We start from the raw sequence: 239,394 nt of genomic DNA, 5'->3' as shown, positions 1-239,394 counted from the left end.
GTACACATGAATAAGAGACTCTGAGCAATCTTTTTAGAAACAGAATTGAGTAACCATGTAGCTACCATATCATTGCACCTAGACCAAGTTCCAGATGACCTAGAGTTATCAGGGGGTTTGCAAAGAGTACTGTCAACAAAGCCGAGCTTGTTGCGAACATTCAGCGCCATACGTACGGATCGCTTCCAAGAATGAAAATCAGCTCCAGAGTCCAATCGATCGGTTGAGCTTAAGACCAGCATGATCAGTACTATGAAGGTAGAACGGATTGTCATAGTGATCCACATCGGTGCGATCAGGATCTTGACGAGGCGGAGGATCAGGGGAAATCGGGGGAATCGGAGATGATGACGGAAGAACCATGATGATTCGGGGACAAGACGATGAAATTGATGATCAAACGAAGAGAAAACGATGAAGAAAACAAAGTTTCAATCACCATATGAGAGTAATCAAGATTCGAAGAAGAAACACGATGAACGACGAAAGGAACTCCACAATCGGAAGAAGCTAGAGAAGAAGAAGATCGATGCGTGAAGCACTCATGACAAAGACCGTGAGGGCTCTGATACCATATCAAGCTTTCAACAATAGAGTTCGTAAGAGGTAAATGCGAAAGAGAATAGTTTGTTATAAATGAATAAACTTTTCACTTTAATTTAATATGTACAAGATGAGCTGCTTATATACAAGAGTCAGTTACTGCTATCATAAGCTTAGTGAGTCTGCTAACCTGTACCACTAGCTAACATACACCATATGTATATGTGATATCTATCTGTAGCTTTGGATCTCAATATCTATATTATTCAGTGTTCGCTATCACTAGTAAGAGCATCTCCAACTCACCTTTATTTTTACCTCTATAATAGTATTTAGAGGCAAAATCACTCAAACCCATCTCTATTTTTGTCTCTAAAATAGAAATTGCTATTCCTCTATTTATAAAGAAAAAAATAATATTCCTCTATATTTTGCTATATATGTAGAGATCTCTATTTTTAAAAAATATATTGGAGATGGTCTAAATATGTATACTTGCTTCAGCTCATATACATACAAGTACAAGTTTATCACTACTAAACCGCGTGATAAAGAAAAGAAAAACATTCGTAAACAAAGCTGACTTAACTCTCTCTCTTTTTTTTGCGCGCGAAACTCCATATAACCGTTTAGTTGCAATTAAAGAATAGACACATAAGTTTAAAACATACGTAAACAAAGCTGCATAAACTGATGTTTGTTTGTTTTGACGCAGGGAAACAATCCATACACCACATCCGTTGTAGCAGCAGTTCTGACACGAAGCCATATATCCTCGGGTCAATGCCGTTGAGAGGAGGGCCATATAAATTGTGCAATGAGGCCAAAAAACCCAACCACCCCAAAGAAGATTACAAATCCTAAGAATGTATAAAGAGCGTGTTAATTAAGGTTTCTAGATCCGCTGTACTCCAAAAGGAATTCTCAATCACTGAAAAAAAAAAAAAAAAAGATTCAGGACTCACCAATGGAATAATAAAAGGGGATGGGATGTTTTGCCAATATACGAACCAGTTCATTTTTGAAAGACTTGCGAAAGTCTCCGTCTGTATCCATCATGTATGCACCCCCGGCAAACACAGCAACAGCCTACAATGTCAACAAAAGTCAAGCAAAACAAAACCAAGCACAGAGACCAGGTCAAGATTCCGAACAGGAGCAACAAGAAAGCATGTAGACAAAAAAAAAAAAAAAAAAAAAAAAGAGAAAGAGAGTCTCACAGGCTGCATAATCAAGAACATCGAAAACACCCACCAGGCGTCAATTAATCTCTGGCGCCAAGAGTTGCTATCATCATCAAAGGGCTGCTCGACCTCAGGGAGGTGAAACTGAGCATTGCATGTGGTGCAGTTAGAGAAAGCAAAGCCTCCATCACTGAGCGATCGCCAATGATCGAGACAGGAAAGGTGAACGAATTTCTGAGTGCCTTTGCACATACACGGTGATATCAATTCATCGCCCCTATCATTCTCCAGACAGAAACGACAGCAAGGAGATGAAGCAGAACCACTCTCCAAATCTTCAGCCTTTATTATTATCTCATCGGAACCACTCAGCTTCTGCGAATCCGTTGGCTGCAATTGTACTGCACCTTGCATCATTGATTAAAAATCTGAACCAAATCCCAGAGAAAACAGAGATATTAAAATAAAATAAAATAAAAATATGGGGTGAAAGAGGCCTTGTTGGAATGATTAAACATTTATTTCGAAGAAATATCTGTCTGAAACATTCGATAGCATCGGTTGGAAGCAGCCTTAATATACATTTATAATGGAAGGGAGAGCAAGTAGGAGTGAAGAACATAATGGTGATGGTGGAGAAACACTGTTTGAGTTGTTTAGGAGGACTTATTTCTTATTGAAGCTTTGTTCAAGTTGTAATTAGTATACATCTCAGCAAAGCACATTTATTGTAAAGTGTTCTTTTATTGAAATTAATTTTACATTCTTTCAAATATATATATATATATATATTACTTGACATCCACGTAAAATACTGTAAAACCGAAACAGAGGGTATAGAAAAGAACGACATGAGTTATTATTATACATCACCAACATATTCTCTAATGCGATGATTCGATAGAAAGTGAAATACTTTTTGAGTAATTTAAATCATGGCGTCTTCTTTATGGGTTTCAATAACGACATCAGAAGTTGGACGAGCGATGCACGTGAGAACAAACCCTTCGCTGATCTGGTCATCGTCTAAGAAGCTCTGGTCCGACTGGTCAACGGAGCCAGACACTATTTTACCTGCGCAGCTCGAGCAAGCTCCCGCACGGCACGAGTACGGCAAATCCATCTCGGCGTCCTCTGCCGCGTCGAGGACGTATGTGTCACCGTCGCACTTCACTTCCTTCTCTCCATCTGGTGTGATGAACTTGATCTTGTAGGTAGCCATGGCTGTGACGCGGCCGCCGCGAGCTGTGGACGATTTGAGGCGGAAGAGGGATTGTGTGTTGCCCGCCGGAAGAGATCTGAGGCTGTTTGGTGTCTGCTTGCGGCGGAGGAAGGATGTGCTAACGATGGCGCTGGAGAGAGCAGTGGAAGCCATTGTCCAAAGAAAGATGATTAATCTTCTTATTTGTGAGAGCGTGTGGCTTTTGTTGAGATGGAGAGAGAGGATTATAAAACGAGGCTGAGTTTTTCAACACTATCCGCCACGTGGCGCAAGATATGTGGGTGCTTCTGCTATCTTCTTGGGAGTATTGTCACTGTTTGAATGTGTGTTACATGTGCGCATTATTATGTTGGTGAGATTTTAGTTCATATGTGGTTGGGCTTGGGACAAGTCACACTATTAGAATACTTGGACTTTGGATGATTCTAGACTTGTCCAATTGCTCCTTAAGGACACACATTCAATGTTCCAAGTGAAAGTAAAGTTATAAGGAACAGGGGAAAAAATTACAGGTAGTAGTAGTTGTTGTATATTACACCCACTCAAATTCTAATCTAAAGAGAAAAACAGTTCACTTACCAAAAAAAACGCAAAGACCCCATTGAAGAATACTTATATATTCTCCCTCTCTACTGGCGTTTATATATAATGTATGTCCACCATAACAAGTTTCCTTCTCAACTCGATGGTTTTTACCTCTTTATTGATATCTCCTCTAGTCGCATTTGATGTTTCTGTAGATTCTCCTTACAAACAGGTTTGATCCCAAGAATCCAACCGCTCCTGCAAGATTTATATACAAAGAAAATTTACTCAAGACCAGTAACACCAAACGCTAATTTTGAAGAGAGAGAGCGTTCTCACCGCAAAGGATTCCAAGGCCAAGACAGAACATCATGGTGTACCCAAAGTAGAAGCTTGTCTGGAAGAATCCGGACATCTTCGTCTTCACGTAGTAGTAATAGATGGAGTATAGGTAGACATAGACCGCCGTTGATGCAGCAGAGAAAAACGAAGTCCATTGCCAGTGATAATTCTCAGCGTTCAGCAGGAAGTAAGTTCCCACTATTGTCACACAGACCGTCACTATGACCAGTATCACAAAAACCAGCAGCATGAATCCATACACGTAGTACACCTGTCAAACACAAAAGGGAAGGAAAAAAAGTATCACACACAGTGGGTCTTCTTGCAGTAGTTGCTTTATAGCTTTGTTCTTATAAAAGCAACTACTATTACCTTGTAGTTCCAGAAGGATGTGAAGACAAAGTACATCTCGATGAAGATGCTTCCAAATGGCAACAAGCCGCCCATCAGAGAGACAACCGATGGAGTCAAGTACCATTTTTTCTCAGGGATTGGACGAGGAATAGTCTTTACACGGCATGGATTGTTTGGAGCACCACTCCAGTTTCTCCCAACGACTGTCCCGAGGAGGGCTAATGGGAAGGAAATGAAACCCCAAATCACAAACACAACCACCATTGTCCCGAAAGGAATAGCCGCAAGGGATCCGTAGAATATGGCAATTGTGTTTAGGATAAAGCCGATCCCAAAGCACAAAAAGGGGAATAGAGAAGCCGTGAGGACCATGCACTTGATCCAGTGCTTACCTGAACAAATCAGACATTTAAAATAAAATTTTAAAAATCAAACTATCAAAGGTAACACAAGGGAGAGAGATCTGCCAAGATGAAAAGGTCATACCCCCGCTTCTTGAGTACATTCCACCACTCACGTAACCAGAGACAAAGGATGTCAGAGCATAGCAAACTATGAAAGTTGTGACAATTGCTCCTCTCCTGAAATAATCAGAATACAATGTTAGCGGGATCAAACGAACAAGCTGAGGTCTGCTGCCAAATATAAAAGCATTACCAAAAGTACTACAAAGAATAAAGAGGTTGGCACGTGAGAAGAAGAGTGTAATACGTACCCAACATATAGAGTCCCTACGATGGCCATTAATATGACAAGAAGAATAAGCAACGCCAACTGTGCACCTGTGCCAACAACAGCTGAGAGAAGAACTAAACTAAATGGTGGTCTGAACACATCCCCATGCACAAGCTTCCAGCCAGATTCTTCATTTACATCCCGTTCCTGTGGGCATCAATACGGATGTCAGAAACGGTTTTACAGCCTCAAAGTGTTGGACAAGCGTAAAATATCGTGCAGCTATGTCAAATAAAAGCTGAGAAAACATCACCAAGCTCTCGAGATCGTCATCTTCACGAGCATACTTCGCGTAATCATTTCTGAGAGTTCTCATCAATATCATTGAGACAAGACCGGTGAGAAAAATAACCATCATGAACGAGTTAAAGATGGAGAACCAATGGATCTGCAAAAAGAAAAAGAAAAAAAACGCTTAGACGGCCTATAAAGCTTGAACAAACATTTTGAAGAGATGAATACATTGTGAAACTGTGAACCAATCACAACAAAAGATAACAAGCAAAAAGTCACCTGGTGCTCGAAGAACGGATAATCCAAATACACATCAAAACGGCGGGCAAATGTGACATCGGTTGGAATCCATTGAACAGAATACGTCAGATCCACTGTCCTCCCTGCTTCCAGTGGCCTTGGGTTGTCTTGAGTGAGATTAACATGAATGATCTATAAAAAATATTATTAAATATCAGTGCATGTAGCTCAGATGATATTCATATTATTGTATCGACAACCGACCTGGTCTTTGTTGTATTTGACAATGATGTTTTTATGCGTGTAGAGGACATGTTTGCCGTTTTCACCATTTTTGTCAGATTGCAGCTCACCAACGAATCCTACAATAGCGATGAGACAGTAGTATCAACACTCTCTAAAACTATAACAGAAAAATGATTGATTTTGGATATAACAAGTAAAAACATAAAAACTCATACCCCACAAAGGCAGATCATCTGAAGTTAGAACCACCCGACGCAAATAAGATGCCACCAAATGAGAAACAAGGTTAGCGATTGTAAGAAGTTACAAGCTACTTCAGCAGCAGCCAATAAGTACAAAGGGAATGTGAAACATACCCATAAAGAACTCAAACCAGTAGCTAGACTCGATGGCATCTTTAAAATGCTCGACTTTAGGTTGGTCGAGTTCAAGCTTACAGATCACGTTCCTGTCAACATTTTCTGTGGATAAAGAGTAACTGTAATCAGAACACAGCTAAGATAACTAGCAATGTTAAGAATTAGTAAAACATACTCAAGAATTTGATAGGGATCTCGCTGTCAATGAGCTCGTTGCCACCAAGAACTTCACCAAGACCGCCCCATTTGTGAACATCGTTTTGAGAGGGGCGGCAAAAGGGAAGGCTGTAGTAGTTGTATGTTTCTTGTGGATTGTTGTATGGCCCAACTTTGTTCACCCACAGTGTAACCTGCTCATCAGCTTGATACTGTAAAAACAAAACAAAAAAACAAAAACATTTGACTTGACTGAAGGGCCATAAGTCACAATGGAGCTCCAGGATCCGACCCATCCGAAAAGGAACAGACCCAATAAATAAACAAAAGTTAATTCATAAACAAACACCATGCAAATCACGAGATCTACAGACACATTCACTCGATTCGAGCTGTATATTACAAAAAAAAACGGAATGTGGAGATCCCAGTCGTCTAACCTTGTGATCTGAATCAGAGGCGAGAGAGGTTGCGAGAAGAGAAACGAGAAGAAGGAATACGGCGGCGGTGTTGGAAGACGGCATCGCGAAACCCGGCGGACGATCAGATCTGATGATGACGGAGACGGTGATGGGAATGCGTTAGATAGAGCAATGAGTAGGCTCGACGATCTGATTCAAATTGGCGCAAATTGCATGTTAGTGATAGCAGCTCGCTCTCGTTTCTCGGCAGCGATCGATCGAGAGAGCGAGAGAGACCAAACCAAATAGAAGAGAGCAGCAGCACAGTTTGTTCGGTAGAGATCGACCCTCCGAGTAGTAGTATGGCTTTGGGCTCGGTTTTAATTAGTTTATTGGGCTTCGTTTATTAGTTTAGAGGCCCATGTAAAATCTAGAGTGAATTTGTTATTAGCATGGCAACTTGAGGGTCCCCACTTTGTTAAAAAAAAGGAAGCATCGTGAGATGGGAGATTCTTCATTCTCATTCTCATTCTCATTCTCATCATCATTTACTATTTATCTGAAGAAGAAAAACAAAAAAGTCGATTCTTCGCTTTGGCTTCAAATCTCTCCGCAACCCAAATCTCAATCATCGTTATCGCTTTCCTTTTGCTCTGCGAATCGCGAGATCTCGGAATCGCATCCTTGATTTTTTGGATACTGATTGTTTTGTTTTGGTCCTCGTTGGTCACGATTGGTAGGAATTTGAACGAGAAATTGGAGATTTAATTTTTGTAATTAGGGTTGTTGATATAGAGAGTAGCGAAGATGGAGAAGTACGAGCTGGTGAAAGACATAGGAGCTGGGAATTTCGGAGTGGCGAGGCTCATGAAGGTCAAAGACTCTAAGGAGCTCGTTGCCATGAAGTACATCGAGCGTGGTCCCAAGGTCCCTCTCCTCCGGAATTACTTTACTCATGATCTTTATCTGATTGGAGGAGAGCTAGTTTTTCTCATTAGGCTTTGTTATTTAATGGAAGCAGATTGATGAGAACGTGGCAAGAGAGATTATCAATCACAGATCGCTTCGCCATCCTAATATCATCCGCTTTAAGGAGGTTTTGTCATTTTCCCACATACTCTTCTCCTAAAGCATTTTTACTGAAGTTGGTGATTTACTTAATCACAAAGCTATTATTATCTATCTATCTTCCATTCAGGTGGTGTTGACTCCGACTCATCTTGCTATTGCCATGGAGTATGCTGCTGGTGGTGAACTTTTCGAGCGTATCTGCGGTGCTGGGAGATTCAGTGAGGATGAGGTCAGCTTTGCATTTTAAAATTCTGGCCATTCTTTTGCTTTGCTTAGTGTTTTTTTCAGAGCCAGAAGAATATTAAAAAAAACATGTGAATCTTCTTATATGTGATTATACATTCTAAATCACTTTTCTCTTTTCCAGGCGAGATACTTCTTCCAGCAGCTTATATCAGGTGTTAGCTATTGCCATGCTATGGTAAGGCAAATATATATATATATGAATTGGGAGATTTCTAGACCCTTTGATTTTTTTTTAATCAATTTTTTTTTTTTTTTAAATCAATCCTGTTGTCACCTTGTCGCAGCAAATATGCCATAGAGATCTGAAGCTCGAGAATACACTCCTTGATGGAAGTCCTGCTCCACGTCTCAAAATCTGTGATTTTGGTTATTCCAAGGTCTGGCACTATACAAAATCTCCCAAGTTTTGCCATTTTATATGAGATCCTCTTTTGTTCTTCCCCATTGACGTAAAAGCATTGTTATTCGTCCTTTTGTAGTCCTCTCTACTGCACTCGAGGCCTAAATCAACTGTTGGAACTCCAGCATATATTGCACCTGAGGTCCTCTCTCGGAGAGAATATGATGGCAAGGTAAAATCTTATTTCAGTTTGAGTCTTGGTAAATTAGGCATCATGCTCGTTGAAATGAACTTTACTTAATTGACATGAAACTGTCATGCTCTTCACGTTAACTTTATGGAAGTCGGTAATATTTGTAATTGTTTTTTCTTCTTTCAGATGGCTGATGTATGGTCCTGTGGTGTTACTCTTTATGTCATGCTTGTTGGAGCATACCCTTTTGAAGACCAGGAAGACCCCAAAAACTTCAGGAAAACAATACAAGTAGGTTTTCTTCTTCTAAGCCATATATCTCGTGCTGCATCCTGTTCATCAATGTGTGATTCTTGTTGTTATACAGAAAATCATGGCTGTTCAGTACAAGATCCCGGACTACGTCCACATCTCACAAGATTGCAAACATCTCCTTTCCCGTATATTTGTGGCCAACTCACTCAAGGTATACACATCAATCAAATGAGCTCAAAATGTTTATAAAAAGATGGTTTTGTTTGACAATTGAGCTACGCTGTTGTTGTTTTGGCAGAGGATAACCATTGCGGAAATCAAGAAACACCCATGGTTCACGAAGAACTTGCCAAGGGAGCTCACAGAGACAGCTCAAGCTGCATATTTCAAGAAAGAGAATCCAACCTTCTCCGCCCAGACCGCTGAAGAGATCATGAAGATAGTGGATGACGCCAAAACGCCTCCGCCTGTTTCCCGTTCCATTGGAGGTTTTGGCTGGGGAGGAGAGGGAGATTTAGAGGGGAAAGAGGAAGAGGAGGTGGATGAAGAGGAGGTTGAGGAAGAGGAAGACGAAGAAGATGAATATGATAAGACTGTAAAGGAAGTACACGCAAGCGGAGAAGTGAGAATCAGTTGAATATTTTTTTGGTTTGCGTCTCTGTAAGAAAGAAGTTGTCGTTGGTTTGCTGAAACGTAAAAGTATCTTTTTTTATTTTATTTGTCTTTGCCAATAACAATGCTTTGGTTTGGGTTCTTGAAGATTTGTAAAATTCGCAGTATAAGAAGAACAAATAGTGGTTGATTATGAATCCCTAGAGAGTGAACATTGCGACCTCAACTTGTAAATTAGATTTCTTGTTTCCTCTCTCTTTCTGAGTTTTGCCATCAGCAAAGGTAGAGTGAGAGAGTATGTTTGGTTCAGAGATTACAATATTCGAGCGTAGCGTTTCACCGATAAAAGTCAATGCTTCTTTTTCTTATTGTTTATTCATTTCTTGTAGAATACTCACCTTCAAGTCTTCCTTCATCTTTTAGTAGCTGTGGTGGTTTCATTCTACAGGTTTCTGGCTGGTAGGGCTTTTGAAGTGGAGTTGAGTTTTGTCGATAATGGAGAAGTACGAGGTGGTGAGAGATATATGTGCTGGATATATAGAAGTGGGTGGGCTAATGAACTTGTTGCCATGAAGTTCATCGAGCGTGGCTCAAAGGTTTTTCCTATAAAAATTTGTATGTGTTTGTAGTTGCTAATGTTGTTATGAGCTGGTGATCTCTGATTTCTGATTCCCAGATGAAGCAAACACATCTGCAATTTATTATTTTCTGGCTTTTGTTTGGGATACAGATTGATGAGGACTTGGTAAGAGAGATCATGAAACATAAATCACTTGACCATCCGAGTGTAATCCGATTAAAGGAGGTCAGTGACATTTTTTGTTAAATCTTTGTACATCATTGGTAATTTTTGAAAAGGTTGTGTATACTAGAGTTGATATCAGAGGTGAACCTCATAGAGTTGTTATGAAAGCTATGAGGTTCACCTCTGATACAGATTGATGAGAGAAACTCATCTTGCCATTGTCATGGAATATGCTGCTCGTGGTGAACTCTATAAGCATATAAGGACAGCTGGAAGATTCAGCGAGGATGATGTGAGTTTTGGTTTTTTGACTTATGTGAGGTTAGTAGATTAGGAGGTAGGGAAGAAGAGAGAAACTTGTGGATCTTTCTCTTATTTGTTATTTGCACAATCAAAACAATTGTAAGATGTGTAACTTATCATCTGCTACTTTCTAATCCTTAATATTATTTTATTGTTCCAGGCGAGATACTTATTCCAACCGCTTATATCAGCTGTTAGCTACTGCCATGCTATGGTAAGGCAGCAAAAAGATATTGGCTTGAGGAAGATTACCTACTAATCTTCTAGATGACGTTCATATTTCACAGGACTGCATACATCTCCTTTCCCTTATATTTATCGCCACACCAGTCGAGGTATATATTTATATAAATGAAGCCACGTGTGTTTTCGAGAGATAGCTTTGACTCTTAAGTTGCTTTGTGGCATTGGCCATGTTGATCCGTAGAGGATTAGTATTGCAGATATCAAGAAAACACCCATGGTTCCTGAAAAATCTACCAAGTGACCTCACAGAGACAGCTCAAGCTGCATATTTCAGTAAAGGGAACCAAAGCTTCTCTCTCCAGACTGCTGAAGAGATCATGAAGCTAGTGGATGATGCTAAAACGCCTCCGCCTGTTTTGGCTGGGGAGAAAAGGGGATAGGTACAGAGAGACAATAGGAAGAATAATAAGGAGAATGAGATATTTGCGAAGAAAGTGTAATATGAAAATTCTTGTTGGTTTGTTGAAAAATGAATATATTTATGTAAAACTCGATTCATTAGCACATCTACAAATGTTACTACTACTCTCTGTTATCTATCTCGTGACACAAAGTACATACATCTATTACATTCTTATTTACCTCTCTGACCTCTACTAAACTTCGGCTCAGATCGAGATCTTACCATCGTCCTTGACACGATATGATGCTTGGACAAGATCTCTGCGATGAGTTGCCGACCAAACAAATGAGATTGCTTAAGAATAAGGTTTCTTGTCGATGAGTCGACAACATATCCTTGACCAGGCATCCATTGTAGTAGTTGAAGAAGCAGTTCCTTTTTATCTGGCTGTGAAATGTATCTTGAAATCGCAATCTCAAACTGAACCTGAACAACAGAAGCATACAGTGACAACAAAATGAGATCATCCAGTATAGTTCAGCTGTGAATAGATAGCTTCAATCAAGTTGTTCCCGGTTGGTTTTATTTACCTGATCGATTTTGTGGCCAGAACCATGCAAGACCTTGAAAACATCGTTCACTAAATTAATATTCCCCGAGACCATAAAAGCTTTACAAAATCTCTTCAAAGTAGGCTGTGAGATCACCTTTGCATTGTCCTGATACACATTTTTCACCACGGCTTCAGACCAAATGTTAAAATTTGCCTAATAGAGGGATTTCAAACCTTCACTACAACGTATGCGTCTTTAAAGAGTTTCCCATGGATTAGAATGTGAAGAATCTTCTCATGCAGATCCTTGCATATAGTTCTTTTGCTGTATCTCAGCATGTTGTAGACTGAGAATGCCTCTAAATGAGCTCTAATTTTACCGAGATGGTATATCAAAGACGAACAAAGTTCCTGCAAAATTTACAACATAAAGTTGAGAAAAACTTCAACTTATTAGAACACTAAAAATGCATTTGATGCTAGTTATTACCTCCTCAAGCCGGTGGCCTTTACTATGCATGTCAAGCAAGGTTTGGTACGCAAGTAGGTGCAGTTTCTCCTTGATGAAATATTTTATCAAAATATGGAAAGTGTTGTAGTCAGGACTAACGGCTTGCTCATCCATCTTCTTCATCATCCGCATAACACTTTCCATTTCTCCTGCTCTGCAATAGGCACAGAGCATTGTGTTCAACATTACCAAGTCGCATTTTTCGTAAGTGGTCTCAGAGTCCCTTGCAAGTTGTTTTGCCTCCTCGAAGCGCTTGCTTCTACATAAAGCAGCTATCATGATGCTGTTTGCATAGCCATCTGTAAAAAAAAAAAAAAAAAAAAAAAAAAATTGGAGTCGTGATGTGTTAAAATAAAATATGAAAGCTAACTTGCTAACTAATCATCAGCTAAATAAACATACCAGATTTAACACCTTTCGCTTTCATATCATCAAAGATAGTCATTGCTTCTTCTAACTTCCCCGTCTTTGAAAGACCATCCATCAGCATACAATATGGCATCTAGAGAATAAAAGAATTTTATGAGCATCAATCAATCTAGTTATACCAAGATCGCATACCAATAAGCAATGGTTTCTATCATGTAATTATGTAAATGAAAGTTGTACATTGATCGTCACACATGATCTTTTCTATAGTATATACAGCGAGCTTTACCTCGTTTTCGGCGTAGCCTACAGATTCAAGCTCAGAGAGTAATTCTCTTGACCTGTCAAACAAACCTCCTTTAATATAAACCTTAAGCAAAGTTGTCATCATCACCTGCCAAATTTGCGAGTTACACGAGAAACAAGGAATCAAAACACTGAAAGAACTAGTCTCTCATACAATAACAACAAATGTGATTGCATGAGAAGAGAGATACTGACAACAAACAAACCTTGTTTGGCACTAATCCTACTGATTTCATCTCAGTCATCAGCTCATCAGCTTTCTTGTAATCTCCTTTCCAAGAATGAGAATTGAGCAAGGAGCTGTAATGATACATGTTGGGCGAATGACCTTCATCTTTCATCTGCTGGACAAAGCTTTCAGCTTCTTCACATCGACCATTCGAAGCACAGATGGCCAAGACAGTCCCATACATCACACCATCCATCTTTATCCCATTATGCGGCAGCTCTCCAACGAGTTCCATAGCCTTAGGAAACCCATTTTTCACCTTGATGAAACCTGCAAGCAGCTACACACATCAAAGAAGAAGAAAAAATATATATTATAAAACCTATACAAAAAAAAAAAAAAACAAGATGTTGCATATAATGACATACCGTATTATAAGTAACAACATCTGGTTTCAGACCATCACGCTTCATCTGATCAAACAACTTGATGCAGCTGTCAAGCTTCCCGTTCTTGACAAGGCAGCTAAGAACGGAGTTACATATATACACATTGGTTTTGGTAGAGTCGTCAGGGATGCTTTGGTATATCTCTAGAGCCTTTGAGACGCTTTTAGCTCCAACAAACTTGATGCAGCTGCTGTAAGTTGAGTCACTAACTTTACCATGTTGTTGCATCCAATCAAAGAGCTGCCCAAAAATATTTTTAAAAAATTATGTCTTATGAATCTTTTTTTTCCTTTAATTATACAGGGGTATGTCCACATAAGTGGTCCAGACCAGTCAAAGTGTCGGTCGTCTGGCCCCGGTGATGCCGAAATGTTAATTCTCTATCGGCCGGGGACTCGAACCCTCGTGGCTTGCTTTACCGTATTGGGCTTTTGCCCTCAAGTTAACCAACACCAGGCCACAAGTGCTGGTTCTTATGAATCTTTCATGTTAAAGTTTAAATCGATAGTTTACCTGTATAAGATCTTGCAATCGTCCGGAGATTCCGAAATCGCGAAGAATCACGTTCAAGTCTTGGACTTTCAAAACTCTAGATAATCTGCAGAGGGTGTGGAGTTAAAAGTGACGAGAGACTATCATCATCATAAGAGTTCGGAAGCAAAAAGATTGATGCGTTACCTCTGCAGAGAGGAGAGGAAGTCAGGGGACTGTTCGATCTCAGAGATTGCGGATTTTCTCGTAAGGAAGGATTTGGAGTGAGGCTTTGTGCGAGGAGCTTCTGCTACTACTACTACGGTCGCCGGTGATTTCACGACGGTAGCTGCTGTGAGAGTTCGTACGGAGAGGGTGGAAGCTGGGAGAGAGGAAGAGGGGCGAGAGTTGGTGTTGAAGAGATGAGGACACCGTGATTCGAAACCCAGAACTGGCGTCTCCATGTTCTTCTTCGAGCTACTACTTACCGAGTAAAGGCAGGGGGAGAGAGGAGAAGTATCTTACCGGATCTGTGTTTGGGTCCACGTGGACGGTACGAGTCCGTGTTTCGCAAGATCAAGCAGGCTTTCTGTTTCGACCTTTTGGGCTTTGAACATGGCCTAAAGAGTGATTGTCCAACGGGCCTTACTGTTGGTTCATCGTGCATATTACTTGTGCTTATTTAGCAGGAAAACAAAATTTGTAGGTTTTCCAACTTACATTAAACCACCAAGTTATTAAATCTTATAAAGTCCTCATAAAAGTCGTAAAGTAGTTTCCGTTTTGTTTGACTATTCATCTTAACATACTGACAGTTTTTTCGATAAAACATAACAAGAGCACCTCCAACGTGCGGTGAAAAAGAGGTTTTAAAGATAAAAATAGTAATAATTTAGGAAAGAGAAACATCACAAAAAAATCTTAATAACTAATCTTTTAGAACCGGTTTGATTTAGTTCAAAAAAAAAAAACCGGTTTGATACTCAAAAAGACAGTTGTCCTTTAGGCAATATTTCAACATGTTTTAAGTAAACTAAAATAGTTACATATTAATACTCTATCTGTTTCGTAATAAATGTCATTTTAAATATTTTCCTTGTTACAAAATAGTGTCACTTTACAATTTCAATGCAAACTAGATCTCGACCCCCGCAACCGCGCGGATTTTTGTTTTCATTTATTTTTATATAAATATTTTGTTTTTAATTCTAAATTGGTATATATTATAATATATATGTGTCTATCAATTTTTAAAACATAATAAGTTTACTGTATATTTTTTTCATTGAATGGATTGTTTCAAACTTTCACATGTATTTGTATCTTCTTCTATATATATATTTTCGGATTATTATTTCAATATTAAAATCGTAACTATATATATAAATATTAGTAAAATATTGTTTTATTGTCATATTCAAACATATTGTAATGTTTCACAAATTTATAAAAAAATTTAAAAATTAAACTTTTCGCTTCATAGATTTATATTATTGAGTAAATAATTAAACATTTAGTTTTTTTTAATTTTTAAAATAAATTATATAGTTTAAAATTTGTTTTCATTGGTTTAAGGTAGTAAAGATTAATCATTGTTAGATAATATGATTTTTGTTATTTAAAAAAATCAATTTTAAAAGTTAACATCGACAAATATTTAAATATTTAGCATATCGAGGTATAGTATTACAACATTAAATTATATCTATTTAATTTATATTATCTATAAATCCAATGGATCATTTATTGTTTAAATTCAATTATTGATAGCCCAATAAAAATTTCTGGTAGACCCAAAATTTAAATGATAATATTATATATTAAATGTAACATGACTTTATAGGAATAGATCCATTAGGTCCATTTTTAAAAAATCACACATGAATCAAAGTTGTGACTTCTGTTTAATATATAAGATTATACTTAATTTCAGCTGAAAAATAATTGAAAACTGTATTGATATTATAAATAATTTTATTTATTTCAAATACTATTGGTCAGAAAAATATAATTAATAACAACTTACATATATTTCTGCCATTTTTTAATTAGTGTGAAAAATGTCAAAGTGACATTTATTTAAAAACGAAAATAGTATTTTTTTTAGAAACCCCCACAAGTATTAGCCGTTAATGTTGCTCCAAGTACTGTTTTTTTTTGAAACTTTGATAACAATATAACATAATAAGTACTGTTGGAAAATATATATTTCCATATAATTTAGAGTATATAAAGAATAACACTTTTTTTGCCAACTTATTTTCTAAACTATTTATGTGTACGGGAGAAGATGGGAAAATAAAGAAATGAGATTCTTTGCAACGAACTGAACGGCAGGAGCCGACAAGAAACAGCACAGCCCCACTCCACACTTCTCTAAGTTCTCTTCATACGTTTCGTGACACCCACTTCACCACTTTTCTCACTTTTTATCAACTTTTTTTTTTTGGTAAAAAACTTTTTTTTTATCAACTTCTTCTTAAATATCTATCCGAATACCAATTTGTTGTTCTTTCGTAATATATAATATACAGGAGACTTTAATGTTATTGCAGTTGCTTATTTAGTCCCCAAAGCAATTTTGATATATACCATCAAATCCTATTAAATTAAGAATATGACTTGTTGATATATGTTTAGTCCAACTAATTATTTTCAACAATCTATACTTAAAAAATACTAAATGCATCTAATTATATATTGTGAATGTAACCACCGCTTGAACATAATAATCAGGATCCATTTTTTTCTATTTACATCTAAATATCTTATTTAATCAAACAAAAACTGAAATTAAATAAAGATGAGAAAAGTGCATGATAGCATCAAAATCGTTAATTAATTATTACTTCAATCAACATATTTTAAAATTGCATCTAAATTCCCTAGAAGATATAGCATTTAAATATATAACGTAACCAACTTCTATTTGGTACCTAATTATATGGCTAATATCTAATTTAAATTCTGAATATATTTTTAATATGTATCTGATATTACTATGGAAGTATTATTTATTTTAATATATTATACGAATTTTAGTTTAATGGGTTTTAAATAGGTTATTTGATTAAAAAATTTGTTCAATGTGATTTTACTTAAAGTTAGTGAAGATTATATTAACCCATTTACATATATATAACAGAATATATTAAAATTATTTTTTCAAACATTTTTCAAAAAAAATTGTTTGGTTTTCGATGCGGGTTAAATTTGATATTGGTTTCGGATATAACACTTTAAGAACCGTTCAAATATATAAGCCAGATCTAATAGAGTAATCGACTTTGATTCTTGGGTCGATTCAGAGTTGGGTTTTTCTGGGTACGAATATTCTTAGCTAATTGAGTTTTTCTGGGTACGAATATTCTTGGCTAATTATGTTAGGTAACTATTACAAAAATATAATATGTTACAAACTTTAGGAATAAAGTTTAAAAATAATTTTTGAAATGCATATGGCATAAATGAAAAGTTATACAACTTGACATATTTAATATAGTTACCAAAAATTATATTAAACTAAATAAATATTAAACACAAATATGATTACAAAAAATAACATAAATATAAAAATTAAATTTTTCAAAAAAATAAAATAAAAAATATACCCGCCCTTAGTAGTTTATTAAAAAGGCACTATGATTCATATGTAATAAAGAAAATATTTTAATTAATCATGTTGAGACTTTGCAAAATTTGCAATTCTTGTTCAGGTCACTGGAGTACAGTATTTTTGCATTATACTGTAGCATATGCAGCATGCAAATTATATAAAGAAAACATTGTGTTTTCTTTTTAAAGGTGAATTTATGCATATCGATCATTAAATTATTATCAGTTGGAACCTTATTCTCCAAACCCCAAAATGATATTTTTGATCATTATAAGTTAGTTTTTCGCCGAATATATTGAAGCAGACGTGTATGCTTATTCAAATGAAAACAATTCACAAAGCAAAAGCAAACAAATAAAAAAATTAGCAAGCAACGTAAAGGGGTCCATGTTTAATTAGCAAAAGGAAAACAATAAAAAAATGTCAGGATCCTATCATGCATGGTTTGTCTTGTTCATTTGTGTTGTCACAATTCACGAAGCCACCATCTCTTTTAATAGTACCGCACAACATCGTTGTCGTTCTTTGTTCATTTTTTTCCATCTCCCCACGTCAACATCGTCCATATACTAAATTTAGTTATTTGAAAAACCACCAGCAGAAAAATATATCTGGTCGGGCTTTCTTATCTATAGATAACTAAATATTATCCCGGACGGTGGAAATGTCCTTTTGTTTTCTTATACAGCCATTTTTTTTAAACACTATTACTTTATTATAGAATAGGATTACTTTTTTAAACACTTGTTTGTATAGGTTTCCTTATACCGCCATTTATGTGATTTTATTTGGTCTATAAAACCTATATTTGAAGTAGTATCGGAGTACAGTGAAATATATAAACATCAGGGACTTATTTTTTTTCAAGTTGTTGTTATTCTTCACAAATTTCTGAGAGTTAGGAGTGGTCAACTTTAATTTATTTGTCTACATCAACTCATAAAAGTACTTTGATTTATTTGTTCTTTGGGTCGTGCTATGATTAATTTCAACGTAAAACGTCGTGCATGTAAATATGATCAGATCAACGTGGTTGAACTTATATCCTTTTACAAAAAAAAAAAAAAAAAAAACGTGGTTGAACTTTTTGTTGCTTTTGTCATCTTTTCTTTTTGGTCATCGGTTGAAATTTTTTTCGTTTCGTCTCACATTCATTGAGTTATATTATATTGGAAAATATAATTATTGTTCAACTACTCTAAAAATTTTTTTGTTAGGTTTAAACGTGAAAAAAATGAATTGGTTGTTTAAACTTTCCAATGTTTTTAAACTGCAACCAGGGCCGGTCTCGAGCATAGGCGAGGAAAGCGACCGTTTAGGGCATAAAAAAATTTAGTCGTAAATAGGGAATAAAAAAAATTGTAGATGAATAACAAAGGCATAAAGTTTTAAATGAGCTTAGGGCGTCAAGAAAAAATTAAAAATGTTGGACAGGCACTGACTGCAACATAGTCATGAATAATGCATCTCTACTAATGATCACTTTTCTGCAACGCAACCACATACTGTAAACTATATTTTGAGGAACTAATGCCTTTGTTTCTTGGGAATAAAGCTCTTTTCCAGTGGAGAGCCTTGCGGGTATTTTAAGCCTAGTAGGCTTTATTCTGAACGAGCGTATAAATCCCAAGTATAAAACTATGTATAATGGATTGCATTCCCTTCAATTATTTGTGAAAATATGTTTTTCGATGACAGTAGACATATAATACTTTTATATGGGATTATTAATCAACGAACGTCGTCCGAATCAATAGGATTTGATTATTTGAACCTCCTGGATGATTTGACAGTTGTACAATTTTAAAGTTAATATAGATTATCCGAACTAATTATATATTGATCTGACTTAAAACTTTAGTTAGATAACTTAAATTATTTTTAAAAAAATTGGTTTGACCGTAATGCATGAGAAAACAAACTCTTTTCGATACTATATACTATGGATCGGAGACCAGTCTTTACAAAATTTTACTTATAGTTATAATCAATTGGTTGTTGGACGTATCAGAGATCTCACATTATTTTAGTATGTTCACATTCTGTGTAATAACAAATTCGATTTTCATAATTGGAAGAACCGAAGTACACGCTATTCATCATCAAAATATGAAGACTGCTAGATGTTCTTATCATTTTAAAAATATACTTTGGAATAATGGTTTAAAATCAGATTAAAAATCTCTACCGTTAACATATTTGACAATTCCTACAATTAACTTAATTACATTTTCTTAGTTAAATATCCCCTATATATTAATCATGGAGCATCACAACATATTTTCGTAGCCACATGTCATCACGAAAATGATTATTAGAATTGTTAGAAAAATAAGTTGGTCCATATAAACATATATTATGCTTTTTATTAAACTAACTATAAAATTAATTAGTAGTGTACATAATAATATTTTTTCTTTACTTAAATAATATGGTTAACATATATATGACAATTAATGATTATGAATAATACATTTTTGATAACATTTTTTCTAACCTCTCTCTTTTTTTGTTTAAGTTTATACTATTAAAAGAAATTAAACAATCACATTAAGGATAAAATAAAATAAAATAAAATAGATTTTTTCTTATATGTTATATTTTGATTTTTTAAAACCGACTATAAATTACTAAAAACGGTAAAAGTCCCAAATTGAAAATTTTGTGATCGATGGTTTAATTTTTTTTTTGTTCAAACAAGATATAAATGATCATATATCGTAGGGGTGGGCGTTCGGATACACGTTCGGGTTCGTATCAGGTATTTCAATATAAATGTATAGAACCCACTCAGATATTTCTACATTCGAGTCGGGTTCGGGTGTTTTATGTTCGGGTTCAGATATTTTGGATTGAGTTCGGATATTTAAATTTTGAAAAAATAAATAAATTATTCATTGTTCAAGTTTTTTTGTATTTAAACTATATTTTAACTTAACTGGGTTTTCTAATTTTTAAAAGACTAAACTATTAATAGATTAGAAAGACACAAATTTAGTTGTTGTTTTGAAAATTTAGATGCAACTTTTGTTAATGCAAAAAAACAAGAGCTTGATATATATTTTAAGTGAATAGCAAATGATTTTATCCATAATTATATGTATATTATCTAATTTTGAGCAATAATCATTATTAATATAAATATTTTGAATAAAATGAGAGAAGTAAACTAGAAATATAAATATCCATCTGGGTTTAGACATTACTCGTTCGGATTCAGATATTATCCGAACTGGTGAAATAAGTAATTTGTTTTGTTGTTCTTGAATTAGATGATTTTAGACCGAGCTGATGAATATAAACTAGACAGACATTTATATTTCGAGTCTGCACTTATATTCTATAACAGCTTGATATATTAGATTTGAATATTAACCTGTTAGTATAGTTTGCCGGTGATTTTTTCAAAATTTTAATTCTTAGATATGTATCTGGAGTGAAACTAATTTTTACAGATGTCTATTTTTTTTAAGTTGACACTTATGTAATCCACCGAATTCATAAAAAAAGTTAAAAAAAAAGAAACTTAACTCATATGAATGAAATAAAGACTGGAATGAAAGCACAATTTTATAGAAGTGGAAATGAAATCACTTATGGAGGGTCAATAGTAAACAAATCGAGAGCAGAAAACATAATCTTCTTTCGTCATTGTTGGCTATTTGGTTTTGGTGATTTGTATCAGCCGTAAAATTTAATTTACTTTTGTACATATGAAGTCTTAAAAATAATTAAAATGATATGTAATACGTTAATTATACAACAACGATGATATATTTGAAAGACCAATTTTTGTATTCGTCATTTTATAATCGATGAAAATTATCGTGTTTCAAAATGTTAAAACCATTTAATAAATAAACATTATTATAAAAATTCACCGTACGCATGCGCGCTGGTTATCATATAGTAATCAATAATAATTAGTGTTTAGTTTATGTAGTGTTTGGCAATATACCGCCTCCAACAAATCACTATATGAAAAGCTTGCGAAATTTAAATTCTCTACCTCGAAGATATTTGCAATATAAAAACTGAAATTTGTAATTTAGTGATTTGTTTTCATGCATCATAATCCATAAAGTACTTTTAAATTTTTTTTTCCTGAACACGAGAGACTGTGTATTGTTAGCTGTAGAAGGTCAAAAAGGTTCATAGCCGGTATTTAAATCCGAGAATCTGATTTATATTTTGTCATGTCAATTTTTTATTTATTTCCACTTTGTTGACACTTGAAAATAAATGATACAGCAATAAAATGCAATTTTCTCAAGCTTTTTAATATGAAAATTAGTTCAAAATTTTGATTTTTTTTTCCCAAAGAACAAGATTTTGAAAGAAAAATACTTTTTATACTATTTCTTAAGAAAATATGTGCCCATTTATATGAACCAGTCAATATATTAATAAAAGATATTTATAAGAGAAGAGAAATAAAAAAAAACATGTCGCATAAATTCGCTAAAAAGAGAAAGAGGAAGCTGGGTTTGAATGGAACATTGGTTGGTGCATGCGGGCGGAAACATAAATATTTTACATAAAAAAAGCTTCTCAAACTCTTTGCTCAATCTTTGAGCTTTCTTCTCTCTTGTTAAGATTCGTCTGGGTGAGTACGCTGCGTATTTGGTTTTTTCGCTGAGTTTGATTTTGTTTTTCTCCGTCGAAAAGCTATGAAATTGTCATGTTCCGAGATTGGTTGAGTAATGGGTTTTGCTGTTTGACTTCTTCACGATTGAGTATTTGATCAATCCTACGAGTTTCTGATTCAAAAATTTGATCTTTATTCCTCTGCAGAGAAGAGGACCATGTGCTCAAGAAGGCAGCTTTAAACATCATTTGTAAAGTGGGTGAAACAAATGTTCTTGGATCACCTAGAAGCTAAAGCTGAGATGGATACAAGGTGTGTGTGTGTGTTTCGTTCTTGACTAATCAATTCCTAATTCATTTCCCACCTAGCTTGTTAAAGTTTGATACTTTTTTTGTGTAGTATCCTAAACCCTCCTGAAGAAAGAAGAGAATTCTCAAACGGTGATTTCTACTCTGGTGAAGTCAAAGGATTGCTTCCTCATGGTAAGGGAAAGTACTCATGGTCAGATGGAACTCTCTACGAAGGAGACTGGGACCAAGGCAAAATCTCTGGCAAAGGGGAGCTCATATGGTCATCCGGAGCCAAATACGAGGGAGACTTCTCCGGCGGCTACCTTCACGGCATCGGCACCATGACTTCACCAGACCAATCTGTTTACAGTGGAGCATGGAGGATGAACGTAAGGCACGGCCTCGGGAGGAAAGAGTATTGCAACTCTGATCTTTACGATGGCTCCTGGAGAGAAGGGTCGCAAGAAGGGCGTGGCAGTTACTCTTGGACTAATGGGAATAGGTACATAGGGAGCTGGAAGAAGGGTAAGATGTGTGGGAGAGGGGTGATGAGATGGGGTAATGGTGATCTTTTCGATGGGTTTTGGTTGAATGGGTGTAGACATGGCTCTGGGGTTTATAAGTTTGCTGATGGTTCTTTGTATTTTGGGACGTGGTCTCGTGGTGTTAAAGATGGGAAGGGAATCTTTTATCCTGCTGGGAGTAAACATCCTTCTCTGAAGAAGTGGTGCCGGTCTCTTGAGTATGATGACACGGGGAAGTTTGTGCTTTCTCGTAGCTCGTCGATAGATGTTGATGATCTTAGGAGTTTGAGTTTGAGCACTGTGAATCGAAGCCTTTCCATGAGAACTTCAACTAGTGGAATGTCTGATCGTCCAAGAGAGTTGACATCTAAGTCTGCAAGGACTTTGGGCTCAGGGCAAAGCGAGGGACAGGATAAGAAGAACCGTGTCGCTTACGAAAGGGAGTACATGCAAGGAGTTTTGATTAGAGAAAGTGTCACCACGAGTTCTGTTGACAGGTCACTCAAAATTAGACCACCTTCAACTCTTAGTAAGCAAGTCAGTGCGAGGACTTTCTTGACCTTTCTTACTGGGGAACATAATTATCATCTGATGCTTAATCTCCAACTTGGTATCAGGTAAACTATATCAACACCCTTAAGTTTATTTCTCAGTTCTCATTGATTCTTGAGTGAACCTGTTTGCATATTTGTTATGATGATGGCTTACATGTATCCACTGCATATTTCTCTAAGATTGCATTATAATATTCCTTTTAACACAAGAATCATTGGAAGCTTATAGGTATACTGTTGGGAAAATTACACCAGTGCCAAGGCGAGACGTGCGTGGTTCTGACTTTGGTAAGAAGGCCAGAACGGTGATGTTCTTCCCTAAAGACGGCTCTAATTTTACGCCTCCGCACAAATCTATCGACTTCTCTTGGAAAGACTATTGTCCTATGGTTTTCAGGTAAAAACAGTTTTTCTTCTAGCAGATAAAGATACTTGTAAAAGTTATGAACATCTTAGCTCCGCCTTATTTCTCTGTTGTTCCTCTTGATCTCTCTTTCATATGAGATAAGTGATTGTTTGTTCATTAAAATTGATATTCTGTGCCTTTTGTTTCAGGAATTTGAGGGAAATGTTCAAGTTAGATGCAGCAGAGTACATGATGTCTATATGTGGTGATGATGGCCTGACAGAGATTTGTTCCCCTGGGAAAAGTGGCAGTATCTTCTACCTTTCTCACGACGACAGATTTGTTATCAAGACATTAAAAAAATCTGAGCTGAAGGTTTGAACTTACTGATCAAAAAGCTGTGATTTGATTCTTGCTAGAACTAACTGAGCAACCATCTTTCTTTGGTTTATAGGTTCTACTGAGAATGTTGCCTAGGTACTATAAACATGTAGGGGACCATGAGAACACACTTATAACCAAATTCTTTGGAGTTCATAGAATAACACTCAAGTGGGGGAAGAAGGTAAGAACTTCTCTGATCACTTATCCTTCTATTGTGTTTACACCTTTTATGTAACATGAGCTTTTGGGTCTTTTGATAGGTACGCTTTGTGGTCATGGGAAATATGTTTTGCACAGAGCTGAAGATTCATCGTAGATATGATCTCAAGGGTTCATCACATGGGAGATTTACTGAAAAGAGTAAAATACAAGAAAAAACCACCTTGAAGGATCTTGATCTTGCTTATGAATTTCATATGGACAAGCTGTTAAGGGAAGCACTCTTCAAGTGAGCGCTATTATCTTCTTCTTCCTGAAATCGCTTGCAGTTTCTTGGTTCATTCATATCCTTGAGCAATGATTTTAAGCAGCTGTGTTTTGCATTTGAAAGTTTCTAATTGTTTGTGGAACCAACTTGTTTTGGCAGGCAAATATACTTAGACTGCGCGTTCTTGGAATCTCTGCAGATCATTGACTACAGTCTTTTACTGGGATTACATTTTAGAGCTCCCGGGCAGCTTAATGATATTCTTGAGCCTCCTAATGCAATGTCAGATCAAGAGAGCGTTTCTTCTGTTGACGGTAGGTGTCTATTAGTATTCTAATGAAAAGCTTTAAGACACTTCATGCCTTTATATATGAAGACGATTACAGAACCGAGCAATGAAGCAATGTGCAGTGTTATATATAGCTTACCGTTTCATGTTCTTACTTTCAGTTGGTGTGACTCAAGAACTCTCCATTCCTCCAAAAGGATTGCTATTGGTGACTCACGAACCCAACTCCGTGAGTACTGCACCAGGTCCTCACATCAGAGGAAGCACACTCAGAGCATTTTCCGTTGGAGAGCAGGAAGTTGATCTCATTCTTCCTGGAACCGCAAGGTTTACTTATTTCCATCTCTTTTGTTTTCTTCATTTGATAAGTGCTTATAGCTTAACAATGGCATTGCATCTATGGTCTTTTGTTAGGCTGCGGGTGCAGTTAGGAGTGAATATGCCGGCTCAAGCTCACCACAAGCTTGATGAGGACAAGGAAGAGTCTGCCACAATTGAGCTCTTTGAAGTATACGATGTGGTGGTGTACATGGGAATCATAGATATTCTACAAGAGTATAACACCAAGAAGAAAGTGGAACATAAATGCAAGTCTTTGCAGTATGATCCCATGACAATATCTGTGACCGAACCCACCATTTACTCAAAACGCTTTGTCAATTTTCTGCATAAGGTGTTCCCTGAAGAGATGTAGGACTCAAACAAAATCATTCTTCTTCCATTTAAGATCTAGTCAATGCTTTTTATACATCTGACATTGAAAAACCTCACTCTGAATGTTTTGTAATTTTTTTTATGTACAATGAATGTGCCTCAGGATGATGCTTCTATTGCAATTTGCAACACAAACTTAGTACTCTCTCCATTTCATTTTAGTTGTCGTTCTAGGGGTTTATGCACACGGATTAAGAAAACATATGATTTTGTATATTTCCAAAATAAAAACACAATTATCTATACACCTAATCATATTTTAACCAATAGAAAAATAAAGTGAAGAATCTTATTAATAAATTTTGCATTGAAATTCTAAAACTACACGAAAATTTTTCCCTGACATAAAATTACAAACGAGAATCTAAAAGCTAGAATTACAGGATAATAGAAAAGGGTTTAAGCACCAACAGATAATCATAAAGCATCTTTGAGAGAAAGAAACACTTATCATCACAAGAGAATCATTTTCATTTTGCCTTTCATCCATTCACTTGGAGCTTAAGGCAAACGATAGTTTAGGGCGTGATTTGTTTTTACCCAACAGTTTCATTTGTTTCAAACGTTCCTCTTCCTCTTCTGCTTTCTTCTTTCGCATCGCTTCTTCCTTCTGTCTTTGACGCTCCTCCAGCTCCCGATAACGTTCCTCCTCCTTCCTTTGCCTCTCCATTGCTTCTTTCAGCTGAGCTTCTTCTATTTTCTTCCGGTTCTCCTCTTCGATTCTCGACATCTCTTCTATCCCTTGTTGCTCTCTTTCCTGCAACAAACACCGCATGACGCCCTGAAAAAAGGATTGTTCATCAACAACTCTCCATGATAGGCAGATTGAAAAATGCCAACAGCAAGGTTCTTTTCAAATGATGAACTATCCACTATGTCACTGTGTGATAAGGATAAGAAAAGACGTTTACCTCTTTTTCTTTGGCTTCGATAAGAGAAGCTGCCTTCTCCTTCTCAAGTTGAGCTGCGACTTCTTCATTAAGTCTCTTTCGTCCTTCCTCCAGGAGTGTTAGAATTTCCATTTTGATTTTCTCAGACTGTAAGCTTTCTTCAACCTTTTTCATAATAGCTTCTTCAACCCGTTTAGTAGTTTCTTCCTCTATTAGCTTTAGTTCTGCTTCCTGCTGTCGCCTGTTGGAAAACATAGTTAATAGTTAGAAGACACCCACAGTAGATTCAGAACCATAAATATCACCTGGACTTTTTCATATCTTGATGTCTTCAATCTCGAACAGAATAGAAGCAAAAATACTATTCGAAGAACGATAAATTTCGTGAAGGAAATTTTAACACCACCATAGACACAAACAAACCTTCGCTAAGCTATTCTTGTTCTTTTAACGTATACATGTCTAATTCAGTCACGATCCATGTAAATGACTCTCAGAACTTATCAAATCGATATAATATGAACATTGGTGCCACAAGATCAAATATGAACAAGTCGAATTATAGCTTATCTCCCTTTAAGTGAAGCCTGTGAGAGAATGCCATGAAACCTGTTGCACTTTTAAGACTAATAATCAAAGCACTTCACGTTACAGTAGAATAACATTTGCCAACATAAAGCTTTAGTTTGGCATAACATTCATTCCAAATATTTTTTTTTTAATTGATTTACCTTTTCCGTTCTTCCTCTTCTTTGATTAGTTTTTCCCCATTCCTATTTTTAGCTGACTCAAGGGTCGTGGCAGGAGATCTTCTTGCAGGAGATGGAGAAGAGCTCCTACTCTTTTGTCTTTTGTAACGTTTTGGTGTTGGTGAACGTCGCTTAGGAGTAACAGATCGACTCCGGGGGCGCCTAGGAGAAATAGAACGACTTCTTCGTCTGTAAAACACCCAAAATAAAGCAGTAAGCAAAAGCTGCAACTGATGAACTACCACGCACATGAAGACTAGGCATCAAGTAGCCCACACCTTCACATAACGAAAGCAAAAAGTATGTGCAGTTACCTCATACACTGATAAGAATTATCAGCTCCAACTTTTATCAGATGAGGAAGCTAATGTGAGAAAAGATCAATGAAAGAATAACCAACAGCATCATCTGCTCACTTCACCTCCCATAGAACGGGAAGAAATTTGAGCTTTTAACATAATGGCAAGAGCATGGATCCAGGATCCTCTTCCTAATTTCTCAGCCATGTTCTCAACATATCATTCTATTATCCTACTTAGAAATATAAGGTGGGATTTTTTTATCTCTTTATTGTTAATGACTGCTCAGGAAAATTCAAAGACAACCATCAACAGGATTAAAAAAAAAAGGTTTTAACTTGGAACTTCTGAGAGAAATTAGATCAGAAACCAGTAATGTTAACCCAACTACAAATTGCTTTTTTATGAATATTCAGGCTGCACTACCTAAAACGCGAAACTCCGGTAATAAAATAATCCAATAAATTAAGATTTCAGCCAAAACTGCTTACAGTAATCAAACACGATTAGAAAAAATGTTTTCAACAAGACCATCACTCAAAAACTAACGATAGCATCTGTATCATTCAGATAGAGCTCTCTCTCGATTGAATAAGAATAGGCTACTAAAAGAAGTTGGTAATAATAAGAATAATAGAGCTTAAAGACATTACATTTCTAGGCAGCAAGATAAAAAACAATGTTCCATTCCACCAATCTTTCTTAGTTTCTTACAATCCTTATGACGAACCAATTAATAAGGGTAGACAAGGAGCTCGGCCGCATTATTATAATTACCTGCTATAGGAATAAGACGAGTATGGAGAACGGCTCCTGTCTCTTCTGCTTCTCCTGCTATGCCTATGCCTAACAGGAGACCTCGAGTGCTTTCTGCGCCGTGGAGAAGGAGACCTCGATCTTGACAAGTCCCGAGGCATCTCTAGATTAATCAGAAATCTTGCAGCTCAGATTAAATCTTAAAAACTTTCTGCAAAATCCAAAATTCAACAACTAAGGTTGGTTAATCATTGAAATACACTATTGGGTGGGTACAAACACAAAATCTCCATAATATTGATCAAATTCGTCTGTTAAATCTCGTCTCTGCTCAATTCATCTCGGTTTCCTAAGATTGCATAGCAAAACCCTAGAGCTAAAGGGGGAAGCAATCTCGCAAAGGAAGCAACAGCATCGAAAGCATAAAAGGGCTACCTAGAAAATCAGCTGAAATCGTCTGACTTACAGGAGAATCGCGTTGTTGTGTATGGTTGGATCGGCTCAAGAGTCAACACGGAGAGCGAGGAAGATGAAGAAGACGGGGTACACACAAAGATGGATTCTGGTGGAAGATACACTTGTTTTGATGAAGCGAGTTTTCTAATGCATGGAAAGCCTTTTGGGCTTAAATAGCACGGTAATGGTTTGGGCCTTTTTAAAAGTCCAATGGGCCGTAAAAGTTTATTGCAAAATATTCGATTTTTATTCTTCATTTGATTCATTCCATTTGATCAGAGAAGAGCAAAATAAGCTTTGGAATTCAGTGTCCATTAAAATCAGGACGAAAACTTGCAAGTTATGAAATTTTGAATCCTAGTCGCTTTAGATATGTATATTAAATACATATACATCCTTCACATTTTATTTTTGTTATATATAAATACATGCAATACTATAGTAGTTTTAGTAGCATATTTCCTATACTAATTGACTAATGAGCTTCATTTTTGGCTGCATGGAAACACCTACCTTAAAGATAACGCATGGCTTATTTTGTTAATTTCTTATTTGCCGTTTTTAACATAGCAATAATTTAACACTGACCGCAATTTTCATGCTCATTTTCTCTTATTTTTCACTTGACTAGTCACGTTTCACTAGACACACAATTATCCTTGTTTTCTTGCTAGAGGGTTTTTCATTCTAAACCCACAATTATCATGCACATTTACTCACACCATGCACGTCCACCCATGCATGATCATGCCTAGAGATTATGAAATACCAAATAATCCCTGAGTATGGAATGATGTTTTCTCTCTGAACAAAATCAATTGTGCCAATTGATAATTGAAGAATTTTCCATCCCTATTTTGCTGCAGAAACGGTCATTCATTTAAAAATATAATAGGCGCATATTCTCATGCACTATAAATATGCACACACAAAATTGGAGGACTTGAATGATGTACGTAGAACAGGCCAAAGAACTATCTAAGAGTAGAATAGCCGTACATATAGAAAAAAATTATGAAGAAGCCAAAGATAACAGCCTTTATTAAAGCACTGAACGTACGCATGAAGAAAGAACCGATCACTCTCCGATACATTCATATCCTTGGCACCGTTGTCTTCTTCACCTCCATCTCATCTCTTGTCATCCTCCTCGCTCTTTACCTCAACCAACGACTCCAAACTTCACTCTTCCTCCAAAACGATCCTCTCACTTATCCTACTCTTTCTCCTGCTCCCCCTCCACATGGCAGTGACATGGCGGACGAAGAGCTGATGCGTCGAGCAGCAATGGCACCACGTGAAGCGGTGATGGATGAGACTCATCCAAAGGTTGCCTTCATGTTTCTGACGAGGTGGAACTTGCCTTTGTCCCCTCTTTGGGAAATATTCTTCAAAGGCCATGAAGATTTTTATTCCATTTATGTACATACATCGCCGGAGTTCACTGAGGAGCCACCAGAATCTTCAGTATTTTACAAGAAACGCATACCAAGCAAGGTATGCTTAATATATATAGTTTTTCTATATATATAACATTCATGATATATACGTTTAATTTCATATTTAGTATTGTGAAAATTTGCAGACCGTTGAATGGGGACAATCCTCCATGATGGACGCAGAGAGACGTCTTTTATCGCACGCGCTTCTAAAACCATCGAACTCTCGCTTCGTCCTCCTCTCCGAGACATGCATCCCTCTCTTTAACTTCACCACAGTCTACACTTACCTCATGGGCTCCACTCGCTCTTTCCTCGGCTCATTCGACGACCCAAGGCCCATGGGCCGAGGCCGTTACAACCCCAAAATGCTGCCACACGTGTCTCTCTCTGACTGGCGGAAAGGAAACCAGTGGTTCGAGCTCTCACGGACAGTCGCCGCCGAGATCATCTCCGATGACCGGTATTACAACGTCTTCAAGGATCACTGCCGGCCGCCTTGTTACATCGACGAGCATTATATTCCGACATTGGTGAACAAAATATGTCCGGAAATGAATTCGAACCGGACCGTGACGTGGGTGGATTGGTCAAGGGGTGGATCCCATCCAGCGAGGTTTGTGAGGAAGGATATCCAGGTCGGGTTCTTGGATAGGATCCGGTTTGGGTCGAATTGTAGCTACGAGGGTGAGGTGACGAACGTGTGTTTTCTTTTTGCGAGGAAGTTTCATGTGAGCACCCTCGAGCCTCTCATGAAGATTGCTCCATATTTGTATGGAATTTAAAAACTTTAAATCATTGGTAATAATGTATTTAAATTAAAATATTCTAACCAGCCAAAGCACATGGACAGAAGAAGAGTACGTATTTGGTTTAAAAAAGAAGAAGAAGAGTACGTATTAATATACTCCTATGCTTAGATTAATATGTAGAAGCGGTCAACTTTCATGGCCTGCAAACCAAGTTATAATCATTTGTTTTACATTAATGTAAGAGACGTAGGAAGTTTATATGGTTGTGCAAAAAAAAAAGAAAAAAAAGGGAAGTTTATATGAATGTACAATCCACGACGTTGCACAACCATATAAACTTCCTAAGTAGCCGTAATCAAATTAGAGATTATTACATTCGGTTTTGTTTTAATTTAGTTGTGATTGTTGTAGGATTGGGCAACAATAGAGTACGGAAAGAGAAATATAGTTTCATAGAGAAGAAAGAAAATAGAGTCTATCAAAAGAGAGATAAGGAGGGCAGAAAATGAGATTAAATCTTTGAAGAAGATGATGACAAGTATTGGCCAAAGAAACTTGTTTACATGACGAGTTGTTTTGAGAACCACTTAAAGTTAATATATGTATACTGTCACTTGTAAACATAATTTAATGTTAGAAGAATAACAAATGAAATATAAAATTTTAATACGTTTTATTATATTTTTATCTTGGTTGGAGAAATTTTATCAACGGTGGATGATCCTCATTTGACCAAAAAAACTTTATTGTGTAGTTGAATCGATATTAGAAAATAAAATAAAGGTGGTTCAAACCAAGTTTCGTGGCGTGCAAACCAAGTTCTAAATAGTGTGGTAAGCTCTTCTTAATATAATAGAAAAGGATTTAGTCAGTTTATTATATATCAAAGTCCGAGACATGTATTTAATTTGAACTCATAATATTTTCTTCCACATTGATAAACCAGTCTTCCATTTTCCTGCAAAACCTAACATAAATCTTCTCCGAGGCTTCATCTGGTTCTGAATATGGAGATTGCAGAAATTGGTAGAAAGAAAAGCAACCAAAGTGTTCGACATCAACAGCAGCATCCAGGTGAACTCAGGAAGCAACAACACCGAGTCGAGGCTAATAGAAGAGAGCGAAAAAATGGTAGAAGAGCTACAACAACAAATGTCTTACACTGGAAGAAAATATCTTGAGTAACAGGTATGCATGCTTATTGATAGAGAAGTGTTCATTTAGGACAACGGAAAAATATCACTCAAATACTTTTTGAAATAAATAGTTATCTCTCTCTCTGACTATCTCTGTGTATAGCTTGTGAATGAATTAACCAGGCTTGATATTGCTACATGTGTATGTTTACTCTTCAAAAAAAACCAGCTTGATATTGGCAGTGCCAAGTCGAAGCTGGCAAGCTACAGATTGGACTATGGATGGAGTTACGGAGATTTGATATATAGGAATTCCGAGTTGGATCGAAAAAAGATGGAGCTTGAAAAGCTAACTTTCACTCATGGTGCATATCGTGACAAGAAGGCTGTTCTATATTTCTCTTTCGGAAGAGAACCAGAAGTTAACATTCATGTGAGAAAACCCTAATCATTTATCCTTCTTTTTGTTTCCTTGCTCGATCTCAAAATGTTGAGAGTTAAAAACAAAAGCTAACAATAATGTATAATTACAGAACCTAAATTACCGGATGCTGCATGAGGCACGTAGCATGGTTGGGGAAAGACACCTTCTCGATATGGCTAATACAAATAAATATAGTAGTTCTGGTTCTTCTCACAAAAAGCTCGATCAACAAGTTACGTTTGTTTTTTTACTAAACCATTTTGTTGTTGGTGTCGGATATGCTCTTAATTAACATCCCTGATAACTTCGTTTGTTCTATCAAGCAGATTTGTTGGTTACGCCATCATCTTTGGATGACATGTGGACTTAGTAGCATAAGCGATCAACGCACAGACAGGAAAAAGCTAGCGGAACTTGAAATCGAGAGAGAACAGTTATTTCTTAATGCTCCAATAAAAGGCTCCCTATGGAATTCATTGCCGTCTACTATGGCTTTACGAAAACAGATTCAGGTAATCAATTCATTAGTATGTCTAGCGTGACAAAACATCTCCCTAGTGTAGGAAAATGAATTAATAAATAAGGTTTATACGGTTGGCACAATAAACTTATAGGAATTTATATTATGTCACCCAGTAACTGCGTATAACTCACTATATATATTCTGTCACCAAAGAGTGGGACACTCGATTACTGGAGCAATATGTAGCTCAAGAAGACATCCCGATGATTCAGAGTTTGGCCATTAGTCCTACTCATCGACGTGATACATTTTGCTGGAGTTACACAAAGACTGGACAATATACTGTCAAATCGGGATATTGGGTTCCGACAAACTTGATGAAAGGTGAAGAGGAGTTAGAAGTTCTACAGCCGAGCATCATAAAACTTCAAGCCTTCGCTTGGAAGGTGAATGCGCCACAAAAGATCTGCCATCTTATATGGCAACTAATATCTGGACAGATAGCCGTAACAAGAAATCTGGTACGACGCAACATGAGATGTGACAATTACTGCCCAAGATGTGGAGCACCAGAAGAGACCGTTACTCATGCTATCTTTGAGTGTCCACCGGCCTTACAAGCATGGGAGTTATCACAAACACCATCGAGCTCTGGAATCTTTTCTGTATCGAGTATTTACGCTAATATGGACTTCCTTTTTTGGAGGAAGAATGATATTCTGGAACCAGAAGAGGACATAGACCCTTATCCTTGGATAATTTGGTTTATCTGGAAAGCTAGGAATGATAAGTTGTTTAGAGGCATAAACAGAGATCCATTGGAGCTAGTCAGGTATGCAGAGAGTGAGTGCCAAGCTTGGTACAATGCAAGAGACTCGGTGCCGGTTCTACCAAAATGTACAGACTATTGAAGAACCACAAGTCTTAAGCTTGGGTAATATCTGCACGGTGGATGGTTCATGGACTTCCACAGCTCAATTTAGTGGAATAGGATGGGTCTGGAAGGATGCAATGGGGAAGATACAACTCATGGGGTCAAGGAACTTACGGAGGAGGGAGACATCGTTACACTCGGAACTGGAAGCTTTAAAGTGGGCAATGGAGAACATGATACAACACTCGACTTGTCAAGAGTTTGGGACGGACTGCAAGGATCTGATAGCAATGATGGAACAGCCACAAGATTGGCCCAACTTCTCAACTGAGCTGGAAAACATTCAAACTCTTCGGTTGTGTTTTTCAGACTTCAAGATTACCTATATTCCGAGGACGCAGAATGAGATTGCCGATGCGCTTGCTAGAAATGCACGTTCTTTTCATAGATCATTATGTTTTATTGGTTGTTCTATTCCGGTCTGGATTCCTAGACCACTTCAAGTTTGAGTAATAGAAGACCCGTTTGCTGTCAAAAAAAAAAAAATTCACTATATATATTCTGTAGTTACGTGTAAACTGTAGATATATATAGGTCTTTTTTTTTTTTTGTTCAAATAGATATATATAGGTCTGTATTCTTAATTTTCAAGAAAATTCCAGAAGTAGTATTCTGCTTGTTCGTCACTTATGATAAGTATATAAACTCTGTTTGTTGTAGTCTTTGGAGCCAAGTAAAGAGAGAAGGGTAAAAAAATTTTCAGAGAGAAGAAAAGAGATAGACTCCAACAAAAGAGAACTGAGAAAGGCAGAGAATGAGATTAAGTCTCTGAGAAAAACAATGGAGAGGATTCGCCAGAAAAAGCAGAAAGCTTTGCAAACTCTTTCACACCTTAAGCAGTCGTCTCAAGAACCAGTGTAAATTGTTCTCTATATCGTCACTTCTAAACACAATGTTTCTTTCTCTGTGTGATAAACCACTTGTAAACATAGCATATAGTAAAATAAGAAAACGGTTGTTCAAGAGAAAAAGAAGTAAAATAAGAAAACTATGATTAACTCTGTATTTTTTCCATTAATATGTACAAAGTTTAGACATGGCCGATCTAACTTTTAGAAAAAACTTGTAATTCCCTACAAAAAAATACAAATTTATGTCTTTATTTTTCATATAATTTTTTTATAATGTCTTATATATAATTAAACTTTTGTAAAATAATTGGGATGTTCCAAGCGGGTGGTTCCTTTGCTTGTGCTCCAAACCATGCCTGGTTCAGAGGGTGTGAAATGCAGAATTGATGTGAGCTTGAGATCGTAAATGGATAAAATATCAAGTTTTCATGGATGTTAAACAGATTCAAATGAGTGAATATAATGCAGTTTAATTATATATAGTTTTAAGAACATAACCATTTTGAAAAATGATTTGTTATTTGTTATTTTGATACTACACACTAATTATGAAATTCATACGATCTTGAACAAAGAAAAAACATCTTGCAAATAAAACGATATATACCCATTCACACTATAAAAAGCCCAGATACACCAATTCATACCAAAAAGCCCATTAAAAGAGTTATTACAAAAAAAATAAAAGATAGGAAGGGGTATATTTGAAAATATAAAGAAGTTGTGGATGCTACTGGCTGTTCCGAAGCAATCAATCACCATCAATAATCATACCAACTAATAACGCCTCTGAATCTCTCGCCAGATCCATTTCAAACCGAATCACAAAGCTTGATTCGAAGCTTCCCTTTCTTGTCTGATAGTTTCTTCCTTTGTTTCATCAATGGCGGCCTTTATCAATCTGGAAGACTCCCCAATGTTTCAGAAACAGGTGAAATTCGAATGCTGCTGAATACTTGGACGTTTTTGGTTCATGTTTAAATTTTTTTTAATTTCAGGTTAATTTTGTGAAAGTTTTGAAATTTACTGTCTTTGATTTGATTGGATCAGGTTTGTTCCTTGGAAGGGACAGCTGAAGAGCTTAAAGATCGTTGTCAGAAGCTATACAAAGGTGTTAAGAAGTTTATGTATGTCTCAAAATATCTATCCTTTTCTTTTTTTACTACTGTCTTAATCTCATTGTCTGGTCTTTTCTGTGTGTATAAAGATTCTAAGAATACCATTTGTGGCATAATTTTTCATGAAATTGAAGTTAAGAGTATTGGTACCATTTTGTCCCTTCTCGTACTTAATTAGCAATCGAGGATTAACTGTCTGAGCATTAAAGCTTTGTTGTTGATTGTTTTTCTATTTTCATGTAAATCTTCTTTGATCACGTCTTGCTTTCTTTTGGAGTTCATTCCTTTGTGGCATCTCTCCAACCTTATCTCACTATTTTTTTTTTTGGTTGCTTCTCCACTACGTGACTGATATGAATTTCATCGATTTTTCTTCTATAGGGGAGTTCTGGGAGAAGCATCAAAAGGAGAAAGTGCCTTTGCAGATTGTCTTGAAGAATTTGGGGCTGGACATGATGATCCTATCAGTCTTTCAATTGGAGGTTAGTGATTTATATATATATATATTACTTCGTAGCTTAAGACATCATTTTTCAGTTTATGTTTCTTCTCCACTTCTCCTAGTCATTGCCTTTAATGAAACCCTACATCATGTCTCTCACATCTGACTTATTTGATTGGGTATTCTTGTGTGTGACACCAGGCCCCGTTATATCCAAATTCATAAATACTCTTCGAGAGCTTGCCTCTTATAAGGAGTTTCTTTGCTCACAGGTATTGCTCTCATAGACTCAATAGTATCTTGTGACAATAGTAAATGCTAGTAAAGACTAAGATGCCATGCCCAACATCATCTAGAGCATATTTTTGTTTGGTTTTTAAAAAACGAAGATTTGGTTAGGATAGTAATTCAGAGTTTCCTGTCTTTGATTGTTTTCTTGAAATGATCATTTACGTAGGTGGAGCATGTGTTACTTGAGAGGTTGATGAACTTTATTAATGTTGATCTACAGGAAGCTAAGGTATTCAATTATGTCTCCTAATTTTGAGAAATTTATTTATTTTTCCTAGTCTCAAATTTATATGATCGAAAACTCATGCGTTTTCTAATCATCCGCTATGTTGTTTTTTGCTTTGCAGGAGTCTCGCCATCGATTTGATAAAGCTGCTCATTCCTATGATCAGGTACTTGTCTATAGAGTCTATAGCTTCTTGTGAATGTAATTGTAATTGATATTCTTGATCTTAAGTGGTGTAATGAGTTTTCTTATCTACTTGTAGTCTCGTGAGAAGTTTGTGTCTCTAAAGAAGAATACAAGAGGAGAAATTGTTGCGGAGTTGGAAGAGGTAGAACATTTAGTTTTCTGATGTATTTCTTTTTCGTTTATATTCTCTTTTTGACACGCCAGAAATTAGATGCTCTTCTTTCTTAATATTGTTTCGCACGCTCTTCCTTGCATGGTAACTTATTTGTGCTGTGTCATCCGAGTGACAGGATCTGGAGAACTCAAAGTCAACATTTGAGAAGAGCCGTTTTAACCTCGTATGCTTACCTCTACTAACAGAAGCCGCTACCATTTACTTTCAATATTTGTACTACTAAATTTTGCTTTGGTTGAAGAATCCAGGTCAACTCACTGATGACTATTGAAGCTAAAAAGAAGTATGAGTTTTTGGAATCTATAAGTGCAATTATGGATGCTCATCTCAGATATTTTAAACTTGTAGGCTCTCTAATTCTACATTTTGAATCTTTACCATCTAAGACCAACCAAATTTGACATATGTGTCCTGATTTGATCCTTAACTTGATGTCTTTTTTTTTTCAGGGATATGACTTGCTGGGTCAACTGGAACCATATATCCATCAGGTACAAAACTTTAGTTTTAGATGAGCAGAAGTACTGAAGTCCACCGACGCTGATACTTGTATGACTCTTACAGATATTAACATATGCACAACAGTCAAAAGAACAGTCGAAGATTGAACAAGATCGACTAGCTAGACGTATTCAAGAATTCAGAACGCAGTCTGAATTAGACAGCCAGCAACTTGCCGCTAATGCGGAGATCTCTGGTGTCAATGGAAACCGTGTTGTAGGAACTATCCCTTATAAAAATACCGAAACAAGTTTAACAGCAGACAAGGAAGTAAGTGTTTGTTTCCCAATGCAATTATGCAGCACACAGAGACTTGTTCTGTGTTTCAGCATTGTATGAATTGATTCTGGTCTTACGAGGTTTCTTTTTTTTTGTTTTGTACGGATGCAGGTAATTAAACAAGGGTATTTATTAAAGCGATCATCAAGTTTGAGAACTGATTGGAAAAGGAAGTTTTTTGTCCTTGATAGTCATGGCTCCATGTACTATTACAGAAACAATGGCAATAAATCAATGGTACGTGTGCGCAGACCTCTTTAACCTGCCTCAATTCCATTAGAGACATCCATAAAGAGTTTCTATTTGTTTTTAACGGTCGATTTTTTTTTTTATCTGCTATATTCTCAGGGATCACAGCATCACTATAGTGGTTCTTCTGACCATACCGGCGTCTTTGGTCGGTTCCGTGCAAGACACAATCGATCAGCTTCTCTCACTGAAGGCAGCTTAGGCTATAAAACCATCGATCTCCGCACTTGTTTGATAAAATTGGATGCAGAAGACATGGATCTCAGGCTATGTTTCAGAATCATTTCTCCTCAAAAAACTTACACACTTCAGGTACCCACTTTACTCCCTATAGGACATGTATGGTCGAGTCTGTTACAATGGTAATCAGTCGTACATTTTATACTCTGACCAGGCTGAAAATGGAGCGGATAGGATGGACTGGGTAAACAAAATCACAGCAGCTATAGGGACGCTTCTGAATTCTCATTTTCTGCAACAGGTTTGACACAATAAGTCTCTTTCATTTACAATCTGAATTGATAAAGGAAGTTTCCTGCTAATACAGATCGTTTTTTTTTTTTGCAGTCGCCAGTTCAGTACACTGGTTCTGCTCCTCCAAAAGGTGTTGTCTCCATGGATCAGAGTCAACATAATGATGCAAGACGAGATATGGGGGACGATGTCTCCACAATACTCAGAGGCATTGCAGGGAATAATGTATGTGCAGAGTGCAATGCTCCTGATCCCGATTGGGCATCGTTGAATCTTGGAGTCTTGTTGTGCATTCAGTGCTCTGGTGTACACAGGAACCTAGGGGTTCATATATCCAAGGTAATGAAGTTTGAACTAGTTTTGCAACAATTTTTTAGAGCATCTTTCCTTTTTGGAGGTAGTTTTGTCTTACACGGCCCAGTAGATCTGAAGTTTCTTTGGTAAACTCTCTCCAGCAGAGTTTATAGTTTCAGCAAAAGTCAACATCATTGTAGTTATAGCTTTTGGAGATTTTTTTTTTCTCTGGTGGTCTTTAGTGCTAGATCTCTAAGCTGATGTCATTGATTTTGTGAACCCCACAAACTGCAGGTGAGATCCCTCACACTAGATGTGAAAGTGTGGGAGCCAACGATCTTGGACTTATTTAGAAATTTGGGAAATTTGTACTGTAACTCACTGTGGGAAGGGCTACTTCACCTTGACGATGACTGGTATGGTTTCTAAGGATATATATAGTTTATATGCCAATCAGTGTTTTGTTTCATGACTCATACATGTAGCTGATGATGTAAAGTATTGTGTTTTTTTTTTTTTTTGCAGTGAAAACGAATCAACATTGTCACGTGCTTCAATTTCAAAACCATCTCCAGACGATTCCTTTACTGTGAAGGAGAAATACATTCTAGCGAAGGTAATGTATTAGTTCTTACATTCTAATGTCCAGTTCTTGAAATATGAGTATATTATATGATTTGTGAAAGGTGAAACTAAACACGAGTGATGATGATTTATGCTTGTGCTAGTACCTGGAGAAAGCATTAGTTATCAAAGACGAAAGCAAAGCCAACCCTTCTGCTGCAAGTAGAATATGGGAAGCTGTTCAAAGCAGAAACATACGAGAAATATACCGACTGATCGTAACTTCGGGGGATGTGAATTTCATCAACACCAAGTTCGATGACATAACTGATGTCGATGCTTATCATCACGCTGACGCATCAGAGGAAGCGGTAAAGAAAAGACGAGACCCAACTGCGTGTCAGAGAATCAAAGACTCCAACGAACCAGGAAACTGTCTTCAAGGATGTTCCTTGCTCCACGTGGCTTGTCACATTGGTGACTCTGTTTTGCTTGAACTGTTGTTGCAGTTTGGTGCTGACCCAAACATGAGAGATTACCACGGAAGGACTCCGTTGCACCATTGCATATCTTCAGGGAACCACAAATTTGCAAAGATTCTACTCCGAAGGTACATTTTAACATTTCAGGAACGCTCTCTTTCTTGTTTTAACTTTTGGATCAAACGAATGTTAGTAGTCAAACTAAACCGGTTATGTTCATATTTCTTGAACTGTTTTTGTGAAAACAGAGGCGCACGTCCATCGATAGAGGATGATGGAGGGCTAAGCGTGCTGGAAAGAGCAATGGAAATGGGAGCCATAACCGATGAAGAGCTCTTTCTTCTCTTAGCCGAGTGCGCTTAGAACCAACACTTTTGATTACATTTTGGAGACACCAGAATGCAAAACCATGGGCTGATTCAATTTGCTACAACTTCACAAATATTCTTGTTTGGGAATATAAAAGTTGTGGAATCTTTTATTGGAAAAAATAGATTAAAAAATTTACAAGTTACACTATAAGCAATGGAGATCTGGTTGTTTATATGTTCAAAACATTATAATTTTTTCTGTTTTGATTAATGAAGTTTATGTATCAAACTATTGAAACCTGTTATTGTCAAATTTTCTCAATGCCAACATCTCAAATTTAATAAAATCAACAGATCTCATGCAAGTCCTACAAGTCGATGAATCAAAATGACAAAAGGAAAGAAGCTTTACACTATGAACCCTACTTCAAGAATCACAAAAAGTTCTTCTAGGCAGGCACAGCCATTGTGTTCTCTATATGCTCACTTGATCTTCCCTTGGCAAGCTCTGAACTGTATCAGACCATCTCCCAGGTGAATGTTCGCTACTGTTAGACGAGAACGGCGCTTCGGCTCTTGCATCCCTCACCATCTTCAACACCTCTCTCATCACAGGCCTGTTTTCCGGTTGAATAGCCACGCAAACATTTGCGATACTCAAAAGCGCCTGAAGCTTCTCCTCTGATGCTTCGTTCCCCGAAGAAGTCGGTTCCTCACCTGATTCAGTCTCTTCTTCCCTCACCGCACGCACCCATCTAGAGATATCCGACCCGTATTCTTGAACAAGGTCCTGGAACGGTGTTCTACCCGTTAAAAGCTCGAGGAGAAGGACCCCGAAGCTGTAGACATCAGCAGGCTGCGTAGAGGCTCTCCGCGGGTCTCTACACTCTGGTGCTTTGTAAAAGAGAGATACCGCGCTCGTTTCTTCGGCCGAGTCGGGGTCATGGAGAGTGCTGAGGCCGTAATCCGTGAGGCAGGACTCGAAATCAGGACCTAATAGGACATTGGAGGACTTCAAGTTCCCATGAGTTAGGCCAGGGTTCTGATGTATGTAGAGCAGAGCTGAGGCTAAGTCCTCAGCTATTTTAAGACATGAAGTCCAGTGAAGAGGCTTCCCATTTCCAGAAGCTCGAGTTCCTACAAACACAAACACACACAATGAACTGACGAATGTGTCCAAGTTTCTAAATGCAATATACATACCGTGGATAAGAGTGAAGAGACTGCCATTGGGGAAGTAATCATAAACAAGCAAGCGTTCTTCTTTAGCCTGGAAGTAAGCTCTGAGAGAGACGAGGTTAGGGTGTCTGAGCTGTCCAAGGATCTCAACGTGTCTCTTGAACTCCTCCATGCGAGGATACCTCGCGTTCTTGAGCCTCTTCACAGTGACTATGAACCCAGACTCCATCACAGCCTTGTACGTGCTCCCTAACGTCCCTCTCCCCAGCGTCTCCGCCGAAGCTTTGAGCAGATCCTCCATGGTGTATCTCACCACCGTCGTCTCGCCTGAATCGCTTGCTCCGAGGAAAACGAGAGTCCCCACCGCTCCTTCCTCGCTTCTCTCCCATGAGAAGCCTCTGTCTTTCCTCTCGATGTCCCTCTCCGTCTCCGAAGCTCCTCCTCCTCCTCGGCCTTCTCCTTCTGCTTCAGCTATGCCTTTGCCTTTTCTATCGTCCCTCGGAGATTTCCTCTTCCGTCGACAGCAGAAGATGAGAACCGTCAGGAGAAGGATGAAGATTAAAACTCCCCCGGCGGCGCTTCCGGCGATGATTCCGATTAGTTTCGCTTTGTTCTCCTTCTTCGATGGTGTAGGCGCTGGTTTCGCCGACGGCGCAGGCGACGTTCCGCACGGGATTCGAATCTGATCGCCGCAGAGATCGGCGTTTCCGGCGAAAGAAGACTCGTCGAACTGCTTCAACCCTCGCGTCGGCGGGATTTGGCCGGAGAGTTTGTTGTTGGAGACGTTGAAGAATCTGAGACTCGTCTGGTTAAGAGGAGGAATCGAACCGGCGAAGAGATTGTCCTGAACCTCGAACGTGTACAGCCGCGAGAGACGGAGGAGCGAGGTCGGGATCTTGCCGGATAATCTGTTCCCGGAGAGGTTTATAGTTTTCAATCGGTGAAGCGAGGTGAGAGACTCCGGGAAGGAGCCGGTGAAGTTGTTGCCGTTGAGGTAAACCGATTTGAGATTTACTAAACCGGAGAGGTTAGGGATTGAACCGGAGAGTGAGTTTGATTTGAAACTGAGAACCCTAAGCTGGTCCAATTGGTTTAAGGTCCTCGAGTCGAGTGAACCGGTGAGGTTTAGATACTCGATAACGAGCTTCGAGACTCTTCCGTTGAGACATTCCTTGACGCCTTCCCAGCTGCAGAGATCTGTTCCTCGCCATGGAATCGAGTTTGATGGATCGATTGAGGATTTCAACGCGAGTAGAGAGTCAACGTCGCTGGATCTCGCCGGAGAAAGTAAACAGAGGAATAGTGTAGAAGCAAAGAGTAGGAACAATGTGGATGGAGGAGAAGAAGAGACCATGACTAACGACAGTGAATGGAATCAAGAAAGAATCAGAAATTAAATATACTGGTCGAATCGAGTTTCCATAAAAAGACAACCTATTAGTCGTCACTTTCCATTATTAGTCGCTTTTCAGATCTGCCCCATTTGTTAAAGCATCTCGATCGAAGGAAAAGGAAAAGGAAAGAAAGGATGGAGCTTTACTATGAAACTGGAAGAGACTAGAGAGAAGGAGAAGAAGGTGTGAGGGAGGGTCATCAATGGCGGAGGAAGGGAAATGGTCTGGTTGTGAGCATGAGGAGGAGTATTAATGAACATGTGAGAACTCTCTCTCTCACTTTGAGAGTATCTTTTCTCGAAGTTCTTGGTCGATGAAGATGTCACGTGAAGCCATGCCTGTAAAAAAACTCTTTTATTGTTTTTTTTTTCTCTCACTCAACCTTCTTCAATGCTCTCATGAATATTTTATATTTATATATATGGACACACATTATACCATTGATTAATAATGGTTTTTTATGAAGGAGAGACGAATAAGGGAAGAGGAAATAATAATTGACGTTATTACTACTTTCTTTCCCAGCCAGATTCAGAGACAGATGGGTTTTGGGGCCAAGGAGTTACTGCTGCTGAGCAAAAAAGTTTTGGAAGGAGAAGATAAATAAATAAAAAAGAGATAGTGAGATCAATGGTGGTGAGCAGAAGAAATGTGGTGGACATATTAATTAGTGGTGGTGCATAATTTTAAGTAAAGAGAGACATTGTATTTCGATTTTAAAATTGGTGTCTGGCTCCTCATGCCTCTAGCCAATTATTGAGCTTTCTTTTCAACCTCTTTTTTCTTGTTGAATATTCGAATAATTTATAGTAATTTATATTTCTCATACTTCATTCTGGACCGCTGGTTAGAATAACGAGGTAATTTACTTTTGGTCAAAAGTGTATGAGAAAATAAGAAGAAAGATAAACTTGCAACCTCATGGTTGGTGTTCCAAATATTTATTACACTAAAACGAGGATATTGAAGTAGTAATTAATTACGGATTTATGAGTTGCTTAGCTTAGGCGTGATGAAATGAAAGTGTAATAAAGATAAACTGTGACTTGAGTTCACGTAAAGGCTGAGCAAAATTTAACCAATGAATCCGGTCCATCACCAAACATCCAAGAAGAGACTGCTGTCATTTAATTGTCATTTATTTTGCTGACTTCTTTGACCTTCAATTCGTTCATGAGGGTTTCGACTTTGGAGTTGTAAATTAAAGAACACTAGATTTTGATCCGGGGGGATATTTGTTTTCTCTTTCCCATACATAAATTATTGATTTTAAACATTAATGGTATATATTTTTAACGCTAATCATATACTTAAATGTTTATATAAATATTTCAAATACAATAATTTTATAATGAGAAAAGGACAAAAATAGCACTAAATCAAGTTTTTGTTCCCAAACTAGCATTCAAGGTCAAAAGTCACAAAAATAGCACTTAATGTTTTATCAAAAGTCACAAACTTAGCGTTTAGAGTTAAAGGGTGGGGTTTAGGATTTAAGGTTTAGGGTTTAGAGTTTAGGGTTTAGGGTTTAAATTTTAGGGTTTAGGGTATAGAATTTAGGGTTTATGGTTTAGAGTTTAGGGTTTAGGGCTTAGGATTTAGGGTTTAGGGTTTAGAGTTTAGGGTTTAGGGTTTAGAGTTTAGGGTTTAGGGTTTAGAGTTGAGAAATGAGGTTTTGGGAATAAGATTTCAAATTTTGAAAAATAAAAATATTAAAATTTTCAAAGGATAAACTTAGAAAGGTGCTATTTTGGTCATTTTAGTTTTTGAGTGCTATTTTTGTGATAGAAACTTAGAAATGTGCTATTTTGGAGATTTGCCCTTTTATAATTTACATGTTATAATTAATCAATTTTTTTTAAAACCGTATGTATTTTCACTTTTTATTATATATTCATCTTATTTTATTTGCATTTAATTATTAAGAAAATTAATATATTCATGAGAAAACATATTTGAAAATTATTTTTTATTTAATTTATGCTAAATTATGACCCGTGTTTCAAAGCTGTATTTCTTTTTACTAATATTTTTTATGTTTATTCTATTTAGATAATATATTATTGTATATACAAAAGTCTAAGATATGCTAATTTTTAGACATGTATTATATGATTTGCTAATTTTAAGCCGTTTTATCATCATATTATATTTTTAAAATAAATAATTTATATTTATGAAAATAAAATTTATAAATTTATCAATTGAATATACTTTTATCATATTTATTTAAGTATAATAATTATATTTTAACATGATCATGACTATAAAGTAGATAAAATAGGATATAATTCATTTATTTTTCATTTTATAAACGATAACATAAAATAGAGATTAATTAGAATTTTTAAAATATAATATATAAATATATATTATATTTAAAATGAAAATATATTATGATTAAAGTAGTTACAAAAATTTTATATTATAAGCTTTAAAGAAATACATGTTAATTTTTATACATGTATTATATAGTTTGCTAATGTTAACTCATCTTACCAACGTATTAGATTTTATTTTTGAACATAACTATTTTATACATACGAAAATAAAATATATAAAATTTATAAATTTAATACAATTTTATTATATTTAGCTCAATATAATAATTTTTTTAATATGATTATGATTATATAATATATAAAATATGACATAATTTTTTATTTTTCATTTTATAAATGTTTACTGAATTTATTAATGTATAATAATATTTCAAACTAATTTCAAAATTAGTGAAAATATTTAAATATAATTTCGAAAATGGAGATCTTGTAAAAATCTTTTAAAACAGATTTGTTAGAATTTTAAAATAAATATATTTATATTTAAAATGAAAAGATATCAAAAGATATTATGATTAAAATATTTTAAAGATTCTACGTATTATTAGTCTTAATAAAATACATTTACTAAGATTTCTAAGTGATGGTCCAAATTAAAAAAAAAAAATCACACATGATAGAAGTTATGACTTCTATTTTAATATATAAGATACTTATCTAGAACTCGAAATCTTAAGATAAATACTTTTTTTTATTAATCTTAAGATAAATTCGTTTGATTCGTTTTTATAAACTAGTAGTACATCCTTCTCGATAGCGCTATTACCTTGTTTGATTAGTTGGTTATATGAAAAAGATTAGACTTTGAATTAGACTTATTATCCGATCAAAACCCTGATAACCGGGTGGAATTTTGGAGGGAAAACTTCTAGAGGTTTTGAATGCTTATTTGACTGGGTGACTGACGGTTAAACGTGTTGACTGGTTTAGTGATTACTTTTACGGCGTGTTACCCAAATTATAGCTTATCCAGTGGCCCATGGCAATAAATGTTCAATATATTTTGAGGAATAATATATGGTCCTGGCCTTTTAAAAGCGAATAGGTCCATGGGCTGGGTCCATCCTTGCTGATAATTTCTCATTTTGTTTGAAAAAAACATCTTGGGCCATTTACTGAGAGAATCCTAATTTCAGGGACTAGTTTGAAATTTCACCTTTTTAGCTAAAGAAAAATCAAAGAAGCCCTATCAAACAACACAAAAAGGCTCTTTCTCTACGCCGCCGGCTAAAAAAATACCAATCGTAAGCGTTTCACGGCGGCGAATCTCAGTCCTTGATCTCAGAAGCTTTCATCATCTCCCCTAGATTATTATTCAATGGCAACCAGTGAGTAAACTTTTACTTTCCTTTCTTTCTCGTGCGAATACAATCTTACACTCAGCTCAATTTTTTGCTCTCGTGGTTTGTTTCCTGCAGTGGCTAGGTCGTTTTTGCAGGCGATATCGAAGGATGAGGCGGTGGCTCCTCCGCTCAGAGTTGTTCAGATCGAAGGACTGGTAACCTATCTCTGCTTCTGCGAATTTTAGTTTCATACGGTGTGGTTGATCTCGCTATTTCATTAATTGTACATTAGCATTGGTAAAGAAGTAGTGGTGCTGAGGATTGTGTATGTGTGTTAATATCTGATAGGCTGTGCTGAAGATAATCAAACACTGCAAGGAGTTTGCACCGACGCTTGTCACAGGGCAGCTTCTTGGACTTGATGTTGGTAGTGTTCTTGAAGTCACCAATTGTTTTCCGTTCCCTGTAAGTTAAAGACCCCATTGTAAGAATGTAATGGCTTGTCCTCCCTGATTCACTGCAATAAATCTTAAACGGGCGTAGGTGAGAGATGACGATGAAGAAGTTGAAGCCGATGGTGCCAATTATCAGCTTGAGATGATGAGATGTCTGAGAGAGGTTAATGTCGACAACAACACTGTTGGCTGGTAGGTTTTCTCATTTCATTATGTCTGATTGAAGTCTTGCTAAATTTGTTTTTTTTTCAGGTATCAATCCACAGTCCTTGGGTCATATCAGACCGTTGAATTGATTGAAACCTTCATGAATTACCAGGTATTTTGCAGAATCCTGTTTACCATGTCTTGGTGTTATGATACTCTAGATTCTGGAATGGTCTATTCAATATTCATTCGTTATGCAAGAAATGGGCTTTGAGAGATTATATCTTGTGCATCTGCAGGAGAACATCAAGAGGTGTGTGTGCATCATCTATGATCCCTCTAAAGCTGATCTAGGCGTCTTAGCTTTGAAGGCTTTGAAGCTTTCAGATTCCTTTATGGAGCTCTACCGGGGCGGGAACTTTACCGGCGAGAAGTATGTAGCCTGATCTATTAGAACTTTAGGTTTTATGAGCCACCTGGGATAGTTGCAGTGGTCTAATCACTATTTTTTTGTTAGGTTGAGAGAGAAAAACTTCTCCTGGATGGATATTTTTGAGGAAATTCCTGTAAGTTTCTAGAGCTCTGCTCTTCTATCTTGAAGTCTTACTAGCTAATGCGATAAGTAAATATGTGGGAGTATAAGTGTTACCTAATTATAGTGTCTTGTGAGAAAAGTTTTTGGTTTAAGCGTTGGTTTCTTTCGTTTGACAGATCAAGGTTTCAAACTCTGCGCTTGTCAGTGCCTTCATGACCGAGCTGGAGACTGATGCACCTGTCTCACAGGTATAATATTACTATCTGGACTGTGATTCTCGCTTGCTTCCTGTAATCCAGATCTTGATTCTTAATTGTTGGAAATTTTCTCTTTGATAGGGTGATTATGATCGTCTACACTCATCAACCACTCCTTTCCTTGAGAACAATATGGAGTTTCTGATAAAATGCATGGACGATTTATCTATGGAACAGCAAAAGGTTTGTGGCTTATTCTGCACTTTTTCTTCAGTTCTCATCCTCAGAACTATCTTAACACGATATCTAATATATTTTACTTGCAGTTTCAATATTACTACCGGAACCTCTCTCGTCAGCAAGCGCAGCAGCAAGCCTGGCTCCAGAAGAGGAGGTAGGTCGCATGATTGGTTCAGTTTGTTTCATTCTCTCGTAACTAGTCACATGAGTTTATGGCAAGAGTAGTGAACGTTCTTAACATTTGTCTTCCGTCTCTTGCTTCTGTCGTTGATATTCCGAGTTACTAAGAGGGTTGGTTGTTTATAGGACGGAGAACACGGCTCGTAGATCAGCAGGAGAAGAGCCTTTACCCGAAGAGGATCCATCAAACCCAATCTTCAAGCCGATCCCTGAACCATCAAGGCTAGAGAGTTTCCTCATCACAAACCAAGTCTCAAACTTCTGCGGCCAAATCAATGGGTATGTTCTCGTGTTAACCACTTCATAACCGTTTTCTACATCTCGACCTTTGAAAAATACTTAAAATTAGTCGACCCGATGTTATGCAGAGTGGCTGGCCAGAACTTCAGCAGGCTCTACCTGACCAAGGCATTGCACGAAAACTGATAACAAGACCAGCCCAAGTTTTTGTTTCGAGTCGAGAAATTTAAAACGGATCATATTTTTGTTTTATCTGGAAATTTATCAGTTTGTAGTGTAATCGCATCATAATAATACATAATCTCTGAAGACATATTGTTAAATGTTATGATAATACAAAACATTTTATGTTTAGCCTGTATTAAGCTAATCAACTAGCAAGAATCAATATATAGTTTTTATAAGGTCCATTAATAAGTTGATTTATATATTACAAGGAATAAAATTAGAGGGAGCATTAAAGTGACATCGTGCTATTGCTTCCTCTTCCTCGGAAAGATTTCTTACCAAACACAACAACAACAATGGCGGTTTATCATCTCCTCCTCTCGACCTCTCCTTCGCTTGCTCTTCCTCCTCGCCGTCCTAACTTCAGCTCAACCCGCCGGATACCAGCTCACCCTCGTCTCACTAAACTCCCCAGCTCGCCGCCTTCTTCCTCTCTACCGGCAATTCGGAAAACACTCGTCCGTAGCACTCTCCGGGAAGACCCCGTATCTCCAGACGCAGAGAGTCCAACTCTGATGATCGGAGAAGACTCTGCTGCTTTTGAATTAGGCAAACAGAAGCTCGTTTCCTGGGTTTATTTCGGCGTTATCCTTGGAGTCGTCCTCTACGTCCTCAACGTTGTTTGGATCGATAACTCCACCGGTTTCGGAAAATCGTACATCGACGCCGTCTCCACCATCTCCGGCTCACCGGAGGTATGCAGAGATTAAAGTAGCTGAACAAATTTCAGTTTTTTGACTGTAAAGCTTCACTCTTTTGCAGGTGGCGATGTTGATGCTTATCCTCATATTCGCAACTGTGCATAGTGGATTAGCGAGTCTGAGAGATGTAGGAGAGAAACTCATAGGCGAACGAGCATTTCGTGTTCTCTTTGCTGGTGTCTCTCTTCCTTTAGCTATGAGCACCATTGTGAGTAGAGTAACTACTCTCTTTACATGTTTTGAGGATCGAAATGGTGACTCTTTGTGGCTCATTGTAATTGCTTTTCAGGTTTTCTTTATAAACCATAGATACGATGGGTCACAGTTATGGCAGCTTCAGGGTGTTCCCGGTGTCCATGAAGCTATTTGGGTCGCTAACTTTGTGTCCTTCTTCTTTCTCTATCCTTCAACTTTCAATCTCCTGGAGGTGGCTGCTGTTGATAAGCCCAAGATGCATCTGTGGGAGACTGGCATCATGAGAATCACTCGTCATCCTCAGGTATTTACATCTCTCTTCAACTTATGTTCCATAGTGGCTGTCATGTGCCCCCACAAATACTTGATTCCTTGATATTGCATTTGATCTGCAACTCGAATCCAATTGTTTCATCATGAGTTTGAAACAATGTGTAGAAAGTTAGCTTTTTTTAGCTATAGTTGTTGGATTTGTTGTTTATCTATCAGTCTTCAAGGACGAGGAGTTGTTCTAGTGTCTTTGTTAATGAGAGTTGGTTGGTTGCACATTTGTTCTCTTTTTCTTTTACAGATGGTTGGACAGATCGTTTGGTGTTTGGCACATACTCTCTGGATTGGAAACTCAGTAGCTGCATCGGCTTCTCTTGGCTTGATTGCACACCATTTGTTTGGAGCGTGGAATGGAGACAGGAGATTGGCGAAAAGTTACGGAGATGCTTTTGAAGGGATCAAGAAGAGAACGAGTATAATTCCGTTTGCCGCCATTATTGAAGGACGCCAAGTTTTGCCTGAGGATTACTACAAAGAGTTTGTTAGGTTGCCTTATCTTGCAATCACGGCGTTAACAGTTGGTGCCTATTTTGCTCACCCGCTAATGCAAGGTGCAAGCTTCAGGCTTCATTGGTAGATTCTTTGTACTGTTTCCTGGTATGCTTAAAGGGGGGAAGTTCATCCTAAAAACTTCTCAAGAAACAATGTATAATTACTTAACTAGAAGAAAGAAATGTATAAATACAAAAAAAAAGCTACTGCTTCTGATATGTAGCAAAGTATATTGAGAACTGAGAAGATAATGTGTGTAATATATTGCCACTCAGATGTCATGGGGACTGATGAGTGATGGCAACAACCAGCTCCCCTAATAGAGGAAATTTAACCTTTAGATATTAGTTACAATCGAATAATGAAGGAAATTTTGGTGAGATAACCAACAAAAAAAAACTACTCCCGCCGGAAACGTAAAATGTTCTGAAAAAATTTGTGTTTCAATATGTAAGATGTTTTCATATTTGTAAGTGGCTTTAACTTTATAAAATATGTATAACCAATCAAATCAATTTTGTATGAAAATTCATCAACGCCGTCTGTGGGGATCGAACCCACGGCCACGGGATTAAAAGTCACGCGCTCTACCACTGAGCTAAGACGGCTTGTTATATAAGTTCATTGCCTTACTTATAAAAGTAGAGTGCATATTACTAATGAAATGTAAATATCCTCAAATAATTTATTAATTCTATTGATGAACTCATAAGATGAGGAAACACATGTATTAATATTGGATAACTATAGTAGTTTAGCCAGATGAGGATTCTGAGCTTTTCAAGCAGGACTATAGGAAAGCTGCCACTCTCATCATTTGATTCAAGTCTAGATTGATATCTAGCTTCTAGATATTGATGCCCTAGAATATCTCTAAAGCTAAAGGTCTGAAAATTTTAAAATTGTAGGAAAACAAACAATTAATCAAAAAGAATAACCCGTAAACTTTTACACTCTAGTATTAAATTGTTTGAAAAGAGGGGACTATAAGCAAAAAATAATAAAAATAAGAAAACCCCAAAGAGAAAAGACAGCAAAGGCATATTAATACACAACAAAACAAAGTGTGCTTCTGCAAAAGCAGAGGAGAGAGAGCGAAATAAAAATCAACACTTGCTACTTTTCAACTCTCTGTCCCTTCCTGGAGTTTTGCAATTTTGCTGCCACTCTCTCATCTTTTAATCCTCCGTTTTAGCTTCTCGCCAGAGTATCCCAGGCGGGTGTCTCCGACGTGTCCGTAGCGTCTCTCTCTCTCTCTCTCTCTCTCTCTTGTCGGTTCCATCTCTAACCTGCGCGGATTAGGGATCTCATCGAGGACATCTAATGGCGTCTGGTGAATTTCTCATCTCATGCTCCTCTAAAGGTTTTACTCGCTTAATCAAATCTCATTTGGTTTCTCGCTTGCTTACTCTGATTTGTTTTGAATAGCTAATCAGTTTCATTCAACATCCCTCCCACTGGATAACCACTCTGTGACGCCGACCACTGCCACCACCGGTCTTGTATTTCCGGCGAACTACGGTGTTAAACCTGAAGCTGCTTTGGTCATGGATTGGTTCCCTGAGGAGCAGTATGTTTTGGAGAAGGGTCTTGCAAAGTATGTATCTTTCTTCTTCTTATGCGCTTCACCTTTGATGCTTTTGGATGTTTCCTTCCCATTTGCAAATTTACTTTTAAATTATTTTAGCTTTTTGGTACTATGATCAGAATTTTGGGAATTGTTTTATGAGAATCAGTGGGGCACGTTATATTCTTTTTCATGATGGGACTATTAAAAGTATGTTCCTTTGTTCATTGGGAATATAAAGTATTGCTCTTTGTGTGTTTCCATGAGATGCATATTTGTTATCTAGGGACTTGGGACGATGCTCTTATGTTATGTTGTGTTGTTGGTTTCTATTCTTGACATCTTTATCTCTTTTTCCCCATTTGTAGATTGAAAGATGAACCGAAAGTTTCAAAGTATGTGAAGATCGCTGCAGCTCTGCCGGATAAAACTGTAAGGGATGTTGCATTGAGGTGTAGATGGATGACGGTAAGTTTGTAACGCTCTTGTGTGTTTCAATTTATGTTTCCTTGGAAGTAAGTAATCTGAGGGATATTCTAAAAGCATATGCTAAATATTAAGGAATCAGCATATGATGAAGCAACTTTGCGTCTGCTTTGTGATAAAGATAAAAGACCTACAAAAAAGCTATAGATTTTTATTTATGAAAAGCCACCCTCTGCCATGTCGTAAAGATTGTTTAAAGTCTAGCAAAAGGATGAGCAAAAAAGTGAAAATGACAAGTTTTGCTGACGCTAGAGACCTGTCTTCTTTATATTAGCTTTGGAGTCCATGATTGTAGAGGGAATTGTTTGAAAAGGAAATAAGCCTAAAGCTTTTCAGAAACGATTTTTTGTAATTATCTTGAAATAGATAGTTCTCTTACGGGTGATGGCAGGGATCCCTACACTTTTTGGATTTTAGGAGATTTATGTTTGGCATATTATTTTTGAATAGATGTTATAACACCTATGACAGGAGCTTTTTCTATAAATGATTATTTTTTCCCACAGCATATGGTTACATCATGATGCTAAATGTTTGCATGATAAAGTGAAACAAAATGATTTAAATGAAATATATCTTTTATCATCATTGTGTTACACCATCTCGCTCATGTTTCTGTCATGTGAGAGTCTTCAATCAGATATATGATGCGATCAAGCAGAAAGTTCCAAAAGTCCTCCTTTTTAATATTTATTAGTGTTTGTTGCTTTATTTTATCTTGCATTAGAGATTTGTCATTATCTCAAAGTTTGTTGGCTAATACGCGCATCTTTTCTCACAGCGAAAACGAAGAAAAAGAGCAGAAACCAGTGCTGGGAAGAACATTAGCAATATAAAGGTAGGCTTGCTAACTTAAGCCTTTCGTGTGTCTAACTTCAGTAATTTGCAATCTAATAAATTTGTGAAGATAAGTGGCTTAATGGGAGCATAAGCGTATTTAGTTCTTGATTGTAGCAAAAGTTACCATAATGGGTTTTTATTGTGCTTAAGTTTGATATCTATTTAGCAATAAATGATGGGCATCAGATCCATGAGGATTTAACTAAGGAGAAGTATTAGGACATATAACTTTAGCATCATCAGTATCTAAGCTTGTGGGTTTAGGATATTTGATAAAGGGGGAAATTTGTTATGTGTATGGTCTCATATGTTGCATATTATTTTGATTGGGATCATATGAAACTCTGTAAATCAATATGCTTTTGAACTTGGTTCTAAAGACCATGCTTCTTCATGGTAAGGTGGTGGATACATCCCCAGAACTGAACATGCTAGCCAATGTGCCACAACAAAATGCTGTATATGTCATGAACAATATGCGCCACAGTACACATATTCCTTTTGAAGGTTTAGTGCTCTTATAATTCTTTGCTTTCTCCTGGGTTGTGTTGTGTTGTCTCAAAAATAAAAATATCAGTATCATCAGTTTGACACCTTTGTTAAACTATTTGTCTCAGGTCCAAGTGACGAAGTAATGGATCTTCTACAGCAAAATGCTCAAGCTTTCAGTCAGATTTCTTACAACCTCTCCGCGTACAAGGTAAATTTTAGTTTGTGCATGAGAAGATTGACGGATTGGAATAAACAAAAAACTAGATAGAACATTGTATAGCAGATATCCACATGATCAGTTGTTTTTTATCAAGAATTTGATACTATTTGGTCCGGTTCCCTTGTTATCCTTTTGCAATGGAATTCACAAACAGATCTTAACTTCTTGTAAACAGTTGCAGGATAACATCAGTCTCTTTTGTCTGGCAAGAAATAACATCAGCGCCATTCTGACCGAGTATGTGGATCTAATAGCAGATATCAGTTTCCACAATTGAGACATGTTAGCTGTCTTGTTTTACTTTCTATGAATAAAGCTTCAGTTTCTAAACTCTTAGTTTCTGATGTAGCATGAAGGAGATGCCTGGTATCATGAGTCGGATGCTGCCTCTACCTGTTTCAGTTAACGATGATCTTGCCAGTCGTTTATTTGCGAGTACAACACAGGTAACAAATTTTGTTGTAATGGGTCAAAATCCCTTAGTGATGCCTTAGAGAACTATTGTGGGGATGGAAAGAAGAAGCTAATCAAAGTTCTCTATGTGACCTTTTATAATCAGAGCTTCATGACCCTAGAAGTGCTAAAGAGTTTCATACAGTCTACATACATTTCTGTATCGTTGAGCAAAGTCTTTGTTTATGCATCTATGTTGAGGAACTGAATTAGATGTCTTAGCAGGATGAATCTATGGAAGGAAAGTTTTAAGTGAAAATATACTTTTAAGGAAAAACACAGGTTTATCAATCTTTGAGCATTTCTCTTGGGAGGTTTGATGTTAAATGTATTGCTTTCCTTGTCTCACAGCCAAGATCATACACCATTCAACCAAGCATCCACCTGAAGCAAGAGCCGAGAATTTGATGGGGAAAGCTGGATTTTGACCAATGCTAAAAAAACAGCAAGTACATGGTACGCTATCGACATGACACAGACAAACAATGGTTTATCAACTGCAGACACGGCTCCAGTACACACACGAGATTTGGCAATCGGCACTAGTAGAATACTTGTGCTCAGAGAAGAATGAACTACATGCCCCGTGAGGCAAAGGTAAAAAACTCTTTGGCCTTCACTAGAACATATGATTCCTTGAAGTTCATAAAAGAGTTTCTGTTCCGGCATGGGTTGATAGAACTCCAATGCCCTTTGCTGTAATCATGTTGATACTTAAATTAGTATAATGAACTCTTCTTCTGAGTTTGGTATGTGTAATACTAATTCTCGTTCAGGTAATATTCTGTAACAATATTTAAATATATATAACCATGCCAACAGAAGTAAACTTGCATCATATCTCAAGCTTACTTTCCTTTAAAGTAATCTTTCCCAAAAAACCTGGATTTTCTCAACTCATTAAAAATGATTGCCTTCCTTCAACGCTCATCATATCACAACCCACCACAGCTTTTCATCTTTCCATGACTTCCATCAACAACAGAACACTTGAAAATGTCGAATTCTCCATCCAAAACCTAATCAAGAGCTGGTGCAGACGGCAAAAATGGCGACAACTTTGCCTGTTCTCCCCAAAACAACACCAACAAGAACTCACCTCCACTGAACCACGGTGGAGAATCACTTTATCTGAGTTCCTGGAGTCATACCAAGTTCACCTTTTCACCATCTTCTTGCTCTCTCTCGACATTGTCCTAATGTCCCTCGAACTATCTTCCTCTCTCCTCTCCTGCACATCAGCCAAGAAGACGTCAAACAAGGACGAATGGTTCCGTTGGGGAGGAACCGCCATTCTGAGCATCCTCGCCGTTAAATCCACGGCTTTAGCTGTTGCTATGGGGAAATCGTTTTTCAGACAACCTGGCTGTGTAATGGACGGTGCGGTTGCCCTTATAGCTCTGGTTCTCCAGGTGTTTCTTGACAGGAAAGGGACAGGTTTCATAGTGGTGGTGAGCTTGTGGCGGGTTTTGAGGGTTGTGGAGACTGCTTTCGAGCTTAGCGATGAAGCTATTGAAGTGCAGATAAATGGAATCATCAGCCACTTTCAAGATCTTAGTCAAGAGAATAGAACATTGCTAGAGACTCTTGCAGAGAAAGATGAAGTCATCAAGAAGCTAGAAGAAGAGATAAACCAATTCAAAGAAACTGTAACAAACCAATCATAGGGAGGCTATGTAAACTCAATATGCAGAAACTGTAACTCTCTCTCTCTCTCTTTTGTATTGTTTCAAGCAACTTAATCAAAGTAAACTCAAGCTGCATGTCATTAGAATGAAGAACTCTGTTTCATAATACTGCCAGAGATCACTTAGAAGAGAGGTGGTGCAAGTTGTTTGCCATAACAAGTTATTAATCTTTATTATACATTTTATCACCGCTACTTAGCAAGTAAGACAAGAAACATTCACACAAATTTTCATCCTTTGCCAATTGAGATATTAAGGTACCTAAAAAAGGAAAAGAGAAAACTGTTTTTGCCCAGTTTGGTAAGAAGCTTCATGTCAAGAACTTGGCGTTAGTGCCAACACCGAATCAGAATCAAGAACTGTGCCCTCCGGGTAAGCTGTGAAAGTAACATTCCTGACTTCACCAAAAACTGAGTTGTCTAGACCGAAGTTCTTAGCAGGAGGCTGAGCAAGATTGTTGGATCTCTGCTGAATATGGCTTTCCACAGTTGTCATGGTTGTTGAGACAACACAACCCCGAACAGTTACAGGAGGAGATACTGTAGATCCTTTATGATTAGTTAGAACGACACGAAAACTCTCGAACATCTCCAAATGCAACACAAGCTCGAGCTGATTCTTTAGCAGGTCCACTTTGTGTTGTATCTCGGACAAGGAAACGTCGAGTGTGAAGCTAAACACAAGCGTTAGTAATCCAGAGACGGGTTCGAGTCCCAGAGGATCCACAGTTATTCCACCAGGGAACTTGAGAACCTGAAAAGAAGTTGGCTTCCCGAAAGTTGATTTGTTTAGGTTCAGACTCGACCTTTGAGCAAAGAGGTTAACGAAAGAAGATCGCAGGGAAGTTAACGAGTCTTTTCTTAATGTATGGTTAGTAAGTACAGGCAGAACTCCAAACTTGACTTCAGTGAAGTTAGATGCACCTGGTTGATGCAGAGACAGAACAGTCACCTGTTCTCAAGTTCAAACAATAAATAGATATTAGACCTCTAAACACACACATTTTATATACGTTCTGGAGCAAAGAATGTGTACCTTGGTGTGGTTCCTGAGATCTAAACTTGAAAAGATATCCTTCTCTAGTTTTCCTCTATGGGAAATGACCTTAGAAGCTGGTTTGTGGAGTCTAAAGCATGCTTGTACTGATGCTGGTTTCAGACAAAGAAAAGGACAATGTAAGAGGGGATGTAATGAGTCATATAAGAACTTAATACTTAAAAGTCTCCACCTTTAAGGCTCTAACTAAAACAGCAAATAATATATATAAAACCAGAGATAGCTTATGTAATCAAAGTCTCCACCTTTAAGGCTTTAACTGAAGCAGCAACTATATCTAAAACCAGAGATAGCTTATGTACTCAAAGTCTCCACCTTTAAGGCTCTAACTCGATATATAGAACCAGAGATAGCTTCTGTACTTTAAAGTCTCCACCTTTAATTAAAGAAGAACTCTGTAACTGAGGGGAAAAAAAAGATAAACTTTGTGTTGAAAGAGAGGTTTACCATTGAGATGAACTATATCATCAGCATGGTGTCTAGGCAGCGATCGACGCGGCGGGAATAGCCAGAAGATCGCTGAAAGGAGAGTCGCAAAGCTAAGGACCAAAAAGATCACACATGTTAGACTAAACAGACGCGACAGGGCAGAGCAAAAGCTCCCACAGAAGAAGAATCGAGAAGATTCAGCTTCAGGGTCAAGATTCTGCTGCTGTTGTTGTTGAACTTGTTCCTTCTTCTCCTTTAGTTGATTTACCATTGCAAGAGTATTCTTTGAGAGAGGGAAGAGAGAAAGGAGTTGGTTCAACCAACGTTGAGTAGAAGAAGCAAAAGGGTGAAACATCATCTCTTCTCTTATGCTAGTCATTAAATAAGTACAAATGTAAAGAGTCAAATTAAGAGATAAATCATTTATTAGTTGTTTTCTGGTCAAAACATTTAATAACTGTTAATATGTATATATTTAATGGTGTTTAGGGCAACAGGGAAGTGATCCCTAAATATATACTAATGATATCAATTATTCATTTTGTGAACCACACTTACCTGTATTTAACAACTGTATTTTCCTGTATAAAATCACATTTAAAACTTTCCTGTTAATTGCAATGAAACAGATAGATATAAAGATAATTCATTTTAGATTTTGTTTCTAAACAAAATAATTAAATACTAAAACCATTATGTAAATAATTAATTAAAAAGAGCAGTAATGGGAATAAGCCAAAGAAATCCACCATAATTTTTATTACCAATGACTGTGTTTTACTTGTTGACCATGTTATTCCCACGTTCTTACTTTACAATAAAATAAGGATTATTTAAAATATAATATGTTTCCTTGTTTTAATCATACGGTATTGGTATGGTTTGGTTTGAGATTAGAATTCGGTTTTATTTTCCGGTTTGTAAAAAAAAAGGAATGTATACAAAATTTGGAACTCCGCCCTTCCCTCTTTCTCTGCATTTTGAGATTTTCGATTCTTATCTTTCCAAAACAGTTCTATTGCAATCCAGATTCAGATATTCATACTGTAAGAATCTCTCTCTCTCTCTCTCTCTCCCATGAAACCAGATTCTTAAAGAACCTATCCATCGCCAATGTTGCTGGTAAATAAAACTATGGTCTTGAGTTTTTTAACTTGTTTGGTTCTGTTTTTACCTTTCATCCCTTGAGATCTTGTCAATTCGAGGCAGGGAGGATTTCTCCACCACTTGAACATCCATAATGGCACCTACATATCAATTTGAACACACAAGAATGATGGAAAACAAAATCAAAGAGACATTTGATATATGTGTGTATTATATCGCATATTTTACTTTGACGGAGAAACACTTCTCCAGGGAGCTGCAAGACCAGGGACGGCTTAGACAGGGGGCGCGAGCGGTGCGACCGCCCCGGGCCCAGTCTGTTGTCCCCCTATTTTTTAATAGATAAGGACCCAATTTTTTTAAAAAAAAATACATGTATTCTTATATTAAAAATAAGAAAAGTGGCCCGGAATTTTTTTATATGAAAGTATTTTTTTATTTTCATAGATTTACTTTTAAAAATACTTCTGGTATTTTGAAAAAAACATATATCTATCAGATTTTTTAAAGAAAAATAATAGTTTGGAAATTAAATTTTTTTTTTGCCCCGGGTCCATGAAACGATTGAGCCGGCCCTGTGCAACACAACCATTATACTCAAATAATTGAAAATTTTCGAAGCACAAACCATAATAGCACCTCTATCAAAAATCAAAATCAACTTGTTTCTTCTGTTTCGATGTGTTCTCGTTCCATGAGTATGAATCCGTCTGGAGCTCAATACAAGGAAAGGAGGAAGAAAATAAGTATATTCAGTAAATAAAAATGATTGTGTTTGGTAATTAGTCAAAGAGACACGGCAGCATAAACGGTTTAGTCGCTGTTAGTTTAATTTGAGACCTGGGTTCAACCTACTTGGTATGCTATTTTTCCAAAATAAAAATTACATAAAACGACATAGTTTTGATTTCTATTAAAAATATACGCACTATTATACACGACCGATGGCTATATTGTGGATTGGCCACGACTTCGTGGGTTTCCAAGCTCGTGGTTTAATACGCAAAAAAAACTTGTTCAAGGTTTTTTTGCAGAAAACCATAGAATTAATTATACATCATATTTATGATTCTTAAGTATTTTTTTATTCATCGTTTTAATTTTTAAAACTTTTGTGTATTTTAAATATTTCAAATTTATATTTTAAATATTTCAAATTTATATTTTAAATAATTCAAATTTATTTAGAATTAGACAACAAGAATATTACAAAAAAAACTTAATAATTTATTTTAAAGATACATGAAGACATGATTATCACACAAATTTAAATATTACAGCAACACTAATAGTCTAGTAAATATTTGCTCTGGAACTTCTAAAATATTGTCCAAACAAATTTTGTGTAACCGAAAATAGAGCATTAAGAAAATAATTTTATGTAATAATTGTGGTATTTTACTTGTAGTTTAATATTTAATTATGTATTTATATTTATAATTTTATATTTTAGTATAAAATTTTATTAATTAATATTATTATTATATTTTTATATATATGCTAGTTATTTATAAAAGTCTTATGAATATATATTAATTATGATAAATATAAGGACCATAGTGTAGTTGCTAAAAAAGGACCATAGTGTAAATTACAAATAATTTTGAAATTAAATTTGAAGTTTTGCTTTTGGAGAAGAACATATTGAAACTTCAAATATAGAATTTTGTTGCAAACTCTATAATAGAAAGTCTTTTTGGAGATAATCTAATATACCAACATCTAAGGGAGTATGTTTTTTTTTGGTCAAAGCATCTAAGGGAGTATATAACAACAATATTTTTACGTATAAAGTATAAACTAGTCCACTTATGCATCAAAGAACTATGGTGAAGATAATCTGTTTAAAACAAGACAAACCTCAGATTATGTTTACATTTCTATAAACTACTAAATAAAAACGGAATAAACGCAAAACGCGCACCACCAACGATTTCAAAACAAAAAAAATAACTTTTTCTATATATAAACAACAATAGTCCCGACATAAAAATTGTCTCGGCTAATTTTTCTCAATTCAACTAAAAAGGTTTAAATAAAACAAATAAAATGGCGGGTCGCGACACTTTCGAGCTGCGTTTTGCGGCCGTCGCGGCATCCGCCGCCGTATTGATCTTCCTCTTTTCCAGCCAAGCCGTGGAAGCATCACGTATGCTGAACCTATGCTCTCACACCGCGTATCCATCTCTGTGCCAGCCTTTGGTGAAGCGTGTCACGAACCCAAGAAGAGCCACGCACCAAACCATACAGGCTTTGGAGGCTAAGACAAAGCTGGCTTTAACTGAAGCGGCCAGGTACAAAAGCGGTAACCAAGAGATCACTACATGTTATGAAACGTTTACCGACGCGCTATATAATTTGGCAAACGCGAGGAAGAGTATAAGGAAACGTAATGTGATGGCGATGAACACGTTTTTAACTGCGGCTGTGTCTGATTTCGGTGTATGTGTTGAAGGGTTCATTGACAAGGGTCAGGTTAATACGGTTCAAAATGCAGCGGTTGATTTGAGGAAAATTGGCACCAATTGCTTGATGTTGTCTACATTGATTAGATGATCAAATAACAAACATTTGTTATTTTCTCCAATAAAAAACTAATTAATTTCTTCTAAATGAAAAAGAGAACAAAAAATTCTAACTAATGAAAAAGGGCTTTTCTTTGTTGATTTTATTTTGGGGAGCTGTTTGTTGATCATCATTCGTCGTGTAAACGCCACTGGGTATAATTAATATTTATCTTATGTAATTAATTGCTATTAGATTATTATTTTTTTCTTATGGTAATTTCAGTCATATGATAGCTTTCAGAAATTTCATTTATCCCTAGCATTATATCAATATGTGGTGGTTAATACCTTACACTCCAGATATATTTAAAAAAAAAAACAGATTATAGAGTAGCTGACATAAAGAAAATGTAGGGAAGATGGGTACATAGAAAGAAAAAAAGAAGAACTTCAAGAATCAACAAGAAAAACATAAGAATTTATAGATCTTATATTTGTCTCTCAAAATATACTAAATGTTAAATAAGAAAAAGAGAACAAAAATTAACAGAGAGTATATAAAAGAAGGAAAAGAACGCATAAAATGTTTCATGCTAAGTATTGCTACTTGTGAACACTTGCTCTAGAGTCTCCCCCAACCTTTTCTCTTTTGACCAACAGCTGATTTTGTTTATTCAGTAGAGCTAAGAATAATAACACAATATATTGTATTAACATAATTAATTTTTTTCAGTGATAATAAAATTTTCTTTTAATTAGAAAATAGATCATTAATTCTAAGGTCGAGACAAGGTATAATATTGTATGGTCCATCATTAGACGTATCATTTTACTATTATAAAACTCACGTCTAAACAAATTTTGGTGTAGTTGACGTAGTCCAAAACTTTGATTCAACATGACACGTTCGATAACACATGAGACATGAAAAATATATATGTTTATATGGCCCGTGCTTAATGCTTATATTCAAGACATGAAGAATAAGCTTTCATGGATAAAGGACCATAGGGTAGATTTCATTTGGCGAGAAAGGAACAGAGTTGCAGATAGAATTGCAAAGGAAGTTTTTCCTCTGAGAATAACCTCTAAATTATATTCTATGGTGCCAAGTTGGTTAAACCTGTTGAGGAGGATAAATATGTAGTTGGCTAATGAAAAGTTTGAAGTTAGAGCTAGAAAACACATGATGCATGATTTGTTTTTAAAAAAACATTTGAAAGTATGAGACTCATGGAAAGACCCACACTAATTTCTAAAGTGGTGCATATTCTCGTTCTCAGACCAAAATTAAAAGCATCATAGTTAGATTTTGCTTAGTCACTTTATGTACTTTATGTAGACTGCTCTGAGAAGTTTGAAAACTGAATAGGTTTAGAGTTGTTTACACCACGGGTCACATTCTGAGTTTGTCTTACATTCAGAGACACATTCAACATTTGAGGCACTTTTTCTTGGCACTTGCTATTTGATCGGACAATAATGCCTCCGATAAGAGCTTTGTTATTAATTTCAACCTCATTTATTTATTTGTTTTTATCTCAAATATTAATAAATATAAATAAATAAATTTGATGTAATAAATTTTAACTTTTCATCCTCTACATTTCGACATTCATTTATATTTACTTTAGAAATTTAAAAATAAAAACACAGAAAATGTTTTTATAATTAAAATATTGTAGATAGTATTGGATGGATAAGTCATCTACGAAAAAATAATATAAATGAATGAATTGTGGACAAAGAAAATGTGGACATACATGAATTTATAGTTTGTGTTCGATGTAGGAAAGGTAAGAAAGATAATCTTCTTTGTGGAAAGAATCCCACTAGTTCCCAGAGATTTGTTCAACCATCCACGCATAACCCATCCACGCTCCAGCTATCCACACACCACTTATCCACGCAACCCCCATCTACACGCTATCCGTCCACATCTTTTGCAGATCTGGATTCTGAAATCGTAACTTTGCAGATCTGGATTTTGAAATCCACAACAACACTAAGAAACCAACAAAACGAGAAAGATTTAAAAGATCATACAAATTCGGAGAATCTAGGATTTAGAAGATGAGAAGTTCAAACTACCTTCTTCTTTTTCTACATCTTTTCATTTTTTTTTACAAGTTGTAGTCTCTCAGTTTGCCTTTTTTTCTTTTTGTGTTAGGGAGAAAAAAATGAGGATAGAATCATTGGAAGATGAAATTTGAATAAAGTCACGTTGAAAGAACGAGAGAGACAAAAGAAAAAGTAAAAAATGTTAATGTATATAATTTTTCAGTTAGGGAGTTTTTGATCTTTTTAACACTAGAAAGTGTCTTACAAACACAATGTGTCTTGCAGTGTAATTGATAAGACAAAATGTGTCTCTAGTAAAAATTTCATAGGTTTATCAAGGGTCTACATCATTATTAGTAAATACTCTTTATTTAACACATATGTAATTTAATTTTAGCACTGAATTTTCTAAAATAAAACTTCTAAGAAAAAGCTATATAGCTAGAATGTATCTCAACTTTTTAAAAGTTATTCTTAGAAAAAAAATTCTCGCACATTATATTTTTCATTATAATGAAATTACTAAGAAACATGTGTTAATTATGCTTGTAGTTGACATTGTTCGTTGCAATAACTTTGGCCGGTATTTCCTGACCAACAGTGATGCAAATGTTCACAACACCAACAATCAGGTACCAGAGCATGGCATGGGCCATGATAACACGTTGGTACATTGATTCCATAGTTCGATTTCTCCACCGCTTGAACATCCATGCTCGCACCTAAATATCAATTTGAACACACAAGAATGATGGAAAAAAAATCAAAGAGATTTGATATATGTGTGTATTATACTTGAAGAAATATATACGCACACTGATGCAGAGCGAAAAGTGAGAGCATGACAATGCAAGCTAGAGCTATTTGTGATGATTTCATGGTTAGGCTGTCTCAAAGGACTGTTTCGTGATTCTTTTTGTCTTATGATTAACTGTAATTGTCAGCACAATGTATATATACTAAAATAAAGGAATTGAGACAAATTTATTTGGTTAGAGAACAATTCGCAATAATGTTTCTTGATTTCGGTCAACGTGCGAATATCACTATTAACTATTAAGTCATTCATTGAATTGGTATGGATTCGCAGTATATGATTCAACTTTCCATTTCCTACTATGAGAGATAAGGCATGTAATAAGTTTATAGTTCGACTTCCAGGAATTACGTTCGATTACTTGCCAATTCATTTAGTCAACAGCTCTAGGTTTCCAAGATTGTGAAACTTTGAATTGACCATATTCATCTAAGGTTAACGCTTTACACCCTCAAGAAATAAATTCATTAATTCAGCAGACACATTCATCTACCTCTCATTTAAAATTTATATAATTAAGTTTGTTATTTTAACATGTTCGTTTACTGCATTATCGAAGTCCCATTAGGAATACCCGCCAGATTCTATCAGCCATATCTTATTGGAAGACAATAATGGTCATCCAAAAAAATTGCCTATGATTTAGGGACTTGAGATAGCATCTTGCAGAAAACTCTCCGTTTTTTTATCAAGAACCCAGTGGCCACCCCCAAAAAAAAAAAAAAACTCAAATTGAAAGTTTCATAAAAAAAAAAAAACCTTACAGGAAACATATAGAGAACACTAAGAAACAATTCACAAGAAATATGGGCTTTTTAAACAACCTTCACCGTAAAAAAAAATTATCAGCTAAATTTTTTTTCCATTTTCCTCGATCTTCGTCTGCTTTGTTTCTTTGACAAATGGCTTACCAAAATATATAAAAGAAACAACAGTCTCACATTACATGAGCCTGAGTTCGTACTCACCAGCCATGGTTATATATCTCACCCACGGAAGAGCTTGGTACCCGCTCTTCTCAATGACCTTCAAGTACCGAACCTGTAATACCCATAATTAACACCCCCATCAGGACTCTTCAGTTTAAAAGGTTTGACTGCAGAAACATAGAAAATACCTGATACTGTATATATTTACTAACCTGTATTCCTGAAACAGTGAAATATGGTATCTCGAATTTGACACGGATAGGAGCTTTTCGCTCAGGCGTGGCTTCCTCTGCGGTTACACTTGGGAGATGGAACTCTGCTCTCAACATATACTCCTACATTGTTTCAAAACTTAGTGTCAGAGCATACAACATTATATAGTCAGTTCTCACATTAAAAAAATCATTAGCACTACTTACCTTGTTCCCAGGGAAAGACTTGATTTTCCAAACCAATGCATCTTTTTCGGGAGCATATGCTGCAGACCCGAGAGATGTTCTAACGGTGGGATTGGATGCATCAGTTGGTACAGGCAACTCGATCTCAACATTCGTTGCAGTGCTGCAGGAAAGCAACTCTTATTGAAACTTTTTTTTTTATCGTAAAGGTAAAAATCAAACAAAGTCACACACACAAACGATTCTAGTTACCTTCTTTCCTTGAACTGGCTTCTCGCTTTTACTAGCATCTCAACACGACTCCTGGAATGCCTCTCTATCTGAGCTTCGACCCATATAAGAGGCTTTACCTGAACAAATATTATGTAAGAAAGAGATTTACTTTGTGCACGGGGGGAACCATCCGCGCAGTATTTCACATTTCGAACCTGGGTACTGAGTCTATATGTCATTAAATCAAAAGCCCCATCAGGTGGTATGAAAGATATTGTCCTATCGTTCTCAAAACGGGCCAATCGAACACACCTGTAATTTGAAGAAAGACACATGTAAAACTCAAGCATAGTATATTTTATTGCGGTAAAAAAAACAATGATCCGGATAAGAAGTGACTGTCAGAGAATGTTTGGAGTTGCAAGAGGAAAGCGTACTGATGAAATTTGATGTCCTCCAAATCAATAGCTTTTCCTTTTGTTGCTCGTCCCTGTGCTTCCAACAGTACTCTATCATTCAGACCTAGCTTACACTCTGGCATTCCACTGTAATAACCATAGAGTAAGAAGCAGAGTCAAAACAGAGAGAGTTTTGATCTAACATGCTTTGCTTGATATAGAACACTAGAAAACACACCTCAAATATGTTCGCATCTTCAGTGCTCCAACGACATCAGACCTCACAATTTGCCCATTACTGTTCACAAGGATATTTACACTCTCTACCACGTCCAAGAAAACCTGGAAAGCAAAACATCAACATTTACAGACCTAAACAATATAAATAAACAAAAAAAGCTTCCTGCTTGTAAACTAAGCAAGAACCTACTTCGTTTTTCTTGAACTGTAACCCCTCACTCCTCCACGAAACAGCATTAGTGACAGCCATGGGAGGTCTCTGTGTGACTTCCATCCTATAAGCATCAGTCTTGATGAACTCACTAAGGATTCTTGCTTCAGTATACTGAGGGTAACCAAAGTCCATCATCTCGTCAAGTAACTCATACTGCCACCAACACAATTCAAATTCATCATCTAACATATTTGTTTTCCCCACCAGCATAGATTCATCAAGAGAAATAACAAGAAAGGTATCAAGGGAGAAGCAGCAGTAACATTACCACAACCACAAAGTTATCCCTCAATGACTCTTCCTCCAACTCCTCAAAATAGTGCTTGAAGACCTACAAATTAGTATTAAAACAAAAAAAAGCACGTAAAATGATTAGAAACAGATCATAAAGGGGGATTGGATGCCTTACATCGATAACGCGATGCAGGAAGAAGAGAAGACTGGCAGCGTTACAGTTCTGCCTGGAAGCTATCATGAGGTAAACGTTACTATGCTGTACAAACATGTAGGTCACTCCGTTATCGTAAACAACCGGATCATTAGACTCTGAATCTCCCTGCAAGATCATCAACCAACATAAGCAAAACTCCTCACCACAAGGAGAATCATAAATTGTATTGATTACTGATTCAAACTCTAATCTATGAACCACATAAGCAAAACTCATCAATACAGATTAAATCACGATAATCTTATAATTGTTATTGGGAAGAGCAATCGTGGAGTTAAACACCTCTTTCTCGATGAGTTTGGTGAAGAAACGCTCGGCTTGAGCAGCGGTGACGTCGCCGCGGTAATCGCGCCAGACGAGGACGCGCCCTTTGATGTCGAGCAGAAACAGCGCGGAGGCCGCCCCTGCCATGTTGTTTCTCTTGGATTGCGCGATATCAGATCCGATCAAACGGAAGACGAGATCTGAAGAATTTTATTGCTTGGCCGGAGATGCAGCATCAAAGAGAAGAATGAGCTGAGATCATCATCATCATCATCATCGTGCTGCAGCTTGACTGGTTTCGATAAAAGTCTTTTTATTCACGATCTGACGATTTGCTCGATTCAGATTCCCATTACTGATGTTTTTACTCTGTTGGCAAACATGCCTTTAAGATTCCATCGGAACGGCATCGTATGTGGTGACGAGCAATTAAAAATGCTTTTTGTTTTTTTTTTATTGCCTAATAAAAGCAAGAGATTTGATTGGAGGAAGGAAGATATCATCAAATAATCAATGGGTCTAATTCGCTGGCTAGTTGAGATCTTTGAGAATGTAGTTACACATTTCACCTAGTTTATCACTTGTTTTTTTCCATGTTTCCTTATTACAATGCAATTCAAGTGATCAAAGAACTCTTCTGTACATGTTTCAAAACCATTTTCTTTCTTTCACAAGCAATCCAACTCAGACTTCTTCACGCTTTGATTCGGCACAAATCCTTACGTTCAGTTCCATTGATTCGAGCTCGAGGCAGGGGAAAGCAATAAGCCAGATTCATTATGACCCTAGAAGATGTTTCATGTTCCTTTTTGGTCTGTGTTCTTTGCGGTACTCTTAGACTTGAGTGCTAGGCTACTTATATCGTCGTCACCTTCGAGAACTTATGACCACAATCTTCCTCTTCTGGCCAATCATCATCGTCATCATCATCTTTGAGTGTTGGGCTTAGGCTTCCACTATTTTTGTCGATCTTTTGGATTGGTTTTTCTTCTATAACAGCTTTATCGATGAACTCCACATTTTCAGACCAGCGAACCGTCTTTTGGAAATCGGGATACACGATTGAAGGAGGTTCGAAGGCATATATTCTTGGAGAAAGAAACTCAGGAGGAGCATGGTGGTAGCAACTCGAAGTTGATGGCTTAATCTCCTCCTGAAAAAAATCTCCACGACCTGTTTTAGTGGAATTGTTTTGATTCTGAAGCTCCTTCATCCACAATGCTCTTGCTTCCATCACCTGTTTGATTGCGTAAAACAAACAGTCATGTGTTGTGTGGATTGTTGGAATAAAGAAGATTGAATAGAGGTTATAACCTGTGGGGAAGACAAAAGCTGAGCATCATGTTTACCGAGCCGTGAATGGAGAAGAACAAAAGTAGACTTTCCAGAAGTAACCAACAGTCATGTGGCAAGGACAGAGTTCTATTCTCAGCGCAGCTAACCTCGGGGCAAGACTCTCTATAGCTAAAGCATGAACTCTTTGTGCATCAGACATTTCCAAATCTACAACAAGAATAAGATATTAACATTTCAAAAACTTTGATATGAAGCAGCTGATCCAATGAGTGAGTGTAGGTTGCCATCAAGGTCTTCCTCGGGGTCTAGAGGAAAATCCAACCAAGTTTCTGGATGCATTGCTATGTTTCTCGCATCCATCTCTTCTTCTTCCTCCTCTGGATCATTGCACGAATCTTTTTCTTCCATGGTAGTCGAATTCCAGCTCCTAGCTCTAATCTCGGCCTCTCGCGTATCACTTGCGGCGACACACGATTGATTCAATCCGAGATCTGGAGAACGCGATCGGCTCAATCTGGGATTTGACTGATCGGAAGAAGATCTCTCCGGTAACGGAGCGAGAAAGTTAGCGACGCCGCGAAATTTCCGCGTGAGGGTATGACTGAGCTCCGTGAGGTCATCTTTCACCCCCACGAGCTTGAGCCTCCTCTTCCGTTGATATCGTAGTAGACTAACGATCGTTCGTGTTGTCTTCGTCATCGTCTCCGACGCCATTGTATAAGCTTTCCAAAAAACTCGAAAACGTTATTTATTTGAATTCCTTTTTTTTTTCTGATTGGATTCGTTAGCTTATTGATGATCCATTACTCGGGTTGAGTCAAAACTAAACCCATATTTCTTTCTTTTTTTTTTTTTTTTTGCTCAACAAATTTCATTCAAACCAGATAATTTTCTTGCCAACTGGAATTGGGTTTTAACATCTAGAAGCTTTATCCGTAGATTTTCTTTCTTTTTCTTTTGTGTTAAAAAGATTTTTCTAAAATGAATTTGATATTCAGAAAATTAAATTACTATCGATATTCTCAATTTATTGTCAAATAAGTACAAAGAAGTGAACTGAATCATCATCACATTATTGGATTCTCCTACATTATAAAAACAAACCTCTGGAATGGCAAATGCTTCAAACGAGACTATACACCAAAGTTCATAAATCAGATTCTCACAAACCCATAAATTATTTCCCGTTGGATTTGTCTACTCAGAACCAAAGAAGCTTAAACTTGAAGAGCAGAAGCTATGGAACCAGCGAGGCTCAGAACTTCAAAAGGAGGCTTGTTCATCACCTCTTTCACTGTCAATCCACAAGAGTCTGTGATCCAGAAATAGCTAAAACCTTCCGCAGGATCACCTGCAACATGTAAAGACACACAACAAAGAAAGATTTTTATTATGACTCGGTGTAGATGAAATCATAACATTTTTGTATAATGGTTATAACCTTTGGTGTCGAGCTTGAAACGTTTCCATGAACTCTTGGGGAATATGCCGTGTGTTACATATGCACTTATTTTCGCTGCTCCATGTGCAGCTAAGACTTTCTGAAGGGGGCACAAGAGTTCGTAGTCAGTAACGAACGAAGTTAATACTTTTGAGAGTTGAATATGAGTACAGAACCTGGCATTCGATTAGCGTGCCTCCTGACTGAACCAAATCATCGACAATCACAACATGCCTTCCTTCAGCGTCCCCCTCTTTGATACGCACTATTCTTTTGTCTCCCATTCTAACTTTGTTGCAAACAATCTGAACGACAGAGGGGATACTGTGTAAGTATCTGACGGGTTAATACACAGAGGTTCTGCTCAGGATAAGATGAAGCAATGCTTCACTGTAAGATGATAATGAGATACGGCATTACCGTTGGATAATGTTGGAGTTGCTTGTGGAAACGTTTCCATGCTCCATCATCCGGGAATGCAATAGATATCTGAAACAAATGAAGATTAGTAAGCCATCATGATTGAGTCTTGAACGCAACTCTAATCTAATACGAGTTTACATGAAGAAGAAAAAAATGTCCTTTAAACTTCAAAACTGATAGAAAAGTGTGACAACTAAAAGGTAAAAAGACTTACGTTATCAGAATCAGGTAGAGCCTGGAGTCTGTTCTTGAGCAAAGGTATACCACTTTCAAAGCACGGAAGTATAGTATCACCAAAGTAGAACCTTTCCTACAATCCAAACAAAGACACGCAAAAATCTAAGATAAAACATAGACAACAAAAAAAAACAAAAGAGTCATCAGCATAGATCAGGGTTGTAATGAAGACCTGCAAGGCATGAATATCGAATGTCACCAAGCTAGTCGGTCCTCCTCTAGAAGCCGGTATGTTCGAGAGTATCCTAGCCAGAGTGAAAGCAGTCGCCACGTCACCCTCGTCCTCCATTCTCTCAGAAGTTCCAGTGGGGAAGAACGGAAGAACAAGTGTAAACGACGATACGAAAAGCTTGGGGAGAGCATAGATAACCGAGAGCTGTTCGAAGATCACAGCCGGTGAACTGAACGAAGCCAAGAAGGCCACGTGCTGCCCACGAATGCCTTGAGCATTTTGTATGAACAGATTAGGGAATCCATCGTCAAATTTCCTACAAAAAAAAAAAAACAAATGATTGTGAATATAACTTTGTTAACGAAAACTCAATTATCTTGTGATTACATCAAACCAAATAATCCTAATGCAAAACTTCTCTCCACTTACATAGCATAGGATACACTAAAGAGTGATTTAAAAGAGCTATAGAATCTCTCAAGGTCTCAACTTTGAACTCTGGAGTAAGAAAGACCATCGACCAAACCCACCAAATAAACTCACATTTGAAAATTCGAATCGGTAAAAACAAAAGTCAAAGCTATCAGCTTTCGATAGCTTTCTTCATATTTCACAAAGGATCGCATTAACATAAAAGAGAAACCTTTTCAAGTAATCAAACAGACAGAGAGAGAGAGAGAGAGATTTTTTTACTTCCAATTGATGCTTCGTAGCTCGATACAATCCGATTGGGCGACGATTCTCTCGGCGAGATCTCTAGTCTCGTCGCTGTGGAAGAGACATACACGCTTCGAGCACTTGGAACCAGATTCCGACGCTGATGCAGACATTGATATCGGAGAAGACGACGAATTCGGGTTAATCAGGCTGATCGGATCCCCATTGGACAAGAAATCGAGGCTCCGATGACCCGACTGGTTCTCTAAGCTTCTGACTCCACACCTCACGCAGCGACTACCGACTGCAACGGTTTTGAAACTCAGAGAAAACGGAGACGATAACGACGATGGAGAGGAGCTCAACTGAGGGAGAGATAGAGAGGCAGCGGTTGTTGCAGTCGCCGGAGAAATAGCCGCCATTTCCGAAGACGAAGGGTCAAAAAATACGAAGTTTTCGGCGGATATCTTCAAAATTAAAAATTACTATTTTTTTGCGCTTAAAAAGAATCTGACATGTGGCGAAGAGATTAGAAATTGACATATATGCCCCTACCTGTCAAATGAGACACGTTGTGAAAGGTGTTGGATTTGTTCCGGTTTGATCTGACTAATTTACCTAACCATCGGTTCGAGTTTAATTTGTACGAAAATTCACATTACAAGTGTGTTTAGGATTCTTCCAAATTCCAATCTTGTTTTTACAGTATTGAAGCCGATATCAAATGATTTCTCTAGGTTTAATTAGAATATCGATCGGGGTAGTCGGTTTGTTTCCGGTTTAAGAGTTAGGACGAAAGAGGAGGAGGATGTGGAGGCAACAATAAACTTGGGAAGGTACACGCGCCTGAAATCGTTTTAAGCATAGAAAATGTGTTAGTTGAATAGAAGTAGCGTCAAACTATACCACCAAGTCCAACAGTATTCTTCATTAGTGTTCCACCGGCTGCTTAAACGTTTGTTATATGCTGAGATACCTCAAAAACACCGACAAAACGAATAGTAGAATTATTCTGATATCTCAGCCATCAAATTTTCTTTGGTGCAATAACTTTCGTCCAAGCTTCGAAGCCCTCGAAAATCTTTTCTGACCAGAGATTTATTAGAGAGTCAAAACATATGACCGTCAACTGAACGAGTGTGGGCAATGTAACTAAACAAAGTCTGAATCTCAACGACTCTTTTCCATTTAATAGTTGCATATTCTACAAGATACATTTAATACTACTGCATGGAAATCATTATTTATAACTATCATAAACATTAAATATGTGTTAGGTTTGTAGTATTTACTAGGCCTGAGACTTTTATCCGAGATTCGGATTCGATCCGAGATTCGATTCGGATCCAATCCGAAAATCCGGATATTCGAAGGGGTCGAATCTGGATCTGGATAGTAAAATGTTGGATCCGTCAAAGCCGGATCCGGATCCGGATATCTTAATTTTTTAATCCGTAAGTTTTATTAATAACTATTTCAAAAATAGTAATATCTATATATAAAAATTAATTTTATTTAATATATTTTCATTTTTATAATAGTATATATAAATTTTATGTAAATTTTGTAATATTATACATAGAAATAATTAAAAACATTATATTTTTTTTATTTTAAAATTATTTTTAATATTTAATATATATTAATATTATTTTTAATTTATTTTAAGGATCCAAATCAGGATCCGGATATCCGCCGGATATTACAATTTTTAGAAGGATATCCGACACCCGGATATCCGAGAACCCCGGATCCGAATAAAAATAGTAAAATTATGAATCCGCATTATAAGAATTCGGATCCGGATACCTTAAAATTGTCCGGATACCCGATCTGTCATAGGCCTAGTATTTACATAGCTTAGATCACGCGCTTCCTCGGATTCCCTATTCTCATTTAAAACTCATTTTTGTATTTTCTGTGTTTCTCATTTTAGCAGATGTCACGGTCTCTCTGTCTCCCTTTTCATATGAGAACTCTTCTCTCCATCACAGTTACTCCAATCCAATTCCTTTTGAAACTATCCTGCGGAACACACGTTGTTTCTTTTCTGAACTTTTACTTAAACGCTTTGTTATTTAGATTAATGTAGTCGTTGGTTTGACATATAAAATATGAAGATTGTAGACACAAACACAACTTTTTATTTTTGTTAGAGGACATATCAAGGATGATTTGGCAGACGGATGTGTACGCAAATCTAGACACACCGACGTGCATGTATCCACAAAACAAAAACCCAAGCTATGAGTTGGTCTAGTGGTAAAAGAATTACGGTTGTAACTACCGCCATCCGGGTTCAATTCACGGTGGGAGAGACTATTTACAATGCTTAGATTTCCGGCAAAGAGGTGAAACCATCTTTTTTTTTACCAAAAAAAAATGTATCCACAAAAAAAACAGTAAACATACTAACCTACGTACTTAACATATGTCACATATATATGTACTATCATGCATCGACAAGTTGGTGGAGACAAATACCCACCCATCACTAACGATGTAGGATATATATGATGAATTGATGATCATATGCGCAATACTCACAAGTTGTAGATCCTGATAACTTGATTATCACTCCATGAAAAAGTACTTTAAAATATATACTTGGTGAACATATATAAATCAGTTTTCTTATATCTGCAGTGTATATTTATTTTTGTTCATATGAGTTGGGGACATAGATTTACACCAATAGAAACATACGCTTCTACTTTTTTTTTTGCTTCCACATTCATAGATGTATGTACGTATTTTTTTTTTTATATACGAACCTGAATTCTAATGACAATACAACAAGAAATTTTCATATTGTCATTCTGTGTAATATTTTTTGTGTAAGTGCTGAAATCATATTTTAAATTCTACCACAGATGAAAATTAGTGATTTCCATGCCAATTTTTTTTAACGTTAATTTATAATGATATTAAAACTATGAAAAATTAGACGATGTGACAACCGACAACCATCAAATCTTTTCCTTCCACAACTTATGTGATATATTTAATTATAAAGTTTAAATTTCAAATTATGAATAGTAACCACTCCTCTACCCTTTATTCCCTCCACTTTCCACTCTGTTCCCAGAAACGAATATAAACTATTTCAAAAAGTACGCACTCAATGTCATTGTCTTTCTATAGTACATTTTTGTATCCGATAATTAAATTTGAAAAAAAAAAAAAAAAACCTTTTTCATAATATTTTAGTCAGAGGAAGAGGAAAATTACCGAACTGAATCGACACCGATCTGATTGATGCATTCAATTCCTTGTTGACTATAAAAGCGGTCTGTCCCCCTTCACTTCACATTCGCCACCAACGTTAGAAAGAGAGAGAACAAGAGCAACAAGTCTCATTCAACTTCACAAAATCAATACTACCTAAAGATTCCCAAAAACCAAAGCAAGCCTTTGATTACTTTTGTTAATCACTTGCTCTGTTTTCTCTTAATCCACATCCAATAACTCATGGGACATTCCGACAAATCTTACAACCAACTCGAAGGAGAGATACGTGAAGCCACCGACGCTAAAAAATGGGTTTTCGCTGGTATTCCTCCACGTTCGCCGCTCAAGCCAATTAACTCCTCTTCCGACGTCACAGTCAGCGAAACAGAGGATCAAGATCAGTGTCCGACGACACCCACAGCGGTTTCCGTCAGAATTCCAAGAGTCCCGCCGTGCCCAGCCGCACCAAAGAAGCGGAAGCCGTCGTCCAAGTGCAGCTACATTGCCACCGGTAGAGAGTTCTTCTGTCCACCAGACCTCGAAACCGTTTTCATTCAGAGAGCTGCTAGTTAACTCTGTTTTCACAACTCTCTACTTCTCATTCTAACCTTTTTTAGGGTTGTAATATTCTTCTCGATTCTGGTTAAGTTTTAGATTCTGAACCTACTCTTATGCTCTTTATGTGTTTTTTCAGTTCTAGGCTTCTAGTAATGTTAGGACACTAATTAAGGTTGCTGAATAGAAAGTCTTTCGTGTTTATGTACAATTATCCCCCTTTTCTAGTAGAATCAATAAATATATGACATGTCGTTTGTAGCTTGGTTTATTTATTTGCAAAATTTTGAAATGTTTTTTAGTCTGATTATTTTCTTTCACTTTTTCCCCACTCATGTTTAATGAAGTCCGTTGATTGTATAAAATCATTCTTCCTCGAAATACTGTAGTTTTAATTTTTGGAACTCTGAGATGACATTAAAAATATGATCCACAGATCAAAAGTTTTTCGCTTTTTATCTACCCTTTTATTTACTTTTTTATTTTCTTTGCCTTTTAATCTTTTAAATTATTAGGAAAACAAAAAGAATCCTTCTTTCGTTTTTGCTAAAAAGAACGTTTCTTCTATGTATACAAAACTAAACGAATATTTTCCTTTCAAAATTTTGTGGAAAGTTAAAGAATGCAAAAATATATCTCCATCTATTTCTTAAAACGAATATTATCTTATTCTAATCAAGTTTCAAGCTTCAAATCTCTTTTTTTACCATTTAGAATGTTCAAAATATGTATATATTGTATGCATACATGCACACATTTATAGTTTACATTATTCTCATAACTGGACAAATTTGTAACTAAATATTCACCACAACTAAAGTATCTAATTTTTTTGAAAGTTGAAATATTTTTTCTTAATGCTTCTTTCACTACCGACCAAATTGTAGTGAAATAATTTGTCTTAATAATTTTCTTTTCTTTTTCTTAAACTATTATCTGTTTAGAAACTATAATATGAAACTATTAGTTCGACATGATGACTATCTAAAATTCATAACATGAAAATAAACAAATAATATTAATTTTTGGTTTTTACCGGAAAAAAAAAACTAAAAAATCAAACATTTTAACCGAATAAACTAAAATGAATATTAATTTAAAATAATATTTATATTTTAGAAGATTAAAAACAAAAAAAAAAAACTTAAAACATAACCAATATCCAGATTAAACAGATTTAATGTCTTTTTATTAAAAATAACGAAACTAATAATCACATCCCTCGCAAGGCGTGGATTATTATCTAATTTAGATCTAAAAAGAAATGTAAATCTAAAACAATTAATATCACTTTCCAAATAATTACATAATATTACAAATAATGATTTATGGTAACTAATTGTTCAAATTATAAAAAAAAAAAATTGATCATTTTCTATATTTATAAAATAAATAAAATAATAAACGACAAACTGTTTATATAAATTAATATAATGCTTTTAAATAATGGTCGATATTATTTAATATAGATCAATTTTTTTATATTTTTAAAATGCATAAAATAATAAACGTCAAACAGTTTATATAAATCAATATAATGATTTTATATTCTTATTTAAAAGCATTATATTTTATATAAATCATCATAATAACTATTAACATCTTCTAAAGTTCATATTATATTCTTTATAAATCATCTATAAAAACATTTATCAAATTATTTATCTTGGCTTATTGTATATTTTAAATTATCATAAGAGTTTGTGGATAAAAAAAATTATCATAAGAGTTTTTAAGTCATTTATAAGAGCTTATAAATTAATTTATAAAATCTTTTTTTCAAATCACAACCTGCTATCCTACTTTATTTTAATTGAGAAGTTAATTAAGAGATTTTACTTTTGTGCCGATCATTTATGAAATCTTAAAAAATTGTTATAAATTGATTGGTGATTAATTTTTAATTTTATTTATTTTTATTTTAATTAGATTTAATAGAAAATATAAGTCTATAAATAGTTAATATCACTTGCCAAAAATCTACATAATATTACAAATAATTATTTATGGTAACTTTTTTTTTAGATCAAAATATTTATGGTAACTATTTGTTGAAACTATAGAAAGAATAATAATGTTTGATCATTTTTTTATATATTCGTAAACTACATAAAATAATAAACAACTTTCTTTATTAAAATTGATATAATTATTTTATATTCTTATTAAAGCCTTACATTTGTATACAAAGTATTATAATAACTATTAATGTCTAATACAATTCATACAAGTTTTATAAATCATTTATAAAAATTATAAATACATTTATAAAAATTATAAATACATTTATAAAATTATTTATCTTAGTTCATCATATCTTTTGAATTATGATAAGAGGTTTTAAGTCATTTATACAAGCTTATAAATTAATTTATAAAATCTATTTTGAAATTTCATTTTATATTAAATGAGAAATCATTTAATTAATTTTTTGTTAGGTGTCGATCATATAGAGAGCTTGAAAGTAATATTATAATTTGATTTGTTAATGATTTTTTTATTTTTTTTATTTTATGAGTAAGAAAATAAGTTCTTGAACCGGTTTTATCATTATCCAAACGACCTAAATATATTGCACAAAATAATTTATGGTAATTAAATATGTGATTTATATAATATATATAATGCTTCATAAAATAATTTTTAGGAATCAAGTATTTCTAAGCTATATAAAATATTTCAAAAGTTTTAGTATTACATACCTTCAAAACTTAAGTAATTTTATTAAAAACTGAATCATGAATATTATATATAATTAATTTTAGTATAATTATCAATGAAAAATATCAAATAGTATTTAAAATAGTCATATTTATCCTTTTTTATAAACAATCATTCTTAAAAAAAATTCAACAAAAAACACATAGCGATAAAAATATATTTTAATTAAAAAACATATAATAAATATATCGTTACAAAACTTTCAAGTCCGCGAGACTGCGGGCATCCACCTAGTATCGCTTAATTTAGTTTCTAAACAATCTTTTGGGTTGTAAAGGATTTTTCAATTTACAGTATGCACAAAATATATGCTTACGTCGGTTATATTTTAATATCATCAAACATCATTCGATGATGAGTGTGAGTCAGTGACAGCCACCGACGTAAGTGGAATCCGAGAAAAGAATACGCCAAAAAGTTTGTCCTGTTCTCGCTTCACTACATTTCCAACATTTTATGTTTTTTTAAAAATATACTGGCTTCTGTTTTATCTAATAACAAGTATTATACTAATAACAAGTAGTATTATACTAATCTCGTCTATTGAATCCAATATATATATATGTACTCTTCACGGTTGAATGTTCATGTACATGTAGCAGTTACACATGCATGTGACATCGGAAAAGTGCCTTAAACTTCCTCTTTTTTTGGTTAAACAAAAAGTGCCTTAAACTTGCAGAAACAAAATCACTAGTGTCCTACAACTCTCCGAAGGAAAAATCAATTTGACACACAAATTTCATCTGATAATTAGTATATAATCATTATCTTTTACTTGGGTGGTCCGGGGTTAAGTACCGGATTAAAAGGGGTGAGGTTCAACCTACTTTGCAAGTATTAGGTCAACACAGCCATCCGACATAAACAAACCGAGCACGTATAATCTCATGGTAAATTAACTTATCGAGTAGGTACCAATTAAATTGTCCAACCTTGTCTAGCATAAATTTATTTTCTTATTCTTTATTTTTGTTTTATTAAATGGGAAGAGAGGGATTATTTTTTTTTGTTTCTCTCTCTAGGTAACGTGATTGTCCATAACGCTTTTAGTTTTAAATTTTGAATGTGACCAATAATAACATAACAGGGATTAGAAGATGCGATAGACGGAATCTTATTATAGTATATGCTCCGAACCTTAGCAACATAAAGAATCATTTACAAAGGCTAAGAGAAACTATACGTTCTTGCGTGGAAAAAGCTTTGATCGTAAGTGGATAACGATGTATACGCTTTTCTTTATCTACGTGAAAAGAAATGACATATGGTTATAATACTAAAAAACACATGGGAGGTTTCAGTTGACGACACTAAATTTACTTTAGTAGATCATATTTCTAATGCTGATTATTTAGGTTCGGAATGAAATCATAATCTCATCGAAAATCTGTTGAGAGCTCGGACAAGGATCTCAGCAATGTGTCAAGATTTTCAAGTTATCTACTCTTTTTTACATCATAGTCGTGTTATCTAACCGCATGTAAAAAACTCCAATAAACTCGATCTTTTGAATACATGACATAATAGTCGTTTTTATCAATAACTGTTAGTTAGCTCCATATGTTGCTTGTTTTTCTTTGGGACTAAATATGTGTTGCTAGGTTCTCCATAGCAAACTCATCAAAGCGACTTAAAATAATAAGGAAGAAGAAAAAATGGTTAAAGAACAAGGACTATATGTAAACTTCTTACATTTTCTTTTGTCTCCTTCGCAACAATGACTCAAAAGAACAACAATTGTGTGAAGCTTGCGTCACCTTAATTTGGCTTCTTATAGGAAAGATATATTATGGATAATCTTCACACTAAAAAGTGGCTAATTATTGGACACCACATGGTTAGAGATCCCATTTGGGGATCCCGGTGCGTTGTATTTGGAATAGCCGAATAGCCAATTCCATTAAAATTCAGTGTCATTCTTCGGGATCTGAATGTATTTTAGTTTCCAAGTTTTTAAAAATGCAAAAAAAAAACTTTTTAAAAGGATGACAAAAAGAAAACACCAAGAAAGAAATAAATTGACCGTAGTTTAATCGATGCAGATTTTTAAATGCGGTGACATTTGGTATGTGTTTCTAGACACGTGGTACTCGTCACATGTTTTATTTTATCGAAACTTGTTTGGACTAAGAGCAATCTCCAACCTAAACTTATTTTTTCCTCGTTAACTTCCACTAAAATAGAAAAAAATTATTATAAAGTAAATTTTGTTCCAATGGTTTACTAGGAAAAAATTGAGGAATTTCACCTTTTCACTCTATATTTAAAGTGAAAAATTGAAATCTCATTATTTTTTTTTCCATTATAACAGAGTAACTGTATAATAGAGTAAACCATTAGAACAAAATTTATTATATAATAGAGTTACTTTATTTTAGTAGGAATTATAGAAAAAAAAAGGTTTGGATTGAAGATGGTCTTGAAAAAAAGAATCGTATAAGTTTTCGGTCTAAAACTCTCCGGTTTTAGTTGACTAGAAGTAGAAGAGATATTCTTTTTAGATATAGAGTTCGTGCTTTTAAGTTTTACTTGTTCATTTGAGCAATAGAAGTGTGTCACAATCATTTTGGGTAGAGAAAGTGACAGGTTGGAAGATCAAAGCCCAAAACTATTTTGCAATGATCTGTTTTGTATAAGATCCATTAACAAAAATTATAGAACTAGAAAGCTTAAGAAGTGTTACACTTGCATTTACAAATTATAACCCGAAGCTTCAGAAGTGTTACACTTGCATTTACAAATTACTACAGATTTTATCCGGACTACGCCCGGGATTACTTAAATATCATTGTATTCGTAGCCCGGGATTATTTAAATATTATTGTATTTAATATATATATTACACATATACTACATCTATGTTATAAGAATATAAATAGTAAATTGAATTAGATATGAGTAAAACTCACAATATATTATTTTTACTATCTAAAATACGTATGGGATGATGGTCAAATGTGAAATGAATAAAGACTTTGTTAAATCTTAGTTATTATCCAAAATATTTTTTTCTTACACATTTGGGTTATTATAAAAATATATTGTTAATCTCAGTTAATTTATATACTTTTTACTTTAAATCACTAAGCTTGCAGTTTTTACTTACAATTTAGCTCAAATTTACAGGATTATAAAATATTTATGATTTTTAGAATCTATATGAGTTGATACACTTACTATGATGTCTTCAGAACTTATGCCCGTTGTAGAACAACTTTCAAAAGTTGACATCAACATTTGGTTAATGCTAACTTAAAGTGTTTATAAACTTAAAAAGATCAGTATTTAAAAAGTAATAATTGTAAAACAGATTCTATAAATTATTTTCACACATATCTTAGATTTTTAATGTATCACTTAGCTAGTATAGTTTCTGAAATATTTTAATTTGATTTACGTGAAAATATTTTTTTGTCTAAAAATCAGTAATAAAACTAAATTGTATAGAATTTTTATTTTAGTTATATATACTTCATCTATTTCTTGAAAAATGTCATTTTAACATTTTTCTTGTTAAATAAAGAATGTCACTTTAGAATTCCAATGCAAAAGTTATACTTATTTCCAGCTTAATATTAATTTCAAAATCCATTAATGCTAAAAATAATTTTATTTATCTCAAATAGTATTGGTCAAATAAGTGTAATTAATAAAATAATAAATGAATTCAATTTTTTTTTTCTAAATCTGTGTGAACAATGTTAAAGTGATACTTTCTAAAAAAATTAAGAAATAGAGAGAATAGTTTCTAACTTACTTTATATTTGAAGAATATTCAAAAATTTATTTTACATAGATATATGTTGTGATGGATAATATTTTTAAACCAAAATACATAAGTAAATTATTATTTAGTTCTTAACAATAACATCAACAAATGGTATGAGTAAAGTATGAATAGTTATATAATTTTAATTATATATGATGTTTTAAATATATGCACACAAATTTAAAAAGAATTATTTTAAAGGTTTAGAAAATAAAGCACATTAACTATTTACCAAATCACAACTCAACCAATAGAAAATAAACTATGGAATAAAAATTCACATAGCATTAAAAGATATAAATTTATATTGAAAATTAAAAAACTAAAAACTTAAACCAGGCAGCTGTGTTTCTTGTTTGACTATCAAGTTTTTGTTTTACCGAGCAGTAGGTGTTTCTGGCTCTTCTATGATGAAGATAGTTTCCGTTTAAGGATCTCATTCTCTTTTCTCAGTTTCATTAGCTTATGCTTCAATGTCTCGACCTGTCGATATGAAGTTGTATCCCTCTGCTTTTCGGCTACTGTTGTTCTACTTATAACCACTGCAAAGAATATAAAGGGACCTTCCATTAGGTTTGCAATAAAAAAAAATCTCCATAGATTCACAAACATATCAAAAGCACAACATAAAAGCTAGTCGTCTGCGTCATCTGCATCGTTAAGCCGTTCTTGATCATGAACAGCTCCAAAGACATCAAATTCCCTCTCTAGATCAAGCATGTTCTCGAAATATCTCTTGTTCATCTCTGCCATCTTCTTCTCCCTCTCCTCCCTAAACGTTTTCATCTCTTTCTCTTGAAACTCTATGAAGCTAGAGAACTCCTAAGCCCTGAAGAAGATCAAATCAAAAGAATTTAGTTTTCACCAGTAGCACAAGATTTATGTAAGTATGTATGCGTATCTCTTGCTTATATCAACAACTTTAGCATGCTCCTGCTGTTGGAGCCTCTGGAAATTATGTTCCTTTGCGTCTCTTTTAACATGCATCTGTCTGTTTAAAGCTTTGGAAAAACTGTCATGTATTCCATCTTCAAACCATCAAGGGTTTTAAAAAAAAAAATAATTAAAAAAGATTACCAGTAGGAATTCAATACATAATGTGTATTTTCGAGATTAAAACACCTCTTCTTTGTTCTGCGCATGCTGCATCTTCATGCTCTGTCTCAAAATTCCCAGAGATTCCTCAAGCTCCTTGGCGTGCTTGTTCTGTTTTGTTAGCTTGTTCTTAAACCAGTATAGCTGCCGATTATCCTCAGCGATTTGACTCAGCTCCCTCACTTCCTGGTACAATCTCATCCCGTACTTCAGCCTTGTTTTGCCTAACAAATCATACAAAAATACATGAACAACATTAACACGGTCTAACAAAACTCTAAATGAAGACTTTAAAACATAATATCATCAAATTTGTAAGGGAGATAATCTTCGTAGTGTTGCAAGGAATCCATATCTTGCTTGGTTGCAACGGGCCATATAGTTGGCTAATCAGGTGAAGAACATATATATATAGGGTGCTGCAGTGAGGGAAACGCAAGAGTTCCACATCTTTTGATTGATGCAGTAATAATGGATATTAAAGAGTATTAGAAGTAGGAGACAAACGTTACAAATGATTAGCAGAGTAGGTGAAATTACAGAAAACTGAACGAAGTTCAATAGTCGGAGACGATCAACAATGAACGAAGAACATTAGGTTTTGGAGCAGTGCTGACGTGGCAAAAATGAACCTTTCTATTGGTTGATATTTTGATTATGTGGATACCTTCTTTGTTAAGTATATCCAGCTTTTTTTTTTTTTTTTTTTTTTTTTTGATTGAGAAACTCAATGAAACCTAAAGAGCCAAATAGCTTGAGTTACAAGTATCTAAAATGGAGTGTTTCATTCAGACAAACATTCACATATGCTGGTGAATTATTTAACGAACCAGCTTCTATTTGTTTTTAATACATCCCTTTGAACACCGGATTAGTACGGCATATGCTTGCTCCACATTCCTCATACTCCTCTTTCGTTCTGCAGCTCGCGAAAAACTCAGGAGTTGATGAAAGCACAGAGCCTCCAAACCAAACAGCAAACTTTTGGACAGGGTGGCTAACCACATTAACCTCCACTGGTTGAGACGTGATTTCACCACCGGTACGTGCGTTATTAGCAAGAACACGGGCATCAACAATCTTTTTGAGATCCCTTTGTAACCTTCTTCCGAAATCTTTGAACATAGTTGAGCCTCCGGACAATACTATGTTCTGAAATGAATTTTTCACAAATTCATCAAATACCAGTAAAAAACATGTTAAAACATCTTTGAGAACTGAACACGGGCATCAACAATCTCGCCAGCCACACTTACTTTTTCACCTTGGAGAACTGATTACTTAACGTTTTTACCAGACAAAACAAAAAAACATCTTAAAACTCTCTGAACCAAACTGAGTGTTTTCAGACCTTATATAAAGCTCGTCGTGTGTCAATTGGTGCAGACTGGATACATTTGTCTATTACAGCCGGTAAAGAAGTTGTAAAATCATTGCTGTATATCTCTGGATTAAAGAAGACCTCAGGTCCAAGGAATCGTTCGTATCCAACGTCACAAGTGTATGGTGCACCAGTCTTTGGCTTAACACCTTTCCATTGTATATCCAGCTTTTAGTATTGTTAGATATGACATACTTCCTTTCAAAATTACCAAAAACAGTCTCTTCAAAAAAAAAAATTACCAAAAAGGGTACAACTGTCATTCAAACAAACACGAAAATCTGGCAACTTTATTTTCCACGAACGTGATGATGCAGCACGAAGCTTTTAACGGCGAAGCTGAATATTTTTGTGTAAAAAGGGTGATAGTGGGGAACTTTTAGTTGCATGATGACTTGGACCAAACATATAAGATATGATATCATATCCACTAATAATTCACCTCCACCTCTAAGAATAAAATCAAATAAAATCATTCTCCTAGTATGTACACGTATATCTCTCTTTATATATAACCCATTTAGACAGAGATTTCACCCACAAATCTTTAAAATAAAATCTCAAAACAAATAATTCATAAAGATCTTCAACGGAATGAAAGACATTTCCTCAGCCGGAGAGGCGCAGCCAGAAAAAATGCAGAACAAGCCATTCAAGGAGGCGACAGAAGAATCTCATTTTGAAATATTCCGCCCAACGTTTGTTTTAGTTTGGACGTCCGAAGCAAGGACACCAAAACAAAAACAAAAGTTGCGTTTTATGGTAATTGCAATACGGCAAGTTATATATCGGCATCAGGCTCGTGTGATCAAGTTCTATTGATTTGATATCTCAACTAAAATAGAGCATGAATTGTCTTAAGTTCTAAGTTCTACCGTATGAGATCAACTTTAATACTTTGCAATAGGAAGACCAAAAATTGTAGTATTGACCGTCTTGTGATGTGTCTTTTCTTTCCCGTTTTTGGTATAACAAGTGGATAATGTTTGCTCACAGGTCTTTATAATTAAGTTTCTGGTTTGTGATAAGAAAATCTATAAACTTCTATCTGAAAATCGTGACTGTTCTTAGACTACTTTTTTCCCATGGAAATTGTTAATCCATGTCTGAAATATATAACGTAAGAGACTTCGATCTTATTCAATCGGTGACGATTAGGAATGATGAGCGAGCAAGATGCACGATGATCTGATAGTAGCCGCAAGGTGAAACTGTCACCCCCTATTGCTATCTAATTAACTTATATAAAATATAATTGGAAAGATGAATATATCAAATGCTATATACTTGTTGTTAGGGAAACATGTTAAGTACTGCATCATCAATTAACAATCAGAAACATTAGCTTACAGCAACAACAGAAGTTTCCCCGGCTGTATTTGCATGCAAGAAAATATACTTTGACAATACTAATACGAGGCTCGTGCAATAACACCATTCAGAAGAATAACTATAAATGTCATGTAATCTTGCAGATTCACTCTCTTTGTCGAATTGATCGGTTCGGCTGGGGTTCATGTGTGATTTTTCAAGGCCATCTGTGTAATTGGGTTAGTTGTGCACGGTCCTCATTAGAAAACAAAAAAAAAAGTCCAAAGAAAATTTACCTGTGTATGTATATATTAATTTTGTTGCTTAAACTATCTCTTTCTCTATGTTCTAATAAACTCTTTATGTTGTTGAAAAAAAACATTTTATCACTAAGATTTTATTCCAAAAGGTTATAAAGTGCCACTAAATTTAGTTTTTGTAGTAGTTGATAAATTATAATTTTAGTCGAAATTATTCCAAAAGGTTATAAGTTTGAACTAAAGTTTATTTAACATACATACTTGAAATTTATATTTCTTAATTACTTTTATTTGAGTTTTATATTTCTTTTCTGATAAAATTAAATAAAATATTTATTCCAAATTTAGTTTTGTATAGTTGATAAATTATAACTTTTGTCAATATAAAAAATAAAGATGACTATTTTTAGATAGAATAACTAGATTTTTATTTAAAATTTGTGAGCTGTATAACATGTCAATTATATATATTTCTTATTGTATATTTTCTCTAGAAGCTTTAACTATACTGGAATCTAATCAGTTATAGAAATGCCACTTAATTATTATCGTTTCACATAATATCCAGGCTTTCTTTCTTTTTTTTTTTTTTTGATAATATCCAGGCTTTCAAATTTGAATACTACTATCTACAAAATTATTTACAAATATCCCAAAATAGCTATTTTCATTAACTTTCTATTTAAAATTATATTTTTTCGATAAAATGGGAATAAATATTTACTTATTTATTTGATGATAAAATCTAAATCGAATTTGATTGGTATGTATTGGAGGAATATTATTTTACTTTTTCTGGTAATTTTCTACAAAAACATGAAAAATAACCTTTAAATATGAAAAAAATTACGGTCAGATTCGTATTACCAACAAAATTCTCACAAATTATTAGTTTACGAACCAAGGACAGTTGAGTCTCTTGCTTGTCGTCAAAAAACCCTGATTTACTTTCCTCCAACTCTTATATATATACATGCATGGCTTCTCATTTCTAGTGTCTCTCTCAAACTCACACTTTTCTCTCTATTAATTTATCTCGCAATCTCCTTCATTTTCTTTCCATCTAGACGCACCGCTTCACGTGAAAATGCAGCCGTCCGACGTTTCGGCAACTGTGGCCGAGAAGAAAGAGAAGGAGAAAAAGCGGCCAAGTGTATCAGTGTTCAAGCTTTTTTCCTTTGCTGATTTCTACGATTGCGTTTTGATGACTCTTGGATCCATTGGTGCGTGCATTCACGGTGCCTCCGTTCCAGTTTTCTTCATTTTCTTCGGCAAACTTATCAACATCATCGGTCTTGCTTACCTCTTCCCCCAAGAAGCTTCTCACAAAGTAGCCAAGGTCATATATATATATTTTCATAATCGCTTATCCAAAACTTAAGGTGTTATGTTTGTTACGTTCAAATCCGTCCATCTGTTTTACTTAAAAAAAAAACCGTCCATCTGACTAAGAAGTTCGATATGTTAATTGCATTGAATAGTATTGTTTAGAACTTGGAATGAATTGATTCGAATCTTGACTACACTAGAGTTGACATGTCGATTCACAAAATTCCGGAGCGATTAAGATCTAATAAATCCAACTTTTTAGAAATAAATATGATTCTTTGGGTTCAATGTATATGAGATATGTCAAATGAATCTCGACTGGAAGATCAAAATTGGTCAAAAGCTAATTCATTTTATTTGGAAATATATATGTACTTAAATATAAATAGATTGCTAAGAATTAATAAATATATATGCACTTAACATAAACATATTGCTAAGGAGTAATAATCTATTCTATTAAAATTGAAATACATAATAATACTTACCTATTTTAGTGTTTTTACAGATTTTCGTTTTTTAACTTAGTCTAACTAATTTATTTATTGTTTTTTTAATTAATTTGATAACATTTATTACAAAGTACAACACAAAATTACCTATTTTGAAGTGTTTTATTACATTTTTACATTTTTTTTTCTTAACTATTTCATTCATTATTTTTTACTAATTTATTTATATATTAACCATAATAATACGATATGTTTGAATGAAATTATTTTATTTGTGATAAGAATTCAAAACGGTTTACAAAATGTTTTTTTATTTGTGTATTGAATTAGTTAGACATGAGTATTCGGGTACCCGTTGGGTACAAATTATTTTTTGGTATTATGTACCAAAAATAACCATATTACAATTTATGCATTTGTATCCAAACTAAAAATAATTTAAAAATAACCAAAAATAACCATATTACTCTATTCGATTTGGATTCGATGCTGAGGTGTAGTACCTAAAAATATTCAAATAACTTATATTAAATTAGTTATATGGTGATATATATAACACTAATCATAAAAAACAAATATTAAAAAGGTAAAAACCAACATCAACACGAAATCTCTAGTTTATATTATTATTATGATTATGATTATGTTTACCCCGTTTAATTTGTATTTCTTCGACTGTGCAGTACTCGCTGGATTTTGTATATCTGAGTGTGGCAATACTCTTCTCATCATGGTTAGGTAAACAACATGACAAAGAACATATAAAACAATCATAATTTTTGAAGATACTGATATGAATAAGAATAATAAAAATGAATGCAAACAGAGGTTGCATGTTGGATGCATACGGGAGAAAGACAAGCTGCAAAAATAAGAAAAGCATATCTTCGGTCTATGTTAAGTCAAGACATAAGCTTATTCGACACCGAATCTTCCACCGGAGAAGTCATCTCCGCCATCACTTCCGACATACTTGTCGTCCAAGACGCTCTATCCGAAAAGGTACACTAAAGCCATGTTCGTTTTTCTATTTGATGCAGTATCTAGATGTAGCATCTAAATATAACATCTAAATATTGTATTGTATCAGATGTTGTTTGTTTTTATAGTTATTATTTGTATTCAGATTCAACATCTAGATGCTGATACGATAGTGTCTAAACGAACAACATTTGATAACCTTAATCCGGTTTATGATATATGATAACCGGTATTTTGTCGCAGGTAGGAAATTTTCTGCATTGCATGAGCCGGTTTACAGCTGGTTTTGCAATCGGATTCGCGAGCGTATGGCAAATAAGTCTCGTCACTCTCTCCATAGTCCCACTCATTGCGGTCGCCGGTGGCATCTACGCTTATGTCAGCACCGGACTCCTCTCCAGTGTCCGAAAATCATACGTCAAAGCCGGCGAGATTGCGGAAGAGGTCGGTAACTTGTACAACAAGAAAACTGAATCAATGTGAGTAATTTTTATTTAATACCATACTTTTGTTCAAACTCAGGTGATCGGGAATGTGAGGACCGTACAAGCATTCACAGGAGAAGAAAAGGCGGTGAAATCATACGGAGAAGCACTGGAGAATACGTACACGTACGGGAGAAAAGCCGGTTTAGCTAAAGGACTAGGACTCGGTTCAATGCACTGTGTTCTGTTTTTGTCGTGGGCTTTGCTTGTTTGGTTCACAAGCATCATTGTTCACAAGGGGATTGCTAATGGCGGCGAGTCTTTCACCACCATGCTCAACGTTGTCATCGCTGGCTTGTAATAATAAAAGTTTTTATCCTTTTGTTTTTACATTTTCTTTCCTCTGTTGTGTTGATCACAAAGACTCTGTTTTGGTTTTGTGTAGGTCTCTTGGCCAGGCAGCGCCAGATATCTCCACATTTGTACGAGCGAGAGCTGCTGCGTATCCTATCTTTCAGATGATTGAACGGAACAAGGAGGTGAAAACAGGTCGTAAACTCGGGAAAGTAGAAGGAGAGATTCAATTCAGGGACGTGACTTTCACATACCCGTCTCGTCCTGACGTGGTGATCTTTGACAAGCTAAACCTAGTGATCCCTGCTGGGAAAGTCGTGGCCCTTGTTGGAGGAAGCGGGTCTGGAAAAAGCACGGTGATATCTCTGACCGAGAGGTTCTACGAGCCTACCGATGGGGCGGTGTTTCTTGACGGGAACGATATCAGATACCTTGACCTTAAGTGGCTAAGGGGACATATTGGTCTGGTTAATCAAGAGCCTGCCCTGTTTGCAACCACGATTCGTGAGAACATTATGTATGGTAAAGATGACGCGACGGATGAGGAAATCACCCGTGCTGTAACGCTCTCGGAAGCAGTTTTATTCATCAATAAGCTCCCAGATGGATTGGAAACACAGGTCTGTCGAAAACTGGATAGCTTGTGACGCAAGAAAAAAGCCCTAAACTTTGCTTGTTATTTTTTTTACAGGTCGGCGAGAGAGGGGTTCAGCTATCAGGTGGGCAGAAGCAGAGGATCACGATATCGAGAGCCATCTTGAAGAACCCATCAATACTCTTACTAGACGAAGCAACAAGCGCACTAGACGCAGAGTCAGAGAAAAGCGTGCAAAAAGCTTTGGACAAAGTGATGGTTGGGAGGACGACGGTTGTGGTGGCTCATAGACTCTCCACCGTAAGAAACGCTGATATCATAGCCGTTGTTTACGGAGGAAACATCATTGAATCCGGAAGCCACGATGAACTCATCTCTAACCCGGATGGAGCTTACTCTTCTCTCTTACGTATCCAACAAGCTGAAAACCCTAACGTAAACCACACTCCAAGCTTACCAGTCAGGTACTAATACTTAAACTTAAAAGATGCCCAATTCTCGTGAAAATTTTCATCATGAAGGTTCTCTTTGTTTCGTTTTAACAGTACAGAACCCTTGCCGGAACGACCAATAACAAAGACGGACTTGTCTTCCATGGATCAATCAGTAAACCAACCAGACACAACTAGACAAGGCAAAGTAACATTGGGACGTCTCTATTCTATGATACGTCCTGACTGGAAGTATGGACTCTTTGGGTTGTTTGGTTCTTTAGTGGCCGGTTCTCAAATGCCACTTTTCGCACTTGGGATCTCTCAGGCTTTAGTTTCTTATTACATGGACTGGGAGACGACTCAAAAAGAGGTCAAGAGGATCTCTATCCTCTTCTGTTGTGCCTCGGTCATAACCGTCATCTCGCACGCCATTGAGCATACCACCTTTGGTATCATGGGTGAGCGTCTCACTCTCCGCGTCCGTCAAATGATGTTTTCAGGTACGCACAAACACAAAACCGCTAGCTGTTTAAACTATACTTCTTCCATTTCAGATTGATTGTCGTTTTTTCGCGGATTAAAAAAACTGTTAAATGTCATGTTTTACCTCTAATCAATAGATTTTTTTATTTGACTATGTTAATTGATGAGTTAAAAGAATAGAGATAAAATTGGGAAAACTAACAACTATAGTAAAAACTCTAAAAATTAATACTACATAAATTAATAAACATGGTACATAATAATAGTCCCAAGTTGCATCGGTTCAAAATATGACGCAAATCGATAAGATAATAATATAATAATTTTTAGAAAATCCTATGTAAATATATAGTCCCATTAAAATCATAAATTAATAACTTATATGTATATATATTTTATATGAGTACTAGCAAACCATTGTATTATTTGTTTTATATTCATGATAAAATTATCTTTGTATTTTCTTAATATTTTCTTTATATTTCATTATATTTTGATGATATTTAGTAAAATTATATCTAAAACCACATTTGAATTCTTTGAAACATATTTTATGTATACCAAATCATATAATAAAATTCATATGAAAGTCGCATTTCAAAATTTTAATTAATGTATATACAGTAAAATCATATATCTTTCTTATTTTATAAAATATATATATATTTTGAAATAGATAATCTACAAAAGTAAAATGACAAAAAAAATCTACCAAAGTAAACTTTCATAAATTAATAATTCTGAAAATTAATAAAATATTATAGTCCAAACATTATTATTTTATATATAGAATTTTTACTGTAGATGCAGTAAAAAAACATAAAACGACATTTAAAATGAAACAAATTTTAAAATCTAGAATGCAAACTAATCTGAAACGGGGGGAGTACCATTTAATTATTTTTAGGATTAGAAAAATCACTTAAATGAATAAACAAGTTTCATATAGGAAAAAATAATATCATATTTTTGAAGCTGTATAAATATAAATATAAAAGGTTATAAATTATTTATTTACGTTATCAATATACAAACCTTAAGACAACTTATTTGACTCAATCATATTTTATCTCTAAAAGTTGATATGTGGATCTAATGTTTGATCGTTGTTTTTTTGTACATTTAGCGATCCTGAGGAATGAAATTGGATGGTTTGATAAAGTGGATAACACTAGCTCAATGTTAGCATCGCAGCTTGAAAGCGACAGCACTTTGCTTAGAACGATCGTGGTCGATAGGTCGACGATTCTATTGGAGAATTTTGGACTAGTTGTGACATCTTTCATCATCTCTTTTATACTCAACTGGCGTCTCACTCTTGTTGTCTTGGCAACATATCCATTGATCATCAGCGGACATATTAGTGAGGTAAAATACTCAGTTTATTGCGTTTTCTTTTTATTTCATATTTAAGCAATAACGTTTTTTATGTTCTTTGTGGTTGTATTTGTTAGAAACTTTTCATGCAAGGCTATGGAGTAAACTTGAATAAAGCGTATTTAAAGGCTAACATGTTGGCCGGAGAGGCTATTAGCAACATTCGAACCGTAGCGGCCTTTTGTGCCGAGGATAAGGTTCTTGAACTTTATTCCAACGAGCTTCTAGAACCTTCCGAACGTTCTTTTAGGCGTGGACAGACGGCTGGGATTTTGTACGGCGTCTCTCAGTTCTTTATCTTCTCCTCCTACGGCCTTGCCCTCTGGTATATTCATACACAGAGAAATCAAGTAGATAAGATTCCAAAGATATTGATACGTTAGGTGTTTTTACAGGTACGGATCGGTTTTGATGGGGCAAGGATTATCAAGTTTCGAGTCTGTGATGAAAACATTCATGGTTTTGATAGTTACAGCTTTAGTGATGGGTGAAGTGTTGGCTCTAGCCCCTGATATACTTAAAGGAAACCAGATGGTTGCTTCGGTTTTCGAGCTATTGGACCGAAGAAGTCAAGTCGTTGGAGATAAAGGCGAGGAGCTGAGTAATGTGGAAGGTACTATTGAGCTCAAAGGTGTCCATTTCAGCTACCCTTCACGGCCTGATGTGACTATCTTCCGCGATTTCGACCTAACTGTTCCTTGTGGGAAAAGCATGGCGCTCGTGGGACAAAGCGGGTCCGGGAAGAGTTCGGTCCTTTCGCTTATTCTTCGGTTCTATGATCCTACAGCCGGTACAATCATGATAGACGGTGAGTGCAAGCTCTTATACTAATTACTTGAGTTACAAGAAACTCTGATCATATGTATCTTGCTACACAAGAAATGTGTTTAAAATCAAAATTATTACAGGACAAGACATCAAGACTCTGAAACTGAAATCGCTGCGAAGACACGTCGGTCTGGTTCAACAAGAACCGGCTCTTTTTGCGACAACTATCTACGAGAACATCTTGTACGGAAAAGAAGGAGCACTGGAGTCTGAAGTCATGGAAGCAGCTAAGCTTGCAAACGCTCACGACTTCATCTGCTCTCTCCCGGAAGGCTACTCAACTCAAGTTGGTGAACGTGGCATTCAGATGTCAGGCGGCCAGAGACAGAGGATCGCTATCGCTAGAGCCGTCCTCAAGAATCCAGCTATTCTGCTACTTGACGAAGCTACAAGCGCCTTGGACGTTGAATCAGAGCGTGTGGTAAGCTTTTTTTTCTTAGTATTTTATGGTTTGGATCAAGATTTCTCACAAAGACTTAACTGGTTTATACTAGGTACAACAAGCATTGGATAGGCTAATGAGTAATCGGACCACGGTTGTAGTGGCTCACAGGCTATCGACGATCAAGAACTCAGATATGATAAGTGTTATACAAGAAGGTAAGATCATAGAGCAAGGCAGCCACAATAGCCTCATTGAGAATGAGAATGGTCCTTACTCTAGACTTATCAATCTCCAGCAGCATCAACTATCCTGAATGATTTATAATTGAACTGTCAAGAATCTTCTAAAATTTATCTTTCGTTCATACTTTCATTCATGATCTTTTATGATGATCATGTTTTTTTTCATATTTTATTTATCTTTGTGGGTTTAAGTATTTCCAAGTAATTAAAGATGTTCTACATCTCACATTAGTCTTCTAATTTGTAGTTTGCAACTTACAAATGATTGGTTTTCCTCATAAAAGATAAAATAAATTATATTGTTCAAAACCATATTTGATTTTATTGAGTAGTCTATTAAACGCTCAAATAATAATCTCATGTACCATACATCTAATATCTTACAATACTTATATGCAAGTGTATACTATATTAGGAAAAGGCATCTTTTAAGTATTTTGATTAACAACTTATTTTCTGTTACAACTTACAAGACTTTGCAACTTCTCTCATCTAACACTACTAAAAGCCGAATAAGAAGAGCAACGAGCGTGCCACGTAGGATTTTTTATTCAGGCCAATCATGAAGCTCTGTTTTGCCACGTCACTTTTATTTTGTCGACAAAAAATTTAAAAGGTCCAGTAAATCTGGGCTGAACAAAAAAAAATAGACCTATATAGAACAGCCCATATCTTATTCTACGCAGAATGTTCGTCGCCTTCAACTCCGACTCTTCCAATTCACTATTCTAATCTCTGCAATCTCTCTGTAATTATTACACCCCAATCTTGCTCATTCAATTCTGATATTTTCTCCTATCTTCATTAGAGATTATCGTTCCACCTTCCTTTGTTTTTCCTGTTATATAAACCCCTTGATGATATGATAAGACAGGTCCGTTAACTATTGTCATTCCAGCCTGAGTTATCTAAAATATGAACCCTCGATTCCAGATTCATAACACAATGACAATTTGTTGTTCTCTACATTTGAAAGTCAGGTATTAGTTTATTATTATACTTCACCACTCAATCTCTCACCACTCAGTCTCTCTGTTTCCGATTTACAGTCGTAGAACTCGGCCTCACGCTGGTGCTGATCGTCTTCTCCGTCGTCGTTTTAGAAGCTTGGAGAAGGAGACACAGTAACGTGTACGTTCTTACTCGACTTTTCCGATTTGCTTCTCTCTCATCTATCCTTGTGTCTTGATCTTTCTAGCATTGGATTTTTCCCAGTTCTGTCGACACCGTGACAACTACACTCGAGGGTCCTACATCTTAAAAACAGGTACTGTCTGAATTCAATATATTTTTTCTGGGATTTTTCTGTTAGTGTGTTTACAGTTAATGGAACTGAGAAAAGGTCTTGCCTTTGAATCCTATTAGCCTATAGAACGTTTAAAGACGAGAGCTTTGACATTATTATTATTATTAGTATTTGTAGGAGAGTTTGTCTAACGATGTGTGTTGTTTAAGAAATAAAAGAGTAAAACAGACAGATCGTGGATGCGCAGTTGTATGATAATAATTTCAAGAGAGGAGCAAGCAAAAAGCTTCACTTGAGAAGGAAATTCATCATACTGTCGGTAGAAAGATAAGAAGAAAAGTTGATGACGAGATCAACAACAGATTGAGTTTGGGAACACTTTTCTTCCAGCCTAACTTCCTGGTTACGGTTGAGGTAATGTAAATCTTTGCTCGATTTGATTTAAGATGTGGTCAGGTCCTATTTTTGTTGCATATGGCGACATCATCTGATTGCTTTCATCTATTCTTCTCTTGAAGACTAGCATTTTTTTGGTCATATTGATTTAGCTTAGAATCATAAATTTGTTTCCTCATGTAGTAATGTTCATTTATATTCTCTACTTTCATTACATGTTCCATTAAATTTCAATCTTTCTAGCATCAAGTAGAATGCAATAAACATCGGTGATTCTTTCTGAAACTCCAAAAAAACATAATTTTTTCAGCAGATTCTTGAAGATGCTCCCAAAGTCTTAGATCTGCGATTGGCTACTTTATGAAATCCATTGAAGGGACATGCTGGATTATCTAATGATGATAAAGACGAAAACGGAAGGACTCTAGAGGTACATGAAATTATCGATACCTTTTTGATGTATCTTAATACGGGTCATGAATCCTCTGGACACACGCATTATTTGGGCTACCCCCTCAGATACTACAGAAGATAAATGTAAAATAATAATATATGTTTATATAATCCTTTTCCATTTATTTTTACAAGCTTGAATAGTAATTTTCCTTATATACACAGGGATAACAAGATGCGATTGTTAAAAACTAAGCAGTGTACCAGAAATTGAGTAAAAAACAGAGACGTACAAATGTACAATGACTTACTACTACCTTTCTCAGGCGTCTCATTGCAAAACAAGTTTAAGGCGTCTAAAATTAATACATCTTATTTATAGGGAAGCTAATGTTTGCTTCATCATCGGTGACACAATTTTACTTTGGCAACACAATACAAATCATTAGAGACTTCAGAAGCATGATAAGAGTCAAGTTTAATGCATGAGTTTGAACAAAACAACACCAAACTCAGAGGATGATCTTCAAGAAAACTTAACTAAAATCAACATTTCAAGTCTTTCAGACTGTCTAATAATTTAGATAGCATAATCAGTCGTCTAAGTATAAAATATTTATATTCAAATATGTTTGCTTCATCATCGGTGACACAATTTTACTTTGGCAACACAATACAAATCATTAGAGACTTCAGAAGCATGATAAGAGTCAAGTTTAATGCATGAGTTTGAACAAAACAACACCAAACTCAGAGGATGATCTTCAAGAAAACTTAACTAAAATCAACATTTCAAGTCTTTCAGACTGTCTAATAATTTAGATAGCATAATCAGTCGTCTAAGTATAAAATATTTATATTCAAATATGAATTCTAAAATAATCTTAATTTAATTTAAATATATGAAAAAAAATCCGGGCGTAGCCCGGGAAAATCTCTAGTTCCCTATAAAAGCTGGTGGTTGTATCAAGAGTGATTTACACTCGTGGTCAATTTCTATGATTTTATTACATATTGGATCACTTTAAGCTACTAGGGTAGTTTTTGTGTGGTTGTTTACATTGTTGCCCCCTAACTTACCTTTTTCTTTTTTTATTAATAACTAACTAACTAATTAAATATCAAACCCTCACTTACAAGAAAAGTAATACAACCGTTGATTTTAAATATAATCATACGGACTTTTCTCAGACAGTCCATGATTTGATATAAAGCTAAAAACTTTTCTCATCTTTAAGATCTAAATCAATATAAAGAAAATGGTTAAGATTACATATTTTTCAGTCATTGTTTTATCATAAATATATTCTCTAGCTTATGAACTTTCATCTTTACGCACTCTCTCACTTCATTTGTTTTCCTTCGCTTGTTACTTTTTTTTAAAAAGTCCTCAATCCTACAATTATTTGTTTTTTTAACCACAAAAAATAGAAATCAATGATTTGACGACGAGTTTCTCTACTTCGTCACTTCAGCAAATCCAACCGCCATTAACGCCTCGAAGAGCGCCTTGTCTGTTGTTGGGCCGTCTCACTGAATCTGTTCCGGAGACACCGTCTTTATCCTCCACCTCCCCCACCTCAATTCTTTTCGGCGCCGTTTGAGGTCCTCTTCCTCTCCAAACTCAGCAATCGTAGCTTACGATTTGATGCATTCACCAACTCCAAGGTTTTGACAAAAGGACCAGCTTGTTATGACATGTAAATAAGAATTAAGTTTATGGATGGTTTGTGGATATGGACACATTAAAACGCATATGGTTAAGAAACATGAAGAGTTCGTACAAGAACTGCATCAGTGTACACATGGATAATTCGTTGAATAACCGCATCAGTGTACACATGGACATTCATAGACGGTGTACACGTGGGCATACCTAGCCGATGTACACGTATAAATAATGGTGTTAAACGAACTCTGAGTCTAATAAAGGTGAATGTACAATGCTGCTTTCAAAGAGCTCGGGAGAGATGGAATGCAGATACACGAACCTTACAAACGTTCTAAGGTTAAGATGGGAGAACATATATAGAAACATAGAGTCATTGGGCTGCATCAACGGGAACTCTACGTTTTTCTCAGCAACTCAAGAAAAGCGGTAAAAGGAGTTTGATGAAGCTGGTGGACATAATAGTGTTAGCATGTTTTGTGTGTTTCAACTGTTACACTAATGATATGTACACTTGTTTATATATCCACATGTACAACGATTATATATCCATTAACAATTAACTAGTCATTCTCAATGTAATTTTAATACAGACTCTACAGAATTTATGCAAAACACAGATTCCAAAACGGAAAATGAAACAAAGAGTATTTTCATCAAACCTTACTCTCCACAGAAACCTATACTTTTTTCCTTATCTATAACAGCTGATCTTCTTATTACGAAATCAATTATCAAACCTTACTCTCCACAGACAGAGAGAATACCAAAAGGTTAAGCTTTTGTATCAGAACATGTTTCAGACGTCCAAGATGATGATGCTTAAAGGCGAAAGGGAAGGAGAAGAAGAAGGGCAATACCATAAGAGCATTCAAATCCTGAAAAGCATCCTGCAATCTCTTGTCTATGCGCTCCACTGATATTTCTGTCTCCTCAATATCCTAGCCAATCCCACCATCCTCATCGTTCCATTATTGCAACCGTTCCATACCGTAACGGGAAGCCTCGCTCTGGCTCTTCTCAAATTCCTCCCCTGCCCCGCTTCTCCAATATTTTGGGTCAATTTCTTAAATAAGCCACCGAAATCCCCTTTTTCCCTGAAGCCATGTTAACGACAATCGAACCCGAGTTTACTTAGAACCAGATCCAAGTCGAGTGGAACATAGATTTTGACAGATTTTCTCTTGTTGAGAGAACACTTGGATGCGGTAATTGGAGCAGATTTTCCTTGGGCCTTTTATCGAGAACACCAAACTCATCCATTCTCACCGATTAATGGAGAAGAAAACGATTTCTCTATAATTGATCTTGTGAAAATCATGGAATTGTGTGAAGATGGAAGAGATTCTCTAAATAATGGAAGAGTAATGAAAAGAAAAGGGAAAATAGAGGAGCGAAAATGGAGAGACTGTGAGAATATAGCAAGAACAAAAAAAATTTGTGGGGCTTCTTTTCTCTCTGAAATTTTGAACCAACGAGTACTACTAAAGAAAACAATTTAATTTTCTGGTTGTAAGGGAAAAGGGCAACTCTGTCATTTCATATTGCCTATCTACGTGCAACGAGTGAAAAAAGTGTTTTAGGAGCAACAACTGTCCTAGAGTGATATATAAAAGATGAAAAGTGACCTTAGATGTAAATGTTTCTTGCATCAATTGTTCATTCAATTTCGAAACATTTACATAATAGGACACATTTACACTTATTAATTACACCATGGGTCACTTTGTTCTACCAACACACTTTTTCATAACTCTTTGTTCAATTTCGTTATTTTTTCTAACTAAAACAAAACCATGTGGTGGTCCTCATTCACTTCCTTATTCTTCTCTTCTTCTTTATCATTTAATAGACAACGTGTGTCCATTTTTCACTTTATATATATCTCTCTCTCTTCATCTATATTATTTTTTAGTCGCCTAAAACCAGAACCAAAGTGAATCTTCTATAGCTGCCTCCAATTACCGAGTTGACTCAGTTAAAAGAAATCAAATTAATGCAGATAGGAAATGAATGGTCGATTGTGAGGAAACAGATTTGGCTTCACCTCCAGCTTCGTTTCAGGAAACTCAGTCAAAATTTTCATTTCAGTAGCTGCTTTATTTGTCGCTACTGTCATCATATTTGTTTTCCTCCTCTGCTTAGTCGCCACAATCCATGTCTCCTTCATATGGGAAATCATCTCGAGTCGACTCGGTAAACACATCCCTTTCCCAGCTTCATGTGTTATCATCTATAACATATCTAGGCCTGGGCATCCGGGTCTTCGGGTCGGGTTCGGGTCGGGTATTGTCGGGTACGGGTCCTTCGGGTCCTAGCAATTTAGACCCATATAGGTACCTATAACTTTTCGGGTCGGTTCCGGGTCGGGTTTTGTCGGGTCCGGGTCGGTTCGGGTCTATAATTTCAATACCCGTAAAATATCCAAAATTTTCGGGTATATTTCGAATCCGGGTCGGTTCGGGTATTTAGGACCCGAAATAGACCCGAAGTACCCGAACTGGACCCGAAAACTCTAAAAATACCCGAAGAACCGTAAAAATACCCAATAATTTATCCAAAATCAGACCCGAAAACCCAAAACATACCCGAATTTTACCCGAATACCCAAATTATATTTTCTAAAAATCTAAAATTTCACCAAAAACCTACAATTATACCCGAAAATCCAAACCCGAAACTTTTAAAAAAATCCGAAATACCAAAAAAATACCCAATCACCCAAATATACCTAGTATATACAATTATTTGCGGGTACTTCGGGTACCCGAACGGGTCTCGGGTAGGACCCGGACCCGAACCGAGATCCGCGGGTCCAAAAAAAAAGACCCAATAGGTACTTAGCATGGACCCGGACCCGGACCCGAACCTGTATTTTCGGGTCGGTTCCGGTTCGGATCTTCGGGTCCGGGTAAAATGCCCAGGCCTAAACATATCATTTGGCTTCACCTCGAGCTTCCACTTCTTATTGTTTTAGTAATTGGCTATGCTTCCATAGCGACTTATTGACACAAGTCTGGAATCATCACTTTCTTATTAGGTTTCATTTACCTCATTGGCTGGTAGAATTTTCATGCTTTGAACCAACAAAAGCTTTCTTCCTTTTGTATGACCTTGAGATTTTAGAGATAACAATGTTTTTTGACTTGCGTAAATCATCAAAGTTGCAAGTGTGTGTTGAGAATTATCAGGTGTGTACAAGTGAACTGATGTACATGTGGACAGTGACATCTCTGGATCTCATATCGAGTTAGAATTTTTTGTATCTCTTGTACAGTTTTATTGGAGGGGTTGTGAGATTTCATTACATGTAGAAGATAAGATTCCTATCTCCTGATCCAAGTCTACAGACTAGCTCATGTAGGCTACCCATCAAGTGTTACTGATCAATGTGTACATCAGACTCATTGTACATGTGTACTTAATTTTAATGTGTCATCTTTGGATCTTTGAATTACAAAATTATATACATGTTGATTTAATTTATTAATCTTTTTGTGTTTGTTTTCACAACATTCGTTTATAAAACCTTATGCATTTTAGTGATGTAGTGGATATTTATAAATGAATGATGTACATATGGATATCATATAAAGGTTGTGTACACATGGATATCTTATAAAATTGATGTGCACATCATAAAAGTGGTGTACACATGGATATCATATAAGTTGATGTACACATAAACATCTTATGAAGTGTACATGTTCTAAAAATCTTACAAAATATCAGATAAATCCATAAATTGATTCTGAAACAAGATGATTCTTAAACAAAAAGATAGTTTATTGTATCTGAAAATGAAAATTTGATCATATGTTTATGATCATGATCAACCCAAATTCTGAAAATCTTATGTTTATAAATCACAACCCAATGAATCTGATTACAAAAATGATCAGACCTAAATCCACTTGTAAACTATAATACTTTTGGGATTAACAAAAGAAAACCTAAAACTATATGAAATCACACAGATTGTGACATGAACTTACAAAGGGACAAAATGTTCATGTCTTTCTCACATCAATCTTCCTCTCATATACGACCGAGAAAAGAAGCTTATGTAACCGATTTCCAGCAGGAGAAGAGGGGACGTTTCAGCGGCGAGAGTTCAGGTCGCAGCGACGACAAATAGCAGAGCACATACTGAGACGAACATGGAAGAGCTGCGGCAGAGAAGGAAGAGATGCTGCGAAAGAAGCTTGAATCTGGGTTGCTTGTGTTCAGGTGACGACGTCGCGAAGAGAATCTGACAAGGTGACCTTCGAGAGACCACAGTGGCGTAGTCATGGTGGTGTGCACGAGCTTCAGATGTGGTGGAGAAAAAACCAAGGATAAGAAGACGTTTAATGTTTTTTATTTCAACCAACAGAACCAGAAATAAATATCACTTTAATTTATCTAACCAGCCTAACCAGAAACAAATATCATTTTACTTAAATGCCCATATGTGGTTTTGCTTTTCTAGGGAGAAATGAGTCTTCAACCACTGAAAAGGATGTTAGTAGCATAATGTGATCTTAAGTGTAATAAAAAGTAAGGAAGTGACCGTTTGTGTTAATAATAGTATGACTGACACCTAACTTGTAACCAACGTTCAGCTTTAACCATTTGGATTTGTTATAACTTATAAAATATAAAAAACTAGGTAATAACACGCGCCTTGCGCGAAATGTGATTATTTGTTTCGTTATTTTTAATAAAAAGACATTAAATCTGTTTAATATGGATATTGGTTCGGTTTTAAGTTTTTATTTTTATTTTTAATCTTCTAAAATATAACTATTATTTTAGATTAATATTCATTTTAGTTTATTCGGTTAAAATGTTTGATTTTTTTGTTTTTTCCGGTAAAAACCAAAAAATAATATTATTTGTTATTTTCATGTTATGAATTTTAGATAGTCGTCATGTCGAACCAATAATTTCATATTATAGTTTCTAAACGAATAGTAGTTTAAGAAAAAGAAAAGAAAATTATTAAGACAAATCATTTCACTACAATTTGGTCGGTAGTGAAAGAAGCATTAAGAAAAAATATTTTAACTTTAAAAAAAATTAGATACTTCAGTTGTGGTGAATATTTAGTTACAAAGTGTTCACATCAAGGTGCACATGTATGTTTATGTAAAAAGTATATAAAAATAGTTGACAAATATATAAAGATATTGTTAATTATATTAAATGACATTTTTGTTCAAAATAATACATGAAAGATAAAATTAAAATTAATTTAAAATAAAAAAAGGCATTGACATTAGTCATTTTTTTCATATATAGAAAATAAAATTGTATCCGTAAATAGGGGTGGGCACAGATCGGATATCTGGGTATTTGGAAGCATTCGTGTCGATTCGATATTTAGCCACCTAGATATTCGGTGACTTTGATATCCTAAATGTTTTAGAATTTTAAAGAATATCTGATTTGATCCGTAAATAAAATAAAAATTTTAAAATAATTGAAAATTTTAATAATAACATTTTATTACAAAAATAAAACATTATTTAACTTTTTAAATTCTAGTACCTAATATAATAAATTTAATTCATAAAAATATTGTAAAACTGATATAAAGTATAATATATTTAAAGTATATATATAATTCTTTACATATATGTATATATATGCATATAACATATCGAATTAGATATATATTCCTAAAAATATTGGTATTTGTGATTTGCTTCTTTTTGGATATTGTATTTTAGTATTGATTTGTTTCGTATAGTTACGGATATCCATATTTTTTTGTTCAAATCAAAACGGATAACGAATCAAAACAAAACTTATGAATATTTTTCTCAACTTTATCCATAAACAATAAAAAAACAATATATATATAGTTTAGCTTTTGATTCGTTATCTATTTTTATTCGAACCAAAAAATCCAGAGTTTTATTGGAATCATGTATGCCAGTTTTATATTAAAAAAACGCAAAGTCATAGTGTGAACACATTTATGAATATAGTGCAAACGCGTTACCATACTTATTTGTCATGTCTATTATATTGTGAATGCATGCATTTATTACCGTGCTTTTGGAGGGATTAGTTTTCACCGAACATTTTCCATAATTTGTGCGCTCGTCTAACAACAAAGCAGCCATCTTTTTACCAAAAATAAATAAATCAAAGCAGACATATATCAATTGCTTAACCAAAAAGAATAGAGAGAGAGAGAGAGATTTATCATTTGTTTTCTCTTTTGATCGTAAACTAAACAAGACCTAAATTATGGTTTGGACTTGGAAACCTGAGATCCCTTAGCTAGCCTCTAATCCATTTTTTGTGTTTGACTTTTTTCTGATTTTGTGTTTGACTTAGACCATGACTCCCTGACAGTGATCTCCTCATGTGTTATCATCATCTCATGAACAGATAAGACGATGAAAACTTAACCCAAAACTATCATGAGTTTTGACGCCGTAGCAAGGAACGCTTCATCTTTATGACCAAAGCGAAGACGGCAAAGCACGGTATATGCATCACTGTCACTCCCAAGTACCTGCACACACATTAGGAAGCGATCACAACAAGTGTTTTTATTGAAAACTTTCCAGGGTACATACTAGATGTGAAGAGTTTATGAATGTGTACCATAAGGGTGCGTAGGGTGAAGAAAGACTAAGAAATTGATATGGCCACCTGCACAAAACATATACGTATAACAAAAATCTCTTAAAAACTCTTATGAAGAAAATAAAACGGTGGAAGAAGTGTGCACCATAAGTTTTTGAAGGCATGGATTATCCATTGGTACGCCACGTAAATGCAGCTCCAAAGTACAAAGTAAGAGATCCGGAACAGAGGGAACCTCTGGAACAGTGAAGAAAGATGATCTTTTTTTGTTAAGTTCTAAATAAGAAAAGGCAGGAGATTCATGTATCCGCACACTATCTTTATTGAAGACTTACTAATGAATTGAGACATGTGTCACCGAGGAGAAATACAGCGTTGAGAGAATGCATACAAACATCAAGCTGCAATCCAAATTAAGATAATGTTAGGATAAAGTGATCATTGAAAATGAATCCAAATCACTCTAGAGAAGAGGCAGAACTTACAAAACTCAGCTTGTAACCATTAGTAAAGGGGTAGATTAACGCCCAAAACACGATATCTGTTAGCACAACAGCACCAGCACAAGTCTGCCCACCAACATAAAACTTTTATAAGTCATTCTGAAGCTTTGAGATGGCATTGTAAAAGTCTTCACTTTCTCAAGTCCCAACAAGAACTTACTTGGAACTGGACCTGAAAGACATAAACCCAAAACCCTGCTGCTTCTCGGACGGGTGCTTCTGAATGTTCAATGGGAGATTTTGGTGTAGTTCCCGCCCCATCACTGGTGATTGGTGGTCTATAAGTGCCTTGTTCTGGATCATGTATGCTTGTGTAACTCTCTATGTTACCACCAGCTTCTTTATTGTGGATGCAGCATCCGTAAATAGATAACAACGAAGCATACTACAGAAGAATAAAAAGAATCATGGATTATGAAACTAAGACAGTAACCTCAACATGTAAAGTTCAAAGAGAGAGATATACATACCCCAAAGTAGAGTGTGACAAGAGTAAAAGTCCACCTGTTTCATCAACAAAGTTTGAATCTTTTTCATTCACTTCAAAGAAGATTCAGACATGTGATTTTAAAGTGAAAAGATTTAAAAACTCACTGAGTGTAGAAGTAAAATATGCCACCTCCATCACGAACAACATTTGAAACGAGAAGAGACAGCATTGCAGCAAACGAGAATACTCTAAAGGCAAGCAACCAACGAGGGTGGACTCTTTTAAAACATGTACTCCAAGCTTCGTCTTGGAACAATGTCCCGGGGTGTTCTCGTCCTTCTCTTCTTTTGCCTTCGTATCTCCAAATGAGAATTGCTGCTAACAGTAGTGGAGCTAAGAGGATTAGTGCGCAGCAAAGGACCCTCCAATTCAACCAGTAACTTGAGGCTGTTGTATCAGTAGCCATGACACAGTCAACAGAGTCCTATAAGATTCCAACGGAAAAGCAAAAAGGTGAGAGACCTTTATGTATTAGCGGATAACAATCAGAATACAAACTTCAATTTTTCTAAATCAAAAACATTCCACAAACAATTATATCGAGCAGATTATATGTATATATGTGTAGTAATAACAGAACATAAATAAAAGTGAAAATCCTAAGAACAGAATATTACAAAATACCCTTTTGTTCCGATGATGATTCAGAGACTCTTCGGATGATTCAGACAAGACTCTTTATCGCATGCTCTCAAGTTCTAATGAGGAACCAGAAGAAAAAAAAAAAGCAAAGATCTTTGTCGTATTATTAGTTGGTTGACATAGGTAAGGAAGAGAGGAAGGTGGATGACCTTTTTTTTTGTCTTCTCGTGCGTGTATCTTTTTTAAAAGGAATCTCGGAACTGCCCAGACCAATCGCAATTGTTTTGTTACAAGGCCGGGTTATGTTCGGTTTAAGATATGGGTCCCTTCGTTTTTTTTCTTCTGTTGGTTCAACCTCACAACCATATCACTTAAAAACCGGACTAAACCAGGCTTGAGTGTCCTTTCTTTAAACAAAAAGGAACGTAGAGCATCTTTATCAAGGGTATTTAGCAGGAAAATGTGGAGTGGGTCCTATAAAATGGGAAAAAACGTGGTTTCATGGCGTGAAATAAGAGATGTTTGTTGTTAGTTTTTTACGCTGCTTTGCGGACCTTGACCGTTCGCGATTAGTTCTCTTTTTTTTCTTTAAAAAAAAAAACAGATAAAAAAAAAAAAAATTTAAGAAAGGGAATGGGTTTCCGCGATGCTGATGCTCTTACATACAAGAACTACTTTTTATTTTCCACTTATAAGTCATAGATATTTGAAATAAAATATCCATCATTCCAGTACTATATATTTGACTCTTTTTGTTGCCAACTTTTTAACATTGGATTCGTAGTTTTCAATGAATTTATTATAAATATAAATTCAATATGCTATACTGTACTCAATGCTTCGTAGGTCTTAAGTGTTTTACTCTGATATCATATACATATTCAAACTGAAATTCAGATGCGGAGCGGATTGGTTTAGTCTTTGTGCCACGTTCGATGGTCCGATGGAATCACTTGGAGCAAGAAAAAACAGCAATCTTATATATTAAAACAGAAGTCGCAGCTTGATTCATGTGTGATTTTTATAAAAATGGACCTAATAGACTTATTCCTATAAATTCAGGTTACATTTAATCTTTAATCTTATCATTTGAATTTTGGGTCTACCACAAATTTTTATTGGACTATTAATAATTGGATTTAAACAATATGATCCATTAGATTTATAGATAGTATAAATTAAATAGATATAATTTAATGTTGTAATACTATACATCCATATGTTAATTATTTAAATATTTGTCGATGTTAAATTTTAAAATTATGAATATTTTTTTTAAATAACAAAAATCATATTATCTAATAATGATTAATTATTACTACCTTAAACCAATGGATTTTTTTTAAAAAACTATAAGGGTTATTTTAAAAATTAAACAAAAACTAAATGTTTAATTATTTACTCGATAATATAAATCTGTGAAGCGAAAAGTTTAATTTTTTAAAAACTTTCTAAATTTGTGAAATGTTACAATATTTTTGAATATGACAATAAAACAATATTTTATTAATCTTTATATATATAGTTACGATTTTAATAATGAAATAATAATCCAAAAATATATATATGGAAGAATATATAAATACATGTGAAAGTTTGAAACAATCTATTCAATGAAAAAAATATACCGTAAACTTATTATGTTTTAAAAATTGATAGACACATATATATTATAATATATACCAATTTAGAATTGAAAACAAAATCCGCGTGGTTGCGCGGATCGAGATCTATTAATTTTTATTAAGGGTTTTCAATTACTAGACTACTGCATCTAAACAAGCAAGCTTAGAAATAGATAACACAATAATAGAGAAACCATTTCACATAAAAGGTCTACATATATATAAGATGATTAGTTCATCTTAGCTATCTATAATAACCGAGGTTTCAAGCTTTTTCTCTTACATATCTAAAAGCCTAAAAGCAAAGTCTTTCGCTATATCATATCCTTCTCGCAAACCTCGGCGATCTCCGAACATATCCACCTGATCAAAGTCATGGGAAAAAAAAAAACTCTCGTAAAAGCGTTTCAAACATCATTATTTCTTGATGTTTGGTAGATATGTTGATTGAGAAATTAATTTGGAATTTATTCACGATTAAATCTTACTTAAGAATGGCGTAGGAGAGACGAAATGCCCATACGTTTCAAAGAAATCCTTATTTTCCCTTTGAAGTCCTCTCCAAACTGCAAACAGAAAATAAACATTTGTGACGTTCTATCAATTAATGTGTCGACTGCCGATATAGAAATGACTAACATAATCCAACCTTCATCACAATATTCACCCCAATTTCCTGGAAACCTTTATCTAAAATATCACCCCAATTTTGATATATAGATTGTGTACAAACAAAGGCTATATATGTGTAATGCTTATAAAGACTAACTGGTGAGCGTAACGAGCGGTAGAATGCTTGCGTGGTGGTCTAACGCCTTGACGCATTCGTCACGAGTCATACGGAGTATAATGCATCTCTCTATCATATGTTGAACCTACCAAAGTCGACAACTAATGTTTAGGATTATTACACCAAATAAAAACGCATAATGGAAAAAAAAAAGAACACGCATAAACTGTATATATGTATAGATAGACGTACCATGCGAATGTATGTATGTGGTTGGCAATGGAGACAAGGGAGGTTCTGTTGTGATTGGTCATCATGATGAGTACACATTTTCTTCTTCTCTTTTGAAGGTTGTTCGTCTTCTTAGATCTCCAATTGATTTGGGGACAAATCCAAGAACTCTGGAAGAGAATTATTTGAGTTATAACGGAAAGATACAAAACATGAAGATATTTTTATTGTGACAAGATTATGAAGCCTTTAAATATAGATACACATGCATATACACATACGCTGATACACATGTGGGTCTATTGGATAGTGTTATTTAATGAGTTATCCAAGAGAAATCCAAGTGAAGGGCTACAAATAGAGGAGAGGATCCAAAGGATAGATTCTCTATATATCTGTCACTTTTCCAACTTGATCACAATTTTTTTAGTTGATTATAACTTGTCTTTTGACTATGACTTCACAGTTCACTTTTTTTTTTTCTTAATTCGTAGGAAATATATAATCTAGCAAACTTTAATGAGGGTTTTTGTCAGTTTATTTGGTTCTAACTGGTTCAAACGCAGCGGTTGCGTTTGCGGTTGCGGGAGTTTGCGGATGCGGGTGGTTGCGGTTTCTATCGGTTTTAAGAGATTTGTACGACTGGTTCTGTGGTTAGAAATTGGTTCGTTTGCGGGATACTTGTGACTGATTAACTACCAAATGCAGCAGCGATTAAATAATAAATTAAAAATATTTACATTTTATATAATTATAAAAATATCAAAAATCATAATATTATAATAAATATAAAAATTATATTTAGAAAGTTAAAGTTTTAAATTTTTAAAAATTATAGAAAATATTTTTATTTTAAAATTTTATAATATTAATTAAAATATAATAGATATATTTTAGTATTTTTATAATTTAAGAATATTTTTATTTTTGTATTTATATTATTTTAAAAAAATAGAAAAACAATTTATACTCCCGCAACCGCAAACGCGAACTGGAACCAACTTTTGAATTTATGAAGTTTAGAGCGGTTTGAAACGGTTTAGAGCGGTTTGAGTGATTGTTGCAAAATGCCAACAACCGCTACGAACCGCAAAAGCTGCGTTTGCACGTGGTACCGGGGAAACTAGTCATACCCTTAATCGGGTAATGTGGATTTCAAAGACTTAATTATCGGGCGAAAAACTTTTGGACCAATCGAACAGATATTCAAATACGAACCAAAACCCTTTCCAAAACCTAATTTTCATTTGTTGTGGTCGGTCCTACGATATTATTATAAGAAAATCGAAATATATCCTTAGATTATATATAACAAGAGATGAGCAACGGGTTTTGTGTGATGTTTTAATTTAATAAAAACTATAAAATAGTAAATAATTTTATTATAGTTTTATGATTGTTTTTTATATATGTTGTTTGAGATTTATTTTATAATTAAAATCCATTTTTACACATAAGTTTAAGTTAATATTTGTATTTTATAGTCATGGTACATAGATGAATTGATATAAACTTTGTACTTATGATTAGATAAAATACTATATCTAAACGTTTAAACTGACCACAACCCGAAATAAGAAACTGAATGAAAAGTAAAAAAAATGAAAGTCAAATACCCCAATCGAGTCAATGACCACGTTATATATGTTCTTATGTAATAATTTAATGTTTTATTAAATAATTCTATAAAATTTTATTTTGTTAGGATTTTTTTTTTAAAAGGAAAAATTTCTATTTTATAAATCTCGTTTCTATTTACAATTAAAAAAATAATATTAAATACTCTTTTACAATTTTGTTTAAGATTTTTTAAAACAAATTACCATCAAATAACCTATTACAATTATCTTCTCTGTAGAATTTCAGAAAAAATAATTTGCTATCAAATAATTATTTTTAGTTAGTAATAAAGAAAATTTACATTTCGTATCAATACTAATTTTACACTTCTTTTGTTAATTAAATATTTTTTTGTATCATGTTCATCATCAAATACTCTCTTAAAAATATTATCAAATAATTTTTTAAAATTCCCTTTTGGTTAGGACTTAAAAATATGATACAAATTTTTTTTGTTTAGGATTTTTTATATAAATAAGAAAAAACTATCAAATATTCTTGTACATTTTTTTAGAATTTTAGAAAAGGAAATTAATATTACATAATTTTTTACAATTATATTTTTTCTAGGATTTAGAAAAATAAATTTCCTTTCAAATAATTATTTCCAGTAAATATTAACTATTTTTAAAAGTTTCCGTTTTCAAAATTCATTTTTTCCAATATCACTAATATTTTTTACAAATTTTCTTGTTAACTTAATATTTTTTTACTATCATGTTTATCATTAATTTTTATAAGTAAAAATTACTATTAAATAAAATTTTGCAATTCTCTCTAGTCAGAATTTTTTTTAAAAAAGAAAAAATTCTTAATTGGTAAAGATTAGAAAATAATTTTTTTTTTAGAAATCTCTTTTATTTAGGATTTTAGGAAAATGAGAAGTTATTTTCACATAATGACAGTTTTTATTGACACATTCACAATCTATTTTTTTAATTGACACATGTCACAATCATATGAGGTGAAATATTTGAAGTTAATTTTGGTTTATATTTTTTAACACAAAATTATTAAAAAGTAAAGTTAGTTAATTATAAGAAAAATAAGATTATTTTTATATTTTTATTTTATTTAGACTTTTAAAAAGGAAATTAATTATTTTATTTTAATTTTTCTTTTAGATTTTTATACAACTATTTTATTTTTAATAGAAAAAATTATGTTTATTATTTATATATTTTGTCTTATACATACAAACACATACTCATCATATTCACACATACTCATGTACGATAACAACATCAAAATATAAAATTATGTTAGCATCATCAGATGTAATAAGGATAATAAAAAGTTGAGTTGTATCAAGAAAAAAAAAATATTGAGGTAATACTCTTCATGTAAATACTATTGTGTTTTGTAAAAATAATATGTAGAAACTTAAATCTGAATATAGATGTGAAATATTTGTAGCTATTTTTGATCATACTTTTTTAACATACAAAATTATCTATTAAAAAAAGAAAGTTAGTTACTTATAAGACAATAATAAGGGTACTTTTAAAATTTTCTTTTAATTAGGCTTTTAAAAAGTAATATTATTTATTTAAAAGTTAGTTTTTATTCATTTTTTTTACTAAATAATTTTTTGTACTTGTAGGATTTTACAATTAGTTTTTGTTTAACATTTTTTCTTAAAAATTAATATTTATCTTTTATAATTCCCTATTTTCAGTATCTCTTAAAACAAACATTATAATAAATAATAATAAGACTATTAAATAATATTTATAATTAATTTTTAAGATAAAAATTGCTTTTTTTATTTTAGTATATATATTTTTTATTTTGAGAAAGTTAACACATATCACATTTTCAAATATATAACTAACATTGTCACAATCATGTAAATTAGTAACTTTAAAGAACCAAGCTTTTTATAAAAATACTAAAAATAATAATAATAATAATAATAATAATAATAATAATAATAATAATAATAATAATAATAATAATAATAATAATAATAAACACTTCATAAAATCAAATTAAACTTCAAAAGTGTTTACTATACACAAAAATAAACACTTATAGGTAAAAATTTAATTTTTCAAAAAAACATTCAAGCTTTCCAAAATCTAACCCTAAGAATACATACAATACTACAACATATGTTGTCAAAAACCAAAGAATATCATGATTAACTACTTTCACTCATCTATGCTGAAAACTATTCAATTTTATTATATCTTAATTTACATTACTTAAAACTGTTTATAATTACATGGTTTTAATTTTTTATTTGTCAAAACATTTTTCTAAAAATTTAAAAATTATTTTTAAGATCAACTACACTAGACGACTTCCAGCATCTCAGATGACTTACTGGGGCTATATTCGTAAAAATGGGTTATGTTTTTTTTTTTTTGGTCACAAAGGGCTGGTTGTAATTTCACAAGGTTTTTAGGTTAGTTTTGCGTTTGATTCAAGTTTGGGTATATAGTTTTGCAATCAAAGTCAAGTTTTGAGTCATATTTGGTAAATCCCCCAATAATAAGACTATTAAATAATATTTATAATTATTTTTTAAGAAAAATCATTTTCATTATTTTAGTATATATATTTTGATTATTAGATAGTTTAACACATATCACATTTTTAAATATATAACTGACATGTGTTACAATCATGTTAATTAGCAATTTTTAAGAACCAAGCTCAATATAATATTTTATAATTATATTTTCATTAAAATTTTAGAAAAGGAAAATTATATTAAATAAATTGTTTTCAAATTAGGATTTTGGAAAAAGAAAATTTCTAAAATAATTACTACTAAATAATTTTTTTTATATATTTTTACTATTAAATAATTTTAAAAGTAGTTTTTTTATCAAAATTCATTTTATTATTTTATTATATATATTTTTAATTATTATATATTTAAACACATGTCACAATATTATAAGGAAAATTGTTATCAAATAGTCTTTTGCAATTATCTTTTGATTAGAATTTTAAAAAAGGAAAATTACTATGAAATAATATTTTAATTACTTTTTAATAAAATTCGTTTTTGTTAATATCTTAATATATATATTTTTAATTATGAGATAGATTAATACTTGTCACATTCTTAAAATATATAATTGTCATGTTTCGCGATCATGTTAATTAAAAATTTTGAAGAACCAAACTTTTAGAAAAGGAAAATTTTATTAAATAAATGGTTTTCAATTTTTTTTTAGGATTTTGTAAAAAGAAAATTTCTAAAATAATTACTACTAAATATTAAAAAAATTACTATTAAATAATTTTTAAATTTTGTTTTATTATCTTATTATATATATGTTTAATCATTATATATTTAAACACATGTCACAATATTATAAGAAAAATTATTATCAAATAGTTTTTTGCAATTATCTTTTGATTAGGATTTTAAAAAAGGAAAATTACTTTGTCATGTGTCGCGATCATGTTAATTAAAAATTTTGAAGAACCAAACTTTTAGAAAAGGAAAATTTTATTAAATAAATGGTTTTCAATTTTTTTTTAGGATTTTGTAAAAAGAAAATTTCTAAAATAATTACTACTAAATATTAAAAAAAATTACTATTAAATAATTTTTAAAATTCGTTTTTATTATCTTATTATATATATGTTTAATCATTATATATTTAAACACATGTCACAATATTATAAGAAAAATTATTATCAAATAGTTTTTTGCAATTATCTTTTGATTAGGATTTTAAAAAAGGAAAATTACTTTGTCATGTGTCGCGATCATGTTAATTAAAAATTTTGAAGAACCAAACTTTTAGAAAAGGAAAATTTTATTAAATAAATGGTTTTCAATTTTTTTTTAGGATTTTGTAAAAAGAAAATTTCTAAAATAATTACTACTAAATATTAAAAAAAAATTACTATTAAATAATTTTTAAAATTCGTTTTTATTATCTTATTATATATATGTTTAATCATTATATATTTAAACACATGTCACAATATTATAAGAAAAATTATTATCAAATAGTTTTTCGCAATTATCTTTTGATTAGGATTTTAAAAAAGGAAAATTACTTTTAAATAATATTTTAATTACTTTTTAATAAAATTCATTTTTGTTAATATCTTAGTATATATATTTTTAATTATGAGATAGATTAACATTTGTCACAATCTTGAATTATATAGTTGTCATGTGTCGCGATCATGTTAATTAGCAATTTTGAAGAACCAAACTTTATATAATAAGATTCCTTAACCGGGAATTAATAAATGGTTATGTGGAATATAGTGCCAATTCCTTGATAAGTATGACGTATCTGGCTAAAAGCATGTTACAAAAGTGAATGGTCCTTTGTAAACGTTTGCCTTTTGAATTGTGTGGCGAACCAAATGCCACTTGAATCATGCATACACGACAAGTTTTGTGTATAGAGGCAACTTGAAAGTTAAACTATGAGGTTCTCCGCAAATTTAGAAGATAAGTGTTCGAAATTTGGTTTTTGTGACGTATGACTGATGAGTGCATGTATGTGAATTCAATGGGCCTTAAGTCTATACCTACCAAGTCTCAGCTCTTGTGCAATGTCAGAAACTACTCTCTAATGTTCATGAATTTTGTGTGGCCAACTTAATGCCACTTGAGTCATGCATACACGACAAGTTTGGTGTATTGATGAGGCAACTAGAAAGTTGAACTATGAGGCTCTGCTCAAATTTAGAAGATAAGTGTTTGTGATGACTGATGTGGTTCTTGTGACTGACGAGTGTGTGTCTGTGTGTGTATGAATTCAATGGGCCTTAAGTCTATCTACCAAGTCTCAACTCTTGTGCACTGGCAGGAACTGCTCTCGGGTGTTAAACATTACGATTCTTTAAGATCTTTCCAAAAACCATCATAATGTATTAATATATTTAGAGCTTTTGATTTTCATAAATCGCATTGAAATGTCAGTGTTACTTAGTTAAAATATGAGCAGCAGCGATTCAAGCATTTTCATAGGTAAAATAGACACTCCCATCACAAGCAAGATTAGGGATAAAATCTTGTATGTGAACAGTTGAACGCAGATCAAACATATGGAAAGATTCTCTTAGTATAGTTGTAAACTTGTAATAATATGAAGTTTAAAAAAAAAAAATTGTAATAATATGGGAGATGATATGTACACGAAACTCCATAACGACGGGGAGACTTATTTTTCTTACATCATGCAAGAATGATATAGCCGGCCCAGACCTAGAAAGAAACATAATACTTTTAGAAAATCTTCCAACTATATTTGACTCAAATACGATGGATGCAAATTTTCATCTTAACTTTGATTCAAATTAGTTTCTGAAATTAACTGAAAAGCTCAAGGTTTCTTTTTTTTTTTTTTTTTTCAACGCTCAAGGTTTCTTACATTCCTTTAATCTTGGTTGGCTCAGTTCAGTTTCTTTGTTACAAGAAAGTTCAAGAAATGTATTTAGAGCTGAATAGAGAATCTCTATTAACAACTTGAAAGAAAAAGCAAAGGTTATGCACTGGACATCGTCAAAAGCTAAATCGTACAAGGCATAACAAATATTTTTTGTTTGAAATAACAATTCTTCAATCAATTATTAGTTGGATATCGTGTGAAACGTTACCAAAAAATAGTACAAACAATAATAAATTGATTGCGTTGGTGTGGTTGCAACCACTAGAAACCTTTAGCTTTTTCTTTTTCAAACACGCATCTAAATGATATTCCCACGAAGAGCATCTCCAAAAAACTATCTTATAACTTCAAATATAAGGTTTTGTGTGTCGGGACAGAATAGCCTAGTGGTAAAACACTAGAGTGAACTGGATCCCAAGGCACACGGGTTCGACTCCTCCGGGATTCCAGAGAGCGTCCAGTGACAAAAAAAAAAAAAAAAAAAAAGGTTTTGTGTACTCCAAAAGTAACCTTAAAACTTTCAATTTTAAGATTTTGTACAGCGAAACTTCAAATATAAGGTTTCACTGTATAAAACCTTATATTTAAGGTTCACTACTTTCTAGTCTTTTTTTTTTATAACTTTCAAATAATGTTATTAACTTTCTTGTTTAATTATTTGAGTCATTTTTAATACAAAATATTGTATTAACAGTACAAAAAATATTATATAAAAATAGTATTACATCAAACAAATACAAAATACAAAAAATTGAATACAAGATACAAAATAAAAAAGTTCATTTATCATTTCAAAATACCTTAATTGATCATATATGTGAACATTATGGAAGTCACCCCAATACGGAACACGCGGGTTCGATGCGCTGGCCAGGCAATTGGGGTATCTAATTCCCCATAGTACCAAATGGTCCGCCTCGCGCCGAGGGGTTGGCCCCTGGGGGTGGAAGTCCCTCCAGGTTAATCAAAAAAAAAAAAAAAAAAACATTATGGAAGTCATTATACTGAATAATTATGTAACTTATTTAAATTTAATGAATTAGTTTGTATGTTTTTACATGGAATATTTTAATATAATATTTATAGTTGTTTATAATACTTTATAGTTATTATAAAAGATTTATGCTTTTAGTTAAGTTTTGTTAAACATAAGGACTGTTATGTAAAATATAAAAGTTTTAAGGTTTAATATAAAGTTTTATTTTTGGAGAGAAACACCTTCAAACCTTATATTTGAAGTTTTGCAAAATTTTAAAATAAGGATTTTTTTTGGAGATGCTCCAAACGAAGGTTATTTGTACATAACCAAAAGTTAAACCACAAATACTACAAACACACAAAATCTGAGTTGTAATTATAAACCAAAATTAATAAAGCTTTGTAATTTCAATAATACATATTAAAATAAATTTAGGCTAGCAATACAATATTAGTGGATTGAATTTATTAGCTAAAGTGATTACTCTCGGTTCCTTGACGAACCAATGGAAACAAGCCTGTCCATTACATATTTTTCATTATAATTTGTATTTTTAATTCCCACCGCTTACTTCCTTTTCCAAATATCCAGATTTTATATTCAAACATAACGACTGATTATTGCAATATTTTATAATAAGCTATGGCAATTGTTTTCGTGTTTAACAAAAAAAAAGCAATTAATTTTCCTCCGACAAACCTGGCGTGCGATGGTTTGGTCCGGTCCAAGTTTCCAGAAAGTCACATGGTAACTACCAACTACTAGTAAAGGGGCTTCCTTACCCGCCAAAACCTTACCCGCCATATTTGCCCAACGACCAGGCGCATGGGTCCCACTCGTAATTAAAACGGCTCCTTCTCCTCTTAAACACACCGAGATCACGGCGGACACGTTCTCTCCTTTTGATCATTTCTTCTACCGTTACAGTCGCAAGAATTTGGGGTTAAATTTGCTAGAAAAGACGTAAATAACCCTATAGATTAGCTGACCATCTCTCTTCTGCTGTCATAATTTTTTCCTCTACTCTGGAATCCGTGTACTGACTTTGAAGTTTGAATTTGACGTGAAGCGATTATTCATTATTAGTACTATTATTTTATCTCCATTTTCATATCACTGTCTGCATATTCAGTATTCACACTTCCATTTCGCATTACTAAAATACAAACATCGTTATGGTTGCCGAGTACATGTTGTTAGAGAATGAAATTATAGTCAGATGTTGAAATAAAATTGAATTTCCCACATGTAAACATCGTGGTTAAAATATATAAAAAAAACTAAACGATTCAATGGTTTATGTGTATTTCATACTTTGATACATTTTAAAACAACTTCTCTGACGTCGCAGTTGATATTCATATATAGCCCTGGGCGTTCGGGTACCTGTTCGGGTTCGGATCAGGTGCTTCGGATTTTCGGATTTTCGGATAAAGAGGTACAGAACCCATTCGGGTTATTTTATACTTCGGATCGGGTTCGGGTTTTTAAGGTTCGGGTTCGGGTATAACCGAACTGTGTAACAAGTAAAAAAAAATTATATGTATCCTTGATTTGACTTTGTGAGATCAGAAACAATATTGTTGAAGTTAGAAGATTGAACAACCTAATATAAGATTTGTGATCTTTTTGATTTGTTATTACGTTGAGGAACACGAGTCTGTATTCTTTCGTGTAATTTCTATTTGTATTATCTTGAATAGAAAATGGTAAAGAATTCATCTATTCATAAATCAAAATCAAAGAAATATCAAAATCAAACAAATCAAACCTGGATAATCATGAATGTTTGAGTTCATGCCTATGTAAAGAGCAAAGAGAAAACAAATCGCAAATCCTATTTGTAATCAAACATAAATCAAAATCGCAAAGTATAGTGATTCATACATGTAATCGGTCATAAAATGAGTTTAAGTATGTATTGAACATATATGTTGAAAAAAGAGAAGACGAAAAGATGAATGGGACTGGAAGATGTAAGTTTAGGGTTAGTAATATATATATGTATATTCGGGTACTTCGGGTAATTGGTTCGGGTATCGGATATAACCAATCGGGTACGGGTATCTGGACTGGTTGAATCCTAAACCCGTTCGGGTTTTTTTTAACTTCGGTTCGGTTTTCGGTTCGAGTTTTTCGGGTCGGTTCGGGTTCGGGTTCGGGTTTCGGGTTTCGGTTAATATGCCCACGCCTAAATCATATGGTCTAATTACTAGATACATGTGAAATCATGAAATGACGAGGTTTCTAATACAAGTTTTAATGCCAGTTTGCGCTTGTATTAATCATGCGGTTTCTATAAGTTATTGCTCTCATACGCGATCACACAGCTGTGTTTAGATCTAACTTAGCATGATGACACTAATCATGTTCCATGTTTTTTTCACCAACAATTTTGATATATAATCTATCATGTAACTACTTTTAGTCAAACAAATCCAGAATTAAATGTATTGTTTTTTTTTTACAAGAATTAAAGGTACTGTATTTAGATGTTTTTAAAACGCCTTACTTTTCTAATCAATAAGAAAAGCAAATAAGATAAAGTAAAACAACTAAAATTAGCTAATCTCATTATGTCATAGTACTTAATCATAACAAAAGTGTTTATGAATTCAGAATACTTATCAACTATGCTTATATTTTAAAAACGTTTTTAACATAAAAACATTAATCATAATTTTACATTTATAAAAGATGACACGTCAAAAAAAACTAGAGAAAATAAGAAATCAATAATCTAATAACCATATGGTTATTGGGAGAAACGTATTAAACAAAAAAAGCTGATGGTAATGAATAGGTTTTGTTAAAAATGAGTCAAACCTACCATCTTTAACCAAAAAGAATGGAAAACTGAAACGCTAGCTTAACGAGGGAGAGATGAGATAGACAACACAACTCACGAGAGACGAAAAAGTAGCAGCACCGGTTCATATTTCTTTGGTGATTTACATTTACTTCTATCATCATCATCAACCATTTTTTTGTTTTCTTTCCTATTCAAATTTAAAATAAGAAAAAAAGAGTTCCTGTACTTTTGTCATACAAGTAAATAATATTCAAACCAAACTTCCACCACTTTCTTCATCACTCTGGCCTGCTCCATCGCACCCGCTAAATTACTCATAATCCCATCATCATTCATTTTTCTTTTGTATTCTTCTCTTCACTTTTCTTATTCAAAAATACGTTTTTTTTTAAAATTATCTTGTGGCTTCAATTTAGTTGGATCTTGTTCTTGTTGTTGTTCTTCTTCTTCTTCTATAGCCGTTTCATTTCAACAAAGGCATCTTCTTTTCTTAATCGAGATCCCTCATTCATCGGTTCGTCTCTCTCTTGATTTCTTAAACTGTCTTTGATCAGTTTAAAATTTATTGTTCTGGGATTTTTGATTTAAAAAAAAAAAAACAAAAATTCAACAAGGATCAAGCTTCTTTTGTTAAATAAATCATGATGATGATTTTGTTTCTTCTTATGCAGGATCTGAAAGGAAACTAAAGATTAACTAAATCAATCTGAAAAAGGTATTATTTTTTTGGAAAATTACAATTTCTTCAGGGCCTCTGTTTCTGGATTACAGATCCTTCTTTGAATTTTTGTAACCTTTCCATATAACGTTATTTCCACTGAACTATTAACAGTAATGTCGATTACACTGATACCCTTAGTGAATTAAAAATATTAAATACTATTATTTTTTTAATTTAGTTTCCTTTTAAAAATTTTCTAAAAACATATACATATAATAAAAAAGGAAATTTTTTATAAAGTTAAAAAAAAAATTGAAACGAAAATACATGTATATATAATATGATTTCAAAAAAAGGAAAGTTCACAAAATCGTAATATTATATTTAAAAAATATTTTTAAATAACATAAAATATAGTTTTGAAGTGATAAAATACTTTATTTTTATCTATATTTTCTTAGATGAAAAACATAAATTTGTATATAATGTGATTTTATTAAAAATATTTACACAGATAATCTTGATATTAGAAAAAAATAACATTTCTTTCAAAACATAATTTTAAACAATACAAAAAAAATTCAAACTAATAGAAGTATTTTTATATATCTATTTATTTTCTTAGAAGATTACACAAAATAATTGAGAAACATAAATTGATATATTTTTAATTGACTAAAATAGTTTATAATTAGTATTATTGAAGTGATTTATTTATTTTTCATATATTTTGTTGACTATAATAGCTTCCAATTACATCAAAAACAATATCGATAAATTATATTTTACTTATATAATATTATTTTCAAATAAAATCACAATTTTGTGTACTACTTAATTTTAAGAGATATTGAAAAAAAAATCAAATAGTTGAAAAATAGATATATTATATTTTATCATTATTAAATTTATTTGTTTTCTTAATATTAAATTTTATTTTAAATTTTATGTTTGTGGAACTTAATATAACCATAATCAAAATACCAAAGCAAATCTGAATTCTCAATTTTAATATTATTTTAAATAAATTTTAGTTTCCATTCAATAAATCAAAGGCATAAAGTTATTTAGAATTAATAAAATATTTTAATTATTGTAAATATTAATATGTGTTCATGAGCTTCCAGAAATATATCACCTACTTATGTATGTAACTTCCTATTGAGCATCACTTTATTTTATAATATATTTTTAAAAACATCAATATATAATTTGATAAATATTATGAAAATACATGCACGTTTAAACGATAAATAAAATTGATTTTATTTGACTTGATTATAATAAAAAATAAAAATATATCATTTGAATTTGAAAGAATAACGGTAACTCAATATACTCACAACATGAATGATTCGACTAATCTAACTTATATCTAAAATCATAGATTTAACTACAATACGAATATATAATTTTACAAGAATAGTAATTTATTTTATAAATATAAATCAAAGAACAACTCAAAACATATTATATTATCATTATATTAAACAACTGTTACAATTTAGTTCTTTTCTAAAATTTATATATATATATGCTTGAGACTTCAGAATATTATCGTTATATTAATTTATGTAAATTGGAATCAAATACTTTAGTTTATTTTATTTTTTTAGTCTAAGCACAAAATATTTGAAGTTATACATAATCTTCATCAAATATATTTATATATTTAAGACAATAACCACCTAAATACAAATAAGAAATTAATCAAAATTTTAATATATTTAGAATAAAAAATATTATAGTTGAATTCAGAGATGCAATCCAAATTACGCAAATGATAACTAAATTGACTGTAAAAACAACAAAACCGATTAAATATAACATATATAAAATCATATGTATTATTAAAGTAATATAATATTATAAATATAAATGATGCATACAAATTATAAATTAATTTAAAATTAAAAGTAAATAACAATCAATTATTATAGTATATTTACTTCAAAAATATTTATACCCGTGCATGAGCACGGAAAATAATAAATAAATATTAAAATATGTGATCATTCCCCGTTCTGTTCTTCTCTGTTCGTTCGAAGGGGTATGATTCCATTGAACATTACTTCAGAACCGAGTGAAGTTTAGTGGTAGAATTTAACACATTGTTATGTTGCAGATATCTTACTTGCTCTGTGCTCTTGGAGATGGTCATCTTTTGAACTTCCAGTTGGACACAACTACTGGTCAATTGAAAGACAGAAAGAAAGTATCACTTGGGACTCAGCCTATAACTCTTCGTACGTTTTCATCTAAAAGCGCCACACACGTCTTCGCTGCATCAGATAGACCAACTGTAATCTATAGCAGCAACAAGAAGCTGTTATACAGCAATGTCAATCTTAAAGAAGTTAGTTATATGTGTCCTTTCAACTCTGCTGCTTTTCCCGACAGGTAAACTAAAAATCCTTTCATTTCTGCTGTTCGGTTTCAAATTAATGAGTTGGTTCTCTCTTGTGAACAATAGTTTGGCGATTGCCAGAGAAGGTGAACTCACGATTGGAACCATTGATGATATTCAGAAGCTTCACATACGCACTATTCCTCTGGGAGAGCATGCTCGTCGAATCTGCCATCAGGAACAGACACGTACATTTGGTATCTGCAGTTTGGGAAACCAGACAAATGCTGAAGAATCTGAAATGCATTTTGTTCGTCTGTTAGACGACCAATCTTTCGAGTTTATGTCAACCTATCCCTTGGATGCGTTTGAATACGCTTGCTCCATACTAAGCTGCTCCTTCACCGACGACAAGAATGTCTATTACTGTGTTGGAACCGCATATGTTTTACCGGAAGAAAACGAACCAACCAAGGTATCATCTTTCTTCGAGACATCGTCACTCTCAAGTCAAAAAGTTATAACTTGTTTTTTGTGCATGCAGGGAAGGATATTGGTATTTATAGTAGAGGATGCGAAACTGCAACTTATCGCTGAGAAAGAAACCAAAGGAGCTGTGTACTCTCTCAATGCCTTTAATGGAAAACTTCTCGCTGCTATCAATCAGAAGATTCAGTTATACAAGTGGATGCTGCGTGATGATGGCACTCGTGAATTGCAGTCTGAATGTGGACATCACGGACACATTCTAGCTCTCTATGTTCAGACCCGTGGAGACTTTATCGTTGTTGGTGATCTCATGAAATCGATCTCCTTGCTTATCTATAAGGTACATTAACTTAGTTGTATATCGAATCTGTGCTCAAAAACAGTAGCTTTGGATGTCTAATTCTTGAGCTTTTTTTTCTGTTGTTGTTTGTTTTAAAGCACGAGGAAGGTGCAATTGAGGAACGAGCTCGGGACTACAATGCTAACTGGATGTCTGCTGTTGAGATACTCGATGATGATACCTACCTTGGCGCTGAGAACAATTTCAATCTGTTAACGGTGAAGAAGAACAGTGAAGGTGCTACTGATGAAGAACGAGGGAGGTTAGAAGTAGTTGGGGAGTACCACCTCGGGGAATTCGTTAACAGATTCTGCCATGGATCGCTCGTGATGAGGCTGCCTGATTCAGAGATCGGTCAGATCCCAACTGTTATTTTCGGTACAGTCAATGGAATGATTGGAGTGATTGCTTCACTGCCTCAAGAACAGTATGCTTTCCTGGAGAAGTTGCAGTCTAGTTTGAGGAAAGTGATCAAAGGAGTAGGGGGACTGAGCCACGAGCAGTGGAAATAACGTTAATTTTCAATGGAAATAACATTTATATGTTTTATTATATTTTTCATATATTTAGTTTACACAAATGATCTTGATATTAGAAAAAGAAATATTTTTCTTTTAAAACATAATTTTAAATAATACAAATATATATTTTCAAAGTAATTGAACTTTTTGATATATATCTATATATTTTCTTAGATGATTACATAAAATAATTAAGTAACATAAACATATATAGGTTTAATGACAAAAAAATAATTTATTATTGTTATTATTGAAATGTTTTATTATATTTTTCATATATTTAGTTTACTACAATATTTTACAATTACGAAAAAATAAATAAATTTTATTTTACTTATATAATATAATTTATAAAATACAATCACATTTTTACTGCATATTTTAATAGATATTGAAAAAACTAAAAATAAATTTTAGCAATAAATATATTAACAAATGAACATATTAGCAACTAATCCAACTTGTATCTAAAATCATAGATGTAACTACAATAAGAATTAGATTTTGACCCGCACGCCCATGCGGGTGTACTTTTTAAAAAAAATATGATGCTATTTGATTTTTATGTCGCTATTTAGGGTTGGGCAAAAAACTCGAATTCAAAGAATTAAACCGATCCCAATCCGAATAAGTAGTACTAATCCGAACCGGAATTGATTAAATATCCGAATTATTCAAATTTTTGGTATTTGAAGAACTGAAATCTAATCCGATCCGAACCGAAGTATTTTGGGTATCGAAAATAGATTTATATACTTATATATTAATTATTTTTAGATTTTATATATATAAAAACATCCAGAATATATATGATACTTTTAAGTTTGCTTAAATGCTTGAAAATATATACAAATAATCAAACGTAAATATCTTAAATAGTTAAAATATACTCAAAATTCCAAAAATACTTAAATAATTATTAATTCTCTATCCAAATATTTAAACCAAACCTATTTAAATTGATTATCCAAATCCGAACCAAATCATCAAAGATCTGAAATGAACACGAAATCCCAAAAAGACCCGAAAACGAACCCGAACGCCCACCCCTAATCACTATTATAATCCTCTATCCAAATATTTAAACTAAACCTATTTAAATTGGTTATTCAAATCCGAACCAAATCCTCAAATATCTGAACTAAACACGAAATTCCAAAAAGTCCCGAAAACGAACCCGAATGCCCACCCCTAATCAATATTATATATATCCTATATGTGTCATCATAGGTTACAAAATATGTGTTATCATATAATTAATCGTATTTTATACGTACCATCAAATAATTTTTCTTATAATTAATAATATTTTATACAATCATATAAATAATCACATATATTATATTTTAAAATTTAATGTGAAATATAAAAACCATAATTTAAGTTGGTGTTTGAAATTGAGCTTTGTATTTTATTTTTCTTATATATATTGAACACATTTTTATAATAGTTATTGGAAAATATGTTAGTAAAAATCAAATTTTGAATATATGTATATTTTTAAATGAATTTTTGATATAATCAATTTTAAATTATTATTTTGATTTGAATATATATATCAAGTAACATAGACTCATTACTTTTCAATATAATGTAATGGACTTCAAATTGTTTTAGTAGCATAAGCCCATTATTTTTTTTCATAACTTACTGCTATCCATGTATCCAAATAATACTATTTTTTTTAACTACTATCTATATTGCCAAACAATCTCAATGTGTACTTCAACTGTAATAATATAGATGTATAATTTATTAGCAACTAACCCAACTTATATATAAAATCATAGATGTAACTACAATGAGAATGTATAATTTATAATAATAAATTATTTATTTTGTTTATATAATAATAATTTATTTATTTTATAAATTTAAATTATATGATGACTTAAAATATATTAACAAATGATAAATAAAATATTAACTCACTGTTACAATTTAGATCTTTTGTAAAATTTATTTATATGCATGAGACTTTAGAATATTATCATTATATTAATTTATAAAATTTGGAATCAGACATTTTAGTTTATTTTTTATTTCATTATAATCACAATATATCTTAAATTATACATAATCTTAATAAAATATACTTATGCAACCAACCTAAAATGCAAATAATAAAATTAATCAAAATTAATATATTTACAAAAAAATAAATATTATAATTAAATTCAAATAAATAGACAGAATCCAATATGTCCAAATGACAACTAAATTGATTGTAAAAACAACAAAACTAATTAGATAAATATTTAATTAAAGTAATATGCTATAATTAATATAAATTATACATATAAATTATAAATTAATTAAAAATTAAAAATAAATATCAATTTATTATTATATTATATTTATTTTATAAATATTTATGTCCGTGCATGAGCACGGGAAAATCACTTAGATTTTTTTACCTTAAATCAAATAAGTTAATAAATATGCAACTTTGACTATTGACCATTGAACCAACCAATCAATCAATTCTCTCTTCCTTACCTTAGTTCATCAGGCAAAATCATAAAAAGGTTATATATACTATTGTTCTCTTTGGTTTTGTTTGATAATAGATTCAAAATATCAAACCCTGTTGTATGATCCATCATTGTCTCCATTTACATTTCTTTGCTCTATAAATCTAGTTGTTATGGTTTATGTTTTGTCTTGCCTAACAGCTTTCTTCTTCCTTGATTGCAGGCTTCACACTTTTGCCTTCTGTATACTTTACATAAACGTTCATTGAAGAAGATGCTTAGTGGAAACAATGGAAACACCGCGCCACAGGTTTTCATGAACGAGAACCAGTTGCAATACCATACAAACACACAATCTAATCAGCTTCATCTGCTCGGAACCAGTATGTTTCTTCTGATCTCAAACTAAAAAAACATAATTAAACTCGAGAAACTGAGAATCATGTCTTTTGTTTTATGCAGTGGGAGGAGGTGGATGCACTACTGTTAATCCTGTAAACTATTTTGCTAACGATAATCTCGTTCCAATGGTTCGGCCTAACAAAAGAGGGAGGGAAGCAGAAAGCATTAGTAATAACAACAACATCCAAAGGCAACATCAGCTTCAGATGTCTTTGAACTATAATCATAACAATTACAATGCTCAAGAAGAAGTCCCCAAGGAGAATCTAGTCTCCACTGGTCTTAGACTGTCTTATGACGACGAGGAACGCAACTCTTCAGTGACTTCCGCTAGTGGCAGCATCGTAGCTGCTTCTCCATTCTCTCAGTCACTGGATGATAGTCTTCGGATCCACCTCCATAGACAAAAAGATGAACTCGACCAATTTTTAAAATTCCAGGTACTGATCGTCTCTGTTTTTATATAACATCTTATCTTTATTGATATCAAATCAATATAACATATTTCATGAATCACATAAATTACATCAAACATGGTAAAGAGAACTTTTAAGAGAGACGACAATAACACGATGCTTCCTAACACTTATCGTGTCTGTTAGTGTTCTGCTTTTTGCTCCTTTAGGTTCTTTGTTTTGTAATGTATCTGTTTGGTTTTTAAGGCAGCTCAAATGGCGAAAGGAGTGAGAGATATTAAACAGAGACAAATCGCGTCTCTTCTCAACACAGTAGAGCAAGGAGTGAGCAGGAAGCTTCAAGAGAAAGATCAGGAGATTGAGATCATGAACAGGAAGAACAAGGAGCTCGTGGAGAGGATAAAGCAAGTGACGACGGAAGCTCAGAACTGGCACCACAGAGCAAAGTACAATGAGTCTGTGGTTATTGCCTTAAAGAATAATCTGCAACAAGCAATGTCACACAACAACAACAAGAAAGTGACTGCAGATCAAGGTAAAGAAGGGTTTGGAGACAGCGAGATAGATGATGCAGCTTCATCGTACATTGACCCAAACAACAACAAGAAGATGGGGAACCAGAGGATGAGATGCAGAATGTGCAACGCGAAGGAAGTATCGGTGTTGCTTGTGCCGTGTAGGCACTTGAGTTTGTGTAAAGAATGTGATGTGTTCACTGGTGTTTGTCCTGTTTGCAAGTCTTTGAAAACTTCTAGCGTTCAGGTCTTCTTTTCTTGAATTTTGTGACCATAAAAATGGAACGAAAGAAAAAAAAAGTTCATTATATAAGAGCTTTCAACTTTTGATATTGTTATATATGAAAAAATAATTTGTATATGAGATTATTCTTCATATGTTTTTGATTACTTTTAATCATAATGTTATTATTAGTTTTAAAAATCCAAATCCTAAAGAATATGTCACGAACTTATACTAGCAGTCTCTGTTCGCCATCCAGCTGATGCATTCCTCTACCGAGCCTTTGGGATAAGTTAGGTTCCATGTCAACGATTTGTTTTGCTGCAAAACAAAGCAGAGAAGCAAGATATGGTTACCCAATTGCCAAACTGTTTCTTTAACTTTCTTCTTGTATGGTACTGTGAAATGAAGACTTACCCAGTCACGGATAATGGGTCCACTGTCTTGTATGGCGACAACCTGTCCTCCGTTTTGAACTTCTTTGATGATTTTATCTCCCTTCATTAGAGGCTTTTCATTCAAAAACCTGTGATGTTAAGCAAGAAACAACAGTAATCTTTGTGTAATGATTACATTCCAACACTTGTCACAGTTAACCATCTTCAGTGCTACCACTTATTAAAATATGCTTACTCATTTCACGAATGTTGTCCTGAATTGTAAGATAAATCTCCCGTTTCTTGTCAAGATGGAAATCAAGATTCATGCCGTCATCATCATTATACAGCAGCAATGATGTTAAGAGAGCAACACGCCAGAAATCTTTGATATCTCTAAGAAGAAACCTTTCCAAATAAGACCAAAACAACCCGTTATAGAGTTATATATGAAGGAACACTCCTTACTATAGTGGCTATTGAGAAATAAAATACCTGTGACTACTCTTATTTTAGATGTAGCCGGGACCTCTGGATCATTTAGGGAAATGGATTCCCAGTGCTCAAGAACATCAGTAGCCCAGTCAACATTGACAAGTTGAAAAGGATCCTTCAGCTGAAGAGGGAGAATCAATGGCAGGAATCTCTCTGCAGCATTGTGTATATTGATAACCTGGACAAGGTAGTTTTTGTTACCATGTAGTGATGCACTTGGGGATTAAGACACTGAACATTAGAAATAAACAGATCTTACTGTTTCAGCGTCATGGAGAAGGGAACATGTTTTGTTTGCTAGAGAATCAAACTCAAGATTTTAGCTAAGCTAATAATAAAAAAAATACTCAATTGAGATATACAGTACCGGTTTACCCTTCTTATCCTTGCAAACAGTTTTCCTAAACGGGAGAAACACAGCTGCAAAAAGAGCAAGCCTTCTTTGTTCACCCTTTGCAAAAAATAAAAAGAATTGTCACCAGTAACGATCTAACTAAAAAAACAAGTCAGTAAATAAGACGGGCTAATAACTCACGTTGAAGTTAACGAGCCCAGGTGTTTGAATTAGGTTCCACATTGCTTCCATGTAAGCTCGGCAGAGGCTATATAAGCAAATAATACGTTTGATGAAAAACAAGATGCATTCTGAATGTAAAAGAGTGAAAAAGAGATATACCTGCCACAGTTCTCTGTCGGAGCAGGCTCAGATGAAGATGGAATAGCAAAGACAACCTCAAATAGTTTGAAATCAGATAGATAAGTAACTGCTGAAACTGGTCCGTTCCCGGATATCATCATATCTATCTGCACCACAGACTCAAGTTGTGTAAGAACTCAGAACATAATCTCAGCTAAATGCATAATGAAAGTAGTACAAATCCTTACTTCGTTTCCGATCCGCTCCCTGCAAATTTTTCTTTCAAGTGCTACTCTGATTTCCTCACTTGAAGCAGCATCTTTCAGCTCTTCGTCCAGAGTAAAGCCAAACTTTGTAACCATAACATATGGCAATCGGTTAGCCAAGACTGAAGAAACATAATAACAAAGGAAAGGAACACAAATACCGAAGCGAATGGCCCGACGAACTCGCAAGGGATCCTCCAGGAAAATAGTTTTAGCAGGCGACGGAGTGGTGGTTCTTCCAGACTTGAGGTCATCAATGCCTGCCATTGCATCAGTCCTCGTAAAAAATACTAGTTTGAACATCACATGAAACATTAGGATGCACACAAACTAACCTCTTCCTGTAAGATCTTCTACTAAGCCAGTGTGAATATTGTAGAATAAGCTGTCAGAAATATATATAAGACAAGAGAGAAAGATTGTAGCGTTAAGTGATACGCAGATTCATTAGGTTATACAGATAAAGATTGAGAGTACGTGCCTATTTATAGTTAAGTCTCTCCTATAAGCATCCTCTTCTGGTGTTCCAAAATACTATGCAGACAAAAAAAAGAAACTTAAAAGACAAGTTGGGTTAATGCATTGGAGAATCAAAGATGAAGAAGCAAGGAGAAGTACCACTTTTGTAGGAATACGACTATTCTCGTCAGGTTCTTCCTTTCTCAACTGTTCAAAATCTATCCACTGGTCATAGAGACGCATCTTCCCGGTCTCCAAATGTTTGGATTTCTCAGGTTCCGGATTATGTCATCAATCTCCTAAGCTTCTAAGTCAAACAGAAGGTTCGAATATGCTGACCGAAAGAAAGAATCTTCGTCCAGCAGAAGGTTTTACTTTTACTAAACTTAATGATATGCACATGAGGAGCACGTGAGTTGTCATTATCTTCAGCTGGATATTTTCTGGGTTTCAAGTTAGGTCTGCGCGTTCGGGTCTTCGGGTCGGGTTCGGGCCGGTTCCTTTCGGGTCGGGTTCGGGCTGGTTTCTTTCGGGTCCGAGTCTTTTCGGGTCTTAAATATTTAGACCTAGTAGGTACTTAGAAATTTTCGGTTCGGGTTCGGGTCGGTTCTTCTCGGGTCCGGGTCGGTTCAGATCTATAATTAAAATACTCATAAAATACCTGTAATTTTTCGGGTCCATATCGGGTCCGGGTCGGGTTCGGGTATTTAGGATCTGAAAATGACATGATATATCCAATTACATCAACTTTAGTTGAATATTTGTCATATATATCTAAAATTTTACAAAACAACTTAAATGAAACTATTAATAATTAAAATAAAACATTTTAAACTCTAAATTTTACATTTTAAAGTTTTATATTACTTTAAAAATGTTAAAAAATAATAACAAATGTTATTAACAAAAGATATTTCAACTAAATAATAAAATAGAACACAAAAACATCATAGTTTTAGATATACATGTTTTTAAATCGGTTACAAATCAGTTCTTATCGGATCGGGTCTATTCGGATCGGTTTTTTTGGGTCCGGGTCTATTCGGTTCGGTTCCTTTTCGGTTTCGGTTCTTTCGGGTAAAAAAAATTTAGACCTAAAAGGTACTTGTAAATTTTTGGTCCGGTTCCGGGTCGGGTATTTTTGGATAGGTTCCGGTTCGGGTCTTCGGGTCCAGGTTAAAATGCTCAGGCCTATTTCAACTCATCGTCTTCATCGTGATGATCGTAACAGAAAGAGAGCAAGAGCGAGAGATGAGAGTGAGCTAGAGAGAGATGAGATTTTCGGTTTATCTAAGCTCAGAGCTTGATCTTCTTCCTCTATTATACTTGTTGTAATTCGGATTAGATGTAAACGAGAGAGGGGGAGAAGAGGAGAGAAACCTCCGGTGATATACACTGTAATCACAACGTTTATAGTGTACGGTTGAGAGACCGTTTCTCTCCCGGTGAGTATAGCTCTTTCTCCACATTAGAGGAGGGAGGTGAACACGGTTACCAAAATCTCTTGTGTTATTTCTTTATGCTTGATTCATGATTGATTAGATTCGTTTAGGCTTGTGATGAGTATTGATTAAAGCCAAGATCACAGGATGAATCCTCAACACTTTTAATAATATGGACGTTCACCTTTTCTCCTACTTTACGAGAAAAATAGTTCTGGAACTTTTCAAGAAATCTACTTCCTGTCATGTTGTCAATGGCGATGTCAATATCTTCAGTCTTTTCCCAGAAGCTGCAAAGCGAAGTGAAAGAGTGTTCGAAAAAAAAAATGTGTTTGGAGATGGCATCATCGTAAGGCATTGAAAACAGGAAACGTTAGAGAAGTGAAAGAGGTAAAAGTACCAACCACCTGCGACGCGAAGTCGTGTGTCGCAGTTATTTTCGCGGAGGGCATCGAGGAGCAGGTCGAACATTTTCTGTTCCTTCTCGGTGAGATCGATTCGTTCTTTCAGCTCAACCCTCGTCATGGCGTAGCGTCGTCGTAGCTCAATCCCTTTTTATAGGTTTTGGTACGTTAATGGGCCGGGCCTTTCCTTCTCCTCTTTTACTAAACGAGCCATATGTTATGGGCTTCTTTTTCACTCTATGTCTTTGGTGGGCTTTTTCTACTCTTTAAACTATTTATGGGTCTGCTGTAACAAACATGTATCCACCCTTGGTAATGGTGATTCTACATGCACCTGCCCCCACATTAACCGAGTGTAACACAATTTGGATTATGTGAATTTAGCATGTTTTATCAGATAAGGTTAATTTTTTTTTTTAATTAACCAAGGGTGTCTGGCAGGAGAATACCCGACCGACTAATCCACTGGAGGCCTATCCACCAATGATGGGCAAAATCGATTTCTCTACATAAAAGTCAGAGACACACACCACCTAACCACACGAAGAATTAACATTTCGCACTGAAAAAGAATCGGGAAAATCACATTTTAAACACCGAGAATATCACTTTCTAGCACTTTAACTAACACCTTAAACCTCCAATTTGACATTTTTATCATAATAAACCTCCCAAAATATTTTTCTGTTCATAGACGACCGGTACTGTTCATTTTACAGGTCAAAATGATGACGTGTCGTTTTTTTTATATAAAAAAATAAATAAAAATACAGAAAAAATCGAATGAAATTGAAAAAGATTGTAAAAAATTCAAAACAAATTTTTTTAAAAAAATCTAAAAAATTCAAAAACATAAAAATTAAAATTTCAAACTTAAAAATAAAATATTAAAATTCAAAAAATTCAAAAATAAAATCAAAAAATTAAAATGTCAAATTTAAAAAAATACATGTTAATTTTTTTTAAAAAAATTCTAAAATAAGATCTAAAATTAAAAATTCAAACTTAAAAATTAAAGTTGTAAAAAAAAGTGTAAATATTTAACCAAAAAAATTATATTTATTTTAAAATTCCATCCAATTAAAGTGACTGTCAATATCATAACTTGCCACCATCAAAAGCAATATATCAAAACTTGCTACCATCAAAAACTTTTTTTTTTTTGATAATCCGAATATCCAGACACCTTATATAGCCCGACTAGCACCTAAGTACACTTCGTAGAAAGCATCTCGGGGGCCGCCAATTTCACCCCATGTTAATTGATGGTGACCACACGCATGGCTAATAGTTCTCTCAAATAGATTATATTGAGTTGTGTCCCAAAAAGATTTTCTAAGAAAGAAAATGACCAAAAATATTTCATTAAAGATGCAAAAGACTCTTATGCTCTAAATATATAAATACAATTAAATAAAGAAAAATTTCAATTTTTTAAAAAAAATATTTTAGATTTTATTTTAGAAATTTTAAAATTTTATTTTCGTTTTTAAATTTTTATTTATTTTTAAGTTTGAAATTTTAATTTTTATGTTTTTGAAATTTTAATTTTTTTTTTAATTTTGTTTTTGAATTTTTTATAATTTTTATAATTTTTTCTAATTTCATTCAAATTTTTCTGTTTTTTTTTATTTTTTATTTTTTATTTTTTATTTTTAAGAAAAAAAAACCGACATCTCATCATTTTAATCTGTAAAATAAACAGTATCGGTCGCCTATAAACTGGAAAACGTCGTTGGAGGTTTATTATGATAAAAATGTCACTTCGAAGGTTTAACAGGTAAACTATAAGTTAACAGGTATACCATAAGCTAGATAACATCTTATGGTGGTTAACAGGAACACTACAGTTTAGATACGCTACAACTATAAATAACACCGGCGGCGTTACTTGAAAAATTTGAATGTACCTTTGGCGATATTACACAAATCCTCGCTTGATTCCCGAATACCGTTTGCAACCGTGAGAGTCCTGAAAAGTTTATCAAGGTTAGTGAGACCACAACTAAGTTATTGCAACGACTACCACACACAATGAAGACCTTACTTGTTCTTCCCCAACTTATCTCGGAGAGAAAAGTATGCTTCGTCAACATAGTCGGTGTTTTGACCTGAAAACACTTTGATCTTGGGATCACAGTGGTAGTCATTGAATATAGGCGGAATGTTTCTATTTCTCTTGCTCTTTCTAGTCTCGCATGGGTCCTCGAGAACTGTGTTGTACTGTCCATCGCCTCTATGCACAGTGGGGGTAGAGTAACTTCATAATCATTTTGCACATGCATTTCCTCCTGCGATAGTCCGAGTGAAAATGATGGAATTTCGATGAGTAAAAACGAATTTTCGTCGGGAAGTTTTAACTCATCCATCTGACCAGTATAAACGTTACGAACTATTAATTGTTTAACAAAATAGTATAACAATAATATCTTTACAGGGTTATCCCCAGATGACTCGTCCATATGTTTGGTAAGTGGGCTGGTGGTGGTTCCATGCGCAGTGATGTTGTGTAACCCTTCCTCCTCTACCATATTGTTCGCCTGCTAATGTTACAAAGGTTTTTTGTTAGCTAGTGCTCGTACAAGCTGGAAATTTAAATTTAGCGCCTTCATATGAATATGTTAACCATTTTCTTGCGTGCTACGGCTGCGTCTCCGTTGCCAACAGGCTGGTTAAGGATTTTTGTGAGGATTGTCTGCTATAAAACATGTTAGCAGATAATGAAAAGATACGATGAATATAGTTTTCAGACAGGTACCTGCTGGGGTCTAGTGGACTTTCCAATATCTGATATCAACTTATTAATCACATTATCGGCTTCATCAATGGGAGCGCTGGGGGAACAATAGGAGGCCAGGGAGGTGAGGTATTAATCATTAAACTTTTCTTGAGAGGCGTCTTTACCAAACTGTGGACCTTCGCAATGGAGTTGTTCTCCGAACACAACATTGGAGTTTTGACTTTCTAAAAAAAAATCAAAATGCTTTCAATGACTTCACCCTGCATCTTCAGGCGTTGTTCTTCTATAGCCTTTACAAGCATCTCCCCTATTTTGTCGCCTTGCTGAGAGATTCTGTCAGCAACATTTTCAATTTTCTGATTGACAATATCTCCAACCATTTGGGCAAGTTGGTTTGTGTCAACCGCTTCTACGACCTTGGGCTCTGTTGGGTCGACCTGCGGTTCTCTTTCCTTTTTCTCCTTGGCTTCATTTGTCTTTTTGTTTCTTCTCAAGCTTCATACGAGACAGATCGCTCGCTGTAGTCCCACCTGCAAACATGGACTTCTTAAATATATGTAAGACGTACCATATTGTCAACAAGGTCGTCTTCTACCTCATCATCCCAGCCAAAATCAGTTTCCCCCATAGTTTGGCTCTTGTAGCATTGAAATGACCTCGACCTAACAATACTAGGTTCAGTAAAGAATTTATGAAGGAACTTAACAAATACCATTAGCGGCTATCTTAACTATATAAAGATCTAATAATTATGATAACATTTATGACTCCATATTCAGTGTTACTATTCTCTTTAAACGAATTAGTTAACAGGTGCATGCGGGGCTTTGAGAGGTTATCATGAACTAAGTCTATTTATGTGGAATGTCCAGAACAGAGTATACATCACAAGCTTCCTAGGTGTTACTGTCTTTACCTAAGAATACCAAGTCAAATACATACCTGGCAACCTTCCTCTTCAGACATATGGGAATCCTCCCACACTTAAGCCCCGTCACAAATGCAAACTCCTGCAATGACATCCTAATAAGGATTTCCACCAAAAAGAAACCAGATCTCATACTTTTTCCTCACTCTAAGCCTGCGGACGATTACGTATTGACCAAAGCTTCCCTGAAAATGATGGGTTTTCGTCAAGAGCAATTAACTTTCCAAATGGTGAGTTACGAAGGAACCTTACCTCCTCAGGATCAAGAGCTTCGAGAATGGATTCAATTCTTTTGGGTTTATGGTATGTGTTAACCCTTTCTCCAGCAGGTTCTTCACCACGTGCGAAGATTCTCTCGGGTAGGTTCAATTCAGTCATCTGAGAAGACAAAAATAGGGTTAGTTCCCCTTACATACATAATCAAGATCCAACCAATATGTACATAATAAAGAACACGATGGAATTACCTTGGTCGATAATGAAAGGTTTTCTTCACTACCCTCCTGGTGACAGCGTTTGAGGATCTAAAACTGCTGCCTTTATGTTTTATATATGCAGTTTTTATGTTCTGAGAAATTAGCTCTTTCATCTTCTGTACTCTTCGTAGCTTATTAGGCCTGTGGGCACAGTAACAAGGCGTGTGAGATCGGTTACTTTCTCACACAAGATATATATCACTTATAGGACTTCGTAGGTAGATAGGTACAGAGGGGCAAAGATGGAATATTTAAAAGCCCACAGTGCCGTGACCAGTGTTTGGGCATTTCTCTAATTTCGTTTTCTGCGGTGCATATGTTTGGGCATTTCTCTAATTTCGTTTTCTGCGGTGCATACGCAGCCTAATTTCTCTATTATTTTTATGTTCTCTGCCTTAGGAAATTAGAACAACAAAACGAAAATAGTATTAGGATTTAGGAGACCCTGAAAATATATAAAAATGCAAAACAAATTATAAGGCCACCATTATTGGGGGTTGTTAGTGGGGCTCTTAAAGCACCATTAACCCTAAAACCCTATTTGGGGTTCTTATTATTATTTTTTATCTATTTTTTTAAAAAATTAAAAATTAAAAACTAACCAATCGTAGGTCACCAAGTGTCAGTGAGACCCGCGAACAGTACAAGAACTCACCAACAATCGCCTCTTAATTGGTAACTATAAGAGGCGGTTTAAAAAAAAATGGTGGGGCCCACACACACCTTTTTACCTAAGAACCCAGCTAAAATCTTCTGTTAATGCTGTCTTTAGTGGGTTTTTATTGCGTGGGCCCCACAAAACCTATAAAAAACGGTCACATAAACTATGGTGTTTTTCAAAACCAACCCATTTTTTTCAAGTCAAACCTAAAACCAACCCCTTTTTTGTCATTACTATTCATCAATGAATTTTCCATACTATCCTTATGTTTTTGAATTATTTACAAAATTGCCGTTATAATTTATTTTTTTATTAATTTCAAAATTAACAAAAAACCAAATATATTCTAACAATTTCTTCTTATTTACAATAATGTCATCATCATCAATTTTTTCAACCACCATGAACCACCATTTTTGAACTCTTAAAGCTCTAAAATTTAATTTTCAACCACTTATCTCTCATTCTAAACCAATAAATCTTCATTTCCTTTCATTTGCTCTACATTTCCATCTAAAAATCTCTCATAACTTTCATTTTCATAATCACAAACTTCATATTTTCGAGTTTCTTCATTAGTAAATCGTCAAAAGTGTTTTTTTTTCTTATGTTTGGAGTTTGGACGGTTGAAAAGGTTGGAAATGAGCTTTATACCGGAAAAGGTAACTATTTACATGGTTTTCGTCATTTTTCAGATCTGTGTCGCGATAGTAGACTGTTTTGTATGTCTACGCCTATGTGTAGACTTACGATGCAGTCTACTTGTCAATGCACAAGTCAGTTTTGCAATTGACCAAAATAAATTTTTTGGTAACAGAGACTTTCCTAGCAGTCTACGTCTTCACCTTTGGCAACAAAAACAAAAATTTAGGTAGACTTACTAAAACGTCTACGCAAAAGAGGTTAATTTTGCATTTGACCAAACTTTTGACTTTTCAAAATAGACTTCACCGGATGTCTACAAAATGTAGACTGCCCGAGAAGTCTACAAAAGGTCAGTTTTGCATTTGACCAAAACTTTGATTTCGTTGAATAAGTTCATTTTGTGTTTGACAAAAAAGTTTAAAAATATTTCAAAAATTTATTAAATTGTAGACTTCATATGCAGTCTTCTAATATTAGAAAAAAAATGTAGACTGCATGTAAAATCTACTTTTTTATTTTGGTCAAATGCAAAACTAACCCGTCGGATTTGAAAGAGACTTCATGTGAAGTCTTCACACTTGTAGATGTTCATTTCAATCTACTCGTTGAAAGTCAAACATGGTCAATTGCAAAACTAACCTCTTTCAAAAAAATTCAAACATGCAGACTGCATATGAAGTCTAATTCTGAAAGTCAAATCCTAAGTGAATTCTGGTCAATAGCAAAAACTAACCTGTTTAAAGTGTAGACTGAAAATGGAGTCTACTTTTATGAAATCACAATTTTTTTTCAAATATAAAAAGTAACTCGTAAAATTTGCAATTGCAAAAATTAACCCAAAAAGTAGACATATTTGACAGTCCACACTAGTAAACTGAAAAGAACGTCTACATCTCCTTAGACTGAATATGGTGTCTACATAGAAAAATATATTAAAAGTGAATTTGTGTATTATTCATTCAGTTTTTTTAAGATTTTTTTGTTTGACAGTGTGTGTTAAATAATCCTAATGGGTTTGAGTGATTTTGAAAAAAAAATCTGTTATAGTTACGAAAGTATAATACATTTGATTTGACTATTTTGTTAGCTAATAATTGTAGACGTATTTGTAAGTCTACGTTTATGATTTTATCAAGCATGAAATATTTGTTCGCTAATTATGTAAACCGTATTTTTTACAGAAAATAGTTCATTTACAGAGAATAGCTGGTGAAAGACTATTTGTGAGAGTTTGGGTAACTGTGTTGAACTTATGAGATGTCTTATTGCTTTGGAGTTGTCTTATGTGTTAAAGTTGCGTTGATACTCCTATGAGTGCCACAAATGATTGCAATGCAAGAACTTGATCAAGTTATCCAAGACATAATGATATATTAATTTTTGAATTTGTGTATGTTGAAAATGTCAATGACGAATACAAAACATCAAGTGTATTAACCAAGTCTAGTTTATGCTGAGTAGACTTCAATATTAGTCTTCTTTTACATAAAATTATAAGAGAAATCTCCTAGAAACAAACTACACAAATTTGTTACACCAACAATACATCGTTCTGATACAAAATAGTTTACTCAAATCTTTTTTGAGCTTTTCTGATTAAGTAAAACAAGACAACTCAGTTTTCATCAATAACAAACTCTACTGCTTAGAAGACGATATAAAGACAACTCTACTGCTGATCTCCCAGTGTCTCGGTTATTGTATTGATATCAACATGAACATCTGTTACATACACGATTGTATTTGACCCATGAGCTGTTAAAACCCTGGAAATTTTTGAAAGAACCATTAGTTCAGCCATCATACTGAAACCAAAGAGACAAACCCTTATAGAGTAAGATGATTGCAGAGCTTACCTACAGTTTTCATGAATTGGGAGACATGCTTCATGAGTATTGTTTGTGAGACGATCCTTTTGAATCTCTTCGGTTACTCTATATTCAAACTTTCCTACAACACAAAAAGGACAAGGAGTTAAACCCATGCCATACTCCATGTTCTTTGGCTGTAACAATCACAAAATTAAAAAGATGAAAATAATTTACTTTTATGTTCCTAACATCGATGAACCCATTCTCTTTGATTCTCTTAAAGTAATCCTTAACATGTTCAATTAGCATAAACTCTAGATTTAATCTTTGACAGACAGAGACTTTATGTGAATCAAACATGTGAATTAGTTTGCATAAGAAGTCACCTTCACAGTCAATAAAAATCTGAAACACTTCTGACCAAAATATATAAAGAAACCAACTGAGATACAATCATTAAGAAACCAGAGTCCAGACACAACAAAATAACAATAGATCGAGACAATTGATACACTTACAATGTCGTCCTCAGCTGGTTTGTGGCAGTTATTCATCAATGCCCAAGCCTTAACGTACCTGCAAACAGAAATGTACAAGGCACAGTCATTAATAAAATCATATTACACGAACCAAGGAGCAAAAGACAGTAGAAAACTATAGAATAGAAGGTATTTAATCATGTTACACGAAGAAGAAGTTTTTACAGTTTTGGAAAATGTGGTTCAGCAGCTATATTCACTCAGGACACTTCAAGCTCATGGACACGACCCCACCCTCCGTCGCACCGCGTCTTCGTTTCCTCCATAATCAATTACAATGAATCAGAAATGAAACTGAATCTCAGAAAGAGGGTAAGAGACTTACCTTTGAATCCAACTCAATCTCATCCCTCGAGTTCGAACACACGGAAGAACTCCATGGAAGTCGAAGTTAAGCTCTGTCTCCTCACCGCCGCTACTCATCTCCGGCTCACCACTGTCCTCACTCCCGAGACTCTTGCTGAAAAGTAATCGGACAAGAGGTGCTTACATTGGATTGTAAGGAAATACCCGAGCAAATAGAGAGAGAGAGAGAGAGAGAGAGAGAGAGAGGTAAAGAAAGAGATATTACAATAGGAGTAGAGGAACGGTAGTGACGAGGTGGAGATGGCTGAGAGATGAACAAGGACGGTGGTGATGGTGATTCGGAGAGGACGGCGAGTGGGAGAAGAAGGAAGAGAGAGCCGCAACGGCGCTAGGTTTTGTGTTTTTACCAAATTTCACAAAATAAAATGTATTTATATGTTGGGTACTACATCCGGTTAGGTTAAACTTTTATGGTTTAATTTTGGTTAAGTTAAATGATTTTGGTTAAAATCTGGTTAGGTTAAAATATTTACGGTTTAGTAGACATATTTATAAGTCTACTAGAATTTTATTTTTCTTATCTTTATTATTTAAAATATAATATGTAACCTTTTTATGATTTTTTTCTTCATTCCTTTAATAAGTTATTGTTTTATTAATTTTAATATATAATTTATTAAATTTATTTCTTTATTTTAATAGTTAAAATATAAAATGACATAACATATTTTTATCTTAAATAACAAAATTTAATTTTAAAATATTTTTTTTTTGTAATACCGATTAAAGTAGACTGAAAAAGCCGTCTATAGTGAAGTAGACTTTATTGTAAGTCTACTAAACCCTAAATCACAAATCACAAACCCTAAATGTTTGCTTGGTAATAAAAAAAATCTCAATTATTGGTTCAAATATCCAAATATACAAAATATAAACTACTAATCATTAATATATAAATTTAAGTAATAAAACAAAAAAAATCTCAATCTAAAATCTAACGCTTAGAAATCTAATAAGACATAACATGTTAGAACCTTTTGTTTCTAAACTATGAACATTGTCTAACACATGATAACCAAATTAGTATATATTCTTCAAAATTGTTCAATTATATGAAATTTTAATTTATTTACTTCATATTATCCATTATATTGATGAGTAGTTAAAAATATCACAATAATTATTTTTATACATTTTCAAAATTAAATTATTAGATCAAATTACAGTGTAGACTCCAAAATAAGTCTATAAAGTAGACTTCGTAGGAAGTCTATATATATGTAGACTTCTTTTATTACGTGTAGACTTCCGAAGGATAAAAATGTAAAATATATTTCTGTTTTTTTGTTTGGTCATAAGGGTTAAATAGTACTTTCACTATCCCTTTAGATTGGCTTTGCATTTGACTGAAAGTGGAGTACACTTTTAGGTTTGACTTGAATATTTAGGTTGTTTTTAGCCAATGTCCCCATAAACTATGAATTAAGAACCAATTTTGGAGTGTTTCTTGCACTTTTTTTTAGACAAAAAAAAGAGAAAAAAAATTTCCTAAGAAACTGTGAATCGTTTCCGGCGATAATGATGCTCTAAAGTAGACAATGGAAGGGAAGGACATTAAGGTAATTTGCGTTGACGTTGCATGGAGTTCACGGGGTTGCCAATAGATACAATAAGGGATAAAGGTTCACGAGCAGCTCTGCGGTTGAAGACGGCATAGAGAAGTATAGAACCTTATAAATTTCGTAAAGCCAAGAGATAAAACAAAAATTAATTAATCCAAAATCAAAGAAACAATAGCCACATGAAGGAAATAACGTGTTACAATAGATATACTTACGGTTACGAATATATTAAAGTTTTTCCTTTTAAAAATGACTCCGAAGGAGATATATATATGAGTTAATCATATCAAGTCGTGGATTAACACAAATGGTGATTAAGAATCTAAGATCTGTGTGTGTTTGTTGTTTATATGTTTATATCTGATATTGTGTAAATAGATATTTTAGTGTTTGTTAGAAATACGAGAGAAGTGTTGTTGTGAAAGTTGTGTCTTTCTCATTAGCTCCCACTGTCAATATATAGTGGAGGTTCCAAGGGTTTACAACAAAGAAGAGAATCTACACATTTATTACATATTGACCACAAAGATATAGTCTTGGTCAAAGCTCATAAATGCTCCGGTTGAATGAGTCTTCATCTTGACTAGTCTTGGTCGGATGAGACGGACCGGAGACGGGTGTAGACTGACCGGATAGTCTGGTCGGATGTAAACCTCCTTGATGGTTAATGGCAATCCACATATCCATATCATGGATTTATAACACTCCCCCTTAGATGCCATAACCATATCGGGCTTGTAATGCGCTAACGTTGCCTCGTTAAAACCTCTCCCGGAAAACCCAAAACCCAATGTGGTAAAAAGGGAAACCAAGGACAGGAAAAAGAGTACAACACACATTACTCCCCCTGATTTGGACATCACTGAAGGTCCTTGAGTCTTCGCATGCCAATCTGCTGCGTAAGCTTCCTGAATGTGCTGGTGGGAAGTGGCTTGGTGAAGAGGTCGGCTGAGTTCTCACTTGACCGGATTTGAGTAACGCTGACCTCCTTGGCTTTCTGCAACTCATGTGTGAAGAAGAACTTGGGTAGTATATGTTTGGTTCGGTCACCTTTGATATACCCATCTTTGAGTTGAGCAATGCAGGCTGCATTATCCTCATATATGATGGTCGGACCATTGTCCTCGACCATTCCACTATCTGATCGGATGTGTTGAGTCATAGACCTCAACCATACACACTCACGACTTGCCTCATGCATGGCTAAGATTTCTGAGTGATTTGATGATGTGGCTGCTATAGTTTGTTTCATGGAACGCCATGATATTGCAGTACCACCATGAGTGAACACATATCCGGTTTGGGACCGAGCATGGTGTGGATCAGATAAGTAGCCTGCATCAGCAAAGCCTACTAAACCATCTTTGGTTTCATTGGTATAAAATAGACCCAAATCCTTAGTTCCTTGAAGGTAACGTAGGATATGTTTAATTCCATTCCAGTGCCTCTGGGTCGGACATGAACTAAAACGGGCTAGGAGACTCACGGCAAAACATATATCTGGTCTAGTGTGGCTAGCCAAATACAGTAACGCTCCTATGGCACTGAGGTAAGGCACTTCTGGACCCAGGACATTCTCATTCTCGTCCTTAGGACGGAATGGGTCAGTGTCCACTCCAAGGGACCTCACGACCATTGGGCTGGTCAATGGGTGAGCCTGGTCCATGTTAAATCTCTTGAGTACTTTTTCAGTATATGCCTTTTGATGCACAAGGATTCCTTCTTTTATGTACTCAAGTTGTAACCCCAAACAGACTTTAGTTTTACCTAGGTCTTTCATTTCAAACTCTTTCTTGAGATATTCAACTGTTTGGGCGATTTCCCCAGGGGTTCCAATGATGTTCAAATCATCAACATACACTGCTATGATAACAAATCCATTGTTTGCAAACTTCTTTATAAAGATACATGGACTGATAGGGTCGTTCTTATAGCCAACTTTGGCAAGGTATTCGCTTAAGCGATTATACCACATTCGACCACTTTGCTTAAGTCCATATAAGGATTTGTTCAGCCTTATGCAGTGTTCTTCTCGAGAACCTTTATTAGCTTTGAGCTCAACACCCTCTGGTAATCTCATATATATTTCGTTATCCAGTGGACCATAAAGGTATGCGGTTACAACATCCATTAACCGCATATCCAAATTTTCTTTGATGGCCAGACTTATTAAAAATCGAAATGTAGTTGCATCCACCACAGGGGAGTATGTCTCCTCATAATCGATGCCTGGTATTTGTGAGAATCCTTGTGCAACAAGCCGTGCTTTGTATCTTACAATTTCACCATGTTCATTTCTTTTCCTCACAAATACCCACTTATATCCCACTGGTTTAACATTATAAGGTGTCCGGATAATCGATCCAAAGACATTCCTTTTCTTAAATGATTCTAACTCCACGTTTATGGCTTCTTTCCATTTGAGCCAATCTGATCTTTGAGTGCACTCTAGTATAGACGTGGGTTCATGATCCTCATCTAAGTCCATAACATCAAGCGCTACTTGGTATGCAAATATATCATTGATGTCGACATCTTTCCGGTTCCATCTTGTCCCAGACATTAAATAATTAATTGAGATCTCATCATTAGCACCTTCAGTACCATGAGGCTCGGCGTCCCGAGTCTCATTGGTTGGTACCTTAGGCATGGCCATTTCGGCCTTGTCTGGACAATCTATGACCTCGGTTTTTTTTGCACCTTTCTTTAGTTTCCGAGGTCTTTTATCTTTGGAACCAATTGGTCTACCACGCTTAAGACGTGCTTTAGACTCTGTAGCCACTTGATTGTGTCCATCTTGGACATCAATACTTATTGGTGCATTACAAGCTGGTATATAGGACTTAGTCACTCTTTTCGGGTCAGCAAAGGAATCAGGCAATTGATTAGCTAGCTTTTGCATATGAATTATTTTCTGGACCTCTAAATCACATGATTGAGTCCGAGGATCTTGCCATGATAAGGATGTTTGATTCCATACAATTTCTTTTCCCAGCTTGTTATTTTCTCCCCCTAATGTTGGGTACTCTGATTCATCAAAATGACAATCAGCATATCTGGCCTTAAATAAATCTCCAGTAGTAGGCTCAAGATATTTAATAATGGTTGGAGAATCAAAACCAACATATATTCCCATCCTCCTTTGAGGTCCCATTTTTGTTCTCTGTGGTGGTGCAATAGGGACGTACACAGAACATCCAAATGTTTTGATATGGGATACGTCTGGCTCATGACCCGAGAGTAATTGGGATGGAGAATATTTATGTTCACTGGATGGCCTTATGCGTATTAATTCAGCAGCATGTAATACCGCATGTCCCCAAGCTGATACTGGTAGCTTCGACCTCATGAGTAATGGTCGAGCAATCAACTGGATTCTTTTAATGAAGGATTCGGCCAATCCATTCTGTGTATGTACATGTGCCACGGAGTGTTCCACACTTACCCCCATGGACATACAGTAATCATTAAAAGCTTGGGAACTGAATTCACTTGCATTGTCAAGACGTATAGTCTTTAGTGGAAAATCTGGAAAATGGGCTCGCAGTCTTATGATCTGTGCCAATAGTCTTGCCAATGCTAAGTTTCTAGATGATAATAGACAAACATGCGACCATCTGGTCGATGCGTCAATGAGGACCATAAAATATCGAAATGTCCCACAAGGTGGGTGTATTGGTCCACATATGTCACCATGTATTCTTTCCAGAAAATTTAATGTTTCCTTACTCACCTTTCCAGGTGATGGCCTTATTATTAATTTTCCTTGTGAGCATGGAATACATGTAATGCTCATAGGGATAGTTATCCTATCTTTCAAGGAATGGCCAGTTGAGCTCGAGATTATTTTGCGCATCATGGATCTGCCAGGATGGCCAAGCCTTTCATGCCATTGTTTAAAGGCTTCTCTGAACTCATTAGGAATTGAAGTGTTAGCCTCACTCGATTTTATATTGGCACAATAGAGGCCTATTGATATAGCAGGGATAGTCTCTAGGACTTTCTTATGGCCTTGGGCATTTTCATAAATCAAGAGGAATTCTTTCTTTCCCTCGCCCCTAGTTTCAACATGTAGATCATTCATGCGAATGTCTTTGAAACTTAACAGATTTCTCTTTGATTTAGGAGAATATAATGCATTAGAAATTTCTAAATGCGTGCCTTTAGGCATCACTAAGTGGGCCGGGCCATGGCCTTCAATAAGGCTGGTCGTGCCTGCTATAGTATTGATATTGGCACTCTTTAAAATGAGGTTAACAAAATATCTTTTGTCTTTTAATATAGTGTGACTTGATCCACTATCCACTACTAGCTGGTTCTTGTCTTCTTTCATTTCTGAAAAATAGACAAGAGTCAACACCTTAGATATTACTTAAGGTTTAGAGTATGTTTTTAATGGCTTTGTTTTATGTTCTTAATAATTTCGACTTTGTATAAGGCATATATATAAAGTAAAAAATTTATTTCATAAATAGAATTGCCAAAGTCATAGAACATAAAGCCAAATAAAGAATTCAAAATGCAAAGACAAAAGCAAAATGATATCGAAATCTTCATATTCAGGCACTTGTAAGGAGGTCTGAAGTCTCAAAATCCTCATGACCATCTCTGCCATGGGCTTGATCATCCTCATGGTCCAGATCATTCTCATTATCATAATGGACCAAATTTGCCTCAGAGTTCTTGCCCTTTATGCTCTCCTGGTAGAGCTTAACAAGGTGTTGGGGAGTTTTGCATTTATTAGCCCAATGATTGGTCATCCCACAACGATAGCAAGCAGATTTGGTCGAGCTCGAGCCATGGGTTTTGAAGTCGGACTTATACCCACGGTTAGCTTGATGACCTCGGCTGTAGCCTCGGCCTCGGCTGCGACCAAGATGGTCTCGTGGTTGAAATCCACGGCCACGTGGTTGAAACCCACGGTTACGACCTTGCCATCTACCACGGCCTCTCATGCGACCACAGTATGACTCTCTTGGAGTCTCATCTTTTGGCTCTACGGCCGCATGTGCCTCAGGCAATGCTTTAGCACCAGGAGGCCTTAGCTCACTGTTCATCATGAGCAACTCATTGTTTTGCTCAGCTAGCAACAAACAAGAGATTAAGGCAGCATAAGTGGAGAAACCCTTCTCTCGGTACTGTTGCTGAAGCACAACATTGCTGGTGTGGAATGTGGAGAATGTTTTCTCCAACATATCAGCATCAGTAATAGTCTCACCACAAAGTTTCAACTTTGAGACTATTTTGAACAAAGCCGAGTTATACTCTTCCACAGACTTATAGTCTTGGATTCTCAGGTTTCTCCAATCATAAAGGGCTTTTGGCAATATCACAGTTTTCTGATGATTAAATCTGGTTTTCAACTCTGTCCAAAGTTCCAGAGGATTCTCAATTGTGAGATACTGGTCCTTGAGACCTTCAGCAAGGTGATGGCGAATGACAACAAGTGCCTTGTAATTATCCTTGTCTGATGGCTCAGTGCCTTCAGTGATAGTATCACCAAGGTTTCTGGACCTTAAGAGGATTTTGGTATCAAGCTCCCATTGGAGGTAATTATCTCCGGAGAGATTGAGGGAAGCATATTCAAGGTTGTTGATTTTCGACATCTGAATCAAATATCCATAAAGGAGTAAGGATTCATAATATAATTCAGTATTTGAATTTATATGCCAAGGAGATTGATGATTTATTATGCATTTTATTTTCAGAAAATATTTTATATGCATTAAGATAAAAAAATTTGTCAATCAATATGGATGGATTTAAAATGCATCATGGACAAGACAAATAACTTTTATAATGTTCAAGATATTTGTAAACCAAAGTAGATTTTCAAAATCGGTTAAAACTTGGTTTATAATTTTGAATAAAGCAAATGTACTAAATTTTAAATGGAAACCGATTTTGTCTAACTATATGCAAACAGTGTGAATCATTTAGATGCAAACAACATGAACCACTTCAGACGCACTAGTATCATCATTGCTAAAGCTATGCGAACATGTATGATTTGGTTTCAATTATGTGATACCTATGTCCAGTTTTAACAATATGATAGTTGGATGCATGCAAAGGTCAGTTCATGGATGATTCAAGTTCGATCTAATGATTTACTAAATGATACTATCAGGTATGCAAATGATCAGTTCATAATTTAATCATAGAATCAGGTTCAAGGATGAAACTAGATCAAGTTTTATTTTAACTAGCAAACTATGTGATCAAAATTCAGTATGATATAAAATCAGTTCATGGTTGGTTTAATTAACAATATGATCAAACGATTTCAACCAGATTTTATTCTACCTTATGACATATCAAGACTATGGCTTATAAAACTTTAGAAATAATTTTCAGTCAAAGATATGCACTTAATAAAATCAAACAAGCATTTATAAAATCGATTATGCATTTATAAAAATCATAAAAGGTTTTTAAAACTTTGATAGTTACAAAATAAATATTAATAGTCAAGGATATGCAATGAATGATTTTAATTTCGATTTTATTGATGGGTTGACTGATTTTAGGAGATCTGGCCGAAAATGGCACAACAAGGGATTGATGGAATTTTGTTTTGGCCAGATTATACACTTATGTTTATCACATCTGGTAAAATGGCCAAACAAAAGGATTGAATCAAAAGGTTTATGCTTTCTCTAATAATTTTATGATTCATAAGTTTTTATAAACAAGATTCATGTAGATCTTTAGGTATTTTGATAAGTTTATAAGTTTTTAGGGAAACATAGAACCTTTAGAGAATTTTAAGTTTTATGGATTCAAGATAATTTTAGAATCAAGTTTCATATGGATCATATGGATCATAGAAACAAGATCAATATTTTAAATCCATAGATTGTTTATAAGTTATGGATTCATATAGATCCTAGATTTGTTTCAGATATAATGGTGTTCTATAGATTTCAAGGTTTTGATTTGTTTACCTTTTTCACCACAAGAATCTGAGAGGACCACCGTGAGAGTTGGCCGAAATTTGAGAGAGAGAGGAGTTTTCCGGCGGAGGCAGAGAGGTGGCCTGGTGGAGAGGAGGCTGAGCGCCGGTGGAGCAAAGGCTGAGCACCGGAGGAGCTGGCCGGAAAGAGGATCGCCGGCTGAGAGAGATTTCTCAGGTGGAGAGCACAATCGTGCTGATAACGTGTTAGAAATATGAGAGAAGTGTTGTTGTGAAAGTTGTGTCTTTCTCATTAGCTCTCACTATCAATATATAGTGGAGGTTCCAAGGGTTTACAACAAAGGAGAGAATCTACACATTTATTACATATTGACCACAAAGATATAGTCTTGGTCAAAGCTCATAAATGCTCCGGTTGAATGAGTCTTCATCTTGACTAGTCTTGGTCGGATGAGACGGACCGGAGACGGGTGTAGACGGACCGGATAGTCTGGTCGGATGTAAACCTCCTTGATGGTTAATGGCAATCCACATATCCATATCATGGATTTATAACACTGTTTCTGATTTAATTAGTATCGTTTTAATCATATCAAGATGTTTTCGTCTATTTATCCGATTCTTCAAGTATATAATCTACAATATATTCCCCTTGGTGACTACGAGTAAGTATTACAATGATTATTCCCTATATATTAATATATTAATTGAGAAATATTCGAAAAATTAGAACCTTAATTTTGTATTAATTAAAAAAAATTCCAAATCCTAGGTGACATTCTAAATGCCTTCTAAATTTCATTTCAAAGAATTCTAGAGCATCTAATATAAATTATAGTTTAATCTAATGGTGTCACATTATTCCATAATTATATAACACTAGAGAACATTATATTAACCTAAAATATATGAAGTGTGTATTCTTTCCTTAAATAAAAGCTACGGAATTACCTAATATGATTTACATATATACAAGAATTAATGATTATGAATAATAAAGATTTGATAACAATTTTTGCATCTTTCTTCATTTTTGTTTAAATTTATATTATTAGAAAAACTTAAACAATCACATTAACCATATAATAAAAAAATAGATTTTTTCTTATATGTTATATTTTGAATTTTTTAAAATGACTTTAAATTACAAAAATGAGGAAACCTTTATATGTTATATATATTTTTAAACGACTTTAAAATACAAAAAATGAGGACACCTTATATGTTATATTTTTCTTATATGTTATAATTTTCTTATATGTTATATTTTGAATTTTTTTAAAACTACTTTAAATTACAAAAATGTAAGTTTTCCTTAAGTATATGACTAAAAACATTAAAATGACATGTATCAGTTCGATGGTTGATTTGAAAGCTTTCAAAACCATATGTAAGTTAAAAGTCAAAATAATTCAACTGTGAAAACAATACTATTCACTTTTTCAAAATTGTGTTCGAGGAAAAAAATAAGGTTTTTATGTCATAATTTGTTTAATGTCAACTAGAGAATATTATATTTAATATGTACATATTAAATAAAATGATCACATATATAAAAAAACGATCACATATATAAAAAAACTATTGATAATATATACAGATAAACTCACCCTGCGTAGGGCGCAGGTCTTATCCTAGTATTTATATATAATGCCTGATTATTCCTTTTTCAAATGCGTGAATTGAGTTTAAGAAACGTAGAAGACAGGTAACTTATCCTTTTTTTATTATTTGAGAAGCATTGATAAAAAATAACCTTAGCTTCATGTGTTTATTACATGTGTATCATTTTCTAGGTGTCATCACCACATGCACTCTCACCTCATTTTTTTAAAAGCCTTTCTCAACTTGAATAATTACAAACAAATGTCACTGGTCATTACATTATACTATAAGATTTTCGATCAACATTACACTCGGATTTAAAAAAAAACGGGGATTTAACTAAGGCAACATATTATTACCATTCAAAGAGAGACTTTATTGTTTGTTCGAAAACTTGGAAGTGGTTCATTTAAATAAGGAAATAAAATATACGTGTGTTTTAAGTCATTTACGCTTGAGTAAATAATTGATTCTTTAAACTTCGTACAACTAAGTTCTTTACGGTTCGAATTGGTTATTTTAGCTTGATATACCGATTTGTAATAAAATATCATAACATGTATTGCTGTTCATATCTAATCTTGCAACAAGTAAACCATGTTTATCATAATGTTTTGAAAAACTAATATGAGCTTCAAATCGTTTTATTATCTTTTAGATTCAAGTCATCGAAAATCCCTTTTTTATTCTCAAAACTTAATGCTTCAAATTTAAAAGGAAACACAATTGAATTAATCACGGGATCGAATATATTATAGAAAAGAAAAATGAGAATGTTAACGTATTCAAGGAAACAAAATTCAAAGAATTGAAATATTTACCTTAATCGATCGGAGAATATTTGTGAAATAAAGTTTGCGTGGCCAGAACTTGTATAATATCACATGGTTTGATCTTTTTTTTTTTACAGTAACGTCGTTATTAAGTGTGTCGCTTATGGTGCACTTGCTCATGTTTTCAATGATTTATGGAATTCTATAGATGCAGACATAGTATTATGTGTTTTACAGTGTTGGCAAATTAATTGGGGACAAGGTAACCTATTGTATTTATTGTATATAATAAATCTTTTAGAGCTGATATTATAAGTATATCTTGCTAATATCAGCTCCAAAATATTGACATACTAAAATTTTTAGCTATAACCCGTATTTTCTTACATATGTTTTTTTTATTATGACTTTAACTTTTATTATTTCTACATATTAAAAGTTATAATATTTTTAAATCTACTCGCTCTGCGCAAGACGCACATTATCACCTAATATAAAATATATATGGCGTATTAGAGATATCGTACGGTCCACAAATATAAAGTTTCGCTTTATCAACAACAGAAAAATTAAAGAGATTGGCACGAGATCATAAAGAGTCGAGCTGTGAAGTCAAAGGGACTATTTTTGTTATTATTTGATATCCAATAATTACAAAACTCTCGTGCACCTTACAGATTCCTCTATATTATTAACATATACATCTAAAATAGCTAAAATAATGTATACACGTAAAAGCTTATGGAGTATATATGTGCATCGATTTTTGGCTTATGCGATGTATTGTACACGTAAAAGTATAACATGAAAAAAAGTATAACATGAAGCAAGATTTATACGCATCCACGTATGCAGTATTTCTTGATGATATCTTTATAAATATTTATATGAATGTAATAAAACTTCTTGATGATTGGTATTGGATCAGTCCCTCAAAAGAAAGTTTAACTTTGCATTCCTAGACTGATCGATCCATTCGGAAGGGATGATTTACATCGCTAAAAGGATATACCAACATTTCTTTAACAAAAGGGCTCCGTCCAAACATTTTCGACACCAAAATAGTTAATGAACAACGGATTAACGAGTTAATTATGAGTTTTTGAACATTGTTGTTTCTTACCACCAACAATGACAGGCAACATGTTTTGTCCACCTATAAGTCTTCGATTTTTAAAAGCAACGTTAGCTTTAGGTTAGTTTTAATAAATGATTTGTCTGACACATTTCTTGATTCTTTCCTTATAGATTTGATGAAAGTAATTTTTTTGTACTGATTCGTCTCGTGCAACAATGAACCGTGGCGTTTCCGTTAATTTTAGTGAAATAGAAGGTCCTTTAGAAGGATCTATTTGGAGCTTTATTTTTGCTGAGTAAGTAAAACTGAAACTAACTGTAATCTCAGTGAAGAAGGCAACATGTCTCTGGCATCTGACATATATAATAAAACGTTGCGAAAACAAATTTAACTTTCATGCAACTTCGTGTACCGCGAAGTATAATAATATTATTGCCACTAGTATTATTGGATCGCTAATATATAGTATTATATATCAGGGATCGTGTGTGCACGCAAGATCGTATTTGAGCAAAAGCAAACACAAAGGGGAGTTTGGGGTTTCACCAATGTTTACAGAAAATAAACCATAACAATGTTAAAGGATTATGATTAAAACTTAAGAAAATCCCCTAGCCATTGCAATTTACGTTAAGAAAAATAGTATACTGAAAGTTATCCGAATTTTGGCAAAAAAAAAAAAAGTTGTCCGACTATTTGTTTATTAACCATCAAGAGTAACTTTGTTCCCAAAAAACATCAAGAGTATCAGCTAAAAAAAAAAACATCAAGAGTAACGTTTCATCTCTTCTTCATGTGATGTGATGATATTCCGTAACACTAAGTGTGTTTTTCCTAGGGCGACCAGATCAGCCGATAGGCATGTCAAAAATGTGATTGATATTCTTGACACAATAATCTCATTTTCTTGTTGTTTATTTGAATATTGAAGAATCAGAAATATTAGATAGCTAACAGCTTTTTGGCTGTCAATAAGAGGACTGTCGAATCACATATATGTGTGTTCATCACATGATACTTAACTATTTGCAGATGGTAATCAGTATTTAACCATTAGCCTTTAATCATAACTCAGAAAACCATAATGGAAATAAACAATAGCCCCTTGTTCATTTTTGTTCTATTCCTTTAGGACAAACCAACTTCCATTTTTCCAGCTTACAACAGTTGAAGTGAGCATTCTTTTGTATATATTCCTCAATTTTAGTTTTTTGAAGGAGAAGAACTTGTGTAAAACTATGAGCGCACAAAGATTTTTCTGAATCCCAAAGACGGTTTATGCTTATCCGTACATGACTGCACAATTGCATGTATATATATTAATTATGTTCTTTAAATTTTGTACAATTGGTTCTAATCATTTTTATCAACAATTAATGTCCTAAAGCCGTCTAAGACAAAATATGATTAAATTTTTGAAAACATTCAGAAAATAGTTCAATCACTGACAGATCATCATATAATTAAGGTAATCAAAAATAAAGGTAGTGAATAGTAACTAATTTATTTTAAAATTAAATATTTGTTAACAATAAATATATGAGTAATTAATTGATTTTCAAATAAGAAGAAACAAATTGTTCTTCCCCCATATTTAGAGCACTATCTTAATTCCAAACTTTTTATAACCAGTACAGTCTACCATTCGTTTTAGAGCACCTTTTTCTTGAATAATAAGTGAAATTTAATGTAGATGTGTTAAAAAAGGGTAAGAAAAACAAGAAATTAATAACTGGCGGATTTGTGAATACAAAAGCAATGCCCGTGAAGTGGTGCATGTGAGTACTAAAAGAGATGTTATAATCAGTGTCCCATTGACAATATATAGACCCACTCACGAGTCTCTTTCGTTTTATATATTCATATATACATGTATATATATATATATGTTTTATAAATTAACTCCTTATTATTACAAACGAGACAAAGAAAATTCTCTACTTTTAATTCCTCCCCTTTTCTTTCTTATGAATTTAGTTTTTAGATTTTTACTATCCACTTTGTTTTGGTAACGTTTTTGACTACCCACTTGGAATCCTTATTCAATATTCATTGCATATAGTTTAATTTATTAATAATTTCTTTTACTAGATTTCAGATTTTCTAATATATCATTATTTAACTGGATTTTAAATCTGTTTTTCAAGAATTTCAATGTTCTTGGCCATAGTCTCAACTCTCTAGCATGGTGTTCTTGATAATGATTGAAATATATTACAAATCACATTCCTATGTATATTTTAAATATTTATTTTTCTAAATGGCCTCTCAAATTTGGAGACCACAGTATATGTGAAATCATATGACAATATTATCGCGTCAATACGACAGATCCGACACATGCCTACGTTACATACACACATGCTTCAAGCCTTCAATGCTTGTATCGATCAAATGGTATATAAAAAGATTAAGCAAGATCCTAAAACTGAATAGACACCACATTTTAAGTATCCATACTTTATGTTGCCCACAGACATGTGCTTGTATATATGTGATTATGTAAAGTCTTGGCCATCCATGTACGCAACTAAATTAGATGAGATTTTGACCAACCAGTTATCTCTACGTGGCGTACAGTCCCTGGCTAGTATTTACTGCACATGCAGTTTAGGTTTTGGCGTTTGGAACTTTTTACCCACGGTGAAAAAGAATCTCGGTTTTAGTTATACTTTTTGGCATATTTCGACTCACAACTTCCAAAAAATTCACAAAAAAAACTTCCAAAAAATTCACGAGTAATACTTTACATCACTGTTAATATCATCACTTATTTTACAAAAATCCAATTAAATCGAACTTTATGGTCTTATTATCACATATAGGTAGTAAGCTTAGACTTGTTCGTTTATTTAGTAGTTTTTAAAAAATAAGTTTGTTACTCACAATATAGAAAATAAAGGACACTATTGATTACTTTTGGTTTAGTAGCTTAAATATAAAAATTCCGTTTTGAAAACCCGTGAGCCTCTCTAGTCTCCACATTCTTGGGTTGCTTCCTTATTTAACTCCCCTCAAAAATGTTCTCTTTCTTTAAGTCTCGTACTCTCACCCACCACCAAAACACTCTTGTTAGACAGAGAAACAAACCCACAAAAACATGATGAGAAAAGGTCTAAGGCTAAGAAGCATCACGATGATGATGTTAATGGCGGTTTTGGTCTGGTCTGTAACCCTAGAGACCTGCATTGCTAGAAGAGGAAAACATTGGAGACATAACCACCGAAGCTCCTCTGACTTGTCTGATTCCTTGTCAAGCAAGAAACCAAAAAGCCATGGGAACAGTCATCACAACTCTCACAATAATAACAACAATCATCACCAGAAGTCTAAACCTAAACCGAAGCCAAAGCAGAAAACGCCGCCAAAAGCTGACGGCAACAACTCTCCGGTGATCTCACCACCACCAAAAGTACAACCACCGTCTCTTCCGCCGCTAAAGGGATCTCAGGTCTTCAACGTGATGGATTTTGGAGCAAAGGGTGATGGCAAATGTGATGACACTAAGGTCAAAATAAACTAAATTTAATAAAATAGCTCATTAAATTATCATCCGTACAGTTTTCAACCCTAGTGCTAGTATTTGATTTAATTAGAGCATTTTAAATTTCGTTTTCATGAGAATTTTAGAAAGTTTAAATTACAGTTGGGATATCATTGAAACAGAACACGAGACAGAGCTAAGAAAAAGGTTTCTCTGTCTGTAAAGTTACTTTAAAACTTCTTAATAATTTTTTGTATCTTAAATGTTAAATTGCCCCAAAAGAAAAAGACAAACGAATATAAAGTGACAACAGAAATAACAGATTACAGATGGGACCACAAATCACAACCGTTAATCACCATTATTATACTGGTGATTAGGGTAAATTAAAAGCGTTTCATAATGTTTGCAGGCGTTTGAAGCGGCTTGGGCAGCGGCTTGCAAAGTAGAGGCGTCGATGATGACTGTACCGCCTGAATACACTTTTCTTGTAGGTCCAATCTCATTCTCTGGTCCTTATTGTCAAGCTAACATTGTGTTCCAGGTGAGAGTTTATCTTTTAAATACAATAATTGTATCACTTTGGTTTAAAATATCTAAAACGTTTTAGTGTGGTTGCAGCTTGATGGTACTATTATAGCTCCAACGGATTCAAAATCATGGGGAAAAGGGTTAATGTGGTGGATTGAGTTCACAAAGCTGAAAGGGATTAAAGTACAAGGGAAAGGTGTGATTGATGGAAGAGGCTCTGGTTGGTGGCAACAAGATTACCCTTTCATTGATGGTGAAACCAAACTCATCGTTCCCTTGAACAATTCTGTTCACCAAAACCCTCCAATGCCAGTATGTTCATATACAAAAAAGAATTTAATTTTTTTTTCTTCATAATTTGAAGGCTTATGTCTATATAATATTCAAAAAATTTGAGTGCCAAGGCCAATATTTCATTAGACTGTGTCCAGCTCAGGCCTTGCTTCAGTAGTGTCTCATTTGTAGAATATTCATCCAAGATCAAACCCTTTTTGATTCACATTTGACAGGTAAGAAGTGAGCTCGATTGGAAAATGCCAAGCATTAAACCAACGGTGAGAAAGAAAGAAACAAAAGAGTTTGGCACTATGAAAACTTTAAGCATTGATTTTTTATACTAACTTGTGTTTCTGGTTTATATAGGCACTGCGATTCTATGGGAGTATTGGCGTGGAAGTGTCTGGTATAACGATCCAAAACAGTCCTCAGTGTCACCTCAAATTCGATAACTGCATCGACGTTGAGGTACATGACATGTCCGTTTCTTCACCCGGTGACAGTCCAAACACCGATGGGATTCACCTTCAGAACTCCAGAGATGTCCTCATTCACAGCACAACACTAGCTTGTGGTATGAATCTTGAATTCTTGAATCATGATTTCTTGAGTCTTGAATTCTTGAATTATGGATCTTTTGAGTCTTGAATTCTTGAGTCTTGAATTCTTGAATTCTTGAATCTTGAATCTTGAATCTTGAATAATCTGAATGTTAGACTAATGGTGTATCCTATCTACGTGTGTGTGTGTGTGTGTGCAGGAGATGATTGTATCTCCATCCAAACAGGCTGCTCGAATGTATTCGTACACAACGTGAACTGTGGACCAGGTCACGGTATCAGCATCGGTAGTCTCGGCAAAGACAGCACAAAAGCCTGTGTCTCGAACATAACAGTGAGAGATGTGGCGATGCACAACACGATGACAGGGGTCAGGATCAAGACATGGCAAGGAGGAGTAGGATCAGTGAAAGGGATACTCTTCTCAAACATTCAACTCAATGAGGTCCAGCTTCCAATAGTGATAGACCAATTCTATTGTGACCATAGCAAATGTAAGAACCAGACATCAGCAGTTGCAGTGGAAGGAGTGACCTACGAGAGGATCAAAGGCACTTACACCGTGAAACCGGTTCATTTCGCATGCAGCGATAACTTCCCTTGCGTTGATGTCCAGTTATCTGCAATTGAGCTTAAGCCGGTTCAAGAAAAGTATCATATGTCTGATCCTTTTTGCTGGCAGACATTTGGTGAGCTCAATACTCCTACTCTTCCTCCTATTGATTGTTTACAGATTGGGAAACCGGCAAGAAACAGAGTTCAGTCTGATCACGATGTATGTTGATGGGTCTTGGAACTAGTGTGAAACATGTTGATGAATGTATATCTTGTCTAAAAGCCTACTACTACTAGTAGTCTAGTACCACTGCTTCATACGAATTATAGTTTAGTTTCAAATTGATGTCTTTTTCTATACTTTTATTGCTACTTAAATGTCTCACTTTATTGATGAGAATCAAGTGGTGATAAACCATATTGAGACCAGGCAGAGTTGCAGAAAATATTCTGCAATGGTCCTGAGGTTGGATAGAAAGATAAAGTATATTATCTGTGGTTGTAAAATGGATGTGTAAAGCCACAATCTTTAGCGATATGAATATTTGTATACTGTGACTATTTAATCAGAAGCCTTAAGCTGGTCTCTGCTAGTTACTGTTTAGCAACATTGTGTGTTTAATAGGGAATGCAAGTTAAAGTATTTGAAACCACACAAACATAATATAGAAAACAACACATTAGCTATATCACTCATTAATACTAATTTGAAATTCAAACCTATAGTACTCAAATAATCTGAAGTTTATAAGCATGGACGTTTCACTTTACCAGTTAATAAACTTCCACCATTATCAGATCAATGCTGTAACCCCATTTTGTGTCTATATGTTAAAAGAATTCACGGAAAGAGCTTAAAATAATACTTTAAGAAAGAATAATTTACGCGGCAACCCGACAATGAAGCTGAAGGGTGAATCTTCCAGATATTGGTACTTTTCTTTCCTACAATTATTTACTGTAAAAATAACAACAAAGTGAATTTTTAGCCTATTTTCTCAGTCATTTTTAGAATTCAATTCGTTGAGATTTAGGAGACTTTCTATTTTTACACCTAAAAAGAACACGACAGAGAAAAAAACCTCAAGGAAGAAAAATATCATCAACTAACAAAAACCTGAATCAATTTGATAGAAATTCTCTTCCTATCATCCTTGAGTCACAAGAAACCCTATAGGCTTGGATATTTTTTTCATCTCTCTTTTCGCTAGTTTCCACCAATCTTGTTTTTCTCAGGAGCACATTGTATCTGAAAATAAATTCTGGGATTTCTGTGGGATTTTAGCCGATTTAGATTGGATCTCAGAGTAAACAGAAGATCCTTTCTTGTTCTCTACGGAACCTCTTTAAGAGCAAATACTAACATGTAAAAGAAAGAAAGAGAACAAGCAAAGGTGAATAAAACAAATGGACAAAGTCCAGGAACAAGCAGATTTTATAGGAAAGAAGATAGCTCCGTTTGTTACTTCACATCAACCAAACCTCGCAGGATTCACTGATCAGAAAATCCTCGGCGGTTCACAGACGACACAGCCTCCAGCGACCTCACCTCCTTCTCCTCCATCTCCTGACAGTGGTGGCGGCGGCTCACAATCATCTCCTCCACCGGTAACGGTTTCTCCACCACCATCAAATCAACCTCCTATTACAACTCCGCCTCCAAAGCCTCCTTCTTCACCTCCACCCTCTATAACTCCACCTCCGTCACCTCCTCAGCCTCAACCTCCGCCACAATCCACCCCTTCCGGAGATTCTCCCGTTGTGATTCCTTCTCCAAAGCCTGAGCTTCCTCTTCCCGCTCTTCCTCCTCCAAGCTTAGTTACTCAGCAACCAGAGGCCAGACCTAATGTTAACGGCCAAGAACTACCCAACAACCCTACTTCTCCTCCGTCTCCGCCTTTAAACCCTTTATCACCGCCGTCAGGTAGCCAAGGCTCTCCTTCATTTTCATCTACATCTCCTCCGGTTATCTCGCTAAACCCTAATCTTCCAAGAAACCCTTCACAACCTCTGGACTCACCTCCCGCAGAAGGATCAAATCATGTGCCCTCGTCCTCTTCTGTCCCGTCTCCTCCTTCCCTCTCCGGCTCCGATAACAACTCTGGAGGTTCTAATAGACAAAATGCAAATAGTAATGGAAATGGTGGCAATGGACAACAAAACAATGAACCTAACTTCACTGAGAAGACATTGATCAGTATTGGGATCGCAGGTGTCTTGGTCATTATAATCATTGCTGTCATCTTCTTCTTTAGGAGGAAACAAAAGAAATCTTCTTCCCCTCGGTCTAACCAGCAGTATTTGCCACCGGCTAATGTCTCTGTTCATACAGGTAACAAGACCAAAACATGACAAAAATTTACTTTTCGTGTGGTTTTTTATTTATATGTATATTTTTACTTTTGGTGTGATTTTTGATTCTTATCTTCTTTTATGTTCTAGATTCTTGATTTTCTGCTTTGATATTTCTCTGCCTCCTACTATTGTTCTTGATCCTTAATTAATTCTATGTTCTTGATTTTTTGTTCTTGTTTTCATTTGATTCTTGAATATTGTTTTTTTGTTTTTTCTTTCACTGTGGTTTCTTGATCTTAACCTTGTTTTTGGCGCAGAGGGACTCATTCACTACAGGCAAAACCCTGGAAACGGGACCAGCTCGGCGCAGAACTCATCACCGGACACTAACAACAGTTTAGGGAATCCAAAACCAGGCAGAACAACCCCTGACTCCGCAGTAATAGGGACTTCAAAGATCCCTTTCACCTTTGAGGAGCTAAGCGAGATAACAGAAGGATTTTCCAAGAGATTTGTCATAGGAGAAGGTGGGTTCGGGTGCGTCTTCAAGGGTATTCTTAGCGAGGGAAAGCCAATCGCTATTAAACAGCTAAAGTCGATCAGCGCAGAAGGATATAGAGAGTTCAAAGCTGAAGTGGAAATCATAAGCAGAGTGCATCATAGGCATTTGGTGTCTCTTGTAGGTTATTGCATCTGTGAGCAACATAGATTCCTTATATATGAGTTTGTCCCTAACAATACTTTGGATTACCATTTACATGGTACTTCTTCCGCAAACTCTCTTTAATTAACTCTAAATATTATTGAATGAAGATCAGATTTGTGTTGGTATTTAAATTTGTATTGCCTAAGTACAACCTTTCTTTATATTGTTGTCAGGCAAAGACTTACCGGTTTTGGAATGGACTAGAAGAGTCAAAATTGCAATAGGCGCAGCCAAAGGACTTGCTTATCTACATGAAGATTGTAAGTACTACTCTCCATTACATTTTCCAATTTATTTTCTTAGTAAGTGTGAATTCTTTTTTTTTTGGTAAAAATTTAAAAGATTAATCGGATTTAAATGTTTACCCTGATTTAACTTTGTATCAATTTAATAGGTCACCCGAAGATTATCCATAGGGACATTAAATCGTCAAACATTCTGCTGGATGATGAATTCGAAGCTCAGGCAAAGTCAATATCTCATTTAATTTTATTTTGTTTTTATAATGATGCAGTATTCTTATACATAATTATTTTTTTCGACCAAGCATTTGATTAGTTACGTACAGGTTGCAGATTTTGGACTCGCTAGACTGAACGATACTGCACAGTCCCACATATCGACACGTGTCATGGGCACATTTGGGTACAGTTTCAATTCACAACAAAAATTATAATAATCATCGTGTACTAGAAAATTTTAATGAAAGACGTTACGTTGCATGGATGCATGCAGGTATTTAGCGCCAGAATATGCATCAAGCGGGAAATTAACGGACAGATCAGACGTGTTTTCATTTGGAGTTGTGCTACTCGAACTCATCACCGGTCGTAAACCTGTTGACACCTCTCAACCTTTGGGTGAAGAAAGTCTCGTTGAATGGGTACTTTTCATGTCTTGATTTGATAAAATTGGATTTTAAAAATGGAAATAACGAATTTTGAGGGGTTGGTTTGGCTTGGCAGGCACGTCCGCGGCTAATCGAGGCCATAGAAAAAGGTGACATCAGCGAAGTAGTGGATCCACGGCTGGAGAAGCATTACATCGAAGAAGAAGTCTATAGGATGATCGAGACGGCAGCTTCTTGTGTTAGGCACTCAGCACTAAAACGACCTCGTATGGTTCAGGTCAGAACTGATTATCATGTAGTCCTAATAAATATATTAGACTAGTTTTAAAAGAAAAAGTGATGCAGAGTGTCACTCTCACTTTTACAAAAAACAGGTTGTAAGGGCTCTGGACACAAGAGACAACTTGTCGGATCTGTCAAACGGAGTCAAAGTGGGTCAAAGTACGGTCTACAACTCTGGTCAATACAGTAATGAGATTCGTATGTTCAGAAGAGCCTCTGAAGATTCATCGGATCTCGGTACTAGTAACGGCTACTACACAAGCCAAGACTTCACGAGCCGTGAACTTGAGAGCCGAGCCTTCAACACAAGTCACCAAGCAAACCACTGAATCAATTTTTAGCTGGAATGTTGCATGTAACCTAAGCCGTGTTGTTTGGTTCTTTTGGGACGGACTCGTTAGAAATTTTGTGGATGTCTTAATTTAAAGAACTCAAAATCCAACACTAAGATCGAGTTTATAGTTTCAAACATGTAAGTTAACACCAAAGAAGCTTGTGAGAATCAGATCTCAGCTGTAACTTGTGGGTCAAGCAAACAAAACATTCGACCTTTTTTGTTTGATTGCTTATGCACATTGTCTTAAGGACTCTGCATTTGGGTTTTCTGAAGTTCTCATCATCATCTTGATCAGCAAATCTCTCAGATTTTCAGGTGTAGTTCCGTCTTTGGTTGCCTATATAAAAAAAATACAAACTTTGATCACATGTCAACAACATTCTGTGACTTTAAGTTAGGGGAAATGAGATGTGATTAAGTTACCTTGACATTGAGAACGGTCATGACTCTGAGATCGAGTCTGGTGAAGTTGACGTCAATAATCTCAAGTCCACAAGAATCTACAGTTTCTATCAACCTTATGAATCCATCCTGTTTATGCTCCTGCGCAATCCGGATCAAGAAACCTCGCTCACCAGTCTCATGGACTTCAAGATTCACCTGAAAGAGAGACAAGAAATCAAAGGCGTTACATGGGATAAATAAACATGATCTTAAGCCTCAATACTCTTTATACCTCGCTGTTAACTATCTTGTTGAGTCTAGATGCAACTTTTTCAGCTTGTGGATTAGCTATTGCAGATTCTTCCTCTGCAGCGATTCTTCTGCTTTCTATCTCGTTGATTCCTCTCAGCTCATCTTCAAGTTTCTGCTTCTCTACTAACAGTTGATTGATGTAATCAACCGCATCACTAAGAGTTCCATTTTTGTTCATCTGAATAAGCGTAAAGAAAAATGGCTATAATCCAAAGTGATCACAAGAAAAGAGTCATATATGAAGAAACCTGAAATGAGTTTTCAGGAAGAACCTTTGTAACGTTAGGGACTACGGCTCTTAAAGCATAGATTCTCTGGTTAATCCTCTCTCTTCTTTTCCTCTCTGAATGAAGATTCTTCGATTTGAAGTTTTCCTTTGCCACCTTCTTATCGTCAATGGTGTTTTGCATCACGACATCCTCTTCCTTGTGCATTAACATAGATTCCTCTGCTTTAGAAATGATCCTGAATGGGAGTGTTTTCTCAGGGTATGGTTCGACAAAGGTGTTGCAATGTGATATGATCAAGTCAACCATGCTTTCATCCACCGGTTTCTGAAACAGAACCAGAAGAAGAGAGGACACATTGTATGAATGAAGTTACCACCAAACAATTTGACTGAACCTTTATGCTAAATGCTAACATATTCATTTTTATTACCATTATGAAGGAGAAAAGCTCAACTAGACCATCACGCACAGGGACAAGAACCCTTGTGCTGAATATATCCTGCCAAAAAAAAAAAGGACACTGAGATCAGATTGTTCTTATGATCAAATCCAATAGTTGTAATAAAAGATATAAACAAGTAAAAAAAAAAAGAGTCTTCTAACCTGTTTAGATCCAGGACCTGAATTAACCAACCATTTGGGAGATTTTGACATGACTACTTCTCCATGAATCCTGTAATTTTGAAGGAGCTCTTTATCATTTAAAAAAACTCTTTTAAGTCTAGAGATTGTAAGGATGAAACATGACAATACCCGGGATAGAGAGGCATGAAGAGAGGAAAACGAGAAAGAGCTTCACAAGCTAAGGTTCTGATATGATGCTTGTTGTCTTCATCTCTGCAAATAGAGCTCGTGTTTTGCGTCTCTTCTTCCACATGTTCATGCTTAATGTTCTTATCAATATAACTACCACTGCAGCAGCATCCCACCCATTCAATAAACCTGCTGATTTTATAAACGGAATAATTAGAAACCACAGTAGGCCTGCCTAATTAACCAGGAGCAGACAAAAGAAGACATGTATTATCAAAAACAGGATATAGATATAGAGAGATGTTAAGACAAAACACATACAATAAAAAAACTTTAAACAGTATTATCAAATCTGAAAAACACAAATCACCATAGAATCTCAAAGACAAGTTGAGGCAAAAGACTTAAAAAAAAAAACAGAAAAAAACTTGGAAACAGAACAGAAACAGAAATTAAAACACCAATACCCATTAGAATGAATCAAAACTGAAGTTTGCTACTGAAACAAAACAAAACAAAACAGAAATTAAACAGTGAGGTGTACCTAGAAGGATCATCGCCGAGTTTCCAGATAACGCAAAAGTCCCACTCTCTTGAATCAACAAAAGGTCGTAGAAACTCCTTCACTCTCTCACCACCTCTCATCATTTCTCTTTCTCTCTCTCTCTCTCTAACTCAAAGAAAAACAAAGGAAAGCCAAACAAAAAGCCTGCAACTTTGTGATCTCTTTTGTTCTTACTTTAAACTGGGACAAGGAGAGAGAGAGAGAGAGAGAGAGAGATGTTTTGGCATATACAAATCTTCAGGTACTCTGTCAAAACAAATCATAACGCGAATATACGATCGTACAGGACAATAGTACTAACCGACTTCGCTTTTTGAAATTAAAGAGAAGAAAAGAAGATGAGTTGAATCGTCGTCTGTACCAATCCATGACGTAGAAGACTGACACATCTGTTACTCTGACTGTACGGAGATACTCTTTATCATGTGCTCAAAAAGAAAAACGGCCAAAAAGGTTTTCTTCTCTGAAAGCAAACAAAAAGAAGAAAAGGACTTGTATTGTTTTTTGATAGCTACGCTTAACAATAGAGAAAGGTTCAACCTTTTTTTTATTTGTTTCTTTCACTTTGATAAACTCATCCTCTGTACCCATTTACTTGAAAGCTTGATAGCTTTAATATTTCAAAAAAAAAAAGATCGGATCTTTGATTCTGTTTTTTGGTTCTTCAGAGGCTGAGTATACGTATCATTTATTATATGGTAATTAAAAGAGCAAAGATACACTCATTTATACAATTAACACTTTATTAACATTTTCTTAGCTTATTACAAGATGACTGACTTGGTGTTCATATAACCTCAATAAAGACAAGACTTTTTAGATAAAAAAAAATATACAGTTCCGGTTAAGTTTATGGTTATTTAAATTGATATCTTTTTAGCTCACAGTGGATCAAGCTTGATCCTTTTTTTCCACTGATATTGCCTCCCACTGAAGGGTTGCTTACCTTACCTCAGCGCAGATCGAAAATCTCGAACCTAAGGTTGGAGTTCTTGTAGACGTTTGAGCATTGCTCATAAACCGGCTTTCCATCTTCCGGTTCTTTGTGCGGGTGGAATCCTGTCTCTGAGCAGCCTCTCAGTACCTCCATTCCTCCAGGGTCCGTTAGCTTAAATATCCCATAACTCCTGCAAAAGAATCAGTATGAGCGTTCATAATCGACTACATGGTAACGTGTTAAGACTGGCTTTGGAAGCAAAAACCTAGAGCTATCAGTTGGAGCCACCACGATTGCAAAAGCCTCTGGCACCATTACCTTTATAAAGAAGGAAATGATAGAAACCTCAAACCTTGTATGTATATGCAAATACAAAGGAAACAATATCTTAAATATATTATTACTGAGAAACTTAAGAGTACCTGATACGAGTAATGGGTATGCAAATCTACTGATGACATGAAACAGCCCTGAGAAGGATGAGTCTGTAAAGCACGCACGCATACAACTCATTATAGCAAAGCCAAGACAAATCAAAACATTGAGGAGGGAGCAGAGATATAAATGAACATGAATCCATCCAACGGGATAAAGCTCTCTTTCGTTCTGTATGGAAAACACATCCACTTCATTCATAGCTTGGCACTGCCATTTTTTTTAGTACTGAGTTAAGCAAATCATTGCAAAAGTTAAACACCACGAAATGATCGAGAAAGATACTCACAGAGTTAGCAGTTGATTCTTGCTTAGGTATTATCAGAGTGGTCACATAAAAAACTCCTCTTTCCTAGAGCATTTAAATCATGGAATTAAAATAAGACTTAATAAACTTCATCATCACTTGGACTTAAGATTGAGACTAATCTTACGAGGAAGGCAGCGAGAGTTCCACAAGTCTCGAGGTCCTTGTCAGTGTTCTCTCTCGCTAGCTCAGTGAAATCCTCCATCAACCTCTCTGACTAAACCGCAACAATCCGATAAAATCACATAAAAATCGTTCCTTTTTGTGAAAAAAAGAAGAATAAGAAGAAGGGAAAGGCTTACTATATGAACATCTCTCAGTATCTTGGATGGTTCAGACGATTCTCCGTGAGGACCAGAGAAGAGAACCCGAGAAACGTGAGTCGATTTACTACATGTCCCGCTCTCTACGAAAGAGAGCGAGGGAGATGGAAACGACAGCGTTACCATCGAAGCATCTGCTCTAATGGATGCTGATGAGCTCTCTCGCTTTTGATCAAACAAACAAACAAACCGTCGCATAACCAAAATCTTGCTGAATAGGGAACCGGTTTATTAAACCGGTTCGGATTAAAAAAAAAGCGGGGTCTAACTTGTAGATATTTAAAATCCCAAGGCCAAATCTCAATGTTTTACAAAATTGAAGGCCCGGATATTTTTTTAAAGGACGTGACACGTGTTCAGGTCATTGAAACTACGGTTAGGTATTAATATTTATGAATTTCAGACAAAAAAAAAACACGCCGCGTCTTTGTGTGTGTATTATCATCATCTCATCAACAACAGATCTGATCGCCTTTTAAGTCGTCTCTTCTCTCTCAATACGTAAGCTGAGTTCAAAAATCGATTTCTGTCTTCTTATCATCAGTTTGATCTGCTCGAATCAGAGATTCCATGAATGTCTGTCTTGGTTCAATAGATTACATTTTTGTGTGATTAGCTTTGACTTTGTGTCGATGGTACTGTGTTTACGAATCCAATTATGGATGTGTTGTGATTGAAAAAATGATCTGGGAGATTAAAAATCTTCATCTTTATCACTGTAATTAAGCTGTTTCGGTTATAAGGTTCGAGATTGCTGTTGTTTGTTTGTTTGTTTTTTGAATTTTGAATTGTTCTTTGGTTCTGATCTGAGCAAAGTGTGTTTTTTTTTTTAAAAAAGAATGGCTGAGGCAACACCAGCTTTGAGGAAGCCTGTGTTCACAAAGGTTAATGAGCTGAGACCTGGAACCAATGGTCACTCTCTGAACGTGAAAGTTGTCAGCACGAAGATGGTGATGCAGAGAGGTGGTGGAGGAGGAGGTCGTCCCAGTGGTCCTCAGGCTCGTCAGATGAGGATTGCAGAGTGTCTTGTTGGTGATGAGACTGGAATCATTATCTTTACTGCAAGAAACGATCAAGGTGATAACATATAAGAGTGAAAACACAGATTGTAGGTTTTGGGTATTGCTCTCAGGTGATTTATAGATATGTGATTGATGTCGTGATTCGTTTTTTTGAACAGTGGATTTGATGAAAGAAGGCAAGGTTGTGACCCTGCGCAACGCGAAGATCGACATGTACAAGGGATCTATGAGGCTTGCAGTTGATAGATGGGGACGCGTTGAAGTCGCTGAGGAGCCCACTGACATGACCGTCAAGGAAGATAACAATCTTTCCCTCATCGAGTATGAGCTTGTGAACGTTGAAGCTTGATCTGCTTCTCAGCCACCGAGAAAGAAAGCAGAGTTACTCAAAAAGTCCCATCCTCTAGTTGTAGAAGCAAATTGCATCTGCTTTGAGTTTTTTGCTTATCAGAATTTGCAGTTGGGTTTGTTGCTGATTCGAGTCTTTATGTATTATCTAGCTTGATGGATCATTCCTCTTGTTCTAGTTTTGGTTTCTTTGTGTTGTCTTTAGACGTTATAGAAAATAAACTTATAAAGACATGTGTAACGACGAGAACAATAAGTTTATTTTATTCTTAGTCTTACCAAGGAAGGCATAACACGGAGACAACAGTTCAAATTGTTTGTATGATGACATCCTATAGCATGCGTCAAATATGTTGTATAATGACATCATATTAGTATTCGTCAAAAACGTTGGTGAATTATATTGACAATTGGGTTTGACCAATGACATTTAAGACTGATTCACACGTGTGTTCTTGCGTTCATTTTCTTCAAGTATGAATAGCAGATCTATGGTCAATGAAAAAAAGAGGCTGGATTCGAGAACAAGTCCTCTATCCAAGTGTCACCGAGAAGAATACAAAAGCAAGAATCAGAATTGACGAGACTCTGCGTAACGGTGCTAATTCAACATCACCAAATGTTGTCGGGCTCAGAAAAAGTAAACCTTTATTCTTTGATGTATTAACCCCCCCCCCCCCCCCCCCCCCACCCCCACAATTAGAGATTAGGTGATGTTAGAATAAAGGTTATATATGGTTTTAATGTCAATATCTCTCATTCTTTTATATATTAATCACTTTAAGCTCACAATTTTTATTTCATAAATCAAACATAAGATGTAAGTATATTTCCATACACATATATATATCAGGTATATTATGATGATCTTCAAAAACATGTTCAGGGACACTTGGGTCCGCCTTTGGAGTTTTTGATATCTCGGTAGCAAGGGCATTCGTCTCTGTGTCCATAAGTGCCAGAGGGCACACAACCATTACACTTCTGGCAACATATATTGCAATCTTTGATGCACAAGTCATGTTGTGATGCCTTTGAGCATCTCACGTTGCACTTCCCACCACACGCTGCGAATTCATTCATCACATGATAAAATTATCTTATTATTATTACTTTAGACAAAGTAGATCACCAAATGATAAGTTACGTAAACCAATTAACTAAATCAAGTACACTTACACGAATCAGCGGTTGAAAGCACGAACAATGAAGATGTGACGAGAAGAAAGATTATGGAGAATTGTACAATCACGAGCTTCATCTTCGTTTTTTTTTATTAAGATGATAAAAATAAATTTATGTTTGAAAATTATTAGTGGTGATGACTTGGAGAAGATAAAACTATGGCTACAAGGAGCAGATACTTATAGTGAGAAAAACTGTAGTAAAATATTTGTTACCTGTTGTTTTAGTTTAAATAAATAAATAAAATCAATAATTTCAGATTTCTACTTGTTATGCCTTTATTATTTTCAGTTATATTTTACATACAGGATCTAGCCATGCACATATCTTATATATTAAAACAGAAGTTACAACCTTGATTCATGTGTGATTTTTTTTAAAAATGGACCTATTCTTAGAAAGTCATGTTAAATTTAATCTCTAATCTAATCATTTAAATTTTGGGCCTACCAGAAATATTTATTGGCTATCAATAATTGGATTTAAACAATAGATCATCCATTAGATTTATGGATAATATAAATTAAATAGATATAATTTAATTTTCTAATACTATACCTCCATATGTTAATTATTTAAATATTTGTCGATGTTAACTTTTAAAATTATAAAGATTCTTTTTTAAATAACAAAAATCATATTATCTAACAATGATTAATATTGACAACCTTAAACCAATAAAAACAAATTTAAGACTATATAGTTTATTTTAAAAATTAAACAAAAACTAAATGTTTAATTATTTACTCGATAATATAAATCTATGAAGCGAAAAGTTTAATTTTTTAAAAAATTTCTAAATTGTGAAATGTTACAATATCTTTGAATATGACAATAAATCAATATTTTACTAAACTTTATATATATATTTACGATTTTAATAATGAAATAATAATCCAAAAATATATATATAGAAAAATATACAAATACATGTGAAAGTTTGAAACAATCTATTCAATAAAAAAATATACTGTAAACTTATTATGTTTTAAATATTGATATACACATATATTATAATATATACCAATTTAGAATTGAAAAAAAAATTATATAAAAATAATTGAAAACAAAAACCCGCGCGGTTGCGCGGATCGAGATCTAGTATATACTTATAGTGAGAAAAACTTATTATGTACTTTCTAGTAAATTTGTTAACTAACAAGAGAGTGAACCATGATTAACATCATTTATTTATGTACTTGTTATTAGGGGTGGGCACATCGGTTTAGTTTCGGGTTCGGTTTGGTTTGGTTAATTTGGGTTTTATAAAACTCAACCCAATTAAAACCAAAGTAGCTTTGGTTTGGATTCGGTTTGGGTTTAGTTTGGTTCGGTTTAGTTCGGTTTGGTTTAGATTTAGTTCGGTTTGGTTTTGATTTTGTTCGGTTTGCTTTATTATGGTGTAGTTTGGGTTGGTTATAAAATATGATGGCATCAGTTTTATTAAAAAATAATCAACTTATAAAAGATAGAGAGGGAATATTAACTTTGTTAGGGCACCCGCAATGGTGTTACTCTTAATTGAGTCTTTAGCAATATAAAACTAATTTTTTTTTTTGGAATAGTTAAGGATCCTCATACTTTTGTTATGTCCAATGGTGTACTTCAATTTGAAGTTCTTAGGAGTAAAAAAATAATTTATTTTTTTTAAAGTGAAAAAATTATTTTTATTTATTCCATGATTAAATAAAAAGATACAATATTTATTATTTTTCAATCACCAAATTTGTTCCAAATATTTTCAATTAAATCATTTTTCAATCGTTGATGTAAACGCTTATCGTGAACATCTTCCCGAATGCCGAGCATATTAGCGATATTTGTAGGCCTATCGGTTTCGACCCGTGAACTTCTGGTGACGTCTCCGTCTTCAAATTCAGATATATCGTACCGAATGTATCCATCTCGTTCATTTTCAACAATCATATTGTGTAATATGATACATGCTCTCATAATCTTGCCTATCTTTGCTTTGTCCAATGAAAGAGCGGGGTTTTTCACAATCACAAATTGAGCTTGCAAAACTCCAAAAGCATGTTCCACATCTTTTCGGGTTGCTTCTTGCATTCTAGCAAATAACTCTGCTTTAGGACCTTGTGGGTGTGAGATCGATTGGATAAATGTTGACCATTTGGGATATATACCGTCTGTGAGGTAGTAAGCCAACTTATACATGTGTCCGTTGACCACGTACTCTAACCTGGGAGCTCGGCCTTGGAAAATGTCATCAAAAACAGGAGACCGATCGAGGACATTAATATCGTTTAAGGTACCTGGAGGACCAAAAAAGCGTGTCATATCCAAAGATCTTGTGAAGCCACAACCTCTAAGACAATTGTCGGTTTAGCTGATCCACGTGCGTACTGCCCTTTCCAAGCGTTTGGGCAATTCTTCCACTCCCAATGCATACAGTCAATGCTTTCTACCATCCCATGAAACCCGCGTTTCTCTCCAATATCGAGCAGTCGTTGAAGATCCCCTGGTGTGGGTCTTCGTAGATACTCATCTCCAAATAATTGTATTATTCCGTCAGTGAAATGGTGTAAACACGAAAGTGTCGTGCTTTCACCAAGTCGGAGATATTCGTCTACCGTGTCAGCCGCAACACCATAAGCAAGCAGACGAATAGCTACCGTACATTTTTGTAGTGGAGAAAGGCCTAACCTGCCGGTTGCATCTCTTCTTTGTTGAAAGAATGGAACGTTCTCTGAGAGGCCATCGACAATACGCATAAATAATTCCTTATTCATGCAGAAACGGCGTCTGAATAATTGTGTAGAGAATGTAGAATCTTCGCTGAAGTAGTCACTCCATAAACGGTTGTGTCCTGCTTCACGGTTTCGTTCTATATAAGCACGTCTCCTTGCTTATTGGTTTGGGACTGGACTATATCATTGTATGTATCTTTGACGATTTCTTCGAAAATTTCTTCCAGTTTTTCTTCGACTTCATCGGATGAAGATGATGACATTTTTAGGTATCCCTCCTTGAAACCAAAAAAAGTTCCAAAATTCAGTAATTCAAGCTATATAGTTTCTATAATAGATTGGTAAAGAAGAAATGCTTGGATACATCGGATGAAGATGATGACATCTTTTCTATTAGGTTTTACAAGTTTTAGATTGGTTTCTATAAGGTTTACAAATTTTTTTCAAGCTATATAGTTTCTATAACAGATTGGTAAAGGAGAAATTCTTGTGTTACCTAATAAGTGAAGCAGCTCAAATCTGATTACAACTTGTTGCAAGTTCGAGTAGTAGGAAAAGATTACAACACCTTGATATCAAAATATTACAACACCTTCGAGTAGTAGCAACCGCAAATGAAAGGAAAGAAGAACTATTTGAGAGTAAACAAACGAGATAGGTAGCAATAAAAACATCCTCCAGCCGTGAACTTTTATAGTGATACAGTAGAACCCGTGAGTTGGCTCACATGAAACTAGACAACAAAACACCTTTTTCTTGCAGCACTCGTGCCTTCACATGTCCTACTGCTCAACCTGAAACAACAGAAAAAGGCAACAGTTATTAGCACTAAACAATACAAACAAACGACATGAGATAAACTAAAAAAACGAGTAACAAAACTACCCAACATCTCAGACATAAGTTTGAGTTTAAGAGATGTTTCCATCTCAGTGAGTGGCTCTTTTTTGCCAAGTAAACGTTCAAGCAGTTTCTGTTTAGAGAGTTTTTCTTTCACTGCCATGATGGCCTGAATCTGTGACAACTCCTCTTCTTTACCACTCTTCTTCCTCTTAGAAGCAGCTTTAGCAGCCTTGACGCCCACGGGTCTAGCCTCTGGTTCTCCCACTTCGTCTTCTGTATCAACCTCCAGCACTTGTTTGCGCTTCTCCTTACCACCGTGATTAGACAGATAGGTTAAGCACCATTTCTGGTCGTGCCTCAGCTCCCTCCATCCATGTTTCAGACTGAACTTGTAACCGTGATCATTGTAGAAGTAGTCTAGTGCAGCTTTCATCACATCATCATCATTTTGACCACTTCTCTGCTCCCTCAGAGCCGCATCATAGCACCCAACGAACTTGGAGACTTGCTCGTTAATCCTAGCCCACCTCTGCTTGCACTGACCAAGCTCTCTAGGTTTTGTCCCAACGAGGTGAGGACTTGCGTTGTAGTAGGCAACAATCCTCTTCCAGAACTGTCCACATTTCTGCTCATTGCTCACCACCGCATCCTTACTGGTGTTAAGCCAAGCACCAATAAGTATTTTATCCTCCTTCCTCCTTCGGAGACCATTTCCTCCTCTCCTTCCCACCAGACTCGACACCAGACTCGATAACAGGCTCGACAACAGGCTCCTCAGGACCTTGGCTACCGAACCAAAAAGGTTCAGGTGAATCAAGGTCAACTGAAGATTGAGATTGAGTAAACAGTAGATTAACATAACTAGTGTTCTTATATCCATGGTTAGAGAAGTGTTGTGTGTCACTCTAACAGCAATACATATCCTTAAGTAGGCGCACTTCAAGTAAAAAACATTTAAGTCAATGAAAACCGAGCAGTTAGGAAGGTAGAAAGCAAACTAGTTGCATTAAACACATATCAAATCAGACTAAAACCGAGTTCATAACGTTCTAAAACATTTAAAACAATCACATCTGAGGCGGTAGGAAGTGGAAAGCAAAACAACAAGCATTTAAACGCAAATACTTTCAAAGAAAATAGACTTTCAAATTTTTTTTTTTAGTTTTAGATTTTAAGTTTTCAATTTTTTACACTACTATACGTTTTATATAATACAAAGCAATAGTCATACACAACTATAACTAGGAAATAGTAGCATCGTACCTTATTATACGGACACTCTCGAGGTTTTAGACACTCGCTTTTACTTCTTTGAAGCTCTTCATGTAACAACATGAGATCAAACAGTCACAATTTTTTTTAACAAAAATGCATAAAGACCAACCCAAAAGCACAAGAGAGTAACTTACCAGACAGATACATGACCGGCAAACCTAAAAAAACTACTGCAGAGACCACTAGACAAACTTCCATTGCAAAGGCATTTGTAATAATCCCCAATTTCTTCTTAGACAACTCACAGACAGTCTTCTGTAGCTTTACCAGCTTCTGCTCACACTCAAAACCTTGATCCTTAAGCTGCCTAAGTTGTGTCTGAAACTCACGCATCTCCTCCGTAATAGCCACGTCCCACCATTTCCAAATGTGGCAGTCCCCATCATCGACATTGGGGCAGGTGAAGTACCTTCTCCCTGGATCTTTAGCCGTGGAAGATATTGCAACAACAGGGTCACCACCACAGTAGCATATCCTCGGGATTCCTTCGTCACACTCGGGTTGAGGTTGGTACTGAAGCGGCTCAGCAATATGGTAGTTACTCTCAGCTTCATCCCCGTACAGTTCAGCTTCAGCTTGAATAAGTGAGGTTATGTCGTACTCATCTGATGAAGAAGGCTGGCTGTATGAATAATCTTGTCCCATTCTTCGTAAACCTGAGATAAATCATGTAACCGAAATCAATTGAAACAAGCATTTGAATGAACATATAATCTACATGACTCTTAAGTACATTCAACTTCTTTGAGACCAATAAGTACAAAACGCTAACAACAAGTGCTAAAATGGTATTGAAAACCAAAATCGTTATCAAAGCCTAACTACAAACGACCTTAAACCCCAAATCGAGTGAAATTTTTTTTTTTGAAACCCCAATATCGTTATCAGACCCGGTCGATTGAAAACACAAAAACCCAACCGATTGAGAGGAAAACAACATCGAACGTAATCAAACCCTACCTACAAACGACCTTAAACCCCAAATCGACTGGAAAAAAAATTCTTCGAAACCCTAATTTCAAAAAAAAAATTGAATCCCCAAAATCGTTATCAAACCCGTCGATTGAAAACACAAAACCAAACCGATTGAGAGAAAAACAACATCGAACCTAATTCTAATCCATAAATCTGCAAGAGAATCGGAAGATTTACCTTGGTCTCGGGACGGATCGAAATCGCCACAAATCGTCTTTCGTCGAGAGCTATTTTTTTTTCTCGGCTTCGGTCGCAAATGTTTTAATTTTTTTTTGATAGAGCAAAGACGAAAACCGACCGGACCACTCAGGTTATGACACGTCGCTAAGGATCAAGTCCGTTTAATCCTTAGTTACGGACTAATCCTTCCCTTTTTTGGCTCGTATATTATTTTTATAATGCGACGGACTCGCTAAGGATCACACACGGACCCCGTTGCGGATGGTCTTAGCTAAAAACCCCCATTACTAAACGTCAAAAAACAATGTATCCAAAAACTAAATACCAAATATGGTCCAACGTAAAACAGATCTTCACTAAATTATAAAGCCAAACAAAAATCAAAAACCCAATTTAACTATAAAGAGAAAAAAAGGAAAATCCAGACGTCTTTCTCATGCCCCCAACAATAATCTGCAACAAGACAATAACTTAAAGATGATAATCGTTCAAACCAATATTCATATCTTATATAGAACCATTAAGCATTATATAAAACTAATATAACCTTAGCAAAGCTTACCGTTTTACGCTTACAGAGACGGGTGAAGCTCACTTTCATTCTGAGATTGAGGATGAAACTCTAACAAATTCAAATTAAAAAAAAAAGATATTAGTTCATATATGGGAGATTGTGAGACTTTACTCACTTAGGATTCTTAAAAAAAACAAACTAAAATACCTGAATCCATGAATTGGTTTTCTTCTTCTAGATTTTCAAGAGTCTTTATTGCTTCTGAACGAAGTGATGCACGTAACCAGTCTTGGGTCAAAACCAACGCTTCAACCATATCAGGAGTCAAACAACTTCGATACTGGTCTAAAATACGACTTCCAGTGCTAAAAGCACACTCAGATGCAACAGAAGATACTGGTATAGCAAGAATTTCTCTGGCCATTAGAGACATAATTGGGTATTTTGAGCTGTTTGTCTTCCACCAGTCTAAAAGATTAAATGGAAGCCCCAAGTCATTTTCAACTTGTACGTACAGCTCGTCTTTGAGATACTTGTCCAGCTCGTTTACAACTTCCGAAGTTGTTCTTTTAGCAACCATAAACTTTAAAAAGGGATCATCAATGTTGTCATCTTCCGTATCCTTGCAATCTTGGCTTGACTTGGTTACATTATCACCATCAGGAGCAGCAGAATCTTGTAGACTTAAAAGTGTTGTACCGGTCACTGCACTACAAGAAAACACCGGTATTCCGACGACAAATATCGTTAGTATGTCCTCGGAATAACGGTATTCCAACGACATACCGATGAGAATGGTCGTCGGAAAGTAAAATTTCCTCGGAATTTCCTCGGAAAATTCCGAGGGAATACCGAGAATTAAAGATTCCGAAGACATTCCGAAGAAACATTTCCTAGGACTGTTCGTCGGTATCTCCTCGAATATTTCCGATGGAACGGTCCTCGGAAATATTCCGAGAGAAAAGAGGTATCGGAATATTCCGACGAACTTTGGCCGTCAGAATATTCCAAGAAACTTTGCCGTCGGAATATTCCGAGGAAGTGTATCCGTCGGGATATTCCGAGGAGATATGCCCTCGGAATATTCCGAGGAACTACGGCCGTCGGAATATTCCGAGAAACCATTGCCGTCGGAATATTCCGAGAAACCATTGCCGTCGAAATATTCCGAGGAAGTGTATCCGTCGGAATATCCCCAAAATAATTTCCTTTTAAAAATTAAAAATTTATTTTTTTAATTGAAATTCGAAAATATAAAATTAAAATTGAAATAGAAAACATATTAGATAATATTCAAAGTTGTACGTACCAAAATAAAACATTCAGAGTTTTTGAAAAAAAAAAAAGAAACTACGGGAACTGCTCGTTCGGGTACATCCTCTTCAGCATCTCCATCATTTGCTCGTTCTGCCTCCTCGTTGCCTCCCATCCCGCCTCTTGATCCGCCATCTTTTGCTCCAACGCAGCTATGCGGTCATCTTTGTCCTTCAACTGGTCCAGCACTTCTGGATCAACATAGGGCTGTGGTGCAGAAGGAGGAACCGACTGGGCTCGATGACCCAAACTGACCAAACGTCCCTTCTTCTTTGGAACCGACTGAAATAGAAAATAAATAAATTTAAATAATAGAAAAGATGATAAAATGAAAATAAAGAAATAAATAAATTGAACTTTTTTATAAAGAACATACCGATTCAACGATTTCGTTGATTCGAATCCGGGACAAGTTGGTCGAAGCCGTCGAAGTGGCGTCCAGGTCGGTTTGAAGCTGAGATAGACGGGTCTCTTCGTCTTCCTTCTGAGTTTCGATCAGGCTGAGCACATCCCTCACAACACCATCATCAATCTCCCCGGTGTGCTTGTTGGTATACGCCGTCTTCATTAGGACGAAATCATCAACCGGCTCGCCATCATTTTCATCCGCCTTGAAAAAAACAAAAGTTAAACAAACATTAGAAATTAGAAGAAATGCATAAAAAATAAAATAAAAATACTTAAATAATTAAAAAAAAAGATTGAACTTACCAAGCGATCCCCCAGAGTGGCAATAGTCTGGGCACCCAAATTGTGCTTGTACATGCCCTTCCCGCCACGATCGCTCTTGCGGTTGGCGGAGTTGGTCACGGAGGTAGCTTTCGTCTCGTCCTTATCCCAATGCACACACAACTCCTCCCAGACCGTGCTGTTGATCGATTTCGAGACCTTTTAATAAAAAAAATATAAAATAGTTTAATAAATCCAAAAATAGTTTAATAAATTCAAAAAATTGTTTAATAAATTAAAAAAAAACCTGGTTGATGAGCCACTTCTGCTTCCACTCGTAGATCTGCTTCCCATAGTTGTCCATAACTTTATGGACGAAGGCGTCACGGATAAAGCTCGTGTGATCGGGATTCCAGGTGAACTCTTGCTGAAAAAAACACAATTTGTAGAAATTTTATATTAAAGATTAAAAATATAAGTTAAAAAATTATAATACTTACCGCAAACTGACGAAACCACATCTCCTGGTCCTCGGCAGGTAAGTGAGTGAAAGTCGGATATCCCTTTCTGAGGTTCGAGTACATCATATTGTTGATCCATGCGCTGATCCCGTTCCCGGATCGGTTGAACCTAATATAAGAAACAAATTATTAATAATGAATCAAATTTTAATGAAAGGAAAAAAAAAGACTTTTAATTACCATGTTTGACGTCGTCCCTTTGGACACGGAGTGAGATAGGGAAGATGCTCACGACCGGGCTGTTGAACCAACTGGGCAACAATCATCACTCCCGGAACGACTGGAGGAGTGGGAGGGGGTGCAGCAACGGGAAGGGATGCAGCAGCGGGAGCAAAAACCGGAGCGGGAAATGAAGAATCCCGACAGTGGCTGCTCGACCCCCGAGAGTGGCTCGACGAACCCTGAGAGTGGCTCCACGTACCACTACGACCTCGTGGTGAGGCACGACGAGATCGAGACCGGGTCTGATAACCAGTAGACCTGTAAATTAAAAAAACATATTTAAAAATAGTTTTAATAAATATTAATTGAAAAAATATTTAAAATTAGTTATAATAAATATATTATTTAAAAAAACATATTTAAAAATAGTTTTAATAAATATTAATTGAAAAAATATTTAAAATTAGTTATAATAAATATATAAATTAAAAAAAAACTTATTTAAAAATATTTTTAATAAATATTAATTGAAAAACATATTTAAAAATAGTTTTTATAAATAAAAAAAATAATAAAATAGTGTTTATAAATCAAAAAAATGTTTTATAAATACAAAATTAGTTTTAATAAATATAAATATTTTTATAAATATGAAATCATCTTTTATAAATCCAAAAATCGAATTTATATACAAAAAACGTTTTGTAAAATCCAAAAAATCGAATTTATATACAAAAAATGTTTTGTAAAATACAAAAATCGAATTTATATACAAAAATCGATTTTATAAATACAAAAATAATAAAAAATTTATAAAAAAATTTTAAATCAATTCAACACAACAAATTATCCAACCAAATCACAATTCTAAATCTATTATACAACCAAATCACAATCCTAACCAATCACCCTAACAAAAATCTATCAAAAAACTTCTAAAATCATCAAATCTACACAAAAACCTAACAAATAGAACCTAAGAGAGTGGGATAGGGTCCTTACATGATTTGTGTAGGTTTAGAGAGGATTCGCCGGAGAGATCGTCGCGAGAGAAGGGGGAGATCGCCGGAGAGGAGGGAGAGGAGCCAGAAGAGGAAGAAGAGAGAAATGGGGAAGAAGAAGTGTTTCGTCTTTATAAAACCTAGGGTCCGACGGAAACTATCCGTCGGAATTTCCTCGGTATTTTCAATTTCAATTTTCGCGAAATATTTCGCGGCCGGTTTGCCCGGTTAAATGAAAATATTCCGAGGAAATTCCGACGGACACTTAAATATCCGTCGGAATTTCCTCGGATATTTCATTAATTCGCGGAAAAAGAATATCCTATGCATGTATTTCTATTGGTTTATATTGTTCCTTGGAATTTCTTCGGAATTTCTTCGGAATTTCTTCGGAATATTCCGAGAAAATTCCGAGGAACACATGTTTGGGGTTTCAAAACATCAAATTTTTTTGCCCTATATCATTTCTTATACAAATACAATGCATACCATTGAGGAATCTTTGTACAGATTATCATAAACTATGAAATAACAAAATTTCAAAACGAATTGTAAGTATTCCCTTTACCGTTCATTAAAGTGTATAAGTGTTTCTCCTATGTTGTGGGGATTTCGTTCATACAATCGGAAAAGTGTTTATTATAGGGTAAGGAACAAATTTTTGACTTCATAATCAGTCTAAGACACTTAATAAGGGTTATATAAGTGTTATTCAAACCGCAAAATGTTGTTTTTGGTTTAAAAACTCTACTTCCTCGGAATTTCCTCGAAATATTCCGAGGAAATTCCGAGGAACACTTGGATTTCCTCGGAATGTCCTCGGAATATTCCGAGGAAACAGAAACCCTAAAAGAAAAGCCTTAGATCGTCGGAAAAGTCTTGGACTATTCCGAGGAAACCCCTAAATCCTATTATCCCTCGGAATTTCCTCGTATTCTTATATTAAAAAAAAAAAAGCGATGCTACTCTGTTTCCGAGTCATCATCATCAGATGAATCTGAATCTGGATCTTGGTGAAACTCTCCAATCTCTTGTTCATCCTCTACGTGAACGACGGCTTCCTCTCCAAAGTCGGTTAAATCGACTACAAGGCCAACTGCAGCTAAATCTTCTGCTGCACTTAAGTTACCGGATGTGCTTGGTTGTAGTGGGTCTTCCAGCTCAGAACTTCCCTGAACTCGGCCTCTCGGGTTGAGTGATGTAACAGTGACTCATGGATCATCTCTGTTCCTAACCCGGGGGTACTTGATATAACAAACCTGTAACATTTAAAAAATTATTTAATTTGTAAATAAGTGTTATTAATACACATGATGATGAATCATTATGAATAATTGATATATGTATATTTAATTACCTGATCGGCCAGAGAAACAAGAATGAAAGGATCATAATATTGCAACTTTCGCCTCGAATGTACTGATGTAACACCAAATGCATCTGTTCTCACACCTCGATCTGGAGTGTTGTCGTACTAATCACAATAGAAAACATTACAGCGCAATCCAACCATGCCCAGATACTTGATTTCCATAATCTTCCGTATGTTTCCGTAGTATACATCATCTCCAGATGCAGAAAAAATGCCAGCATCATAAGTCGTACTCGAACGTCTCCTCTTTTGAGTTGTGAATGCATATCCCCGAGTACAAAATCTCGGATATGACTTCACAACATACTCTGCTCCACGCACCATCTCGCGTATCCAATCGTCAAATATTTCACCTCTGGTCATACCAGCAGACACCTATTAATAGCACATATATATGTTATATCAATATATGTGAATTAGTATAAATATGTGATAAATAATATTTTAATTTGTGTAAAGCACTCACATAAGTAAGCATCCATCCATAAAATTCTCTCTGCTTCAGTTCTTCAAGTTCCTCCTCTGTGGCGTATCTATATTCGAACCGCTTTTCTGCCATGAAAATCATGTACATATGTTGACAATAATATAATTAATTAAGATTCAAATTTCAACTGTTTAAAATAAAAATTTGTAAGCTAATTTATTTACCTCTCATATTGAAGAACATCTTCGTAGTTGGTGAGCAATTATGTTTGCAAATGACTGCGCCCATTCGCCTCTATCATCATGCCGAGCAGGTCTTCTTTTTTTGGTCTGCACTTCTGCTGGAAAGTAGAACTCGGCAAAGTTTGAAGTTTCTGAATTTATCATCTGTGCGATTATAGAACCTTCCACCCTACTATAATTTTTCACCATCTTCTTCAAATGGTACATATACCGCTCATACAAATACATTCATCTATACTGCACAGGACCACCAAGTTCCAATTCTCTTGCCAGGTGAATAACAAGATGCTCCATAACATCAAAAAATGATGGAGGAAATATCTTCTCAAGGTTGCACTGAATCACGGCTATGTTAGTTTTCAAATTTTCAATACCTTCAAGAGTCACTGATCTCGTGCATAAATCGCGGAAGAAAGCACTAATCCCTACAATTGCTTCATGAACATTCCGTGGTAATAGTTCCTTGAAGGCAAACGGAAGGAGGCGCTGCATCATTACATGGCAATCGTGACTCTTCAAGCCGATAAACATTCCTTCCTTTCTGTCGACACAGTTACGCAAATTAGATGCGTAACCGTCTGGAAATTCCACATCGTTTGAAATCCAATCAAAGAACGCATCTTTTTCCCCTGCATCAAGTCGGTATATGGGAAAATGAGCCCTATCATTCTCATCAACATGAAGTTCTGAACGAGCACATATATCGACTAAATCTAGTCTTGACTTCAAATTATCCTTTATTTTACCTTGAACGTTAAGGATCGTGTTCATGAGATTGTCAAAAAAGTTCTTCTCAGTATGCATGACATCTAAATTATGCCTCAGCAGATGATCCTTCCAGTATGGCAGATCCCAGAAAATACTCTTTTTGTGTCAGTTATGTAGCTCTCCAACCGCACTGACTCGAATGTTTTCATCTCCACCTACATATGGCGTCCTTTCTGCATCAAAATACCTAAACTGCTTCAACAAATCTTTCCCACTAACTTCTTCAGGTGGACCATCAAACACCTGCTTGTTCTTTGTAAACGAAGTCTTACTCCTGCGGTATGGATGATGAGGTGGTAGAAATCGTCTGTGACAGTCAAACCAACATGTTTTCCTTCCGTTCTTTAGTTGGAAAGCATCTGTGTCATCTTGACAATATGGACATGATAGTCTTCTATGCGTTGTCCATCCAGATAACATACCATATGCTGGAAAATCACTTATTGTCCACATAAGTACTGTCCGCATTTGAAAGTTTTCTTTACATGAAACATCGTATGTTTCAGCACCTTGAGCCCATAGTTGTTGCAACTCATATATTAGTGGCTGAAGAAATACATCAAGTGATTTCTTAGGATGCTCTGGTCCGGGAACGAGAATGGAGAGAAACAAAAACTCTCGTCGCAAGCACAAGTTTGGCGGTAAGTTGTATGGTGTAAGAATGACTGGCCATAGAGAATAATGTCTTCCACTCTTGCCAAACGGGCTGAAACCATCAGTACATAATCCAAGGTAGACATTTCTTCTCTCATACGCAAAGTCGAGATATTTTGATTGGAAATGCTTCCACGCTTTTGCATCTGAAGGATGTCTAATCTCACCATTTGTTGAATGCTCTGCATGCCATCTCATTGGTTGCGCTGTGCATTCAGACTGATACAACCTCTGCAACCTTTCCGTCAAAGGCAAATACCACATCCTTTTAAATGGCACTGGAACTCTTCCACTCGTATCTTTATAACGAGCCTTTCCACAAAATTTGCATGTAACCCGCTCTTCATCCGCCTTCCAATAAATCATGCAGTTATCGCTGCATACATCTATTACCTGATACGATAAACCAAGACCAGCTACCAGTTTCTGAACCTCGTAGTATGAACCAGGTGCTACATTATCCTCAGGTAGAATACCTTTTACAAAATCATCAATCGCATCAACACAGTCTTCAGCCAAATTATAATATGTTTTAATGCTCATCAGTCTTGTTGCAGATGATAAAGCTGAATGACCATCTCTACAACTTTCGTACAAGGGTTGCTTTCCAGCATCCAACATATCATAAAATCTCATAGCTTCTGCATTGAGTAAATCTTCCCCTCTAAAATGATCATTTACCATCTGCTTAGTACCTACACTATAATCTACATCCATTATAATTGGTTCTTCTAACCTAACCGCAGGCTGAGGTTCGCTAGTACTACCATATTCATAATCAGTTTCTCCATGATGATACCAAAATTTGTAACTTCGTGTAAACCCATTCAAATATAGATGAGTCCAAACATCCCACTCTTTAATAATCTTTCTATTTTTACAATTAGAGCAAGGACATCTTAACATACCCGTTTCTGCTTCCGGTTGTCGTTGAACTAACCCCATGAATTCGGTTATACCTCGTTGGTATTCTTCCGTAAGCAATCTTGTGTTCGGATCCAAATGAGGTCGATCGATCCAAGAACGATAATAATTTGAAGAAGACATGCTTTTTTCAATCAAATTCGTGTGTAAATATAGTATGTGAGAGGATGAAGAAATGGAGTGAATGAAGAGGTTGGGGGTGCGGGTATTTATAGATGAAATGATGCCGACAGTACCGAGGAAATTCCGACGGAATACCGACGGCAACGGCTCTTTCCTCGGAATTTCCTCGGAATTTTTAAAATCCCCAACGGCTCTCCAACGGCTATAATATATCCTCGGATATTCGTCGGTTTTTTCCGAGGAATATGCCTTCCTCGGTATTTCATCGGTATATTCCGAGGATCTCATTTTCCGTCAGAATGTCCGTCAGAATTACGATGTTTTCTTGTAGTGTTGTATACCTTGAATATTCTCCCCAAAACATCCATCACCAACTTAGACATTTCTTTGTACTTTGGATTACCTCTTCCATAGATAATTTCAAAGCTGTACTCTGTGAAAACCATTTTGCGACGAGGATCAAGTATACCAGCCACTATTAATATCTTATTGATCTTCTCAGTACCTTCCCAATATTTAGCAAACTTGGTTGTCATTGCAGAAGCCATATCCTTTAAATCAACGTCTTGACTATAAGCCATATTCTCGACACTTGACTGAATTTTGCATATCTCATTATAACAACCATTTGATGTTATTTTTATGGAAGAAGAGAAGGCTAAAGTTGAGTCATAGAAAGACTTCAAGAACTTTACCATGTGCCGTGTTTTGTCCCAATCAACAGCTGTTGGAGGTCCTTTCCTCACCTTTCCATTAGAATCAAGTTCTTTGAACCATGCATCATACGGCTTATCCATATCAGCCATCCTTTCAAATGCAGTTTGATATTTAAGTGTACTTCTCAGCATCAAGTAAGTTGAGTTCCACCTAGTAACACAATCCAATACCACACTTCCTCTTGTTATCTTCTCAACCTCCACCCAACGCTTAAAAGATTCTAGTCTTGAAGTAGAAGACCTCACATATTTGACAGCATGACGAACACTTATTATGCTCTTACTTATATCATCCAACCCTTCATTGGCAATCAGATTCAGTATGTGTGCACAACAGCGTATGTGCATAAATTCACCATTCATCATCAAAGCATCATTGTTCTTTTGGAGCAGCCGATCTTTCAAAATGCTGATTGCTTTATCATTGTTGCTTGCATTATCAAGTGTGATAGAAAACACTTTCTCAATACCCCAATCATCCAAAGATCTTATAAACTGATTTGCAATGGTCTCTCCTTTATGATCAGGAATAGGACTAAAACTAATAATTCTTCTATGCAGTTGCCAATCCATATCAATGAAATGAGCAGTTATAACCATATAACTCAAAGTTGTAATAGCAGTCCATATATCGGTGGTAAAAGAAATCGCTTGCTTATTTAGGCTTAAAGTAGTCCTCAATGCAGTTTTCTCAGCATTATACATACCAACAACCTCCCTCGTAATTGTTCTTCGTGATGGAATACCAAACCAAGGAATAACAGTCTCACAAAACTGTCTAAACCCTTCATTCTCAACAAAAGAAAATGGCAACTCATCCATGATAATCATTTTCATTGTTGCTCTCTTGCACACCACATGATCAAAAGGTTTAGTCATACCAACACTTTTACCACCATAAACATTATTTCCACCACTAGACAAGTGTTGCTGAGAATCAGATTCGAGGGAATCTAAATGATCTTTGCACTTCTTCATGTGTGACATCATAGTGCTAGTTCCACTTGTGGAAGGACATGAATAGATCTTACCACAATAATTGCATGAGCACTTTGATTCATCATCTTTAAGTTTCGTAAAAACTTCCCACGCCGGTGATCGTGTTGGTAGTTTTCTTTTTGGCTTTGGCGGTAGTGGTGGAGAATCAGATTCCTTTCTTTTACCGCTGGCTTTGTTTTGGTTATTCATCTACACAGAAAACATAGAAGTTGTTAATTAAATTATTTAAATAGAAAGAACGTTCAGTTACTCTCTCTTTTCATTAGAAACAGTGAGTTGTAACCAATTTAAAGTTTCATGACAAAACTCTTAACCACGTCAAAGGAACAAATACATATATAATAGGCAAAGAGCAGACTATTTTTAATCTAAGCATTCCAAAACCTATTAACTAAAAAATTATTTGCATCTACCTTTTTGTTTTTATCGATCCTATAATAACTTTGTTATATAATTTTACCTTTAGACAATGGAAATTGGAGAAGATGAACGAGACGAGACGGCTACGATTTAGATGCTTATATTTTTAGGTTTTGTTTTCAGTACAATCTTTAGGTATTAGGATTAGATAATATATATATAATAGTAATTTGAATCATATTTGGAATTTTTTAAAAATATATGGAAGTTAAGAAAAAATGGAAAACGAAACTTTAACTAAAATTTACAATATGCTAATATGTATATATATATATATATAGATAAAAATATACTGAATTATCGGTTTGGTTCGGTTTAAACCCAAACCAAACCATTCGGGTTGAATAAAACATGAACCAATTAGGTTATGTAAAAAACACGGTTTGGTTTGGATCGGTTTAACTTCGGTTGGTTTGGTTCGGTTCGGTTCGGTTTGGGTTTTTTGCCCACCCCTACTTGTTATTAAAAACAAAATCATCTATATATGTTATTTGCTTATGGTAGACCATGGAATGGATTTAATGCAAAGTACTATCCAATCATATTTTGTCACATATGTTTAGATTTTTCAAGTTTCAGCTTGAATATATGAAATAGAATAATTTTATATGAATACTACCTATCTGATTAATTTAATCTATATCTCTCTTAATCTTCATCCTTTTCTTTCTTTTGTGTTAAATTTAGCTTAATCATCCTATTAATAACTGTTTTAATATTCATTTATGTTTTTCCATAATTTTTTTTAATCTAGAAATATTTAAATATTTATAAAGTTACTCTGCTAACTTTTAGATATAGTAAAGATAGGTCACCTAAAACAATCTTTAATCATACTTAGCGTCTTGGATGATTTAAATTTTGTCGGGACGATTGACGAACCAATATGATTAACATGATGAGGAACCAAAGTTCAAACCTATGACTTGTTTAAATAGCTAGTTTCATGTGGTGGTATTCAAACGTTTGAAAAAGTACACGTGGAAAATGCATATAAGAAAAAGTTAACACTTAGACCATCCGCATTGAAAAATGTTGAGTAAAGTTCACACGATTTTCGAAGCGAAAAAATATTGAAATAATCATTTTTTAATGAATTCGGTTCGTGCAGGTTCGCTGGAGTGATACCGTCTCGTTACTATTCTGCGGGTCCCACGACACGTGGCGGTCCACAATAGATTCGTTTATATATATATATATATATATATATTTTAAAATTAAACGAAAAAAAAAATTAAAATAATAAAAAAAAACATTGGAAATCGGGAATTGCAAGTTCGCTGCTGCTCATGCTCTTATAGCAGTGTTTAAGAACACGGCTAGATGACAGATATACAGTAATAGGTAGTTCTTTGATTTTTCCTTTGCGGCTAACTTCTTTTTATCAATTTTCAAATGCTGTATTTTTAACTAAAAATACTAATTTGGTTTATCGGTCAGGGAAAAGAAGGGAAAAAGTCATTCCTGGGTGATTTGGGTACTAAAGTGATTTCAGCTGAATGACATGTGAAAAATATTTTAGAGCACGCGTCCTTTTTTCTAAAGCGGTGGGGGGTCCAGGTTTTAGAAAAAACCTTATGCGAAATTGGCAAAATAAAAAACGTTTGCTGTGTGTGTTTTGCACCGTACTCCACCTGTACGTGACGGTCCGCGATTGGTTTGTTTTTTAATTTTTTTTTGTTAAATTAGAAAAAAAATAAAAATAAAAATAAATAAAAATAATAAACCATTAATTACAAGCCGATTTCGTTCAGTTATATATATATGCTCAAAAGTCAAAGATACAGTAAATCTAACATACAACCCGACAAACAATGAATTGTTCTAGTGATTAACCATTTTAATTATCAATAACGTACAAAAATTAGAAACCGCTGATTCAATTCATGGTGGAAGGATATATACTCTCTAAAAAGTTCCAAACTACATAGTTTGCATGTGCAACAAAAATTCGTTCTCATTCTTTGCGTATAGTTTTGTCCTAATTTCATGTCTTCGTATTCATGTCCACGGTTAAAGTGTTTTTGTTTAATTTGTTAGTTTATACATGTAGATTTTAGAAGTTCCAGGTCCTTTTCATAAGCAACATCACCAATGACTTATGTTCAACAGTTTTGCCAAAAGTCTTTTAAGTATTGTCTGTAAGGAATGGATTAATGTATCCATTTCTGGTATGTCGAGTAATGCAAGTTGGTGACGTTGAATAATCACAGCTCATGACATGTGAAAACTTTGGATGATAAATGTGTGCGGATGTGCACCTAAGTAGTTGAACATGGCTGTTTGTCTACTTGTCTCTTTCAGTCGGTAATAGAAAACATTTTTCCTGTGTTTTTTCCGATTGGTAACATTGCATACTTTTGCACGGCATTGATCATATCTCTATTAACATGTCCTCTCACTAATTTACGCTATTTGAATAGTTTGACAAGATTTTTTTTTTTGACAATAATTTTCTACAAACCTAATACACTGCCGAGCAATTCACTGGACCAAAACCTAGAGTTAAATATAAAGTCCCCGAAAAGTTCTTACCCATGTAAAACTGAATCTATGAAAACTAGCTATATCCTGGTACCAAATACATATGTAAAAAGGCATTATTAAGCAGTGTGTAAGCTCACGGGCGCAATTATAAAGCCATGACTTTATTGGGAAAACATCACTTTCTACTACAATTACGCAGCTTGTTCTCTCAAAATTGCGTACTATAATTACTCTCTCTCTCTCTCTCTCTCTTAATATATAGAGAGATGTGGAGTGAAACAAAAAGAGAAACATAGCAGCATATATAAAAGCTTAAAAGAGAAGAAAAAAGAATGGAGAGGGAAAAAGAAATAGGAGAAGGAAGCTCATTGTCGTTGAGGGAAAAACGAAACCTCAGGGAGAAAGAGCGACGAATGCGTATGAAAGATCTATTCTGTTTACTCTCTTCCCATGTTTCTCCCACTCGTAGGGTTCGATTTTCTTGCTCTCTCTCTTTCTCTCTCTCTCTCTCTAGAGCACACTATACATGGATTATATTATGTCGGTAGATAGTAGAAATTCTTTGATAGATGTATATTTCAGTGGTTTTGCTATCTTAGTCTATCTTAGAAACCAATTTCACACTTCTGTAAGTGTATAAAATCCATATATGTATTTGTATGACCTAAAGTGATGCACATAGCTAGGATTTACGCTTGTGTTATATTTTGATTATACACACATTCATGCAGAAAAGAAAAATCGTTATGTAACTTGTGATTTTTCTTGGCACCAGCAGTTACCAGTGCCCCAACTTATAGATCAAGCGACATCGTACATGATCCAGTTGAAAGAGAAAGTAACGTATTTAAAGGAGAAGAAAAAAACATTGCTAGAAGGAGAAGTCGGGTGTCGCTCAGAACGATCGTCGTCGTCTCTTTTGCCAAAACTCAGTATCCATTCACGGGGTTCGATCATAGAGATGAACCTGATTATCAGTGTTAACATGAAAAGATTAACGTTACACGAGCTCTTGGGAGTTTTTGAAGAAGAAGGAGCTCAAGTTATGAGTGCTAATCTCCAGAACTTGAATGATAGGACCGCTTATACAATCATCGCCCAGGTATACGTATGAACACATCCACACACATATGCACGCACATGCATGTGTCACGACATAATTGACTATATACGATTTTTATTGTCTAAATGAATATTTGCAGGCAATCATATCACGGATCGGCATTGATCCATCAAGAATAGAAAAGAGAGCAAGGGATATCATCTTTTAATATGTTTTTCCCAAGTCATTGATAAAAGGAAACACAAGATTTCAAAGTTCAAATTCGAAAGTTTACTATTCATAATTATAAGTTTGTTTTAAACCGAACTTGTTGGGAAAGATATTGTCGACGACCCTGCATACATTAATATCCCGATGGTTTATATGAAACTGAAATATGATGCAGCCTAGAAGTAGAATAACTATGCATTGTTTTTCTCCTTTTTTGGCTGACATCGAATAACTGTTCGTTACTTATATCTATACATATGTACTTAGAGCAGTTAACTGTCTAAAATTAGGTTCTCACAAAATCTTTTTTTTTTTTGACAAAAAGCTTTCAAATTTAAATAACATAAACTTTACAAGATAGGGTGGTAAAACCCTATAGTGAGATAATGTTTGCATGGACATATTAGAGTAATGAACGTATTAGAGTAATGGTTTAGTATGGTTCAATGTATTGTATTGGTTATCTCATTCCGGGTAATCAAAGTCTATATAAAGGCTAGTACATTGTAACTGTCATTTTAACGGAAATAAGAGATTACATTTTGATCATAACAAACTCTTTCATCTCTCTCGCTTGTTACTCAAGTAATAGAACACTTCATGATAGATAACATCTTATACCTATGAAACTACTTAGGTAAAAATTAGGAAAACCAACAATGAGATGAACAATAGTAGCTAGCATTTAGAGCGACGACCACGATGGCCATGCTTTCCTCTCTCTTGCACCGTCTTCCATTCCATATCTTGGTATTTGATAGGAGTTTTTGTCTCCCTCCCACCTCTTTTCAAGCCGAAAGAACTCAATGGTTCGATCTCGGCTTCATCCACATCACCTAGCACAGAGAAACAATAAGGACTCTAGAATACATTAGTGTTAGATATTGTGGTTAAGGGATCAACAAAATGTGTTTGGACCTCCTTGTTGATATTGTTTGATGGAGAAGTTTCCAGAAAAGGTCTTGTAGTGGGAGCAGACTGAAAATCTGCTAATAGGGATGTAGAAGTGAATAAGATTGGCTGTGGGGTTATCCTGTTGAATCTGCAAGGAAGAGATAGCATTAAACCTTGCAGCAGGTGTAACTTGGCCTTCCGTAGAAGTATCTGAGGCAACCACTAGTGGTTAGTGATCAGAAATCAAACCCGTAGCCGAGCTTGGAGCAGTTTTAACATTGGTGAATTTTTTCTGTTGAGAAGTGACAAGAAGACCATCCAATTCACGAACTGGTTCTGAATCGTAGGAGCCTCATAGGCCAAGTTAGCACTAGGAAGTCTTTCTTGGTCACTGAGTTCTTTTTGTTGGAATGTTGAAGTAGATGAGGCAGAATTCTCATTATGCTGGATAATGATGTCAATATCCACAATAGGTACATCATCACTAATAGCCACTGAATTTGACACCAAGATTGAATTCTCTGGGGTCTTAAGGGGCTGAAGGCACCTTTTCTCTTTATTGCCTAAACATCCACACCTCTAGCACGTAGAAGGGATCCAAGTATAGTCAACTTTAACCAAAAAGATATTGCCCTGCTTATTGAATTCCATTTCAACCAATACCTTGGCGTCACCCCTCAAAAGAAAATTATTACTTTAACAAACATGGAGTAGACCTAGTATTCCGATACTGCTATCTGTTACCAATAATTTGTGGCGCAATAATCATGATAAAGATATACATAGTTACAGTGCCGTCCCTACTAATTTGGTGGCTTAAAGCACATTAACTTAGTGTGGCCTCATATTTTTTACTATCAAGTAATTATATATTAGAATAATTTTTTTTGTAATTGAATAGTATTAGAGCTATATATTATAATAATATTTAAAATATGTTTTTCAATGATGAATCAATACTTAGCAAGATAATAATACATTTATTTTAATTTAGTAGGAAACTTATAATTATGGCAGTAAAACTAGTAATATATAGCTTTAAAAATTTAAGCAGTAGTATAATAAAACAAGATTAAGAATTTAATTTAAAATAAATAAAACATATGATACAGAAAATTATTAAGGAATGAAAATAATCTAAGAGAGTCGTATTGTTTTTTTATTTGTCAACAAAAGAATCATATTGTTAAGTAAGCAATATATTATATGAAAACTGACAGAAAAAATAGTGAAAGGATACATATGTTTTTAAAAAAGTGCATAATAGGAGTTGAACTCTCGTATGTGACGAGTATTAGCAAACAATCTGAAACTATTACACTAAAACATCCCTAAAGTTTTTCCAAAAAAAAAAAAAAAAAATCCCTAAAGTGTAGCCTCTGAAGCTATTTATTTGATTGTGGCCTAAAGCATATGTTCATGAGCTTTATGCAAAGGACGGGCATGCATAGTTACGGAATTAACCATGGATGGTTGTGGATTTAGCGTTTTCTCAAATAGTAGTCAATCAGTAATCAATCTGAGCTGCTTTTAATATATGGTCAACAGCTAGTTTTTCTGTGGTGGATTTTAAAAATTATGGACAGATAAAAAACATGTGCAAAATCACCAAGCCTAAAATTAGCAGTTACACTACAAGAAAACACATGCTTAACGACGAAAATTAACGAGGAAAAACAATCCTCGTAAATTTGCGTCGAGTTTACGACGAATTTACGTGAAAAACTAAAGTCATCGTTATTTCCTCGTAACGTAACGACAAAACTGTTTCGTCGTAAAGTGGATGTAACTTTACGAGTATTTTACGAGGAAAAACTATTTCCTCGTAAATACGACGTAAACTTTGCGTGGTATTTACGAGGGAATAGTTTACGTGTATTTAGCGAGGAAATTTTTGAATCCACCAACTTTATAGATGTTACACGTTTTTTTTGCCCACCTAATTAATTTTCGTCGTAAATTCATAGCAAAATTACAACTACCAGATTCGAATTTTCCTATAAATATGGATGTTTAAACATCATTTTAAACACACCAACAACAAAAAACGTGAAAGAAAAAAAAATGGCTGGCTCCGGGAATATTTACGAGTTGCGGAAGTGGATGTATATGCATAGAGATGCTAACGGGAGAGTGACGAAAGAATACCTTGCGGGTCTGGAGACATTTATGCATCAAGCAGATTCAACACCGCTCGCCCAAGAAAGTGGTAAGATGTTCTGTCCTTGTCGGAAATGCAACAATTCGAAACTGGCAAACCGTGAAAATGTTTGGAAGCATTTAATAAATAGAGGTTTCACGGCAAATTACTATATCTGGTTTCAACATGGAGAAGGTTTTAATTATGATCAGAATGAAGCTAGTAGTAGTAATAGCAATTTTCAGGAAAAAGAACCGGTTGATCATCATTTGCATAATGAACATAGTTACCAGCAAGAGGAGATGGTAGATTATGATAGGGTTCATGATATGGTAGCTGATGCATTCGTAGCTCATGATGGAGATGAAGAACCTAATATAGATGCAAAAAAGTTTTACGAAATGTTAAACGCGGCGAATCAACCACTTTACAGTGGTTGTAGAGAAGGTCTCTCTAAATTGTCGTTAGCTGCTAGAATGATGAATATTAAAACTGATCACAATCTACCTGAAAGTTGCATGAACGAATGGGCGGACTTGTTTAAAGAGTATTTGCCGGAAGACAATGTGTCTGCTGATTCTTATTATGAGATTCAGAAACTGGTTTATAGTCTTGGGTTGCCTTCTGAGATGATAGATGTTTGCATCGACAACTGCATGATCTATTGGGGAGATGATGAGAAGCTAGAAGAATGTCGATTCTGCAAGAAGCCACGATTCAAGCCGCAAGGACGGGGACGTAATAGGGTACCATACCAAAGGATGTGGTACCTACCAATTACAGACAGATTGAAAAGATTGTATCAATCAGAGCAGACTGCTGGAAAGATGAGATGGCATGCCGAGCATACTCAGACGGATGGTGAGATGACTCATCCATCAGATGCAAGAGCCTGGAAACATTTCAACAAAGTACATCCAGATTTCGCTAGCAATATCCGGAATGTGTATCTCGGATTATGCACAGATGGATTTAGTCCGTTCGGAATGTCAGGGAGACAATATTCATTGTGGCCAGTCTTTCTTACTCCATACAACCTGCCACCGGAGATGTGCATGCAACGGGAGTTACTATTCTTGACCATATTAATACCTGGTCCGAACCATCCAAAAAGGTCCCTGGATGTTTTCCTACAACCACTGATAAAAGAGTTGAAGGATTTGTGGTCAACAGGGGTGAGGACGTATGACTGTTCAACGAAGACGAATTTTACGATGCGAGCGATGCTTTTGTGGACCATAAGTGATTTCCCTGCCTATGGGATGTTGTCTGGATGGACTACACATGGGAGATTAGCTTGTCCATATTGTAATGGAACGACAGATGCGTTTCAACTGAAGAATGGTAGGAAGACAAGTTGGTTTGATTGTCACCGTCGATTTCTTCCCATTGGCCATCCTTACCGAAGAAACAAGAATTTGTTTAGGCACAAAAGGGTTGTGAGAGACACTCCTCCTCCATATCTAACTGGAGAACAAATTGAAGCGCAAATCGACTACTACGGAGCTAACGAAACAGTTCGTTGGGGTGGTAATTGGCATGTCCCTCGTAATATGCCAGATTCTTACGGTGTTCATCACAACTGGCACAAGAAGAGTATATTTTGGGAGTTGCCATATTGGAAGGATCTTCTTCTGCGCCACAACCTCGATGTGATGCATATAGAGAAGAATTTCTTTGAGAACATCATGAATACAATATTGAATGTCCCAGGGAAGACAAAAGACAACATAAAATCGAGGTTGGACTTGCCGGATATTTGCTCAAGAAGCGAGTTACATATTAAAAGCAATGGACAAGTTCCCGTTCCGATATTCAGATTATCTTCAGAAAAAAAGTCGGTGTTGTTCAACTGGGTGGCATCAGAAGTGAAGTTCCCCGATGGGTATGTTTCGAATCTCTCTAGATGTGTTGAAAAGGGTCAAAAGTTCTCCGGGATGAAGAGTCATGATTGTCATGTATTTATGCAACGACTACTGCCCTTTGCATTTGCGGAGCTACTTCCAACAAACGTACATGAAGCACTTGCAGGTACGTAGTGTATTATATCACAATAATTTACAAAATAATATATGACTAACAATGTGTTTAATTTTTTTTTGAATATAAAAGGCATTGGAGCATTTTTCAGGGATCTGAGCACACGCACTCTTAAAGAAGAAGTTGTGGAACAGCTTCAGGAGAACATTCCCATCTTATTGTGCAACTTGGAGAAGATATTTCCTCCCGGATTTTTTGACGTCATGGAGCATCTAGCTGTCCACCTCCCATATGAGGCATTGCTTCGTGGACCTGTACATTACGGATGGATGTATCAGTATGAGCGAGCCATGAAATATTTGAAGGGAAAAGCAAAGAACCTCGCCAAAGTTGAAGGTTCTATAATTGCTGGAAGTTTGACGGAAGAAGTTTCTCACTTCACATCGTACTACTTTGCGTCAAAAGTACGTACACGGAGAAGAGCTCCAAGAAGATATGATGATGGTGGTGTTGCGCCAACATATGCAGTTGCTGGTGTTCCAGACATCTTTAGCCAGATTGGGCGACTCGGTGGGAAGTGTAAAGAGGTTTGGTGGTCGAGTGAAGAAGACGCTCATAGTGCACACACCTATATTCTACTCAATTGCGAAGATCCATTGATGCGTTATTTTGAAAGGTAACATATATTGACACTTCGAAACACATATAAGTATAATTAATTGTATAATTGCGAGAGATTCATTCCTATAAAATGTGATTTTACAGCCTATTTGTTTCTCAAGTCGAAGAAACATTTCCTGGTATATCCACAAGTGACGTAGACAAAAGGAAAGATCAACACTTCATTAAGTGGTTGCGGAATCAGGTACTAACTAAAACTTTTTTTCATACATTATCTGTATTTCATTAACATTCTCTTTATTTTTGCAGGTTGATTATGACGACGACGATGCAGATTATCCTAAGTGGTTACACGAAGTAATTCAATCTCCACTTGTAAAGGTCACCACATCACAGATGTATTTCACACGAGGCTATACTTTTCATACATATGACTATGGTAGACAGCGGGCGACCAGTAACTATGGAATATGTGTGAAAGGGGAAACAGATTTCTACGGGATCTTGACGGAGATTATTGAAGTCGAATTTCCAGGGATACTGAAGCTGAAATGCGTCCTCTTCAAATGTGAATGGTTCGACCCCGTCGTCAACAGAGGTGTTCGGTCTAACAAATTCGGTGTAGTTGATGTCAACGGTGGACGAAGGTACAACAAATTCGAGCCTTTCATCTTAGCTTCACAAGCAGACCAAGTTAGCTTCCTTCCATACCCTCGGATGAGAGATTCAGGTATAAATTGGTTAGCAGTGATCAAAGTTACACCTCGAGGACGAATCATCAGTGGAGAAGAACCACCATTGCAAGAAGAACAGATAAATGAAGTCGAGGAACCTGAACAAGAAATTGATGACATCCTTCTCATTGATCCGCATAATCACGAGTACGAAGATCTTACCGATGATGCCACAGACGAAGCTGTTGAAGACGAGTTTAATGAAAATGATGATGTTTCTAGTGATGACGAGAATGTCGATGTATCCGATTGATGTATTTGTTTTATGAATAAGATGAGGGAGTTTGTTTTATGAATAAGATAATGTGGGGTTTGTTTTATGAATAAGGTAATGCTGGGAGTTTGTTTTATGAATAAGCAAATGTGGGATATTGTGGTTTGGAATGGAAATAAAGATGGAGTTTGGAATATATGAAGTAGAAAATAAGGAATATGGGGTTTCGGGTTTTTGGTTTCGGGTTTTGGGTTTTGGGTTTCGGGTTTGGGCTTTCGGGTTTCGGGGTTTGGGGTTCTAGGGATATATGAAGTAGAAAATTAAAGATGGGGGTTTGGAATATATGAAGTAGAAAATTAAAGATGGGGGTTTGGGTTTCGGGTTTCGGGTTTGGGGTTTCGGGTTTGGGGTTTCGGGTTTGGGGTTTCGGGTTTCGGGTTTGGGGTTTCGGGTTTAGGGTATGGGGTTTGGGGGTTGGGGTTTCGGGTTTCGGGTTTCGGGTTTCGGGTTTCTGATTCTAGGGATTTAAACATAACACTCGTTAATTCCACGTAAGCACAAATCGTCGTAAAGTCCACGCAGGATGAAATCGTCGTAAAGTCCACGCAGGATGAAATCGTCGTAAAGTCCACGTAGGATGAAATCGTCGTAAAGTCCACGCAGGATTAAATCGTCGTAAAGTCCACGTAAGACAACGAGGAAATAACGACGAAACCTAAAATTAAATATGGGGTTTGGGGTTCTAGGGATATATGAAGTAGAAAATTAAAGATGGGGGTTTGGAATATATGAAGTAGAAAATTAAAGATGGGGATTTGGGTTTCGGGTTTCGGGTTTCGGGTTTCGGGTTTGGGGTTTCGGGTTTGGGGTTTCGGGTTCCGGGTTTGGGGTTTCGGGTTTCGGGTTTCGGGTTTCGGGGTTGGGGTTTCGGGGTTGGGGTTTCGGGTTTGGGGTTTCGAGTTTCGGGTTTCGGGTTTGGGGTTTCGGGTTTTGGGTTTCGGGTTTCGGGGTTGGGGTTTCGGGGGTTTCGGGTTTGGGGTTTCGGGTTTCGGGTTTGGGGTTTGGAATATATGAAGTAGAAAATTAAAGATGGGGGTTTGGAATATATGAAGTAGAAAATAAGGAATATGGGGTTTGGGGTTTCGGGTTTGGGGTTTCGGGTTTGGGGTTTCGGGTTTCGGGTTTCGGGGTTGGGGTTTCGGGTTTCGGGTTTGGGGTTTCGGGTTTAGGGTATGGGGTTTGGGTGTTGGGGTTTCGGGTTTCGGGTTTCTGATTCTAGGGATTTAAACATAACACTCGTTAATTCCACGTAAGCACAAATCGTCGTAAAGTCCACGCAGGATGAAATCGTCGTAAAGTCCACGTAGGATGAAATCGTCGTAAAGTCCACGCAGGATGAAATCGTCGTAAAGTCCACGTAGCATAAAAGCGTCGTAAAGTCCACGTAAGACAACGAGGAAATAACGACGAAACCTAAAATTAAATATGGGGTTTGGAATATATGAAGTAGAAAATTAAAGATGGGGGTTTGGAATATATGAAGTAGAAAATAAGGAATATGGGGTTTGGGGTTTCGGGTTTCGGGTTTCAGGTTTCGGGTTTGGGGTTTGGGGTTTCGGGTTTCAGGTTTCGGGTTTGGGGTTCTAGGGATATATGAAGTAGAAAATTAAAGATGGGGGTTTGGAATATATGAAGTAAAAAATTAAAGATGGGGATTTGGGTTTCGGGTTTCGGGTTTGGGGTTTCGGGTTTGGGGTTTCGGGTTCCGGGTTTGGGGTTTCGGGTTTCGGGTTTCGGGTTTCGGGTTTCGGGTTTCGGGGTTGGGGTTTCGGGTTTGGGGTTTCGAGTTTCGGGTTTCGGGTTTGGGGTTTCGGGTTTTGGGTTTCGGGTTTCGGGGTTGGGGTTTCGGGTTTCGGGTTTGGGGTTTCGGGTTTCGGGTTTGGGGTTTGGAATATATGAAGTAGAAAATTAAAGATGGGGGTTTGGAATATATGAAGTAGAAAATAAGGAATATGGGTTTGGGGTTTCGGGTTTGGGGTTTCGGGTTTCGGGTTTGGGGTTTCGGGTTTCGGGTTTCGGGTTTCGGGGTTGGGTTTCGGGTTTCGGGTTTGGGGTTTGGGGTTTGGGGTTTGGGGTTTGGGGTTTCGGGTTTCGGGTTTGGGGTTCTAGGGATTTAAACATAACCCTCGTTAATTCCACGTAGGATGAAATCGTCGTAAAGACCACGTAAAAAGATTTAAACATAAATCACGTTAATTCCACGTAAGCAAAATCGTCGTAAAATACACGTAAAGAAAAACACGGGCCTTTGTGATTCCTCGCCATTTCCTCGTAAAAAAAAACACGGGCCTTTGTAACTGCTCGCTATTTCGTCGTAAATTTACGACGAATTTGCGACGATATGTAATCTTATATATACACCCGACCGCTCACTCTTTATTTCCTCTCTACTTCCTCTCTACTTCCTCTCCATTTCGTAGCAATGGTAAGCCTCTCTGATTCCTCTCTAATTTGGTTAGTTTAGGATATATTAGGTGGTTAGTATAGGGAATTTAGATAGGTTTGCGGATTTTATGTTATTTTGTGTTGATTAGGTGGATAATGTTGGAAAATATATTGTTGATGTTAATTTTAAAAATTTCATTTTTTTTTCCAGGTTCGAAAAGGAAGACTTACTGCCCATTACAGAGAGATCTTCGGTGAGCCGGGTAGTCGTTTAGACCCGGCCTCTTCTTCCGCTCCCAGTTCTTCGGGCCAGGAGACTGTCCCCGAGACTCAGTACACTCAGAGAGTCTCTGGGTCTACTTCTTCTAGTGCACCATCGGCTCCTCATGTGCCTCCTCCGATGCCTCCTCCTGTGCCTCCTCCGATGGCACCTCCGATGGTCGCTGATATTCATCCTGATCTGATGGTGCCTCCGAGTGCTCCTTACTCGCAGTACACGGTAGAGGACATTCTCAGTCTGCCAGGCAGAGAAGGTTTACCAGTCATCGACCCAGACCGACCGGACGGAACGTTGTGGTATGTTGCATTAATTTTTTTAATTCGTTTAAATATCTTTTATAACATTAAAAAATAATTTATATTTTAAATTTGTATTTTCCAGGTGGGGGGTTGACGGATGTCTTGCATCGGACGTAACCGACACGATCAAGGGTTACTTCTCCATGGCACATCCAAACTGGAGTAAGACGCCTCACTACGTCAGAAAGACGTGGTTCAAAATTTACGCTGTAAGTTTCTATTAATTAATTATATATTTTTTATTTTTCATGATTTATATATATACTTTCTAAAAAACTAATTGTTAATTTATTTTTTCCAACAGCAAAAATATAATTGGGCTTTGGGGATCACTGAGAGGGTGAGGAAGAAGTTTAACGCGAAAGCGAAAGTTCGCTTGTTGGACACGGTCTCCAACTGGAAGGGTGACTGGATCGTGAAGGGGTATGAGCGTGGCAAACCCGCTGAGCTCACCACGGACGTGTGGGATGGCCTCATCCGTTATTGGCGCCTTCCTGATTCGATTAGAATCGCCCAGGCTTGCTCTAACTCCCGTAACACGGTCGATGAGCACGGGAACGGGCCGATGCTTCACACTACGGGCCAAAAACCCCACGCCGGTGTCCGTTTGGAAATGGTAATTAAATATTTTATTAAATAATTTTTTTAATAATTATATTAATTTATTCTAACTTTCTTAACTGTTTTTTAGGCCAAAGAGACGGGACATCTCCCGTCTCTTATGGAACTTTACGAGAGGACCCACAAGAACAAGGCGGGCGTATTTGTAGATGGCAAGTCCGAGCAAATCTACAACGACGTAGTTGCTCGGGTTGAAGACCGCCAGACTCAGCTGACCCAGCAGTCTACCGACGGATTACCCGTCACCTTATCCACACTTGAAGTGGATAAGATTTACGAGGAGGTAAATTTTCAAAAAAATTAATTTTTAATTATTCATTTAATTTAACTTTAAATATTTACTTACAATATTTATTTTTTGTTTTTAAGGTTGTCCCTAAAAAAAAGGGACGGACATTGGGTATTGGTTCCGTCAACGATGTTCCGAGAGCGACATCGTCTTATGGTCAGCGACGGGATGATGAAGTCACGGAGCTGCGTAGAGAGTCCGCTCAGCTGCGTAACGAGTTGACCGCGACAAAATCTCGTATGGGTGGAGTCGAGGGCTTCTTAGACGTTATTGCGGCCACAAATCCGGAATGGGAGTCCATGTTGAGGAACATGCGACAACAACATCCCATTCATGGCGAGTCATCCGGCGACGTACATAACGAGGCGGATGTTACGAGGAGGAGTGATGAATTCTACCGGGCGATGAACGACCCTTAGTTTTTTTTTGTTGTTGTATTATATAAATTCAAAACTTATTTATTTATAAAATATTTTCATATGAATTTATTTTTATTTTGAATTTTAATTTATTATTAAATTAAATAATTTTAATTATTTTTTTATTATATTTTAAAATTCTGTAAAATAATAAAAACGAAGTAAATTCGTAGCTAATGTACGACCTCTTTACGTGGAAATCTTACGAGGAAATGACGAGAAACAGTTTACGAGTATTTTACGAGGAAGTATTTACGAGGAAATAACGAGGAAATGTTTACGACCATTTTACGAGGAAATCATTTCGTGGTTGTTACGTGTATTTTGCGAGGAAAATCTTTCAAGGTATTTACGTGTAGATTACGAGGAACTGTTTTCGAGTTATTTACGAGGAATTGTAGCGACGTCCTTACGAGGAATTGTAGCGACGTCTTTACGACGAATCGTTCTACTTCGTCTTTACGACGAAATATATTCCTCGCTAAGTTACGACGAATTAGCGAGGAAATATGTGTTACGACGGACGTGTAACGAGCAAACGCGTTTCCTCGCTAATTCGTCGTAAAGCCTCTTTTACGACGAAATAACGAGGAAAACCGCCCTCGTTAAGATTATGTTTTCTTGTAGTGTTAGCGAATAAAGTGGTCAGAAGACTTGACGAAATATATATACAAATGAGGAAAGACGACTTGCAAATGAGATTCTTCATTTCTTTGCGGCTAACATGTTTTGCATGTTTTCAGATGCTTTATTATTTTTAATTTAGTTTTGGAAACACTCTAGTTTTATTTCTGCTTATTGTGTCGTACGTGGCTTTATATAAATAAGAGATCGGACCGATCGGATTATAGAGTATCATATCAGTTGCGATTCACTGCAAAAAAATGTCAACCAATAAGTTGTAGTCATCATTTTTAAGTTCTCTTTCGAGTGAACCAGGAACCATAGTTATGTGACGACTGGATCATGAATCCCACTCTCATAAAACAAAATAATAATAAATAAATAATTTTTTTTGAAACATAATAAGAAGTATATATATAAATAACATACAGTTTATAGTAGTTTACTTCGTCCAGTTCCGTCATGCGAATTTTCAGAAGGAGAATTTTGGTTTAAGAATCATCACCTTTTTCTTTATATGTTATTCGAGTTTTGGTCAAGTTTTGATTTATTTATTTATTTTTATAAAATAGCTATCAGATAAAATTTATATCTACTTTTATTTGATTTAGGTTGAAATAGTTTTAATTTTAAGTTATTCGATTTTTAAACAAATTAATAATTATTTTGGAATTTATACTAAATTTTGTGATTATGCTTACAAATAGGATTCACTGGAATGCATAATATGATAATGTCAACGCTTTATAACAGAGTATTTATTTTTACCTAGGTATTTATATGAAAATATTTTTGATAGCCAAAAAAGTTATTCAGAAAATGATGTTCATCTAGTAAATAAGAACAAGTTCACTTTTCAATGTTACTGAATAAATAAAATTTAATAAAAAGTTATATAGTTTAGAGGACAAAAGTTTATCTTATGTGAATCAATAAAATCAAAATCAAATTTAACTATTACCAAAAATAAAGTAATAAACTATCACAAATAAATTTTTATATATCAAAATAGCGTCATCAAAATTTCTTTTATATATAGTATGTGTAGTTTATATATAGCTTTCTTTTGATTTGTTCCATTCAGTTTTTACCATATACAGATTCTGAAGTTTTTATAAAATGATTATCTATATTATATATATGATATAATCAAAATCCAACCGTATATATTCTTTATTTTAGTTTGGATTGGATCAATTTGGATTGGTTTTACCAGATTTCACCTTCTTACTTTTATTATCCCTCTACTAGAAACTGAAATCATAACATATTTCAAACCCATATATACGATGTGGCCGATCCTAACATGCACCCGCAATTTGGTCGTCGGATCTTCAAGTTAGTGAACTTTTAGATCGTTCCATGTAGACGTTCAGTTCTTGATGTTACAATAACTAAACAGTGTCTCGGTGAATGATGTCGGTATACAGCCAAACACTGCTCTAGTCCTTAATTTATGTAGGGAATGGCTTGTGTCCTTTTTTTTTGGAGAAATATGGGTTGTGCCCTTTCCTTGTACATGTTGAATAGTCTTAGCTTTTCTAACCAGTGATCAGATAATAAATATGTGCACCTTATTAATTGAACATGGAATTGATTTGCTGTGGTGTCTCTTTATCTATTTATTGGAAATACAAAACAATTTTTCCTTTATATGTCGATTGAATAAACACACTACTTTGTAAGGAATATTTCTTTTTTTTTGTCTATGATCATCTGACTATTATGCCATTGAAATGGTCTTTGATAAGAAGTTTGTACAAACCTACGTACTATATATACTTTCTAGCAGCTCATCACTGGACCAAAACTTATATAGTTTAAGTACTCGGTTAAAAAATATATACCATGTAGCTAGCCAAGGTCCTAGCACTACAAGAAAACATCGGTATTCTGACGGACATTCCGACGGAAAATGAAATCTTCAGAATTTCCGAGGAAATTCCTATATACCGACGGAATTCCGAGGAAACATTAATCCGTCGGTATATTCCGAGGAAATTCCGACGAACGAGTGATCGATCGATGCGTTTTTGGACATATACCCATCGATCGATCACATTGTTACGCTTTGGTCCATCTTAGTGATCGATCGATGCGTTTTTGGACATAAATCCATCGATCGATGCGTTTATAAAAAAACATTCGAGATTTTGAAACCCAAAACACTAGTTCCTCGGAATTTCCTCGGAATATTCCGAGGAAATTCTGAGGAACACTTGATATCCTCGATCGATCGATGGGATAATCTCATCGAACGATCACATTGTTACGCTTTGTTCCATCTTAGTGATCGATCGATGCGTTTTTGGACATAAATCCATCGATCGATTCGTTTATAAAAAAACATTCGAGATTTTGAAACCCCAAACACTAGTTCCTCGAAATTTCCTCGGAATATTCCGACGGAATTCCCAGGAAGAAAAGGGTTTCCTCGGAATTCCCTCGGAATATTCCGAGGAAATTCCGAGGAAATAGGGTTTTTAAACCGAAAACAACGTTTTGCGGTTTGAATAACACCTATATAACCCTTATTAAGTGTCTTACGTTCATTATGAAGTCAAAAATTTGTTCCTTACCCTATAATAAACACTTTTCCGATTGTATGAACGAAATCCCCACAACATAAGAGAAACACTTATACACTTTAATGAACGGTAAAGGGAATACTTACAATTCGTTTTGAAATTTGTTATTTCATGGTTTATGCTCATCTATACAAAGAATCCTCAATGGTATGCATTACAACTGTATAAGACATGAAATACGGCAAAAAAAATTGATGTTTTGAAACCCCAAACACTAGTTCCTCGGTATTTCCTCGGAATATTGCGAGGAAATTCCGAGGAACAATATAAATTGATAAAAATACATGCACAGGATATTCTTTTTCCTCGAATTAATGAAAATATTCCGAGGAAATTCCGACGGATATTTAAGTGGCCGTCGGAATTTCCTTGGAATATTTTCATTTAACCGGGCAAACAAGCCGCCAAATATTTCGCGAAAATTGAAATTGAAAATATTGAGGGAATTCCGACGGAAAATATCCGTCAGACCCAAGGTTTTATAAACTCGAACCGCATCTTCTTCCCCATTTCTCTCTTCTTCCTCTCCGGCGATCTCTCTCTCCTTCCGGCGTTCTCCACCTTCTCTCGCGATGATCTCTCCGGCGAATCCTTTCCATTCCCTTACAAATCATGTAAGGACCCTATCCCACTCTCTTAGGTCCTATTTGTTAGGTTTTTAAGTAGATTTGATGATTTTAGAAGATTTTTGATAGATTTTTGTTAGGGTGATTGGGTAGGATTGTGATTTGTTGTGTAATAGGTTTAGAATTGTGATTTGGTTGTGTTGAATTGATTTAGAACTTGTTTATTATTTTTGTATTTACAAAACGTTTTTTCTATATAAATTCGATTTTACAAAATGTTTTTGTATATAAATTCGATTTTTGGATTTATAAAAGATGATTTCATATTTATAAAAATATTTATATTTATTAAAACTAATTTTGTATTTATAAAACATTTTTTTGATTTATAAACACTATTTTTTTATTTTTGTATTTATAAAAACTATTTTTAAATATACAAAACGTTCTTTGTATATAAATTCGATTTTTGGATTTATAAAAGATGATTTCATATTTTAAAATTAATTTTGTATTTATAAAACATTTTTTGATTTATAAACACTATTTTATTATTTTTTGTATTTATAAAAACTATTTTGTATTTATAAAAAGATGATTTCATATCTATAAAAATATTTATATTTATCAAAACTAATTTTTTATTTATAAAACATTTTTTTGATTTATAAACACTATTTTATTATTTTTTGTATTTATAAAAACTATTTTGTATTTATAAAAAGATGATTTCATATTTATAAAAATATTTATATTTATTAAAACTAATTTTGTATTTATAAAACATTTTTTTTATTTATAAAAACTATTTTATTATTTTTTGTATTTTAAATATGTTTTCTATTTCAATTTTAATTTTATATTTTCGAATTTCAATTTAAAAAAATAAATTTATAATTTTTTTTTTAATTTTGGAAATATTCCGAGGAAGTGTATCCCTCGGAATATTCCGAGGAAGTGTATCCCTCGGAAATATTCCGAGGAAGTGTATCCGTCGGAAATTTCCGAGGGATTTCCGAGGAAAGATGAATTTCCGAGGAGTTATTTCCGAGGACTTTTTTCGTCGTTATGTCGTCGGAATAGCGTTATTCCGACGACATACCGACGATTTTTTCTCTCAGTATGCCGCTGTTTTCTTGTAGTGTAGAAATGTCCATATAATTTATCTTACGGATGAATAATCTATTTTCGTAAACTTTAGTATCTCGAACTTCGAAGAGTGAAAATTACAAGTAAAAGTGAAATTTACTTAGTAGAAAAGAATAATTAAGCACATTATTAAGTAGTGTGTAAGCTCATGGACGCAATCACAAGTACCATGAATTTCTTTGGAAAAATATCACTTTCCTTTAAACTTCCCAGCTCTTTCTATCAAAATTGAGATTTGCGACTCTCATCTGTCGCTCTCTCATTATGTCTTTATATATATAGAGTGATGAGATTGGGTTGAAAAGAGAGAAACAAAGTAACAGAAAAGCAAAAAAAAAAAAATTAAATGAGGAGGCAGAGGGGAAGAGAATTAGGAGAAGGAAGCTCAATGTCGTGGAAGGAACAGCGAAACCTCAGAGAGAAAGAGCGACGAATGCGCATGAAACATCTCTTCTTTACACTCTCTTCTCATGTTTCTCCCACTCATAGGGTCTGTTTTTCTTATAGAGCAAACTTAAAACAAGTGATCACTTATTGGCTTTTTACGTTCTAGCTATGTATATATATATTGATCATTAACATATTCATGCAAAAAAAACATGATGGTTTTTAATTAGGATTTTTTTGTTGGCTCTAACAGTTACCGGTGCCTCAGCTTATAGACCATTCGGCATCATACATGATGCAATTAAAAGAGAAGGTAAACACTTTGAGGGAGAAGAAAAAGACTTTGTTAGGAGAAGTCGGGAATCTCCCTGAAGGGTCATCGTTTATTCTGCCGAAGCTCAGTATTTGTTCGCGGGGCTCGATCATAAAAATGAATCTGATTATGGACCTGAACATGAAAAGAGTGATGCTACATGAGCTTGTTAGTGTTTTTGAAGAAGAAGGAGCTCAAGTTATGAGTGCTAATCTTCAAAACTTGAATGATAGGATCAATTACACAGTCACAGCTCAGGTACGTATTAGTACGCATCCACACATATATGTACATACACAAAGCACATGCATGTGTCAGTGACTCAGTGCCACGTTCTTTTAATAATAGTTTTGATTATGCATGTACGTAATCGCCTAAAATGAATATTTGCAGGCCATCATATGTCGAATCGGCATCGATCCATCGAGGATAGAAGAGAGATTAAGGGATATCATCTTTTGATAAAAAATTTAAAGCATTATTCTAAATTTCGAGTTATTAGCCTATGCGCAATGTTGTTTTAGGGTGTGTTTTTACGGGTTTACCAATGTATAAGGTTTTTAAACCATATATGAGTATTCTTTTTTATATGTTGTTTTCAGTTCGGTTATGTTAGCATGCGTAAGAGGATGTTTATCGTAGCTTTTTAAGTTGGGTCTCTTATCGTAATATAATATACAGTCTCTTAGCTTTTAACTAAAAAAACTAAGAAACGTCTCTTAAATAAGAGATATAAGACCATCCGCAATGGTGAGACTCATTGGAATCCTTAGCACAAGGGCATTTTGGATTAATCTTGGATTTAAAAAAAAAAAAAAGAAAAAAAGATGACCATTCACGGGCCGCCACGTAGTCAATGGGACCCGTGAACAGTGTAAGGATCAATCCTAATCAAAAGATTTTAAGACCATCAGCATTAGTGAACCCCATGGAAGGGGTTCACAAAGCATTTTTTTATTATTTTTTTTTTCTGTTTGATTTTTGTTTTAAAAAAAAAAAAAAATACTAATAGGACCAATCGCGGGCCGCCACGTGTCGTGGGGCCCGCGCTACAGTGATGATCCGGGTTCACTGGAGTGAACTCCCAAGAGACAGGTTCATAGCTTTTCATTATTTTAATTTTTTTTTTTTTGAAAATTGTGTGAACTCTCCTTGGAGTTCACCAATGATGATGCCCTAAGGATTCTTTTTTGCACAAACTCTAAGAAAGTGGGCTCCACATCCTCTAAGGATTCCCCTAAGAGCTCCCATTGTGGATGCTCTAAGAGACGTCTCTTAGTTAAAAGCTAAGAGACCGTATCTTATATTACGTTAAGAAACTCAACCTAAAAAACCTGCAATAAACATGCTCTAAAACCTTTTAACGGAAATTAGTCGATGATCAATATTATTAATACAGAATCATTGTTATTTTTTACCCTCAATATACCTTGGAATATTACTTAAATGCCACTGCACCTACCAACCAATACAAAGCTATTTATACAATCGTTGTTACTCTTCAGTTATTTATTCTACTTTATTTCCATAATTATAGGAACCCACTTCTAATATGTAGCGACAGTTATGTTTAAAAATAACTATTCCTATCTTTTGGTTTAAGCATATTCTGATGATTAATATGTATTATTCTATCCTCACACAAAAAAAAAAAAAAAAAATTCTTCTATCATACTCAAAATTAATTCTTTCGTTACATTACTACTACATGAATCATAACTAAGAAAACCATATACATTATAATAATAACAACGAAATGGTACATGGTTAGTGGTACTTGAGGGGAAAACCCCCAATACGGTATCCGCAGTTCGAGTCCCGCTGGCCACCCGGGCTAGGTTAAATCCCAAGAATACGTGGAGTGCCGTGGGCCTCGTGGGAATAGTCGGTTGACCACGGTCGCCGGAAACCCGCGGTTATCACAAAAAAAAAAAAAAAATGGTACATGGTTCTGCAAAAAAGTATTACTCATTTTCACAAACTTCAGTTCCATTCCTAACTTCTAAACAATGTAACTAACTCCACAGGAAAATATTTAATATTTTAAAATTTAAGAATACATTTTATTTTAGATAAATAAATATAATTAACTATATTATCAATTTGAAGCCAAACGATCACAGCCTATATATTTTATATATAGTTGCCGTGAAGTTATTATATATCGTAAGAGTTTTTTTAACGTATCTATTCTATTAAAACAGCAACATGTCCGATTGATAAATGTGTGGTCATATTTTATAACTGCAGCTAAATTAACCACTTCCACTAACAACGAATTTTATGCAACCGTAATATTCATTTTTTTAAACTAACCGTAATTTACCTCATACTATTAAAAATTGAGAGGTATAATATTATTTATTAGTACGAAACTTATACGTGATTATATAGACTTCATGAAATATTCCTTTGATGATGATCAACTATTCCACATACAAATCATTAATAGAAATACCTATACAACCCAAATACAAACCCACTTTTAATAATTTGCGTTAGTTTTAGACAAAAATAAATAATATTTATTGGCTTAATAATATTTTTTTTGTCAGCGTTAGCTTTATAATATATAATTATAAATATTTGTTATTATCATGATATACAACTACCAACAGCCCATGAGTAAAAATCATAGCAAATATATATAACTTAATAATATATAGTTTTCAAAACCGATTAAAATTTAGACCAATACAATAAAAATTCATGAATCAATTCAGATAAACAAGAAATATAAATAGTTTTTTTTATAAGAAAATTAAATTATTTAATCTATCTATTCTATTAAATTAGAAACATGATCAGTTGATATTATTATGGAAGTATTATTTATAAAAATATATTCTACGGGTTTTAGCTTAACGGGTTTTACATAGGTTATTCGATTAAAAATATTTATTAAATATTTAGTGAAGACCTTATTAACCCATTTACATATATATTTAACAAAATATATTAAAATTTTAATTTTCAAAATATTTTTCAAATATTTTTCAAAACTTTTGTTCGGTTTTCTGTGCGTGTTGGATTTGATATTGGTTTTCGGATATAACACTTAAGAACTATTCGAGTATATATGCCAAATCTAATAGATTATGAGACTTTGATTTTTGGGTCGATTCTGAGTCAGATTTTTTGGATACAAATATTTTTCTTGACTAATTATGTTAGGTAACTACTAAGAAAATATAATATGTTGCAAATTTTAGGAATAAAGTTTAAAAATAATTTCTGAAATACATATGACATATAATTATGCAATTTGACATATTTAATATAGTTACCAAAAAATTATATTAAATTAAATTAATACTAAACACAAATATGATTACAAAAATAACACAAATATAAAAATTAAATTTCTCAAAAAAATTTAAACAAAAAATATACTTTAAAGGGCGGGTCAGAATCTAGTTCTATTCTATTAAAACAGCAACATGATCTATTGATATATGTGTGGTCCAACTATTTTAATACAATTATTAAAAAAAATTATTAATCATTTAAAAGAAATATTATACAAAGAAAAACACAAATATGACTAAAAATACAATTATAAAAATTAAATTTCTAAAAAAAATGTAAAACGAAAAATATACCCGCCATTAGTATTTTCTTAAAGTCAATGCATATTTTCATTTGAGAGTAATTTGTATATATCGATAAAAATTATTAAATAAGACAATTTCTCCAAAAAAATTAAGAAGCTATTAGACAACGACTGCTGCCTCTCTAGTAAACTCTGATGTTTAAGCATACATCATACATATCTTAAAAATGCATGAAAATGTTACAAAGAAATTGTTATAAAATCTTCCTCTATGGGCGTACTTATATTTTTATTTCATAAATATACAAACTACATGTTTGTTAAGTTTTATAACTCTTTTCAGTCGAACAAAAATAAAGTTTACTGAAAAATCACAAAACAAGTTATTGGTTTTAATTCAAAATTTATACTAGAAGAACTAGAAAAATGATACGTTCAAGAGTCTGATATATAAAAAGGAAAAGGAGAATTAAATCCCGATGGAGAACCCCTGGTTCCCACCCAACGATGTCTCCGCCCTGTCTCCGCCGCGTCTCACTACTGGTGATAGCTCCAGCCTCGTCCCCCCAAACCCCCCTGACCCTCCCGATCCCGATTACCCTCCCCTCGGCTCTGTTCCTCCCAAATCCTCTCGTTTTTCATCGCAAACTGCCAAATCCACAAGGCCAGCGACGAAATCCTCCACCCCTAAAACTGCGGCTGGTTCCACGTTCTCTACCCCAGCTCATTCATCAACTGGCTTCTCCAAGTCCACTGTTCTCAATTCTGGAAATTCAGCACCTCTGAACTACAAAATCCTTCAACCCAAACACTCTTCTCCTATTCAAACCAATAAAGCTTCTAGCGGCTCCCCCACCTTTCCAACCAACCCATCTCTGAACCAAACCCCTAAATCGTTTGCTACAGTAAACCCTGCCACCACTGTTCAACCTTCTTCTACCTTGCCTGCAGCCACTGAAACCTTCATCCCCTTCCCCATTAGCCACTCGAAAACCGCTCCACAATCAAATCCCCCTCCTCCCATCATAAAAAACCAACCCCCGGCTACCTCTACAACTGACCCAGCTCAATCTGCCCCTCCTCCGCTTTCCACCAACACTCCTCTACTCGAGAAATTAAGAAAACTAGAGGATAAGTCTTTGAAGCGCCTGGCTCCAGTCTCCTTGTCAGATAAAGGAATCCCTAGAGTTTTCATCCCGGACAATGTCTTTCAGAAAGGAGCTGAATTACACAAAGATTTCATAATCTGCTACTTTAATGGAAGGCCTCCCCCCTTCAATCAAGTTCAGAGCGTCCTCAACCACATGTGGGGGAAAGGAAAGCGAGTGGAGATTCATACTAACCCCTTGTCTAGATCCATGCTGGTGAGAATACCTTCAGATTACCTAAGGCAGAAAATACTTGACAAATCTGTATGGTATGTCGGTGAGTCCATGTTCCATGCCGTCCAGTGGTCCTCCTCAGTCTCAGCTTCATCGCCATCACTAGAATCTATCCAGATTTGGGCTCACTTAACAGGTATTCCATTAGACCTTCGCCACCAACAAGGATTGAGTCTGGTTGCGGGCCTGGTGGGAGAACCTAAAGAAATGGATGACTTCACAAAGAATCTGGTTAGTCTGACCCTATCACACGTAAAAGTTGCTGTAAACCTCACTAAACCACTACCAAGCGTAGTCGAGTTTGTGCGACAGAGTGGTGAAGTAGTTGAGGTCCAAGTGTCATACCCTTGGGTACCACCAACATGCTCGGTTTGCAAAGAGCTTGGTCATGTATCTCGTAACTGCCTCCAGGCCCCTCTACCTCCGAAATCTTCGGATGTTCCTGCAAAGAAGCCGCAACAAGCAGCATCAGCTTCTCAAAAAGGAAAAAATGTGGCTACTGCAACACCAACTACTAAAAAACCTGACCCTCTCCAGCCTACTCTAGAAAAAATCATTCCTTCCCCTTCATCAACTGTATACTCTCAAGCTTCTACCTCCACCACCCCACTTAATCCCGACCCTCCACCCCCACCAATTCAATCTCAACCTCCTAAAGCTCCTCCTCTAATAACCGCTACCCCCTTGGCCTCTTCTCACCCCCTAGCTGTCATCCCTTCTCCCTCAAAAAGCCCACCAGATACTTTTATCACCCCCTCTTTAAAAAGACCACGTTCTGATCCTGACCAAAAACCCTTCCCGTCCTTCATGGCCCAACTCTCTTACTACTCTACCAAACCCTTAGCCATCCACTCTTCCTCTTTTGTTAAACCCTTCTCTAATACCTTCTCTGTTTTGGATCCTGATGGTTCTCTTCACCCTGAAGAGACCATTGACTAATATCTTCGTATAGTAAACTAATATCTATGTATAGTAAGCTTTTTTTTTGGAATATCCGAAGCCTAAATGACCCGGATAAGCATAAGCCATTCTCTAACTGGTTATCTACTTATCACCCACTTTTTGGTGCTATTTTGGAGTCACACATTAAGGACCACAACCTAAACTATGTGATGAGCAAGGTCTGTAGAGGATGGAATTATACCTCTAATCACTCGGAAGATGAAGATGGTCGGATCATTATCATCTGGAAGGACTCGGTCTCTGTACGGGTCCTGAAGCAATCAAGCCAATCTGTCACATGTGAAGTTAAGCTGCCTGGCTCCCCTCTGTTTGTGTTCACTACTATCTACGCATTCAACGAGAGAGTCGAACGTACTGATTTATGGGTGGAGCTTCTTGATATCTATCAAACCCACTCACTTGATACTGTTCCGTGGGTTCTAGGGGGAGACTTTAACCAAATCATTCATCCAGCAGAGCACTCCATCCCTGCTGTTAACTCCCTTACTCCTGATATGATAGAGCTCAGGGACTGCTTCACACAAATGGGCCTCTTCGACTTAAGGTATCAGGGACCTCTGTTCACGTGGACCAATCGACAACCAGAGGATCCTATTGCAAAAAAACTAGACCGTCTATTGATCAATAATCATGTTATCAACCTCTTTCCTAACTGTTCGGCCTTCTTCCACCCAACCCTAGTCTCTGACCACAGCCCGTGTACCTTTGACCTAGCCACAAAGATCCCAGCCTCTGGAAACCGCCCCTTTAAATTCTATAATTTCCTCACAAAGCACCCGAGCTTTCACCAAGTAGTGCTTGATGCGTGGACACAGGCCGGAGATACCGTCTGGAACCTCACCGCCTTATACTGGAAACAAAAGCAGATTAAGAGCGATCTGAAACACTTAAATAGAGAGAATTATTCACAAATTCAGGTGAGAGTGAGTGAAGCTAACCGTGTGATTTTAGATGTGCAGGTACAAGTGCTCAATCACCCAACCACTCAAACTTTTGAAATGGAGAAGGAGGCGCTTCAGACATGGAAATTCTTAAGGGGAATCGAGGAGAGTTACTTTAAACAGAGATCGAGAGTTAACTGGTTGAAGGAAGGAGATCAGAATACTGTCTTCTTCTTCAGAATGGTCCAAAATCGCATGAACTTTAATTTCATAAGATCCTTTTTGTTGCCCTCAGGTGGGATAATATCGGATCCGATCCAGATGACCGTGCACGCAGTAACTCATTTCCAGAGGATACTGGGACCTTCACCTGTGCCTCCCCTGGGAATTATCTCCACTACTCAATGGTTTCAGTCTCTCACGGAGTTCACCTGCTCTCCTGATCTCTCTGCTCAAATGCTTGTTGCCCCCACAGACGAAGAGGTAAAGATGGTCATGTTTCAGATCAACCAGGACAAAGCGCCAGGGCCTGATGGCCTAACATCTGGGTTCTACAAAGCTTCTTGGAGCATCATAGGGCCTGAAGTTACTGCGTCTATACGTCACTTCTTCTTCTCCTGTTTCATGCCTGCCTCTACTAACGCTACCATTCTCTCACTGATACCGAAGCACTCTGGTGCTTCTTTGATCACAGACTACAGGCCCATCTCCTGCCTCAACACTATCTACAAGGTGATCTCCAGACTTCTAGTGAAGAGATTGAAGCCAATTCTCCCTGACCTGATCGTCCCAAATCAAACGGCCTTTGTAAAAGGAAGGTTGCTGGTGGAGAACACTTCCCTAGCTGCTGAGCTGGTTCAAGGATATCACAAGAGCAATCAATCAAAGAGAATTACTATCAAAGTGGATATAGCAAAGGCCTTTGATACCTTATCCTGGTCATTTTTGTTCTCCTGTCTACAAGCCATCAATATTCCTCCCTTATTCCTAGCTTGGCTAAGGGCGTGTATCTGTCATTCAAATTTTACGGTGGGTTATAATGGCTTCGTGAATGGATACTTCAAAGGTACACAGGGGCTCAGGCAAGGTGACCCCCTCTCGCCATACCTTTTTGTAATTGCCATGAATACTCTCTCCCTTATGCTGAACCAAGCTGCAAGAGATATGAAGTTCAACTACCATAAAAAATGTGAAGGATCCAAACTAACTCACTTATGCTTTGCTGATGACTTACTTATCTTTATAGATGGTTCTCTCAGCTCGGTTCAAGCTGTCCTCCAAGTACTGCGTGAGTTTGAGCTTCGGTCGGGTCTGGCAGTAAGTGTACAGAAATCCTCTTTCTTTGCATCTGCTCTCTCCACGCAGGAAACAGACCTGATAATGGTATCAACAGGCATGCCCTTAGGGGCTCTTCCAGTCCGTTACCTAGGTGTTCCTCTCTGTACTAAAAAGCTCTCCTTACTCCACTGTGAGGGTTTACTCCAGCAAGTTAAGAGCAGGCTGTCTTCTTGGAGTGCAAAGTCTCTCTCATTTGCTGGTCGGCTCCTACTCATCAAGACTGTCATTACGGGAATAACAACCTTCTGGTGCTCAACATTCATACTTCCCCAAGCCTGTGTGAAGCGGATCAACTCCCTTTGTGGTGTTTTCCTTTGGAAAGGAGATATAGAGGAACACCACGCTGCAAGAGTTTCTTGGGAGGTGGTGACAAAGCCAAAGAGAGAGGGAGGGCTTGGGATCAAGAATCTCAGAATCTGGAACAAGGCTTGCTGTCTGAAGTTGGTATGGCTGTTGTTCTTCCAAGCGGGTTCGGTATGGGTTGCTTGGTTCAAGGAGGAGGTGTTAGAAGGATGCTTGAGTAACCTTTGGATCACGGCTCCAAGCAGACGGTTCTCTTGGCAGGTAAACAAGATATTAAAACTTAGCCACTCTATATATGAATGGATCAAAATGGCCACTCTACTCGTTTCTGGAGTGACAATTGGTCGCCATATGGTTCTATGCGTTCATACTTGAATATAAGCGGTGACTCGGCACTGGGGATCTCCTCAGAGGCGACTCTTGCATCACTATACAGAGATAATTATTGGAGGCTACCACCTGCAAGATCAGAGGCATTAGTAAACATCCATGCTTTACTAATAACAACTACTCTCAACGATTCAGAAGACTTCTATGAGTGGGAAGTAGACGGGAGGAAAAGCAGAAAATATAGTACAGGAGTAGTCTACGGGAAGCTTTGTGATGAGGGAATCTCAGTACCTTGGTTCTACTCTGTGTGGAATAAAGGAGGGATTCCTAGGCACAGTTTTTTAGCTTGGCTATTTGTGTTGAACAGATGCCCAACAAAGGACAGGATACTCGGATGGGGCCTTCAAACTTCTCCTACATGTCTCCTTTGTAACCAAGTGGCTGAGAGTCGCAGACATCTCTTCTTTGACTGTAACTTCTCGTGGAACCTGTGGAGATCGGCTGCAAGGCGGTGTGGTATTCAGCCAGAGAGAACTTGGGATCGAGTCATGGCTCAGCTTCAATCAACAAACAGACGATCAACAACAGGTATTCTTCTTCGTATCTGCTGGCAGGCTTGCATTTACTGGGCTTGGACTGAGAGGAACGGTCGATTGCACCGCCAATTGTTTCGATCCACAGACGCAATCTCTCGCCTTCTGGAAAGGCAGGTGAAAGACAGAATCTCTTCGCTCAGGGACTCAAATCCAGGGGCTACTTCTCGGCTTATGCAGCAATGGCTGGCGTAAAGATCAAAGTCACCGTTCTCTTCTTCCATAACTTCGACCTCTTCGCTTTGCGATCATCTTTTCAATTTTATTTTGTAATTGGGCTTCTATGCTCGGGATCCTAAATATGTGTCATCCTAAACTAAAGGCCAATGGGCTAAAAACACTAGCTAATGGCTTGTATCTTTTTTTTTCTTTTGCATTTTTAATATGAAAGCTAAGTTCAAAAAAAAAAAAAAAAGAACTAGAAAAATGTGAAGGAGATGACAAAAAAAAAAGAATAATGTAAAGGAAAAACATAAATAAAACATATATGGTTGGGTCGGGTCCGACCTTTACACACACGAAAAACCAGCAGAGTTGAAATAGGAATAGTTTAATTTGTATATCTATCTATGACTTTTAATGTGTGACTTCACTCACTCAGCGAGAAGCAAAAGGAAACACACATTTCGCCATGTGTGATCGATCTCACCACCGTCAACAGAAGAAACCTTAAAATTAAATGCTGCTTTCGGTTTTATTCGGTTTGACTTGCAGTGATTTCAAATTGGTCCAGATTATTTTGGTTGTTGTTTAATAGTGTAAAAAGTACTATATGACGACTTTAGTCAAAAAAAAAAAAAAATGTATATGACGACTCGATTAGGGGACTTAAATGTTAAACAAGTATACTAGCGGGGTAAATGTGGAAACCAAACAAACGTTAGGGTTTATCTTTTCAAGTTTCACAAAATTGCAAAAAAAGGCAATTCTGAAACCCTTAAAAGAGCCTCTCAGAACAGTGGCGCAAATCTAGCAAAATCGCGAGAATGGATCTGATTCAATCCTACGACGGAGAAGACGCTTCTTCTTCGCCGGAATCTTCACCTCCTCGTATGCTGAAGGCGAAATCATCGGCCCCGGAGGTAGACGACACGGCGCTCGCTCTCACGGTATCCAACGCGAGCCAGTCGAAATCGAACCCGATCAACCCGACGCAGCACGCCGTCGTGTTCAACCCCACCTACGATCAGCTCTGGGCCCCGATCTACGGCCCGGCCCATCCCTACGCGAAGGACGGGATCGCGCAGGGGATGCGGAACCACAAGCTAGGGTTCGTGGAGGACGCCTCGATCGGGTCCTTCGTCTTCGACGAGCAGTACAGCACGTTCCAGAAGTACGGCTACGCGGCGGATCCCTCCGGGATGAACTACGTCGGCGACGCGGAGGCGCTGAAGCAGAATGACGGCGTTTCGGTTTATAACATCAAGCAGAGCGACCAGAAGAGGAGGAAGCTTGAGGAGAGCAAAGGGGAGGGGAAACGGGAGGAGGAGGTTGAGGCGGAGGCTGAGAATCCGGCGACGGAGGCGTGGCTGTTGAAGAATAGGAAGAGTCCTTGGTCGAGGAAGAAGGAGGTTGTTCAGGGAGAGTTGACTGAGGAGCAGAAGAAGTATGCGGAGGACCACGCCAAGAAGAAGGAAGAGAAGAGCCAACAGGGAGAAGCTAAAGGAGAGCCTTACACGGATAAGAGCACTTTCCACGGCAAGGAGGATAAAGATTATCAAGGGAGGTCGTGGATCGAAGCTCCTAAAGACGCAAAGGCTAACAACGACCATTGCTACATCCCAAAGCGTTTGGTTCATACGTGGAGTGGTCACACGAAAGGTGTTTCCGCTATTCGGTTCTTCCCAAAGCATGGGCATTTGCTTCTCTCTGCAGGTATGGATTGCAAGGTCAAGATTTGGGATGTGTATAACTCTGGTAAGTGTATGAGGACTTACATGGGTCACGGTAAAGCTGTGAGGGATATTTGCTTCTCTAACGATGGGACTAAGTTCTTGACTGCTGGGTATGATAAGAACATTAAGTATTGGGACACAGAGACTGGTCAAGTTATATCCACTTTCTCTACTGGGAAGATTCCCTATGTGGTTAAGCTGAATCCTGATGATGACAAGCAGAATATTTTGTTGGCGGGGATGAGCGATAAGAAGATAGTGCAGTGGGATATTAACTCCGGGGAGATTACGCAAGAGTATGATCAGCACTTGGGTGCGGTTAACACAATCACGTTTGTGGACAACAACAGAAGGTTTGTCACTTCAAGTGATGATAAGTCCCTCCGTGTGTGGGAGTTTGGGATACCGGTGGTTATCAAGTATATCAGCGAGCCTCATATGCACTCCATGCCCGCCATTTCTGTTCACCCGAATGGGAAGTGGCTTGCGGCGCAGAGCTTGGACAACCAGATTCTGATCTACGGCACCAGGGAAAGGTTTCAGCTGAATAAGAAGAAGAGGTTTGCAGGGCACATTGTCGCCGGTTATGCTTGCCAAGTTAATTTCTCCCCGGATGGGCGGTTTGTAATGTCGGGAGATGGAGAGGGTAGGTGCTGGTTTTGGGACTGGAAGAGCTGCAGAGTATTCAAGACTCTTAGATGTCACAACGGAGTATGTATTGGAGCCGAGTGGCATCCTCTGGAACAGAGCAAAGTCGCAACTTGTGGATGGGACGGCTTGATTAAGTACTGGTAAGTAATCTTCTTCCAATCTACTTTGTTATGTTATCTTGATACGTGCGTTCAACAAACGCTTGTGGCTAATTGTAGCAATGATTAGAGTTTTCGTTGGTAAGTAGCCTTGCATTTACTATATCATTTTCTGGTAATAGTTTCAACTTGGGATAAATAGTAGAGAATAAACTTCTCATGGATCTATTAGTACATATGTAAGATTTCCACTGTATGTTTCATCATTAGGGGGTCATGATTTTGGGCTTGGGCAGAGAAATAAACAAGTCTCTCTGCTTTGATTCTAATGTTGTATATTCACAAAGAGACATCTCTATTTCCATGATTACCAGCCATGTAACCTTCATACAGTTTGATACTGATGTTTTGCTGCGCATTTGCAGGGACTAAGACAAGCGTCTTGTCACAAGACAGAGGCATCGCGGAGAAAGAAGTAGTAATGACGGTCTACCTAGCCTGGGATATACAGAATGCTCTGCATCTTTGGGATACAAAGTCCCTTTTTGAGTTTCGCTTTCATCCGTTTTTAGATTCTTCAATGTTGTAACGCTTTCCGTTTAATGGATTGTGTAGTGGGATGACCAAAACAATTTCAAATGCTTGACTATATCGTTATCAAGATAGCATCTCAGACTTGAATATTTCGCAGAATCTGTGTTATATGAACTGTTGCAGCAATGTAGGCGCTTCTATTTTGTTTCGTTATCAATGGCTTGTGTTTACTTATTAGCAGATAACCAAATCTTGTTTATACACTACACTAGTCCGGTTCGGACAAATGCCTTGGTCCATTTACCTCCTGGTCCCCTCAGAAATAAAAAAGATATAAAAAAGTAAAAGGTAAAACAGCAGAGGAGGCAATCAAACAAAACTCTGAAATAATAATTTGCTATTGCCTGTCATTCAGTGTGGTCCAGTTTTTTGATGGGTCTCACCAATAATGGTTGTCTATCTGTATAAAGAAACCGTTGATATGGGGTGGTGAATGAGTAGAACAAATATGAGTCTAGACTGTGATCTCACTGTTCTAGAAGAGCTAACATCAAATGCGAAGCAAATACAAGACGATGTATTGACCAAGATACTCAAAGCTAACGCGAACACAGTGTACCTCGGACGTTTTCTCCAGGGGAGTGCGGATAAAGAGCTGTTCAAGAAGAACGTACCCGTGGTGAGCTATGAAGATCTTAAGCCTTATCTCGACCGTGTCGCAAACGGAGAACCCTCGGATGTCATTTCGGGGGAACCCATCACTGCGTTTTTAGTGAGGTATATACATCATCTTATCATTTAAATAACAAGAGTTGCTTATTTTACATATAAAAGATTGTGATAAATCTAAAGAGTTGTAATTAATGGTTGTTTAGCTCTGGAACTTCAAGTGGGAATCAAAAGATATTTCCTGCGAACAACATCTTCTTTAAGAATATTCAAATCTTCTATACGCTAGGCTATCTCGTTATGTCCAAGTAAATTTCCACAGTCATCCTTCTTTTGTATATTTGACGCTTTCATGACAACGATGGATTGATATATCTTTTTTTTCTGATTAATAATAAAGGCATTTCAATGGTTATAAGCAAGGAAAGGTGATTAGGTTTACGTTCATTCATCCGACATCCACAACTCCTTGTGGTTTGCCTCTTGCTCCTACGGTAACTAGCTTCACAAAGAGTGAATTTTTTAGGAGCCTGCCAAAAAATAGTCCAAGCCCCTACCAGATCATACTGTGTCCGGACGCCAAACAGAGTATGTACTGTCAACTTCTCTGTGGTCTTGTCCAGAGAGATGAGGTTGTAAGTGTTGGTGCTGTGTTCGCTTCTGTTTTGGTTCAAGTTATCCATTTTCTTGAAAATTACTGGAAAGAGTTGGCTAGTAATATCAGATGTGGTCATGTCAGCGAGTGGATCACCGACCTTAGCTGTAGAGAGACCGTCACTACCATCCTTGTTGAGCCAAATCCAGAATTGGCAGATCTAATCGAAAACGAGTGCCGACAAGAATCTTGGCAAGGTATAGTTTCACGACTTTGGCCTAAAGCCTAATGCATTGATGCTATTTTTACAGGAAGCATGGCTCAATACATCCCAGCATTGGAGTTCTACACTAATAAACTGCCTCTAGTCTCTAAATCTTATGCATCTTCTGAAGCATTTTTCGGGTTAAATTTGGAACCTCTAAGCAAACATGTGTCCTACACATTTCTACCCAACATGTCATACTTCGAGTTCATAGATGTCGATGGAGGAACCGAGGGCGAGATTGTTGATCTTGTGAATGTGAAGTTGGGTCACCACTATGAGCCCTTGGTCACAAACTTTTCAGGTAGAGTCTAATTCAACTGTTTCTATTATCAACTAAATCAAAACTATTTTTGTTTTGTTTTGTTTTGTTTTATTTTAGCTAATGTTGTTATAATATGATTATGTTGCTAGGTTTACACAGATGTAGAGTGGGGGATGTTTTAAAGGTCACTGGTTTTTACAATATGGCACCTCAGTTCAGATTTGTACGTAGAAAAAATGCGGCTTTAAGCGTTCACCTAGAGTCAACGACTGAAGAAGATCTTTTAAAAGCGTTGGCTCGTGCGACACTAGTTCTTGAATCTTCGGATTTAGTGATCATGGGTTTCACATGCTATGCCGATATCTCCACTGTTCCGGGTCACTATGTTTTTTACTTGGAACTCAAATCAAAAGTCAACAATAATAATAGCACTAATGTTCTATCACTTGATAACAAGGTATTGGTGGAATGTTGTTGTGTCATGGAGGAATCATTGAATAGTTTTTATAGGCTCTTCAGGAGCAAAAATGGTTCGATTGGAGCTCCAGAGATAAGAGTGGTGCAAGAGGGAACGTTTGGTTCTCTCATGGAGTTTTTTGTCTCCCGAGGTGCTTCTATAACTCAATACAAGACACCTATATGCATAAACTCTGCTGAGGCTTTAAAGGTTCTTGAAGACAAGGTTCTTGCTCGGTTCTTCAGTGACAAATCCCCTCCTTATCTGATCCTGGCGTGATGATGACCACCACCAAAAAAAACTACATCACCCTAATAATGAAGCAATAAATTTGTCTGGTGAGTGGTATGAGTGTTTTATAATTCCTTGTTGTTTAATTATGTCTTGTGTGCTTTTTCTCTTTTGTCGTCATGTTTACTGTTGTGGGTGTTTCAGTTAAATGTGATTGATGCATTCTTATGTTTTTTGAAAAAAACTGTGATGAAAACCATAACTAGATAGCATTGATCAATGAAAATGTCTTGGGATAAATAAGAGACTGTTATGTACAGCTTTAATCGGTTTGATTACTCTCACGGAATAGCTCAACGAGTTTGTTCCAGGTTTTAGTCCTCAAAGCGGAGGCTTCATTCGGTTTAAACCACTTCTTGTGAATCTGAAAGTGGAAACAAGACAACACAATTGCTGTTAACAACAAATTGTTAACTGGGCTTGTGGCCTGGTTGTGATTAACTCGAGGGAAAAAGCCCAATAGAGTGAAGCCACCAGGTTTCGAGTCCTGGCCATTGGGAATTAACATTTCGGCATCGATAGGGACAGGGGATCGACACGTGGCAACACGTGACTAATTTGGACCACTTATGTGGGGCCATGATACCCTTGTATAATTAAAAAAAAACAACAAAGTGTTTATAAGAGAGGAGAATATATATTATAAAAGAGAAACGCACCATTCCTAATTCCTGCAATTTCAACCTCTTAGGAGCATCCTCGATGAACCGTTGTATGAAGAAGAGCACAAACAGACCACAGTCGAAATCATTCTTTTGCTGCGGAACCTGTTGAAAGGGTGAAATGACATATAGTTTAGATGAAGACTACAATTTGTCTTTTAAGAAACACTCATATATAAAACTTAAGATGGTAAAAGAGACTAGCCTTCACTTCAGCTTCGTTGATTCTATGTGGAAGGTATGAACGGTAATATTCATATATCTCTCATAGAAGAGTGGCTACAGCATGATTATATACAGATACGACTAATACCCTAGGAGCTCTGTATTTACATATGTTACCATAAGTGTATTATGAGAATATTACAGACTTGATAGAGAGGGATCTAGTATCCTTAACACGCCCCCTCAAGATGGAGAGGGTTCAGCCACTCCAATCTTGTTTCGTAGTTCAGTATATCTTTGACGAGGAAGCGGCTTTGTTAGTGCAACAGCCAACTGGTCTTTTGTATTGACGTGAGACACTCTGAGCATTCCATGTTGTATCTGGCCGCGGATGAAGTGGTAATCAAGAGCAACATGTTTCATACGGGAATGAAACACCGGATTGGCACAAAGAAAAGTAGCACCGAGATTGTCACAGTATATGACTGGAGGAGAGATTAAGACGATACCCAGTTCAGTGAGCAAGTTGCAAATCCATCTGATCTCTGCTGATGTGTTTGCCACCGATCTGTATTCCGCTTCTGTACTTGAACGGGCAACTCCAGATTGCTTCTTTGCAGTCCACGAAACAGGTGACTTTCCGAGATAGACAATGTGAGCATTTGTAGAGATGAAATCATCGGCATCGCCTGCCCAGCCAGCATCAGAAAAGGCATGGAGACTGAGAAAATTCCGAGCTGAGAAGTAAATGCCATGAGAGGGAGTAGCTGCAAGATATCTCAGAATTCTTTTTGCTGCCTGCCAGTGAAGATCAGTGGGTCGATGCATGAACTGAGAAAGTCGGTTAACAGCATAAGCGATGTCAAGGCGTGTAAACTGTAGATACTGAAGACTTCCAATGAGTTTCCTATACTCCTTTGGATCATCAATGGCAGTGCCAGACCTCAATGTTAGCTTGGGAGCAGAAGCCATGGGCGTACAGACAGGGTTGGCATCTTCCATCTTGTACTGATGTAGGAGATCAAGGATGTACTTCCGTTGAGATAGGTGAAGGCCACTGCTGGTTCGACGAGCTTCAATGCCAAGAAAATAATTGAGTTCCTCCGGGTCTTTAACTGAAAAACGTGACGCAAGAAGGGTCAGAATCCGCGTGATGGCCGCCTTGTTATTCCCAGTTATGAGAATATCATCAACATAAACTAGCAAATACACTAGTTCTTTCCCATTGTTATAGATGAAGAGAGACGTGTCCGCCAGTGAGTTTTTGAAGCCAAGACTGAGGAGAAAGGTTTGAAGTTCTTCGTACCAAGCACGGGGTGCTTGTTTGAGTCCATAGACAGCTTTCCGAAGACGACAAACATGGGATGGTTTGTCTGGATCAATGAAGCCGGGTGGTTGCTCCATGTAAACTTCCTCTTTCAGAGTTCCTTGAAGGAAGGCATTATTGACATCTAGTTGTTGGATAGGCCATGATCGAGAGACTGCAATATCCAGGATAAGACGGATTGTGGTCGCCTTTATGACCGGACTGAATGTAGAAGTATAATCACGCCCAAACTGCTGTGTGTAGCCTTTGGCAATGAGGCGGGATTTACAGCACTTATGACTCCCATCTGCAAAGAACTTATTAGTATAAATCCAGCGACAACCAATGATATTTTGATGAGCTTGACGAGGAACGAGCTCATAGGTCTGGTTGCGAGCAAACGCATCCAGTTCAGTTGACATAGAGCCTCTCCACCTCTTATCAAGTAACGCTTGGTTCACCGTCCTTGGTTCAGGAGGGTAGTTGTTGGTGTATCTAGCTGAGAGGTTGAGTTTGGTTTTTGGTTTGGAGATGTTATTCTTTTGACGGGTGGTCATGGGATGTTTATTTGCTATTATCGGGGCTGGTTCTGGAGGAAGGGAGGAAGACGACGAGGGTTGAGAAGATGGATTTGTGGTTGGCCCTAAGGGGTTTGTGGTTAGGTTTTCAGGTTGGGCCTGAGATGGTTGTGGGCTTCGTTGGTTTAGATTTGGAGAAGAATTATTTTGGGTGTATGGGCTTGGGTTGGTTTGGTTTAAAGGAAGAGGGCCGGTTTGATTTGAAAGATTAGAGTTAGGGATCATACCTGATTGTGTTTCACGAACAACGCCACCGTCTGAGTTCTCCGATGTCACCGGCGGTGGAGAAGCTATCCTCGGGGTCCCCAGAGATGGCATAGTAGAGTCAGCGAGTGGCGGTCTGAGGGGAATAAGAGAGTGTAAAGGTTCATTTTGCTGAGGTGAGTTGGGTTCGGAGGAAGCTCGGGGTTTTGAAGATCGTGGAAAGGGGAAGACTTGTTCATCGAACTGAACGTGTCTGGAGACATAGATTCTCCTTGTTGTCAGCTGAAGACATAAATAGGCACTCTGAGATGTGGAGTATCCCAAGAAGACACACGGAGTAGAACGGTTGTCAAGTTTATGAGTGCTATAAGGGCGAAGCCAGGGAAAGCATAAACAACCAAAGATCTTCAGCTTGTCATAGTTAGGAGTGGTTCCAAACAGCTTTGCAAATGGAGATGTCATGTTCAAAACCGGAGTTGGGAGACGATTTATGAGATAAACGGCGGTGGAGAACGCATACGTCCAGTAGCTGCGAGGCATTCCTGCATGAGATAAGAGAGAGAGTTCGGTCTCAACGATGTGGCGGTGCTTGCGTTCAGACACTCCATTGTGTTCTGGGGTATGGGGGGGGGAGAAGTGAGATGAGATATGCCTGCTGCAGAGAGGAAGGACTTGAGCGCCAGGTACTCTCCACCATTGTCTGAGTATAAAGTACCGATTTTGAGGTTGAACTTATTCTCCACAAGAGCTTTAAAAGAAGTGAAAACCTCACGGACTTGGGACTTGGTTTTCAAGGGGAAGAGCCACGAGTACCGTGTAAAATGATCAACAAAGACTACATAATATTTGTAGTTATCGACAGAGATCACAGGAGACATCCAGACATCAGTGAAAATATATTCAAGAGGTTTGTTTGAGGAGATTGAGGTTTGAGAAAAAGGTAGTTTATGGGATTTATTAATAGAACAATCTGGGCACAACGAAGGCTGTGAAGAAGAATGCAACACTGGAATAGAAAACTTTGAAACAATAGTTTTTAAAGTAGACAAAGAGGGGTGGCCCAAGCGATCATGCCAGTCTTTAAGAGTTGGTGTAGGTTTGGTGGAGACGAAAAAGGATTGAAGGGTGGAAGGGGAAGCTGGCCACTCGTATAACTCATTCTTGGTTCTGCCGTGGAGCAATGGGGCACCCGAGGATAGATCCTTCACCTGAAAGTGAGCAGGGAAAAATTCAACGGAGACTTTGTTAGCGTTACACAACCGATATACTGAGATAAGGTTCTTGTGAATGTTAGGAACACAGAGAACATTAGTTAAAGACAAGGGTTTAGAGGAAGAGGGAAAAGATAGTGAACCAGTGTGCGTTATTGGCAGAGGAGAGCCATCGCCTATGAGCACAGCATCGTTGCCATTGTACGGTGAGTGCAGAGCAAGGTTGTCAAGATCGTTCGTCATATGGTGAGTGGCCCCACTGTCGAGAAGCCAGGAGTTGTTCAGAGTGGTTGCACCAAGAGCAAGGTTCGCACGTGGTTGCCATGGTGGATAGGCGTTGTTGACGGAGACGCTACCAGTAGAAGAACCATGACCATGAAGCTGAGGACACCTGCGTGCGCTATGGCCCTGAACTCCACAGATTTGACAACGCCCCTGGTATCCTCTTGTGAACCTTTTTGATACTTGTTGTTGTTGTTGCCATGCTTGTGTTGTTGATTGCGGTTCCACTGTTGATTGTTCTGAGGCATGCGCGGGTGATTGTAACGAGAGTTTGGCGGCTGTGTGGAAGCAACATTAGCAGTGACAGGAATAGCTGCAGGTTCCTTCAAGGAGGTGAGGAGCTTAGCTTCTTTGTTGAGAAGCTTCTCATGAATTTCCGTCACAGTAGGTGTGATGTCACGTCCTTCTAACTGATCCACAATTGACTTGTATTCTTCAGGAAGACCACCAAGGATGTATTCAACTTGATCTTCATGCTCAATAGGTTTCCCAACGAGTGCAAGTTGATCAAATCTCGTAACAAACCCTTGCAGGTACTCATGAATAGTCTTTGTACCTTTTGTCCAGCCCTTGATTTGGAGTTTGATCTGCTGGATATGACCCCTTGTAGGTTTGGCATATGTGGGAGAGAGTGGACCAGATCTCAACAGCTGTCTTCGCAGTGGATACAATAGGTTGGATAGTGGGCGTAATGGCACCTATTAGACCACTGAAAATAAGACGATCTTGACGGGTCCAAGTAGTGAACTCGGGATTCGGTGTGGTGACTCCGTCGTTGACACAGTGGGCGCTGGCGGTGGGTTGGAGCCATCAAGGTGACCAGAAATTCCATAGCCATCCAGAAGAGCCTGAATCTGGATACTCCACATGAGAAAGTTGTTTGAGGAAAGTTTGGTAACATTGGACATGTTAATGTGAAGGAGCGCTTTGGGTGTGATCTCAACGGTTTTCAGCAGTTGTGGTGGACATGGTTGAATTGAGGAAGAAGAAGAAGAAGCAAAGAAGAGGGGATCGAATAGATCGAGCAAAAGAAGAGAAGCGGAGAGATTTTAAGAAGAAAAACTTTAAGAAGGCTCTGATACCATATGAACGGTAATATTCATATATCTCTCATAGAAGAGTGGCTACAGCATGATTATATACAGATACGACTAATACCCTAGGAGCTCTGTATTTACATATGTTACCATAAGTGTATTATGAGAATATTACAGACTTGATAGAGAGGGATCTAGTATCTTAACAGAAGGTTCTTCATATGTTTTCTGAGATTGGTAAATCCGGTAATTTGTATTTTTCTTCGGAAGCAAAACTTAATATGGGAACAAATTCATTAGAAACAATACATTAAATATTGGGAAAATTCTAAAAATACCCAACTAATTTTTGTTAAGTTTTTTAATACCCAAACTTTTTTTCCGTCCAATTTAATCTCCCAACTAATTATTTTTCTCACTTTAATACATAAAATTTTAAATTGTGACCTCTTTTAATACTTAAACTTTGTTTATTTTAATTAAAATACTAATAAGTTTTCAAACGAAATTTAAAAGATCTTCAAATCTAAGAAAAATGTAAAACAAAATCTAATTTTATTTTAAGATTTAGAAAGTATGTTAAATAAACTATGGAGAAAATTTTAAAAATATAAAATTTAATTTTTAAGAAAATAAATAAATTTGTTTTTTTTATTTCAGAAAAAAAAAATTTACTACTTAAAACTTTTATTATAGAATTTAAGATTAAATAAAATTTAGATACTTTTATTTCTCAAGCATAAAATAAAATAGAATTTTCTGAGATTTTTTTATAAATTTTAGAGAGATTTTTAAATTTCATTTGAAACTTATTAGTATTTCTATTAAAATAAATAAAGTTTGGGTATTAAAATGCACAATTTTAATGTTGGTGTATTAAAATGAGCAAAATAGTTTATCGGGGTATTAAATTGGGTAGTAAAAAAGTTTAAGTATTAAAAAGCTTAAAAAATTTACTTGGGGTATTTTTATGAAATTTACCCTTAAATATTTCATGTATTTAATTTGTTTATATTTTGTTGTGTCAATAAAAGACGGTAAATTGTCAAAAATATCACATTCATAGTATCATTTTTCATGTTTACACTAAACATTTTTGCTTCTTCAGTTTTTAATGAAGGGTAAAAGACATTTATAACCCTATGGCTAACTAATCTAGACTTGGATTTAGAGTTGAGGGGTGGGGTAGAGTTTTTTTGAAATATGAAATTTAAGATTCTAATAAATATTTAAATAAATACTTAGAAAATTTAAAAAAAATTAAAAAATGTTTAAAACATAATTTTTTTATTTTTAAAAAGAAATTTTGAAAAAAAAGTATAATTCGAAAACATAATTTCTTTTTACTTATTTAAATAATTATTTATTATATATATAAAGAACATGAATATAAGAGTCTTTTGTCACTTAATAAAAAATGTATTTTTGAAAATATCTTTTTAGTGGTGGTAAACATAAAATTCCCACATAAAAGACACTTTGGCTTTTAATAGTTTATTGGAAGGGAAATTGCCACAAATACCACATTCATAGTACCACTTTTCATGTCTACACTAATCATTTTTATTCTCACTTTTTATGAAGGGTAAAAGACACTTATACCCCTAGAGTTAACTAATATAGACTTAGGGTTTACAGTTGAGGGGTGGTGTAGGATTTTTGGAATGTGAAATTAGGATTCTAATAAATATATAATAAATACTTAAAAATATAAAAAGAAATTTAAAAATAGTTTCAAATATAATTTTCGATTTTAAAAAAGAAATTTTGAAAATAAATAAAAAAATTTCGATAAAAGAAAATTCAAAAAAAAATTATAAAAAAGTTCGAATCTGAAAAAGTATAATTCGAAAACATAAAAAAAGTTATTTTTTAATTTCGTAATTTTTTTTTATGTTTTTATTTTTTTTTTTTTTTTTTATTTAAATAATGATTTATTATATATATAGAGAACAAGTGTATAAGAATCTTTTGCATCTTAATGAAGAATGTATTTTTGAAAATGTCTCTTTAGTGGTGGTAAAGATGAAAAGTAGTATTATGAAAGTGGTAAACATGAAATTTCCCTGTTGGTAAACCCTGGAGTACTATGACTAATATTTATAGTAATGATAGTTTGAGTTTCCAATTCACAACACAATCATCTCTATTTCAAGAAAGAATATAATGTCCTCTATGATATAAATAACATCCATAATTGCATAGTGAAATTCTTGAAATTAGTGAAAAAATTTAAGCCCAAATCAATCGCCTTATGTTAAATTAAAAATAGGTTTTAATTACAACTAAAAATGGTCACGGCCTAACTTATACAATCGAAAACATAATAGTATAATATATATTAAAAATTTGAGCACATATAAATTTTAATTTTTCAATACTATATGTTTTAAATTTTAATTTTATAAACTTCTACTTCTGCGCGGTCTTGTCCTAGTTTCTTAATATATTCTGATTATGGCATGCATTCTTTTCAAGCTTTTGAAGAAAAGACTTTCCAAAGGCAATGATCTGTGATGAAAAGCACTAATTAAAGAGCATTGATCAATGTGAATGTCTTGGCATAAATCAGGAACTCTGTTCTGTACAGCTTTAATCTATTTGATTAATCTCACCGAATAGCTCAACGAGTTTGTTCCATATTATTGATCCTCAAAGCGGAGGCTTCATTTGGTTTAAACCAGTTCTTATGAATCTGGAGGTGGAAACAAGACAAGAATTTGTTTAACAACAAAAAGTGTTTATGAAGAGAGGAGGATATATATATATATATATATATATATATATATATAATAAGAGAGAGAGAGAGGCGCACCATCCCCATTCACCTACTTAACGAAAAATGAAGCAATAACGTTACTTGTGACTTGTGAGAGTGGCTTGCGTGTTGTTTATAAATGCTTTTGGTTTTCTGTGTGCTTTTCTCTTTTGTCATCGTTTTTATTGTGGGTGATTCAGTTAAGATTGATGCATTCTTATTTATTTTTTTACAACTGTGTGATGAAAAGCCATACTTAAGAAATCACTGATAAATGAGAATGTTTTGGCATAAATCAGGGACTCTGTTCTATGTACAGCTTTAAACTGTTTGATTACTCTCAAGGAATAGCTCAATGAGTTTGTTCCAGATTTTGATCCTCAAAGCGGAGGCTTCTTTGGGTTCAAACCACTTCTTGTGAATCTGGAGTTGGAAACAAGACACCAACTAGTGTTAACAACAGTGTTTATAAGAGATGAAGAATAGAGATAATAGAAAAAAGAAACGCACCATTCCCAGATCCTGCAGTTTCAACCTCTTAGGAGCATCTTCGATGAACCGTTGTATAAACAAGAGCACAAACAGACCACAGTCGAAATCATTCTTTTGCTGCGGAACCTGTTGAATGAAAAGTGAAATGCCATATAGTTTAGATGAAGACTACAATTTGTCTTCTAAGAAATACTACTTAAAAGATGGTAAAAGAGACTAGCCTTCACTTCAGCTTCGTTGATCCTATCTGGAAGGTCTCTCCATATCTTTTCTGAGATTGGTAAATCCGGTAGAGAAGCATCTTGATTCAGGTAACTCCACTCCTCAATCAGAAACCTAATCAAACCACATATGAAACAAACGGAATCTAGTGAAGATGGTCTTTAACACTGAGAAACTGTATGCAATGATTCCTCTAGTCTCACCTTTTGACGTTATTAAAAATTGATCTTGTTGGATGAAGTCCCAATGAATCCAAGTGAAATATAGTCAAACCTGATTCATCCTCCTTGCTGGGATGCAAATGATCACCAAGCTCCAGTGGAGACTGAAACATGTAAGAGAACAAACTATTATGCAATCAAAGAACATACTGAGATACCATAATCTAAAATAGCACTTTATGCATAATACCCACAAGATTAAATGATTGAATATCATGCCAAAAAGATGTAATCATGGAAGTATTAATAGACAACAGTCAGGAAAATACTTACTCCTCATGAATTGGTATAAATATATATGATTTGCGAAATAGATCAAAACCTTTCCACCACCGTCTCAACCTCACAAAAGATGCTTCCTTGTCGTTACCCTACTTACATTGAAAAGACAATACGCAGAGACCGCATAAGTAGCCAAAAAGAAATATATGTGAATCACAAGATTCAAAAGAGATGCTATCATCAGATTCTCTTACTTCTTGCTACAGTTGAACATTAAATTTAGATTCAACCATCTATTTTCAAGCAATGAAACTCAGGACAAAGAAACCCACCTTGTATGAAACAGCTTCTATGAGCTTCTTGTAAAAAAATGTGTTAAAGAAATGGCAATCAGCAGCTGTCTGATTCGCTGCAAACACCTGGTGCTGCGGAACCTAGCCAAACAAAAGGGAGAATAATCACACAAAAGAAGAAAAAAAGAAAAAAAAAAGCAGTAACACAAGATATATAATTGTAATATGGTGAAGTCCGTCACTCAAAAGTCACCTGATGTAGAAATTTATAACTGGAGATGTAAGACATTCTCTAGGTGAAAGGCATTTAAGATCATCAAGAGACACTTGAACAAGGTCTGGGTCATCCCTTGATAAGTGAAGAAAAATAACAATGTCAGTGAGTAAACCTACACCAACTACTAACATGAAAGCTTTTTCACTAACCTTGATGGGTAGCAAATATCTCCCGGTAACCTGCAGATTTTCACTAAAACTAAGTTACTTCCAACAAGAATCACAGTCACTTGATGAAAGGCAAAACAGAAACAACTCTTTTTTTTTACCCTTCAGGAAGTTCAAGAGCTTCCTCTACTACCACTGGAGACTCAGGTTCCTCTTCGTCCAAATTAATAACTTTATCATCTTTCTATAGCAAAAAAAAAAGTGTCAGAAAAGGTGCTGAGCTTAGTTTATATTAATTGTGTACAAAATATATGGAATAAGATGAGATACCTTCCTGCAGCTTGACCTCTGTGATAGAGATGCTTTTACAGCTCAACTCCGTTAGAGAAGAAAAAGTAAATATACGTCAATACACTTAACTCTCGATGAAGCAGTAGCATAGAGAAAAGATAGGACCTAGGAGTATCATTCCAACGACGTCGTCTTCATCATCATCACATCAACGAGTAAATAAGGGGAAGATTCCTTTTCTTTTCTACTTAGAATTCAATCGTTCCCGCTTCCTTTTGGTCCTTAAATGATATAAAATTGAAGACTGACACCGTTGGAGACGATACTCCAATGCTCCCTTTCTTTCTCTATGCTACTAGCCTTTCCTCCAGCTTTCGTGTATTGACCTTATATTTACTTTTTTGTCTCTCACAGTGAGTTGGCTGTAAAGCAATCTCTATCACAAGGTCAAAGCTGCCAAGAGGTAATCAAAAAATTCCATATATTTTGTACACAATTTATAAACTAAGCTCAGCACCTTTTCTGACACTTTTTTTTTTGCTATAGAAATCAGATGATAAAGTTATTAATTTGGACGAAGAGGACCTGAGTCTCCAGTGGTAGTAGAGGAAGCTCTTGAACTTCCTGAAGGGTAAAAAAAGAGTTGTTTTCTGTTTTTGCCTTTCATCAAGTGACTGTGATTCTTGTTGGAAGTAACTTAGTTTTAGTGAAAATCTGCAGGTTACCGGGAGATATTTGCTACCCATCAAGGTTAGTGAAAAAGCTTTCATGTAGTAGTTGGTGTAGGTTTACTCACTGACATTGTTATTTCTTCTTCACTTATCAGGGATGACCCAGACCTTGTTCAAGTGTCTCTTGATGATCTTAAATGCCTTTCACCTAGAGAATGTCTTACATCTCCAGTTATAAATTTCTACATCAGGTGACTTTTGAGTGACGGACTTCACATATTACAATTATATATCTTGTGTTACTGCTTTTTTTTTTTCTTTTCTTTCTTTTGTGTGATTATTCTCCCTTTTGTTTGGCTAGGTTCCTGCAGCACCAGGTGTTTGCAGCGAATCAGACAGCTGCTGATTGCCATTTCTTTAACACATTTTTTTACAAGAAGCTCATAGAAGCTGTTTCATACAAGGTGGGTTTCTTTTGTCCTGAGGTTTCATTGCTTGAAAATAGATGGTTGAATCTAAATTTAATGTTCAACTGTAGCAAGAAGTAAGAGAATCTGATGATAGCATCTCTTCTTTGAATCTTGTGATTCACATATATTTCTTTTGGCTACTTATGCGGTCTCTGCGTATTGTCTTTTCAATGTAAGTAGGGTAACGACAAGGAAGCATCTTTTGTGAGGTTGAGACGGTGGTGGAAAGGTTTTGATCTATTCCGCAAATCATATATATTTATACCAATTCATGAGGAGTAAGTATTTTCCTGACTGTTGTCTATTAATACTTCCATGATTACATCTTTTTGGCATGATATTCAATCATTTAATCTTGTGGTATTATGCATAAAGTGCTATTTTAGATTGGTATCTCAGTATGTTCTTTGATTGCATAATAGTTTGTTCTCTTACATGTTTCAGTCTCCACTGGAGCTTGGTGATCATTTGCATCCCAGACAAGGAGGATGAATCAGGTTTGACTATATTTCACTTGGATTCATTGGGACTTCATCCAACAAGATCAATTTTTAATAACGTCAAAAGGTGAGACTAGAGGAATCATTGCATACAGTTTCTCAGTGTTAAAGACCATCTTCACTAGATTCCGTTTGTTTTCATATGTGGTTTTGATTAGGTTTCTGATTGAGGAGTGGAGTTACCTGAATCAGATGCTTCTCTACCGGATTTACCAATCTCAGAAAAGATATGGAGAGACCTTCCAGATAGGATCAACGAAGCTGAAGTGAAGGCTAGTCTCTTTTACCATCTTTAAGTAGTATTTCTTAGAAGACAAATTGTAGTCTTCATCTAAACTATATGGCATTTCACTTTTCATTCAACAGGTTCCGCAGCAAAAGAATGATTTCGACTGTGGTCTGTTTGTGCTCTTGTTTATACAACGGTTCATCGAAGATGCTCCTAAGAGGTTGAAACTGCAGGATCTGGGAATGGTGCGTTTCTTTTTTCTATTATCTCTATTCTTCATCTCTTATAAACACTGTTGTTAACACTAGTTGGTGTCTTGTTTCCAACTCCAGATTCACAAGAAGTGTTTTGAACCCAAGAAGCCTCCGCTTTGAGGATCAAAATCTGGAACAAACTCATTGAGCTATTCCTTGAGAGTAATCAAACAGTTTAAAGCTGTACATAGAACAGAGTCCCTGATTTATGCCAAAACATTCTCATTTATCAGTGATTTCTTAAGTATGGCTTTTCATCACACAGTTGTAAAAAATAAATAAGAATGCATCAATCTTAACTGAATCACCCACAATAAAAACGATGACAAAAGAGAAAAGCACACAGACAAAACCAAAAGCAATTTATAAACCAACACGCAAGCCACTCTCACAAGTCACAAGTAACGTTATTGCTTCATTTTTCGTTAAGTAGGTGAATGGGGATGGTGCGCCTCTCTCTCTCTCTTATTATATATATATATATATATATATATATATATATATATTCCTCCTCTCTTCATAAACACTTTTGTTGTTAACACAAATTCTTGTCTTGTTTCCACCTCCAGATTCATAAGACTGGTTTAAACCAAATGAAGCCTCCGCTTTGAGGATCAATAATATGGAACAAACTCGTTGAGCTATTCGGTGAGATTAATCAAATAGATTAAAGCTGTACAGAACAGAGTTCCTGATTTATGCCAAGACATTCACATTGATCAATGCTCTTTAATTAGTGCTTTCTCATCACAGATCATTGCCTTTGGAAAGTCTTTTCTTCAAAAGCTTGAAAAGAATGCATGCCATAATCAGAATATATTAAGAAACTAGGACAAGACCCGCGCAGAAGTTTATAAAATTAAAAATTTAAAACATATAGTATTGAAAAATTAAATATTTATATGTGCTCAAATTTTTAATATATATTTATACTATTATGTTTTCGATTGTATAAGTTAGGCCGTGACCATTTTTAGTTGTAATTAAACCTATTTTTAATTTAACATAAGGCGATTGATTTGGGCTTAAATTTTTTCACTAATTTCAAGAATTTCACTATGCAATTATGGATGTTATTTTATCATAGAGGACATTATATTCTTTCTTGAAATAGAGATGATTGTGTTTGTGAATTGGAACTCAAACTATCATACTATAATATAGTCATAGTACTCCAGGGTTTACCAACAGGAATTTCATGTTTACCACTTTCATAATACTACTTTTCATCTTTACCACCACTAAAGAGACATTTCAAAAATACATTCTTCATTAAGATGCAAAAGATTCTTATACACTTGTTCTCTATATATATAATAAATCATTATTTAAATAAATAAAAATAAAAAAAAAAAAACATAAAAAATTACGAAATTAAAAATAACTTTTTTTATGTTTCGAATTATACTTTTTCAGATTCGAACTTTTTTATAATTTTTTTTTGAATTTTCTTTTATCGAAATTTTTTTATTTATTTTCAAATTTCTTTTTTAAAATCGAAAATTATATTTGAAACTATTTTTAAATTTCTTTTTATATTTTTTAAGTATTTATTATATATTTATTAGAATCCTAAATTTCACATTCCAAAAATCCTACACCACCCCTCAACTGTAAACCCTAAGTCTATATTAGTTAACTCTAGGGGTATAAGTGTCTTTTACCCTTCATAAAAAGTGAGAATAAAAATGATTAGTGTAGACATGAAAAGTGGTACTATGAATGTGGTATTTGTGGCAATTTCCCTTCCAATAAACTATTAAAAGCCAAAGTGTCTTTTATGTGGGAATTTTATGTTTACCACCACTAAAAAGATATTTTCAAAAATACATTTTTTATTAAGTGACAAAAGACTCTTATATTCATGTTCTTTATATATATATAAATAATTATTTAAATAAGTAAAAAGAAATTATGTTTTCGAATTATACTTTTTTTTTCAAAATTTCTTTTTTAAAAATAAAAAATTATGTTTTAAACTTTTTTAATTTTTTTTAAATTTTCTAAGTATTTATTTAAATATTTATTAGAATCTTAAATTTCATATTTCAAAAACTCTACCCCACCCCTCAACTCTAAATCCAAGTCTAGATTAGTTAGCCATAGGTTATAAATGTCTTTTACCCTTCATTAAAAACTGAAGGCAAAAATGTTTAGTGTAAACATGAAAAATGATACTATGAATGTGATATTTTTGACAATTTACCGTCTTTTATTGACAACAAATATAAACAAATTAAATACATGAATATTTAAGGGTAAATTTCATAAAAATACCCCAAGTAAATTTTTAAGCTTTTTAATACTTAAACTTTTTTACTACCCAATTTAATACCCCGATAAACTATTTTGCTCATTTTAATACACCAACATTTAAAATTGTGCATTTTAATACCCAAACTTTATTTATTTAATAGAAATACTAATAAGTTTCAAATGAAATTTAAAAATCTCTAAAATTTATAAAAAATCTCAGAAAATTCTATTTTATTTTATGCTTGAGAAATAAAAGTATCTAAATTTTATTTAATCTTAAATTCTATAATAAAAGTTTTAAGTAGTAAATTTTTTTTTTTCTGAAATAAAAAAAACAAATTTATTTATTTTCTTAAAAATTAAATTTTATATTTTTTTAAAATTTTCTCCATAGTTTATTTACATACTTTCTTAAATCTTAAAATAAAATTAGATTTTGTTTTACATTTTTCTTAGATTTGAAGATCTTTTAAATTTCGTTTGAAACTTATTAGTATTTTAATTAAAATAAACAAAGTTTAAGTATTAAAAGAGGTACAATTTTAAAATTTTATGTATTAAAGTGAGAAAAATAATTAGTTGGGATATTAAATTGGACGGAAAAAAAGTTTGGGTATTAAAAAACTTAACAAAATTTAGTTGGGTATTTTTTAGAATTTTCCCCATATTTAATGTATTGTTTCTAATGAATTTGTTCCCATATTAAGTTTTGCTTCCTGAAGAAAAATACAAATTACCGGATTTACCAATCTCAGAAAACATATGAAGAAACCTTCTGTTAAGGATACTAGATCCCTCTCTATCAAGTCTGTAATATTCTCATAATACACTTATGGTAACATATGTAAATACAGAGCTCCTAGGGTATTAGTCGTATCTGTATATAATCATGCTGTAGCCACTCTTCTATGAGAGATATATGAATATTACCGTTCATATGGTATCAGAGCCTTCTTAAAGTTTTTCTTCTTAAAATCTCTCCGCTTCTCTTCTTTGCTCGATCTATTCGATCCCCCTCTCTTTTTGCTTCTTCTTCTTCTTCCTCAATTCAACCATGTCCACCACAACTGCTGAAACCGTTGAGATCACACCCAAAGCGCTCCTTCACATTAACATGTCCAATGTTACCAAACTTTCCTCAAACAACTTTCTCATGTGGAGTATCCAGATTCAGGCTCTTCTGGATGGCTATGGAATTTCTGGTCACCTTGATGGCTCCAACCCACCGCCAGCGCCCACTGTTGTCAACGACGGAGTCACCACACCGAATCCCGAGTTCACTACTTGGACCCGTCAAGATCGTCTTATTTTCAGTGGTCTAATAGGTGCCATTACGCCCACTATCCAACCTATTGTATCCACTGCGAAGACAGCTGTTGAGATCTGGTCCACTCTCTCCTCCACATATGCCAAACCTACAAGGGGTCATATCCAGCAGATCAAACTCCAAATCAAGGGCTGGACAAAAGGTACAAAGACTATTCATGAGTACCTGCAAGGGTTTGTTACGAGATTTGATCAACTTGCACTCGTTGGGAAACCTATTGAGCATGAAGATCAAGTTGAATACATCCTTGGTGGTCTTCCTGAAGAATACAAGTCAATTGTGGATCAGTTAGAAGGACGTGACATCACACCTACTGTGACGGAAATTCATGAGAAGCTTCTCAACAAAGAAGCTAAGCTCCTCACCTCCTTGAAGGAACCTGCAGCTATTCCTGTCACTGCTAATGTTGCTTCCACACAGCCGCCAAACTCTCGTTACAATCACCCGCGCATGCCTCAGAACAATCAACAGTGGAACCGCAATCAACAACACAAGCATGGCAACAACAACAACAAGTATCAAAAAGGTTCACAAGGAGGATACCAGGGGCGTTGTCAAATCTGTGGAGTTCAGGGCCATAGCGCACGCAGGTGTCCTCAGCTTCATGGTCATGGTTCTTCTACTGGTAGCGTCTCCGTCAACAACGCCTATCCACCATGGCAACCACGTGCGAACCTTGCTCTTGGTGCAACCACTCTGAACAACTCCTGGCTTCTCGACAGTGGGGCCACTCACCATATGACGAACGATCTTGACAACCTTGCTCTGCACTCACCGTACAATGGCAACGATGCTGTGCTCATAGGCGATGGCTCTCCTCTGCCAATAACGCACACTGGTTCACTATCTTTTCCCTCTTCCTCTAAACCCTTGTCTTTAACTAATGTTCTCTGTGTTCCTAACATTCACAAGAACTTATCTCAGTATATCGGTTGTGTAACGCTAACAAAGTCTCCGTTGAATTTTTCCCTGCTCACTTTCAGGTGAAGGATCTATCCTCGGGTGCCCCATTGCTCCACGGCAGAACCAAGAATGAGTTATACGAGTGGCCAGCTTCCCCTTCCCACCCTTCAATCCTTTTTCGTCTCCACCAAACCTACACCAACTCTTAAAGACTGGCATGATCGCTTGGGCCACCCCTCTTTGTCTACTTTAAAAACTATTGTTTCAAAGTTTTCTATTCCAGTGTTGCATTCTTCTTCACAGCCTTCGTTGTGCCCAGATTGTTCTATTAATAAATCCCATAAACTACCTTTTTCTCAAACCTCAATCTCCTCAAACAAACCTCTTGAATATATTTTCACTGATGTCTGGATGTCTCCTGTGATCTCTGTCGATAACTACAAATATTATGTAGTCTTTGTTGATCATTTTACACGGTACTCGTGGCTCTTCCCCTTGAAAACCAAGTCCCAAGTCCGTGAGGTTTTCACTTCTTTTAAAGCTCTTGTGGAGAATAAGTTCAACCTCAAAATCGTACTTTATACTCAGACAATGGTGGAGAGTACCTGGCGCTCAAGTCCTTCCTCTCTGCAGCAGGCATATCTCATCTCACTTCTCCCCCCCCATACCCCAGAACACAATGGAGTGTCTGAACGCAAGCACCGCCACATCGTTGAGACCGAACTCTCTCTCTTATCTCATGCAGGAATGCCTCGCAGCTACTGGACGTATGCGTTCTCCACCGCCGTTTATCTCATAAATCGTCTCCCAACTCCGGTTTGAACATGACATCTCCATTTGCAAAGCTGTTTGGAACCACTCCTAACTATGACAAGCTGAAGATCTTTGGTTGTTTATGCTTTCCCTGGCTTCGCCCTTATAGCACTCATAAACTTGACAACCGTTCTACTCCGTGTGTCTTCTTGGGATACTCCACATCTCAGAGTGCCTATTTATGTCTTCAGCTGACAACAAGGAGAATCTATGTCTCCAGACACGTTCAGTTCGATGAACAAGTCTTCCCCTTTCCACGATCTTCAAACCCCGAGCTTCCTCCGAACCCAACTCCTCACCTCAGCAAAATGAACCTTTACACTCTCTTATTCCCCTCAGACCGCCACTCGCTGACTCTACTATGCCATCTCTGGGGACCCCGAGGATAGCTTCTCCACCGCCGGTGACATCGGAGAACTCAGACGGTGGCGTTGTTCGTGAAACACAATCAGGTATGATCCCTAACTCTAATCTTTCAAATCAAACCGGCCCTCTTCCTTTAAAACCAAACCAACCCAAGCCCATACACCCAAATAATTCTTCTCCAAATCTAAACCACGAAGCCCACAACCATCTCAGGCCCAACCTGAAAACCTAACCACAAACCCCTTAGGCCCAACCACAAATCCATCTTCTCACCCTCGTCGTCTTCCTCCCTTCCTCCAGAACCAGCCCCGATAATAGCAAATAAACATCCCATGACCACCCGTCAAAAGAATAACATCTCCAAACCAAAACCAAACTCAACCTCTCAGCTAGATACACCAACAACTACCCTCCTGAACCAAGGACGGTGAACCAAGCGTTACTTGATAAGAGGTGGAGAGGCTCTATGTCAACTGAACTGGATGCGTTTGCTCGCAACCAGACCTATGAGCTCGTTCCTCGTCAAGCTCATCAAAATATCATTGGTTGTCGCTGGATTTATACTAATAAGTTCTTTGCAGATGGGAGTCATAAGTGCTGTAAATCCCGCCTCATTGCCAAAGGCTACACACAGCAGTTTGGGCGTGATTATACTTCTACATTCAGTCCGGTCATAAAGGCGACCACAATCCGTCTTATCCTGGATATTGCAGTCTCTCGATCATGGCCTATCCAACAACTAGATGTCAATAATGCCTTCCTTCAAGGAACTCTGAAAGAGGAGTTTACATGGAGCAACCACCCGGCTTCATTGATCCAGACAAACCATCCCATGTTGTCGTCTTCGGAAAGCTGTCTATGGACTCAACACGCACCCCGTGCTTGGTACGAAGAACTTCAAACCTTTCTCCTCAGTCTTGGCTTCAAAAACTCACTGGCGGACACGTCTCTCTTCATCTATAACATGGGAAGACTAGTGTATTTGCTAGTTTATGTTGA

At 35.4% G+C, this 239,394-nt stretch overlaps 40 protein-coding genes, 3 long non-coding RNA genes, 1 other non-coding gene and 4 pseudogenes across 63 annotated transcripts; 25 read left to right on the top strand and 23 right to left on the bottom strand.

Moving 5' to 3' along the window:
• Positions 1-2,451: 2,451 nt before the first annotated feature.
• Positions 2,452-3,183, bottom strand: LOC106357950 (ferredoxin-1, chloroplastic-like). Its single transcript, XM_013797677.3, has one exon. The coding sequence runs from the start codon at positions 3,100-3,102 to the stop codon at positions 2,656-2,658; it is 447 nt and encodes a 148-aa protein (XP_013653131.1). The 5' UTR covers positions 3,103-3,183; the 3' UTR covers positions 2,452-2,655.
• A 230-nt stretch (positions 3,184-3,413) lies between these two features.
• On the bottom strand, positions 3,414-6,877 carry LOC106357948 (transmembrane 9 superfamily member 1-like). 2 transcript variants are annotated; one of them, XM_013797674.3, is made up of 12 exons: positions 6,581-6,877; positions 6,160-6,352; positions 5,982-6,086; positions 5,841-5,858; positions 5,644-5,741; positions 5,419-5,571; positions 5,159-5,293; positions 4,886-5,052; positions 4,657-4,751; positions 4,189-4,562; positions 3,814-4,087; positions 3,414-3,732 (listed from the first exon to the last, which is right to left on the bottom strand). In XM_013797674.3, the coding sequence occupies exons 1-12, from the start codon at positions 6,662-6,664 to the stop codon at positions 3,665-3,667; spliced, it is 1,764 nt and encodes a 587-aa protein (XP_013653128.2). In that variant the 5' UTR covers positions 6,665-6,877; the 3' UTR covers positions 3,414-3,664. The 2 variants fall into 2 exon arrangements, with proteins under 2 accessions (XP_013653128.2, XP_022558969.2); XM_022703248.2 differs by having other exon boundaries at positions 6,160-6,334.
• Positions 6,878-7,184: 307 nt separating this feature from the next.
• On the top strand, positions 7,185-9,439 carry LOC106357949 (serine/threonine-protein kinase SRK2A). The gene is given in 9 exon segments (NM_001316144.1): positions 7,185-7,468; positions 7,563-7,637; positions 7,740-7,841; positions 7,980-8,033; positions 8,143-8,235; positions 8,338-8,430; positions 8,578-8,682; positions 8,759-8,857; positions 8,945-9,439. Coding segments are annotated over 9 exon segments (1,080 nt in total). The 5' UTR covers positions 7,185-7,348; the 3' UTR covers positions 9,284-9,439.
• Positions 9,440-9,686: 247 nt separating this feature from the next.
• Positions 9,687-10,968, top strand: LOC106357947 (serine/threonine-protein kinase SRK2A). 2 transcript variants are annotated; one of them, XM_048757978.1, is made up of 4 exons: positions 9,687-10,295; positions 10,467-10,520; positions 10,594-10,641; positions 10,734-10,968. In XM_048757978.1, the coding sequence occupies exons 1-4, from the start codon at positions 10,200-10,202 to the stop codon at positions 10,791-10,793; spliced, it is 258 nt and encodes an 85-aa protein (XP_048613935.1). In that variant the 5' UTR covers positions 9,687-10,199; the 3' UTR covers positions 10,794-10,968. The 2 variants fall into 2 exon arrangements, with proteins under 2 accessions (XP_048613935.1, XP_048613936.1); XM_048757979.1 differs by lacking the exon at positions 9,687-10,295 and having other exon boundaries at positions 10,308-10,520.
• A 42-nt stretch (positions 10,969-11,010) lies between these two features.
• On the bottom strand, positions 11,011-14,261 carry LOC106357945 (pentatricopeptide repeat-containing protein At1g10910, chloroplastic). The gene is made up of 10 exons (XM_013797672.2): positions 13,931-14,261; positions 13,766-13,850; positions 13,232-13,492; positions 12,841-13,143; positions 12,618-12,722; positions 12,362-12,461; positions 11,939-12,258; positions 11,683-11,859; positions 11,486-11,614; positions 11,011-11,381 (listed from the first exon to the last, which is right to left on the bottom strand). Exons 1-10 carry the CDS (start codon positions 14,185-14,187, stop codon positions 11,127-11,129), a joined length of 1,992 nt encoding a protein of 663 aa, XP_013653126.1. The 5' UTR covers positions 14,188-14,261; the 3' UTR covers positions 11,011-11,126.
• A 7,490-nt stretch (positions 14,262-21,751) lies between these two features.
• Positions 21,752-25,571, top strand: LOC106357943 (phosphatidylinositol 4-phosphate 5-kinase 7). The gene is made up of 10 exons (XM_013797667.3): positions 21,752-21,945; positions 22,134-22,239; positions 22,327-23,358; positions 23,525-23,692; positions 23,851-24,016; positions 24,096-24,206; positions 24,286-24,473; positions 24,612-24,766; positions 24,903-25,068; positions 25,156-25,571. Exons 2-10 carry the CDS (start codon positions 22,196-22,198, stop codon positions 25,433-25,435), a joined length of 2,310 nt encoding a protein of 769 aa, XP_013653121.2. The 5' UTR covers positions 21,752-21,945; positions 22,134-22,195; the 3' UTR covers positions 25,436-25,571.
• A 159-nt stretch (positions 25,572-25,730) lies between these two features.
• Positions 25,731-28,746, bottom strand: LOC106357944 (uncharacterized protein At1g10890). 4 transcript variants are annotated; one of them, XM_013797671.3, is made up of 5 exons: positions 28,616-28,746; positions 27,409-28,360; positions 27,077-27,283; positions 26,367-26,586; positions 25,731-26,236 (listed from the first exon to the last, which is right to left on the bottom strand). In XM_013797671.3, the coding sequence occupies exons 2-5, from the start codon at positions 27,411-27,413 to the stop codon at positions 25,946-25,948; spliced, it is 723 nt and encodes a 240-aa protein (XP_013653125.2). In that variant the 5' UTR covers positions 27,414-28,360; positions 28,616-28,746; the 3' UTR covers positions 25,731-25,945. The 4 variants fall into 4 exon arrangements, with proteins under 4 accessions (XP_013653125.2, XP_013653122.2, XP_013653123.2 ...); XM_013797668.3 differs by having other exon boundaries at positions 28,171-28,360; XM_013797669.3 differs by having other exon boundaries at positions 28,171-28,360; positions 28,585-28,733.
• Positions 28,747-28,888: 142 nt separating this feature from the next.
• LOC106356285 (glycosyltransferase BC10-like) lies at positions 28,889-30,885 on the top strand. Its single transcript, XM_022702692.2, has 2 exons — positions 28,889-30,102; positions 30,191-30,885. The coding sequence occupies exons 1-2, from the start codon at positions 29,620-29,622 to the stop codon at positions 30,827-30,829; spliced, it is 1,122 nt and encodes a 373-aa protein (XP_022558413.2). The 5' UTR covers positions 28,889-29,619; the 3' UTR covers positions 30,830-30,885.
• Positions 30,886-31,013: 128 nt separating this feature from the next.
• LOC125587456 lies at positions 31,014-34,790 on the top strand. Of its 2 annotated transcripts, none has more exons than XM_048757977.1 (5): positions 31,014-31,984; positions 32,176-32,365; positions 32,466-32,588; positions 32,683-32,868; positions 34,414-34,790. In XM_048757977.1, exons 2-5 carry the CDS (start codon positions 32,267-32,269, stop codon positions 34,612-34,614), a joined length of 609 nt encoding a protein of 202 aa, XP_048613934.1. In that variant the 5' UTR covers positions 31,014-31,984; positions 32,176-32,266; the 3' UTR covers positions 34,615-34,790. The 2 variants fall into 2 exon arrangements, with proteins under 2 accessions (XP_048613934.1, XP_048613933.1); XM_048757976.1 differs by having other exon boundaries at positions 32,162-32,365.
• Positions 34,791-35,315: 525 nt separating this feature from the next.
• Positions 35,316-40,488, top strand: LOC106357940 (ADP-ribosylation factor GTPase-activating protein AGD4). Of its 2 annotated transcripts, XM_013797663.3 has the most exons (19): positions 35,316-35,535; positions 35,655-35,731; positions 36,104-36,204; positions 36,366-36,436; positions 36,622-36,684; positions 36,803-36,847; positions 36,944-37,009; positions 37,158-37,205; positions 37,291-37,386; positions 37,492-37,533; positions 37,607-37,813; positions 37,934-38,059; positions 38,171-38,383; positions 38,466-38,552; positions 38,639-38,884; positions 39,134-39,255; positions 39,365-39,455; positions 39,568-40,013; positions 40,134-40,488. In XM_013797663.3, the coding sequence occupies exons 1-19, from the start codon at positions 35,488-35,490 to the stop codon at positions 40,246-40,248; spliced, it is 2,310 nt and encodes a 769-aa protein (XP_013653117.2). In that variant the 5' UTR covers positions 35,316-35,487; the 3' UTR covers positions 40,249-40,488. The 2 variants fall into 2 exon arrangements, with proteins under 2 accessions (XP_013653117.2, XP_022558462.2); XM_022702741.2 differs by lacking the exons at positions 35,316-35,535; positions 35,655-35,731; positions 36,104-36,204; positions 36,366-36,436 and having other exon boundaries at positions 37,284-37,386.
• LOC106357941 (inactive leucine-rich repeat receptor-like serine/threonine-protein kinase At1g60630) lies at positions 40,479-43,393 on the bottom strand. The gene is made up of 2 exons (XM_013797664.3): positions 41,400-43,393; positions 40,479-41,333 (listed from the first exon to the last, which is right to left on the bottom strand). The coding sequence occupies exons 1-2, from the start codon at positions 42,727-42,729 to the stop codon at positions 40,672-40,674; spliced, it is 1,992 nt and encodes a 663-aa protein (XP_013653118.1). The 5' UTR covers positions 42,730-43,393; the 3' UTR covers positions 40,479-40,671.
• Positions 43,394-46,271: 2,878 nt separating this feature from the next.
• Positions 46,272-48,742, top strand: LOC106357939 (eukaryotic translation initiation factor 3 subunit H). The gene is made up of 12 exons (XM_013797662.3): positions 46,272-46,439; positions 46,530-46,609; positions 46,743-46,859; positions 46,938-47,041; positions 47,102-47,168; positions 47,296-47,429; positions 47,514-47,562; positions 47,708-47,779; positions 47,870-47,971; positions 48,055-48,122; positions 48,275-48,427; positions 48,517-48,742. Exons 1-12 carry the CDS (start codon positions 46,430-46,432, stop codon positions 48,572-48,574), a joined length of 1,014 nt encoding a protein of 337 aa, XP_013653116.1. The 5' UTR covers positions 46,272-46,429; the 3' UTR covers positions 48,575-48,742.
• Positions 48,743-48,830: 88 nt separating this feature from the next.
• LOC106357937 (15-cis-zeta-carotene isomerase, chloroplastic) lies at positions 48,831-50,552 on the top strand. Its single transcript, XM_013797661.3, has 4 exons — positions 48,831-49,311; positions 49,379-49,525; positions 49,607-49,816; positions 50,084-50,552. Exons 1-4 carry the CDS (start codon positions 48,913-48,915, stop codon positions 50,417-50,419), a joined length of 1,092 nt encoding a protein of 363 aa, XP_013653115.1. The 5' UTR covers positions 48,831-48,912; the 3' UTR covers positions 50,420-50,552.
• Positions 50,553-50,870: 318 nt separating this feature from the next.
• Positions 50,871-50,942, bottom strand: TRNAK-UUU. The gene has a single exon. It is a non-coding gene; the product is annotated as a tRNA-Lys (tRNA).
• A 364-nt stretch (positions 50,943-51,306) lies between these two features.
• Positions 51,307-55,230, top strand: LOC106357936. Of its 6 annotated transcripts, XR_007323742.1 has the most exons (11): positions 51,307-51,554; positions 51,637-51,667; positions 51,763-51,931; positions 52,270-52,369; positions 53,169-53,225; positions 53,629-53,734; positions 53,845-53,927; positions 54,115-54,176; positions 54,289-54,385; positions 54,499-54,674; positions 54,744-55,230. XR_007323742.1 is itself a non-coding variant. In XM_048757975.1 (10 exons), exons 2-10 carry the CDS (start codon positions 51,658-51,660, stop codon positions 54,798-54,800), a joined length of 741 nt encoding a protein of 246 aa, XP_048613932.1. In that variant the 5' UTR covers positions 51,307-51,554; positions 51,637-51,657; the 3' UTR covers positions 54,801-55,230. The 6 variants fall into 6 exon arrangements, 3 of the variants coding, with proteins under 3 accessions (XP_048613932.1, XP_048613930.1, XP_048613931.1); XM_048757975.1 differs by lacking the exon at positions 54,499-54,674; XR_007323740.1 differs by having other exon boundaries at positions 51,388-51,697.
• On the top strand, positions 55,205-56,160 carry BNAC05G08280D. Its single transcript, XM_013797659.3, has one exon. It carries the CDS (start codon positions 55,205-55,207, stop codon positions 56,057-56,059), a length of 855 nt encoding a protein of 284 aa, XP_013653113.2. The 3' UTR covers positions 56,060-56,160.
• Positions 56,161-56,214: 54 nt separating this feature from the next.
• BNAC05G08270D lies at positions 56,215-57,953 on the bottom strand. The gene is made up of 3 exons (XM_013797658.3): positions 57,584-57,953; positions 57,116-57,228; positions 56,215-57,031 (listed from the first exon to the last, which is right to left on the bottom strand). Exons 1-3 carry the CDS (start codon positions 57,942-57,944, stop codon positions 56,396-56,398), a joined length of 1,110 nt encoding a protein of 369 aa, XP_013653112.3. The 5' UTR covers positions 57,945-57,953; the 3' UTR covers positions 56,215-56,395.
• Positions 57,954-60,658: 2,705 nt separating this feature from the next.
• BNAC05G08260D lies at positions 60,659-63,201 on the top strand. The gene has a single exon (XM_048757972.1). It carries the CDS (start codon positions 60,722-60,724, stop codon positions 61,226-61,228), a length of 507 nt encoding a protein of 168 aa, XP_048613929.1. The 5' UTR covers positions 60,659-60,721; the 3' UTR covers positions 61,229-63,201.
• Positions 63,202-64,781: 1,580 nt separating this feature from the next.
• Positions 64,782-67,561, bottom strand: LOC106357932 (AP-1 complex subunit mu-2). The gene is made up of 11 exons (XM_013797657.3): positions 67,183-67,561; positions 66,859-67,005; positions 66,718-66,780; positions 66,426-66,602; positions 66,234-66,337; positions 66,035-66,142; positions 65,813-65,909; positions 65,637-65,734; positions 65,406-65,547; positions 65,199-65,321; positions 64,782-65,098 (listed from the first exon to the last, which is right to left on the bottom strand). Exons 1-11 carry the CDS (start codon positions 67,309-67,311, stop codon positions 65,000-65,002), a joined length of 1,287 nt encoding a protein of 428 aa, XP_013653111.1. The 5' UTR covers positions 67,312-67,561; the 3' UTR covers positions 64,782-64,999.
• Positions 67,562-67,663: 102 nt separating this feature from the next.
• On the bottom strand, positions 67,664-69,309 carry LOC106357933 (annotated as a pseudogene).
• Positions 69,310-69,453: 144 nt separating this feature from the next.
• LOC106355123 (ribose-phosphate pyrophosphokinase 3, chloroplastic-like) lies at positions 69,454-71,871 on the bottom strand. Of its 2 annotated transcripts, XM_048757971.1 has the most exons (7): positions 71,427-71,870; positions 70,734-71,049; positions 70,539-70,634; positions 70,322-70,390; positions 70,078-70,206; positions 69,902-70,001; positions 69,454-69,811 (listed from the first exon to the last, which is right to left on the bottom strand). In XM_048757971.1, exons 1-7 carry the CDS (start codon positions 71,810-71,812, stop codon positions 69,678-69,680), a joined length of 1,230 nt encoding a protein of 409 aa, XP_048613928.1. In that variant the 5' UTR covers positions 71,813-71,870; the 3' UTR covers positions 69,454-69,677. The 2 variants fall into 2 exon arrangements, 1 of the variants encoding a protein (XP_048613928.1); XR_007323739.1 differs by lacking the exon at positions 69,454-69,811 and having other exon boundaries at positions 69,896-70,001; positions 70,078-70,225; positions 71,427-71,871.
• A 2,642-nt stretch (positions 71,872-74,513) lies between these two features.
• BNAC05G08220D (cyclin-dependent protein kinase inhibitor SMR8) lies at positions 74,514-75,445 on the top strand. The gene has a single exon (XM_013796071.3). It carries the CDS (start codon positions 74,862-74,864, stop codon positions 75,192-75,194), a length of 333 nt encoding a protein of 110 aa, XP_013651525.2. The 5' UTR covers positions 74,514-74,861; the 3' UTR covers positions 75,195-75,445.
• An 8,073-nt stretch (positions 75,446-83,518) lies between these two features.
• LOC125587455 (actin-related protein 3-like) lies at positions 83,519-84,307 on the bottom strand. Its single transcript, XM_048757970.1, has 2 exons — positions 84,116-84,307; positions 83,519-83,916 (listed from the first exon to the last, which is right to left on the bottom strand). Exon 2 carries the CDS (start codon positions 83,887-83,889, stop codon positions 83,611-83,613), a length of 279 nt encoding a protein of 92 aa, XP_048613927.1. The 5' UTR covers positions 83,890-83,916; positions 84,116-84,307; the 3' UTR covers positions 83,519-83,610.
• A 2,164-nt stretch (positions 84,308-86,471) lies between these two features.
• Positions 86,472-93,992, top strand: LOC106355121 (ABC transporter B family member 10). The gene is given in 13 exon segments (XM_048757969.1): positions 86,472-87,055; positions 88,181-88,235; positions 88,324-88,499; positions 88,722-88,922; positions 89,001-89,260; positions 89,349-89,935; positions 89,938-90,316; positions 90,398-90,786; positions 91,896-92,137; positions 92,224-92,471; positions 92,542-92,954; positions 93,055-93,395; positions 93,469-93,992. Coding segments are annotated over 13 exon segments (3,747 nt in total). The 5' UTR covers positions 86,472-86,803; the 3' UTR covers positions 93,673-93,992.
• A 98-nt stretch (positions 93,993-94,090) lies between these two features.
• On the top strand, positions 94,091-96,546 carry LOC125587454. Of its 2 annotated transcripts, none has more exons than XR_007323737.1 (4): positions 94,091-94,581; positions 94,651-94,732; positions 94,817-95,261; positions 95,554-96,546. It is a non-coding gene; the product is annotated as an uncharacterized LOC125587454 (long non-coding RNA). The 2 variants fall into 2 exon arrangements; XR_007323738.1 differs by having other exon boundaries at positions 95,557-96,544.
• Positions 96,547-103,400: 6,854 nt separating this feature from the next.
• Positions 103,401-105,718, bottom strand: BNAC05G08190D. The gene is made up of 9 exons (XM_013797656.3): positions 105,508-105,718; positions 104,988-105,307; positions 104,864-104,897; positions 104,554-104,778; positions 104,376-104,459; positions 104,226-104,291; positions 104,036-104,127; positions 103,909-103,956; positions 103,401-103,816 (listed from the first exon to the last, which is right to left on the bottom strand). Exons 2-9 carry the CDS (start codon positions 105,287-105,289, stop codon positions 103,720-103,722), a joined length of 948 nt encoding a protein of 315 aa, XP_013653110.1. The 5' UTR covers positions 105,290-105,307; positions 105,508-105,718; the 3' UTR covers positions 103,401-103,719.
• Positions 105,719-107,260: 1,542 nt separating this feature from the next.
• BNAC05G08180D lies at positions 107,261-108,372 on the bottom strand. Its single transcript, XM_013796069.3, has 4 exons — positions 108,073-108,372; positions 107,860-107,965; positions 107,579-107,656; positions 107,261-107,453 (listed from the first exon to the last, which is right to left on the bottom strand). Exons 1-4 carry the CDS (start codon positions 108,148-108,150, stop codon positions 107,410-107,412), a joined length of 306 nt encoding a protein of 101 aa, XP_013651523.1. The 5' UTR covers positions 108,151-108,372; the 3' UTR covers positions 107,261-107,409.
• A 10,497-nt stretch (positions 108,373-118,869) lies between these two features.
• On the top strand, positions 118,870-127,366 carry LOC106357930 (BOI-related E3 ubiquitin-protein ligase 1). 2 transcript variants are annotated; one of them, XM_048757966.1, is made up of 5 exons: positions 118,870-118,974; positions 119,512-119,555; positions 125,896-126,055; positions 126,135-126,514; positions 126,737-127,366. In XM_048757966.1, exons 3-5 carry the CDS (start codon positions 125,947-125,949, stop codon positions 127,265-127,267), a joined length of 1,020 nt encoding a protein of 339 aa, XP_048613923.1. In that variant the 5' UTR covers positions 118,870-118,974; positions 119,512-119,555; positions 125,896-125,946; the 3' UTR covers positions 127,268-127,366. The 2 variants fall into 2 exon arrangements, with proteins under 2 accessions (XP_048613923.1, XP_022559491.1); XM_022703770.2 differs by having other exon boundaries at positions 118,934-119,354.
• Positions 121,507-123,257, top strand: LOC125586937 (DNA damage-binding protein 1a-like; the record flags this gene model as incomplete). The annotated part of the gene is made up of 5 exons (XM_048756849.1): positions 121,507-121,551; positions 121,627-121,901; positions 121,975-122,323; positions 122,393-122,677; positions 122,776-123,257. Coding segments are annotated over 5 exons (1,368 nt in total), but the record flags the coding sequence as incomplete, so codon positions are not given.
• LOC125587453 lies at positions 127,316-127,853 on the bottom strand. The gene is made up of 2 exons (XR_007323736.1): positions 127,646-127,853; positions 127,316-127,549 (listed from the first exon to the last, which is right to left on the bottom strand). It is a non-coding gene; the product is annotated as an uncharacterized LOC125587453 (long non-coding RNA).
• Positions 127,854-127,994: 141 nt separating this feature from the next.
• On the bottom strand, positions 127,995-128,879 carry LOC106357929. Of its 2 annotated transcripts, none has more exons than XR_007323734.1 (4): positions 128,777-128,879; positions 128,636-128,702; positions 128,101-128,551; positions 127,995-128,013 (listed from the first exon to the last, which is right to left on the bottom strand). It is a non-coding gene; the product is annotated as an uncharacterized LOC106357929 (long non-coding RNA). The 2 variants fall into 2 exon arrangements; XR_007323735.1 differs by lacking the exon at positions 127,995-128,013 and having other exon boundaries at positions 128,124-128,278; positions 128,360-128,551.
• A 605-nt stretch (positions 128,880-129,484) lies between these two features.
• LOC106357928 lies at positions 129,485-134,162 on the bottom strand. The gene is made up of 6 exons (XM_048757968.1): positions 134,067-134,162; positions 133,935-134,006; positions 133,356-133,848; positions 133,219-133,280; positions 129,622-130,176; positions 129,485-129,537 (listed from the first exon to the last, which is right to left on the bottom strand). Exons 2-5 carry the CDS (start codon positions 133,935-133,937, stop codon positions 130,015-130,017), a joined length of 720 nt encoding a protein of 239 aa, XP_048613925.1. The 5' UTR covers positions 133,938-134,006; positions 134,067-134,162; the 3' UTR covers positions 129,485-129,537; positions 129,622-130,014.
• Positions 134,163-154,375: 20,213 nt separating this feature from the next.
• LOC106357926 (polygalacturonase At1g48100) lies at positions 154,376-157,380 on the top strand. Its single transcript, XM_013797650.3, has 6 exons — positions 154,376-154,916; positions 155,305-155,436; positions 155,514-155,735; positions 155,933-155,977; positions 156,066-156,273; positions 156,460-157,380. The coding sequence occupies exons 1-6, from the start codon at positions 154,509-154,511 to the stop codon at positions 157,041-157,043; spliced, it is 1,599 nt and encodes a 532-aa protein (XP_013653104.1). The 5' UTR covers positions 154,376-154,508; the 3' UTR covers positions 157,044-157,380.
• A 181-nt stretch (positions 157,381-157,561) lies between these two features.
• On the top strand, positions 157,562-161,453 carry LOC106356279 (putative proline-rich receptor-like protein kinase PERK11). Its single transcript, XM_013796068.3, has 8 exons — positions 157,562-159,146; positions 159,427-159,870; positions 159,989-160,075; positions 160,210-160,280; positions 160,384-160,460; positions 160,551-160,698; positions 160,781-160,942; positions 161,040-161,453. The coding sequence occupies exons 1-8, from the start codon at positions 158,222-158,224 to the stop codon at positions 161,274-161,276; spliced, it is 2,151 nt and encodes a 716-aa protein (XP_013651522.2). The 5' UTR covers positions 157,562-158,221; the 3' UTR covers positions 161,277-161,453.
• On the bottom strand, positions 161,345-164,035 carry LOC106356278 (transcription factor bHLH90-like). Of its 2 annotated transcripts, none has more exons than XM_013796066.3 (8): positions 163,508-164,035; positions 162,964-163,155; positions 162,814-162,883; positions 162,641-162,709; positions 162,253-162,534; positions 161,961-162,158; positions 161,708-161,884; positions 161,345-161,621 (listed from the first exon to the last, which is right to left on the bottom strand). In XM_013796066.3, the coding sequence occupies exons 1-8, from the start codon at positions 163,609-163,611 to the stop codon at positions 161,514-161,516; spliced, it is 1,200 nt and encodes a 399-aa protein (XP_013651520.1). In that variant the 5' UTR covers positions 163,612-164,035; the 3' UTR covers positions 161,345-161,513. The 2 variants fall into 2 exon arrangements, with proteins under 2 accessions (XP_013651520.1, XP_013651521.1); XM_013796067.3 differs by having other exon boundaries at positions 162,964-163,152.
• A 218-nt stretch (positions 164,036-164,253) lies between these two features.
• LOC106357924 (AMSH-like ubiquitin thioesterase 2) lies at positions 164,254-165,738 on the bottom strand. The gene is made up of 7 exons (XM_013797647.3): positions 165,510-165,738; positions 165,335-165,424; positions 165,190-165,252; positions 165,036-165,110; positions 164,888-164,950; positions 164,731-164,783; positions 164,254-164,655 (listed from the first exon to the last, which is right to left on the bottom strand). The coding sequence occupies exons 1-7, from the start codon at positions 165,726-165,728 to the stop codon at positions 164,481-164,483; spliced, it is 738 nt and encodes a 245-aa protein (XP_013653101.2). The 5' UTR covers positions 165,729-165,738; the 3' UTR covers positions 164,254-164,480.
• Positions 165,739-165,893: 155 nt separating this feature from the next.
• Positions 165,894-167,182, top strand: LOC106357923 (uncharacterized protein At4g28440-like). Of its 2 annotated transcripts, none has more exons than XM_013797645.3 (3): positions 165,894-166,031; positions 166,369-166,607; positions 166,711-167,182. In XM_013797645.3, exons 2-3 carry the CDS (start codon positions 166,370-166,372, stop codon positions 166,899-166,901), a joined length of 429 nt encoding a protein of 142 aa, XP_013653099.1. In that variant the 5' UTR covers positions 165,894-166,031; position 166,369; the 3' UTR covers positions 166,902-167,182. The 2 variants fall into 2 exon arrangements, with proteins under 2 accessions (XP_013653099.1, XP_013653100.1); XM_013797646.3 differs by having other exon boundaries at positions 165,952-166,273.
• Positions 167,183-167,671: 489 nt separating this feature from the next.
• On the bottom strand, positions 167,672-168,242 carry LOC111206279 (gibberellin-regulated protein 8-like). The gene is made up of 2 exons (XM_022702794.2): positions 168,080-168,242; positions 167,672-167,967 (listed from the first exon to the last, which is right to left on the bottom strand). The coding sequence occupies exons 1-2, from the start codon at positions 168,159-168,161 to the stop codon at positions 167,783-167,785; spliced, it is 267 nt and encodes an 88-aa protein (XP_022558515.1). The 5' UTR covers positions 168,162-168,242; the 3' UTR covers positions 167,672-167,782.
• Positions 168,243-171,582: 3,340 nt separating this feature from the next.
• LOC106417348 (glutathione S-transferase T3-like) lies at positions 171,583-172,516 on the bottom strand. The gene is made up of 2 exons (XM_013858166.2): positions 171,679-172,516; positions 171,583-171,587 (listed from the first exon to the last, which is right to left on the bottom strand). The coding sequence occupies exons 1-2, from the start codon at positions 172,514-172,516 to the stop codon at positions 171,583-171,585; spliced, it is 843 nt and encodes a 280-aa protein (XP_013713620.2).
• A 96-nt stretch (positions 172,517-172,612) lies between these two features.
• On the bottom strand, positions 172,613-175,123 carry LOC106419877 (uncharacterized protein At4g04775-like). Its single transcript, XM_048757965.1, has one exon. The coding sequence runs from the start codon at positions 173,554-173,556 to the stop codon at positions 172,996-172,998; it is 561 nt and encodes a 186-aa protein (XP_048613922.1). The 5' UTR covers positions 173,557-175,123; the 3' UTR covers positions 172,613-172,995.
• An 807-nt stretch (positions 175,124-175,930) lies between these two features.
• Positions 175,931-177,434, bottom strand: LOC125586936. Its single transcript, XM_048756848.1, has 2 exons — positions 176,271-177,434; positions 175,931-176,176 (listed from the first exon to the last, which is right to left on the bottom strand). The coding sequence occupies exons 1-2, from the start codon at positions 176,460-176,462 to the stop codon at positions 175,931-175,933; spliced, it is 438 nt and encodes a 145-aa protein (XP_048612805.1). The 5' UTR covers positions 176,463-177,434.
• Positions 177,435-187,054: 9,620 nt separating this feature from the next.
• Positions 187,055-188,884, top strand: LOC106356276 (transcription factor bHLH167-like). Its single transcript, XM_013796064.3, has 3 exons — positions 187,055-187,849; positions 188,158-188,481; positions 188,582-188,884. The coding sequence occupies exons 1-3, from the start codon at positions 187,712-187,714 to the stop codon at positions 188,648-188,650; spliced, it is 531 nt and encodes a 176-aa protein (XP_013651518.2). The 5' UTR covers positions 187,055-187,711; the 3' UTR covers positions 188,651-188,884.
• A 15,802-nt stretch (positions 188,885-204,686) lies between these two features.
• On the top strand, positions 204,687-205,803 carry LOC106356275 (transcription factor bHLH168-like). Its single transcript, XM_013796062.3, has 3 exons — positions 204,687-205,005; positions 205,156-205,473; positions 205,609-205,803. The coding sequence occupies exons 1-3, from the start codon at positions 204,862-204,864 to the stop codon at positions 205,675-205,677; spliced, it is 531 nt and encodes a 176-aa protein (XP_013651516.2). The 5' UTR covers positions 204,687-204,861; the 3' UTR covers positions 205,678-205,803.
• An 8,131-nt stretch (positions 205,804-213,934) lies between these two features.
• Positions 213,935-214,753, top strand: LOC125586935. The gene has a single exon (XM_048756847.1). It carries the CDS (start codon positions 213,935-213,937, stop codon positions 214,751-214,753), a length of 819 nt encoding a protein of 272 aa, XP_048612804.1.
• Positions 214,754-215,488: 735 nt separating this feature from the next.
• LOC106350300 (pre-mRNA-processing factor 17-like) lies at positions 215,489-217,949 on the top strand. 2 transcript variants are annotated; one of them, XM_048757963.1, is made up of 2 exons: positions 215,493-217,244; positions 217,628-217,949. In XM_048757963.1, the coding sequence occupies exons 1-2, from the start codon at positions 215,545-215,547 to the stop codon at positions 217,632-217,634; spliced, it is 1,707 nt and encodes a 568-aa protein (XP_048613920.1). In that variant the 5' UTR covers positions 215,493-215,544; the 3' UTR covers positions 217,635-217,949. The 2 variants fall into 2 exon arrangements, with proteins under 2 accessions (XP_048613921.1, XP_048613920.1); XM_048757964.1 differs by lacking the exon at positions 217,628-217,949 and having other exon boundaries at positions 215,489-217,248.
• Positions 217,950-217,962: 13 nt separating this feature from the next.
• Positions 217,963-220,518, top strand: LOC125587452 (annotated as a pseudogene).
• An 8,158-nt stretch (positions 220,519-228,676) lies between these two features.
• On the bottom strand, positions 228,677-230,755 carry LOC125586933 (annotated as a pseudogene).
• A 181-nt stretch (positions 230,756-230,936) lies between these two features.
• LOC125586932 lies at positions 230,937-232,990 on the top strand (annotated as a pseudogene).
• The last annotated feature ends 6,404 nt before the right edge of the window (positions 232,991-239,394 follow it).

Source organism: Brassica napus, chromosome C5 (genome assembly GCF_020379485.1).
Source record: "Brassica napus cultivar Da-Ae chromosome C5, Da-Ae, whole genome shotgun sequence".
Taxonomy (NCBI): Eukaryota; Viridiplantae; Streptophyta; class Magnoliopsida; order Brassicales; family Brassicaceae; genus Brassica; species Brassica napus.
The sequence above is the reverse complement of the archived record's forward strand: the minus strand, read 5'-3'. Positions and strand labels throughout refer to the sequence as shown.

What these genes read in the sequence shown, in the direction of transcription:
- BNAC05G08270D (XM_013797658.3), bottom strand. Translation starts at nt 57,944, where the DNA reads ATGACTAGCATAAGAGAAGAGATGATGTTTCACCCTTTTGCTTCTTCT. An exon ending in TGATATAGTTCATCTCAATG is followed by an intron (nt 57,229 to 57,583) that starts GTAAACCTCTCT and finishes GTCTGAAACCAG; the next exon opens with CATCAGTACAAGCATGCTTT. An exon ending in ATCTCAGGAACCACACCAAG is followed by an intron (nt 57,032 to 57,115) that starts GTACACATTCTT and finishes ACTTGAGAACAG; the next exon opens with GTGACTGTTCTGTCTCTGCA.
- LOC106357943 (XM_013797667.3), top strand. Translation starts at nt 22,196, where the DNA reads ATGTTCTTGGATCACCTAGAAGCTAAAGCTGAGATGGATACAAG. An exon ending in AATCTCCAACTTGGTATCAG is followed by an intron (nt 23,359 to 23,524) that starts GTAAACTATATC and finishes GGAAGCTTATAG; the next exon opens with GTATACTGTTGGGAAAATTA. An exon ending in GAGCGTTTCTTCTGTTGACG is followed by an intron (nt 24,767 to 24,902) that starts GTAGGTGTCTAT and finishes TCTTACTTTCAG; the next exon opens with TTGGTGTGACTCAAGAACTC.
- LOC106357937 (XM_013797661.3), top strand. Translation starts at nt 48,913, where the DNA reads ATGGCGGTTTATCATCTCCTCCTCTCGACCTCTCCTTCGCTTGCTCTT. An exon ending in CCATCTCCGGCTCACCGGAG is followed by an intron (nt 49,312 to 49,378) that starts GTATGCAGAGAT and finishes ACTCTTTTGCAG; the next exon opens with GTGGCGATGTTGATGCTTAT. An exon ending in GAATCACTCGTCATCCTCAG is followed by an intron (nt 49,817 to 50,083) that starts GTATTTACATCT and finishes TTTCTTTTACAG; the next exon opens with ATGGTTGGACAGATCGTTTG.
- LOC106355123 (XM_048757971.1), bottom strand. Translation starts at nt 71,812, where the DNA reads ATGGCGGCTATTTCTCCGGCGACTGCAACAACCGCTGCCTCTCTATCT. An exon ending in TCGATATTCATGCCTTGCAG is followed by an intron (nt 70,635 to 70,733) that starts GTCTTCATTACA and finishes TTTGGATTGTAG; the next exon opens with GAAAGGTTCTACTTTGGTGA. An exon ending in CTCTACCTGATTCTGATAAC is followed by an intron (nt 70,391 to 70,538) that starts GTAAGTCTTTTT and finishes CATTTGTTTCAG; the next exon opens with ATATCTATTGCATTCCCGGA.
- BNAC05G08260D (XM_048757972.1), top strand. Translation starts at nt 60,722, where the DNA reads ATGGCGGGTCGCGACACTTTCGAGCTGCGTTTTGCGGCCGTCGCGGCA.
- LOC106417348 (XM_013858166.2), bottom strand. Translation starts at nt 172,516, where the DNA reads ATGGATATAAGAACACTAGTTATGTTAATCTACTGTTTACTCAATCTC.
- BNAC05G08220D (XM_013796071.3), top strand. Translation starts at nt 74,862, where the DNA reads ATGGGACATTCCGACAAATCTTACAACCAACTCGAAGGAGAGATACGT.
- BNAC05G08190D (XM_013797656.3), bottom strand. Translation starts at nt 105,289, where the DNA reads ATGGCTACTGATACAACAGCCTCAAGTTACTGGTTGAATTGGAGGGTC. An exon ending in TTGTCACACTCTACTTTGGG is followed by an intron (nt 104,779 to 104,863) that starts GTATGTATATCT and finishes ATTCTTCTGTAG; the next exon opens with TATGCTTCGTTGTTATCTAT. An exon ending in ACACATGTCTCAATTCATTA is followed by an intron (nt 104,128 to 104,225) that starts GTAAGTCTTCAA and finishes TCACTGTTCCAG; the next exon opens with AGGTTCCCTCTGTTCCGGAT.
- LOC106357930 (XM_048757966.1), top strand. Translation starts at nt 125,947, where the DNA reads ATGCTTAGTGGAAACAATGGAAACACCGCGCCACAGGTTTTCATGAAC. An exon ending in GCTTCATCTGCTCGGAACCA is followed by an intron (nt 126,056 to 126,134) that starts GTATGTTTCTTC and finishes TGTTTTATGCAG; the next exon opens with TGGGAGGAGGTGGATGCACT. An exon ending in ACCAATTTTTAAAATTCCAG is followed by an intron (nt 126,515 to 126,736) that starts GTACTGATCGTC and finishes TTGGTTTTTAAG; the next exon opens with GCAGCTCAAATGGCGAAAGG.
- LOC125587456 (XM_048757977.1), top strand. Translation starts at nt 32,267, where the DNA reads ATGGAGCTTGAAAAGCTAACTTTCACTCATGGTGCATATCGTGACAAG. An exon ending in AACCAGAAGTTAACATTCAT is followed by an intron (nt 32,366 to 32,465) that starts GTGAGAAAACCC and finishes GTATAATTACAG; the next exon opens with AACCTAAATTACCGGATGCT. An exon ending in CTTTACGAAAACAGATTCAG is followed by an intron (nt 32,869 to 34,413) that starts GTAATCAATTCA and finishes TGTTTGTTGTAG; the next exon opens with TCTTTGGAGCCAAGTAAAGA.
- LOC106350300 (XM_048757963.1), top strand. Translation starts at nt 215,545, where the DNA reads ATGGATCTGATTCAATCCTACGACGGAGAAGACGCTTCTTCTTCGCCG.
- LOC106357936 (XM_048757973.1), top strand. Translation starts at nt 51,658, where the DNA reads ATGGCGTCTGGTGAATTTCTCATCTCATGCTCCTCTAAAG. An exon ending in TTGGAGAAGGGTCTTGCAAA is followed by an intron (nt 51,932 to 52,269) that starts GTATGTATCTTT and finishes CCCCATTTGTAG; the next exon opens with ATTGAAAGATGAACCGAAAG. An exon ending in TGAGGTGTAGATGGATGACG is followed by an intron (nt 52,370 to 53,168) that starts GTAAGTTTGTAA and finishes CTTTTCTCACAG; the next exon opens with CGAAAACGAAGAAAAAGAGC.
- LOC106357941 (XM_013797664.3), bottom strand. Translation starts at nt 42,729, where the DNA reads ATGGTCTCTTCTTCTCCTCCATCCACATTGTTCCTACTCTTTGCTTCT. An exon ending in TCTCTTCACTCTTATCCACG is followed by an intron (nt 41,334 to 41,399) that starts GTATGTATATTG and finishes TTGTGTTTGTAG; the next exon opens with GAACTCGAGCTTCTGGAAAT.
- LOC106357939 (XM_013797662.3), top strand. An exon ending in CTGATGCACCTGTCTCACAG is followed by an intron (nt 47,780 to 47,869) that starts GTATAATATTAC and finishes TCTCTTTGATAG; the next exon opens with GGTGATTATGATCGTCTACA. An exon ending in TATCTATGGAACAGCAAAAG is followed by an intron (nt 47,972 to 48,054) that starts GTTTGTGGCTTA and finishes TTTTACTTGCAG; the next exon opens with TTTCAATATTACTACCGGAA.
- LOC106356279 (XM_013796068.3), top strand. Translation starts at nt 158,222, where the DNA reads ATGGACAAAGTCCAGGAACAAGCAGATTTTATAGGAAAGAAGATAGCT. An exon ending in TTTGGATTACCATTTACATG is followed by an intron (nt 159,871 to 159,988) that starts GTACTTCTTCCG and finishes TATTGTTGTCAG; the next exon opens with GCAAAGACTTACCGGTTTTG. An exon ending in CGTGTCATGGGCACATTTGG is followed by an intron (nt 160,461 to 160,550) that starts GTACAGTTTCAA and finishes GGATGCATGCAG; the next exon opens with GTATTTAGCGCCAGAATATG.
- LOC106357950 (XM_013797677.3), bottom strand. Translation starts at nt 3,102, where the DNA reads ATGGCTTCCACTGCTCTCTCCAGCGCCATCGTTAGCACATCCTTCCTC.
- LOC106356275 (XM_013796062.3), top strand. Translation starts at nt 204,862, where the DNA reads ATGAGGAGGCAGAGGGGAAGAGAATTAGGAGAAGGAAGCTCAATGTCG. An exon ending in ATGTTTCTCCCACTCATAGG is followed by an intron (nt 205,006 to 205,155) that starts GTCTGTTTTTCT and finishes TGGCTCTAACAG; the next exon opens with TTACCGGTGCCTCAGCTTAT. An exon ending in ATTACACAGTCACAGCTCAG is followed by an intron (nt 205,474 to 205,608) that starts GTACGTATTAGT and finishes GAATATTTGCAG; the next exon opens with GCCATCATATGTCGAATCGG.
- LOC106357940 (XM_013797663.3), top strand. Translation starts at nt 35,488, where the DNA reads ATGGCGGCCTTTATCAATCTGGAAGACTCCCCAATGTTTCAGAAACAG. An exon ending in AAAGGTGTTAAGAAGTTTAT is followed by an intron (nt 35,732 to 36,103) that starts GTATGTCTCAAA and finishes TTTCTTCTATAG; the next exon opens with GGGAGTTCTGGGAGAAGCAT. An exon ending in AGAAGAGCCGTTTTAACCTC is followed by an intron (nt 37,206 to 37,290) that starts GTATGCTTACCT and finishes TGAAGAATCCAG; the next exon opens with GTCAACTCACTGATGACTAT.
- LOC106357926 (XM_013797650.3), top strand. Translation starts at nt 154,509, where the DNA reads ATGATGAGAAAAGGTCTAAGGCTAAGAAGCATCACGATGATGATGTTA. An exon ending in AAGCTAACATTGTGTTCCAG is followed by an intron (nt 155,437 to 155,513) that starts GTGAGAGTTTAT and finishes GTGTGGTTGCAG; the next exon opens with CTTGATGGTACTATTATAGC. An exon ending in TGCCAAGCATTAAACCAACG is followed by an intron (nt 155,978 to 156,065) that starts GTGAGAAAGAAA and finishes TGGTTTATATAG; the next exon opens with GCACTGCGATTCTATGGGAG.
- LOC125586935 (XM_048756847.1), top strand. Translation starts at nt 213,935, where the DNA reads ATGGATCAAAATGGCCACTCTACTCGTTTCTGGAGTGACAATTGGTCG.
- LOC111206279 (XM_022702794.2), bottom strand. Translation starts at nt 168,161, where the DNA reads ATGAAGCTCGTGATTGTACAATTCTCCATAATCTTTCTTCTCGTCACA. An exon ending in GCTTTCAACCGCTGATTCGT is followed by an intron (nt 167,968 to 168,079) that starts GTAAGTGTACTT and finishes ATGAATTCGCAG; the next exon opens with CGTGTGGTGGGAAGTGCAAC.
- LOC106357945 (XM_013797672.2), bottom strand. Translation starts at nt 14,187, where the DNA reads ATGGAGACGCCAGTTCTGGGTTTCGAATCACGGTGTCCTCATCTCTTC. An exon ending in TTCCTCTCCTCTCTGCAGAG is followed by an intron (nt 13,851 to 13,930) that starts GTAACGCATCAA and finishes CACCCTCTGCAG; the next exon opens with ATTATCTAGAGTTTTGAAAG. An exon ending in GATTGCAAGATCTTATACAG is followed by an intron (nt 13,493 to 13,765) that starts GTAAACTATCGA and finishes ATTTTTGGGCAG; the next exon opens with CTCTTTGATTGGATGCAACA.
- LOC106356285 (XM_022702692.2), top strand. Translation starts at nt 29,620, where the DNA reads ATGAAGAAGCCAAAGATAACAGCCTTTATTAAAGCACTGAACGTACGC. An exon ending in AGAAACGCATACCAAGCAAG is followed by an intron (nt 30,103 to 30,190) that starts GTATGCTTAATA and finishes GAAAATTTGCAG; the next exon opens with ACCGTTGAATGGGGACAATC.
- LOC106357924 (XM_013797647.3), bottom strand. Translation starts at nt 165,728, where the DNA reads ATGCGACGGTTTGTTTGTTTGTTTGATCAAAAGCGAGAGAGCTCATCA. An exon ending in GAACTCTCGCTGCCTTCCTC is followed by an intron (nt 165,253 to 165,334) that starts GTAAGATTAGTC and finishes TAAATGCTCTAG; the next exon opens with GAAAGAGGAGTTTTTTATGT. An exon ending in ATCCCGTTGGATGGATTCAT is followed by an intron (nt 164,951 to 165,035) that starts GTTCATTTATAT and finishes CGTGCTTTACAG; the next exon opens with ACTCATCCTTCTCAGGGCTG.
- LOC106357944 (XM_013797668.3), bottom strand. Translation starts at nt 28,310, where the DNA reads ATGCCTCGGGACTTGTCAAGATCGAGGTCTCCTTCTCCACGGCGCAGA. An exon ending in GAAGAGGAAGAACGGAAAAG is followed by an intron (nt 26,587 to 27,076) that starts GTAAATCAATTA and finishes GTTTTCCAACAG; the next exon opens with GCGACAGCAGGAAGCAGAAC. An exon ending in TCGAAGCCAAAGAAAAAGAG is followed by an intron (nt 26,237 to 26,366) that starts GTAAACGTCTTT and finishes TCCTTTTTTCAG; the next exon opens with GGCGTCATGCGGTGTTTGTT.
- LOC106357948 (XM_013797674.3), bottom strand. Translation starts at nt 6,664, where the DNA reads ATGCCGTCTTCCAACACCGCCGCCGTATTCCTTCTTCTCGTTTCTCTT. An exon ending in ATGACGATCTCGAGAGCTTG is followed by an intron (nt 5,053 to 5,158) that starts GTGATGTTTTCT and finishes TGATGCCCACAG; the next exon opens with GAACGGGATGTAAATGAAGA. An exon ending in AATGTACTCAAGAAGCGGGG is followed by an intron (nt 4,563 to 4,656) that starts GTATGACCTTTT and finishes TGATTTGTTCAG; the next exon opens with GTAAGCACTGGATCAAGTGC.
- BNAC05G08180D (XM_013796069.3), bottom strand. Translation starts at nt 108,150, where the DNA reads ATGTGTACTCATCATGATGACCAATCACAACAGAACCTCCCTTGTCTC. An exon ending in CACATACATACATTCGCATG is followed by an intron (nt 107,966 to 108,072) that starts GTACGTCTATCT and finishes CGACTTTGGTAG; the next exon opens with GTTCAACATATGATAGAGAG. An exon ending in ACCGCTCGTTACGCTCACCA is followed by an intron (nt 107,657 to 107,859) that starts GTTAGTCTTTAT and finishes TTCTGTTTGCAG; the next exon opens with TTTGGAGAGGACTTCAAAGG.
- LOC106357923 (XM_013797645.3), top strand. Translation starts at nt 166,370, where the DNA reads ATGGCTGAGGCAACACCAGCTTTGAGGAAGCCTGTGTTCACAAAGGTT. An exon ending in TACTGCAAGAAACGATCAAG is followed by an intron (nt 166,608 to 166,710) that starts GTGATAACATAT and finishes TTTTTTGAACAG; the next exon opens with TGGATTTGATGAAAGAAGGC.
- LOC125586936 (XM_048756848.1), bottom strand. Translation starts at nt 176,462, where the DNA reads ATGAAGACGGCGTATACCAACAAGCACACCGGGGAGATTGATGATGGT. An exon ending in TCAACGAAATCGTTGAATCG is followed by an intron (nt 176,177 to 176,270) that starts GTATGTTCTTTA and finishes TTTCTATTTCAG; the next exon opens with TCGGTTCCAAAGAAGAAGGG.
- LOC106419877 (XM_048757965.1), bottom strand. Translation starts at nt 173,556, where the DNA reads ATGGGACAAGATTATTCATACAGCCAGCCTTCTTCATCAGATGAGTAC.
- LOC125587455 (XM_048757970.1), bottom strand. Translation starts at nt 83,889, where the DNA reads ATGTTCAAAGATTTCGGAAGAAGGTTACAAAGGGATCTCAAAAAGATT.
- LOC106356276 (XM_013796064.3), top strand. Translation starts at nt 187,712, where the DNA reads ATGGAGAGGGAAAAAGAAATAGGAGAAGGAAGCTCATTGTCGTTGAGG. An exon ending in ATGTTTCTCCCACTCGTAGG is followed by an intron (nt 187,850 to 188,157) that starts GTTCGATTTTCT and finishes TGGCACCAGCAG; the next exon opens with TTACCAGTGCCCCAACTTAT. An exon ending in CTTATACAATCATCGCCCAG is followed by an intron (nt 188,482 to 188,581) that starts GTATACGTATGA and finishes GAATATTTGCAG; the next exon opens with GCAATCATATCACGGATCGG.
- LOC106356278 (XM_013796066.3), bottom strand. Translation starts at nt 163,611, where the DNA reads ATGATGAGAGGTGGTGAGAGAGTGAAGGAGTTTCTACGACCTTTTGTT. An exon ending in CTCGGCGATGATCCTTCTAG is followed by an intron (nt 163,156 to 163,507) that starts GTACACCTCACT and finishes TTATAAAATCAG; the next exon opens with CAGGTTTATTGAATGGGTGG. An exon ending in AGCTTTTCTCCTTCATAATG is followed by an intron (nt 162,535 to 162,640) that starts GTAATAAAAATG and finishes GTTCTGTTTCAG; the next exon opens with AAACCGGTGGATGAAAGCAT.
- LOC106357947 (XM_048757978.1), top strand. Translation starts at nt 10,200, where the DNA reads ATGAGAGAAACTCATCTTGCCATTGTCATGGAATATGCTGCTCGTGGT. An exon ending in GAAGATTCAGCGAGGATGAT is followed by an intron (nt 10,296 to 10,466) that starts GTGAGTTTTGGT and finishes TTATTGTTCCAG; the next exon opens with GCGAGATACTTATTCCAACC. An exon ending in TTAGCTACTGCCATGCTATG is followed by an intron (nt 10,521 to 10,593) that starts GTAAGGCAGCAA and finishes CATATTTCACAG; the next exon opens with GACTGCATACATCTCCTTTC.
- BNAC05G08280D (XM_013797659.3), top strand. Translation starts at nt 55,205, where the DNA reads ATGCCAACAGAAGTAAACTTGCATCATATCTCAAGCTTACTTTCCTTT.
- LOC106357932 (XM_013797657.3), bottom strand. Translation starts at nt 67,311, where the DNA reads ATGGCAGGGGCGGCCTCCGCGCTGTTTCTGCTCGACATCAAAGGGCGC. An exon ending in CATATAGACTCAGTACCCAG is followed by an intron (nt 65,735 to 65,812) that starts GTTCGAAATGTG and finishes ATATTTGTTCAG; the next exon opens with GTAAAGCCTCTTATATGGGT. An exon ending in AGCCAGTTCAAGGAAAGAAG is followed by an intron (nt 65,548 to 65,636) that starts GTAACTAGAATC and finishes GCTTTCCTGCAG; the next exon opens with CACTGCAACGAATGTTGAGA.
- LOC106357928 (XM_048757968.1), bottom strand. An exon ending in GATAAGTTGGGGAAGAACAA is followed by an intron (nt 133,281 to 133,355) that starts GTAAGGTCTTCA and finishes TAAACTTTTCAG; the next exon opens with GACTCTCACGGTTGCAAACG. An exon ending in TTTGTGTAATATCGCCAAAG is followed by an intron (nt 130,177 to 133,218) that starts GTACATTCAAAT and finishes TGTCATTTTCAG; the next exon opens with ATCCTAAATACCCGAACCCG.